At 46.7% G+C, this 247,344-nt stretch overlaps 7 protein-coding genes across 12 annotated transcripts; 2 read left to right on the top strand and 5 right to left on the bottom strand.

Moving 5' to 3' along the window:
• Positions 1-9,171: 9,171 nt before the first annotated feature.
• LOC136967847 (myozenin-2-like) lies at positions 9,172-16,125 on the bottom strand. Of its 2 annotated transcripts, none has more exons than XM_067261809.1 (6): positions 16,013-16,125; positions 14,963-15,052; positions 13,626-13,792; positions 12,063-12,204; positions 10,020-10,203; positions 9,172-9,837 (listed from the first exon to the last, which is right to left on the bottom strand). In XM_067261809.1, exons 2-6 carry the CDS (start codon positions 15,042-15,044, stop codon positions 9,588-9,590), a joined length of 825 nt encoding a protein of 274 aa, XP_067117910.1. In that variant the 5' UTR covers positions 15,045-15,052; positions 16,013-16,125; the 3' UTR covers positions 9,172-9,587. The 2 variants fall into 2 exon arrangements, with proteins under 2 accessions (XP_067117910.1, XP_067117911.1); XM_067261810.1 differs by having other exon boundaries at positions 14,963-15,046.
• An 882-nt stretch (positions 16,126-17,007) lies between these two features.
• LOC136967502 (synaptopodin-2) lies at positions 17,008-19,135 on the bottom strand. The gene has a single exon (XM_067261308.1). It carries the CDS (start codon positions 18,777-18,779, stop codon positions 18,336-18,338), a length of 444 nt encoding a protein of 147 aa, XP_067117409.1. The 5' UTR covers positions 18,780-19,135; the 3' UTR covers positions 17,008-18,335.
• A 2,522-nt stretch (positions 19,136-21,657) lies between these two features.
• LOC136967501 (synaptopodin-2) lies at positions 21,658-29,261 on the bottom strand. The gene is made up of 2 exons (XM_067261306.1): positions 28,781-29,261; positions 21,658-27,069 (listed from the first exon to the last, which is right to left on the bottom strand). The coding sequence occupies exons 1-2, from the start codon at positions 29,244-29,246 to the stop codon at positions 23,087-23,089; spliced, it is 4,449 nt and encodes a 1,482-aa protein (XP_067117407.1). The 5' UTR covers positions 29,247-29,261; the 3' UTR covers positions 21,658-23,086.
• A 10,412-nt stretch (positions 29,262-39,673) lies between these two features.
• Positions 39,674-58,816, top strand: sec24d (SEC24 homolog D, COPII coat complex component). 2 transcript variants are annotated; one of them, XM_067261693.1, is made up of 24 exons: positions 39,674-39,795; positions 41,014-41,218; positions 41,542-41,641; positions 42,093-42,226; positions 42,662-42,967; positions 43,227-43,348; positions 44,177-44,288; positions 44,622-44,749; positions 46,753-46,891; positions 47,226-47,341; positions 48,535-48,659; positions 51,352-51,540; positions 52,324-52,417; positions 53,262-53,378; positions 53,674-53,844; positions 54,797-54,893; positions 55,078-55,223; positions 55,367-55,505; positions 56,066-56,184; positions 56,528-56,707; positions 56,842-57,033; positions 57,132-57,221; positions 57,462-57,576; positions 57,694-58,816. In XM_067261693.1, exons 2-24 carry the CDS (start codon positions 41,068-41,070, stop codon positions 57,699-57,701), a joined length of 3,090 nt encoding a protein of 1,029 aa, XP_067117794.1. In that variant the 5' UTR covers positions 39,674-39,795; positions 41,014-41,067; the 3' UTR covers positions 57,702-58,816. The 2 variants fall into 2 exon arrangements, with proteins under 2 accessions (XP_067117794.1, XP_067117792.1); XM_067261691.1 differs by having other exon boundaries at positions 57,462-58,816.
• A 1,486-nt stretch (positions 58,817-60,302) lies between these two features.
• On the bottom strand, positions 60,303-153,974 carry kcnip4a (potassium voltage-gated channel interacting protein 4a). 3 transcript variants are annotated; one of them, XM_067261265.1, is made up of 9 exons: positions 153,938-153,974; positions 152,882-153,036; positions 70,156-70,280; positions 64,324-64,393; positions 63,037-63,107; positions 62,283-62,390; positions 62,000-62,104; positions 61,839-61,901; positions 60,303-61,683 (listed from the first exon to the last, which is right to left on the bottom strand). In XM_067261265.1, exons 2-9 carry the CDS (start codon positions 153,018-153,020, stop codon positions 61,636-61,638), a joined length of 729 nt encoding a protein of 242 aa, XP_067117366.1. In that variant the 5' UTR covers positions 153,021-153,036; positions 153,938-153,974; the 3' UTR covers positions 60,303-61,635. The 3 variants fall into 3 exon arrangements, with proteins under 3 accessions (XP_067117366.1, XP_067117368.1, XP_067117367.1); XM_067261267.1 differs by lacking the exons at positions 152,882-153,036; positions 153,938-153,974 and adding an exon at positions 130,704-131,058; XM_067261266.1 differs by lacking the exons at positions 152,882-153,036; positions 153,938-153,974 and adding an exon at positions 83,698-83,809.
• Positions 153,975-169,860: 15,886 nt separating this feature from the next.
• On the bottom strand, positions 169,861-197,847 carry adgra3 (adhesion G protein-coupled receptor A3). Its single transcript, XM_067261750.1, is given in 23 exon segments — positions 169,861-171,703; positions 172,929-173,024; positions 173,322-173,467; positions 173,929-174,052; positions 174,194-174,318; positions 174,622-174,830; positions 175,046-175,253; positions 176,000-176,095; positions 176,097-176,114; positions 176,116-176,205; positions 176,380-176,412; positions 176,414-176,542; positions 177,232-177,258; positions 177,260-177,382; positions 178,077-178,278; positions 178,437-178,601; positions 178,747-178,960; positions 179,600-179,760; positions 180,169-180,240; positions 180,767-180,838; positions 183,247-183,318; positions 188,606-188,677; positions 196,766-197,847. Coding segments are annotated over 23 exon segments (4,188 nt in total). The 5' UTR covers positions 196,990-197,847; the 3' UTR covers positions 169,861-170,193.
• Positions 197,848-199,159: 1,312 nt separating this feature from the next.
• On the top strand, positions 199,160-202,889 carry LOC136967721 (cytosolic beta-glucosidase). Of its 2 annotated transcripts, none has more exons than XM_067261628.1 (5): positions 199,160-199,283; positions 200,735-200,959; positions 201,147-201,859; positions 202,329-202,452; positions 202,610-202,889. In XM_067261628.1, the coding sequence occupies exons 1-5, from the start codon at positions 199,229-199,231 to the stop codon at positions 202,828-202,830; spliced, it is 1,338 nt and encodes a 445-aa protein (XP_067117729.1). In that variant the 5' UTR covers positions 199,160-199,228; the 3' UTR covers positions 202,831-202,889. The 2 variants fall into 2 exon arrangements, with proteins under 2 accessions (XP_067117729.1, XP_067117730.1); XM_067261629.1 differs by having other exon boundaries at positions 199,169-199,283; positions 201,057-201,859.
• Positions 202,890-247,344: the final 44,455 nt, after the last annotated feature.

The following is a 247,344-nucleotide window of genomic DNA, read 5'->3' as shown; positions in this document are numbered from 1 at the left end:
CGCAGTTAGGACACTTCACACTTTCAATCACGTAGTTGCATCAGTCGTTTTAAACTGTAGTAGATAGAGATTGGTTGCAAACACTTTGACAGTGTGTGTGTTTGGATCTAGCTCTACCTGCCATCGGTTTTAATGATTCAGGTATCGAACCAAATTTCCAGAATGATGTAGTTCAGAGCATCAATTATAACACTGCTTGAGGATTATGAAGAAGTGAAAGCCGTCCGAGAGAATTGTGATGTAAGGCTCCCTTCATCCAAACACCATCTGCCTGATTCTGTTATATAAAAAGTAATGAAACACAATTAAAGCATTTCGTGGTTTTCCCCGTCACATTCACTATCCTAACTACATCACTACATTCTATTGTGTAGTGTATTTAGTTACAATAGACACCATATGTGTCCCAATATGTTATGGGCACAATGGACAGAAGTTATTAATTTGAGAAAACTAATTTCACAACATGTTAACACATGTTGATGGATATTAAGTTTTATAGTTCTTGCTCTAGCCATTACTCACTGAAGGGAGGTAGTTTGCTATGCCAAATCTTCACTGAATGAACTGTGGCCCAATATCCCTAGTTTCTTCTTTCTAAGAAAATGTAACATTTTAACTGCTGCAGCAATTGCCTGTAGGTTGGGAGGTTAAGAAAAAATAAACAATTATGCAAGTACCTCAAAAAAGGAATGTTAGTCAAAGTGATCATAATTAGAATCAAATACAAATCACACAAAGGAAGTTGTGTGTTTGTTTTTGGTTTGATAGGGGGCTCTCCTTATGGAGGTACTTGGGATGCACCGATACATTATGCTCTTGTCTGTGATTGACATACTACACACAGACTGGACACATGCAGGTGATAATCGGCAAACTCATCAGCACACCTCATGATGCACTCTGGACTTACCTCACGCTAGCCGGAGACTTTCAATAGCCATATCTCATACTGCAAGGTCTGGTCCATTGTTCTCTGAGAGAACAATGGACCAGAGGTGCTCTCTGGCTATATCCCTGGACTTGGTATGTTACATGGCAGTATTTTCTGTTGCCCAGCTCCACATATCTTGCCAAATTTAGAGTTACAGCACCATTGCACCCTTTGCTCACAACATAATGTTATGTTAAGGAGACTAAGGCTTTGGGAAACTAGTTTTGGCATATCATTTGGTCATGTTTTCTTTGTGTATTTCCCAATCTTTTGCAGAGTTATATAATGGGATATTTTCCCAGTCTGAGTGTGGTCACTTTTCTGTGCATTTAACAAAGCAAATTCACACCAAAGGTTGTAAATTGATGTTTATTGTAAATACATAAAAATCTAATTGCTGCAGCTAGGCACTGGTTATGCTGTAATGACCTGTAGTTGGGACCATAGATACTGTCAGTTGTCCAATATGGCTCAATCGTCTTTACTCAGACCAAAGGTCTAACCGTGTTTGTGAGGGATAAACATTGATTCTGTAATAACACTGTAAAAGAGTCAGAGGAGATTTGGAGACAGTGATAGTGCAGTGAAAGGGTTCACAGTCTCTCCGTAAGGCCCATGCCTTCCCCAGGAAGTACTCGAAAGAACCCATAGAGAACACAATGCCTTTCACCCTCAGCAAACGTTTTCCTCTGGGTCGCATTAAGTTCCCACTTAAAAAACTCAGAGCAGGTTTTGGAGTGTGTTCATCATTTTAAGCGATAGAGAAACTAAGAGTCAGGCCACTGTTGTCTCTGTCTGGTCAGTCACAAATCAGAACTCTGTGGGCTGGTAGGCACAGGCTTTCTTCCCCTGTAGGGAATGTTCTTCACTAGAGACAGGGTGGAACACTTCAAATAACATGGCCAGGAACCTACCTATGGCAGAAGGCTTTAATATTAAACAAGATGCAGCAGGAAGCCTGTAAGAAGTCGACCACATGACCTGGCCTCATGTTCGGACTTTAAAGTGATGGCAAACTGAAAATATTGTGGTTTGATTTTACATGATGCCAAATGACAACTAGAGGGCGGGAATTTAGCTTCTGAGCACTCATGATGGGATGAGCAAAAGGGCTGTTTTGAAATCGGCAGGATGTTTCATTCTCCTTTAGAAGCTCCCGTTTTCAGTGTTAGACATTCTCACCTCAGGTGTGTCCATGCTTTGAAGTAGTGCTACTGAATATCCATCCATATGGATCAAGCTATCCTCTTTCATTCTAGTATTAAAACAAGCTTCAAAGTTAGTTTGGGCTGGTTGGTGACCTTGGTGACAGTTTGCAGATCAGCAATTGAAGCCACATATTTTGCGCTGCATCAGCATGACTGCTTCGCGACACTGAGCCTGTCTGAAAATGGTTGTATAGTTGCAGCGTGCGCATGCATAGGTCATTGTCCGGTTGGAAAGGGCTATAAATGACTTGAAGGGAATAATGGCTCATTGGTTTTCCATTGTCCAGTTTTGGATCATTGGCCTTTGCAGGACATGGCCAAGCCTATAAGCATGCGTGCCCTTACCGCAGTGTAAGAACTTTAGACCATTTGAGCTAGTCATCGGTGGAGGTATTTGAGAATTTCAAGTTTGAGAATTGAGACTTTCAGTGATTCGACATTTTGAATATATACCTTACTTTTTTTTAAACTGGGCAATCGTTGTAATGTATATATTAATAGTAGTTGTTCCATTATAAAACTCGTAAAAGGCCCAGAAGTGTTAATAGAAGGCCCCTACAATATACAAGTTGTTGATTTATGAGGTCAAGTTGCTAAGCTTGTGTTCCTGCGTTTCTGGTATGACAACACACTCTGCTCCAGCAGCCTTCAGTATAATCATTACTAAAGTAGGTGAACACTTGGAAGGGTCACTGAAAACATGCCTCCATCGTTATTAATGACACCTTTGCAGTGTAGAACAAGTATTACAGCAGACCAGTGTTTTTCTCAAACCAGGAAGGATAGACTTAGATTTATGTATGACTTTCAAGAGTTGTGCACTATGTGTATCGATTCAGTCAAAGTCGTTAAGTACCCAATACCCTCTGCAAACACTGCAAAGTGGAGCTTTAACGAATGGCAGACCAAATCGTTCTTGAACACAAATCTAACAGCATAGCCAACCAGTGATCCTCTGCCACGGCAGAGTTGTGAAGGACATTTTAATTAAAGATTAATTAGCTAGACTTTGCCAGCTCTGCAAGGAGACACTGCACACAGTAAACACCCCTCTGAGAATTGGTACCATTGGCCTGGGTTCTCACCTTGAGAGAAACCCTGGTGAACAGTCACTGCTTACTTGCTGCTCAAACGTCAAACCCATGTTGCCTGGCGGCATTCCAATCCATTTTTCACAATTCCCACTAGTCTACAAAGTATATAAAAATACAGATAAAAATAAAAGCTGTTGTTTTGAATTATATAGAGTTAAAAGCAGGAACTCTGTCTCTGTGATTGTCACTTTTGTCTGAGTAACGAGTCATTTAGTTTAGTAATTTTTTTAAATTAACTTTTAATATAGAGGAATGATCAGTCAAATTGACCAACCACACTGCTGGCAGAAATCAGTTCATGTTTACATTAGACCGACAGCTTTGATTCGCTGGTGACCTTGATTGACTCACCAGACATCTAAATGTTTTTTCACCCTAAATGTAGAGTACCATTTGAAGGACAGCGGGATATTTTGAGCTTCGCTGTCTGGCTTTCCAATCCATATTCATTCTATTATTGGCAATGGTTGGAAATGGGGACAGACTCTGCTGCCATCCAGACACATCGTTGGGGCCAGCAGTCCTGCTGAAGGCTTGCCCATTGTGACATTCTGAGATAAAGTGCACTTAGGCCTGCATGGAAATCAGTGTACTATAAAGTGCCCTCTGACTCACTTTCATAAAATAACAGAATACTTGATTTCAAATGTTCAAATTACTGATAGTTCTGTATATTGACTTTTGCTTTCTTCCACCAAAACTTCAGGACACTTTATAGAAAAAGCAAACCTAAACCAATGCAGAAGCAAAATTAAACTTATTAGAATTTGGTACTGAGATATAAAGGGGAGTTTACAGTGTACATACATCAAGTGTTCATAAACCTATGATAACACACTGAGGTGACCTTAATGAGTGACTTCATTGTAAATGCAAATGTCGCAAATTAAACCTATTGTACTAACTGTGAGCAATATTCATGAGAACATCTTTGCATACATTGCCAAGAACACTTATGATCTCACCAAATTGTGCATGCACAATTATGCGTGTTTCCTGTGTACAAAACCGACTCTAGCCCCACCCTTCTCAAGTGACAATCCAGACATGTTGCCCTTTGTAAATCGTAATCACACACAAGCAGCAATGACATCGGCAGTAATGACAGGTCACTCTTTATTGGCAGTCTACCAACCAGTCTACCAACCAGTCTATCAACAGTCTAAAACAGAGCACCTGGTTGGAGCGTTTCTCTAAAACACTGTAGGTTCGGTTGTTATTGAGTTACCACTAATGAGCAGCTACATAGGATGTGAGTATCCCAGGGTTATGTAAGAGATTAGACACGCTGCATTGCCACAATAGGGGCCATGGAAGGCCACAATAGGAGACAAGGGAGGTGCTTCTCAAATACAACTCCCAGCATTTGTTAACTAGGAATTATAATCCCCTAATCATGGTATGTCAGAAAACATTTTCATGGGGTTTTTCACCCTCTGAGAGACAAGAACACTTGAGACTAAAACATTGTGTACTCACCACAAACAAACATTGTGTACTATTACGTAACCACATACGAAACCAAGTGAACTAGTCGTGGTGGATTCTGTCGGTTGTGATGGAGAGGGTGTAAGATAAAAACAACTTTGTTTCACCGCGCGGTTGTACAGCTCCTATTCACCATGACTTAGCATGAGGTCAGAGTGAAGTCACAGTGTGACATGATTTCACAACAAACCCTGACAGATTTGAAGGAATGAGTCACAACAAGCCCTGACAAAAGCAGGATTGTGCTGGACCGGTGGAGATGCCACTGTAATGTGGTGCTTCTGTGTCCTCGGACCCATTCATTGATCTGACGTGCTGTGTCTAAGTACGGAAAGTAGTGCGATCAAAGTAATCTGCCTGCCTTCTGAGCCACGAGCAGACGTGCGCTACCTCTCCTGCAGCAGAGAGAGCCGAAAAAGGTGATGACATAAGCATCGCTTTTTTGGCAATCGTCCATGTTACATTAACGTTGGCCTGCGGCCAAGGGGGCGATTGGGATGTATTTTGCTGCTGTGTTTGCCGTATCCGTGGTAGCCTCGGCAGGCACTCGCTGGTGGGAGCGATGCTATCATCCCGGCACTGTCCGTAACAGGAAGGAATGGTCTCTCAACATCTGGGGGATAAGACACATTTATTGTTCTTTCCACTGCGACATCACAAAACGAGTGGGTGGTGTGTGTGTTGGTGGGGGGGGGGGCTTGAGGAAGGGGGGGGGGCTTGAGGAAGGGGGGGGGGATCCCTATCTCCTCATTCACCTCCCCCCAATGTTTCTTTCCAGATTGCTTTGTATGCCCGCAAGCGGGCCGGAGTCCCTCCTCTTTGTCACCCGTTGAACGGGGGAGAGGAGGCACTGTGTCGACCCCATGGGACGGTGCCCCTATGGATCTCTCGTAGTCTTCCCGGCTTATTTACCTCCAGAGCATGTCACGCCTTATGAGTTCACTAGCCCTGCACGATCACGGACCAGTGAGTAGAGGTTAATGGGTGGGAGGACCGTTCAGCTGGGAGGCCTGTGGATCTGCTCCCTGTGGTGGAGGTCAGAGACTGACTGTGGAAGTACACCAGTTTAATTGGTCTCTTGAGGACCCGGCTTTGCATGTAAACAGGAACTAGGGTACGTTGTATGGGAGTGTTTCGTCATCCTCGCTGTGTGCACTTATTCTAATCAAGCCACCTGAGGCGCCCCCGGGGGCTCACCGGTGAAATGCGCATGTCAAATAGACCGATGCCTTACCGCAGGAGCCTGGGTTTGAATCCGACTCCATTCTCTGCATGTCCTCCCCTCGCTAGCTCTCTCTCTCTCTCCCTACATCTCCTGTCATTCCTCACTGCCTGTCCAATTAAAGCAGCCCTAAAAACATATCTAAATTCAAACTGCCTGTCATCGGAGACCACTTCAGTGTCGTGTCTTTTGCTCGCGTCACATGAACACAGAGCTTGACATACGAGCTCGGTGTATTCTTCTGCTGAAATCCGCTCGAGTACAGTACAAACGAGGCAGTCGGAATGTGGCGGCAAGCCGGTAATTAGTAGTGATGGAGAGTGTGAGCCGTGGGGCATGTCACATGGCTGAGCTGTCTGTCGTAGAGCGGGAGCGACAGACACACCCTGGGACCTCCTCCTGAAGCTCTGTTGAGGCCTGTGCTCAGCCTGACTGATTGAGAGGTTAAAGAGTCAAACTCAGAAACAGCCTTTCACAACGTTGGGCCTGGCGTGACCTTTCACCTCTACCGTCTCCTACCACCCCTGACTGTAACCCGACACCAACTCACAGACTCTTCCGACAAGTTTTTCTTCTCATGGGTGTGTTCCACTGGGCTGTCAGTGAGCTCATTCACCTGCTATGTTCCATTTAGTTATCGATCAGTTTTCCATTGACTCTGGTCTTTTGTCCGTGAGTGAAATGTAATGTGGGAGAAACTAACCTTCAGGTTGTTGACACCCCAACATCCATCCTACTGTTATAAATTATTTATGAACTCTCGTGGTCAAATGTCACAAAACAGTGTCACTCAAGACCGTCGTTACAGTGACACGGGGCTCCAAGTTGACACATTTAAAGCCTGTTGCGCATATGCAGTTCGAAAACAGTGCCGCTTGCACTGTTTGCCCCCAGACAAACAGTATCCTGCATAATGACCTTCTGCAGAGGCACTTCCTCAAAGACACACGCTGATGAGCCCTTGTTGGCCTTCAGAACACCACCCTCTATCTGCTCCTCCAGGTGCCTACAGCTTGTCCTTCAAAGCAAAGCGTCAACAGGACCAGGGAAAAATGCCTGAGGGACACCCCAGAGGGGACATAAATAAGCCTGAGCGTGTTTTGTGGTCAACGTTTTGACGTGTCAGCTGGACATTGTCATTGCTGTGAGGGCAGTTTGAAACCCAGGAGGCTGTGGCGCACGGTCATGACTCGGAAATCAGCAACTCCCGCAGCCAATTAGTTGGCTGTGCGAGATGTCGTGTGGGCACTTTCCCAGACGGATCCTAGATCTGGAATGAAAATGGCAATGACTTTCCTAATTTCTCTTTGGAAATGGAATTTACCACTGGGCATGTCTTGTTCTAGATCTGTGCGGTCGGTCCGTACTGTGGAAGCTTAGAAACCCTACTGGCACCCTGCTGTTTTCACAGTATTCTGGATTAAACTGAATTAAGCACTTAGCTTTGGAAGAAACAAGGTGTTCATGATACTATACACAATCACAAAGCCTGCCTCATATCCCTGCATTGTTAACAGGACTTTATCACATGAAATAAAACAGCCTTGCCCTGCAACGCCCCATAAAATAAGAAAAAAAGAAAAGGAAATGACATTGGTATGTTGTCCATGCACAATCTGAGATGTGTATCTGGTGTTTGTGTGGCTTTTCTCCAACACCATAGTTTGTTCAGGAGTTGCGGTACAGGACGTGTTGACCCTTCCTGAGACTTCCCTATGACACAACCCCGCGGCCTGCCAAGCGCCACAAAGGGCCCTCTCGCTAAGACACACACCCAGGAGGCAACAGCAGGTGGAGATAAAAGACAGAATGACCAAAGTACCGCTCATCCACTCCACCAATGATATTTCCCCTTCCTGCTTTTTGATACCGGGCGCAAAACGAGTTCAAAGAGAGTTCAGGCAACGTTTGATAAACAGGACTGGATAGAACCAGAGACTTGGCAGCATCTTGGATGCAAGTGGTGTGGGGTGTGGGGGGGTGGGGGTGGTGCTGTATGGTCCACTGCACGTCCAGGCTAATGGAGAGGAATTCAATAGTACAGCCAAGGGGAGGGGTTGCTGAGGCTGGCACACCACACGGCTAAGGAGCTATGAGCTGGACACGGTGAAGTGACCAACAGTAACCATGACAAGCATTTCCTGTCTCTTGAGGAGCACGAGAGGAATTGCGGCACATTTCTGGAATTCCGTGTATTATTTTAAGTAAAAAAACAAAACGGCATAAAACCCAATTGACTAGTTTTGTGGATTTCCTAAATGAGCTGTTGATAGACAGGCTGCTAATTTAGCAGTTCTTTTTCCCGACATGTCTGTGTGGCTTTCTTTTCATGATGTGTAATAAGTACACAACAGGGAAGAGGAGCAGCCAGAGGAATCTGACACGTGAAGCTCTGTTCCACTCACCCACCCGCCAGCCAGTCCACATCAGCTGACCAGCGATCCTCAAGTCCAGTAAATCCAGCTCACGTCAAAGCCCCATTGTATTTTACGCTTGGCATCGGACCTTCAACACTCCGCAAGCTGCTGTGGTGACTGACAGGTCAGGCAGAACTTCTTGTTCTCTTCGTCTGGCCTTTGTGGTTGTATTTCTCGCGTGGGCAGACTCGCTCGCATGTTCATGCCCACTCGCGAAGTTATTTCACACTTTTAGCTGCAATTGTGCAATGTTTGTTACACACAGACAAGCAGGCTAGACTCCCTTGATAGCCTGTTACTGACTCAACTCATATTATTCACTCCCTTCTCAGCAGTGTCCCGCGGATCTTCCGCAGTACTGTAAAACCAGGCTCCGTGGCAGAGCCACACAGACGTGCAACGCTCGAACTCTTCCGCGTGACATCCCGTAGACACGACGGTAGACACATCAGTCATGTGGCCGGTGTCAGTGAAGCGGATATGATTTGTCAGCCTGGGCGGCACAACCTTGAGGCGTGTCACGTGTGTGGGGCTCTCTGAAAGGGCCCAGGCAGTGATGGGTTCACGTACTGCGCCACGGTAGAACACAGGTGTGCTGCCCCTCAGCCCTCCGGGGGCAGACGGAGCAGGGACACTCTGAACGTCACGGCGCGTTCAGCCGGCGCTCAGTCATAGGGGAACATGTTAACCAGATTCATGCCGCCATCAATCATGGGAACCACTGTAGGCGGCGCGTCAAGGCCTTTCTTTGACGCACAATAGAATATCTATCCGCAGTCAGTCTCACTCTGAAAACTGAAGGAAGAGATTGGTGTTTTACACTGTTTTATTTCGCTTATAAATGATTAGTACAAACAAAGACGTTTAAGGCAAATATCATCCCTCCTATACGCAACATTTTACAGGATACAGTGCTACATTATGCTGTATTTGTGAGTACGTAGTGTTCGCTAGCTGGTGCATATGTTTTGACTGCAGTGGAAGAGTCTTCGACAGATAAGCGAGAAAACACTGTGCACAGTGGGCGTCTAACTAATATTCTCTCTCTTCTATCTCAGTCCATCACTGTCTCCCGCCCCCTTTATCTCTCTGTCCCTTTTTTCTCTTTTTCTCTTTCTCTTTCTCTGTCTCTCTCTCTTTCTCTGTGTCTCTCTCGATCTCACCCTGCACTTACACAAGGATCTCTGGCTCTAAAACCGGCAGCACGTGAATGCACACACAAGTTCAAAGGTCATCCGACTCTGGGATGAACATGGGGTCCAGGGCCGCCGTGGGGAACAGGAGGGGGGCTCCTGTCCCCGCCCAGCCCAGGGCCGTCCTGTTGAAGGTGGGCCGAAGGTGGGCGCTTCCCCCAGCGTCTCCCAGAAGCTCTGCGCACTCCGGGAAGGCTTCTGCAGGGCTGCTATCCACCTCAGGTGCCCTGACAGGGGCAGGTTTGGGGGTCTTGTTGAAGCCACCGAAGGGGGTAGCTACCCTGGAGGTATTGGATTGACAGAGCTAGCATTAGCCGCCAATCATTCATGAACTCTGCTTTGTTGGAGAAAAAACTTGGATACTGACAAGCATTTTGACTTGGAGAAAAGAAAGTCCTTGCTGTGAGAGTGTGTGAGTGTGTGTGTGTATGTGTGTAAAAGTCTCTCTCTCGCTCTATTTTACCTATTAAAGCTCTTGTAGCCCGGAGCCTCTGGCTGGGGCTTAGGCTCTGGCATGCCTGTGATGAGGGTGTCTGCCAGGGCAGGGTCGCTGATGATGGCTTGGTCCCAGGGGGAGTGGTAGGACTTGGGGACCGCCGTGCTGTTGAACTTCTCTGGGGGAACATCTTTCAGAGGACCCCCGTAGCCTGTTGGAGGGACAAATAAGGGAAGTCAGGGAAATGCCTGGACAGTTTTGGTGTGCGTCACTGTCGCCAAAAGCATCTGCTAACTGAAATTCAGACATTTCAACCCATAGACTTCCAGGAATCTAGAAGCACTGGTATTAGGACAGAGGGGTATAGAAGTACAGAGAATGTTTTTATAATAATAAATAACACGTTTCCTGTGTAAAAGTGTTAGGGGGGGAAGGAGGAGCGGGCGGGGGGGTTAGGGGGCCAACCAATGGACCAGCCTTCAAAACCAGCACGCTTTGCCTGTGGGAGGGGGGCTGGCCAACACACAGCATTATGTAACAGCCAGCGTGTCACATCTAAGCCTTTGACAATGAACAATCCTCCCGAGTCTGTGTTTTGCCTCACAGAGGACATGTGGAAAGAACAAAATGCTGGCCCCCGGGTGGAAACATGTACAAGATCATTGTAGAACATGGAATACTTCAAATCCAATTCAAATGCTCAAAATGCAGAGAATGTGTTGTAACAGCCACACAGTCAGAGTTTGATAAATAAAGGACAATTCTGGTGGCATGTGTGGTACCCCAGGCAGAAAAAGGATGAGTGAGAGAGAGAGAGAGAGAGAGAGAGAGAGAGAGAGAGAGGGAGAGGGAGAGGGAGAGGGAGAGGGAGAGGGAGAGAGAAACAGAGAGAGAGAAACAGAGAGAGAGAAACAGAGAGAGAGAAACAGAGAGAGAAACAGAGAGAGAGAAACAGAGAGAAAGAGACAGACAGAGATCTGGGAGAGAGAGACAGTCCCAATCCATTCTAGCTGAGACATTTTACAATTGGGTGTTTAGTTCAGATCAATCAGGTGGCTGAACTGCACAAACCCTCGCTTACAGGAAACCAAACTGTTGGGAAACAAAAGACTCACTCCAACCCTAACACCTGGGGGCCTTTCCTGAGCTATTCCAAGAGCCATTACACATTTGATACCCAATACCCCCTGCCCCAATTTATTACTGCATCTTGCCGTCTCCACTGACTCCCTCTCAAGGTCTGGGGTAGTCCCAGGAATAGCAAGGCACGCTGCTTCCATGCGCTCATCGTGTAATAAGGGCTCCATGATTCTGCCGACTGGGCAGTATTGAGGCAGAGTGTGATCTGGGTTTCTAAGCTGGTCTCGATGGTATCAGAGACTGTAGGGCACACAGGAAATACTAGTCCTGCTTCCTGTGGGCACACCTCAGCATTTACAACATGATAAACTGTAGCTACCAAACAACAAACTTTAACTGGAGGAGAGAGACGGGGAGGGAGGGAGAGCGAGGAAGATTACGAGTGAGAAAGTGAGAGGGGATAAGACAAATTCCTCCCAGGGCCAGGAGATTCCGCACAAGGATAACATGTTTCCCCACATGAAATGAATTTGCCCCTCTGTGCAGAACATGTGGGAGAATTTCAAAAATGTCAAAACAATGAAGACACAATCTCTCTGACTGAGCAAAAGCCTTCCCTTATTACATCCAACAGGACCAGGATCCAGGATCAAACCACCCATTCACTGGGTCCGTCATTAGACTGGCTGTAAATGGTTTCTTCTGGATTCCAGAGTTGTTGGGGTTTCAGTGCAAAATGGGCATCAGAAATATATTGGTTGACTTGGCTGATGCATTGATTCTTTATGTTACTGGCTAAATGGTTTATTGCCTGCCATTAATATGGAGTGTTTCTTCTGAGTCCGGACTATATGTTTTTACTGCCGTTATTGTTTTGGGTATTTGTCCTTATCTGTCCGTATTTTTTACAAACTGGTAGTTTTATGCCTACCACGTGGCTCTAGCCCTGTCACCCACACACCCGGCCATACACCCTCCCACGCTACTCACCAGGGGCGATGCTGTCTGGGTTCGCCTGGGTTCTCTGGTCAGGTGTGTTTGGAGGTGTCGTCGGCAGCTTGACCTCCAGGTGATCTTCTCCACCTGTGTTTTCAGTCGCTTCCTGACTTTCGACCTGCAAAGTAACTCCATTCTGACGGCGAAACAGAAAACGAAGGGAGAGAAAGAAAGTGTGGTTATCTCCATCCATCTGCTCTCATATCATCTTTATGAGTGTGAAGCTCAAACAACAAATATCTATGGATATTGCGTTCATACAATGAAATCTGATAGGGTAGTCCAGAAATATCATGAACCATGGTGTTGGTTCAAAGGCCAAAATAATAATTGGGAAACCTTGAGCATTCTGTAAGAGCAGCCTCTCTTATCAGGAACTTCAACATGACTAGCCTGGCTTCTTCTGGCCTTCTGGCCCTGTGTTGAATCTGTCCACAATGGGAACCTTTCATCTCCCCAGTGATATTTGAAATGATTTACTCCTCGACTTCCTCAGGAAATGTTGTCAACTTGAAACGACATTCCCCATTTGCCCCGAAGGGTAAAGAAAGGGACCCGCTGTGCCGCGTTTCCCATCAGCACAATAAGATTAAGGGTTGTAAATGAACCACATCAACGTATTGATTAGGCTTAAGAAAGCAGGGAGTTCATGACATCACTGCCACTAAGTCCTTTTCAATTAGAGCAAACCCCCTTCATGACAGGGCCCATGTGTGGCCATGCTCCCAGGCCTCCAGAGTCAAGTGGAATTACGAAAGAGTTCCCCACAGGAACGTTGTTCCACTGCCATAGGATGAGAGGCTTTTGCCCTCGTACGCAAGGCTTCATGGAACTCATCATACAACATACCGCACCTGCCCAAGCCCCCTCCCCCCCCCCCTTCCCCTTCACAGGAAACACTTTTAGTTTCCATTTAATCAGGAAGCGTTTTGTATGACTTGAGTGCCTTGTGGGAAATATTGTGTCTTCCACACGCAGTGGAACAACGCGCTAAGCTAGGTCTTAGGACCATCGTGCTGCTGCAGGCTGTCTGGAGCAGGGTCCTCATTCGGAGGAACAGGTTATGAACTCTACAGACTCACATTGGCGAGCTGATTGATGATACTGGATGTCTGTGCACCAGATGCCAGAAACCAATGTAAAAAGTATCCATTTGTTCATGAGAGGATGTGTGTGTAGGTTGGCAAATGGCGGGTCTCCTGATTTAACCTGCCTCGCCAGATGGTTGTTACACATATCCATCTGGAAAGTCGTCCTTGGAAAACGGTTTTAAAAAGGGCAGGCACAAATGGATAACTTGTAAAAATAGATTCTCGCGTGGATCGTGATCTCGCGAATCCAGATGTCTCTTAAGGTTACATAGGATTCTCCTCAAAATGAAATACGAAATTGATTAACTCCAAGAGATCGATAAAGCCCTACTCTACTCCCCACCCCATTCCTTTATATGCCACTCTGTGACTCTGTGGGGGGGAAGAAAAGAAAAGGCTCGGTTCGATCAAAGGCCCTGAGTTTGAACAGCAGCCTGGTACGCTGAAATCCGAGCTGTCTGCTCACATTGATGTGTGTGTTGGTCTGGTTCTGGACGCTCTCGAAGGTGTACTTCTCCGAGCGCCTCTGGCGCATCTTGAAGAGGCGAGAGCCCCGGTTGGAGGACAGCGACAGCTCCTCCAGCATGATCTCCTTGGGGGCGCTCACTTTCTTCCCGAGATCCATCTCTGCATCTGGGAAACACACACACACCAGCTGTGAGGACACTGTGTGTGTGTGTGTGTGTGTGTGTGTGTGTCTGTTGTTTGTGTGAGCTCACTTGTGCATGTTGCAGCACATATTGTCAATACCTATTTGTTGTGTTGACAGTTTTCTGAGCTATGAGCACATCATCTCCTGTAGTTACATATATATATATATATATATATATATATATATATAATTATTATATAATATATAATTATATAATTTGATTACTCAAACAAAATATTCCCATTGTGTTGACAATGTTTGTACATACAGGCCTACAGCACACACAGGCTAATTACGTTTCACCAATAATCTATTGGTAAACCACAGCCCCGAATAGCTCCTGTCTTGCTGACTCCGTCTTGCTGTCAATATGATAAATGATAAGTAATCTCTTCATGTCAACCTTTCATGTTGTGCCCCTGTCTGTGGTTAGCGCTGCATGCTAGCTAATGCATGCCGATTGTGGAGATTTCTTTACCACTATCAAAGAGAGAGAAGTGGGCCTGCCAGAAAATCCTACAGCTGTCGCTGGCCCTCAGACGTCCCTGACGGTGCCAGCCCTGCAGTTGTCCGCACGCCCCGAAATAGCGCGTTCAAAGGACAACGACAAAGGGATTAGTTACTGGCTACTGGGAAGCTGTTGGTGAGACGATAGCTTCTCTACAAAGTCATTTGTAATTGGTGTGTGTGTGCCGGTATGTGGACACCTGTTTCGGAATGTAGAAACTATGATTAAGCATGTGTCTACATTTGTGCTGTAGTTCAGGATACTTCACGTGCCATACTCTACTGTAGTACACTGTAAGGTGTGTTCACATGAATGAGCATAGACTTTAACGTTAGAAATCACACCAGATAGAGCAGCGAGAGAGAGTAGAGTGACAGAGCAGAGTGAGAGCAGTGAGAGAGAGAAGAGAGAGCGAGAGAGAGATCAGGAGGAGAGAGAGCCGAACTAGAGAGAAAGAGAGACAGCAGAAAGAGTAAAGAGAAAGAGTGCATGGAGGAATATGAGGACTTAAGAGAAAAAGAGGAATGCAGATAGTGAGCTGATGTGCAGAAGATGCGATGAAGAGTCCGCCAGAGAGAGAGAGGGGAAGAGAGCGGGTTGGACAAGAGAGGAAACAAGGAAGTGAGAGGGTATCATGGGATACCTTCGGAGCCCTGGATCTCCCTGCAGATCGCCGCCGCCTGCATCTGCCTCTCTCTCGTCGTCATGGTAGAGAACTGGGACATGGCTGCCGCTGGGGAACAGAGCCACAGCATGCCAGAGTCACAGGTTACCGGTACAACAGCGCACCAATCAAACTCCACACCTACTGTGTCACGGCTGCCTCTGGGTATCAGAGAGTCACAGCACGATGAACGGTCGAGTCAGGGGCCACAACAGCACACCTATCAAACGCCATGCCACAGCAGACAACACGAGCTGTTTGTAGGGCCATCGATCGGCCCAACATTACACTAGCTTGCCACGCGCACAAGGGCAGTTAGAATTTATTAGGGCAGTGAAAAGGGCAAAGTTAGCACATCCCTTTAAATAACCCGGGGCCGTTAAACGCCAAGCGCGTGCTCTTCAGACATGGCACCTCGCTCGCCTGAGAGGACGCAGGGATCAATACCGCTGAAATGACCCTGGAGGTCTACTAGAACAGGAGTTCAGAACGGGTTACAGGATGTCACGAGGAGCAGGTGTGGCAGTTTCGAAGATGAGTTGAGCCGTAGTACACAACCATACAGTACTGTACATGCTGCCTGGCCAAAATGTACAGTACCCTCACATTTTCCTCTTTTAACATATAAATGAATAGATAGATGAGTAATAAGTAACACCAAAACACTTTAGCATTAGTAAGGTGGATGTGAGGTGGCTAAATCCATGAGGAATTCATCTTAGTTGTCTGACGAGCAGATCTAAGCTGTACTGTAAATAACTATTATTAGGTCTCATGTCTCCATAGATTGAAAATAGATGGAGGAAAGACCAAACAAGTCATCTGTCGTGGAAACACAAAGTTCTTAGGCGTTAACGTAATCGACAAGAAATACGTAAACACACATTTAGAAGGGTGCAACAACAGGCAAACTGTAGGACCGATAGGAACACAGTGAGGAGCTGCTCCATCGCATTCACAGGAGCACTGACGACCTCCAGGACAGGTTACTTTGGGTTTCCCACCACGAAGGTGGAGTGGCCCCCTTACCTGTGTCAGGTCCCTCCAAGGGGGGGGGGGGTTCTCAGGTTGTTGTGTTTGGGTCCCCAACGGAAGCGAGGCCTGAGGCACGGAGAACGACCTGCACAGGTCAATGCACACTGCCCAGCTCTGGTGTTGGAAATGGGTGGGTGGGGCAAGGTGGTTGTGGTGGGTGGGTGGTGGGGGGGGGGGGACTTGCTGGCTGGCTGGCTGGTTTGGAGAGAGAGGGACTGGATTGTTTGGTTGGGGGTGGGGTGGGAGGTTGGTGACTGGCTGGCTGGTTGGGAGAGAGAGGGACCGGATTGGTGGGGCGGTGTGGGTGTCTGTTTGTTGTCATTGGTTGGTGGTTCACAAGATTTGGGGGTAACTAAATATAGAGGTCAAGCCCGCCCCCCTGACCCCCCCTCCTCAGTTTCTCTCCTCTCTCTTTCTCTCTCCCTTCCTCTCGATATTTTTCCCTTCCCTTCCCCTTCTCTCTCTCTCTCGTCCTCTCTCTCCCTCCCTCTCGTAAAGCCCACTGTGTTGATTAACCGAGGTTAGGCAAGGGCTCAGACAGGGCCGTGCTACAAGACTAGCACCTGCTTCCCAGATCCTTTACTCTACCAGCTGACACGGGTTGCCAGAATTTTGATTTTAGTTTCCTGGTTCCCTCTCACATACTAATGGATGTCACACCGTGTTCTCTGTAGTATTGATGTTATCAGACAGCAGGGAAGTGGCCTGCCCTCTTGTTTTGCTACATCCTCCTCCCTGCAGCTAGCAACCCTGGGCCTATTGCAGTTGTGTAACTGTCTGCCATGCCATGGCAACAAGTCCCCACAAACCCCCTACCCTCAACTGGCAACAGAGCATGTGACCCTCGGGGGCGAGACAGCATGCGGGTCCATGGGATGAGAGTGGGAGGGAGGCCGACAGAGAGAGAGGAGGGTGTAGGGGGGTTGGAGGGGGCGGTGACACATACAGTGACACTCTAAGGACAGACGTACAGTACACTTTCATTCTTTAAAGGCTTTTATTGGCTTCTGTTAGGAACGGTTCTAAAGTGTTAAGCAACAACCAACTCAAACGTAAAAATTCAAGTGTTAGTAAATACACATCAAATATCAAATGCTGAACAGTTGGTATGGAATGCAGGCATTTATGAAACTGGAAAAACAAGCAGGGATAGTTAACTTCCACTACCATAGACTACTGTGTAAAAGTACAATTACAACAGTGTGAATAATTCTCATCAATTCTTACAATAAATCATGTCTTAATGACTGTAGATGATAACAAATCAACTGTTCATCCACAACTATATGCGTACACTTAAAAAAGTACTCTGAATAAAAGCTATAGGAGCCCTTCTCTATCACCTGACACAAGCAAAGACAAGACTCAAGTAATCTATCTAAGTCTACTTCAGTCAAAAACGTACATCCCTCACTCTCTAACATACATTGTGTCAACCGGGTTATGTAAGTGCAGGTCATTTTTCCCAGTGGCTGATATAGTGGCAGGAGACTGTATTTTATGTTGGAGGCCACTACCTTCTATCCGTTAATCTATCACACACCTCTCTCTCTCTGCCACACCTTCACGTGGTGAGTGAAAACACACGCAGGGAAAGAAGGAATCAATCTTTTAAAGTGAAGCTTACAAAACAGCCTGCCTGACCCAAATGAGTAATGGATATCGCCATTTAAGGTTCAGGTCTATTGTGGACCAGTTTGAAGTTTACTTTGGACTTTGGAATTCCTCATGTGCTATTGCCCATCCTCTAACACGATAGTGAGACTACTCACAGTAATGTGTTGGCTTCCAAAGTATTATTTTAGTAAAGGAAAGCAATATGAGTCAGATTATTTTTGTTCCATTTTCAGATTTAGGAATTGAAAAAAAATGAAAAGAAAGTTCTGAAACACCAAACAGACAGCATGCTAAATACTTCCACCATGGAGATTGAAAGGAACTGTTAACCATACAAAAATGAATGTTGACCCTTTCACATTGAGCTTCACAATAAGGTGGATATCACCATCTTAATAACACATGCCATAGCCTTCTACATAATTACATAATCCACTTTAGAGTATCAAAGTAAACTGTATAAAGAACAGTAAACATCTTTCCATACACAGAACAAAAATGGACACAAACCCATTTGGACTTCCTTTCGCTAGATACAACCTTTCAGTATATGCACACAATCGACTTCTGTACCATCTTTCAATAACCACAAACACAATTTGCTTCCTATAAAGAAATATTCTCTACCTCACCAACGTTCAAACCTTCTTTTCAACCTTTGTTTCTCTCCGCTGAGTTCTCGGTGACGGTGGTGGTGTCTTCAACTCCTCCAGGGGTGGCTGGTGGTGTTGTAAGTGGCTTTGTAGCTCACCTGCCCCAGGGGGCTCCTGTACTCCGGCCTGCTCCCTGACGCCCTGATGTTGGCCTCCGTCACTGACCTCTGTGGCAGCCACTGCCTGGGCAGGGATCGGAAGCCAGCAGGGACAGCGGGGGCCGACGCGGTGCTCTTTGTCGGGGACAGGAACGGACACAGCGGGGCTTTGCTCCGGCTCTGGTTCCAGGAGGACTGTGTTTTGGGAACGGCTTGAGAGGACACCCTGGCCTTCCACTCGGCAGGGGGCTCAGGCAGGAGTTTCCGTTGGGCGGCAGAGCGAACGTTGGAGGCTATGGCCTGCTGGAGGTTCTGGAAGGCGAAGGCTTCGTCCACCAGGCCCAGGGGGTGGCGTGAGGCGGCTTCCCATGGGGTGGGGGGCTTGTGGCCCATGGTTAGCCAGGACGTCTGCCTCCCCAGGGCAGCGAGAGGGGCCTGAGATGGGGGTTTGGGCGAGGGGGAGGCAGATCCTGACCGAAGGCCCAGCAGTGGGACTCTGGCGGGTGGCGAGAGAGAGTAGCTCCTGCCAAGACACTGGGGAAAAATAAATACATTTCAGACATGTTTACGTTTGCCTCAGTATCCTTCCAACAGAAACAAATTACAGAGTGGAACTTGAGTGGATGATTAAAGTTGCTCAAAGCATAAGGAGTCAAATCCACAAGCACCACCAGAGCCAGTATGCTCTTCACCTTCTCCCAGCAACTGCGATTATGTTCAACTGCCGACTCAGTATTAGAAATTGTCCAATAGTGTTGTTTAGGCCTATGGTGTTTTAAAAGTTTTTTGCGCTGAACAAATCATGCATGCTGCCTTTTAAGAAACACAGCATAAAAGAATTGTGCAGCCTACATGTTTATCTAGAAAAGTTCAAAGCACAAGTGATAAAGAGCCGTGCTCAGAATGCAATATCAAGGGAGAAAGCTCGGCCGTAATCAAATTGCACGACTCGATACATAATGCCCACTCAAGACTACACTTCAACATATGTCCTGACACTGCACTAAACACTCAGCCTGGCCTTCAATTTCTGAGAACAATTGGCTTAGGAGAGTGACTTTCCAAAGTGAGCCACGTTCGGCTCGTTTAAATTGGATCTGGCCTGGCTTTGTGGATTACCAGCAACACTTTCAAGGTATCTCAATGAGTCTGCAAATCTCCCTCAAGAGCCTTTATCTCGTCTCCTCCATGAATCAAAGACCAGGCCATTTTAAGCTCCCATTAGGATGCCTGGAAAGGAGGATGAATCACGCGTGGAGAGGGCCATGTTGGCAGTGTCTCTCATGTCGTTACAGGTGGTTTCTTCAGACAGGAAGGAAGGAAGGAAGATACTGCCATCATCTGTTGCAAAGGTGTAAGGACTACAAATAACGTCAACAAGCATGGAAAGGACAGGACACAAGCATGAAAGTAGGAGAAAATAAATAGGGTTCAATTGGGATGCATCTTTTGCAAACAGTTGTTATTTGTTGTTTGTTTAACTAAACTGGGTTGTTAAGGACATAAGTAGATTAGTGTCTCTATTTCCTTTCAAGAGGGATGTTAAATCGGATTTGTCTGTGTGTTTTGACTGCATGCTGTCCTCAACTTCCCTGTTTTGGTCTGTTTGGTAATGGGGAAGCAAATGTATGATTGTCTGAGGGATTTGATTTTACCTTCCCTTAAAAAGGTCATCATTGAGTCCATATTATTGTCTATTATTCCAGATTATCAGATTATTTCTTTTTTGTCTCTGAAGGATACATTCACAGCAATGCACCTTCAGGAACAGGTGTAAGTAAGATTATTGGAATACCTTGCTGGATTTAAATGTTTGAAGATCAGTTCTAAAAGTAATTGCAAGACCGTAGTGAGGTTTGAACACGGGGATGTGAAAAAGGCCCTAAGCAGCCGTTGTATCCCACAAGGCTGTGTGACTGGCTGCTCCGGATGGCGTATATTTTAGGAGATTTTTCTTTGTGTGAGACAGATGTTTGAGCAAGTCTGCATACGGTGCATCAGTGTTACGGGTAGAGATTATCTAGATTTATACATTTCAATCCCGGAGCATCCTGCTTAAAATAGACCGTTTGGTCTAACAGGGAGGGCAGGAAGCCTAAAGTGTTTATGCCTCAACCATGACATCATAGACGTATGTCTGGAGTCAAAGGTCAAATTTAAATTGTGACCATATAATCTGGCTCGACTATATCACTGGTGCAGAATCATAGACACCACTGCCACCTAGCCTTTCCATAATGCCACGGCCACATTTTTGGGGTGGAGAATTCCACAAATGGATTTGTATCTTGGACCTTGATCTCTGTGACAGCCTGGCTTGAAAGCACAACCCGCGTGTCACGTCTGCTGCTGCGATGGGCTCATGAAAAGTGGAGATAAGGGACAGGGCGTTGACATGACAACGGAACATGCGTGAGTTACAAATGTGGTCTTCCCTCTTCCATTTTTTCCAAATGTATCTTTAACCTTTCCAAGACTTTTTGGAATATAAATTAGCGCATCAATAAAACTCAATATTTTCCAAAATGTCAAAATCCTGTCAGTCTCGGCATTCATAATTCCAGTTCTGACAGCATTTTTGTCTCTGTCGCTCATGGAAAGAGATTTATGCGCATATAAATAAAGTAGCCTTAACATGCATCAACGTATAAATAAATCTACATGAGATTATAGAGCAGGTGTGACCAACAGGACAGCGCCACTCTGGTCAGGTCATTGAACAGATCACATTTCTCCCAATATAGCTTACTGCTCCTGCCCACTGTGGGCACCTAATGGTATCAAAAACTGCCAGACTCTATAAAAAGTCTCTCATGCCACATGCAACATTGATGGGTTGGGTCAGCCTTCAGTCACCCTCCCTACTTATCCAAGTTCCAATTCATTGTTGACTACTTTTAAGGTTTACTGTACAAGTTTGTCTATTATAGTATAATAAACTGTCCTCAGCTGTTTCGGGATGGGTGATACTCAAGCTAGATCAGTACTCTACAGTAAATATACAATTCTGCAAAGTAGTTATTTTTGTTTAATCATTATCCTTGGAAGTTGATGTCACCTGTAGATTAGAGTGTAAGTGTTGAAAACTCCATGTTCAAAGTGTGTTGTACTGTACTGTGAGGATACCGTGAACTAGAAAGAATGGATGAAGAAGAAGCAGTGAAAGCTCTAGAAATGTGCTGGCAGAAATGAAGGAAGAAATCAGGGAAGATAGAAAAGTAAAAGAGAGAAAATCCATTCAAAGAGCATGCGGAAGTGAACCAAGGAAGGCCAGAGATAAAATACATTTTAATGGTACTGAGGCGAAACATACAGAAAGTGCACTAGGAAGAGAAACACCCAAAAGAAAATGAAAAAAGATAACATGAGAAGGAAAGCACGCCAATAACTATACACCTAAACAGAACAGCCGATTCCTCTTCATTAACTTCACTGAATCGTAGTACTGAATATGTTTGTTTGAAACTTATTTTTGTAACATGTAAAATGAAAGCAGAATGAAAGAAACCTAAAGATAGAGATGTGGAGATGAAACCAGGAAAGTGAGCAAAATGATTATTCAGAGAAAAGAGAAATTGGCCATTGCCAGTGAGCAGGAACATACAGCAGGCAGTACAAGCCTATGGATACTTGCACTACTCTAGCGCTCTCTAACACGCATACAATCTGTGACATCGGAAGGTTTATATTTAGGGACTGAACATGATGCAACAGCTGGTAAAAAGTTTTAAAATAAACCAAACCATTCAAGTAGGGTCATTGGAAGACACTGACGGAAATCGGACAGGATCTACAGTCTAAAAGATTACATGTGTCCAAGTACATTCCCATCTCTAAGATATAGGACCCTAGCAAAACATATACTCATTATGTGCACTTACATAAAAAAAATACATTACAAATATTTATTTATGCTGTAATGTCTAAATATCATAATGATGTGATTCATGATTCCTCAATATTTCAGTGTATCATCTGCCATTATAGGCAATTTCCATCCAATTTCAATATACATAAAAACATAAATATATCAAAACATAAATATTAAAATAATATTGACTGGCAGAGTTGTAAAACCTGCCCTTTAATGTACAGTTTTTCAACTGAATTCCGCTAATCTTTTCAAAATGCTCTTTTCTCTTTTCTTGTTGCACACTAATATTCAAGATCTGACATATTAGTGTTTCCTTTTAATCTCTTCTTATCACATATATTCACTTTCTCTTCCTTGCTTTGATTTCTACCTGGCTTTTCTCTGCCCCACATTCTGATGTTCTTTCACTGATGCACACTGATGTACAAGTCCATGTAATTATTAGTAATTTCAGAGTTCAGAGTTGAACAAAAATATTGTCTGATATTTTGGCTCAGTTATAACTGGTATTAAAAAAATATATAGATCATATATATTATAATTATTATTATTATATTTTAATAATATACGATTTATTATGCCTTGATGGTATCAAGAGTAAGTGCACAGCAGATGGAATTTTTTTATAGAACTTGGATTTTCAACTCCTATACTCCTAGAGGTTCTTTTTTATGATTTCATAAATTTAAATATGTATACAATATAACATTTTGCAAGATTTCGAAAGGCGCAGTTCAAAAATAAATAGTGCACGTCTTGTTTTACAAACATCTCGATTCATGTTGTTTCAAGCAGAGAGAAGGCACTCAGTGATACTGTGTCCAAATCATTCTGTCTGGACAGGCGCTCCAGGCTTCCACACTTGGGCGGAGCATTTTTTAGCTGTGAATCTGGGTTTTGGAGCCGCTGCAGAACTGCTACCAGAGACAGAATCAGGCCTTGCAGCTACGGGGAAACTAGGAACCACATAGGTGCTGGGAGGAGGTCCCTTATAGGGTGCTGTGGGAGGTACCTGGTAAGTGGGGCTGTTAGCAGATTGGTAGGGAGGGTTTTGGGGAGATTGGTAGGGGGGGCTATGGGTAGGTTGGTAAGGAGCTTGTGGGAGCTGCTGGTAGGGGGAGTTTGGACCTTGGGCTTGGAAAGCGGCCGGAGGACCTTGCTGATAATGGGGGTTATAGGCTTGCTGGTATGGGTTACCGACTGCTTGCTGATAGGGATTATTAGAAACTGGTGGGTAGGCGTTAGTAAGGGCTTGGTGAAACTGGCCACCTAACATGGGAGGTTGAGGGGCCATGCCATAGGGCTGCTGAGGGGGCTGGGGCTGCTGGGGATAAGGGGCATTTATTGGTCCAGCCGGCTGGACAGGGACAGCTTGCTCATATCTGATTTGCTGGTTTTGGACTGGAGGAGCAGGAGCTGGGGGAGGTTTGGGCACAGGGGGCTTGGCCTCCACTGCTGGACCATAGGTAAACAGGGAGGAATCAAGCTGATAGGGCTTATGCTTCATGACATCTATGACAGCAAGAGGTTTGGGGGCAGGTTTATCCTTCCCCTTTCCCTTCTTGGCTTTGGCTGAGGGGCTTGCTGGAGGTGGTTGCTTCATTGCGCCTGGTGGATACGAAGGGGACTGGATGGGGTTGTACGACAATGGAGGAGGTGCTCGGATATTGGGGGAGTATTTCCATGAACTTGGTGTGGATGAAGCTGGAGAAGCTGGCCTTGCCTTGTTTGCTTGCACCGTCTCACTGTCCACGACAAACTTCTCCATACGAGACTGCCTCTTGGCGAACAATTCGGCTCCTTTTCCCTTGACGGCTGGCATCTCGAAAGACGAGCCTCCTCTTATCGGTGTTAAGACGCTGGCCATTGGGTTGATGGGCGAAGACGACCTTTCCGAGTTTGTTCGCAGTGGGGGAGGGGTAATTTGACGCGGAGCGCTCTGTGGCGAACTCCATGGTTTGGGAGATGGTTGAGCAACTCTTTGGTTAACCATTGGCACCTGGGTATTTACTGGTGGTTGTTGGGGTTGTGGGGTCCAGCCGGGTGTCTGAGGTTGTGCCTGAGCAGGGCCCCATGCATTCATAGGTGGCTGTTGAGGAGCCTGTTGCCAGATGGGCTGTGGTGGGGACTGAGTTTGAGTTGGTTGAGACCAAGATGGCTGAGGCTGGGCTTGATTCTGATTGGGGGCCCAGGCATTAACTGTGGCTTGTGGTTGTTCTGGTGGTTGCTGAACCCAGGGTGGCTGTGGCTGGGCCTGGGTTGGTGCTGGAGCCCATGCATTCATTGGGGGATGCTGAGTTGGAGGTTGGATTTGGGCTGGTTGAACCCAAGGAGGCTGTGGTTGGGCCTGGTTCTGTGGCTGTGTCCAGGCATTCATTTGAGGCTGAGGAGGTGACACCCAAGGTGGCTGGGGTTGGGGCTGGGCCTGGGCCTGGTTCCAGGCCTGTGGTGGAGCCTGGTTTTGTGGTGGCTGAGCCCAGGGGGGTTGTGGCTGGGGCTCTGTTTGAGGTTGCTGAACCCAAGGTGGTTGGGGCTGGGGCTGTGCTTGTTCTTGTGGCTGGGCCCATGGTGGTTGGGGCTGGGGCTGTGCTTGTTCTTGTGGCTGGGCCCAGGGTGGTTGGGGCTGGGGCTGTGCTTGTTCTTGTGGCTGGGCCCATGGTGGTTGGGGCTGTGCTTGTTCTTGTGGCTGTGCCCAGGGTGGTTGGGGTTGGGGCTGTGCTTGTTCTTGTGGCTGGGCCCAGGGTGGTTGGGGCTGGGGCTGTGCTTGATCTTGTGGCTGTGCCCAGGGTGGTTGGGGTTGGGGCTGTGCTTGTTCTTGTGGCTGGGCCCAGGGTGGTTGGGGTTGGGGCTGTGCTTGTTCTTGTGGCTGGGCCCATGGTTGCTGTGGCAGGGGCTTTGGTTGCTCTTGAGGTTGGGCCCAAGATTGCTGAACTTGTTGCTGTGCTAGAGTTGTTGGAGCTGGAGGTACTGGGGCTGGTGTCCAAGCATTCATGGTTGACTGAGGCTGAGATTGTGGCTGCAGAGGTTGAGGTGTCACCCAGGGGAGCTGTGACAAGGACTGACTTGGAGCTGAGACCTGAGGCTTCACTTCAACAGGTTTCCATGAAGTCTCAGGTGGCTGATTCTGTACAAGCTGTGTTTGGGCCGGAGCCCAGGAACTCCCTTGAAGAGGCTCGGGCTGGGAAAGACGCTGAGCCTGAAAAGTGGAGCCGTTTCCTTCCCATGTTGATACCTGCTGGGGCTGCTGCTGGTCCTGAGGTTCAGGGGGACTTGCTGTGTGTTCTTCCTGGGAGGGGAGATCAGGAGGAACCTCCTGTGGGGCAGGAGGGGAGGAAGACTCTGGGGCGGGTGCTAGAACTGGTTTGAGATCCGAGGCAGGAGCAGGAGCTGCGATGAAGCCTACGACCGGTACGGGCATGGTATTTTCAGCATTCTGAGGAAAGACCTGGTTGGCTTCTTCGAGCTGCGGAGACCAAGGTGGTGAATTGGGGTTAATAACTGGCTTGGGAGCCACTGGCGGAGGAGTCTTGTGTTTGACTCTTGGGGACTGGAGGAAGTTGCATGCCTCTGCTCCCAAACTAAGGTAGTCCTCCTCAGGGCCTGACTCGAAACCCAACTTCTTATCACTCCTGTTCAGGAGGTTCAAGAGCTCAGGGTTTGGGGACATCTTGGGAGCGTCTTTGAACGAGAACATAGGCTTGACTGTATTCCTCCGCCTTGGTTCCTGCAGGATCCCAGTCTTAATGGCTGGCACTGAAATGCGCTCGTCACGCGAAGCAATCTGCTCTCCCTGGCCCTCTTGGTTTGTCATTGTGGGGGAATACTGAGCAGGTGCCAGATTTTGGGCCGAGAAGGGTTTGGCAGTGCGATTGCTGAGCGAGTTCAGCACATCGTTGGCCTGCTGGTGGCCCACACCGTTCGTGGTGGCCGAGTAGTGCTGCATTTGGTGCTGCTGCTGCTGCTGACCCTCCAGCTGCTGTTGGTACATGTGAGTCTGCTGATATTGTTGCTGCTGCTGTTCGTACTGCAGTTGCTGCTGTTCGTACTGCTGCTGCTGTTCGTACTGCTGCTGCTGTTCGTACTGCTGTTGCTGCTGTTCGTACTGCTGCTGCTGCTGCTGCTGTTGCTGCTGGTACTGTTGCTGCTGCTGGTACTGTTGCTGCTGCTGGTACTGTTGCTGCTGCTCGTAGTACTGCTGGTACTGCTGCTGGCTTTGCTGGTGCATGTTCACGTCCATGTAGGCCTGGCTTTCCGTGTTGGACTGCATGTAGGACCGTTCCTCCAGCTGCTGGTAGGAGGCCTGCTTCTGCACCTGGATGCCCTCCACAGGCATGCCCTGGCGTCTCATCTCCTCGTGCTCGGCGGTTATCTCGTCCATCCTCACGCGGCGCTGGGCGAACATCACGGCGCCCTTCCCCTTGGTCTCGGGCAGACGCTCCATCTCCTCCGGGTCGTTGAGCTTGCGCTCGATGTCGAGCAGTCCCTTGTCCCAGTCAAAGGTCAGCACCCTCCCGCCACTCTGGGCATCGGTGAAGAAGTCCTCGTCTAGTTCGGACTCGCTGGTGGCCACGAGGGTAAACTCGACGGTGTGGGTGTCCTCTTCGTCGTCTTCGTACTCGGGCTCGCTCTCGCCGGTGCCGTAACTGACCAGTGTGTATTTCTTGGCCCTCTGCCGATGCCTTTTGAACATCAACACCCCCTTGTTGTTGGGGTTGGGCGCGGCAGCATTCAGAAGAAGAGCAATGCGCTTACATTTAGACTTGGCTTCCTTTACCTGCTTGTCAGACAGGCTCTCACTGCGCCTGAACCCTGGAGAGAGAACAGACAGAGAGACAGATGCAAGAAGGCAAGTTAAGGAGTGGAACTAGAGGAGGGATATTTCAAATTGTTGCTTCTTGTGGCATACATCGCACTACATGTGAAGTTATGAGTATTAATAGCCTGAGGAGAACTGAGACCCCCACAAATCATCACATTTGGATGAACATGCATTGGAAAATAACATGGATTCTTGACATTTCGGATCTACAAAATACATATCTATTCATGTTGATATTTGCAGTTTGAATTATTTTGATTTATTACTTTGCTATGCTTATATAGCCTTGGGGTTACTATGCTAAAGTACAGTTACAATAACTTTTATTTACTGTATACTGCAGCCATATAATTGTATTGATACATTGTCTGATCAACAAAAAATATCAAGTTTGCATGCTTTACGGCAATGTAGGATTGATAAATAGATATTTGAAGGATTTAAAAATCAGCAAATGAGTACAACATAATGTAGCCTGACATCAATGTTATTTTACAATTGACTATAAAAAGTACTTAATATAAAATACTGTTTGGAAAGCTGACTAGAAAATGCCTATTAAACAAACACTCAAAAACTCTTTTTAAAATGATTGATCCATTCATTTGTTCATTCATTGTCCCATTCGTGACTATTAATCAGGATCCTTTTAACTCACTGACAAACCTATAACAGATTTATTTATTCAATTAAATATGCTGCGACAACAATCCATGAGGCAATTACCTAATTCCGTGACCCATGTCTAATATCCCTGACATTTGTTCACTTATAGTACATGAAATTACCACAGCTGTGGAAGCCTGTTCACATAGCGCCCCCACCAGTAAAGCCAATAGCTAATAGTTTAAAAATAGCCTCACATGCAGCACATTTACCAGAACTCAAAGCACCTCAACCAGTCCTTATCTGAATGTCCACAAGCTGTCCACTTAAAACCCATTTGTCCAATCGGATATGTCACATTCGCCAACACCTTAACCAAAGCTAACAACAGATACCACATAGCACTCTCTCCAGTGGCCTGGCCCAGCCCACACAGCACAACAAAGTCTCATTAAAAGACAACCATCCTTGCATTTCTATATTGCCGTATTACTAACCTCAAGGTGGCAGAGACAGGAGGAGTGAGCAGGGGGCTGGCTTTTTTAGCGCGGTTAAGATGCACAGTTATAAAGGATCAGGTAACAGGCCAGCACATGCTGGTGTCTGTCAAAGGGCCACTTCTGCAGGCATCATCAGCATGGCTTTATTTATGTCTCATGCAGCTCAGAGCAATGCCCCTACCAACCAGGAGTCTATTCTAATCTCTGCTCTACATTCAGACATATCAAACAGCCTGGTCTAATAATTGAGCATGAATGACAGTTTATATTGAGCCCCTGAATAAACACGAATGATTCCATCTGTGCTTGCACACAGCAAGATTGTCTCTACTATGATTCATCTACAACTGGACATGTCTTCTCATTCCCAAACTAATAAATGAAGCCCCTCCCACAGCAGAAGATAGCTTCTACTATTTTAAGGTTGCATTTTAGTGCACACTACCCATGGCTGAGGAGTCACTTGGCTGAGGAATGCCCTGCAGGCTGCTATTTGCTATTCCTTTTTAGCACTTAATAAGCGTATAACGCGCACACACACACACACAGAATTCTAGCAGTGTTGTGTCTGAAGAACAAACACGTAGGTACTTACGAGCGTGCTTGGCTCGATGCTTGCTGGGTTTGCTGAGCTCCGAGTCCGAGTCCCACTCCTCTGCCGGTGCTCCCCCCTCTGATGGGATTCCGAAGGAGACGCAGAAGGAGGCGGGAGCTTCCTCGCTGTGCCCTCCTCCTTCCTCCCCTTCCCCCCCAGATCCCACACTTCCCCCGGCCCCCAGGTCACCCGCTCCCCCCCGCGTTGCTGGGCAGCCCCTACCGGGCGCTGGGTGCTGCAGGATGACCTCCACCTGGCCCAGCAGGGCGGGGTGGCTGAGTACCACCCCATGCTGACCGAGGGGCTCCCTGGCTGGGCAGGGAATGTAGAGAGAGTGGGTTGCGGTGTGGAGGGCCTCGGACTCTCTGGTCTGAATGGCCCCTTCCACGCCGCGAGCGCTCCCCAGCGAGGAGCAGACCGGGTCCTCCAGGCTTTGCTCGGAAAGGGACAACTGGAGCTCCACCATTTCCCCTGGACAGAAGCCCCCCAAGGAGGCTGGTTGTCCCTTGCTCTCCAGGGACTCTAACCTGCTTCTCTCCCCTGAGGAAGGCAGGCATAGCTGGGAGCGGACCAGTGGGGTCCCCTCTGTGAGCTCTGTGTCACTCTCTGCCCCTCCATGGTAGGCCTCATCCTGGGACTCAGTTACGTAGAGCTCCCTGGGGGTGTGGACCCGTCCAGGTGACAGGATGTGGAGGGTGGTGCTTTCTGACGTGTCCCTGGAGGGGCCCGTCTCTCTGAAATACGTCTCCTCTGACTGTAACTCTTGGTTGGTGGGGGAGCAGCATCTGTGTCGAGGTGAGAGACGTGGAAAACGCTTAATTATTTGATTCCATTTTCGTCATTGTAAATTTTTCTTATATGTATTCATAAATACCATGTTCACGTTTTTTAAAATGTGTACAGGGTTCAATTTAAAAACGTAAAAACTTCAGAGACAGAAGTAAGGTATTTCAACCAAACCCAGCTCAACCTTCAGTTGTGGTCTGTCCAATCAAGCAAATGAATTCTCTGTCTCTTCCTCCTCATCTAATTACACAACGTAAATGATTACAGAGAAGCACTGAAGCAAAAAGCAATCGCATTTCAATGGGGGCCCACTTAATTACCTCACTGTATGTCATAGAGAAATTAAAACACAGTATGTCGTCTTTATTGAGTGATATTATTGACAGAGACTTAATTAGACCTTAATGGACTGTCCTTTTCTCCCAAGAGAAGATGATGAGAACCTCTAGTTAATAAGAGCAACATGGCGGAAGATCTCCACAAGGGCAGCCAGACAGCCTGCTGTCACATTGCATCGTGAAGCTCTATTTAATTCCTATTACCTATCAGTTCCAGCAACACCACAAACCAACTGACTGACATTGAACTGAAACCAACTAACTTACTATCGAACTAAAACCAACTAACTTACCATCTAACTAAAAACAACAAAAGGAGCTATTGGATTGTGCACGACGACAGTAAGGCGATCCTCCTCCTTAAAAAAAAGAGGTGCCCCGATGCCCTAAATATCTCCCCTGGCGCTGGCATCAAGAGGTTATCTGCATCCGTATCTACCGAGGTGCCTCCTTCCTACGGGCCGTGATCTTTGATGCTGGCTGAGTAACGACTGAACAGCTGCATGCTGGTCAGACACACAAATCTGCACCAGATGGTTAGTCATGAGCCCAGCCCTCTCAAAGGTCAGTGTGATTGCCAATGAAGCCACTCTGCTTCATTCGAGAACAATTCTGCCGTGCTAAAGTGCAGACCACAGACCGAGATCTGTCGACATGCAAATGCAGCCCTGGGGATTGTGCACAGACCCTACTGGACAAAGGCCGGGGCAAGTGTAATAAGTCAGATGACAGCTTTAGACTGAGCAAGATTTGATTCAGTCTGTCTGAATGTGAGTGAATGGTGATAAAAAAAAAAAGGAATCAAAGAAAACAAAATGTGCATTACGAACAAATTGATACAATTCCCAGCAGCCTGACATGCTCTGATGTTGCGTCAGAGCTGCTGGTTTGATTCTACCTTTTGACCAGGAGCTGCAGACAGTCAGTGGAGGCGTCGAGAAGAGCAGTGGCTTCTGGGAGTGTGAGGTCAGCGCAGGGCTCTCCATTTAGCGACACCACCTCATCCCCTTCGCTCACGCCAGCTAGGCATGCTCGCCCGCCCTCTTCTACCTAGAGACCAACAGCAGGGGAGAGGGAAGAGACACTGTTTCTGAAGAAATGGGTCAATCTGTTGCTGGTCATTAGCATGCAGAAGCCCTGAGCTTCAGTTCAAATCTGCACAGTATGTCTCAGATAAGATTATTCATCAAGACAGCATAGCTCGGCCAACTTCCCCCTCCTTACTGTACAAGTTGGTAGTGAACTGACTGTGTTGACCAGAAGAAACTGTTCTTTCTATTTATTTTTGGATGAATATGACATTTTTACGCAAAACAAACAGATTTACACGCTGTCTCTGAGGATTCACAGCACTGTTCTCTGTGACCTTCACAGAGGAGGTCAGTGCAGGCAGGTGGTATAAAAAGCTCAGAGCACAGACAACGTCACACCCACAGGGTCCTGTCCGACACAGCAACAGGCTTTCGGACATAGGTCAAACACAGTGCGCATGTACTGCCAAGTACTTTGGGTGAGCGTCGTTTTTAGCTTACTCACTAAATTGCAAACATTGTCACAATCCCAAACGTTTATCATGTGATATAATTAAAAGCACCTCGAGTATAACTTCTATATATTTCACTCAAGATTTTGGCATGCTGGGATAGGTATCCAAGTGCAGGATTCATCCCGGATGTTTGCTGGCAGTCCATCTCTGATGGTAAACCGGTGCAGGAAATAACACACAACATAATAAGTCAGCTCTGAAAGTTGGCCAGCTGCTAAAACAGGTCAGCGTATTGCGGTCAGGCACTTGACCCACGAGCAGAATAAACACAAGAGAAACACATTCAAGAGGGGATTGATATCTTCCAAAAACAACACAGCAGCCAAAGTGTGATCCTGTTGTTACGAATGAGAAAACTGATAAACAGTTCTGTGAAATGAAAAGCATCACGCCAAGAACAAAAATGATTTAGATTTTCCATAACAGACTCCCCTCCCTTTTGGTTCTGGTTAGTAGTCTACAGTATGGTCAGCTCTACTTGGGTGGTCTGTGTGACCCAAGGGCATCTGACAGTAATGTGTGTGTATGTTTGTGTGTGTGTGTCAATGTTTTGGTGTGTACAGACATGACTCAGACTCTTTGTAAATGCGTGTGTGTGTGTGTACAAATACGACTATTTACATCAATGTCTGTGTACTTCACGATTCATTTCCAGTCTTCAATCTCACTCGATTTCAGTCTGAGGAAGTTCTTGCAAAGTATTACCATAGGCACTAAATAGTTTTCACATCGTATGTGTACTGGAATCCTTGCGTGGAATCACTGACAGTTCCCTCACAAGGAGCACGTGTCCACAGCAGGCCATGTTTGTGAGGGGCCCCTAGTTGAAGCAAGTCAGGGGGGCAGATTTTGATTATGACAGCGTTATCAAAAATAAAACTGCCACTCCAGCTTGTTGATTTGGTAGTATTTATACTGTGGCAGCCCAAGGTGACCCCCAGGGAGAGCGAGACACAATCAGAATCAGAATCAGAATCAGAAAGGGATTTATTCGCCATGAAAGTTTGCACAGACAAGGAATTTGCTTTGGCAGGAAGGTGCATACAATAAACATATACCTAAAATTTAAATATGTGGACTAACTATACTAAGGGTACATAAACTAGCAGTACTAAGTGGGATAAATATAAGTTGCCGTAAATTACAATATAAAAATACAAAAATACAAATATTACAAAAAATACAAATGTACAAGATACATCATTTTCCATTCAAGGAAAAACATTCAAGTACAAATACACATGGAAATCACAGGGACAGTCCCATGAGTCCTCTTGAGGCTGTTTAGGCACAGCAGAACACAGCTGTTTGGGAAAAACTGTAAGTAACACTTTCCCATACCTCCTCTCAAAACAGATTATCTTCTTACAACTGATTCAAACCGATTGAAAATGCAATGCCACCAATTACAAATGTTTGATAAGATTGCTACAATATTTTTATGAACCTCTACATAGACACATGCAGAAGCATGTCCAGGTGTTGGCTTCACAAGCTAGTGATGGATTGCTACAGGCTCACTACAAACTAGGATCACAGGATCAATTTCTGATTTGGAGATTGTTTCAGTGAATTACTTGATTGTGAACCTTTGAATATGAATAACAATCAGTCATGTACAAAAGCATATTGTATATGAGTAAACAGAACAAACCCATAAATTGGTATGTTTAAGTTCATGACCGTGTCAACAAAACAACAGAATCTTGAATAAACTCGATCGAAGCCAATCAATGATCAGTACAGTCCCAGTACTTCTTTTCTTTGTCCACTAGGTGTCAGTGTTGAATCAATGTTGAGTCAGTGTATGGGAACTAATATGCTAGGTCTACGGTGGGAACACAGCAAGGTTTATACAACAGGACTATGTTGCAAAGGAGGCCAAAGTCATTTTCTCATTATACATTATGGGGTTCAGCCTTGATCATAAACAGCCATCTGATAGCATCACTTTGTAATTTTTTATAGTAAATATTATGGGAAGTCATTGCTTGTCTGCAAAGCTCCACAGCATGTTCTGTGTTTAGGAACAAGCCTTAGAAGTGGGTAGAATGTCTCTGAGGCATTATCTCGAGTACTCAAACAAGTTCTCTTTCATCTTTATACAAATACATGTTTTATAGGTTCACTTTATAAGCTGATGACAACCCTCAGATAAGTACATCTCTGGCCAAGGGGTGGTTTGGAGAAATGTTGTACCAAACAGACCATTTACAGTATGGAGCCTGGGACTGGGGCTGTGTCTAGACCTGAGACTGGGACTGCGACTGTTTTTAGACCTGGGGCTGGGACTGGGCCTGGGACTGGACCTGGGCCTGGGACTAGGCCTGGGCCTGGGATCTGGACCTGGTTCTGGTTCTGGACCTGGACCTGGACCTGGGACTAGGACTAGGCCTGGGACTGTGCCTGGGACTAGGCTTGGGACTGGGCCTGGGATCTGGACCTGGACCTGGACCTGGGATCTGGAGACAGCTGTATTGGAGGAGCCAGGTTCTCTGTGCCACACCAGCCACCACTCCTCCCCTTTAAAACGGAGAGAGCACCCTTCCTTCCACCTCCCCCCCTGAACCATAGATACAGCGATATACAGATACAATGATGCATTGATGGATAAGTTCTTTAACTTTAGCACGAATAATGCCTCCTAAATGTGTATTATTGCCATGTTTGAAAAAATATTGACCCGTAACTTGTCAATATGCGCATAAGCATAACCACGTCTTGAGTAGGAAGGAAATAAACGTCAACTTTAGCCTCCTTTGGACAGAACAGTCATTTATGTGGTAATTAACACACTGACAGACTGTTAAGACTGAAAACTGTAAGACCCAAATGAGACCATTTATGTTCACGACATGCTTGACAGCCCATTCCCCAATTTTCCAACTTTTTATGGTCCTAAGCACAACATTGAACCTTAGGAAATGCAGGACTGTGCACAACCAGGGGCAGTTCCTACTACTTACAGCTTAAAGCAATTATTTTTTCAGATCTCAGGGAAACGTTTTCCAGCTGTCTCACAGGTAGTTAAGGATTCTGGTCCGATGGATGATGATTGTAGCTACCTCAACATCGCCCACCGTTAGTCAGCCTGGTTTTCACATAAAGACCACAATATGCTAGGGGGGACCATTCATGGTCTTGGCAGAGGCAAGGGGACATCCTATTGTAGGTGCTGGATGTCATCCTCAATCTAAGAGAGGCCTCCTGTCATTCTTGGCTGATGGGAAAAGCTGTTTTGCCACAAGGCGTTGCAGGCTTAAGCACGGCTGCTTTTTATTACCAACACAAGCAAAGGTTGATTTAGTGAAGTTAAATAGCTGTACAGATACACTGTCAACTACACTGCAGTATACTGTGAACTAGAGTAATATAAAAGACGGGTGGTCTTTTCACAGTCATGCGTTTGGCCTCCATTTTTACTCTTTGCTATAACACAGGACACCTGAGAAGTTTCTAGTTCTCTTCTAGTGAATCAGAATCAGAATCAGAAAGGGATTTATTCGCCATGAAAGTTTGCACAGACAAGGAATTTGCTTTGGCAGGAAGGTGCATACAATAAACATATACCTAAAATTTAAATATGTGGAGTAACTATACTAAGGGTACATAAACTAGCAGTACTAAGTGGGATTAGAATAGAATTAAATATACAATAAAATATAAGTATAGTGGCCTTGTGGATAACACGTTAGTTCTGAAGCACTTGCAGCAAGAAGTCTCTCTACTTTGTAACCAGTTACGTGAAGGCAGCACTTTCCAAAATCGAATCATTCAATACCCCTTCATTTCTCATGATGGTGGACATAAGTGGCACAGACAGTGCAGAGGTGTCATTGTGTGTGTGTGTGTGTGTGTGTGTGTGTGTGTGTGTGTGTGTGTGTGTGTGTGTGTGTGTGTGTGTGTGTGTGTGCACGTGAGACCAAGACAGTGAGACATACAAAGAAACAAGAGAGAAAAAGAGCGAGAAAGAAACAGAGGAACTTTATTAAAGCTGCGTGAGGTGTGTTGATCTCTTCAAATGGTAAGCATTACAAAAGAAAGATATTACTTGGACATATTTCACAGGGACATCTACTTCATGTACAAAAAGAATGATTGCACTACCAACTTGGAATAGTCAGTCTACAGTTTTACATGGAATAAATAACCTCACTATTACTGAATCAGTAAAAACGTTTCTGCACCTTTAAAAAAGATGAAGTGGGTCATGACTTCACCATCTTTGTTCTCAAGCCAGGACTCCCAAAAAGTCGGAATAAGAAAACAACTTGCCATATATGGCAACCAGCTTGTGAGTGGAGACCCCTTTACTCTGTAGCAGCAACCTGTCAGTACACAGACACTTTCTCTCTGGAAAGGAAGGCCAGACCTCTACGTAATTCAACAGAAGCTTCAAATAACCACAGATTATCAGACGTGAGAGCACCTCTGACAGTCCAGAATTTCTCACAATCTCGGTATGTTCGCTTTTTCAACTTTTAACTGACAGTTCGACTTTTCTCCACCTCTCACAAAATACAGACTGGTTGAGGCAATGTTTTCCAGATGAGTGTATGTAGAGGGTCAGCATTCAGATCACCCAAACTGAAGGAACACACATTTGTCTATTTCAACTTGGCAGAGGCAAACATTTAAAAGGTAAACTAAAGACTATATTGACATGAGGCTTGCACACTATCAATGTGGGCTAACTCAAGAGAGGAACCTTTTGAAACATGAAACACACTGTACAAAACCCCAAATGCATTCAATGAATCAATGTCTGACAAATGAATTATGTGTTCAGTAAGGACAACATGAACCGAGCTCTGGGGGAAATGGTAAGGAAATTAGATTTGTTGATAATTACATTTGACCCGTTCCCTTGAAAATATTGTTCACAGCTGCCCTGCCTTAAAATAGGCAAAGCTGATTTGGTATAGAAAATATACAACAAACAGCCATGTGTACATAGCTGACCTACTTGTCAACATATGTTTCCTAAATTGTTACAAGTTGCAGTCCAAGACCCAATCTGAGTGGAAAATGTTAGGCATCACTTTCGATTTATGTTATCGTACTTGTTGGTGACCTACATTATTTGTGCTGTTTATGTGTTGTTTATGACCCTGATCTTGAACTTTGTAACCATACAGTTAATATTACCAAAACAATTGATTCAATTACTTGTAATTAAATTAGTTCATTAATTCCTGAAGTATTTGAATTATTAAAGTTTTGTCACTTATCAAAAGTTGACTGAGCTGAAAGCATATTCAGGCAGACCATAACCAAAGTTTTAAGAACAAAACTCGAACGTTAGAATAATAAAACACTTTTATCATAAGAGTCATTAGTTTCAGTAGTGTGGTAATATTGAATATTTTCCCAGAAAACCTGAGATATGCATTTGATCATGCTTAATGCCAAGCACTTTAACGTCAGTGATGAATTCCAAACTGACTTTTACGAGAACCTTGTGACTTTACTGCTTGTTTACTGAAATACTGTTTCCTTCAAAGACCACCAAAAATCAAGTGGAATAATATTAATAATTTATCTCAAGCGGTGGATGCTTGTAACTCTAAGCGGAATTGGGCCATCAAAATGTCACTTGGCCCAGTTGTAAAATTGATTTTTTTGTCCTGTGAGTTTTTTCCTGACGCGAGCTTTGATGTCACAAGAATGCAGTGAGGGAGAAAAACTTTTATCCTCACCCTCTCCAGGGTGACAAGTTGATGACAGATCTGTTCACTCATCCCCAGTCCATTTTGTTGATCACATTTACATTTATGCATTTAGCAGACGCTTTTATCCAAAGCGACTTCCAAGCGACTTCCATGAGATCACCCAACACTTGCAGCCCTGAAACTACACCGTACCATGTTCTCAGGTGTAACTGTGTACACTCTTAAGCATTCGTACGGTCATTTATGCTCAAGGAAGCAGAGTATTCAAAGGCACAATTTGTTGAATATACTTAACAAACCTATTTAATGGTCTTTTTGTGTTTGTTCTTTTCAAACAAATCAGGATGTTAAAAGGAAAAGGATTTGGAGGAACACCACAGTAAGCTCATTTAGGAAATAAACACATTAGTGTTAGTGTTACAGTGTAGGCATAGATCCTCAGAGAATAAACAGTGCCTTGTGTGCTGTGTCATCAATATGAGATGCACAAAATATGATACAGTGAGATGTATAGTGACAGCTCAACCTTCAATCTTTATATGTGTTGTATGTGGGCATGGTTTCAGAAATAACTGTTATCATCACTCAATATTATTAACCATATGACAAAGAACAGCAAAGGTCTCATCATGGCCACCCCAAAGTCAATACCTCCTCAACCCTGTGCTGGTGATGGAACATGCAATAATGACTGGAAATATGAGTTGTGACAATGACCTGCTGTGTGGACCATTCAAGTGTTACAAATATAAATAGGCCTACATGTCCTAAAATGTCACTGCGTGTACTATCATCTAAAAGTGGTTGGTCAATAGTCTAATAGCCATGTATGACATCCTTCTAATATGAGTGCATGTCAAATGTAATTAGAGAGAATGTGTCATGTGTCGTTTCTTTTCCAACAAAGTTGCCCCCATCCTCTTTGTTTCGTTTTTTTAATTGCTCTCGACCTCTGAAGGCACTCTCTGAGTGCATGGAATCGTTCCCTCCCGTCAGCAGCTCGCCTGTGTGTTTAGATTATTGCTGAAATCTTCACAAGTGATAACGGATCCCTCGCACTCTGGCTCAAACAAACTCTTCTTACCCTAACCATATAAGGGTCCTTTGGAATCCTCCGTACAAAACATCGCCGACGCGCAGAAAAATGGGGAACACTTGCCAGTAGCAAATAATATTTCTCATTCGTCTACTTATTTTCAATGTGTCCTTCCAAGCACCTCCTTCCCAACAATTCCATCAATATGTTTCCTTATCTGCCACAGAAATACATGACATGTTATACAGCTTCCCAAATGCACATAAACTACCTTATTGAAAAATTCCCAGCACTTCTCAACAAAAAACAACACGATACCATTGGGAGACACACCTTTTCTCCTCTGGCTACACTTCACTTATTTAATTTCTAACGTGCAGGGTCTGTCTGCAGCAAAGATTTCGAGTTTAGAAAGGTAGCCGATGCTTTTTCAGACGCGCATATTATTTCAAACTTCAGAGCCTACGCTGGCAAAATCCTTCGGAAATCATACTTATTTTTAAAAGCGTATTTTAGACACTAAAGTATAAATGCACTTTTTGATTGGAAAGTCCACCATTAAACGAGGACAAACAAAATGGCATATAGGATGGAGTTGCATAGACTAGTTTCAGTACTAAAATTTGAATTTTAGTCTAAATAATGTGCCAATTAAAGGTTTTCCTTAAAAAGGAACCTACCTGAAAGACCTGCAGGTATCGGTAGCTATCCCCATCTCCGTCCCGTAGACTGAAGCCCCAGGGAGCCCCACCGCGCACGGTAATACAGATGTAATCCCCAGTGCCCATGCCAAACGCAGCTCCTCAGCGAGCTCTCACCAAAACAGCTCTCATCAAGTTGCCCGGAGTTGGACCAACAGGGTTCTAGAAAACCAAAAGCAGCACAGTGCAGTATGATTCCCATCATCTGAAAAGTATTTTGAGTCCAGCCCGCTTTGAAACGTCACTGCGCATGGACCCGCCTGCATGGATCAACTGGTGAAAAGTAGGCTGCAGTGCATGTCAATAATGGTACCGTCTTTATGGTTCTGTTTTGTGTCTATGTCTTTGATTTGAAACTAGGTAAATGCATTAAAACAAACTCGTGTTTATGTTTATAATCAATTAAATCATTTCAGTTGTCAGATTCCATAGCGTTTTTGTTTTTTACCTGATAAAAAAAGTATTGTCATTAGCCTACTTGTGAATCTTTCCGTGTGGCCTGATGTTGTAACGTTATACTTTATACTAACCAACTGGGGACAAGCTCCTACCTATATAAACGCTCAGAATAATATTCACCCTCAGGCTAGATCTCTACAATAACTGTAGATCTAAATAAAGTAGGATGTAATTTGTTGTAGACTAGAAAGTATTCGACACCGTGAATGAATTAACATTATATGGTGGACGTAATTGGTACATGTTAATATGTACACCAAAAAATAAAATATAGACATGAACATTTTTATTTCTTTGCTACGCAGTAGGCTAAGCGTAGCCTGTGCTGACGTGTTGGGTTTCCCACCGTACTGCACATGCGTACAATCAGTGCGTCGCAAAGGCACCGGTGATGTGTTGGAGTTTGACGTGGCACTCTGCTTTTCCTATCTGTATTTCACAGTGAAGGGGACCTTTGAGATACTGCTCATAATTCAGGTAAATACATGAATTTCTCATAACAGTGTGCTGCTATTATCTGCGCGAAAATCCAGTGTTGCTATTGTAAATGGCGTGTTGATACGTAGCTTCTTTTGTTTCCCGTATTTGCGTGTCGTTTGTGGAAAGTTTGTATTTTAATGCTGGCGATTTCCGTGTTAGTGAGTAGAATTGCATGCAACCTTAGAGTGTATATTCAAGCTTGATACATTTAAGGCACTCGCTTGTTGTATTAGTTTCATAGATGGAATGGCGTTAGACGTCAACAGTTCTTATTTTCATTCAGTAAATATTGGCGTCGGTCTTACGGAGTTCATGGAAGCCTACTTGGGATGATGATGCTGAAGGCTTCTATAACGGTCTTTGACGTGGCAATTCTGGGTAGTGGCTGAACCACATACTAACATGCATACACAGAGGTATTTGTAGACATAATTTGTCGAAGAGTGCTTTGACTTAATGCGTCAGTTATGTAGTTGAAGCAAAACTCGTTTGTCATGGAGCTCATTTGGAATTTTAACTGATCAAGTTGTAACAGCTGTGTAGGTATTCACCAATAGGGTTGCGGAATCATTTAGGCCTTAACACTACTTTGTAATCATTCCATACTTGCGAAGAAAACACGACCATTGTAACCTAGGTCAAACTTTTAATTGCAAAAATGTGATAAGGATATAGAGGCCTTCTTTAACTGGGTCAATGATTTCCTTATTTAGATAAGTTAAAACTTTGTATACAAACATTTTGTAAGTAACTTCAGATGCGGCCAAAATGTAGCCATAGCTTCTTATACGTTTTTATTCAGATATTGAGCAAACTCAGGCCTAGGCTACATAAGCAACAAGGATAGGCCTAGGTTGTGTCACTGAGATTATCAGTGATATACCTCTTATCTCTATAGTGCAATGTCAAAGGTTCTTCTTACACGTGAATATTTCATTTGTACACTACCTGTTGGTAGTTCTTTCTGGAGTCAAAAAGGGCAAGTCAACAGTGTGCATATTGTGAGATGTGAATCTGACAAAGGTACTCTCATTTGAGTCTGTGAAGCATCTGCCTTAATGAAACACTTTTTAGCATAAGATTCAAGTTGAGTGACCGTTGCATGCCCTCAGTGTAGTGTAGTGTTACATGGCACAACATGAATGTATTTACGTTCAGTAGACAGCTCTATTACATTACATGACATTAACCTTTTATCTGTCTCAAACCTTACAGCGTCTAAATCCCTCCATTTTGGAATGAGAAGACCTTAACGGTGGATCCAGTGAGATGAGTCAACAGGGTTATGTTGCCACGCCCCAGTACTCTCAGGCCCAGCCGGGGATGCCCGGCTACCCAGCATCCTTTGGGAGCCCACCTGGCCAGCCCCTCTACGGACACTATGGGGGCCAACCTCAGGCCTTCTCCCCCCCACCAACAGGTACAGAGCCAGGACTCGCACTGTGTTCACTGTGAACTGTCTGACTGCACAGTCCAAAGCCTCCTCTAACATGCCTGGTCATGTTGACTTGCAAAGGGTGCCATTTTTTGATGTGGTCGAAGGGGGTTTAGTTCATTACTGTACTGTTTGGAATGTGTGCGGCTGTTTACCTTAATGTCAACCCGATTAGAAATGGCAACACTCGGAAATGATCGGTTCCGTTTCTGGGTTAGCGGTGGCAGGTCTACGACAGAGGCAAGGCTCTGCACTAGACCTGCATGTCATGATGATGGAGTATTGATGGTGAACATTTTGGCCTCCAGGTATGATGAAGTCTCCTGTGTCTGCTCCCACGGGCATGGCCCCTCCCCCAGCCTCAGCCCCATATGGCTCAGGCCAGCAGAATGGAGCCCACTCGCAAAGGTAACGTCATGCTCTATTATATACTGGATTGTTGATAAGTATAGTCGCCCATACAGGTTAGGGGGACAGGTTATTTAGTGTACGTTTAGATTTTTTTTGTTGATAGATTTCGATTGGCTGCTTGGGATTGTCAAGAGGAGCAGGACCAGAGAATTCCAATGTTCCTGTACTTTGCAAATGAGCTTGATGTCCACTGAGCAGCAATCTCTTAGTATTGTTAAGCATGGGTGGTGTTCTAAGGGAAATTCTGACCAGAAAGTACAGCTTATGAACGCCTGTGATCTCTGCATGTCGGTTTGAGATGTTTTCACCCAGATGGAAATGCGGAAGTTAGACATGGGCACACTCGCACGTCAAGAGTGACTTGTTGGCTTGGTGACAATTATTTTTATTTTTTTACTGTAAAAACTGTAGTTTTGTCTTCAGAAATCCCCTTTTGTTAACTCTCCAGGTACGCGGCTCCTCCCTCAGCCGTCTCTGGCCCGGCTTCCTACGGCCAGCCCCCCTACAACAGCATGGCCCCTCAAGCCCCGCCCCCGGCACAGCTGGCCAATCAGATGAGTGGCATGAACCTGGGTGGTTATGGTAAGAATCCCACATGGCTGTTGTTGCTGTTTTGACTGTTTGGTTCTGTAGTGAGGCGTGACCACCTTTTTAGCTGCGACCAGCAGCTCTGTAGCTCGGTCAGTCGGCTAGTTGGTCCACAGAAATTGCAGGCGCGTACATGGTCAAAGCTTTTGCAAGTTTGTGCCTGCTGAACAGTGAACTTGGCAAAAGTAAACATCATAATGCCAAATATAGACAGACAAATGTTGGTGTATGAGAGCTGCTGTCTTACTGCATTGCCAAATGATTTATTTTAATAACCTGCTAGTCCTTCTGTGCCATGAGATATGCTTTGATTGATACCATGGTTTACAACAGTTGATCCTGGATTATAAGGGAAAAACACATATAATCCAACACACTTTAAAGATCACAAATCATGTTGTCATTCCTGTTCTCCCTCACGGTGTGTAGGCCCAGGACCCATGCAGACCCCACAGCCTCACCCTAACTCCCTGGTCCAGCAGCCCTACCCCACCTCTCCTCCCCCAGCCATGGGCCAGCCACAGCTCCCCCCGGGCCCCCAGTCTCCCCAGATGTCCCCCACCCAGCCACCCCCTGGAGCCATGGCCATGGGAGGGCCCCCCATGGGAGGGCCCCCCATGGGAGGGCCCCCCATGGGAGGCATGGGCAGGCCCTTCCCTGGCCCCCCTCCTGGACCTGGTGGGTTCCAGCAACCTGGGGCTGGCCCGGCTGGACAACCAGGGTATCCTCAACAAGGTATGCGTATGGAACAAACAAAAAAAACAAAGCCTCTTTTTGTTGTTCAGTAAGTTTGAGGAAAAAAAAACGCCTAGACGTTCAGATAGTTAAAACAATTGAGTGCCTTAGTATGTTTAAGTAGCAGACAATTTCGTTGTCATTTTATTTGATCAAAATGGAACATTTCTGGTACACACTATGGAGGGCCTCTGTGTGTGGGTGTGGCGTACACCATAACCAACACTCTGTAGACTGAGCCTCTGTCGCTGCTTTGCAGGTCAGTTTGGGGGCCAGATGCCGGGGCCACAGCCTGGCTTTCCAGGGGCCTTCCCCTCAGGTCCGGCTCCCATGGCCGCACCCCCCCAGAAGAAGCTGGACCCAGACTCAATCCCCAGCACAGTGAGTACAGACCTAATCCCCGTGGGAGCGCATACCAACACTGTGCATGTCATGTAAGGTACTTTCCACCTGACAGGAATTCTTTTATCCCCATTCCTCCACTTAGGGAAGTTCAGGGATTTCCAATTGATTCATACCCACATGTTTAGATTGATGAAACTGTTTGTTGTTGGTAGACAACCAATGAAATATAAAGGTAAGTCAAGACATAAGGCGATTTAAGGCAGGTTTTATTGTGTGACGAGTAACTAACATATTCTCCCTCTGTCCTTGTTGGGAGAACAGAGGAGGGAATGGTCATAGGAGGGGCCTAACTGAGCTAATTAAGACTAACTGATTGCAGCCGACCATGCTTCTACCTAGCAACATGAAGAACATGGCTGCCCACACTGTGGATGGCCTTAGTTCTAGTAATTTGTTGTTTTTGCGCACTGAATTGACTGCCTGTCCAACCTCTTGTTGAGAAGAGGGCAAAAGGTTAACTTTGCTCCCTACAAGGCAGTAAGTAATAAGAAAAATCAACCCCCCCTCCCCTCATAAAAAATGCTCAGCCTGAATTTATGTAGGAATTTACAGTCTACTTCTGCACCCCATTTTGGTTCATAAAAGTGGTATGTGTTTCCCAATTAATTAGTTGCTGTTGGTCTCATTTTTGGATACGGGAGAGTGCCTTTATTTTTGGAATATTCTCCCAATATAAACAATAACAAAAAGCAATCCCAATCAGCTGGCAGACTGAAGGCTGTCATATAGCCTCAGTTCTCATACAGGACAGGAAAATGACTGGAGAACACAGAGTTTAACGTGTGCTCTCCATGTCTGGCTCAGACCCAGGTCATAGAAGATGACCAGGCCAAACGAGGAGGCCAGCTGTACACCACCAACGTCAGGGGCCAGGTGCCACCTCTGGTCACCACCAACTTCACTGTGCAGGACCAAGGTAAGCCACACACACACACACACACACACACACACACACACACACACACACACACACACACACACACACACACACACACACACTCCCATACTCCCATAGCATTACTTGTATAAATACACACAATGCATTTTAAAATGTAATTCTGACATTGTCATAATAATGTCATAAAATCATAGAAGACATGACGACAATCCCCGTGCCATTTCACCACTCACTGTGTTACAATAACTGTAAACATGTCGCGTTTTCACAGTGTATAGTCTGGGAAACCTCAAGCGTCACCCTGCTTATGGACATACGCTACATTTGAGACCTCTCTCCTCCCCTCCCCAGGCAATGCCAGTCCCAGGTTCATGCGCTGCACCACCTACACCTTCCCCTCCACCGCAGACCTGGCCAAGCAGTGCCAAGTGCCCCTGGCCACCATCATCAAACCCTTCGCCACAGTGCCAAAGAATGAGGTATGTGATGCCTGTGTGTGTGTCGAGATTTCCTCTGCCATTTCCAATGCCCAGAGGTTGCCATCTTTTCCAAACTCCAAATAGTCTATCCCTCGTTGTTGTGGAACCCAGGCTTTTAAACGGACTTTGAAGTCCTGGTGGATGACTTTTGATACTGTACAGTTCAATACCAGAAATATGCATTGTGCATAAGAATACGAGATTGAAATACTGCCCATATCAGTTCTTATGGGCTAGCCTATAACTCAGCAGTTTCTTCACTTTCTCCCTCATAAAGTGTGTCCAACTGCTGCAGGCCAACAATAATATGTTCCAAATGGTCCCAGAGAGGACCTTTTATCTGGATCCTGTGTGGTCCAGAAATCTTGAGCCTTAGATGTTCTCCCCCTCGCCTCATGTCGGGCGCCAAGAGCCTTTTTAGGCAATGTTAGCTCCCTCTGTCTCACTTGAGGGCTAATTAGCAAAAGGCAGATTGGGATAAGACAACTGAAAATGTACGAGTTTATAGCAAGCAATGGAGAACATTGTTTTCCCTGGTAAATGCTCTCCCATTAGGTAACCGAATAGATGCTAAGGCCTACATGCCTTGCATGCGACACATCATGCTAGCAACTATTAGCATAGCATGCCATCATTGTTTGGAGTGGATGATCTCAGTACCAAGACTCTCATTCCCAATAGCACTCAGTTTATTATAAACACTTTTACAGTTAAACTTCAGGTCCCATTTTGGGTGACCTGTTCTAACAATAAACTATTGGCCTCATTCGACATCTGTCTTTATGCAGAAGTTTATGGTCATACTGGCCAAATGAAACACATATCTTTCAAATTAGACTGTCGTGTAAAAGTGTATTGAACAGAAGTTAGGCACCAGAGAGAGGCAAAACAAAAACTGTTGGTTAACCTGTCCAATTAGGATGATCAAATAACGTAATTCATTCTCTAATCAGTTTGAGTCTAGCATATCTAAATTGAGAGTGATGTTTCAGTTTTGTTTTGAGTTGCCATTAAAGTATCCTTTGGCCTTCTTATGCCCAACCAGGAAGCACATGTTAAACGGGTTAGTTAACCATTATTATTTGCTGCTGGGGCACATTGTCATCTATATAAATATAGTATATAATATAGCATACAGTTTGATTTAGCAAACGCAGCACAATCTCTTATAAGGCACGGCAAGAATAATGACCAGAAATGCAGACCATATTCAAGATGTGTGTCTGTAACTAGCCTACAGATATTCTTCCACCATCTGTGTTCCTGCAGCCTCACTCCACAGGCAAAATGGGTCATCTCTACATTAAACAGAGATCGCAGCCACGCACAAACACCCTGCCACAGACAGATGAACTGTGTATGAGCAGACCGGCCAAGTATTTACATGGGGTATGGACTTATTGATACACAGTGAGGGAAGACCAGTTCTGTTCTCTGGATGGTGACGAATGCTGAACTGCATTAAAATAATATACGCTTTGGAAGAATGAATGAATGCTTGGTTACCCACACAACATGGAAACTAAATATAGAAGTAACGGTATAGAACAGTTTAAAGTGTGTGGTAGACTGGGTTTGCATTGCAAAGCGTGTAGTGTACCGCCCAAATGTTTCATTAGCTCAACCCACATATCTTCATCCCATGAACACACAACACTACTTTTACAGAAACTATGCTTCTTTAATTATGATTTAAATTAAATACATGTCTGCATTGTTTCAATGTAGGTTAGGCAGTCTCTTCTTTTAGCCCACAAAAGCAGCTGTTATGCATTTCAACACTTTTCACATTCACAATTCATGTTGTAAATATTTGTTATGCAGAATTGGGTCCAACAACTCAACACGTGTTTTAACCTTCAGTAGCCAACACGCCTACGTCAACTGTAGTCATCAGTGATTAGCTGTAGGTTCGTCCATCAGGACTCCAAAACCCTTTTAAAGATGGAGACCTCCCTCAGGACTTCCTGACAGCCCCGTGTGCTCTGCTGTGCTTCCCCCAGGCTCCTCTGTTGGTGGTGAACCATGGAGAGACCGGCCCCATCCGCTGCAACCGCTGCAAGGCCTACATGTGTCCCTACATGCAGTTCATCGACGGCGGCCGGCGCTTCCAGTGCGGCTTCTGCACCTGCGTCAACGAAGGTATTTATCCATGCCAGGTCACACGGGTAGAAGGTTGGCTGGAGGTCTTTGGTCCTACACCGGCCCTGAGGCCAGACCGAGATTTCACACAGATCAGTTGGTCTCCACATACTTTGACAGTTGTCTGCAATTTACAATTATTAAATGCAATATTTTTGTTGTTGAATTTCTTCATTAGTCATGCTGGTGTAAGTTCAAATACAAGTCTAGTACAGCTAAGCTACAACTAGCCAAAACCCTTCGAGTGACTGTGGGGATTCCCGTTTGAGGATTGACTGTTAGCAGAGACCCTAGTCACGTGACCCTGTCTGACTGGGTTTGTGTTGTGTTCCAGTGCCAGTGTTTTACTTCCAGCACCTGGACCACATGGGGCGCAGGGTGGACTTCTACGAGAAGCCCGAGCTGTCGCTGGGCTCCTACGAGTTCGCCGCCACCATGGACTACTGCAAGGTATCACACAGGCTCCTCCCACATCCACAGCATACACACACACACACACACCTCAAGCAGGTATGCTCAGTCAAAATGATAACAGCACAACGTGGCAAACTACGAGGTGTTTGGGAACATTCACTTAATCAGATAGAAAAGATGTAAACACTGATATTTACCGCTCTCTCTAGGGTTTGATTTGCCTACAGTACGAATCCTGCATTCCCTTACATACAAGATAGGCTTTTACACAATAAACAGCACAATGAAAATCTGAAACATGCGGGAATAATTCCAGTGTGAGCGATTAGCAGTCTCCCAGTGCCTCTTTAGCTGGGGGTGTGAGGTGGTCCTATCAGGCTGTGTGTGCATGTCTCGGGGGGGGGGGGGGGGGGGGGGTTAACCTCCTGGCAGACAACATGCATTCTCTCCAGTACCAGATTAGATCTCAGTGCAGACAGAGCATGAGTAGAACCGCGTTGGGCTGCAGCCCAGTCGAGCCCAGACCTCCGCCAGGAGAGCCCCAGTCCTGGGGATGTTCTCTTTGGCTTCCCCCCCCTGTGTGGGATGAGGCTGTGAGCCTTCTCACAGACTGAAGCACCGTTACAAGGCCTGCTAGCCAGTGCTGCTGCTCTGGCCAAGTCGTGACTCTTGTCTGTTTATTAATATTTTAATAACCTGGGTCGCCGTCCAGAGTTTAAACAAAAGCCCCCTCTCCCTACCCCCCCCCTCCAGGTGATTCCTTCCCATCGGCCGTAACCGTGGAAACAAAACATGGCCCCCGCTCCAACTGGCTCTCGCTGCTGCCCTCCATTTGTCAGGAATGTGTGGCTGTCACTAACAGTCTTCCCTCCTAACTGCTCGGAGGTCCAGGCGAGTTAGGGTAGGAAAACCAGTGAGGACCTGAGACCAAGACAAGGCTTAACTTTAGAGGGAGAGGAAAATTGATTTGACCCCAGAATGGGGCCCGTTGGCCGATTTTGTATTTGAATTCAAGGATACAGTTTCAAAGGACATGGGTGTAGTTACTTCAAACAGGAAGTCTTAGAATTTTGGCTTCGGGTTTGACCCTTTACCTGATACGATAAGTCAGTTCTGCTTTGGGTTTCATTGGTAATTGTGTTCAGACCTTCTGTTTATGTGTTTTGTTCTCCAGTGTGTTGAACAAGGTGAATGTGCAGCTAAGCATTTGTATCCATTCTCTCTCTCAGAACAACAAACCCACTAGCCCTCCTGCCTACATCTTCATGATCGATGTGTCGTACGCCAACATCAAGAGCGGACTGGTCAGACTGGTGTGTGACGAGCTGAAGACACTCCTGGACAGACTCCCCAAGTACGTGTACACACACACACACACAAACAAAACACATACACGTGACTTATCAAAACCAAGGAGGCTTGGAACTGGGAACTTCATTAGGGGAACTAGGGAAGTGTTTCGAGATGGTGACTGGGTTTATGATTTTCTACATGCGCCCAAAGTGTCTTAAATGTCGACACCAACTCTGGGACACGGGTACCTCGGAGGCCCTAGCCTGTAGTGAAAGCTGTAGTGAAATGACATGAGTGCACCGTCCGATATCCAAATCCTTCATCCAGCATCACACACTATGAACAGGAGTGAGGAATACAGGGTGAATACTCAGTAAAGTTGTCAACTGAGCCTCTGAAGTGAACCATGGATTTATGGAGGGGTTACTTGTCAACACCCAGGTCCTGATGCAGTGTAGGGTCCCCCCCTCTCTGGGGACCGGGCTGCTGGGTGGGTTTAACACCTCTGTAGAACAGCTCACCATCTCTCCACACACCCTGTCCAGCTGTCAGCAGCCTTTCAGCTTGACCACATGTTCTCCCGACTAGTTATTGCGCCTGTAACGGCTGAATACCCCTGAAAAGCATCCATACCTTGCCAAATATGGCAGTGTGACAAGTATGAAATCAAATAAAACGAGGTATTCAAGTGTCGTCTTGGTCTTGCCTAGAGGTTGCTGAGGGTGGGTGGGTTGGTGAAAGTGGAGAATGTTCCGGTCAAACTCTGAGTGGAGTCCAAAACTACAAGAAGTCAACGGCACAGCTGGCTCGAATTTAGCTGTTTTATTCAGCGGACCCTTTCCCAGGGGCCGGCAGTTTGATTTACCATAGAGGAGTGGATGATATATTTCACCTGGATGCTCCTAAAATAACTTCTTTGGAAACTTTTTCTCCACCCCCCCTTCTCTCTTTCGCTCCCAGCCCGCGGCGCTAAATGTCCATATTTGTCCGAAGCATGACTTCATCCTCCAAACAGTTAGCTTGCGCCCTCCGAATAAACCCCCAGCATTCTAAATCACTTTTCTTCTTCTGTAGGCCTTTTGGTGTAGGTTAACTAATGAGAAACATGTTTTGACACTGTGGGTCAAGCTATGCTATGGAGAATATTTTCTCTGTAGCTTATTTTATTTATATATTTGTACTTTTATGGAAAGCTAAGGTATCGAAGAAGCAAAAACAGGTGTAGGCTTTGACCCCTGTGGCACTGTGTGTATCATTGTACCAGTTTTTGAACGTTGCTGGCTGCCATGCAATAAAACAACCACTAGCTTAGCTTGTCTTCTCTTCATATCTGCTGTGCTGGTCAAGGCTGCGCTCTGAAAAGGCAGTATATTATATAACGGGTTTACTGTAAGGAATAAAGCTGAGGGAGCCGTTGGTGACAAAGCCCAGTTGCTGGTGTCAGTAGGGAATGCTTTTACATCGTCGTACAGTCGTAAGGGTGAGCGCCTTTTAGTAGCAGGCCCTGCTGGAAGGTAGCTAGCGATCCCAGGGTCCAGCGCTCCTGGTGCTCTGGTGAATGTCAGAGTCGTTCTCCCAATCGCTCAGGAGACCAGCCGCTACTGGAGACACTTACCCTGCCTGTCCTGTCAAAATGAGAGTATATTAAATGTTCTGGCCTCGTGTCTTATGAGTTCAGGGAAATCAAGGCAATAACCTACTGAGGCTGAAACTGAAGGTGTGTGCGAAAGAGTCACAAGATAGTGGAGATTGCGGTTATTTAATTAAAAGCACATGGGCTTCCTCGATACACACATCCCCCCTTCTGCTCCTGCAGTGAACTTGTTAACCTCCCACCTTCCCTAAATCTCACTCCTTCCAAAGTGGGCTCCAAAGACATGCCGTGACCCTCTGAAGTTTATGCATCATGCCCCCCTTTACCTCCTCCCTACCAACAGTGGACAATCCCATATTCTGTTATTCCACTCTCCTGTGGAGATCTGTGCTAGTCAGCTTACGGGCCTTTTAAATGGGCCCAGTAGGGGTGTGGAAGAAGTGCCCATCCCAGCAGTAGACCCCCCTGCCCCCCCCCTCCCAACAAAACAGCCTTTTTGCCTCATTGAATGTTTTCAGAGCTACGGATGCTTACGCTTCACTTCACATTGATTTATGGATGTGGGAAGTTGTCCTGCGAGTGCAAATATACAAAAAGGTCCCCGGAGTGTGGGCATGAGATGGGCTCTCTGCTTGGAGGTAGCTACCCCCAGATGGGCTCTCTGCTTGGAGGTAGCTACCCCCAGATGGGCTCTCTGCTTGGAGGTAGCTACCCCCAGATGGGCTCTCTGCTTGGAGGTAGCTACCCCCAGATGGGCTCTCTGCTTGGAGGTAGCTACCCCCAGATGGGCTCTCTGCTTGGAGGTAGCTACCCCCAGATGGGCTCTCTGCTTGGAGGTAGCTACCCCCAGATGGGCTCTCTGCTTGGAGGTAGCTACCCCCAGATGGGCTCTCTGCTTGGAGGTAGCTACCCCCAGATGGGCTCTCTGCTTGGAGGTAGCTACCCCCAGATGGGCGTCGTTGTAAGGTGAAGGCCTTCAACCTAACCCAGTGACCAATATGAAGGAACCAAATATCAACCGTCTTATTGTCATATCGGTAAACACATGAAATGGTGAAAGGAAGAATGAAACCAAAGTGGGATGAAGCCCAAATGATGATTGACAGTTGGTTGAGGTGTGGGTCTCTCACGCTGTCTTCTCCCTCCCCCCCGACCCCAGAGAGGAAGGGGAGAACTCAGTGGTGAAGGTGGGCTTCGTCACCTACAACAAGATCCTGCACTTCTACAACGTGAAGAGCACGCTGGCTCAGCCCCAGATGATGGTGGTGTCCGACACGGCCGAGGTGTTCCTGCCCCTGCTCGACGGCTTCCTCGTCAACTTCCACGAGTCCCGAGCCGTCATCTGCAAGTAAGCACTTCTAACACCCTTCAACCCACCTGGGAGGAGCGCTGTCCGCCTTGATTTGTCGCACAGTAGGAATAGTTTGCTGACTATCTTCTGAAGGTCTTTAAGGTCTCTGGGAATAAATTTTTAACATCAATTTAACAGCATACATTATGATTATGTACTCCAAAAATTGAAAAATTCCCAGCTGTAGTAATATTAACTAATTAGATATAATTTAAATCAGGAGTCAGGAGTTGAAGTGATTTTTTATTTTTTTTTAAACATGTATGATTAATGTACAACATGGTTTTATCAAGATGATTGCACATGGACGAGCACCAATTTGTTTGTGATGTATAGCCATGTGGGTCATGTGTATGGAGTGCTCCAGCGCATGGCACAAGTCCATGTCAAACATGGAGGTTTGGCCAAAACCTCTGACTCGAGGTTTGTTTTTACTTATGAACTCGGTGTAATGTTTATCGACTCGTTCCAATACAGTCGCGGAATTTGACTGGCCCTTAAACATATCTAAACAACTGCACTGCACTGCAGCAACTGTCGTATGATCTCTAACAACTTGGGAGATGACTTAGCATTTTGGCCTCCCTGTGATCTCAGCGAGCTGCTTGTGTAGACAAGTGGCCATGCAGAGTCAACACTTCTGAGAGGTCCTGGCTCTCACACCCCTCAAGATTTCTCAGATGAGCTGTGGAGAGAAGAGGGTTGACAGTATTGGGACCACTGACCTACAGCAGGGTAATAATGTTCCCCTTCTCCTCCTCTCTCCTCCTCCTCTCCTAGCCTCCTGGAGCAGATCCCTGACATGTTTGCCGACACCAACGAGAGCGAGACGGTCTTCGCCCCCGTCATCCAGGCTGGAGTAGAGGCCCTGAAGGTGAGAGGCTCCCCTCCAGCATGGTGCTACCAGCCCCAGTCCCCACTCACACACAGGGAGACCCCAGTCCCCACTCACGCACAGGGAGACCCCAGTCCCCACTCACACACAGGGAGCCTACCGAAGGGTAAAGTCCAGGCATATTGATTACACCAGATAACGTGTATCAATCACTGTTTGGTTCTGCGTTGAGAAACCCTCCTGAAAGACCCTGCCAGAAACAGGAAGTAGACCAGCCCAAACAAACATTGCTAGCTGCAGGGAGACTAGATCTTTACTGGGGATTAACAGTTGTTTTTCATACATGAATGTACTGCCCCTTACGTCCCCATCCCCAAAAAAGGCATTGTTTTCCTTGGTCGACAGTGTCCCGACTTGGTGTTGCGCCCATAGCAGTCACTTCATCAGCTCAGTGACTCAGCAACTTTCCTTTATCCCTGCTGTTTCTAATGACACTGTTTACTTAATCAGCTCCAACTGAATCTGTCCCAACAATGTGAAGTCAGTGAGTGAATCTGGGTCAGTGTTTGCACGCAACTTTGTCGAGCGAATGAGCAGTGTTACTGAGCTATAGGGTACAGGATATGAGCTGAAGTAACTTACTGATTGTGCTTTAAAAACGTTAGGCACCAGCTAAATGCATCCGCTGCACTCGGATGACCAAACAAAATCCGCTCAGATTTTCCACATAAAAAATGTTTATTGTTCGGGAATACTTGACTTCTCAAACAAAGATTAGCAAAGGATGGCATAGCTTTAATGGCAAAGGTTGTTGTGCCTGTGTGCTCCAGACGACCTCTCTCTTCCTCGTCTTTCTTCCTCATCCCCCTCTCCTCGTTCCTAGGCAGCAGAGTGCAGCGGTAAGCTCTTTATCTTCCACTCCTCCATCCCTACCGCTGAGGCTCCTGGGAAACTGAAGAACAGGGATGACAAGAAGCTGGTGGGCACAGACAAGGAGAAGGTACGCCTTGTGAACAGCTCTCAGGGAGGGTTCTGGGGGTCGGGTTCACGTGTATCAACAAGCAGAGCATCTGTTATTTGGCTTATTCCCAGCTCTGTGGTCTAAACCTTGTGGTTTAGGTACAGTTATATGGGCATATGTGCAGTCCTCTGTGACATTGCTTGTAAAAAGGGCTATACAAATACAATTTTATTTTAAATTACCGGTATATTAAAACACAAACTACTGTGTGTGCCACATTACGAGTGTGTGCAGTCCTCAAGTTAAATGTAATGTGTGTGTGTGTGGTGTCCAGACTCTGTTCCAGCCCCAGAGAGGTGTGTTTGAGCAGCTGTCTAAGGACTGCGTGGCCAGCGGCTGCAGCGTGGACGTGTTCCTGTTCCCCAGCCAGTACGTGGACGTAGCCACCATGGGGGACGTGCCCTCGCACACCGGAGGCTCCGTCTACAAGTACAACAACTTCAGGGTATGTAGACACACACACACACACACCATAGCAATAGTAGTATTACATTACTTTATATTATATTTACATAATATTCATACAGTATCTGAACTCAATAATTAGTGGGAGCGTATATATATAGTAGCCTTTATGGATCAACATCACTATCTAGGCTGGTGACACAACCTTAAGAACTTTGTGTCCTTTTGGGCATGTTGTACGCATCCAGTTGCCACAAGGAACACTGTGCTTATGAGGTACAGACCCAGGCTGAGGTACAGACCCAGGCTGAGGTACAGACCCAGGCTGAGGTACAGACCCAGGCTGAGGTACACACCCAGGCTGAGGTACAGACCCAGGCTGAGGTACAGACCCAGGCTGAGGTACACACCCAGGCTGAGGTACAGACCCAGGCTGAGGTACACACCCAGGCTGAGGTACACACCCAGGCTGAGGTACAGACCCAGGCTGAGGTACACACCCAGGCTGAGGTACACACCCAGGCTGAGGTACAGACCCAGGCTGAGGTACACACCCAGGCTGAGGTACACACCCAGGCTGAGGTACACACCCAGGCTGAGGTACACACCCAGGCTGAGGTACACACCCAGGCTGAGGTACAGACCCAGGCTGAGGTACACACCCAGGCTGACCTTCTTTCTTCATTGAGCTTCACAGCAGAATGTTTTTTTGCTAGAAAAAGCTGTAGACAATATCTTCAGAGTCAGGCCTGGCATAAAACCATGCAATTTATCCACGTCAGTGCTTTCCAAGTACCACAAAGATAATTTCCCTTTATCCTGACCACCATTAGACTATATCAATCCCTCTGGCATTCAATGCCAAGATTAAATGACTTGCATCAAGGTAAATACAGCAGAGTCCAAATCTCATTCCCCCACTGGCTCCGCTCCTGCCTGGAGCCACACTGCCCCCCGGTGGTTGAAACAAGAACTCCCTCTCTGTGTGCCAGGTGGAAACGGACGCAGAACACTTCTTGAGCGACCTGAGGAAAGACGTGGAGAAACCGATCGGCTTCGACGCCATCATGCGAGTGCGCACCAGCACAGGTACTGAAGCCATCACCATCTGCTCATGTCTTCATAACATATGTTCCCTTATCAACTACCACATAGTACTTATGGTTCACTATTTTGTGAGTTTCTCAATGTAGTTGACCTAATAGTGTGCTAGTAATATATAAGGCCCTACTGGTTTGATTCCCAGATGCTAACAGTGTGTGTGTTCATTCAGGTTTCCGAGCGACAGACTTCTTCGGCGCCATCCACATGAACAACACCACAGACGTAGAGATGGCAGCCGTGGACTGTGACAAGGCCGTCACCGTGGAGTTCAAGCACGACGACACCCTCAGCGAGGAGAACGGAGCCCTCATGCAGGTAGAGAACACGCACACACCTGACGCTGTCCAATCCTAACACCAGTCATGTTCATTTCAACCTGGTGTGGAGGACCAAGTCTAGTTAAAACCCCCTATTGTATGGCTTGTAGTCATGAACAGCATCTGTACTCCATTTCCCAGTGTGCCCTGCTGTACACGACTGTCGGGGGCCAGAGGCGTCTGAGGATCCACAACTTGAGTCTGAACTGCTCCGCTCAGCTGTCGGACCTCTACAAGAGCTGCGAGACCGACGCTCTCATCAACTTCTTTGCCAAGTCAGGTAAGAGGAACACCGAGCACTGACTGCATTTATTAGAACATGCAGAACAGTTACAATTGGTGAAGGTAGAAAGCTAAGGTTGCTTAATATTTAATATGATAAATTGGATGGCATTCACATTTATTAAGAAAAGCTTCAAAGGCTGACAGTCTATCACATATAGGTTACATTTAAGACAATGACAGAAGGATAAAGGTTTCCTATGAGTTAGTGAGTGGGAAATTCATCCTTAGGTTCTGATTTAAACCTTCTGTCTGACTACAGTCTACTTTTTCTTAGCTCAGACCGTTACTGGGGTATGTTACTCTGCATGTCAACCGATGGAGAGGGATCTTGTAGAAAATCAGGTCCATGTGTCTGCTATAAAGCGCTCGACACACAGCCTCATCAGTAACAGACGTCGACATCTTTAGTACGCCTTCAATTACAGCTGACCCTGACTTGACTTTCTCTCTCCTCCCCGTTTCATCCTGGATCTTTCCCCCCCTCCTCCTCCTCCCCCCCTCCTCCTCCCCCCCTCCTCCTCCACTACTCCCCTCCTCCTCCTCCTCCTCCTCCAGCGTACCGCTCCATGTTGGCCCAGCCTCTGAAGGCGGTCCGGGAGGTCCTGGTCCACCAGACGGCCCACATGCTGGCCGGCTACAGGAAGAACTGTGCCAGCCCCTCTGCTGCCAGCCAGGTCTGTACCACAGGGAGGGGCTCTCGTGGGAGGGGGCTGTTTTAACTTGGCTGCGGGCCCCGGATTTCACTGTAGTCATGCACTAGAATTTAGATATTTTGCCACCTTATTACACATCTCTTTATTAATTCTAAACAGTGAAATGACAGTTAAGTTAGCAGGTCCCGCACAGGGCTCTACTGTATATCCCCCCTACACGTAGCAAGGTTGTGGACAGTGAGGTTGGACAGTGCATGTATCCTGGTGTGACAGAGACATCGCTATCCTTTCAAAATGTATTTGATTTATTGATTGCATGAGAACCAGACAACTGTTAACCCCAAATCTGTGTGTGTTTGCGTAGCTCATCCTTCCTGACGCCATGAAGGTGTTCCCGGTGTACATGAACAGCCTGATGAAGACTGCAGTCCTGGTGGGCAGCGCTGAGCTCTCCACAGACGAACGCGCTCACCAGAGGCTCTCCATCATGTCCATGGGGGTGGAGGACCTGCAACTGCTGCTCTACCCTCGACTCATCCCTCTGGTGAGACACCCCTCATACATGTACAGTTAGTGGTCATGTTTAACAAGTGTCTTGCCATCCATGTACACCATGTAGAGTGACTGACTGTAGCCCACCAGCACCACACCTTGTAGTGACAGACTGTACCTCCTCAGCACACCATGGACGTGTCCAGTGATGGTCTTCCCGCCCCGCTGCGCTGCTCTGAGGAGCGTCTGACGGATTCCGGCATGTTCCTTCTGGAGAACGGCCAGGTCCTCTTCATGTGGCTGGGCCAGGCCTGCCCTCCTGACCTGATGCAGAACATCTTCAACGTGCCCTCGCTGGCACACCTGCCCGCCGACCTGGTGAGGCCACCATCGCCACCACACACACATCACTGTCGGCCTATGCTGATAGATGATGATCCCCTCTATATAACTAATTGTATTTTTGTGGTTGCCAGAACTCCCTCCCAGAGCTGGATAACCCCCATTCTCAGAAGCTACGTGCAATGATCAGCTCACTGCTCCAACAGAGGCCCACCTCCATGAAGGTACACACTTCTACATTACAGTGATAGTTATACATAGCTTTGTGTACGATTGGTATCATCCAGATGTTTGCTTGAGTCTGTGACCTTGCCTAAAAACAAGTTGAACTATCCCTTTAACCAATCTGCGGGCCACAAGCTACATCACCTCATTAAATCAGTGCTCCACTTCAATACTACCAGTAGCTGTGAAACATCAGTGGATGTGAGCAGAGCTCCAACAGTATCCCTGTCTGCCCCCAGCTCCAGATCGTCAGGCAGAAAGACCGGTCGGAGCTGCCCTTCCGCCAGCACCTGGTGGAGGACAAGGGTCTGCACGGGGGCGCCTCCTACATGGACTTCCTGTGCTACGTACACCGTGAGATCAGACAGCTGCTCACCTAACTAGCGCTACCGCCCAGGGGAACACAAGTCTTCACTGACTAACACAGCTGCCTTTCCAACACCACCACCCCCTCCCTCTCTCTCTACACAGGCCTGTAGAAGCTGATCTGTAAGAGTTAAGTCACTCGGAGGCAGCTTGGCAATGGTTTAACAAGGTGGAATGTGAGTTTCTTAAACCTATCCAATTCTTTATAGATCTGCATGTGTTGTATGTTAATGGTCTATACGAGATGCTGCTCTACAATCAGAAAAGTACATTCGGTAACATTTTACATTAAATGTAAACAATGTAACTACATAACGAGTTCTTATTAAAAACATTGTAGGCCCATTGAAACTGCGATATGGGATTACAGATTAGCCTCTAGGCGTGGTTTTGAGGAGAATTTCCAGACGTTGTACAAAAACAAATCGACTTACCCCTGGAAATGCTCCCCTCCCAACACTGAAGTGCAGGTAAACATCTACACAGTGTTTAGCCTTCAGTAATTAAACATTTCAGCTCAATCATAGAAAAGTTGGAGGGTTGAGGTCATTTTTGCCCTTTGGGACCAAAGTGTAACTCACCTGCAACTGTTGACATCTGTCACACTTTACGATGATGATACTTCCTCAAAAAATACAGCACAATTTATCAAAAATCCAAACTTGCTATTTAAATACCGTCTATGTAATGCCATGCCGATGTCTTGTTATCAACCTCCAGAGTTCTTATAAAGGGGACAAATTCAGTACAAATTAAATGTTATTTATCCGTAAAAATGAGATTAAACATTCCATTTGTTAGTAATTAATTCTAGGTATTTACTTTTGCCTTTTCTAAAGTGCTTATAGATAAAATGTCAAATTTAAGTATTGTATCTTGTTATACATTAGTGCCCTGCAAACCAGTTGTCTGTTTATATACGTAAGACAGATGTTCAGGGGAAATTTATTTGGTTAACTGATTACCGCCTGCCTTAAGTTGTTATTGCTAGAGGCCATTATTCTAGTATGATGTGATAAGACACCAATTTCTATGGTTTGTATGCAAACGTATCTCAGGTAATTGGTGTACCTAACGACAGTGCTGCCACCTAGTGGCGTGAGGGCGACTGGAGCAAAGGTCTGAGTGACTGGAAGTCGTTTTAGGTGTAGGAGTGGCGTACCGTGTACATTGGAATCCAACAGCCTATATAAGAATCTCTTGTTTTTGATTAAAATTCCTGACTATACCTGTGTGTTGTTTTCTGTCTTTACTTCCAACACCCTGAGGTGTATGTGACAGAACACTGAGCTGCTGGTCTCTAAACCCCACATCTCTGCACCAGAAGTGCTATCAGCAGGTGTAAGCATTGGTTACCTCCATTGATTACATCTGTCTGACTGCTCTCCCTAAGAACCTGGTGGAGGTGGGGGCTGACTACAAGGCCAGAAGAAGTTTAACACCTCTGGGGGATCATCTTCTGATGCACACATCTGCAACGATAAACACAAACCATTCAACACACAGACGAGAACATTCGGAGCGGTTTATTGTGTCCCTGTTTATAAAATGCACTCACCTAAATTACACTAAGACATCATGACTATACATTTCAAATGCCCTGTGAGCTCTCTAACCTGGTGCTACCTGGAGGGGCCTGGCTGTTTCTAGTGTGTAGAAGCCCAGAGCTACTATACCACGAGCAGCACCACCCAGAACTTACACACTTCATGTTCCCATCAACACTCTCCGTAGATCACTCCACAGTAGAGTCCAATGTGCTGAGAAGTGACTGAGATTTGATCTCGTCAACATTTATATTATCATGTAAGTGGTGGCTAAACTCCATCAAATGATTGGTAGAAGAAAAATAATGGAATAAAATTTCACAATCACATAGTTTTTGTTTTGAATTGACATGTACACATATCTTGCATTTCTACTTATGCACGTTTCTCTTAAATGATCTACATGGTGTTAAAAGTTATCCTTAGGCTCTATCCATAAGAAGAAGAAAAGAAAAAAACATTTCAATTTCCCTTTTTCTGTTTTTGGATGATAATTTAAATTCACTAGGTGGCGCCATTGTCACATTTTTCATTTGACAAAGTCACACATTGGTTCTGCGGTTTTCAAGTTTCTCCTGGACATTATATTAAGAATCCACAAAATAAATAATGTTGCATGTCCTGTGCATATGCAAGTCACAGTGCCAATAGTAAAGGTATTGATGGGTACAGTCCAGCAGGAAAACAACACAAACAGAACATCCCAGGCTTTAAGAAATGCCAATCTGCAGTGTGAGTGCAAGATCAAAGAATCGGTAAAAATAGCGTCATGCACATCATGCTATCAAAGGTCTATCTAAACAATGACAAGACATTTGGATGATAGAAAGAAAAGACGAGGCTTTAAATGAATGTTCTCACCCCCACCCCTAGTCTCACATGGTGAAATAATTGGCCTAATTGAATAAAGGGATACACATTTCCACAGATAATTAAACTGTGCCAATCTCACCCAATCAGGGTAGAGAAGATGAGGGGCCAAGCCAAACTACCTTCTGCCTCAGCTCTTACCAGTCGAGTCGAGGGGGTGAGGGGGGCTGCAGCGCTAGGAACGAAGGCATCCCTCCCACACACTCATCCATGGTTAGATTGGGAGGGAGGGACTGCATGCAGTGTGCCTGCTCACATTGAGGGCCAATCAGATTGCAAATTAGACAGCAGGAGCCAATCAGTAAATTGGACACAAGCCCAAAAACCAGAGGAGAACACGTGTGAACTGAAAACCCAGTGACAGAGCAGGTACATTTAGCTAAGAACTACACCTCGTGACCTCCTTCAAGGACAGTGATCGGAAGACCATAGTTCACCCAGGAGAGATAATAGCCATAATACTGTACACTCGAATATCTTTGTACAATGACTGCCATATCATATAAATCAATCAAACATATACTTTCATACCAGTGTAAACGGCAAAATAGTGCTTCAAAACATGAACGGAAACATATCCACGGATAGAATACAGGATCTCTTTACAGGGAACATACACATAAGATTTTAATGAAATACACTAAAAGCAGCATTATGTTGTGACAAAGACACCTTATTAGTAGTACAGATACCTGTGTGCTTCTGATGTTTCTCAACACCCAACCAGACATCAAAATCCCAGAATGCATCGTCTTACTCTAGTTGGCAAGGTAACATAAACAGAGTTGAAAATGTCCTCATAGATCTCTTATCTATAGTATATACATGTTTAAAAAGGGTACAATGCAAATCTATGTTGTATAGGTTTTCCTCAGAGAGCAACGGACAGACCTTGTGTTTGTAGGAACATTCTGGAACGCTTAGCAGTATGTAGTGCGGAGCGTCTGAAACCCAGATTAACCCAAATACCACGTCCCTGTTGGTAGACCGTACAGTATTTCACATACTGAGGTGACACTGCTGTCCCTTAAATGGGAGCTCACAGATCACAGTGTCTCTTCCCACTGAGAGGAAGAGAGCTGGGTCATGGTTACAGCGCAGGGGATAGAAACCAGCTGTGTTCAGCCAGTTCATGTGGATGTGAGCCCAGTTGAAACCTTCACCACCAAACGTGTGACTCGCTAGTGACAGAACCCACACACAGCACTCACCCTTCCAAGCACAATTTAGCGTTTGTTCGAAGGCTGAGGCAGATGCCAATAAAGGCTCTAGGACTTTTCACTGTAAATGGGGAATGAACTACAGCCATGGTGTTAAAATGCTTCTTTAGCAAATGGGTTTGATTAAGACCGTGTCAAATGGAACAATTGTAGATCTAATCAATCATAACTGTACTATTTACAAATGTCAAGGATCAATTGTGTTTGAGCAAAATTATGTTTGGTTTGTTTATCTCCTACTACAGGTGACAGCGATTCCAGGATGTTACATACATGTGGACAATAGTAATGTACAGTCCACCCTCGTATGGTCAAGGTTATTAGTCTGCATAGCGCACCATCCCACAGTGTATGATGTTATAGGTCTGTAGTTGAAGGTCTTATCCAAAGCTCTCCAGGTTGTCTATGAGTTAAATGACGTTCTCAAAGAGCTGCATGGATCTCATGATGTTCTCATCCTGTGGACAAGCAGATAAATTACTTCTTAGAACACACTTAGAAAATGCCACATACCTTAGCCAAAATGATAACACCAAACACCAAAATGAGCCCCTTATGTAAACGTTGACATAAATAGTTTTTCATGAGGGAACTGTTAGGGGGCAACACTTACATTTTGGCAGCAGTCTATAAACTCGTCTATGGTAACGACCCCATCCTTGTTCTTATCCATCTTCTGTTGTTGGAGAAGTGGGGGGGAGCAACCACAAAAATAGAGTTAAACAGTGTACCGTTTGTGCAATTGAGCTTCCTAACTCACAAGATGAAGCTGACCTGAAAGAATATCTCCACATGTTGCCGTGGCGCCTCATCCTTCAAGATGGGGTATGTGCACTTCCCCATCATATCATAGATGGCCTTCATGATGTCCAACATCTCCTGAAGGAGAGAGAGAGCACAGGGTGGAGAGTTGAGGACACTTAGGAAGGATGGTTTCTCATCTTTATTTAAACTAACTCCAGAGAACCTTTAACATGATCCGATTTCTACAACCCTCCATCATATTACAGACACATTTTAATACTAAAAAAGACACGGTATGATTTAATTTCATTACCTCTTTCGTAATGTATCCATCCTTATTGATGTCGTAAAGATTAAACGCCCAGTTGAGTTTTTCCTGGACAGTGCCTCGGAGCAGGATAGAGAGGCCCATCACAAAGTCCTGCAGTGACAAACAGATTTAGACGAGGCCTCTGCTCCCAATCCATAAATATGACACGCATTCAGCAACGTGACGTAATGTTCCCCCGAAACTCCTGCCAAGGATCATGCTTTCAAGTAATGTAATTAACGATCAATCTTCCAAATATCATAACTTGTCCCATCCCTGTGGATTTTTGAGGATGTGAAACTGTGTCCCAGGGTACAGAAGACTGTAACTGGACTTAAACAAAATTGTCAGTTTTATTCACTTCTGATGGAAGGTCCTCTAGAATCGATATAACAAAAAACAAAAATTGGGGTTAGGCTGTCTTCTGGGCTTTCCAAGAACCTGGTGTAATGTAGCATCCTTGTTCAGATGTCCTCGTTCCATCACAGATGGAGCCATGCCCTCCGTCACACATCAAGCCTGCTTCTGAAACAGAGGCCCCCCTGACCTTAAGCCCTGTCATATCCTAACTGCTCATGTGTGTGCTGGACTGGTGCTGGAGGTGACTGCTACAGTATGTGCTTCAGCGCTGCAACCGTTTCAGTCCTTCGAGGACTGCTCCTTGGAACCGAAACTCTTTACAGAAACATAAAATGCAAATGTGCGTCGCGAGGAAATTGCATGTCCAAGACGATTCATCCTGACAAGTGTCACTTACCTCGAAACTCACAGATCCGTTGTGGTCCGTGTCGAACGCGTTGAAGAGGAAATGTGCGTACGTCGAGGCATCTGGGGAGGGGAAATAAAATAAATGAGGAATCCAGACAGACACAGTCATTCCTCTCAGTGTCACGACCTCCATTTACACAGACAACACAACCGACACATGCTTCTGAAGTCTGCTCTTCAATCAGAATGTATCAGAGACTTGGTTCGACGTGATGGAAGCACGTTTTCACGTTTGGAAGCCGAGAGTTAACAGAGAATAAAAGAGAAGGGTGTTGTTTACATTTTATCTTTGTTTTCAAACACAAGGGGAGTGTGTTTGTGTGTAATGTCAAAAGACTGGCGGAGGAGGAAGTACATTTAAATGAGTGTTTTTTCACTGAATGATCTGCTGTGTAAAACAATCCACCATATACAGTACGCAAAACCCTAGAAAAGACAGCAAACATTAAACCCAATTATCTCTTTGGAATGCCTCCTTCAGCTGGAGAGTCACTACAACCAAGTCAACACAGAGGAGAGAGATTCAATATCATAAAAAAAGGGGTAACAATTATATTTATTTATAATGAGCTTGGTTGATAACTCACTACAGTATGTTAATGAGAATGAGCAGAAGGGCGACAATAGTTCCATGAACGTGTTTAGTCATAGAGGTTTCTTCACAGGTCTTATACACTGTATCTACCTTCTCAACTCTCACATTACAGTGCCTTGACATTTACAGAAGGGTCAGGAGTGTGTTGTCTCAGACTAGTCCAAACAAAGCAGACATTTTCTAAAGCTGAATGTAGAAAGATGTTCTCCAGTCCACTAGAGAGCTGGGAAAATCTGTGAGAAATAATGAATCTTATGAAGCGGGAGCAGGGGGTATCTTAAGGTGACACCACTCATGAACCCCCCTGCAGCATCTGTATAGTACAATATGTGTATTCAGACTAGAGAAGCAGAGCTCTGTAGAACCCAGGAGTGAAATGAACTCAGAGTGACCTGAACATGTGCCACAGCAGGTTCAGATGCATGTTTTTGAATCTCTATCCTCCTCTTTTCCAATGGAATTATTTCATGAAAGAAAAAGAATCAATTCAGCAACCATAAAAGCCTTAACGTGAGCACTGTCAAGGCTATACGGGTCTCTGCTCCACCCTGTCGTACAGCATCCATTATGAATAGAGCTGTGAGGAACGAAAAATCATAGGGTTGTGTAAACTGAGTTCTCATCCAGTGCACTAGTCTTCACAAAGACGCACGCACAGCCAAGAGATCAATATTCACGTACCTCCCTGTGGAAAGAACTGCGAATAGATGTCCTTAAAGGTGTCTTCATTGACCACACCGCTGGGACATTCCTGCAGAAGGAGAGAGATATTTAGAGACGTCTGCATCATTAAAGAGGTCTCTAAGTAGGTTTAATTTCTTGGTGCTTTTGACTGGAGGCCAGTGAGGGAGTCCGTCGAGTCATATCACACTACAAGACAACAGAGGAGACATCCTGGTGTTACCCCTAACAAAGATTCATATTCACACAGTTTACTCAGCTACAAACATAAGACTTCTATTTCATTTATTTAGACCGTATTTACAGACTGAAATATGCCTCGTTCAGTTTTGCCTTGTTACAAAGGAACAATGACACGGCAATCATACAAAAGGAACAATGAAATGCAGGCTGTGCCAATAATCTTCTTGGTTGTCTAGCCACATTGCACTGCAAAACATATGACCTACTTTTAGGAATCAAAACAAAACGCACACTGAATACTTTTGAAAGAAGCACAGCAAAGAGATTTCGCCTGAACTGCAGAGGCTGTGGTATTTTGACACGCAGGACAGACATCCTTGCTGAAGACCTAATTCAATATCTGCCTGCTGCCAGCCGGCATTCACCCTGGCAGTCTATTCAATTCGGGGAGTGCATTTTTCACTACAGGCTAAGATGGTTCACCCACGCCAATATTCTCTGAACCAAAAGGAACTTCAATATGTGGAGTTGATCTTGGGCCAAGGCTGGGTAATTTCAGAGACATGAGAAGTGTGCTGTTGAAAACATTCCGTTGACATTGACAGTTTCGGAAAGTACAAATGAGTGTCTTTTAGAAAATCAATATAATGTACACCTAAAGGAATCTAACCATAAGGTTGTTTGTTTGACTAAGACCAAGGATAAGCAAGGTCAAAGAATGACACTGCATCAAGTGTTTCCAAAACTCAATCTACAGGATGACAACAAAGTTTGTGCTGATGCAGGTTCACTCAGCTAGTCCCTGACCTTGCACTGAAGCAGTGCTTACATCATGCTAGTGTGACTTCTCATTCAACCACCCACGACTTGACTTCAGATGTTTTAGTGAAAGGCTGGAACAACATTCTGAACAACATTCTATACTCTTAAGAACCTTGAAGAGCATATTTGTGCAACACAGCTGGTAAAAAAAAGAAGAAAAAAGAAGTTTAACTTTTTTTTTCTTTTTTTAACTCCAAGACACCTGTAAATAAAAGGACACAAAAAACAAACAACCTAAACATCGTACCAAAGTTTTTAGTGACTGATAACCCTCAGTAATCCACACAGTACATAATGAAACTAGGGATAACAATTGTATGCATCGTGAAACCCATCAGAAATATGTTTGGGGAAATGATGTGGCCATCAACAGGCAGCAGGATTTTAGCAGATAGAAACATAACTAGCATGACTTATTGTGTGCATAGCGGGCACATTTGATGATTTGATTTGATTACAAAGCCTGACTCAGGAGAGAGAGAATGCATCACCCATTATCTATCAAAGGGAACAGGAAAAGAGAGGGCTTTTAACCAAGTCTTTTTCTAGAGAAAAATATGTCTCTTTAGTATATGGTTGGGTATTTGTGCAAGACCTGTGTGCTACAATAATAGTATAGGTGGTTTATATTGTTATATGTTGTGTCAGAATTGTTGTCCCTGGTTTCAAAGCTAACCAATCGAACAACATCTATTCAAAGTCTACTTTTGATAATACGTATTCTAAATCCATTCATTATCCATTCTGTTATTGTCTACAAATCTTATCTTTTGGCAAATATAAACGTGCAGCTGAAACACAGAAGAAAGGATGATATGTATTATGGTATCCTAACAATACAAATATAGACACTGTTCACAACACCAAGGTTCTCATACAGCTGTGCGTCTGTTTGTGAGTAAGTGCCAAACACATAAACACAGCTGGAAGGTAGTCCCTTTGCCCATGCACATTTAAAAAGCAAGGCAGCGTTTTCTATCTCAGTTGGAAATCATATTTCCATCACAAACTCTATGGCAAATGGATTTGTGTTTAGATTTCTGAAGGATCTTTCAATACTACAACCTTATTAAGCCCTGCCGTTCTCAATTAAGTGTGTGTGTGTGTGTGTCCAGTTTTGTCAGTGACCCTCACGCATGAAGAGTTTGTCAGAGACGAGTGCTCTCCAGGCAGCTGTGAAAGCAGTTGTTGATCCAAGGTGTGACACCAGCCTGTCATGTGACCCCGGAGTAGAACCACACTAGCCTGTCATGTGACCCTGGAGTAGAACCACACCAGCCTGTCAGGTGACACTGGAGTAGAACCACACCAGCCTGTCATGTGACCCTGGAGTAGAACCACACCAGCCTGTCAGGTGACCCTGGAGTAGAACCACACCAGCCTGTCAGGTGACCCTGGAGTAAAACCACACCAGCCTGTCAGGTGACCCTGGAGTAAAACCACAGCAGTCTATCCAGCATGTCAAATCCACAGAGTACCTGGGGACACGATGCTGCTTTTCATTACCGAGGCTGACACTCTGTCCTTCTTTTCATCTTCCTTCTTGTGGTTCAGACTTTGATGAGGCTGTGAGGCAGGGTTCCTGTGTGGTGCTGGGTCAAGAGGGCTCTGTGTTTGTCTTTGAGGTTTTCTTTGTGGACGGTGGTGAAATACCACTAAATCTATTCCACTAAATCTATTCCTCTGTAACCAGGCAGTGAGGGAGAGGGAGGAAGAGGAAGGATAGTGTGAAGAGTGCTGGGTGACCTTGGACCTCATGTAAAGACTGTGTTTACCAAATACATGTATTTAAATAATGGTGTTGATGCATGATTACTATACAAATAAACATGGACATATTTGTGGACCCCCTATTGTGGATTATTTGTAGTTTGAGAATTGTGGCCAAAAAAACAACAATCATGTGCAAAAAGGCTTACACGCGTTTAGTTGGCTTGGTTGACTAAGAACTCCCAATTGAGTTGAAAGAAAACTTCAAACAAGTTACTTTTGGTTTGGTTTGACACGGACTGCATTACTTTAAAGGCTTTGTTGTGGCTCACAGCTACTGTTAATTAAAAGTATGTTTTGTGTTCTTGTCAACATCCCCCCCAACCTCACAAAGCAGCCTCACATAATTATGCTTTTAGGAGGAGATGCCAGGCCGTTAAAACGCTTCTGTTTGTCACCTCTATTGTATCCGAGCCACAGAATGAGTGTGTGTGATTGTGTTTGTGCTTGTTTGTGCGCGTGCACAGAGTGGGGCCAATGGAGGGTATCCTCACCATGTAAAGCTCAAGGGACTGTTGGGTGATTACAGCTGTCAACACTAATTGGACACACTAATCGGAAGAGTAATGAAGACTGGAAGGATTCCAAACTTGTCTCCTAACATCCTGATAACCGACCCCCACACATCGAGAATGACGTGTACTACAGGTTAACACTAGAAGCGCCGTGCTGGTTTTACCCTGTTATGGTGAGGCTAGGTAGTCAGAAGACTGCAGTCTTCAACAGGGACGCTGTTACTGGCACACAACGATCACTCGATGGCTCTTGCATGGAGCCAAAGGCAAAGTCTTAAAATGTGTCAATCCGTCATTCATTTCCGTGTTCATAGTTGGTGAATATTTAAGAAGAACGTTTGTTGTCTAGCCTGATAGTGATTATTTATTGATGGAAACCATGTTTCCAAAGGCATGCAAGAAGTGTTGACCAGACCTTGACTCGACAGAGAAAAACATCTCAACAAGAGGTAGTTGTCAAGTATCAAGCAACATCCCTTTCCAAGTGGACCACAAGTTGCCCTTAAAGCTGTCAAATGTCACTTTCAGTGAAGTCAACAGGTAAACTGAACCTGTAGAACGCCCAAGCTGAAGCACTCATTCTGTGAATCGATCCCATCACATCCCCCCCAAAAAAACATCTATCTTTCTCCTCTTTTCCAATCACCCGGTGTATCCGAAATCCATGAAGACAGCCAGTTTGCACTGAGAATTGAGAAATAAACTAGTTCCCAAGCACGTTCCATCCGTTCAGAGATTCATTCCATTGTAGGGGAATTCTTTTTTGTTTCGTTATCACTGTGAATAATAACTAATCAGAGTTTGGGACAGGAAAGCAAACTCAAGAGAGAAGAACTAAAAGATTGACCACGATAGGTGAAATTGGGTTGTATTCACCATGTACAGTCCTCAAATAGAGTGTAATCGTGCAAATGATTTTGAGTGGAAGTCGTATTTCTCTTTATTGATCGTCATGCCGGTGTCACTGAAAGGAGCATGAGGTGACTTTGGATTCATTAGATAAGCTTGTGAAATCCCCTCAGCCATGAAAACAGAATCGTAATTTAAATGTGTGAAATGCAAAAATCAGCCCAGCGTGAAATTCCCTGTTATGAAGCTAACAATTGTGTTCAGGCGGGGATTTAATGCGGCATCTTTGTGCTGGTAATATGAAGCTAATAACCCAATAGCAGTCAATATGTCAATCTGAAGGACCTGCCGATGCCAGAGACCAAGCAGAACCAATCAGGCACCAGGATATGCAGACGCCATGTCCTCCTCATCTTGAGCAAGGACAGAGTCAGGTAGGCAGACACGCTGGCTGACCTGTGTTGGACTCAACGCAGCTATAGGTCCAGGTCACTTCTGCAGCAAAGAAGCCCTTGTCTGGTGAACACAAACATGCAGAGAAGGAGCGGCTTCTGGGCATCCTGGGCGCCACTGATCCTAGACAGAGCCCCCCCACACCTGACTGCTCCAGGTCATAAAAGAACGACTTGTTAAGTCGATGTTGAAACTGCCGTGGCCCAGACGGCTCACCTTGGGGCCGCTTGATTCGCTGCCAAGCTCATGCCCCTTCAAGGACGTGTGGGCAGATTGCTCATAATGGGGAGGGTGCCAGACTATATGGGTCTGGCAGGTCTTTAAAGGCTGGCATTTATTCTGGCCCTGTCATCTGGTCAGGATGAGGCATAGATCAGGTGTTTGAACCAGGGGGCTGGGTAGAAAAGGTCTACGGACAAATGCTCTTTAAAGGCTGTATATTAAGTGTTATATTTCAACTTGAAAAGGTGCCGACTTCAGGTTCTGCTGTAGTGGAGTCTAGAAATGACAGTATGACCCTCTCCTGAGACAAACAAGTTTTACTGGGAGAAACTCATAAATCAGCAACGTGTCAATTAAAAGCTTCCTTGATTATCAGAGCACTCCTAGCCTCCAAACACCAGCCTCCTGGGGCTTAGGGGCCAATGGGCAGGCCTCTACTGGCTCTTTTGGTAGAGGCTAAGGGGAGGGAGGGGCGTCCATGGGGGGGACTAGGCCACGCCTCCCACCCGTGCCTCACTTTGCTTTTCCAAGATAATTTGGGTTGAGTAATTTCTGGGTCACCTCATTACAGCTTGCACCAGAGGTGATGAGAGAGTGTTTTCCTGTCATGTGGGCCGTGCAGGAGATCTCCAACTGACCTGGATTGCTCATCAGTTCCCATCTAGGACACGTTTACAACTCTGACCTGATTGTGGCTTGCCCAAACTAGAATATACTTAAAAGAGCTACCTCACAGTTTTAAATAGTACGCCAGTAAATTCAGCAAAACTGTCAGTGGTAAAACTGTTAAAGTGGACGCTTTACTGCTGGATTATTATTTAAAGGAACATGAATCAATCACTAACAAGACCAACTGAAATTCAAAAAAGAAACTGAAATTCAAAAAGAGTACTGTAGAGTATTTCTACTGAAATTATGCAAAGTAAACAATTCTATTGAATACCTTTTTTTCTTTTTCTTATTTTCCTTTTTGATGTTGTTGATGTGTGAGCATGCATGTCATGTCAGGGTCACCTACGTTCTTGAAGCCTCGGTAGAGGATCTGCAGCTCCTTGCGGGAGAACCGAGTCTGGGCCTCCATCTGCTCCAGGCCTTCGGGGCGATGGCGGACGGCCGACAGCTCCACCTCATCCTCTACGCTGTCTGGGGGGGAAGAAACAGGTGTCTAAGAGTGTGGCAACACTGAGTGGATTCAGTCTGACATCATATTGTCATCACTTGGACCTGACAGAGTAGCTGGCATTAGTTGACATCTCTCAGGACCCTAAGAGAGTCATTTAGTCATGTCGACTTTAACTATTAAACTCATTTCAACTCGGAGGAGGGGTTCCGCTTCCACAGCAAACTGATCAACCAGGAGTCCAAAGCTTCTGAAACCGGCACCTCTACAGTAACTCCTCATTAGGAAATGCTACAACCCTCAACTGAAAAGATGACGGGTTCCTCGGAGGGAGGGGCAGAGGGGAGGAGAGGTAATTAGCATGTTTCAGAGCCCCCGGCAGGAGTTCTGCAGGAGATGGGGGGGGGGGGGCACTGAACCCTGAGAAACTCTTTAATGGGCCCTTAACAATGGCTGCCGCCGTTTCGGCCCTGCCACTGCTGGCAGTGTCTACTGAGCTGAAAGCGCGCACACACACACACACACACTTGCTCGTAACACCTGAAGTATGGCAGTGTCTCGACGTGCCTCATTAGTCTGGCGAGGAGTCTTCATGTGGCCCCCAGCCAAAGGGACATATCTCTCATCCTCAGATTAACCTGCTGATAAGAAGCTGGGGCTGTGTGTGTGTGTGAGAGAGAGACAGAGAGAGAGAGAGGGGGGGGGGGGGAGAGAGGGAGAATGTGAGTGAGTGCGAGAGGGAGAGGGGAGAAAGAAAGAAAGTGAGAGAGGGACAGAAAGAAAGACAGAAAGAGATAGGGGAGAGAGAATGTGTGTGGGGCATTTTGCCAATTTGAACTTTAAAGGGTGATTCAGATTCAGATGGGATCCCAGGCTCTCAGGCAGGGCCACACAAAGAACAGTGTGAGAGCCCCTGTCCTGAGATCTCCATCACACCACCATGAACACACTACACCGGCCCTCAGCACAACACAAGTCAACTGACCCAACAGTACTGCCATACATCCTGGGACCCAGGGTTGTGGAAATGGCCTATGGGTCAGGATGGATGCAGGGCGATGGTAAACAGACCACTGCAGTTCCTGAGTTCGGCACACTTACCAGACAGACAACTCACCTTAACTACTCACCGCAGACAGTATCGAAAACATCCACTAATGCTGTGATATCATCCCAGACTCACTTCATGAAGAGTTGCATAAAGTTTTGAGCTTTCACGAAAGTAAACAGCTTTTTCGAAAGAGCTTAAACAGATTATTCTTTTAAAAACACAACAAGTGCGTCTTGCCAACAGTGGGAGCTTGTATCAGTACATGTAGCAGGCTATTTAATTAAAATTCTGTTTTCTTTAAATACATTTCATTCAAATGTCAGGTATTGAACATGGCATCCTTTGCTTTCTTCAAAGCCACTCAAATAAGGCCCACACAGAGGAGAGATAGAGAGAGAGAAAGAGAATAAAACTGTCTTATTGAGAAATAAGAGAAGAAAAAAAAAAGATAATCCAAGATTAGCAGCTGGGCTTTTCTCAACGAAAGGCTGTGGAAAAGAGAGAGAGAGAGCCACTTGCTTTGGTGACTGTCCGTTGGCTTTTTGGTGGCGGCGCAGGGAAAGAGTTTCATGAGCCGTGCCCTGACCCCACGCTGCTGGCCGTTCTGAGGGAGCGTGGAACCTAGGACATACAGCAGGAGGGTCACAGCGTTACCCTGGCAACGAGCGGGTGGCTGCGGTGCATGCTGGGAGACACGGTGTAGATGTTCAGGGAGGGGGGTCGAGGAGGGAGGCAGGCAGAGAGCACCAGGTAAGTTGAGGAGAGCTTCATCAGAACAACACGACACAGGAGCGTATGACATAAGATGGTGGGCCAGGACTACTGGTCATCACGGTATCCACACGTAAATAAAATCAAATTATGTTGATAAACAACAATAATGATGAAATGATTGACACAATCCGGCATTATTTCATTGAAGGCATCCTATGGGACTAGCAGATGGCACATTCTGGTATGTCCGCAACCTAATTATTTCCCTCTCCAACGAACATCAACACATAGTAAAAACAAATAAACCCCTGCAGTGAGGGAAACTCTGCAGTAAAGCACACAGGTTATCCTGTCCCAGCTGCAGCTTACACTAGCAGTGTAATTACTGTGCCCCATGACTAATTCATGCAGGGTCGCCCGGTAACTGGCACATCATGTAAAATCGGGGCGGATATGATATTGAGCCAGGACTCTATCAGGGTGGAATCTAACACCCCATCACCTCTCCACTCATTTCCCGCACAGCTGAGTGGATCGCTTTACAAAAAAAAAAAACTCAGCTCCTCTTCTAGACAGAGTACTATTGTGGGAACATGAAGACCCAAACCATCCAGTCCCCTTAATCCCCCTTCCCTGTGAGGCCAAACATGGTGTCGTCAGGGTCTGACACCAGCCTTCAGGGAAGCTCCGCTGGAGCTTTATTTATAAACACCTTCAATGTCCTCCATGTCCGCAATTTGTGGCACAGCACTGAACATGCAGACACACACTAAAAGAACATCAAATAGAAAAACAACGTTGTTTCGTGAAACAAGACTGGTGCGAAGAAGGCACTGGACATTACACCCTTCCAGTAGCAGTAGCAGCTCTGCCACTGCGTGGCAAGAAGACAAGCTCTCTGCCGGAAGCCGTTCGTCACTCCCTCCAACACAGGTGATTACTGTACAAGGCAGCTTTGATGTCGGCCGTGAAGCATAATGGCGGGGGGAGAGAGTGCTGCGCGTTATTTTGTCATCAGTCAGACGCGACGGCCCGAGGTAAAAGACCCTTCACTGTATCTTATTGTAGATTCCAAACATACGTGAATTCAAAGGTTGTAATAGGTGTGTTCGACTTCTTGCAGCCGCCGACTTGAAGCAGTGAATGCCATTGGCCGCCGGCGCTGCATGAAGTCGAACACACCTATTGGGACTTGTGCTGGGTGACATCACTGCTCAAACTAAACTGCTCTCATTGGTGGTCCTCACAGGCATGCTCAGAACATGTCCTCTAAAGAAACTGCCGGCGTTAGCGGCCACCTGGGCCTCAAAGACATAAGTTCTCTCCTCATCTATTCTCATGTCCCACCTGACACACACCTCTCTGCTGATTGGACGGGAGAGGACAGCGTGTCAACAGGAGGAGAAAGCCAAAGTCATAAAAGGCTTACGTGTGGGCCTTCAGAAAGCAAACTTCATTAAGGGGCTCGATAACTCAACTCAGATGTCTGGTCGAGGACCTTGGGTGTATAGTCTAGGAGAGCGCCACCTGTTCATCTAACATAACCAACTCCTCTCACAGGCGACAGTAAGGAAGATAGGGAATATTGGTGGCTATGCTAACCTTTTAACAGTACACCACAGCAGCTAGCTAGCTAGTCCAGCTCAGACTAATTTATCACGCAACAGCAATATCTCCTCCAGCTCACCTTCTCTGGCCATCCTCACTCGTACCGGCGATGAGACAGAGACAGTTTACACTAGGACCATGTAAAACATGACTGGGACGTTTCCCAGCGCTAGGGAGTGAGGGGGTTAGCACTACGCTGAAATAAGAGGAAGCTGAGGGCGGAGGACTGTCGTCTTCCGCAGAATAACGTTGGAGCTGAGTGACACTGCCCTTAATCAAGCGGGAAAAGAGCACGCAGCCAGAGTGTCTCGGATAATGCTTGCCCTTTGTTGCCTTATTGAGTAAATGGATGTGATATTTCATAATGCGGAGGACAGCTTGTCCATGAGCTATCGGGCGCATCTGCCCCTCCTTAACACAACTCAAATAGATCACTGGGCTCGCAGTGTGTGTGTGTTGACAGTGTCAGACTAGCACTGTTCCTGAGCTGTGTGTGTGTGTGTGTGTGTGTGTGTGTGTGTGTGTGTGTGTGTGTTGACAGTGACAGCTTAGCACTGTTCCTGAGTTGAGGAGGCAATGATCCATCATGCTGTGCTAAAAATGTCCGGTGATGTTGTTCTGATGGAAGCTTTGAGGTGACACAAATGAGGTAGGGGACACACCACATGTCAATAACATGCAGTTGAAAAATCTGAACGTGCAACACACACAAACGAAAACTTTTCATATCGTACTTTTGCCTTCACTGAATAAAAAGAAAAGAAAAAAAGCACCACCTTCGAAGCCCGTTTCTGCAACATTGATTAGGATGGATGTCGGTGGGATTTCTCTAGCGAGCTCTTCAGAACTCTCAGGCTCTCACTCTGGTGCTGTTTGTCGGCTCACCTCTCATCAACAAAGCGGTGTGCCAGCCCTGAGTACTTCAGCCCCCGGTAGAACAAAGAGAGGAGGTTTGAGAGCCCTCAATGCTCTGAGGCAAGCCAATAAAGGTCTCGGCCAAACATAATCACCCAGGGACGCACAATAACCACCCTTGAACAGCCATGAAACGTGTATCCTCCTGGTGAAAGAATCGACAAAGCCACAAAATGCATACAGGAACTCTCTAAGAAATGAATTCTGAGGGATATTCCCCACAGGCTGAGAGGGATAATCAATCACAAACACAAACTGCTTTGTTCCTGGTCTAACTCATTTCTCTGGGTTTGGCAGAGCTACCTAAGGTTCAGGTCTTTGTTCTCTGCAATCGATAGCAGATATTGACTGGAGAGAAAAATACACTTCTTAATTATTGGATTAATCCATATTAGGTATCAAGTAAGACGACTCAGACACGAGTCGCTGCTCTGAATCAATGCGTTATCAAATGTGGCGAGTCTTTGTGCTGGAAAAAAATATAATGTAATGAACTAGGTTTCTGGTGTCGCTGCTGTTATTGCAAACTGTCTTGTTGCGTTGGTGGGTAGAGGCCAGGGGCAGGTACACCCTGGCCCACTGGGATAACATGGACTCCTGTATATGCTGACTTCACCCTTTTTTCCATAATAATTTTTTTCTTTACATAGCAGGTTCATCTGCTACAAAATGTTTACATCAGCAGTTCCACCTATGGTCGGCAATCAAAAACTTCATTTCACAGTGGATACAAATTAAATCATTCACTGACATCAACTCCTCTGATTTCTTAATACACAACAGCTATAACTGATGTGATTCGAAACAAGAACATTGAGTGTGATTCAGAGCTAGTGTTCCTGCTTCATCCGTCTCCCTGCCGTAACAGAGCACCCCAGACACCGTGAGAGCTGACCTGGAAGGCAGCGTTCTCTTGCGTGTAGAAAATACACACGCATGCATTTCAAAAGACTCATTTCAAAAGAATCCCATATCTCTTCAGCCCTAAAACAAAAAAAAGCTTGTATGTCGTCTCTCTCAGGACAGACAGAATCCTTCCCTTGGTGGTCTTAACCTCCAGCTAAAGCGACGTTATCTCTCCCTGAACACTCCTTATAAAGACTCCCAGGAGCGGTGGGTGCACACAAGAGACCCAGGCAGACCTATTGTGCTCATCATTAAAAGACCTTGGTCTCGCCAGTGTCTAGAAAGCTACAAAGATGAACATCTTAGAGGACAGCGAGTGCACCTGCTTGGTTTATAGAGTTTATTACCAAACGATGACAATGCCTGTGAATTAGTCCGGCGTCGGTCCAGTTCAGTCTGTCAGGGAAGTTTGCGTCACCACACATTTACTTGGGCCCCGGAGAGGGTCATTCCTGGTTCCCTCAACATGTAAGAGGCCCTGGAAAGCAGCCCCACAATAAAATCTAAATGTCACTGGCCGTAAAACTCATTGCCAGAGTTGCTCCCCCACTAGTTGCAGCACATCTCGGCCCCTACATGGTCGCAGCGGACGTGCCCCGAGGACACGACCGTCACAACACGTATCACACAGTATGACATTAGCTCAGTCTACATTTGTCCTTTCTATGGTAGCCCGGTAAAGCAGAAGTAATTCATGTTTGTTCGACTGGAAGGTTTTTGAATATATGACGAAATACAAAAGGTAATTGTGTCCGATGACGAGCTGTGAGGTGAATGCTGGTTTCTTGTGTCAGACCCGGTGTGGAAGGCAGTGACTTGTACTCTCATAATCACATGAATGATCTGGAAACATCTAAATCCCAGACAAAGTTGCGATTCTGCGTTTATCACCCTGGCGCCACGCAAGCTCAGTGCAGGCGGCCGATGGCTACAGTACACATCGCCGGAACAGTCGATTCCGAGCCCTTTTCCGATTTTGATTGCGAAACCCTTTGACTGACTGAAGGTCAGCTCATTATGAAAAGTCACTGCATTGATCCCTCTTGTTGGGTTGGACATGTGGCATTTTTGTATTAACTTTGCATGAGATCGATATAATAAATACTGCAGGTCTCTCAGTCAGAGAGGGAAGCAGGTTATACCCCCCCACTGTGCAAATCCAACCATCCCCTTAACTGTCCTATCTTAGTGGTGAGAGAACAGATATACACTATCATTTACAATTTTCTTATACACACACACACACACACACACAAGGGACATGATCTGACATGTCTGTAGTGAGCCCTGATCCCCATGTTATTTCAGAGCAGCATGAGAATGTACTGCAGCAGAAGAGAATGAAGTCATATTACACAGCCGGGAATGCAGACGGGAGTTCAAATCCAGGCAGGCTGCTCATCTGGATAACAATGGATCCGATTGATTTTGGCACGTCTCCGTGGTCAGAACTGGCTGGCGTGAGATTTGATTGACCCCCCCCTCCTCTCCCAACGTTCAGCTGGCGCACCTGCCGTCCCCCAGTACGCCGACCGAGGGGAACGGAGAGTTCCGGAGATGGACGGCCCCGGGAAGCTGTTGTGGTGGGCTCCGACACGTCGGTAACGAGACGCTCGCCAGCGCATCTGCTGTGTTTGTGTGAAGGACAGACTTGTCCACCGTTTCAGGGCTTCAAACTGAAGTCAGGGAAGGTTCCCTGATACCCACCATGACGGGGACGAGGGTGGCTGAGAGGGGTTCCGCTGTCGGGGCTACAAGCAGAGGAAAAGTGCCTAACTGTTGCATCCATTACATTCATCCATTACAATAGAAAACAACATGGGTCCGAGTATCATGAATCTCATTTGAACCTCACACACAGCAGCAGAAACCCGAGTGGTGAATCTGCTCTTGCACTGCAGGAGTGCGGCTGTGCTCAACTTATAAGTCATCTAGCCCACTGTACAACATACCACAATAGTCTTGTGTAAAAGTGTCATTAAAACTGACAGTGTAACAGTGTCTGACACACACAACTAGGCCACAAAAACAACCTAGGTTGAATCTTTGTTAACAAGATACAAATCTTGAAAGCAGCAAACACACACACACACACACACACACACACACACACAGGACAGCAAACGTGTAACTGTTGAACTGAGTCAGTTTCCTCAGAATGCTCTAATAGAGCACGTTTATTGTGAAAAGGAGCCTCTCAAAACCGGTGAGACGCTCCATGAAGCAGGTAGATGTCAAAGCAGAAGAAAAGGGTTCTGCCCCAGGTCAGTGTTCCAACCGCCCCACTGGCCAGGGTTAGCCTCGATTGAGCTAGACACGGATTCCTATTGGCCCGTAGGATCTGCGAACATCTGTAAATGATCCAGCACAAATGCTAACTGACACCAACACACAACTGGCTGTCAACTCCAGACATTTTCACAGATTACTTTTCTGCGTTGGCGCGCTAGATCAATACGAGATTTCAACCAGACTTTCAACAACATAATGGAACAGGGGAGATTTACCTCACGCCTTGAAGAAGATGGAGAACGTGGAAACAAATACGATCTGCCATTTCTTCCCATTTGTTGTATCCAAAACAAATAGGTCTAAGATTGGTGTCTGGGGGAGCAATATGTCAATGTTGTTATCTAATAAGCCCTGGTTCCAGATGGTCTGGAATCAACTAGGAAGGTCATTCTGTATCGAGATGATGCTGGTCTGTTGAAGGCAGAGACATAGGTTGGGAGTGGATGTTGGCAACCAGCCAAACGACTGCATTTCAGACTGCAGCCATACCATCTGGGATGAGGTCTTGGTGACGGGCTGGTCAAAACTCATCCTGTCCATGACAGATGGTAAAGCACAACTATCAAGGGCTGTTTCTGTAAGCATTCAGATTGTGCTCTGGAAGACTGAAAATGCATTACAGCCCTGACAAAAGAAACAGGCTGAAGATGTTGTGGGCTGAATATATGTGCATGTGTAAGGTAAAAAACGACAACATTTGAAGGGTTCCATGTTAACATCTACTTTACACAACTTGTTTCTCAAGTCAAAATAGTTGCTGTCAAAGTATTCCTTCTACTTTTGAAGTGCTTTAATGCAATATGCTTTTATTTGCTCCCAGAGACTTAGATAGACTTTACAAAGTGCTGTCCTCTGCAATTATGGGCTGTGAGTGACTGCACTTGAAAGCAAGGGACTTGGGGCCAACCTGCCAAGATTCTTTATTTCGAACGCAGCTATTTCCCAGTCCACCATGATGGCAGACCAGAGGGCCAAGGCACGCACTAAAAATGACAGTAAAGAAAGTGTTGTAATTTATGATTATAACAGTTGTCAGTTGTCATTGTCTTAGGTAATAAATAAGGGTTGGCTGGTGAAAGCCCTGACAAGAAAGGAAAACTGGATTTCAGCCAGACTCAAGAGTCTGTTCACAAAGGGTACACAAAGAGAGGCACGGTGTAGTCAAACTTCAAACTCCAGCAACGTCCTGGGTGAAACAGTGAGGCGTACGGCCACGAGGAAATGAACACAGGCTCGAAACTCCAGGGGAATCGAAGGTGCTTGTCAGTCCCAATCAAGCCCACAGGGACACAGTTGGCTGAGAGAGTAGCCTTCCAGGCACGCTGAGGCGCTCTACTTCCTCACAACACTCATGGCCTCTCGGGTGCTTCAGGGTGACAACATGATGTATGTCCTGCTTCAAAAACACTAGCAGAATTTTAGTTGGAAAGGACTAAAGGAATTCATTAACCCACTACTCCATTCTATTTTTTGATAAAAGCAAACCACCACTCTCTGATATAGAAGCTGGATGGGTCTGTCACTGCTGGTGATTAACAACCAGTCTTCTGGAAACATGTGCACATGCTTTGGGATTCAATTTGAGGTGGTTATCAAAGGCAATCTTACGTAGTGGACATTCTGTAGGCCCACCCCACCAACAGCACTCTCCTCAACCTGCTTCCTGTCTAACCAGTACATTTGAATAACTAGAACCTGAAGAAAGATTTGGAACAATGACTTTCATATGTTAGTTGGCTGTCATCATCATTCATTCAGTAATTCAGTTGCGAAACTTAAATCTTAAGAAATATCAGTGCTAAAGCTCTGCATTATGCATGAGAACACCTACGCCTACAGCATAATGACAGGGCAGTCTAGAGCTGGAACTTGGGGCAGGATTTTTCATTTAGCAGGATAATTAATGTTAGAAGAGTGCTGATTGGGCACATAGTCCTTATTGTTTTGATTGAACGTTAAATAGCAGATGAGCTGGATTAAGCCTTGAGCTTCAAAGCTCTCCAAACAAAGATGGAATAGGCTCAGGGGAAACAAATATTAAAACTGCAATTTCTATTACTTTCTGGAAGGTTGCAGTTCTTTGCATAACAAAAGAAATTGTCTTCTGAATAATAAAACAAGTTTTTCAGTTAATGAGACCTTTAACAACGAGCGCTCACCTTTCCTGCTCGCTTCCCATGTGACAGTAATGTCATGTTGGAAGCATTATTGCTGTGTTTCCTCGAAATTGTGGGAGCAGATGTTATTCAACTACACATGAACAAAGCAAGCTAAATGACAAGAACAAAAGAAAACAACAATAGAAACTAGCCTCAGGTTCCAGAAGAGTCTGCATCTAATTCAGCTCGCCATCTTCCGTCACTCCCTGCAGCATTGATTATCTGGGAAACATTTAACAGCACTGATTGCTGGGATTCCACATTGTGTTCTTCCTTTCCCCCTGGTTCTCAACATGCCTAATACTGCCTAACGAGGACTGTCCTAGAAATCTCCCCCCTCCCCCAAGCCCTTCACCTCACTGATTGGACCTAAGTGGATTGAGGGGAGGGCTCCCTGAGGACCGACAAAGGTCACGTGAATCACATCAGCACTAGTCCACAGGCGTCTCTCAAACGATTGGGTTAAAAGCAGCTAATCGGAGCAGTCGATTGCCGTCTTCAGGGTTGGATGAGGGTCTTGTTAAGGTGAGGAGCGGCAGCTCTGGTTTGTTTTGATTCTTTCTTTACTCATCCAACACAGTCACTGGTGGAACTTGATTGAAGGACAACCTTCAGTGTCATACCACAGTTGATGAACAGCCTTAAACTAACTGTTGAAACAAGATGAGATTGGCAAAGAAGTCTTTTCCTAATAGATGATTGAAACACTCAAAGCCTAGCATGTAATAAAAAGTTATGATTTAAAGCCATCACTTTCTTACAGTAAGGTAGTTTAACAGAAACTAGCCAGATCACAGCACTGCAACCACAATGAAATCAACTTCATCTCACATCTACAGAGCTGTACAGGGCCTTGACTCCTACGGGGCTCATCACACAGAAAGGACGACAACGTCCAGTTCAAGCGGCTCTGACGAGAGCACAGCTCCTGTACTCTCCGACAGAACACCCCCTCCTACACCACAGCAGGACGGCAGAACGAGCATTCATGGCATACAAATAAGCTTCAGACAGGGACGTTTATAAAGGCGGACACCCATGTCCGGGGGCGTGGTTTGAGTGAAGGGTCGACCTCGGTGAGAACGCCAGAGAGTAGATGCCCGGCTGAGTGGATGTCCGTCACTCAGCCTGCAGGTCGTATGTTCCTCTGGGCCCTGGAGACGATGCTGGCTCACGCCACGCGGCCCTCCAGAGGCACAGTTAAAACACTGAGACTTGGCTGATGGAAATATAACCAATTGAATGTAGCGACTAGACAGACACTGGCTTTTCCGTATGAGGTATGACTAACAAAACTGCCATCCTAGTACGTAGTTTATACTACATGTATGTAGTATAAAGTGTGTTGTGTGAGTGTGGCTCTTATGGGAACTAAACCCAGAACCTCCAGACTGCCTGAGCAGGTGAGTCTGGAGGGGACCTGAGATTTACAGGAAGGTCTCAATGTTCTCAAGCAGTAATAGCCAACTCCAGGGTTAAATTGACACAAGAATCCCTTTCTCAATCACCACTGTGTGTGTGTGGCCGAGCCAGAGAAATATTTATCTTCTCCTGACACACTGGTTAGTGTGTTCCCTTTGAGGCCTCGCTCAGCACTATGTTCTAATGGCTCTGCGAGATGGGTGAGCACACGTGTGTGTGTGCGCGCGTGTATGTGTTGCATGAAGAGAGAGAATGGATTTGGATTGTGTGTGTCTGCATCTGTTTGTGGGACTGAGTGTCTCTGACTGTGTGTGTGTGTCCACATGCGGAAATGAATTCCTCTGTATAATCCACCTTTCTGGTATTCATGGTGGGTTTTACTGGTGCATGATGGAACCCTGGTGTCATGATTCCAGGGCATGAGTGCATGCTGATGCCAGAAACTAGAAAACAGAAAGAGATTGTGTATTACCAGCCTGACCCCTGACCAGTAGCAAATTGCCCATGGTAACCACAGTCTAGTGTGTAGAATTTCTCGATTCCAATAGCAGTGGGTGAATGGAACTGTGTTTACCCGAGTCTGAGCTAATGCAGATGAGCAGCCTTGGGAAGCGGAGGTAGGCTGGTATGGGGAGCTGTGAGACTGGCAGCTACATTGTTCTGAGACTGAACAGCAGCTCTCTACCAGAAGAAGCATAAATCCTGCAGGGGACAGGACAACCAAGACTATACTGCATGTCAATTTCAATATTTAAAACATACACACACGGGTACACACACGCCCACGACCCAATCTCCTCAGAACACATCTGGTGTTGTGCGTGTTATTGACCAGGTGTCAGACGGACGTGTCCAGACACTGTTCCAGGGTGTTTCTATCTTTGTTTTTTACATGAATGCATATTGCCGCGTTTTTAGATACTTTGCTTTTAATATGTATATTTAAAGACAACATTAAATTAAAGCAAAACAATAAATACAAAGGAATTAATAGGCACCAAGAAACAGTCCTTCAACAGTTAATGTGGTCAAATCAGCTCATAAATATTGACAGTTAAACTTTAGGAGTACACATTGCTTAGGTCAGACTACTATTTCTAGACTTTTCAGAAGGCTTTTACTCATATTAAGTTCCTATTGTTCCTTAGTGGCATAACTGAATTACAGCTCTACAACAGGGTTTGCCAGCCTTTGACTAATGGTCGACATGAGGACAGCAAGCAAGTTTATTAAACAGTCTGATTGATGGCTTTTATCTAAGCCATAAGTGCTTACTGTGTCTCTACCTTGCTTAATTGGACAACTGTGGTTTATAGTTGATTTGTTCCAGACACAGTGGGAGCCAGGCTTGTAGAGTCCTTACTTAGTAACGTGTGACTGGGAATGAGCTCTCTGGTGCAGAAAATCAGTGTGTGTGTTTCACATTGTGTGATAGTAACCTACAGTGTCTATTTAGAATGTGCCAAGCTTTCAGAGGACACAAACATAATTGTGGCTCTGTGCCTGCGCGTGCACGCACACAAACACACACAAAAACACAAAACAAGAAGCATCGCTTAAACACTGTCTCAAACACGAGGAAACACACATATACAACCACACACACATTAAAGGAAAAACAAAACTCTAAAAGATCAAAGGTTTTGGGGGTAAAAACCTTGAGGAGACTCGCAGATCAGAGACTCTCAGATTCCCCTGCACTTGAAAACATTTAAACCTTCAAAAACCAAGGAACTATTTACCCAGACCCTGCCGTATTCTCTCTTTCACTCCTTCTCTTTCAGTCCCTCTCTTTCTCTTTCTCTCTCTTTATCTCTCTCTCTCTCTTTGTCTCTCTCCACTCTCACCCTCCCTCTCTTCACTCTTTCCTTTAAAATTGGAAAATCAGTTTGACATTTTTATAGAACTCAAATCTACAAATCCTCTGTAACAGTTTCTGGCATACTGGAAGCATCTTTTCTGGCTAATTTCTCTGCCAGAGTTTTGAGGACAGCGGTCCAGAGCACAAGGCAGGAGGATATTCACGTTAAAGCCATTCACACAGTGTTCCACAACAGAGTAAATAGACATTGACAAGAGACTTTTTGACACAACGCATGGAGTTAGTAACACCTCTTTCAATGAACACCCTTCACACACGTTTCACTTCCCATATCTGTCTCTCACTCTTCTCTCGTCCTTTCTTTCTTTCTGTCTGTCTCCTCTTCAACCTCCAACTCAATCTCTTTCTCCTTTCTTTCCATCTTTGTCTCTCTCTCTCTTTCCCCCACATCTTTCTCTCTCCCCCTTGTCTCTCTCTGCCTCTCCCCTTCTTCTCTCTCTCGTCCCTCCATCCCATCCCCCTGTCCCCCCCCCCCCCCATCTCTCTCTTACCCTCTGAGAAGTTGATGACTCCCAGCAGGTGCAGCAGTTTGAGGGAGGCACACACCAGCACCACGATGGCCACGGTCTGCAGCCCCTCCGTATCCCACACGGCTTTCAGCATGCCTCCACCGCCCTCCCGCTCCCCGCCGCCATGCCCCGACCCGGAGCCGCCACCATAGCCAGACCCCGCCTCCCCGCCAGCGCCCCCCTCCTCCCCGCCCGCGCTCCAGTTCCCCAGCGCCCACTCCACCTCCACGCTCGGCAACGCGCACAGGCCCCCGGGGGCCCCTGGGCACCCGCCCGCCTCCCGCTCGCTCCCCAAATCCAGGCTGGGCAGGGTGGCTGTGGTGGGACAGTCTGACAGGGAGAGAGGTTCTCCTCAAGTCATCCGCGTCTCTAAGACACAGAGGCAGGGTTGGGGGAGGATCAAGTCCCCAGGAGATAGAGACGCGTCTGCTGGCGTGCCCTCCGGAGTGTGGTCCTGAGATCTCGCCCTCTCTTCAACACTTTCTACGGGCTTCTGTTCTCGCTCTGTGTGAGGCGAGAGGAGTGAGTGAGTGAGTGAACCAAAGAGGAGGAGACTGCTCTCTACTCGTCTCCCTTTGTTAGTTTGTGGAGCTCCCCTCCCTCCGTGGCTCAGAGTCACAGGAGGGAGGGGGGAATGGAGGGAGGCTGTCAGGAGAGAGGGAGGGAGACGAGGAGAGAGAGAGAGAGCAAGGGAGAGACCAAGAGCAAGGAGAGAGAGAGAGAGAGAGAGAGAGAGAGAGAGAGAGAGAGAGAGAGAGAGAGAGAAAGAGATGGACGGAGATGGAAAGAGGGAGAGAAAGAGTGCAAGGGAGAGAAAGAGAGACAAAGATGGAGAGAGGGAGCTTGAGAGGGAACGAGTGGACAGAGACGGAAAGTGAGGGAGAGGGAGAGATGGGCAGGGATGGAGATGGAGGGAGAAGCAGAGGCAGAGAGAAGGAGCAGAGAGGGCGTAAAAGAGAGTGAGTAGGAGGGTAAGGCATTAGTGTGTATCCATCAACACACTTAGCTATTCCATAACACACACACACGGGAAACAGCTAGAAAGCTCTTAGGAACCAGATCCAACGGTCTATAGATCTAAAACAAAATAATTGACACCAAAGGGCAGAATTCAGTTGGCTTCACTTCAGACTCGGGGCTAGTAGGTCATTACTTGTGAATACTCCAATACAAGCTTTTTTACTAATAAGACCTGCTGCTAATATTGACTGTCATTCAATCTCCCATCACAGTTGAGAATAGTGAAAAACACATGTATTCCAGAACAGTCCAGGTCCAAATCCCATGACATGTACATTTGACTTGAGTGATCTAGGACTCGGATTCATATCTCTGAGTGGTTTATACTCTTTTCCCTCCAAGATGTGGTATGGACAAGTACTTATTTTGAGTAGGGAGCCTTTGCCAATAACCTTGGTGAACACATTATTCAGAGAAGCTCAAAGTTAATTGGTTGTCTTTAGGATAACTCTCATTCAATGAAAATGAAAATGCAGTGTGGGGGGGGGGGGGGGGTATGGAACAACAGCAACTGCTTGATATACTGACAGAGTGTGTCTTAGTGTAACAGAAAACACTGTATTAAACTGTGTTTGTGTCTGTGTGTGTTCAAAGCGTCTTGTGATCCGTAGAGTGTAAAGCGCACATACTGCCCTCTTCTGGGCATCTAGGAGGCTGTTTAGAATACCGCCACTGATGCATTGTGACATTGAACTTTGCACCCATCGAAGTACAGAGGATCTGGAAACAAAATCCAAAACGGCGCTTAAATCATTGATCGATCACATTTCATATATCTGAAAGTACTATTCCTGTCTAAACTGCTGTCATTAGGTGTTATGGAATCTGTGTATTGTAATATATTATTCTTCAACAGAAACTAAAAACTATAAGCAAAGATCAACCTGAACCCCAGTGAAGTGCATGAGTTAAACAAACCCTTATGAATATTGTAATAAGGGACAGGAGGTGTCTCGACAGCTACTAAACTACAGTCCAGTAAATCTATACCTGCATTCACTCATTCTTCGAAGCAAGACAGACACCAAGGGCACATGACAAATATTCTCCTCTTTGCCTTCACTTGAATAATTTAGCATGGTGCCGCTTTAAAAAAAATATAAATAAAATACAAATAAAAACCAAACATATTGGCGTGAATAAAAATGGCCTACGGTCTTTTATTTGGCTCGTTGGTATGCGCGCCACATCTGGAGAGAGCTATAGAGGAAGGAGACTATAGGACCCTGGGGGCCTCTGGGAATATCCCACAATCCTCTTCACCACCATCCTCATGTTATTGCAGAGGAAGAAAGTGAGGACATGCCAAGGATAATCTATGGAGGGTGAAAAATAGACAAGGAATGGAGGCGAGAGGAGCAAAGCTCATGACCATGTGTTGGCAGAGCTGGCATTATTGGGAGACCTTAGCCTTCACACAAAATTGCATATTGACTGGCTTTAAATAAAACCAACAATAACAACAAACATGAATCAAAGCCAGAATGCTAAACATTAGAACTCCTCCAGCAACCTCACAGTGATACATGGGCCAGCAAATGAGTCTGATAGGTTGATGGTTATTACGACATGCGGCAATGATGGACCAATTCGTAAACGTTTCAGCACGTAGGGACACTGTCACTGGCCAGATGAATAATTCAAGCTGTACGAGTAGAGAGTCAGATATCGCGACGGAGGAGATATGAGCGTATTCTTCATTGTTCTATGACTGTCCACAGATAAGATCCTCCTGGTTTCATCTATGGATTATCTGAGCTATGGACACCCCCACACCCGAGCAGCCAGGATTCCTTATCAGTCTGGCAAACCAGACGGCCCGAGTTACGCACCCACAGGTGTTTTGTTCCAGTCCCTCCGGCAGATGGAATGTATTGATTTCTGGGGCCGAGCACATGGGGGGTTTTCTGTTTTTTTTTCCTCCCTCTGCCTTCGCGAGGCAGACAGCCACCCCAAACAAGCGTGTGCTCCCATGCCGTGAGATCTTATCTCCCCTCGCCTTCCCCATCTGACAGGCTGAGAGGAGACCGTGGAGGTCACCCTCAATCCATGTCACACTGACTTGGGTCCTTCCACTGAGGGAGTGAAGGAGCATGTCAAAAAGATGACATGAGAGCGATTTCATTCTAAATATAGCTAAACTATTATGAAAAATAGAGAATGTCCGTTTAGTTAGTTAGTAGTTAATGTCCACTTAGTTGAGAATGGATTTATTTGATCACATTCTATCACTAATATAGGGTAGGGTACTGTAGATTAAACAATGACGTTAAACTGCTTTTTAGAAGGAAATATTTCTGCAAAGATTATAAAATAGGTCAACAACAAACACATCAGGCAAAAGTTCATTAAAGTCTGTGAAATTGAGAATGTAACCACATTATAATTATTTCATATCTGCTAGCTACAGTTGGCTTCTAGAAAACACCCACCCCCCCCCACCCAAAAAAAAAAAAAAAAAAAACTAATTTCAATTATGCGTCTGAGTTTTGGACAGCTGTTATCTTTCCCTGGGGGTGCAGGATAAAAATTGAGCAAGCGTAAAACGAGGAGCTAAAGGTCTGCGTGTGTGAGAGTGTGTGTGTGTGTGTTTTCAACATTAGACATCATCAATCAAAACAACGATGACGGGCAGGCAGGCGAGGGGCAGGAGGACGACACGTCTCCAACGCTTCCTGCAGAGCTGTGACCATGTGATGTCATCATGCCACAACAGGAGTGATATGCCCAGGCATGCAGAACAGTGTTGGTGTGAGATCATTATTTTTTTGGTATTATTTTTCTCCAAAGCGCATTGAAATATTTACAGAGGCAGGGTCTGTGAAGATGAAGCCAATTAGAAGCTATGAACCATAGCGCCCTTCAGAGGAACAGCATGCATACGCAATGAACAATTATGTGAAGAATTACAGTGATTCCGGTCTTACGCCCTTTGCTTGGATGCATTGCACAAACATGTACACATTGTACAGTCCCACAGTCTGTACAATGTGTACAATACTACAGTCTACTGTGAAACCTTCCACAGAATACCCAGAAATACCCGTGGCCAATAGCCACACCTCATGCTCCCTGACCACTCATTAGCACAGGAGGCCCTTGTCCAACACTGCCACTCACTGGCCAACACTGACCATTCATATCTGAAGTCTACCGTCTAAGAACACCGTGACACGACAGCACACGTTGACATAACGACAGAGCCTTTTCAGCCTAAATCACTACTCATCATACATGTACTTGATGATGGTGCTTTTATAATGTTTTGCAAGCACCACAAGCAGAACTGACGGTTTCAGCAGTACCCCAAGTCCCGGACCCTGCACCCAGTTTCCACAGGTTGGACATGTATCGAATAGGGAAGGTCGAGGCCGTCGTCTACATGGTGTCCGGAACGACAATAGCGAGGGCATTCATCTCCGGGCAGCAGTCCGAGGCTGATAACATTGACCTGCACCTCTATCTGTCTTGGCCTCATTAGCGCTTACATGGGCTTTCCACCTACATACTGTAAGGCAGACAGATTGTCAGGGAGGCCATTTGAAGGGCTTGGCATTGTGCTTCTGAACACCGCCACGCCATTCTTCAGCAGCAGTGGCACATTGACGACAAGGCTCCGAGTTGAATAGGTTGGCGGACAAATGGAAGTCGGGTAGGAAACCAAATGGGAGATGGCAGGTGAGATGAAGGGCCCCCTCAGGGGGGGGGGCAAACATGAGGCACAGCCAGGCTCGCTGCTGAGTGGAAATCAATAGAGGCGCTTATCTCTGGAGGAAATCATGGGGTCGCTGAGGCAAACGCCAAGGCTGCATGTGTGCATGTGTGACAGAGAGAAAGAGACAGCGAGAGATATCTGATTGAGTCCAGAAAGGCTGTTGAAACTCACGTCTGTACTGACAGTCAGTCATGTCTGTTTACATTCAGCAGCAAAGACAGCACAGAAGCACAATCCAGGGACTTCGATAAAATCATTCTCCTGAAACAAGGCAAATACACCAAACTACAACCATTTTCCATCATGGTGTGAACCAGGAATCCCTAAAGGGAATATCAGTTTGAGTTTTAATAATCGTACATTTTAGACACTTTCCCTCTCCTTTGTCACAATAAATTACTAAACACTGTGTGCCATAGCACAGCTGATTTATCAAGGTCCATCTGTGCTAATGTGCAAACGAAGTCACACACCAGACACTGCAGTCAGGCTGAAACCAGTGTCTCTGTGAGAGGCACAACATTAAAGGAACAACAAAGATGGAGAAGCTCTCTCATCATTAACCATGGTGTGACATGAACATTAGATATTTTATGACTAGAACAGATTGGAGATGTGTTTGTGGGCGAATAGGAATTAAAACATGAAACCCACTGATATATCATATCAAGGATTAAGCACTTCTAAACAAGCACACAGTTATTCTGTGTAATAACTCGATTAACCCCTTCCTATCATTATTCACCATGGAAACACCGGAGGCATTCATCGTCAAGCTGAAGTTGTAATCAGCACCATCATTGTTAATTACAAACCATCTCTGACATTGGTGTGATCTCTACTGTGTTTTTCTAGTAATCACTACATTTTTGGCACAAGAAAAACAATTTCTTGGCAAATTGATGAACGTTCATTATGGGATATCCTTAATGGAAAAGTTAAATCACAGACTTGATAGCCAGTACATTGGGTAATAGCTCATTAATGACCAGCATGATTTAATTGTTGCCTGGACACATCAAGACAAAATAGCCACGCCTGCGGTTATCACACGGCAGAAACCCTCATCAGAAATTCTGGCGCCCTTTCCTAATCTGGATCTCTCCTCCACCGCTCTCCTCCACTTCTCTTTAATTCTCTTCAATCAAACTTCCTCCCACATGCATTGTTCCAGTCTTCACTTACTTTCAGAAATGTTCAAATAATTTTTTTAAAGAACCGGCTGAATACTTCACTTCAACTAAATCTGTGCTTACCAAAATCCAGGTTGAGCAGTGATTTATATAGCTAATTGAAATTCCTAATACCTAACCAAGTAAAGAGGATTAGACACTTGGAGATGCTTTGATGAAGGACACATTCGATGATGGGAGTGTTCTTCACTGGAGGAGGACAGGGCGCTTTCGACATCGACATTTGACCCATGACCCACTCAGAGGGGCGCCTGCAAAAATCTCTGCTCATGGGCGGATGAGCACCTGCAGCTAATTGGTCACAAGAAAGCCATGTAAATTGCCCCTCACACCTCCTGTCACAGAGGACCTAAAAGGCACTTTTCCCTGGCCGAGGCTTCCCCTTCTGTCCCCTTTCAAAGGAAGAACTTCCCTTTGACCTCCATCTCAACCAACGTCCCTGTGTGGTTCGTTTGGCAAGATCAAGGCGCCCCAAGTCCAAACTCAAAGCCTCCGTCTGTGATTTGAAGAGCTGAGCTCTGGTTTGGTGCGGTAGCACCCAACGTCTGTTGTTCATCCCCACTTGCATAGAAAGCCCCATTTCCAAAAGTTCCTCACTATTAAAATATTAAAAGGGTCTCTGTAAAAAAAAGAATATATATATTATTAGTATTTAGTTATCACTGCTGAGTCTATGCCAATGAGCAAATAACCATGAACGAATGTGTCTCCTCTGATGGATGATACTGTAAAATGAAAGCCCCAGGAGAGAGACTGCTTACCAGGGCAGAATTCAATGGAGAGCTCTGTAGCGCAACAAAAGACCTGCCATTCCACCTGCCAGGGGCTTCAAGGCATTACATAGATTAGAATACACTGGGTGGTTTGTCAAGCATCCTTTTAAGGCTTCTTGCTGAACAATACCCAACTTCATTTTTCAGGATCTAATAAGCCTTTGGCGGAGAACTGTAATCTGACTGACAATACTGTACGTGGAGGGTCGACCGCATAGTAACACAATGGCCTTTTGCTTCTTTCTATCCAGAATCTTAGAATAAAGTGTTTCAAGTGACATTATGTAGCAATTCCAAGCATTGGCTATAAATCAACATGCAGCCCTTTTGAAAGGAGCTGAAAGAAACAGTTAGGAAATCCCCCAAAAGAATGTACATTTTTAATGCATTTTAAGTGAGACTTTGAAACTCATTAATAAAGCAACAAAGGCCTTTGGCTTACATTGTGTTCAGAGGGTTATTTATTGAAAAACTGATTAATCCACTTAAATTGTTAATTTACCATTTGCTTTCGGTAATGATGTGCAAAAAATACAGTGCCACATTTTGAGGATGGCAATAGTGTTTGCTGCTCTTCAGAGCCGCCAGCTTCATAATCTGGATAGATCAGCGGACTTGAGTGCCCCCTGGTGGCAAAAAGCAGAAAGCCCCACATTCTGACACGTCATAGCCATTTGCTGAAAATCATAACAAAAAAAAAAAAAAACTTTGGGGCATTCTGAGGATGCAAAAAGAGCGCCACAAAAAGCGTGTGTTGAATGCGCTAAGACGGAGTACCATCTCAGCTCACTATACCGCAAAGTAGTAACAAAGTTTAGGCACCCGCAAAAGAACACCTCTGAGTAAACAGGCAGACAGTTCTTAGGACAATAACACAAGTCCATCTGGAGGCCAGACGGCTGGAATGACAGCGCCCGGCCCAGACGCGGCACCCAGACGCAGCACCCAGACGGGTGGCGTCGAGAGAGCAGTGTGTTCCACAACAAGGAAGTGGAGCCGAGCAACACCTCAACCAAGAGCTTCACTTTCCCCCGTCTCTGGAGAGACAGTGAGGCCACCTCGCCCACGGCACAGGAGGCAGCGCTGCCAAGGTGACAATTCCAAACCTAAAGTAATAATGTGCAGTGAAGGCAGATTTTCCAGCAAACCTCCAGGCAAAGTGAGACTGTTTAAACGTTGCTAAAACATCCCCTCTGGCTGTGAAGTCTACCCTGGTCTGGAAGTCCCAAGCTTTTCCTTGAGATAACATTACGGTCCCCAGTTCATCATTTCAAGCCTAAGAAAACCTCAACAGAACCACGTCATTACGTGTGTTATACATAACTCCAGATAACTTCAGGCCATGCTTTGATCAGGGGACAGAGCAACCAAAAATGTGCGAAGGTGAGATGTGTTAACGCAGCATCAGGTGTGGTTCAGATGGTGGGTCACCTCCATCGATGGCATCCTCAACCAAAAACAACCCCTGTGGTTGATGAAAGCTACGCCGATGCTGGTGTGGGGGCTACTAGGGACTCCTGCTGCACTCCGGTGACACGCTGCCGTCACCCTCAACATCGACCCTCTGAAAGGGGGGGGGGGGCGTGTCTGCAGGAAGGAGCCCTCAGTGCTCGGCTGTGTCACCCACCTATTTTTAGATATCCGCGGGCGATTGGGAGAGGATCACAGCAGCAGAGGAAGAACTTCCCCATCCCCCTGTTATCCACGAGGTGTGTTATTCAAAATAATTATGATAACATAAAATACAAATAAAAAACAGTTGAAAAGCACTGTGTAAAAAACGGGATATTTGCTTAACATAATCACTCGTATAGTGAAATATGAGTCAGATAATGCATCAAATACATCACTCCTCACATTAGGATGGTTTTACTCAATCTGTGACAGAACAGAGATTGGATCAAGGCCTGTCAGGGGCCCCGTATCCAGCATTTGAGGCGTAGGAGCTTGGTTGGTAGGCTATTGGGGATATCCATTTGACATTCTCTCCCTGGCGTTTGTGTGCTTGTCCTTGACAGTTTGTGGGCCAACAGAATCCAATGCTCAATCATTATTGTTGTACATCAGGTTGCCTCTTAGATCGATGGCCTCTAGTTTGTGCACACAGATCAACAAAACCTCCACTGTGTAACGTGACTGACCAAAGTAAGGGGTCTTCTCCATAACTGTACTTTTGTAGACTGGTGATCGTTTGAAAGTCGTTTACAGATGTTCCTCACGACGGCAAAGATTTCTAGCTTAGCAAAACCATAACCCTGCCGTCTGTCAACATGGGCAAGGCACACATTCTGTAGCATTCTAGCAATTGATTAGATTAATTAAAATATCTTTGTGAATAATTTCCATTTTGTTCTGGAATTCTTATTACACTGAACACAATATAATGTATTCTTTTGTCCGTAAGCATAAGCTTGGAATTCCATAATGAGGCCCACACTACAGTAGCAGGCAAACAGTCTGGCAGGCCAAACAGATAGTTAGCGCATGCAAATAACAGGTGGGCTCAGTTGCCAAAAGGCTCCAGTTCTTCAATATTATATTCACACTGAGAAGAAGAAAACCTAAAGTGACGCACAATGGGTTCATGTTCATGTGATGTTGTTCTTTCAGGAGTCTGGCCATTACAAACATCACAGTTTGGTACAACACTGAATAGTGAAGCAGAACCCTTATTAGGAAAGGTGGGAGTGAGAGGGTTTCCATCTCTGTCACTTGCAAATGAAGAAGTGCCCATTATTATCATGGTTCAGGGTGAGGGAAGGACAATCAAGACGAAACTTGTTATGATGTCCTGTGCTTGTTATGACAATTCCTTTCAACACCTCAAATTGCTCATCTTTCTTGGAACAGACATCAAAATCACTGCTAGTGGCAACACCACTTCATCCTGATATTTCCTGTCCAACATGTTTGGAGACCAGCAAATGGCATTTATCTTTCTTAAAATACAGTTTAGGCATGTCCATGCTTCACTGGACAGAGAAGCAGGGGAGACAGAGAGGGCAAGACAAGCAGCAGAGGCCCCGGGCCGGATTTGAACCAAGGACTTGACCCTGTGGTGCGCGGTCTACCCGGTGAGCCACCAGCACACATTGTACAGTAATATATCACTGCTATGATATCAGCAGTGCTGTGTATGTTCCTGTCTGAGTCAAGCTGACTTTCAGCCACAACCAGATTACACTTGGTCCTGAAAGGCTTGCCTCTCGACTGGGTAATCAAGTTGGACTACCCAGCAACAGACGCTAGTTTTGACATGCAATCAAATTGAATTCCAACTTAATATATAATTTAGGTGGGCATAAGGGGAAGCTATTTTTCAAGACAGCATTGCTGACACATCCTTCTTAAAAGCAGGCCCCTCAAAAGACAAACGGATTGTGGGTTGAACATGAAAACGGAATATTCAAGGCTTGCTTAAAGGTCCCCCGATTAGTATTGCATTATTCTGAATAATTGGTCAACCAACCAATCACCTGCAAGCTATGAGTGAAACTTTCCTAATGAAGCAAGCTAGTTGAAATATGCATAAATGAAAATTGCTCTTACTAATACTTTTAATTATTCTGTTCCATTAAAGCAGTATGTCACGACATTAAAAGTTAATTACAAAAAAATCTTGATCATCCTTATAGTCATTCTTAAACGTTAATGCTTTATGGGAATCTCTATCATCGGCCAAAGTTGACTTGACCGTTGAAATGGCAGACACTGTAAAACGGTGAATTGAATAAGAGAATGAAGTTCTCTAAAATGAAGAGTTAGGGAACAAGCTGATAGAGTCTTTAGAGTGGCAAAAGTCAACAAGTTAAAAACAGCTCAATTATGTCTATGCTTAAAAGTATACCCACCTGTTGACTGAGATTCTCATGACATCTAAAAATGAATGAATCACAATCATCCCCACATGACAACTATTTTAGAACCTCCAGGTATGTATTTGCTTCATTCCCTCCCCCCTGCAACATATTACATGCACATATTACATGCTGTTAACTGATGCATTATGAATGCCGATGGTTTAAACAACAATCCAAACAACATTAGCATGATCTCATCAGGACATTGTTAAGACATTACAAACCGTACACGCCAACACACCAGCAGCTCACCATCGTAGACAACAACCCTTTCAGTCGAGGTTACACCAAACAGATCAGTCCCCACATCTCTCCCTTCTCCTTACCATCGTAACCCGTCTCCAAAAGTCCAAACTGCTCGAGGACTTTGACAAACAGAACCACCACCACCAGCACCGCGATCATCTCAAGACCCTCCAGGTTCATGGTGCGGGAGCCAGGGAGGTCACGGGGCGCCCATGGCCGCAGACAGCACAGGGTACTCTGCACATCTACAGGTCATTTACCTTCACTTAGAGAGACAGGCTTTCTCTGGCTGCCGGGAGACGAGTAGGAAAGGAGAGAGAGGGCGGGAGGGAGGGGTGTGAGCGCAAGGGGGTGGGGTAAGGGGGTAGACAGGGGAGGAGGAGTGAGGATAGGGAAAGAGGATGGGAGTAGATGTTGGAGGACAAAGAACGTGTGGAGAGAGGGAGAACCGAGTGAAAGTGAAAAGGAGTTTGAAAGATGGAGACTTGAATGAAGATTTTTATTTTATTTTTATGAATCCCACCCAGTTGCCAGAGGCTCTTGAGCAGAGGCCTCTACAGTATGAGCCACACTAACCCTCGAAAGGGTTTCACGCTAATGATACAACAACGAACCACTAATCATCCAGAGTTACCCAGGGTCACTGAGAGCATCCCTACAATAAACCCTCCACAGTAGGGACTGTACACACTGCTGCCTATGGAGGAGACCGTTACAGGTACTGTTGCTAGGACTACAGTTACAGAGCTGACAGGACTACAGTTACAGAGCTGACAGGACTACAGTTACAGAGCTGACAGGACTACAGTTACATTGCTACTGGGACTAAGTCATATCAGTCTATTGTGTACTACAAGCCATGTCTTTTTTTTACCATGTAGGTAACTACTAGACAGTGACAGAACCAGAAGTATACATTAAGGAACTATTTAAAATAACATGACAATCTAGAAATTAAACAATAAAGTGATTTGCCATTCTGGTTTTTGTAAAAAGAAACCCTCACATTGACATATTTTTGTTCACAAAATGTTTTTTAATGCCTTGCCTCTCTCTTTCATATAGTACTGCAGCATGTCTGTGCTGGTCCCTTGCAGTGGCTGAAAGTGTTCACTTCAATTAGCCTTCCCTTTGAATGCTCTAATCATTCTATTAAACATGTGGCTTGATTGGATGAAGGCATAAATTCCCTCTGATGAGGCTGTAAAAAGGCTTTGTGACAGCTCTCTAGCATAGAGGCACCATTTCCAATTCCCATCATGCAGAATAACTGACATATTTGGAAAAATATGATTCAAACTAACTAATAAATGGTTTCCATATGAGGTGACCTTGGTTGGCTGTGCATGGACTGGGAGGCCATGCCGTCACAGCCATGACATGGTCAAGAAATCTGACCTGATCGCTAGTTCCACATCCGAAACATTTTGATCAGGGCGGAAAACCACACCAGGAGTTGAAAGACAAAAGAGGGTTTTTGGGACCTAAAATGGTGTCTTAACAAATAAGATCCCTTTGAAAGGCGATACATTCAACCACTATCTAAGGGAAGGTGGTGGGTTGCACAATTGAAATTTCAAGCACTGATCGTGCCTTAAAGAAACACTTTCAACACATCACTTATGCAGCCGGTAATAAGGACCCACATTTTCTTAATAATCATTTTTAAAAATCATCGTTGGACAACAGTAACAAAGAACAGGATCTAATATTCTGGAAGCACATGCTGTGAAGCAAACAGGATTTCTCAAGACAAAAGGAGCCAATATCTGCCTTTCCTACAAGGTGAACACGATAAGAACCCCACGGATGCTTTCAGACAAGGACCCTTTTCTGCACATTCACCTCATCGCCCCGTCACACGCTCAAGAGGGGGTTTCAGGAGTAGCAGAGATTGCAATTCACCATGGCAACGACCTCTGTGTCGTGAAAGCTTTTGACCATCTCATTTGGGGTGCTATCGGTTACCTTTCTATACTTGTGGCAGCTGAGTCTGGCTCTAAATATAGTGTCCAGGCACTGGTGGCAGTTCCGTGTGTGTGTGTGTGTGTGTGTGTGTGTGTGTGTGTGTGTGTGTGTGTGTGTGTGTGTGTGTGTGTGTGTGTGTGTGTGTGTGTGTGTGTGTGTGCGTGCGTGCGTGGGCTGGCGGGAGGTCTGAATTGGTCACGACAAGCCAGGCTGAGAGGTGGGGTTCTTGAACTAGATAACTGTATTTATCATCTTGTCTACAAGAGGAGGAGTCAAGTCATATTACATTCATGCTTTATTTATAAGCAAACATTTTCTGAACTGAAAAAGGCACATTTCATCATTTCCTTGAATAAAAGCGCCCCATGGCTCAGATAGCCCCTCTCAACACCCTGCTCAACATGCCTCCAAACACAGCTTATACACACAACCCATTATAAATAGAATTAAATCAGCCTGTGTCTCTGAGAATCACCTCCAAATACATTTTCATCAACCCTCAAATGGCTCTCAGACGTTTCCTCGGAAAGCGTAATTATAATCCCTCCCTGTAATCTTAACAAACATAATCAAGACCTGTTCGACCTGATGCCGTATGCTGTCGCTATGCTCCCTGACACTTCCAGCCGTGTGTGATTGGTGGTGAAGGTAATTAGACAGAAGCCGGGGCTTCATTAGAGCAACGAGGGCCCACCTGCAGTTCAACCACTCTGACGCGTCCAGTGTCCAGCCCTGGACAACACAAGGCAGGAAGGACTCCCAGTCTGTGCAATACTGTCTAATACAGATCTAGAGAATTGTATGGTAATTACTTGTTATGCAGTAGCATTCTACCTATGCATCTCTTCAGACGTCACCTTTATTTGACCTCTGCAGTCCAACACTGAAGCCAACACACCATCATGGAGAGGAGTTTGGAACATTCCCTATGATCCTCCACTCAACTTCTCTTTCTCTCCTTTCATCTTGTTTTGGCCTCAGTTTGAGAGGAGCACTAAGAGCACTTGCCCTTGACGCTGGCGTGTCTAACCCTGGTCCAAAAACGGGACCTTTTTCCGATCAAAGTTTGCTACAGAGAAGCTACAAACCCTGCGGAAGGTAATTGCGCCTCATTGGTCCTAAAGTGATGGTCAAACTTATACATCAGAAAACTCTAGCTGGCCTAAGAAAAATATACAGTAGAAACGGTATCCACAATAGAGTTGTTTTATCACATCAGTGTTGTATTTTCAACCCTTGTTCCCATTCTCACCTGACTTGACCTAATCTCAAGGTTGCTTTCGAGACCTCTTGACATGTTCTCCCACAGGAACATAGGATAACACAGACAGGAAACAAGCAAAATGCTTTTCTGCAACTAGTGAAATTTAGTTAATATTGGATTTTACACCTGTGAAAAATGTTACTGACAGGACGGAGGTGCTACGAGGCATTAGAACAAATGAATGTCTTCCATTTGTTGCTGGAATAACACAAGAAGGCCCCACTGGCCTGTAGCCTTTGTAGCAATACGGTTAATTGCAAATTAATTTCATTTGGCTCACGATAACTTGCAAGTAATGGCTTAAGGAACAATGTCTTACGAGACAAATTTGTTCCGTGAGGTGTTTGCCTGTACAAAGGACACGGCTCTTGTAAACATGCTGACAGGAAATTCAAACACAATGAAATTACTGTATTATCCAACAGGTTGAACACATGGACCTGACTTATGAGTCATTTTCACAGTGGTGTGTGCAAAGAAGAGAGGATCCTTTGAGGTAAATGAAAGTGGCTGAAGAAAAGAAAACAAAATAATTATGGGGAAAAAAACAACATAAAAGCAATGACCTTCACTTGTCAGGCATCAGAATTCTGAGAAATCCAGAAATGCTCCTTAACCACTGTTTCCTATGACAGTATCTTCTGAAGGACAAGTTACATAAAAAAAGACTCCATCTTTTGCCAATGGCAAGGGCTGAGCTGGACAGCTGGGAGCTCATAATCAGTGAAAAGAAAACAGAACTGGTCTTTGCTGCCAGCCAGTTAATGAACAAGCCAAATTAACACCCATTTGTACAGCTTGGATGAAATACACTAACACCGTTGAGAGACACTTCTATCTTGCAAGCTGGATGCTACATACAACCTAATCTGTCATCAGAGAACCGGCCAGATGTAGTGTTTATAGGATCCTACCGGTCGATCACTTCAACAGTACAACTACAAGCAGGGGTTTCACCAGCAGTTAACAGAGCCTGTTTTTGAGAATTTGCCGCCATCTTCTGGACATTGTAAGAAGCACTAGGTTAGGAGGGTATGTAAAACCATCTGATTCTTCCTTAAAAAGACTTGTACCACACACAGTGCCAAGTAGTTGTACCACACACAGTGCCAAGTAGTTGTACCACACACAGTGCCAAGTAGTTGTACTACACACAGTGCCAAGTAGTTGTACCACACACACACACACACACACACACACACACACACACACACACACACGGTAACGTCTGATCCCACAGCCTATTTTCCAGTTGATTTGCATGCAATATTAATTTTGTCATTACAAATTATAATGATTTGAAAAGCCCAAATAAATTGAATGACATGAAGATTGCGTGAACACAACTCACACAAAGAAGTTAACAACAGTAAACACAACATCCACAGAGAATTTAAGACTCATTGCCACTACTGCCTGTGAGCTACCAAGGACCACTCTCACCTCAGGAAGGCTTCCTGATATGAATCCGGGTCTGCCCTTTGTTGTCCCAAAGCTGCTCCCCAAGGTTGCTAGCAGCCCTCAAGCTGTTCATAAGGGATCCCCCGTCCATGACTGTGCATAACTTAGTCTGCCTCCTGGCCCGCCTGCGAAGGCGTCCTGAGAGGGGCTGTAGACCATCATCCTGGCCTCAGCTCTCTCTACACTGGCCCCGGAACCCTGAAGAGAAGCAGTGATTAACTGCAGTAAAGCAAAGTGCTGGTCAAGAAGCACCCGGTGTTGGGTTAAGCTTGTTCTTATCCTCCCCCCCCAAAGAAGACCTCTGTGACCGCGCTGTTTCAATTTAAATGCAAATTTGGAGAATGTGTCACCGTGCCTGTGGCTCTGAAGTGACTTTGAAAAAGAAAGTGTGCGGAGCTCACGCCGTTAAAGGAAATAAGAGATTAGGTTTGGAGATTTAGGTTAAGAGAGCAGTCTAGATGTATCTACTATACGCATTTCAAAAGACAGTGGATATTTCAGAAAATAGATCTATTCAATCCCTCTTCGATAGACCTGGTGCCTTTGCAATGTCAATAACTCCACTCTAGGTGTCAGAGTTCTGTCGCACAAAAACTACATTACTCATGTAATAGGAGTGTGTTTATCGTCTGAACAAAATTTGGTTCTTCGAAATTGAAGATCCATGCAAAAGACAGTCAGCGTGTTGTTGAACTGAGAGATTCTCGATCTTTCCGAGAACAAACTCGGCTATAGCAAGGAAAATCTAATAGGATTGCAATATTTCCTTCCGTTAGTTTGACTAATGGTAGAGGTTTAACACTAATAGACCCAGTACAGGTCTGTGGTCTGCGTTTGGCCTGTGGTCCGTTCTCACCAATGCAGGAGCGATCTTTGTGGCACGTACATTAGTCAGGGCCCCCGTGTCGAGGAGGCACACCAATCACTCTAAGATAACAGTGAGGTCATAAAAAAGCCTGTTCCAAGAGCGCAGCTATGAATACAGAGCCTGAATTGGCTGTGAGGATACTAACACCTCCTTTCTGTTCTTTCTCCCCTGGTCTTTATAAAGAACCATGTTACACATCAGAGGATTGAATGAAGAATTAGTTATTACATAGAATATAATATATTATATACAAACTTATACAAAACAATATTTTGCTCCCTAATACATTTGGTATAATGCCTGTCCCTGTCAAGGCAGCTGTGAGAGAGCACTTTTCCCCAGAGTATAAAGTCAACACTGAGAATGAAGGCAAGTGAGAGCGGTTCAGTATGAAGGCTGGGCGTCACCCTGGGTTGGAGGGCGACCACAGGTGGCGAGGGTGCCCTGGGTTCTGTGGCAGCTGCTCTCGCCGCGGTCGGCCCCCGTCTCGTTCTGTTGTGTAAACACCAGAAGGTCAGGAACGACACCGGGCCAGCAGCTAGAACCATCCAGAACCTCTCTCTCCAAACCCCACCCAGCCCCTGCAGTCAGGGAACTTCAGCAGTGGCAAAATAAACAACAAGCGCTGTTGTCGTCAAGCCTTTCCCAGCAGGTTTTACTCAAATAAGAGATATCGGAATTGCAGGAGCGTTCAGTGTTACTACTAATGGTCTTTAAGATAGGACAAGAGCATAATTGGAGCTGTGGCCTGTTTTCTAGCACTTAAAACACAAAAAAACTAAGCAAACTATCCGTTTACCTACAGCACTACCTGAGTCATAGTTGATGGTTTTGCTCTCGGAGAGGTAGTGCGTACACCCACACAGGCATCACTCCTACGACTACCGTGGCGGGTGGCGTGCTAGCGCTAAACCACGGAGAGAGCCACAGTCACCATGCCAGTCTTTTCGCCCGGGGTCCCATGTGGTTCAGGGACACTCAGAGCTGATCGGAAAGGAGCAGGACGGCAGGGCTCGTGAGGGCACCGACTGTTCACAAGGGAACAAGAGGCTTTGATAATTCAAGCGGGTAGTGGAGTGGCACTCAGTCCGTAGAGGGTCTGTGTGTTTACCAGGGATTCGTTAGTTCCTCCCCAGCCAGTTAGGTCCCATGAGACACCAAATGAGCTGAAACACCTGAAGAACACGTGTGCTGTGCTCCTTCACACAGAGAAATAGCTTTATCTAAACATACTTGATAAAAACTTCTGCTGCCCATTAGTGCCTAAACTGCATATCCTACCGACGCAATAACATATTGTAGCTCCTACTAGTGACTGGGGTTCAATGAATGCAAAATCTAAAGTCAAATGTTTTCTTACTTATCCTAGAAAGGTAACCAACTGTCCAGTTCAATATATTGCATTCATTATTTATTTATTAATTACACCAATTACATTAAAATCTTCCCTCTTAATACAAAAATACAATAACTGTACAACTCCGCAAAGTGTAAATAACAAATACTTCCTGTTAAGTCCTGTTTATGCTGATATGGCAAAGAGAAGTTAAACAATTAGCTACCCAGTGTGTCTACCTAGGCCTCATGGTAGAACTAGGTTCCTGCGAAACCTGCTTACACTGCAGAGTCCACACTGTGATATATAGCTTCTGAAACTTAAGTAGACCTCACCATTCATTCTGCTTTCAGCCCCCCTCACACAACACTCTGGTGAAATATGCCCTAGTGTCTGAGATGATCCGTTCTGTCTGTCTAGCCACCCAACGACTAAATATAACTTTAGACAGCTGTAGTCTTTCACTCATGATGTGCTAAATATTTGATCTTACTAAGACAATAGGCAATAGGTTTTAATTTTATGGTGATGTGCCATAAGTGACATATTGATTATTGTTTGAAGGTGTATGGATTTACTCTAACCCTCTATATAATTCATGAAACACAAGAAGTAAAGTCTCACCAGGGTTTGGCTCGACTGTATTACCAATTTCATGGATGGCTGGTCTGGCACACATTTCATAGGGATTATCCTAAAAACCAGCAGCACATTACTAACAAGCATGTGTGTAGTGGAGCACTGAAGGATAGAGATCCACCCCAAAATGTGGCAGAGACGTATGCTACTTTGAAAACCCAGCAACACAAACCTGGCAACATACATACAAAATAATATACAAAATATGCATACATATTTAATATTTGACATTAGAGAAATCTGATAACTCTCTTTGTCCCTCTTTCTCTTTCCCTCAAACACACACAGACAAACTCACACTTGCCCCATTCCACGCAACCCCCCGTGGCCTACCTGTCCTCTTGTGCCTTTGTTTGGGCTGGACAGAGAAGATGACCATCAAAGCCCCCATGTCTAACCCAGTGGAGTCCTGTTCTCGCACGCTGGCTCTCTGTCTTCCACAAGCAGGATGAGCCACACAGCCACCAGCAGAACAACAAGCTCCAACAGGCTTCCTCTTTATATGGTCCCTGGCTCAGTGGGCAGGGAGAGTGCGACAGCAGGATGTGGAGGTGGGACTCAAACGCCTGCGCTTTCGTGGAGTTTTGAATTTTGACGCGCTCTGTTCCTACATTATGTCCCTCCTCCTATATGCCCCCCCCCCTCACTCCCCCTTCTCGCAGGCTGAAGCAGGAGCTTGTGTGCGGCTCTGCGCTGGCTGACTACTTTGAACCAGTTGAGCACCTAGATTAATTGAGCTATTTCTGAGAGGGAGCCAGCAACATGCTGTGGGGAATAACACCGGCACTCTTTCAACATATCCTTCTCACAGAGATGGAGGGAGAGATGGAGGGAGAGATGGAGGGAGAGATGGAGGGAGAGATGGAGGGAGAGATGGAGGGAAGGGGGGGACCAGAGAAGGGAGAGGAAAGGGCACTTAGATACAGTACATCCTGCTGTTAGCTCTGAGTAACTATAGGGTTAACTGCACTTCATGCTGTGAGACGAGAAAAACTGCCGTTTACATGGCGGGTAGCGAGCACCTGGCTGGAAGCATTTCATTTATAGTGAAGAAACCAAACCAGCAGAGACCATCTGAAGTTCATGCTCTGTATTATCGGATTCATCCTCTTTCCACCAACCCATACGTGTTCAGTACAGGTGAAGGTCTGCTGTCTGCCTCTACATGTATTTGTGTAGCAGATGCTTTCATCTAAAAGTATGGACACAAGCATATACAAGCGGGAGTCAGATGGCTGAGCGGTGAGGGAATCGGGCTAGTAATCCGAAGGTTGCCAGTTCGATTCCCGGTCATGCCAACTGACGTTGTGTCCTTGGGCAAGGCACTTCACCCTACTTGCCTCGGGGGGAATGTCCCTGTACTTACTGTAAGTCGCTCTGGATAAGAGCGTCTGCTAAATGACTAAATGTACATGTAAATGTAAATATAGTAAGTACATCAGATAATCGAGGATTATGAGGAACGAGCAAAAGTGTCCTCGCTGCAAAAAAGGGGTCTTGCAACCACAGCAACAGAACTAAAGATCATAAGAGAAAGATAATATGATCAATTTCATGCATGGGCTGTACTTTCTAGGCTGTAGAACTATCCAATCCTGGGTTGATCTGCAGTCTTACACTAAGGAAATTAAACAAGTGCCCAGATGTAACAGTATTGCAGTGATCAAAGCCAAGGAACAGTGTGTGCTGTAAGACCCAGTACAACAACATCATCACTGTCTGTCTGTAGTAATGTACGTCTGCCCTACTGAGTGAGTGCACTGCTCATAAACACACCACCCTCCTTCTCAGTCAAAACTGCAAGAGCTGGAAAACGACATGCGTACGGGTAAATCTTGAATATGTTAATCAGGGTTTTGTTGTCTTCCGTGATACCCCTCGGTAAACAGTGTTCAGTTCAATCATGCTCCAAACTCTGTAATTGCAATCCTGCAATCAAAACACTTGTAGAGTAACATCAGGGAACTGCACAGGGAGCCAGGCAAGAATAAACATTGCTTTATCGCTCCGATATACTTATCTTTCTACAGAGCTACACTGACATGCTGAGCGCACAGGCATTGGCGTTTTGAGGCGCCGCAGGAGGAGCTTTCAGTAGGAACACTTTTCCTCTCGCAATTTGAAGAGAAAACGGCACAAAAATCGAAAGCTACCAAGACAAGACAAATCAGTGTGTTCTGAAGAACGCTCTGACCCTGTCTATCCTGCGTCCATTACAGAGTGGATGGTCCAGGGCTGTGGCAGAAGGCCAGACCCCACGTGATGTGGGAGGATCAAGAGGACCCAGAATAGTTTCAACAACACTTTCATCCCAACCAGGTCAGAACTAAACCAGAAATGAAGGAGAAAAAAAACACATCCACAAGGCCTGTGTATTCATATAAAACATGAAGGATAAAAGAAAATGAAGGAATACACATCTGAGAAAGGCCCTTTCCGTTCTGCTCCCCATCCCTGCCGCCCCCGCAGAAATTCACAATTTTCAGGAACCGCATGACGGTGGTCCAATTCACTCCACGACCACTGAACCGCCATAATCAAGTACCAATTTTCCCCTACTCTATTATCCCGCTTTCTGTCGCTTGTGAGCACTTTGCCATCCCGGCTGCCTCCCACGGATGCGTGTCAGAGAGAGTTGAGGTAGGAACAAAAAAAACATAGGTGTTTGTTCGTAATGACTACATTTCTAGTATTGCGAAATAGGCTTCAGAAAAAAGAGGGAGTGAGAGAGAGAGAGAGTGTGACAGTGTGAGTGAGTGAAAGAATTATCTGTAGAGAGAGAGAGCGAGAGAAAGCGAGAGAAAGAGAGAGAGAGAGAGAGAGAGAGAGAGAGAGAGAGAGAGAGAGAGAGAGAGAGAGAGAGAGAGAGAGAGAGAGAGAGAGAGAGAGAGAGACAGATGGAGAGACAAACAGAGAGAGATGTGAGATTGAATGAGAAATACATGTGTAGAGAGAAGAGAGAGACAACAGCAGTGACTGTCTATAGGGAGGCCCCAAGGTCAGAGCCCTGTGTGGCCTTCCAGTCCTGAATCTGTCTTGCAGCTCTTCAAAAGAACACTAAACACTAAAGCACAATCCAACACACAGTAGGGTTGGACAATAGGGCCACTAATGTGAAGCCCGCAATTGCTATTCAAGGGTTTCAATAGGAGAGCGAATTCAATTTGGGTTCCAAATATTTCATTAAATCTTGGGATGAAAAGGAGAATTTAACCTTCTGGACAGTTTGGCAATTCTGTAGTAACGGGAAGTGCTGTGACACTAATTTGCACATCCAGGCCTGCATGTATGACTGCCTTTGCTATCGTATAGCAGGAAACAATACCACTTTGCACTTCCCCAAACCCTTGAATATCAGAATGACCGAGTGAGCTTCATGCATCTGTGTCATCCAGCCTCTTAGTTCCTACTGATATATGGCAGAGCCGGATATTTCTGAGAAACATTCGACTAATGGACATGTAGCTAATTGTTTACGTGCACCGGGCCGAATGAATCACCTTGTTCCTACTTATCAGCTGTTGTTTAAAAAACAGGAGGAAAGAGGAGGATGAGAATCACAAACCTTTCATCAAGAATAATGATATGCAAGCTCAACACAATTACTGTGGGCGAGCGCAACAGATTTAACTACAAGAAAGAATTGTGGGAGAGAAGGAGAGAGAGAGAATGGGAGACACAGAGATAATAGGAGAGAGTGAACGAGGGAGAGAGAGAGTGCCCCAAAAGGGGAATGAGAATGAGAGAGCAAGAGAGAGCGAAAGGAGAGAGCGAGTGCAAGAGGGTGAGAGAGAGAGAGAGAAAGAGATTTGTGACACAATGAGGATGAATGTGAGGGAGAGGGGAGAGGGGGCTGGTGAGAGAGACCGAGAGAGAGGGAGAGAAAGTGTGAGGGTGTGAAGGAGGAAGGGAGGGATGCATACTAAACAGATCGTTACAGAAGATCTAGACAACCCAGAGTGAGTGAGTTCATCCTTCCCTCTGCTGTCTCTTTTCCGGTGTGCTAACCTGGCATGCAGCCTCAGTGCCCGGGACCTATTAATTACAATAACCATCTACTTCCTGTGAGTGACACCTGCAGAAACCAGGAAGACATCTAATCAATACCTCTGCTGCAACAGCATGTTCCTCTGGAGGGGAGTGAGACGATATCGACTAACAAATTAACTGACAGACAGCTAGACAGGATTTGATTCATTTGAGTCACTTGCCATTTGTTTACCTTCCGACAATACAGTGTGACTAACTCTCCTGGATGGATTGCTGTTCTGCACTGAAAGGCTGTACAGTGAAACTCGCTTAACCCGTCTCTCCAATGGGGTTTTGTATCGAAGTTCAGCTTGGACAATGACGAGATCCTGGGTATCCAGTGGAACTCTATCGCCCCCTTGTGTGTCAGGACATACTGCAGGACAACACGTCAGCTCACAAGCAGAACTAATGTAGTCTATCTAGTCAAACATTGTTTTTGCCATTATATCACTTATTGCATTCCTTTAAATTTGAAAAAAAAAATCACCCTTGCCCTACACACACAACCTTACAGAGACAAAATCAGTATGTTCAGTTTGTCCTCAATGTTTCTCTGATCTACAATGAACTTCTTTCTGAAGTAAAGTATAGGTATGTTGTTTCATGTCTTGACTGTGATATGTACTTTGTCAATATCCGTGTTGAAATTTACAGGGCTCTGCTATGAAAGAGAACATTCTGCAAAGATGTCTCTGCATTCAAGATAACCCTTCATCTTCAGTCAAGGTTTGAATCTAAACAGCAGCAGTGGACAAACTGATAACTGGGGGAAAAAAATACAAAAAAACAATATTTATACAGTGACATGCATCATTGTGTTGTGGAATACATCATTGGGAATTGTACACTTGGGATGTGCAGTATTCCTGTTTAGACAGCAGAGGGCGCTGATGGACTGTGCCTGACAGAGTTTGAACTGCACTGTTGCTGACATACAACCACGTGTCCTCTGACAAAAAGCAACAACTATCACAATCCAACATTTCGAAAGAGATACAAATATTTGTTCATGTGCATACAGAGACAGTCACTCAATTACATATGTGATGATGAAACCTTAGCGGCTTTGCTGTGAGACCAAACGAGCCTCAGATGCATTAATTACTGATGGGAATCAAGACATCATCAGATAACTGAAACATCATTATACCATAGTGGGTTTCAATCAGATAGGGGAATCAGCGTAGCATTTTGTAAATATATTAAGTTAGAACTGCAATATGGGAGGCAGAATCACAGTCGGGAAATGAGGCAGAAGTGTGATTGTCTAATGATCCTCATTAAGCCTTCCCAGCACTAGAATTACGAGGACGGTCCCAGTTTTGAGGATCCAGGCCGCTTGACATTAACCAGCATGGGGAAACCTTTACATGAAGAAGCTGGGAGCAGCAAAGCAAGAAATAGAGCTGTCGGAGTCTATTGTGGCTCAGCAGAATAACCCTGCGCTGCTATTCCATCATCCTGCCAGACAGACAATGACTGCGCTCTGCTTGCGTCTCTCTCACGGACCCAAACCGTGTGCCCTCTGCATGGGAAATGACATCACAGCCGGGCTAAGCTGGTCTTCACCTGCTCCGCAGTGTGCCGATGCCTCCCGACACCAGCCACCCCGTCCACGATGAGTCCAGTATTCGACACCTGCTTGGGAAAGATTCAAACCCGTCGCCAGTTCTAGGAGGAGGAGAACCGGTGCGCTGAGGAGACGCACCCGCCGGTCAGAGAACCGCGAGCCGGGCTCCATGAGGGGGGACTTGAGAAGCAGCGAGCCGGGCTCCATGAGGGGGGACTTGAGAAGCGGCGAGCCAGGCTCCATGAGGGAGGACTTGAGAAGCGGCGAGCCGGGCTCCATGAGGGAGGACTTGAGAAGCGGCGAGCCGGGCTCCATGAGGGGGGACTTGAGAAGCAGTTGGCGAGGGCACAAGGAGCGCCTGGGGGGTGCCATTACGCAAACGCCCCAGCTGCCCAAAAGGAGCTCGCGACCTGCTGTTTCGAATTAAGGCCCAATTAAGACGAGTCAGAGGACATGGAGACGAGAGTGGAGGGAGCAGGCGTCGTGCTGTCACAGCGGGGAGGGGCAGGGGGGGGGGGGGGGGCGGAATAGATGGAGGCCCGTGTGTGGTTGGAGGACGCAAGAATGGAGGGCTCATTTTTGTGTGGGTAGCGCAGAGGACGGGATATTAGTGGTATGTTTTTTGAAGGGAAAGTGTCATTTACCTCACTGCGGTACATCTTCTTGCATTTCACACTCTGCTCCACAAATACAGCCTGACCCATGTCCAGCAATAACACACTCTGCTGTCGTCTGCACCACAGGAGTAGGGCTAAAAACAGATTTGCGTTCTCCAATTTGCTGGTATCTTTTGTATTTGCCTTCACACAAACGTCCCATCGGCGTGATGACTTTGACCCCCACTGCCAAACACATTAATCTAAACACCCAGTGATGTTCCTGGGCCGCGGGGCGGCGTGCCAGATGGCACCCTCGTGGACCTGGGAGTGGGCGGAGGGCCCTCGTGAAGTGCAGCGACATCCAACTGCCATCAATCACTGCCAGAATATGACTGTCTGTACTGTTTGTTTTTCCCCCTTTCGAAGGGCAGCGTTCCGACTACAGTCGTGAGGGAGAGTGGTGGCACATCTTACGACTGAGTCTCAAAGCGCTGACACCCCATAATGGCTGCATGGTGGGTTGTTCTCTACCACAAAGTAGACGAGACATCCTAGTAAACAAACTTCATTCTCACTTTATCCTGCTGAGTAATGGGGGGACAGAGGAGCTGTGAACGTACCAAATAAATCTTTGTGTTTGGCTAATAAACCTACTCCACAGTTCTTGTTTGTCAAAATGATGCTTCTATAACTTAAATAATAACTTTAGTAACTAAAATTACACAGAAATTATTTAGGTTGTTTACATTTAGACATTAGAAAGCCCAGGAGGTCCTCTCAATTGGACAGAAGAAGTGGTTGCTAAGTTACTAGCACACAACCAATGTCCACTAAAGACAACATCAATGAATAGCTTCTCTCAGATTTATATACCGTTAATTGTCACCCAAGATCACAATCAAATGTGTCAAACAGCCGAGTGCTGGTCAAAAATTAAAAACTGGAAGCAGATTCAGGTCACTATCTGATGCCCATCGCAGGCCCACCTCCTCCCATCATGCCCCAGTGACCGCCGTGACCCGCGGACAGACAAGGCCGGCCGGGCGCCGTCTCTGGTCGCACCTGCTCCCGCCTATCTGGGATTAGCAGGGGCCCACCTGCTACCCAGAAGGGCCCTGGAGCCTGGGCCTCTGTCACAGTCACTTACCACACCATACCACACGCACCGACGGACACAGGTCAACACCAAGCTGCCCGTCCACCTCTGACAGCAACCAGTCTTTCTGACCGTACGGAGTAGGTGCTACTGTTAGGAGACAAGGGAGTCTGCTTTGTTCCCCTCTCTGTCGCCAAGCGTGCTAACCAAGGTCAGACGTTTTTAAACAACTACTGTAGGGCCAGAGTTGGTGCCAGGTATTGTTCCAACAGTTCCTTTGCAGTCTTTGTGATGAAATTGTGTAATAACCCATGGGTAATCAGCCTGTTCTGCTGAAACACAGCTTCATATCCAATAACCTGAGATGGAATTAACCGGGAAAGGGAAAGAACTATGAAACACTTATTTTGAGCGTAAACGACCATAAGCACGTCTGCAGAAAGCTCACTAATGAAATCATTAGAATTATTCAAATATATAAGCTGTCAAAAATAAATGCTGCAATGGAAAGATATTAAACACTCCTTATGAGTCTCCAACTCCCTTTTGCTATATATACTTTGCTCACTTTGTTTCATGCCAGAAACACTATTAGGGTCTACTATTGATACCACGCAACATGCATGACATTTGTATTCCATCAGAGAAGGCTCATCTGATTCTTACGCGGCTGTGATACACGTAGCTGTTTGCGGAATAAAACACCCGGTCATATAAATATCTGGTGGCATTTTGGAAGCTTTAATAGCATTCCTATATAAATAAACATGACTGAGTGTGGGGTGTTCATGATAGAAGCAGGTCTACATGTGCATTAGGTGTTCAGATGTGTTCAGTTGATCCCTGCCGCCGAGCCCTGCTTCAACTCATGTTTACCTCAACAGAAAAACACAGCCAGAGACTAAAACCTTGGAGATGAGGCCGGATGAAAACGCAGATCTCGACAGCTGACTTTACATAAATGAATTACAGCGGTGTCGTTATTCAAGCTCCCGGAAACTGGGAGAAGCCCGCTGGAGCTAAGAAAAATCGTTGGCGCCCGTCGCTCATGTCAGGTTGTCATAGCGATGAAGATTCATGCGCCGCACTTTTGGAGCACATAACTGAGCTCACTTTCTGCATAATGTCCTCTAAACGGATATAGTCCTGGCTGATGCTGAATGGTGGAGGTGTGGGGTAGCAGGGCTGCTAACCAGAGAAGGCACCTTCGGATACTGTCTCATGAGAACTCTGGGGGGAACTGTGTCAAAACTAAAACCTGTGTCCAAAAGAAAGTGAGTGTGTGTGTGATTCTGGCCAATTCAATTTGGCCAGAATATATATATCTATATATATATATGCACACACATTCCATACAACTCTCTTCATGATTTCCAACTTGCCAAACATCACTGGAGCCTCTGAGAAAAAGGAATTAAATAACAGCAACAAACCAAACAGGAAACCTGCACCAGAATACCCAGGCTGAGAACAAACGGGTGGAATAAAAGGTCCCTGTGCGCTCCGATAATTACGAGGATGAAAGCTTTTTGTCTTATTCTGAGGATGGGGCAGATAGGGTACTAGAACCAGACCCAGACACACTCCCCCCCGGGTCACAATCTCATCTAAAATCCATTAGCATGGCTCTGATGACAGGTTGTCACCCATCCTGACAGGTGAAACGCTAGCCGTGTCATGGATACCAGCGCCGGGGCGGCGGACCTCTCCGCGCAGGCCTCTTCGCTATTATTAGCCACGGGCGGCCGCTACTCGGGTGGCAAGGGAAACCCTTTCCCTGTGAGATAGCTCTTAGCAGGTAAGATAACCTGCCTGCTAGGCTCTCATCCCTGTAACTGAGCTAGCTGAGCTAGCGGCAAACCCGCTAATGCTAATGAGATCTCGTCATGCCAGCTACGTGTTCCACCTCAGAGATGAGATAAAGGAGTTTAGATTTCGTCAGGTTGGTACTTTGAGGGCATTGCTGTTCCAGTTCTGGTTATCAGTCACAGGATGACTGATCACTGATGACTGATGCATGACATGACAACCATGAGCAGTCAGGTGGCTGAGCGGTGAGGGAATCGGGCTAGTAATCTGAAGGTTGCCAGTTCGATTTCCGGCCGTGCAAAATTACGTTGTGTCCTTGGGCAAGGCACTTCACCCTACTTGCCTCGGGGGAATGTCCCTGTACTTACTGTAAGTCGCTTTGGATAAGAGCGTCTGCTAAATGTAAATGTAAAAAATTATTGTTCTGTAAATAAGGCAGAGAGAATCAGCTTTTAGCCATGGAAGCTTAAGTGGCCTACCACATGAACTGAAAACCCACTGGTTATTGATGGATACTGACTTGATTGAATTAAGAGACAAACACCTACTAAAAGCTCATACAAATAAACCCAGTCTTACAGCAGAGTGCACAGTTGAAGCAAGCGAGGTCCTAGTACTGGGGGGGGGGAGTGCAAATACCACAGGTCCTTTGTGCATGGGTCAAAGGCTGCCTCAAGAGCGGATGTGAGAATTATGAATTAGAATCTTCCAAGAGGACAGCATGAAGCATGCCTAATTAGTTTCGGAAAGGTTCTTGTGTCCCTATTTCCATATCCAGCTCAGGAAGTGTCAGCAACAAACGACTGTGTGGTTACAGCCGAGCTTCTTCAGTGAAGTGGATGCTGTGTTCTTATCCCGTCACGCCGATTCAGTTACAAACGCCTCGCAAAAGAAGCCTCGCAAACAAAGCCATGATTAATGGGCGCCGGTGGCGTGGTGGTTCCGAGACAGTGGCGGTGTTTTAACAGATTGCCTCTGCAAAGACGGTGGTGTAAATGTCAGCTGGAAGGAGGGAGTGCGATAGGGTCGTAAACTTTGGGACGGCGCAGTCACCGAGTGGTCTGGTTTGATTAAGACGGTCTAGATGGTTCAGATATAATGAGTGGAGGCGATAAAAACGTTTTTTTTGGGTGGCTGTCTGGATGGTAAATGGCTTGAAGTTAAACTAAAAGTTTGTGAAGCCACAAGTTTGCACTTTAAGATTATTCATCTTCTTGCATTTAACTAACTGGCCAAAAGGGGGGGAAAAGCAATCAAGTGTAAGACAGATAAAATAACTGCATATATCACAAGGTCTTAGACAATATCCTTTGAGACAACCACTAACTCCGGAAGCCATGTTCTGAAACTCAGGGAAAACCAATGGATGGCAAACTGACACGATTCATCACAAGCTGCATATTGCAATGCATTTCCCCATCTTTTCATCCGCATAACAACATCTACTTCGGACCTGTTCTGTATTGTCCATGTCCTTGTGGAAATAAGCATTCAGACCATACAAAGGCATTCAACTTCTCAGCAGAATCATGCATACATTGTGCCCACCACCAACTAGGTTATGGAACCTGAGTTCCCGATCATACACAATGCATGAGGTTACCAGAGATATGCCACTGAATTATGCATCGACTATCAAGGTTGTGCTCAACAGATGCCTCATTTGGTTTACAGCACTTCGGACGAAGCGATTCTGTTCAATTTAACACATGTTTAACACTCCCCTTGGGATTGCCGGTTAAACGGTAGAGATCATCTTAGGGCTCAGGGATCATCACAAGTGTTGATGCTGGGAGATGTAGTTCTTAATGACCTCTTCAGTCTGGATGTGATCGGTTTATGGCTCATCGTTCACACTTTCCTGTAAGAGGTGTGATAAAACTACAATAAATACACTTAGCATCAGTCGGGCACAGACTTCAGACAGGAAGTAGTGGGTATGACAAACTAGGGTACAGCATGTTACCTGTGTGCAGACAGTACAAACACTTCTCATGCCTCACACACAGGCTAAAACACACACACACACTCCCTTACACACACACACTCCCTTACACACACACACTCCCTTACACACGGTGAGCAACACACCCCAAGGCCTGTTTCTTAATGTCCTTAGTGACTGCAGTTCATCGTCCTCCATCTCTGTTGGAGGATGGTCCTTCCCCCCCAGGACTGCTCTCCTATCCATCATCTGTGCTGTCTCCAAGTCCCAGCAGAACCCCCAACACTAAGCCCCTCCCATCCTCTGTGCTCTAAAGGAACGACAGCAGCTTCACAGAAACTGAGGAACATGGCCTACGGATCCTACCAAACTGTCCCAGGGCACAGAGAAATCCCAATTCTATTACCTCTGGGTTTGTGAGTCACTTTGTGAGCTTGTGTGTGTGTGGGTGTGCGTGTGCGCATATGTAGGCTGAGAAAAAGGACAATTTAATATATAGAATAATTTTGGAAGTAATAACTTTATCTTTCAAATAACCTAGTTTCAGACAATGCTACCAAGACAACTAGATCCGTCAGCATTGAAAATATCAGAGGGTCCGAGGTTAACCTAATCCAGGTTGATGAAATATCCCTTTGAAATATCTAAACAAACCTGATTTGTTCAGGCGCCAACAGAACAACTTGGTTACCTTCCAGCTCAAATCCATAACTGTCTCCTGCTGGTATCACAGTGAAAAACCAAACAGCGCCTGTAACTAAGAGGCCCTGGCAGTCACTCCCCGATTGAGCTTAGCGAGTCATAAAATGAAGATCTCATTTCCAAGTTACAGGGAATTGCTCTGTCTGGACCCAGGCCAGGCCAGAATCAATGAATTTCATTTCTCAGGCTCATCTGAGGCAGTATTATAATGTCTTTAAAATCGAACCAAGTGAATACGAGCCCAGATCTGAGGAACTCCTTGCTAGCAGGAATATAACACAATAAACACAATTCATAATGAATTAGATTTCAAAGTCCATAAAATGGAAAGGTATTGAAATGATGACAAAGACAATTTGAATTGGCCTTGAAACAGACTACAACCTTGGCACATCCTGCCTCTATCTTTTGGAGAAGACAACAGTTACACAATGTATAAACTGAAACTAAAGAAAACTGCCCTTCCATCTGAAACTTCAGTTCAGGCAAAGAGTCAATATACGTTTTTTGGTTCAGGAAAGCCAGTTGGAAAGTAAAGAACATTCTACCTGTTCCCTGTCATATCATAATGCATTATTCCTGGAGCTCCTGCCAGGCTCTGGAGGAGAGCAAATAACTTTTATTGATATCTTATGATTCTTCTATACTCTTTGAGGAGTCACAGAGGGGGGGAATCTACAGTATAGCACGGACATAGCAACACTCACATGCTCGATCTTTATGATAAAACAATGTTTGTTTGTATTGAAACAATGTGTACTTTTATGGCCTCGAGACAAACAATAAGTTAACTTAAGGACTATTAGTGAAACAATCAAGAGTAGAAACATCAAGTAGAACTCACGGTTATCGCAACTAGGCATAATGTGTTGCTAGCAATGGACTAGGCAGTAACTACAGGTCATGAATAAGATATCAGAGAATCACATCACCAATGACCTGACTGAGGAGAAGTAAACAGTATTGGGTTCATATTCAAGGCAGAAATATTTGACCGAATTTCTGACGTGTAAAGGCTAATTTGAAGTAGAAGTTGAAAACCCCCAAAAAGACTGAAAGAAAACATTAAGGAGAAGAAAAAAAAAATCTCCATGTTCCAAAGCACAATCCAAAAGGCCAGCATGACAAACGTATCTCGCTTTAAAAACATCCACTAACAGCTCATCATTGTCTCTGCCCTGGCATGTTTACACTTGGATGTTGCCGTAGCGGCAATGGCCGCCGCGGTCCTGTCAACGCGATGTGACTCGGCGGGTCATCCCGCATCCTCGTTGTGACAGGTAGCCCGCCGTCGCCATCTGCTGTGGAACCGACGTGTCAGGGAGCTCCTCAGCGGTTGTGCGAGGAGACAGGGACGCATGGCGCACAAACAACTAACATGGAGGACATGTAGAACCCCAGACACTGACTAGGAACTGTGGGTTTTGTTGCTTACTTACTGAAACTGTTAGCCTACATATGGGAGTTTTTCCTTGTCTTCCTTGAGGGTCTTAGGTTGGTTTAGGTGCAGTCATTTGGGCATGTTTCACACTTTCACGGGTGTCATGTCTCAACAACCAGAGAATCAATTATTTGGGTCAGTCCTAGTTCTGAGGTCTAAACCTTTGTGTCTTAGGGTACTTAAGGTGCAGATCTATGGTCATAAAAGAGTTGTAAATGAGAACATAATAAAAGTGACAATATAAATACATTTCATTTGACTTCCAGATAAACTGTACTTGTCATACGCTGGACATTGTAAAAAAAATAACAATTACATGCACTTCAAGTGCTCAAGAAGGACAGGGTTAGCCACACAAATAAGCCCTTTGGCTGCCCCTGACTCACGCTCCACAATGATCGTCTTTCAGGTCACTCTCGTAGGCTGATCTGACTTGAACACCAGGGGGGTCGTGCTGCATTGGCGCGGGTTACGCTTCAACGAGGGGTTATGAAATAATCCAGGGTGCCAATCACAGATGCACGTGAGGGGACTGTCTAGGGGGAGACCAGGGCTACGGTACATTTAGTACTATTCTTGGTGGGCTACACATGGAGTTCTGTAGGGGTCCAGAGCTTTGTGACACACCGATGAACCCAGCGCAAATAACTCCAAGAAGCACAAAACATTTCATACAGTAAATTGAGTGAGTTTCTTGGATCCACCCTAGGCGCCTGCTGGGAAAGATTATTTGGCTCAGTCTACTACAATTAGGATTAGTTTGTACTGAGCCAGAACCTATATGTCATCCCTTGTTGCTCCCCAGGACAAAGACTAAGGAGTACTTCTCAGAGATGCCATCTCATCCTCAGTGTCCCTCCAGTAGCTCATTAACCCCCAGGGAGATCATTAGCTCCCCCCTTATCGTAGTCCGAGAGTCCATTTGATGTGTCTCCTTCTTCCAGAGGGTCGGGCTGAGCCCGATCGATCCCTGTTTTAAAGGGCCGGTAATTGTGGCCCTTGCTATTGCCAGATTGCCTTCGGCCTTCCAAGAGCAATCTTTCCATCACTTGGCGGGCACGGGGATGAGGTGGGCACAAGGTGAAGGCGTGATTGGAAACACGATCACTGGTTGAAGGCTTCCTCCTTCGTCAAGTCTGTGTGTGTGCACGCGCACAAACCAAACACTGCAGATGGATGAGTTCCTCAAGGTACGCAACTGACCCCGATCTTCTTCAGGCCCCACTGGGAACACAGTATTTCCACTCTCCTCAGCCTCGAAGGCACACGTGGACCTCAACAGCAACCACAGCTCACAGGCCACATCCAGCCTGTCATTCCACATTAGACTCTGCTTCATAGTAGAAGATGAACTTTGCCCCTCTGCTTCCTGAAGGTCAAATTCAACTAAATTAAAGAGAAATGAAGAAAACTAGTGATTTCCACAGCTCAACAGCATGTCTGCACCACGTTCCTTTCCCCCCCCCCGCAAAGTGTGAATTGCAGCTAAGTGCTGGTCCACAAAATTACATAATCGATAAGAACACCAACACCATAAAACATGCCAATACCGTCCTCATATCTGTATTCATAACGGGCAGCATCATAAACCTGCAAAACAAGGCCATCTGTCAGGAGTAAAGAGGCATTTTGCAGTCGACGCTCCCATCGCCACATCTCAATCACACACAGCTGACACCTCGCTAATGTACTCTGCCTTCTCAGGCACAAGTCTACTCATCAGAATATGTCAACAGCTACAGCATATCGTATTGTTGCTAATGTGCGTTTTGTCCTACTTTATGAGCTTCCCATTGTCGGGCTGAATGCTCTAAGATGGAGCCCATTATCAAGTGGGAGCCATTCTTCATGTCTAATGGTTTTCCTCATTAAACACGGAGCTGTAGGTGCTGTAATTTAGCCTGTCGCCTCGGTGAAGGAGGAAGGAGGACCAACAGCATGCAACCAGGGAAACAAGTGCTTCCTGAGCCGCACTGAGAAAAACAGGTCGAAAACCAAATGACGGAGGAAAATGGTTCTCATGCTTCAGTTTATATATCGTGAGTTGTCGCAAACGCTCTGCTGGCAGACTGCCTTTGTGTTCTGGACTGTCTCCTGAAAACATATGCATGTCCTGCAAGGTTGTACTCTATAAAATGGTCAAATGTACAATAAAAATAGGATGAGTAGATTTCGTACCCAAGAACAAGCAGGTAAGCAGAACTGTGTGACTGAATAAGGTTGTTGGACTATACGATACATCTTAACAAACCTAAACCACCACCAACTGCATGCATTGCAATTCTTTATATAGTAGCAGTGCTGGATGCATTAGGGAAGTCATTAAACATGGAACACCAGGGAATCAGCATGACTGATCGGTACACCATAGGCCACCAATGTACAGTAGCCAGTGTGTGTGGCAGTGTGAAGTTCACAAGAATAATGAGAAAGAAACACACGTAACCAGAGGTCACTGCTCATAACCAAACCAATTAGCTCCATGTCGGGTCCTGTAAATGCATGCAAACCAAAAATCTGGAGTAGGTCGAGTCCCTGCAAGACTGTAAAACCTTGAGTCTGTCCTTGTTTCCGGACTACAAACATAGCATTCCTGCGGTTTCAGAAGGAATACATTAATTATGTGGGCTCATATTCTACATGGAGGGATGCTTTTCCAGTCCAATATCATTTATTATTAAAGGAGAAACATGAGCCGCATTTAGGATTTCCGTCAGGGTCTAAACGTGACCTATTAATACGACCCAACATCCGATGATCACATGATCACTCTGACATTGCAGAGGAGAGGGTACCCAAAGGTGAAAGGACAGGAACAAAAGAAAAATGAAATCCAGTGACACACCCACTTCTCTGAACCAGCGGTTTATAAACCATCAATCTCCTCCCCAGCCAGACTGAAAGCCCCACACAACTCCTGCCATCAGAACGGACAGTTAACTATTATCTTTTTAAAAAGACCTTACGTTTGATAGCACTGCTTGTCAAGTATGGTAGTGAGGAGGGAGGGAGGGAAGGAGGGAAGGGGTGAGAGTGGGTGAGGGAGGCTGTGTGTTAAGTGCTTCCTTGTCGTGATGTAGCAGTGTAGTCATAACTCATGACGCTGCCCGCCTGGAGAGACAGAATAGTAAAATGGGATTTGCCGTTTTCCCATTCAAGATGGATGACGGGGAGCAGAGGAGAAGACAGTTACAGACATGTCAGTAAATCTGCTCTATGGGTGAACTCTCCACCTCTCATTAAGAAAATAGGTCACCAAACGTCTGTTATTCCTTCCATTAAACCAAACACAATAATGCCATTATATGATGACCACATCATCTGGTAATAGTGTTCATGTATACCCCAGGCAAAAGGGTCATGTTGTATTGCTATTATGATACATACAACAACATATACTATAGTACATTTCTATGTCACTCCTTTATAGTCATATAGCATGGCAATACTTAGCGTTGTGCAGGACTCCACCCCCCTCATACTGTGGCTGGTTTGGTAATGAGACAAGCAGCAGAGTTGATAAAAGCATTTGGTTGCTGCTTAGTTGGAGGACCCTCCACTGGAACCCACCTCAAATGGATTTTTAATTCCCCTTTAATGGCAGCGTGTTAAGTAGATACAGACCTCACGCTGCTTTCACTGTGGGAGAAGAAACCGTGGCCTTAGGAGGCATGTACGCATGCACACGCACACACACACACACACACCCACAACCAGATCCAAGAGCACACACACACACACACACACATACACTCACGTCCTAGAGCGCAAACATACACTCACATCCTTGTATTACTGTTCACACAATGTTTTGGGGCGGCATGGGCCTGTTCACAGCAAAACAATGTTTTTGTTGGTGTGCGTCTCATCGCAGACACAGACAGGTAAAAACGTTGTGAACAGATATGCAAACAGACAAACAAAACAGCGCCTTCCACAGCAAATATAGACAAACAACTACACACACACACACACACACACGGCCTCACACACTAACACAGACAGAGGGACACACAGGAAATCTAGCTGCAGCATGCGTGCAGCCAATCCATCAGCTGCACGCGCATGTAAAGGTTGCCGTGTACACAGACAGACGGAGGCGTGGATCGGCACCTAGCTCCAAATGGATCGTACCACTGGCATGGGACGGCACAGTCCATTCATACAGCAGTACATCAGGTCAGGGATGGGACGTTTTCCATCAAGTCATAAAATACCAACAAGGCCCTTCTGCTTTCCGCCCAGCCAGCAGGTCTGCTGCATTCCTGAGAGGGTTCACTTGAACTCACTGAACTCAAGTCCTGCGTCACACACAGCCTGGTGTCACACACCGCTCTAAGCTGTCGGAGGGTTTGGTTGCAGAGAGGGTTTGGTGGCATTGACACAGAGGTGGAGGGGGTTTGAAGGTCAGGATTACTGATATTAGACTACCTTAACCATGAGACTGCACAACTCGATGCTGTTTTTGCCCTGCCGGGAGGGTAATCAGCCAGGGTTATCATCCAGAGTAATCATCCAAGGTAATCATCCAGAGTAATATTCCAGAGTAATCATCCAGCTAACTAACCAGCATCATTGTAGCCCTCTCTGTCACTAGCCAGTGTCACTGAGTCCCCACAGTGATTTAATGTACAGTGCATCAGCCGTTGGTGCAAAATGGAGCACAGCGTATACAGTAGCTGTCAGTGGGGATGCGAAGGTTTGTCTCCTCGTAAATGAAGATTGCCGGTGTGTGTGTGTGTGTGTGTGTGTGTGTGTGTGTGTGTGTGTGTGCGCGATCCTATTATTTTAACATGGCATCTTCTGTTGTTGTTTAGGGTTGCTACAATTGGAGGAGTACAGAAACCCTCCGGTGAACCATTCATACGTTGTAAGCCTCTGCTATGCTAAAGACCTGGTTTAATTACGGAAGACTGGAGCTAAGTAGAAAAGCGTTATAATCGGATAGGCCTGAGCTAGGTTTAACAGAGGAGGGATTCATCCTCATTACGTACACATCTAACATGTAACGCCGAAGGGCCATGGTGATAGAGGGAGCGTGTCCTCTGTGAGAAGACACGGGAACCAGGCTGAAGACAGAAGCTCAGTGTGGAGGCGGCGGAGGCGAGCGCTAACACCTTGTTGCTTTGCATTTAAATTGCATTTGCGCCGAGGTTCCCCAGTGGCTGGTCGCAACTCTTTGCTCGCTGTGTCGTATGTCTTGCTTTCGTTTTAGTGGCACACGCTTAGTCACCCGCGAGTTTGTTTTCACATACTGCACCTACGTCCACGTACTCACAATGCAGAACTACACTAATGCTACACAACCGCAAGACTCAACACAAGCGCTGACCAAACGCCGAATCAATGTACACAGAAAACAAGTTAACTGTAGTACACATTAGCTTCTCTCACTCATCACTGGTCCTTTTCCACCACACAGCCCTGGAGGGACATGGAAGCTGATGACCCTGCTGCGTGTACGCTCTCAGGGAGGAGACTTCCTGTTTACACCTGCCTGGGGCTTGCATCTGGCTGTGCCCCCGGAATGATGGAGGGGGAGCTCCGTTTTTCTGCATGGTCATCCATGACGGGGACGAGAGGGAGTGATGGATTAGATTTACAAAAGAAAGGATGGAGGCAGGTCTGAAACTAATGTTGGAATCGAGAGCTGAGATTGCATTCATGTTGGTCAAGGTTAACTTCAACATTAGATTAAGGTGCCTCTCTGGGTGTCTATGTAGGTCTCTCGCTCTCTCTCACACACACACACACACACACACACACACACACACACTAACCTTATCAGACACAGGATCTCATTTTCCTTAATCCCCTACACAGTGTATGTGGAAGGTTAGAGAATGCAGCACTTTTTCAACAATTGTTGAATTTGGCAGGTTACATTTGTTTTTCCATCAATCAAAGCACAATACCCCATAATGACATTTGAAAACATGTTTTCATAAATGCCTTAGGCAATGATTACAGCGCTGCGTCTTCTTGGAAATACCCCAACCAGCTTTGTCATAATTTGGTATTATGAAAAGACAGATGGCAAAAACAAATCAATAAATAGAATCCATTCAGAATTTGATGGGTAACACAATAGGAAGGGTTCTGAATACTGTCCAAATGCACTGTACAGAAGGTTCTGTAGTACGTCATTTCCTAAATAATAATCTTTCTTTGCACTGCAACTATAACACTGGGACAAACATGTTCTTTCAAATGAGACAACAGGACATGATCTATGCACAAAAACATCCCGGTACATAAGATGGTCATGCTTCACTAGGACTGTGCTACAACTCAGGGGTCAGTCTACCCATGCGGTCTAGCACAGCAGGGATCATCGAAGAAGAGGAAGGTGACTCAGTGTGTGCGTGCTCGGAGGTGTGTGCATGCCAGAGTGTGCGTTTGTGTGCCAGAACTTTTTTTCCGGGGCAGGTGGACACAGTTTGCTACAGACTCTCTCAAAAGGAACGCCACAGAGAGCAGGAGAATGTCTAACTAATCAACCGGTACTAAAGCCACAGAGGGTGTAATTACAAAACAACAGTGCTTACACTCTCCTCCCAGAGTGATGTTCACACACACTCCTTGCAGCGTTGCACTAGTGTAGTGTTACACCTCCAGCCACTGAAAAGGAGTGTTATTCATCCAGATTGGTTTTGGTTCAATTAAACAACGCACCTATTGGTCTGAATGGCTCTACAAGGCTCTATTTCGAGTCAAACTGAAACTTGAGACATTTACATCTAGTCATTTAGCAGACGCTTTTATGCATAGCAACTGACAAGAAAGAGCAAAAGGTGCATAGGTCAATGATCATAAACAATGAGATAGCCCCAAAAAATGTGGGTAGCCAAAACATGAAGCATACACTGTGAAAAGCAAATAAGAGCCAATGGGTAGAACCAGAAGAGCATATAGTTAAACAAGTTACAATTAAACAACATGAACCTCGAAAGTGCTAGTGTACCTGGAGAAAAGCAAGCAACAATAATATAATTCACAGTGAGTACAAGTAGTTAAATCAGTTACAACTAACCAAACAGTGCAACAAGTCCCTCAATAAGTGTCATTGTTCCTGCAGGTGGGGGTGAAGCGTTCAACTGGCTGACAGAGTGCTGTACAGAGAAGCTTTTTCCTCAGTTACAGAATGTCTCCTGCACTAGCTGAAGAGAGAGAAAGAGTCAGTCCTCTGCATTTCAATCTGACAAACACATGAAGGGCCACCAGCGCAGTGCTCCAAAACGACTGCCTTTCCATGCAGGCCTCTCTGCCTTTTTATTGCCTGTGTTCATTTGATATCTTGACATTTCATGAGGACCACTGATGGATTTTAGTGAAAGGCACTGGCTCTGTTACCAAATTCAATTTGGAGCCCATCGAAAACAACTTGAAAGCATTTCCAAGTCACTGCCATTGCAAATAAAGAAATAAAGAACTTGACAATTTGGCTTTATTTCCTCCATGCCCACACCAAACAGAAACATGATATAAATGAAAAGGAATTACAAAAATTGAGAGGGACAAGGCAGGGAATGTGTGTCGATAAGATAATGTACATTATGCGCAAGGCATAGTTTACGTGTATGTAATTTCATTGGGCCCAGTGTCCCATGTAGGACACTGTCATGATAAAAAATGCCATTATCTGAGGAGGCATTGTGGGTATTAAGTTGATCCTCTTTCCCAGGGGGCTGCATTGATTCTTTTTGTTGCTGTAGGGCTGCAGCAAGACTCGGGGCCCTGGCAATTTGGAGCTAACCATGCATGTAGAGGACATGCTGTCCCATCAGACAGTGAAAGGGCTCACCTGATAGGGGCCGACCGAGGAGGAGGGGGGAGTGGACGGCAAAGAATGGCGGAGAGATCCGCGTTGGACAGGCAGGAGAAAAAGAGAAGGGTCGATTGTCATTTTTTTTTCCACATCTGATTGACTAAGTTAACTTGCAGATTTAATACACAAGACACAAACACGATGTACAAACATGTTCTGTGTTGCTAGGTAACGTCACAAAAAATGTCTAAAAGATTGTTTTTATTTCCTGCCATAGATCACCTCCCTCCCGAATGCAGCACCAAAGTCTAAACAAGCCAAAGACGACCAGGTGGATAGGAAGGCAGAGCCAACTTCCTAATTTAAGTTCACGACAGTAAGGATCAGTTGCCATAGAGCCAAAACACAAGTGAGGTATAATGACACGAGACACAAAAAGGTTAAAAACACAGAATAAAACCCACAAATCAAGCTTGCGCCAATGGAGATCCCCTCTTGTTGCCCGCCATCCGAAAGGGCAAAGTCTCGCTTTGGCACTCCTTCAATGTCACCCTGGCTTCACATGGTCGGACGCGCCTCTCCTTACTTCGTTATCTAACAAATGGAAATTTCTACATCAATGACCTTTCTGTTTTCCTAGATTCCCTCTCTCTGTCTGGCTCTTGTGTGGTCCAGCTACCGGGCAGGTTAACAGGGGTCCCTCAGGGCAACAGACACAGAGGTACCCAACACACAAGCCTCTCCCCTCGAGATCCTCTCCACGCTTCTAAAAATAACCTTGCTGTTCTTTCCTCTGAAAGCGACTCATTTACCAACATTAGTGCAAATTGGAAAACTGATTACATTTGCTATAAGGGCTAAATTGGAATGGACTGCAGGGTTCGGGTAACCAGGGGGCCGTAGCCTAATGCAAATGCCAGAAACACAATGACTTGTGGCTTCCCTGAAGACCTGAATGCAGTGCAGGGCTTATCTCAGGCAACAGACAAATAACAACCTTTACAAATGTAAATGTCATCTAGATTTTCCATGAGTGAAAATATGTAAAACACACCGTTCCATTTCTCGGCCCTGCATTGATCACAATAGCGATAGATTAAATCAAATTGTCTGTGATAAACATTATAAAACTGTCTTTAGAAAGCAAGAAAGGATAAAGGTTTAGGACTATCCAAGTAGCAGAACATTTACTTTGAGTGCAAATTCACTATTAAGAACAGAATAAAAATAAGATTGTTCTCATAATCTATATGACATCATATATATATTAGTCACACCATATGTATCTATGATGCATGTATGGAAAATCTGCCTCTAGATCCAAACACCATGCTTCTCTTTATAGATCGATTTGCAATAGTGTCAGTGTGTGTGTGCCTGTGTGTGTGAAGGCAATACAAATAGTGACGAGTTTTGAGTCTCTTGACGCAGGAAGCTGTAATCAAATCTTGCCATCTCAAGGGTGACATTAATGTGACAAGCTCATCATTCTCTAATTATTCATTGTACATCTAATTAATCCGACGCTATTCAACCTCGGGTGGGGGGCAGGGTGTCCAACAACCTGTGCTGAGCCATCGAAATAGCGGCTGCTAATACATACAAGCTTTGGGAAACAATGTCAGGAACACAGACATGCACTTTGCCTCAGCTAATGACCCTTCAGGTCGGGTTGAAGACCAAGCTGAACCATCTCCAACCTCGCCTTTCAAATCAAAGCCTGATAGAATCACCGTGCTGAACCAGCTGGGTCCCATGTCGCTTCTACACAACACCTGCAGTTTCACTCGCAGTCAGGTCACATTCACAACAGAGCCAGGACTTGTGGGACTGATGTTGGACTGATGTTGAGTACAGCACATCAATGCCAGCCCATCCCAGCCTGACCGGTGGTGTGGGTCACCTGACCACTGTGGGGCGGGGTGCCCTCTGACGGGCGTGGCTCCTGAAGCTCGGAACAGCTGCCAGTCCATGCCTGGCCAGCCAATCAGGCCCTGCCCGGCCAGCCAATCAGGCCCGAGGCCTGATATGGAGGCAGGCATCTCCTACAGATCTCCAGCATCCGTGTCAAAAGCAGCCAACTGTAGGAAAGGAGCCAAGGAGAAAGGTGGTTGTGCGCCAGCTCTGACACCGATACTCCCTCTCCTTCCTATTATGTAAGGAGCCCGGGGAGGATGTCACTGACAAGACAAGGATGAACCCTCGTTAGACGTGTCGTGACAGGCTGCATTGTATTCGGACACATTTTCACTTGGCTGTATTTGCACAAAGGGAACAAGGGATAGCATGAGACGTCTTTGTAGAAAGTCTTCAAACTACGCTCAAAAGTGGGCCAGAGGTTTTGAGGACGCTCAACCACCCAGAGACAATATATAGCTCTCACCTGTGACTATTGCAATTTGATTGTCCTACTTTCCCTTTACTCTGTCTGCGAAGGCTTGTCCGTGTCTGTAAAAGTGTAGTCATCCGAAAAGGTCTGGTCATCCAAGGCCTGGAATTGTGCTCCAGGTCATTTGGCCAATGCTCACTCCGAAGTGGCCCGTCTATGAAGAACAAGCTAGTGGACTGAGAATAAGGTCAAGTGGTTAGAGAAAGCTCGTCCTTTCATTTCAACTGTCTGAGCAACTGTCTGAACAACGCATGGGCCCAACCACTGGGCTTTAGTAAACCTTGCATGCCATGAGCAGTGATCTGCAGCTTTCTTCTTGTGGCACACGGATGCTGCACAGGTAATCAAGCGTTTTAGTCCACCGGGCCTAAAAGGCAACATTACACAATCCTAGTTAGCCACCTGTTATTGTTGTGCCTGTCCAAATAAAATAGGAGACGTTCTGAGCCGAGAATGGCGCTTTATAAACACAAGCAAAACAACCACTGACTTAATCAAGTGTGTCATTTCCAAGTCCAATTGTTTTAACATAAATGTGAAAATAATTGAGTTCATACGGGTTCAACTGAAAATGGGAACTGGAATGACGACAGCAGAGGCTTACGTTTCTCAGGTTTTGGGTCCAGGTAGTGTGGACAGGGCAGTTCAACGGTGAACCTCGTCTGCCCACACGGAACAGAAACACGTCTGCAGAGGCATGACAACCCAATCTGCCTGCCGCATATCAAATATTCAGTGTGGGGTCAGGGGATTGTGGGCCTTGAGCGTGCTGTCCCTTGGGCACAGGTGGAACAGGACCTGCTAATGGCTGTCGGGAAGCCTTGCAGAGGGAAATGTAGAAGGGTCGGCCACTTCGGGCACACGTGTTGATATATCCACATACAGGATCTTAGCACTTAAACATGCCCACACACAGCCGGTGTGTACGTGCACCAAGTTTGATATACAACTAAATACAGTGAGTGCTACACAAAACCTCTTGTTTCTTAATGCCAGCAGACAAATGTATTTTTGACAAGTACAAAGCAGCTTCCAGTGCAAAACTCCCAACATAACAAAATACTTCCCAACCAAACGACAAAAAAAATGAAAAGACCTGGAAATATTCGTCTTCATAGCACACAAAGGAATTGCATTGACAAGCTAAATCAAATTACTTGAAATCAATGGGAGCCATTTGAACTGTTTACAAGAGCGCCCCGGCCTCTCTCTGGTGATCTCTCAGTTTAGAAGAATAAAAAAAAAAAGAAAGTTACTGCACCACAAATCAAACTTGCCCGGGAAAGATATAACTGGGAAATAAACACAACAACCTCAAAAAAACCGACAAACTAGGGAAAGTTCTTTTGGTGACAGGGGAGTGTGGGGAGGGATGGAGGGGGGGGGGGGGGGGGGGGGGGGGAGCAGGCAATGTTCTGGAATCAGTGCCAGGGATCTGAGCCTGTCGTCCTGAGAGCGGATGATGCATTACAGGAGCCCGCGCTGCTGCCGGCTCCACTGGTCAGGAGGCGGTGGACTGGAGACAGGAAACACGGCTGTGACGCGGGAGGGGGGGGGGGGGCAAGTCCACACCCCGCTGCACCGCCAGGAGGGGGCGCTGGAGAGCGCCGCGGAGGAAAACGCACAAGACACGCGGCTTTGTCGCTGAGGCCGGAACTCATCCACAGGATAGCAAATCACGTGCCAAAACGGTAAACCTAAGTGTAAACTGTATAAATCGCTTCAAGACATCCAGCATGGCGGGATAGATCGACCACATCATCCCCTAATTCCCCCCTAATCTCCCTGGGCAACGTTGATGAGGTCAAAGGTGTTAAGTATTACCCCGGTGCAAACAAAGGATAAATCCCGGCTGTTTGAATATATTGAAGAGTGCTGACAGGGCTCTTTTGTGTCACAAGCGGAGATCCTGTTCATCTCTGATTTGTTTCCTCCTCTCTTCCTCGGGGGCGGGGCACTGCTGAAAAATTCAAGGCCTGCCGGAGAGCGGCTGCCAACATAGAAAGTGACATGAATACAAATTGAACAGCTGGTCTACTGTACCGAACGCATTATCACCGTCGCCTTGTGAGCAGTGCAGGTCGGAAACCCAACGGTTCTCTCCGGTGGCTTGTGGTGTGCGAGATTAGCCTGTCTCCGTTTCACTGTCGAGCTTTTGGACTCTCCTGTATGTTAGGAAATGAGAAGCACGTTCAGCCCCCAGCCCTGAGCCGAGTCCTAACACTAAAACTCACCAAGAGTCACCTTGTTCCAGCAGCTTCTACCTTGCATCTCAATAGTACCAACACCCGGGATACTGGAGAGAGAGTGCGGTACACTACATCACGTGACACGAGCCAGTCTTCACCACAAGCCCTGCTCCGGCTGCGCCTGAGAGAGTAAGTGATCAATGAAGCAGCTGCAGTGGGTCCGTTCTACGACAACGACCCGCTCAATTATAAACCCATGGTCCGCTAACATATGTCATCTATCATTCCGTTCCCCTGGTCACCCACACCCACACGGCAGTAGCCGTGCTCCAAACCATTCATTATCTGAATAGCAAAGCAGGGCCTACTTTAGAGTGCCCAAGAGCACAGACCTAATAACCATATTGTTAGCTAACCTCTTAGGTTCATTAAAAAGGTTTGCCATTTTAGCTCTCAGCACACACTTGTTGGCATGTGACGCGAGGCCATGCTTACTTATCAAGTGATAAACTGTCTGTGACTAGGTGGCTAAGATCAATAGAACACAGTTTCTTAGACTCAGCAGGAAAGGACCAGAATGTCCTCCACAGAGACATACTGCTGGACTGTTTATCTATACTTATCAATAATAAATAGAGTGTGGGTTCAGAGAATCGATGGAACCGGGGTCAACAACTCTAGATCTAAATCTAGAGCCAAAAACTGTGTGAGACAAGGACAATGAACCTTCAAGACATTCATGCACAAAGACTGAACGTTGTATTGTGCCAACTCTCCCTCTGGAATGTTGGGTAGCGGAATGTTAGCGACTGCAACCGATTCATGTGTTCATGAAGTGCTTCCAAGGCACTATCGTACTTGACCCTCCAGTTGTGTTCATTTCATTCGAATTTGTTCTGTGTTCCAGGTCCAAAAGACCACCCCATTACAGCTGATTATATATTCATAGATGACAAATATTTGATCATGTTTTATCAATTTTAATTTTAGTGAACATTATACGTTTTGATCTTCTACTATATTAATGCAAGCCTCATTGACCTGAGCTCACCACAAGACTCTTTTCTGAGAAGAAAAATCATCATGTATGGTTTATTTAGACTATTACCCACACTCAGAAGAAAAATATAAGCATGTGGGAGTCTGGGAGAGGAAGTATGTCTCTCTGATGGGACATGGGCATGTGTCTGAACATAAACATTAACTGTCATCTTCCCTCTTCATTTCTAAAGACAGGTCATGATTGACTGGGAACACCACAGGTTTACAAAAGTAAATTAAAACATCTCAAATGTTTTTCCAAAGTCATGGAACCTAATGACAATCAGATTAAATTAACGGACTAAATCTTTCAAAGAAAAAAAACTTGTGAAAACATGGACAAATTCAACTTGAACACAGCAGGAGGGTTAAAGTGATGGTTAAGAAATTCAGAAACAGTGGCTGCCTAGCAACATGCAGTAAAGAAAACCAAGAATAGAGAATTCAAATTGTTGACTGAATAATGCATAAGTAGCCACTAAATTGACTGACTGCATGATATCATTAAATGGATTGCATTATTCCCATAAATCTCTGAAGGTTGCCTTTGTTCTGTGTTGAACCCCTATACATGGCTATTTGATGTAATCTAATAGAATCCCTTAGGAATCCAGTTCAAGCTGTTGCTTCATTATCACGATGCAGACAGCACTTTTATCAATATGTGCTTATGAAGCGGCAACGGCCTCTGGGAATGAATTGGATCAATGACAGCCTGTCAAAGTTTATGTGTACAGTTAGGTCCATAAGTATTTGGACATTGACACAATTTTCATCATTTTGGCTCTGTATACCACCACAATGGATTTGAAATGAAACAATCAAGATGTGCTTTAAGTGCAGACTTTCAGCTTTAATTTCAGGGTATTTACATCCAAATCAGGTGAACGGTGTAGGAATTACAACACCTTTTATATGTGCCCCCCCCCCCTTTTTAAGGGACCAAAAATAATTGGACAATTGGCTGCTCAGCTGTTCCATGGCCAGGTGTATGTTATTCCCTCATAAAGGGAGTTCGTTATTTCATTGACAAGGAGCAGATAAAAGGTCTAGAGTTCATTTCAAGTATGGTATTTGTGTTTGGAATCTGTTGCTGTCAACTCTCAATATGAAGTCCAAACTACAGTCCTACACCGTTCACCTGATTTGTACCGTAGTCATTTCGGATCAGACTTAACATATCGCTGCATGATCCTGGAAACACTCCAGGCACTTTTCAGTGAGTAAATACTCTATATTAGATCCTTATCTGCAAAACAGCCTTATGTATTACTTGTTAATGAAGATAGGTATACTCTGAGGTTGTTAAAAGGCTTTCCTACCGACAGTTAATGACTGAAAACAGCACATGCACTTGTGAAGTATGATGGGGTATTGAGAAACAGTGAAAAGGATGCACATGTCTAGAATGATCTATGTATAGCACATTGTGGGGGGGTACTTAGTCTTTATTAAGCTTTGTTAGTACACTTAAGTCTCGAAGGTTGTAGCTGGCATTGAATCCCTGTCGTAGCTGTGCACCCTAGGAAGCTTGGATGGTATTGGAAGAGGTAGATGTGGGGTGGATTTCAAGGCACCTGCTCTGTGAGTCATCAGATTAGAGGATCAAGCATCCCTTCAGTCCCCTCACATATCCTCTCATCCTTCACTTATCCCCACTGCCATTATTTATATATTAACCTTTCTGACACACACACACACACACACACACACACACACACACAACACCTGGGTCCTCTAACAAGCACAAGCCAAAACTGTTAAATGTCTCTCTGAAAGGAGCCTCTTAAGAGTTCTACAGGAAACAACGGCAGCAGTAAAAAGTGAACCAGCGAGGCAGTAAAGGTGTCAGTTTGGGGGTTCATGCATGCATTTCTCCTCACTCTATTTTACAGCCCTGTGGATCAAGTCGCCCTAAACAAGCGAGTCACACATGTACACATGACGAAAGCCAGGAACACCGGTTCCCATCACGAGGACGAGCAAAACTGTCAGGTCCCTGTCCAGATAGAGAAAACTGTGACTGAATGAGAGCATGTCTGTCCAAGCCGTCGTAAACTTTACCTGTGTTGAGAGTCCCAGTGATGAACCTGTACAGGTAGTGGGCACATTTAAAGATCTGTCTCTTGCACCTCTTCCTGCAGCTCATCTTGGCTCGGGGAGGTCAGCGACGGAGGGGCTCTTCAGGGTTCCAACCTGTCAATGGTCCTCCCTTTCTCTCTCAATTCCTTCCAGACCTCCAGTCCTCCCACACTGACAGGATGCCTCTTCTCCCTCCGCACCTGGGTTTGTGCTCTCGTTTTTGGCCCTGGTGTGCGAGCGTGGCGGCCGCGCCGGCTCGTGCGTGTGGAGAGCAGTGAGGGTCCGGTCTCCAGTGTGTGCTCCAAGAGCTCCGAGGCTGGGCGCCAGGGCTGGTCTTCTCTGCTGTAAGCGCCGGGACGCTCTCCTCTCAGCAGTCAGCTGATTAATATTTCCTCACCAGCGGTTTCTCTCCAGGTCCCAGTAAGGCTGCTCTCTCTCTCTCTCTCTTTTACTCCCCCCTCCCTCCCTCCATTCGTTAATTTTTTTCTTTTACAACCGAGCCTATCCTCTCCTGGACTGACTTTCCTGTTGTTGCTCCTCCTCCTATCTCTCTCTCTCTCTCTCACTCTGTTCTGTTTTATAGTATCGGTCTCTTTTACTATGGTGTCAAATGTCTCTCTCCTTCTCTCGCCCTCTCTCTCCCTCTCTTGCTCTCACACTATCTATTCCGCACAGTGGTTCACCACTCTTGCTCTAGTTTTGTCTCTCCCCTCCTAAAACACACACACAGACACACGAGGCTCTCGTACTACACCGTCTGCTCACTCCACACAGCACCATCTGTGGATGTTTTGCCCTCACAGACAGTTGCCAAAGAAGGAGGGGCCTGATCGGCCCTGGGGAGATGGAGAGAGGGAGAGAGAGAGGAGGCGGTAATTTTTATTTTTTAAACAGGTAGGAGAAGGAGTGAAGAGTAGACGGGCAGGAGAAAGGAGAGGCGGGGGAAGTGTCCAACGCTCGAATGAATCAGCGATGACAGACGATTAGGGGCCTGTCACATGACGTGTCACACCACGATCAAACCCAGAGTGAGTGAGGGACGGCGTCAATAGAAGGAAACATGATCCAGGTGGGGAGAGAGGATGATGGAGGAGGTGGAGAAAGAGAGGGAAGATGATGGAGGGGATGGAGTGTGAGAGAGAGAGGATGAAAGTGGAGATTGAGTGCAAGAGAGAGAGAGGAGTAAGGAGGAGATGGAGTGGGGGAGAGAGAGAGGCCAGACGTAAAGGGCAAGGGAGACTAATGATTTCAAGGAAACGTCATCTGACAAAGGTTGTTAGGAGAGATTTTTCTTGTTTTGTTGTAGTTTTTTTAACAGCCTGTGGGGCCTATCTTTTAGCCATGCTTGAAATGGCACCGCCGGCTCCAATAGACGGCAGTTACATCAGAGACTCAGTACATCCCTGCTAATTAGCCCTCTACCTCAAAGACTGGCATCCATCAATGCCACTGGTCCTCTTCTGAAAGAGCTGTCATTAACTCCAGCCCCCCCCTCTAACACTGAGTAATCTACACTGCCATTAATGTGACAGATCTGCCTTCGTCCCCCCTTGTTATTTCAAGACTGTCCCTTGGGCCACAAGTGAGAACTGCTCGAGGTCTTCTGATTCATTAAGGGTCCATGTGAGGTTGTTACGCTCAGGTGTAAAAATAACAGTCAAGTTTGTGTTCATTTTCTTTCTCAGACAGTACAGTGAAAAGGAAATCCCAGTAAGCACATGGGATTAGGCGTGTGGATGGAAGGGTGCATCCCCCGAGTGAAATAGTCTCTGCTGAGACGCTGCGGTTTCCTGCTTTCTGGTCCATGAGACACATGGATTCAGATTTCAGACAGAGGAGGGCAGATTTCAGACAGAGGAGGACAGATTGAGGACAGAGGAGGGCAGATTGAGGACAGAGGAGGGCAGATTGAGGACAGAGGAGGGCAGATTGAGGACAGAGGAGGGCAGATTGAGGACAGGGCGGGGGTGTAGTGTTCCTCCTAAGAGCAGCTAGGAGCCTGTGATGGAACTGGTTCGAGATTGGACACCGGCTCCGGACTGACACTCAAACTGCCTTGGTGGAAAAGGGGTATGAGTACTAGAAATGCTCCACCCAGACCGTCAACAATCAGGCACTCAAAAGTAGAGATGGCCCCTTAGGACAGTCATTAGTCAAAACCCTTCAGACTGGACATAGAATGTCAAGAAATTATATTTTATAAAAAAATATGTTTTTTATATAAATTATATTTTTTACAGTGCATTCAATTCTATATTTTTAACTGACAGCAACAGCTGATGCTCGGTGAAGCTCTCTCCTTGTTTACCTTTAAAAAGTCCCGCAGATCTAGCACAGAGTTGAGAGACACACAAACACACACACACCACTTCAATCATGCTGATACGCTGAGGAATTAAGTCAGCTCCCAGGCTCTCCATGGCAGCTCAGAGTCCACACCCAGCCCCTGGGGAAGTAAAGACACTCAGATGGGGTCCAGCAGAGAGAGAGAGAGAGTGTGTGTGTGTCTGTGTGAGTGTGTGTGTGCGCGAGTGTGAGTGTGTGTGTGTGTGTGTGTGTGTGGGTGTGTGTGTGTGAGTGTGTGTGTGTGTGAGTGTCTGTGTGTGAGTGCTACAGTCCATGTGTGCTCAGTGGGCATCTGTCCAATATCTATCTGTGAATGCACCATTCCTCAGGGGAAAGATTTGCATCTGTGCAGCTCTCTCAACTCTCACCCAACCATGTTTCCAGTAAACAAAAGGGGCCCCGTCAAAGTTTAGCAGAATTCCTTCCCAGTCCACAAGACTATTGGGGTATTTCAAGGTCGAATGGGGTCTTTCAAGGTTGCTGTGTTGCACCTTGTTTTGCTTCCTGGCCACGCTTGGGCTTGTAACCATGACAATTCAGAGGTGACCAGATGGTCAGGGACTCGTGTGAGTGGAGGCCGTTGACAGAGCAACGGCGGTCACACCATGAGGATCACTCAGGTATTGCGTGCATGCAGACCAAGTCTGGGGTCACAGAGTTCATAGATCACCCTGGCAGCTTCCCGTACAACCTATAACTTGTGTGACGTATGCAACACATAATCGCATTCCATGTCCATATAAGGCAGGTCACTCACAAGACAAGTCATGTTTACCTTAATGGGAATCCCATGACGAGAATCCCTATGGCGCTGATGACTGAAATGGATGTGAGTGGTAATGTGCAGAGGCTCTTCAGAGAGCTACTGTGCATACCGTTAACAGTGAAGGGAATTTTTCTTCGTAGATGGCTGATGCTCTTTGGTTCACATCTCTCACATTTCGGTTCGGATCAGACTCAAACGCTGCACTAATTCATCATTCTGAACTGTGTTATCCTGACAGAGGGCCATATTTGAAGATAAATACGTGTTCTGCTTGGTGGGAACTGCAACTACAGTAAGCTGAGAACTGATTAAATGAGTGGAAACCTTCCAACTCTACCACAGCAAATCAGTACTTCAATTTCTGTTCATTTACCCTTTCCCACATCAAAGTTCTGGTAACCCCAGCCTCAGCCCACCTCCTAGGTGCCCTGGGATGGTGGGGGCCGCATAAATGAGACCTGCTCTCAAGTCTGTTCCTGCCGCGAGGAAACATGAACCAGCAGAGCTGTGGATTTTGTGCGGCACTGAAATATTAACGGCTCAACCGTGGCTCTGTGACCTCCCGACCAGCACCCCAGGAGCGGGCAAACACCAGCCCCCCAGGAGCAGGCAAACACCAGGGAATATACCCCCCCCCACAGCAACCACTTCAGGAGGAGGAGGAGGTGGTAGAAGAAGATAAATGTATTCAGTACAGTACAGAGTGAGGTGTAGATTAAAAAAAGAGAGAGAACAGGGGAGGGATGACCACTGTCAGAAATATTACCACTGCTGTGTCAAAAATCAGCGGTTGGATGGTCTAACACACGTTTATAGATTCAGGAACCATGAAGAAGGATGTAACATACTATTTGCCAAGTAAGCTGGAATAGGCAGTACGGTTGACAGAAGCTGACAAAAGTGGAAATGAGTCGCTCGTGTGGGCTTGGATGCTGTCATGGTGATTAATACTACCAGAACAAGTCATTGTTGCAGTGTATTTTCTTTACTGTTAAAACTGAACCCATATGCTAGAAATTCCAGTATGTTTTTTTTCTTCCCTCACAATGTTGCCTACTGAATTAACCATGGCAGAGTTATTGATCCTTCTGGAGAACAATGCTGGGCCCATGGAGAGATGACAGCCATCAACACTTTTTCCATTTCCCTCTCTGAAAGCACCGAGTTTAACCCGGTCTATTGGAAGTAAAAATGCATTTTGTAGAGGAGTAAAGAGTGAAGATTTAATGGCTATCCATTTGTACATGAGAGGAAATCATCAGTGGATAATAATGACCTCAACCAACTACTGATGGCTTCATCATTCATTTAACAATGTACCGGATAACATACAGTATCAACATGTGAAAACAGTATCCATGCTGAGCAGAGCCCAACCTTTTATCTTCCACCCTGGCATCCACCCCCTGAGCCCTGTGCAAGTAAACACATCCACACTTTGGGTTTCACCGGGATGAGAAATGACAAATACCCGTCGACCATCAACACTGCATGAGGCATCTACGTTCAGATGGGACAGTAAGGCTGGGCTCTCTGCCCAGAAACTCTGGCTGCGAGAACTGTTCATCAGCCTCACAAACGGATAGGTAATTGGATGCATTATTGCCAACATGTTCCCGGTGACATTAAACTGGTAAATCTCTGTGGTGAAAAGCCCCATCTATTTCAGACCAAAATGCAAGCTCATCTAAACCCTAAACCTAAATTCCCATAAGTAAATAAGTAAGGTTAGGTTCTGCGGTTATTTTTATGATTCATCTTTTTCATGATACAAATAACCTTTACCTAAATAAAATATAACTTCTCACACAATTCTGGAATTCTGGATGGCAACCCTCCCAGAATGCACCACCATTACAGAAAAAAAGTGTCTTCAATGGTAACAGGCTACATTCTGCTATATTCTCATGTGGACCAAATTTGATAAGAGACAGATATTTCTGTAGGACAGCTCTAGGCTCTAGACTGCAGCAAACATGGCAACTAGGAAGAAGCGTTCTAAAGTTTGGTTGTATTTCACACGATAAAATGACAACAACGCCACTTGTTACGCATGTAAAAAGTCTATTTCGTCGAAGGGAGGAAATATTACTAATATGAAGAAGCATTTGAACACACAGCTTGGAATGAAGTTACTGGAACGTCATGTGTTCGATGCATGCAGCAGCGCAGCTAACGTTCGCGCTTCATCTCTATCTAGGGTAGAGCTAAACTGCTCAAAAGTGATCACAACCACTTGTTACTGTGTGAAGCAATTTGCCTTTATTGTGTAGTCGATCTAGTTATCTTCTGTCCCGTCGTTTGAAGCATACATTTTAGCTCCGGCATTCGTCTCCCATTAGTATTGATCTGATTGATCATTTCACGTTATCGGGGCGGCGTGCGTTATCAGCAAACGTTCGCGTGTCCCATTATTAAACTGAGCATATCGATTTTTAATCCATTATTAAACTTAGCATTTTAATTGTTTAACCTTTTAATAGTCCTGTTAAATGAGCCTGAAAACGCCTAAACAACATACCCAAAGTACATTGAAAGCTGTTGTTGAACCATTTGGAGTACATGCATGCAAATGGTCTCTTTTGAAAGGTGACACTGAAGTTATTTCCCCTGTTGTTAGGACCCCTGTAAGTCCTACTGGTGTTGAGTAATAGAAGCTTGAACACAAGGAAACTGAAAGTTTCTATCTCCGACTAGATTTTGTTTTGAAAACAGAGGCCTGTAGAGGCCTAGAGGTGGTAGGTATTAGCTCATTTCACAGCCAGTCAAAGCCAGTTTGAGAAATTCGTTTAGAACGAGTGTGAGTGTGGGGGGGTGCAGGACGCACAGACCTAGTTGGCTGTAGAGGGGAGAATCGATAAGAGAATCGATAAGGAATCGAATCGATAAGGAGTCGGAATCGTTAAAATCTTATCAATACGCATCCCTAATGACAAGTGTCTATGGGGAGATAAACAATCTGTCAGACATCCATGGACCTGCATGAAGTCACTAAGAGCACGGGCAGGCATGAGCGACTCCACTCTGGAGACTTGGATGACAGATAAAGCTGGCCGACGGCATCATTTGGTTGGAAGTCAGATCGATTTCTGAGACAGAGAAAACGACCTAATGACGAGGCTGTATGAAAGGAGCCCTGGCCGGCGCGGCCTATCCATGCTTAACAACCCCATAAACCAGGGGATTGATGACGTCTTCTGCTCTACACTCGCTAGATCGAGTTAGCATTCAGGGAAGGGTTTGCGTCTCCTCAAAGCTTTTACTGTACCATTAAGAACAAAACAGCAATCAACATACAATATCGACCTATACGCGCATGCTTAGTGTAGGAACTAAAGGGCTAAAAACAAAATATTGTTCTCCCTCGAAGGGACATGGCATTTCAAGCAGAGACATTAGCTACATCAGCCTGGTATTCCAACTCAACCTTTGACCTCATAGTAATTGACACCGTCTTCCAGTCATGAACTCCAATGTCCTGGTGCCAACATTCAACATGCTGATGCTAGAAAAAACACCTTGGCCCAGCCCACCACTCGAAGTTCATTTATCCACCCATCCAGTCCTTTATTGGCCGTCTAGGAAGCTCCATGTATGACAAGTGTGCCGTTACAAACCAATAAAGCACCTCAAAGTCCCACACGGCACGTAGGGAGAGCAGCAGCCACCTCGCTGCAATGCAGACTTTTCTCTCTCTCGGTGACAGACTTTATTACAGTGAGACTTTAACCTTGACACCGCAACATCCCCTGAGGGGCTCTCCACAAACGGGTGAGGAGAAATACTTCCCCTTCCGAAATGAAGTGTTTCCGAGACCGGGCGATAAGTGCCTATCAAGCCATCTTGGGAGGTTTGAGGCCATTGGTTTGAGGCCATTGGATGGCAATACAATGCAATTGAGTTCTTCAGTTGTTTTCACGTTGCCGTCATCAGTGGTAGTCAGACTTGATGTGGGGTGCCATATTGGAGAGGTTTACTTAGTATGGTAGAAAACATTCTCAGCTTATTGATTTGGTCTGCTAACATTAGCATTACTACCCCCACCTATGGGGGAAGGCCTAACAGTATGGTGTTTCTCTACATGACAATTCCATTGAGCCTTCTATACAGTATAACACAGGTCATTCTGGGCGGTGGAATTCTTGCGACAAGGCAAGGAAAGAGCCATGTAGTAGGTATAAAAAATCAAATTAAAAGAGCAAAAAGCAAATATTTACAAATATTGGCAAAAAATATACGAGTCTTATCCATCACTCTAGATTTCATAGAACCATTTAATATTCCTGGCATGATTTTTGCCATGATACTCCAAAACTGACCATGTGGCATCTGTCACAGCATATTATGAATCTATTACCACTGACCAGTGCCAGCTCCACTCAGCTGCCCTGTGCCATCACCTCCATGTGTTGGTGTGGAGGAGAGAGTGGCTCATTTCTGAAAGGTTATTTCATTGTTCAAAACTGACATAATCCCCAAGAGATCCGACTTTCTGATGAGGTGCTTGGAGAGAACAAAGAAGTGTAACAATGATGGCCACTCAAGACTGGTGAGACGACAGGATATCTCTGTCATTCCGCACACGACATCCAGCCGATTGGGTAATCTCTGCTGAGGTATCCGAGGAGGCTATTAACTGAGATGGCGTCTTTTGAATAGGAGTACAGATAAGGCCCCAGACTCAACTTTTTGCTCATTTGATAGCTGTAAAAGTCATATCTCCAGTGAACTTGAAAAGTTCTCAGGCTATAAAAGGAGAACAGAGGGCATATTTGGCAAAGCTTCACTAGAGAGATAAACTGAAGTTCCTCTTTTTAACTGCTGGTTTTGTGTTTTGTGGGTAGCTTTGGATCCTCTCCCAGGAGCCGTAGGTCTTCTGTTGAAGCCTGCACTGTAAAAGAAATCCCTGACGTTCTCTCTATGGCAAATCGGTCTCAACCATTTCCTGGTCAAAAGAAAAGGTGATGAAAGTGAAAGGTTCAGCATCTTGTCACTTGCCTTGTAAACAATCCAACGGGGTAATCATTTCTACCTTCAGCAAGGACAAACCATATCCGAAAATAGTAAAAAAAAAAAACGTACATAGATCCGATGCCCCACTGTTTATGACCTCCGATCCAGGCAAAACCGCTGCAGGGAGGAAGGTAATGTTTTCTCTCCCGTGTGTGTGTTTGCATGTCGGTCTGTATGTGTGTGAACAGGATGACGCAAAAACTACCAGCCCGATTTGTATGAAACTTGGTGAAGGGGTGTAGCATGGGCCAACATAATTCTGACCATGATTCGTCATTAGGCTCCTTAACGATCACTGCAAAAGAGCTGCAGTTCCTGTACAGAGACAGGAGAACCTAGCAGAACAACCATCTCTCCAGCTCTCCATTGTAGCCATAGCCCACCTGAGAGGTCACGACAGCTAGCCAGACTCGTTAGATCAGAGAGGTATATTAACATCGCATCGTTAGAGTATCGTAAATGTTGAGACTTCAGGACCCCGGGTTCTGGACTGGATGGAGTGCTACAGAGATGGCATTCTGTCAGAGTCTCCCATGTATGCACAGGAACACTGAAGCTATGTAAGAGTGTCTCTTTTTAGTACAGGTTTACTGTACAACACTAGTTCTCTCCAATATTAAAACTTTGCTATAAAAATACTATATATATAATTTTTTTTTTTTTTACAGTGTGGGGAATACTAGCCTGGTTCTGCCCTCCTACGTACTTCTGCTCAATGTTGATTTTGCTTCTGTACTAGGTCTGGGAATTCGGCACATAAGTCGGTTTTCTCAAATCAATTTTTTGTAGGGCCAATCAGCGAACAGAGGGAGTGGCTGAGAACGATGACGTTGATGTTGTGTGTTAGTTTGGGTTGTAGTTCAGTAATGGCAACGGAGAAAGATGCGAGCGAAGCCATTCATTCGGTCTGTTGTGACAACGCTGCCAAATATCCAAAAGTTAAAGCCAGAGCAAGAACAATCTTTGCTAAGTTTTATTGGTGGCCATGATGTTGTGGCCCTCCTCCCCACGGGGTTCGGGAAAAGTTAGATTTTCCAGCTACGGCAGCTCGCTCCGTCACAGTAGTGGTGAAGGAATTGGCTAAGGCGAACATAGGGATGCGTATTGATAAGATTTTAACGATTCCGACTCCTTATCAATTCCTGCTTATCGATTCGATTCCTTATCGATTCTCCCCTCTACAGCCAACTAGGTCTGTGCGTCCTGCACCCCCCCACACACACACTCGTTTTAAACGAATTTCTCAAACTGGCTTTGACTGGCTGTGAAATGAGCTAATACCTACCACCTCTAGGCCTCTACAGGCCTCTGTTTTCAAAACAAAATGTAGTCGGAGATAGAAACTTTCAGTTTCCTTGTGTTCAAGCTTCTATTACTCAACACCAGTAGGACTTACAGGGGTCCTAACAACAGGGGAAATAACTTCAGTGTCACCTTTCAAAAGAGACCATTTACATGCATGTACTCCAAATGGTTCAACAACAGCTTTCAATGTACTTTGGGTATGTTGTTTAGGCGTTTTCAGGCTCATTTAACAGGACTATTAAAAGGTTAAACAATTAAAATGCTAAGTTTAATAATGGATTAAAAATCGATATGCTCAGTTTAATAATGGGACACGCGAACGTTTGCTGATAACGCACGCCGCCCCGATAACGTGAAATGATCAATCAGATCAATACTAATGGGAGACGAATGCCGGAGCTAAAATGTATGCTTCAAACGACGGGACAGAAGATAACTAGATCGACTACACAATAAAGGCAAATTGCTTCACACAGTAACAAGTGGTTGTGATCACTTTTGAGCAGTTTAGCTCTACCCTAGATAGAGATGAAGCGCGAACGTTAGCTGCGCTGCTGCATGCATCGAACACATGACGTTCCAGTAACTTCATTCCAAGCTGTGTGTTCAAATGCTTCTTCATATTTGTAGTATTTCCTCCCTTCGACGAAATAGACTTTTTACACGCGTTACAAGTGGCGTTGTTGTCAATTTGTCGTTTGAAATACAACCAAACTTTAGAACGCTTCTTCCTAGTTGCCATGTTTGCTGCAGTGTCTGAATAAACTATAAAAGTTCGCGCATGCGCAACGGCACAGAGAATCGTTAACAGAATCGTTAAGGAATTTTGCTAACGATTCCAAGGAATCGATTCACTGGGAACCGGTTCTAAACAAGAACCGGTTCTCGATACCCATCCCTAGGCGAACGCTAGCGATTGGTTATGACAGATCAGAGTGGCTCTGGGCAGATCCAATAGTTTTTAATTTCAACAGAGTACCCGCCTTCAAGGAAGTTAACACTCGTCAATGGAGCGATCCCAGACCCTCTGTACAAATGAAATGTACTAGGGTCTGGTTAGGACCAGGCTAGGGGAATACATCCCGGTGCGAGAATCATTAGCAGACCCTCAAAGCCATAGTTTATGGAGCTGTTCCCCATCTGGCAAAGGACCAGAGACACAACCTCTCCGCTCTCCTATTTAGACCGATGGGTCCACAGAAGGTCATCTGCTCCGGATAATCAAATAGGGCCCTTATGTTCTCCTGGCTGCAGCCAGCAGAGGGGCCAGGAAGTGTCGTGAAGCCATGCAGGTCCTGCTGATGTCACTGTGCATCAAGCCCACAGCATGTTCATGCATATATCAAAACTGCTGATGGAAATTCAAATGCGGGTGTCCAGTTGCTGAGTTGCTGTAACAGTAACAGTATAATGCTGCAGGTTTACAAACACATAGCCCTCATAGTGAACCATAAACATCCCAGTGTCGTAGCAGGAAATATGACAGTTGGGGTGCATTACGGATCAGTCAACAGCAGTGTGTCTGCGCCACACTGTCGGCCGTCCTCAATGGAGGCCTGCGGGGCTCTCTACCTGAGTTCAGGGTTTACTAGAAGCATGGCGACAGGACCCTGGTGGGAAAGGACTCTTACATGGGGATATTCCAGCCACCAGCACAGACTGAATCATGCCACATCAACCACTGCCTCCTTAAGTATACTAAAGGGGCTTGGTGCCTACAAAACAGATGCCATTCAGCATGGTAGTCATATACAGCTGGGTAGTGATATCCCCAAGGCCAAGGCCCAGTTTAGTTGCTGGCCATTGAGCTGTTAGCCAGCCAAATTACATCCAAGGTCTGGAGAAAGGATGCCAAAATGAACAAAAAGGATAGGGACATTCATAAAATCTAAATGAAGAGTAATATTAGCCACATGAATACATTTGACACAGATCAGTTGTGTTTACTATGATATATTTCAGATACTGAAATATAACATGGCATTGAGTAAACACGGTACCTGAAGCCTACATCAGCTTGAAGAAGGAAGAGCACACAAACAGAATAAATATGCAGTGTTCTTTTCTTAGAGATAAAACGAGACACTCTTCCTGAGAGAGAGGGGGACAGAGGGAGGTTGACGGGAGAGGAAGACCAGGAGGGGAAAGAAAAGAGAAAATGAGAGTCCGAGAGTAATGAACACCTCGAGGCCTGAGAAGATAATGACATCCCCCCCCCTCTGCCCCACATCTATCGCTGACGGAGTGCGGGCTCAGCTTTCGTTTTCGCTGGAGGAAAAACCATAATGAACTTCCTGTGAGGCCGAAGCCACCGGTATCCTTTTTCACTGCCCCCTCTGGCCTTTGAGGTCTTTAAATACGAAGACCCTCTATGGAGACATCATAACTCTCACGCACAAGGAAGAGAAAGAGACACTGCTCATGTTGTAGGTCACCTACAGGATAGACAATTATGAGATACGGGACAACTCGAGACTATAGAGGGAGACCATGATTAACTGGAGAGGGTAGGGAGGAGGCATATTGAATGGATTACATCCATCACCTGGAGTCACATTCAGACTTATTGGCTTATTTCATGAACGCTAAAGTTTTCAGCCGCTTGTACAATTCAATATGTCAAACCTACTAGATCTGCCTTTAAGACTGCTGTGGGTGAGCACTGGGACAGTGGATCGCCAGCCCACAGCCACGTCCCGGCCTCGCTGGGAGTAGCGGTTCAGCGGATGTGGAGTCTTGTTTAACCAAGGTCACTCCTGCTTTCCTCCACAAATAAATGGCAGCAGGGAAGCTAACCCAGAGCTTGGTTGTAATTACCAGCCAGTGAACTTTCCCCCTCTCCTGTAACTGGTGATGAATCAGAGGCGGCTAGGATACAGCCAAGCTACCGTTCAGTGCAGTTCCCTGTGGACCAGGATGCTACGGGCCACAATATAAATTACAGCTACAACCCTCATGTTGTGGCTCACTGGCAATAAGGGAAATGCATCAACTTCAAGAGTTCAAGTAAAGTTCTGAAGGGGGCACACACATTACCCATTTATTCCAGTAGGTCCTACTACTAAGCACACAGCAGCACATCTGAGATGGTGGTAACACCACAGAGCTTAGACACCCGAGAGACTTCTAAACCTCAGGGTTAAGATGTGTTTCACTAATCAATTAGTATGAGGGAGGTGGGCTAAATCATTCCACATCACCCCAGAAAACGGTCATCTCAAGAGAGTTAACTAATTGGATGTCTCCACCAAGTGGGTTTGGTTGGTTCATATAGGAAAGTATCCAATTGGGAAAATCGAGAGAGGGAGAGGTAGTAAAAGGGGACGGCAATCTAATCACAGATCCATTTTGGTGAGCAGAAAACTCTTCCCCCCCAAAAAACGGTTAGTACCTTTAGACATGGCAATTTAATTAAAACATCTTACTTGAGCTTTTTCTGTTCTAGAACACGAAGGGATATGGAAATGGTATACAACAAGCTCCCTCTCATCTCTGTCTTTTAATGACACGTGAGTGCTTGTCTTGGTGACAACACTGAAGGACAAAGTTGAAAGAAAGAGAAAGGTGCTACAATAAAGTACATTAAGCATTCCACTTCCTTTCCAAGTATCAGAAGATAGCGATGCACCTAACAGACATGCTGCTTTCTAATGCATGCAACACGTCACCATTTAAGCCTGCGTCATACACTTTCGATTCCCTCACGTTAAACTCTGGAGAGATATGCTCCACTAATTCACCTCAGGTCTTTCTTTGATAGGCCCTGAACTTAAGAAAATGGAGAGGGGGGGGAATACATACAATCTCTTTGTTAGCACCAGGACAGCCAGCGGAATCCTTTCACCATGTCACGCTGCGGACGGAATGATCATTAGCAATGTAATTACTGAGACGCCAGCGCATCTGAAATTCATCTACGGAGGGGATTGCCAGTAAGCACTTTTGGAAGCATAGACAGAATCGTGGGCAGGGTGATAAGGCAGAAGAGCTCTCCATAACACAGCTGAAGCACCCGTTTCCTGGAAAGGAGAGTCCCTTGTGTACACACCAGCTTGGATCACTGGTGTTTTTGGCACCGCCGGTGGATCAGTGTGGGTGGCTCTTTGTCCCTCTGGGTGTTATCAACGAGGGACTTTCCTCCTCAAACAGCCCCCCCCAGTGCTCAGTGAAGTCAGGAGCACTGAAGGTTTTCTGCAAAAACAGGTGCCATCTTTTCTTCCCCTCGTCCAAAATAGGCGCTATTGCCCCACACTCGTTCAAAGAGGACAGGAAAAATGCCAGCAGGTGTTTACGAAGGCTATAATTTGTCGGCGAATCTGTTAGTATTGGGCTGGAGTCACCTGTCATAACAAAGTGTATATCTCGCTGCACTAAAGAGCCCTGCAGGCAGAGGAGAGATGCAGATCTTTCCATTAACTCATCTGTTTGCTTGAACTTTTGGCGGAGACCCTACTGCAGGTTACTGACCTACATTCTCAGTTCACACACCACACACACCACACGCGGGGCGGGGCGGGGATGCTGGTTCCCTGAGGTACTCAGATACACTTTTTGCCTTGTTTTCTCCTCAAGCGAACACAAATGAAATGCGACCCGTTTGTCTCGATGTGTAGCGACGAAGAAGGTGAGAAACACCCGATGTAATTCGGGCTGAAGGAGGAAGCAAATGGTGCCAATTACGACCCGTATCTCAGAAAAAAGGTCAGTGGAGCAAGCTGACTAATAAGAGCCCATAATAAGACTTGATGAATGCCATTGGACACCATGGTAACATGCGTCGAACAGACGCAGCTCACCAAACTCCCTATCCCTCTTCCCCCCCCCCCCTCTGTTTTCATCTCCTCTACCTTTCATCCATCCCTCCGTCTCCCTATCTCCATCAATCTCTTGTCCTATCAATATATTTCCAGTGTCTGTCTCACCCACATGGCACAGTGTCCCTCTTCCAGAACACGTTCTTTCTGGCCACTCTCCTTCTTTCGCTCATGCTATCCCCCGCTTCATCTACCCCTCCACGGACACCCCCTATCCTTTCATCTCAACTTCCACTCTCTGCTATTCCTTTATCGACAATTCAATTGCCCGTTTTGGCACGGCACTGCGCTGCCTACCCCCAAGCCCCCCTTCCCCCTCCTGGTTAAAACTGTTCCAGCTACTCACAGCTGGGTCCCACCAGGGTCCTAAAGCCTGGTCCTATGATCAGGCTCCTGATATCCTGCTCTGACAGGGAAGGTGCAGCTCCTCTACAGCGCAGGAACAAGCCTCTCAGAGACCCGCTGGTCACATTGATGCACCATTTAATTTCTGCTGGAGGGAGGAAGAGAGAGAGACTAGGAGATTGAGACGTACGGCGAGAGAAAGTAGAAGACAAATCTGAATGAGAAAGAAAAAGAGGAGAGAAACAGAGAGACAAAGTACTTGAAAAGGAGAAAGCAAGAGAGATGAATAGAGATAGTGTTCTCTCTGATGTCTGTTCCATTAGCAGGGTGTTGATGAGGACCGGTAATCAGTGAGTCAACAAGGTGCCCTGCCTCTATTATTATAAATGCTGTGGTGCTTAGGTAGCAGAAATGATATGAACACTTAAATATAACTCGGGTGTAATTAGAAGGTATAATCGCACAAGTTGTTTGAGGGCGTCAACAAAGTCAAGAGAGTATTATCTGTATGGCATTTCAAACTTCAAATCCCTTCAGCTTAGTATCAAATATAGTCTCACGTCAGCCTTAGCCCCTTATGTTCCTCACTCAAGATTGGGACAATTGACCTTCCCAACATTTTGGGCTTTTACTGGAGCTGTAGTATCAAATGAATGGCCAGTGTCCAGTAGGCTGACATTTTGTCCAGATATACAGCTCTGGTAAAGACGGCCCATTCCGCATAAGTAACTGCATGACACTTGTATTAAAGTAACTGATATTTTCCACTTCTAAGGCACAGAAACAGTCGAATTTCTCTCCACACAGTGAACAAAGGGGACTGCTATTAACTGGAAGTGACCGTGCTTGTGTCATCGTCTTCTGACAGCTATGCTAAGCTGGTACCAGGAGAGGTCAGGGCTTTAACCCCCATCAGGTCTGTGCGACAGGCAAGGGCAGAGACGCCTGTGAGCGTACACCTCTGTCCTGTACTTCGCTTCTATGACTAGCTGTTACAGGATGTCACCGACGCAACAGTTTGTCCGTATGCCCTGGTGACATGACTTAACATTTTTCCATTTAAAAGCATAAAACCATCTCTATTGAAAAATCATGAATGAAAAGAACAAAAAACTCCAAAGTACCTTTAAAAGTGATTGAAACGTGAACGTGGGATTCTGAATGCGTTGACTTCCGTCGTGTCGCCGGCTCAAGGAAGTGGGTCAGACCTCGGACACGCGCAGGGCGATGGCGCGGAGGTGCTAAATTGGCTCTGTGACAAGAACGACTGTGTATGAGCAGAGACGCAGCAAAGCACCAAAGTCATTTCTGGCCCCTGGCTGGTGCAAAAGACGTGGGGGGGGGGGGGGGGGGGGGTGTCAGACTAAGCACGTATCAAACAGCAGGGCCTATTTATAGAGAGCCAGGCCAACTCTGGAACAGCAACCCACTGGGGAGGAAGTCCGTTACCCTTCCACTGACAGACACAAACACACACATTTAAGACCGCCATTTTGAAAGTCAGGGCAACAAGCCGATTGGATGGGGCGGAATGCCTGGTCATGGTGCTGAGGCGCCTGTGACATCAAAAGGCCGAGGCAGATGTATTTCTCAGCTGGTTTGAGAATCAGACACCGTAAGATTCACAGGGTAAAAGCACAAAGCTTGTAAAAAATAGATGAAGAAGACCCAACACCTCGCGCCTCTGAGACAGGGACATGAGTCACACACACAGCGATGGAGGACATCTCTTCTCATGTGGGGGACGGGCGGGCGGACGGACGGACGGACGACAGACACCCTCACGCGGCGTCTCAGTTGGCCGTATCCATGACGGCAGGGCTGAGCCTCATTGTTCGTCAACAGGTTACTCTGAGCCGTTTCGCGAAAGGCTCCGCTAGCTAGGCCGCCCACTCCGATGCTAAGCCCCGGGGCTGTGAGCGCCGTTTAGCTGCTAATCCCTGTTTATCAACACCCGGCAGGGCACGACTCCGCTGGGAGAGACTCCAGAGAGGTCTGGGAACACTGTCGTCACAGAGACCGTGGATGACGCAACGGAAAATGAGACTCCCAACTGTTTTGACTTCTGGGCACATTGTGTGCCACCACTTTCCAGCCATTAGAGACATATATTTACATACGGTTTATAGATGTTGCCTGTTGCTCTCCATCAGAACGTTCCCAAGCTTTTAGCATTCGATAACACAACAAAGGATCTCCCTCATGATTAATGTCCTCATCTAAGGCCTGTAGTTGGACCTTGTAAATAAAGGTGCATAGCAGCTGATATTTCCTCCTTTACGACCTCCATGTTCCAGGCCTGTTCACTACAGAGCTGCCTGCTCGAACACGGACGAGTCAAGGAGCTGAGACAAGCAGGACATTCCCTCCACTACCGGGGCAATCTGTCTCCTTCTTCCTTCTGAAGGCCAACCACACCACCAGTTCTTCTCTCATCCATCACTGTCTCATCAGGTTGCCCTCTCTGTTACAGAGGCCCCGGCTCGAAGCACGAGACAAAACTCACTTTTTTTTTTTTGCCCTGGTTATATACAGCTAACAGCCGTTACTAAGCTGCATAACTTGAGAACACGCATCGCTCTCTGTAAAAGCTGGCACTCTTTTCTTTACCTGATTAGGTTGATATTATAAATAATTCCAGATATGAGTCACTAATGACACGAACATGGAAAATGTGTTTTCATAAAAAACAGACTCTGAGAAAATACTTTTGAGATGGGTGCTGATTGTGATGACTCTTCCAATAATTAGACTAGCAATTAACTTAGTTATTACTTATAATTAGACAAGAGACCAGGGCTGATCATTGAAACAAAATACGCACAGTAGCACCAAACTAGTTCAAAAAGGTGCATGTGAGATTGTACTGAGCCTAAAGACACTGTGGCTGTATTGAAACACATTGTTAACACTTACAAGCAAGACTTTGGTTTTGTATTCTGTTATGGAACACAGTAGAGAGATGTGTCCACTACACCCGCAGTTTGGTCTTACCTTACAGATTTACGGTACTTAGTAGCTACTGTGGGATATCACCCTCAAATGCAACCTAACCTTGGAGGATTCTGCTTACTGGGTGCCTGTGCATTGTGTTGGGTTAGTGAACCTTCATCAGCAAACACAGGGGTAGTGTATGTGGGTGAAAACTGTGTGAATGTGCTTCTGCGTTAGGCAGAGGAGCTGCACGGTGTGTTGTTCTACCATTGACAACCACACTGGACGCCTATTCCTTTTGGCTACAGGTAGGTTTTCATTCCTCTGCGAAAAGTAGCCTATTCTTTATCAATCACTCGGACGCTGGAGATGATGCAACATTGATTTTCTGGACATTCTTTTATCCGCTTTGAGAGAGAAAAGGGAATTTGCCAATGTAATAGAATAATGAATACAAATCTCTCCCTTAGTTTACGCCTCTGGTGTTTGAGGACAACAGAAAGACCAGATATACATATTCATGTGCAAACATCATGACTAATTAATCTAGTTCTCTACGGCTTCGTCAGCAAACAGACACAGTTTATCTTCATCAAAGGCATCAATAAGTGGATGGATGCTCGTATTATAGAGGAGAAGGCTTGCTAACCAGGAAATGGAAAGACACCTACTCTGCATCTCAACTGTCCTGCAACCTTCCTATTGGACAAAGATTTAGCATGTTCTATTTAATACGGAACATGCAGCTACATTTTCTGGCAAGTGGTATAAACCTGTCTGTGCCAGTGAAGGTTTTTAGCAATGATCATATTTAATATACTACAATATAACTAACAACCTTGCCCAGCAATGTCAAAAAGTGCTTAAGGTGTAAAGGATTTCATCTCATATAAGACGCAGCATTAATGAACAGTTTTCAACAGGAAGCTTAAACTGGTTTCCATGAACTGGAGTGCTTAGCCGTTGCTGCCCCCTGTTGGTGGTTAAGCTAAAGCACACTCGACTTTGTTAAAAGAAAAATATATATACATAACTAATAAATGAAAACAGGCAAGTAGGCAGAATATTCATGCAGTCTTACTGCAATGTTTTCTTTTCATGAATATACAAGCCTTAAGCAGGATAATAACCAAAGTCTACGTCCTTATCTGCCATTGCTTAGGGCCATAACGGAAGAGTAGTTCCAGGTCAGCTAACACAGACGGCTTGGAGCATGCATACTGAGCAGAATGCTGACAGTGTAGAGGGCAGCTGATTTGTTTCATTATAAACACAGTAAGGATTTGGACAATTCCAAGAAATTGGAGACCCCTGACATCCTGCTCTGGCCTCCAGCACTTAGCCCTGTTCCTGGGGGCCCATCACCAGCCAAGTGAGCTCATATCTCTACCTGCCCTGTGGTTCTGCAGGGCCTGCTGCCACCTGGCTGCCAGGACTGGGATTACTGGGTTGTGGAGAGACCGCCTAGCGCGACGAACAGAGGGCTCCAATTGCCCGGCTGGGGCAGGGCTGATACCCCTGGAGCCAGAGAAGGGGACAGAGCAGGGGCTCAGAGCACAAACACACACTCTGTGGTGTCTAACAGAGAGAGGCTGACAGGAGCACCTGGAGCTGGCCTGGACCCAGCTGGGATCCCCATCTCTCTGATTATGAGGAAGGCTCCACACATCGATGACACATTCATCAGCACACACAAACACAGACGCACACAGAGCCACATGACAATGAGGTGCTCACAAAAGGACGCCACTGATAGACAAAATGCACCTGACGAACAAATCCCACTCCATAATACAAAAGGGATCTTCATAACATGATTAAACATCCTCTGATAAAAGTTCAATGTACACAACCATTGCAAATTTACAGTTATGCATTTAGCAGACGCTTTTATCCAAAGCAACTTCCAAAAGAGAGTTTTACAAAAGTCCATAGGTCACTGATCATAACAACAAACATTGCGGGTAGCCAAAACATGAAGCATACATTGTGAAAACTAAATAAGTCCCAAAGGGAAGAACCATAAGAGCATGTAGTTTAACAAGTTTCAATTACACAACATGAACCTCAAAAGTGCAAGGGTGTACCTGTGGGAAAAAAGCAAGCAACAAAAATATATATTACACAGCAAGTACAATAGTTTTAAGTCAGTTACAACTAACCAACAAGAGCAACAAGACACTCAATAAGTCATTGTGATCCTGAAACATCAGGTCCAGCCAATCATTCCTAAGTGCCGTTGTACTCCCGGAACAAGTGCAACTTGAGCCATTCAGACATTTTACCTCAGCATATTCCATACCTTGCCTGGAGGCTAAACAAAGTAGCAGCATTTGTGGTAAAAATGCAAGACAGGTGCAGCTGGATCAGGCTGTCCAAATGTCATTTTCATAATAAAAGACTTTGGTTTCATAAATAACATACAACTCGATGTCTTCTGTGGGTTTCTGTCCTTGCAAAAACCTTGACGTAAAATGCCATCCATGATTCCCCCAAAGGGTAATTTAGGATGTATAAAACAGCGTCATAAATCATAATTGTCACCAGTTATGAAAATGACATTTGGACCGCCTGATCCAGCTGCACCTGTCTTGCATTTTTACCACAAATGCTGCTACTTTGTTTAGCCTCCAGGCAAGGTATGGAATATGCTGAGGTAAAATGTCTGAATCCAATAAGAAATATGTATCCAGACATGGTACAAACCAGGAACCCAACCATTAATACAGTTAGAAGATGTCTTTAGACTCCGAAATAGATTTCAAATTAGGTTGTCTTCTGAAACAAGTTTGCCTCCAGGCTATGACAGCCCACTCTGTCATGTTGTTTCAATGATGAACCACAGAAAATGGCTGTAGATTACAGCAATATTACCGAAAGTCCCCCAAGGCAACTGACAAGCAGATGTTATCGAGTAAAGAAAATAATACACCCCATAGGACAAGAACTGCCTTCAGATAACTGGCAGTGTGCTTTTCAATGTCATTATGGTCCTATTCCTGCATGATAACACTATACCTATTCTTCACACTAATATAGGTGCACTATACTATACTAGCAATACTACATAGCTGGAGCAGACAACTTCCATCAGCACTAGAAAATGTAGCCTACATCATTAATGTGCAATAACAAAGTATTATCCCCTACTAGATTGTTTAAGTGTCATTAAAAAGGTTAAAATAATTGTATAAACTAAATATTAAGAATAAAAGTGCAGCAGATCATCTAGGAATAAGAACTGCACATTTCTAACAGGGTTACAGTAGTAAGTGCCAAGGAAGTGTGTGTGTTTTACAAGAATGAAGGCAACACCATATCAAAATACTCAATCTATCCTATAACCGATGGCCTAACTCCCTTCATCATCATAGAGTAGGTCAGGTTACGGCCCCTAAAGGGACCTGATCCAGTACCAACAGCTGCAGCAATGTAAATATATAGCATATGCAGTCATCAGCGACGTTACGTCTGCACTGTGAATTAATGTATTACTCCTGTCAGCCGGGTGTACGGCACCATGAGCAACGGGCATATTTCATTCTGCTCCGATTGTACATCGGGACATTTACAGTGAGGCGAGCACCACATGGATCAATACTGTATTAATAGAGCTTAAATAGACCTGACTGTGCGGGCCACATCTCAGCTTATCAGCTTCCCACCGCTACAGTAGGCTACGGTCCTACAAACAGCATATTCGGTCTAACTTGGAGAATATCTTTTGGTGTTTCGGATGGATAGACATCCAATAAGTAGAATAAATGCTTTCTTCTAAAAGTTTTAAGGATCACTGAAGTGCATCCGCTATAAATCATGGGAAATGGGGTTCAATTCACACTTTTATGAGCTTTGATAAGTGCACACCCAGAGCTTAAGTGATCTGGTCTGCAAAACCTAACTTGTATTAATGGGAGCATTTTTCATGTGTCTTCTCTTCCCATTCTGTGCAAAGGAGAATAAAACTGGAAGGATCTGGCCATCCGTGAGGAACTGGGGATATCATCTAACCACAAACACACACCCTCCTGTTTCTCTGCATCCCAGTAGTTACCACCACCCCCCAACACAAAGGCGATCTGGCTGATGTGGTTCTGTTTCTGGGGATCCACATGGTGGCGCCACAACCACCGCTGCAGTTCCAGGTGCTGTTTAATTGGTCCCAAATGATGCTTCTCATACACAAGCCATTTTCATGTTCTGTGATTTAACACATCCCACAAGCGCCAAGAGAACAAGGACTAAAACAGCCTACACATCACTTTGTGTATTCTAGAACTAATACGAAAGAGTTGAAACATGATAAACTGGGGGTTAAGTAGAGTACCTCTCTAATTAAAAACGCATTTCTCAGAGGTTAATTATTTAAAGATGGTTAAATATAGTGTAGGCTGTCATGAGTTTGGTTAGCATATCCACCTAGAATGACATTACCGAAGAAGTTAATAAGTTTATGGAAGTTCACAAATCACCCATCATACCCATATGAGATTATATTCTCTAAAGTAGGCCTAGCTCTTCGGCTTTCATTGCTGTCAAAGAGTATAATCAAGGAATTAGGTTGGAGTTGTGAGAACAGTGTTCTCTAGCCCCACTACCCCAGTTTCTCCAGGTCACCCAGTTGACGAGGCCTGTACCTTGGGTGGCTGGGGAGGCCCAGGCAAGGAGGCGTCGCACCAGACAGCAGTTGAGCAGCACCTTCTTGGAGATGCCGTGGTCCCTGCGGAAATGCTGCAGGTCCTCCCTCCACTGGGTCCTCTTGGTAGGGGCCGACATGGTTTGTCTCTCACTGCTGGGGGACACAGCCAACAGGGAATTGTGGGAGTCGGGGGTTTTGTCTGGTTTGAATGCTCATAAATGGCCATTGTTTGCTGTGTTCTGGGTTCAACACTGAGCTTTTGGGCAGGGTATTGTTTAGTCCCACAATGGTCTGTCATCTGATATCTTAGTGTCATCTTCTCCTGAATCCTTGACTGTGTGACATGGTTCCAACCTCCAGAGCCATGTACATCGGTCCATACTGGAATGCCTGAATCCTGCTCTGCAGAGCTCAGACAACAGCAGCTAGAGCCAGACCTGAGCAGGGTAACTGGAGAGCTTTACAATAATTAGATTGCAGATAGTGCCTCCTCTCACACAGTCATGACTATACTTAAAACATTGGGGCTTAAGCAAGCTGACAACAGGCAATGTTTTTTCTTACTGACTGTCTCAACTGCACCTGTCAGCACTGTGCCACAGTCACACCACTGTAGACAGTACCGTCAACATGATGAACATATCTAAGCACACATTTTATAGCAAATATTTTGACTCTAGATACAATTAAAACCCTAGACATTAATCAAACTAATTAGCTAATAGATTATTCATTGTCCTACAGAACTATTAGCATGCTCACTGTACCCTGTCTTGGCAATCTCCAAGTACACAACACTAGACAGCATGACGGTTAATTAAACATGACCTGGTGATATTCAAGCTGACCAACCAAGCTGACCAATTCAAACCCCATGAGAGTCCCCTTTCAATAGCTGATGTTTGAGACATCAGCAGATCACATATGACATTATTCCCGGTCAGAAGGAAACACAAAGCCCATTTAAAGCATCTTTTTCTTGCCTGAACTGAAATGATTTCCAAGAAGTTTAGAGGCAAATTGTACTCGCTTGACCATCCAGGCAGGGTCTTACCTTGCAGGCTCTCACGGCACGATGTGTGATCTCTGCGTCCTGATTGGGATCTGAGAGCGATCCTCAGGTTTCACACAAGCACTTTCCCTATCCAGAGAACGTCAAGTGTGAAAGGGGCGGGGGGAGGAAGAGGGGGAGGAGAGGCAGCGAGCGATCCAGCGAGCTCCAGGGAGCAGGAAGATGTGTGTGTGTGTGTGACACCAGACTCTGTGGTGGACATGGGCAGTGTGTGTTTGTGTGCGTGCGTATGTGTGTGTGTGTGTGTGTGTGTCAGAGATGGGAAGGATATGGGTTCTACATCATAAGTGACTCCCCATGGTCAGCTTCAGTGAACCAATGAGAGCTCTGCACTGTCCTATGAAGACCACCATTACTCTTGCTCGCTCGCTCTCTCTCTCTCTCTCTCTCTCCCTCCCTCGCTCTTATAAACTCGCATGCACACACACACACACACACACACACTCTCTACCCTCGTCAATACAGAATCCCCTGATGATTACTTTCTACAATTAGATCGACAGACCCTCCAAGAATTTCTCTCCATCTCTCATCAAGCCAGCAACAACTGGGCTAACACACAAACACACAGGGATGGAAAGAGGTTTAAAAATACGCTCCTCCAGAAACATGGTAACCAACAGATTAGGTTCCAAACAAAAACACAGGCAAGTAAATAAGTGTAAGCTTGAACAGGAGCTTGATTAGTGAGTGTCCACCAGATGCACTCACACTGTTCCAATCTAAGCCCTTTGTTCCAATCCAGATGTACGGTATTCACAGCTCTGCTACATATAACCCCAAAATGACATGCACAATACAATATCCAATCTGAGGTGTGTGTGTACAGTATATAGAAAAACACTAATCACAAAAACAATCCTCATCGATATGGAATAATTAAGTCAGCCCGTCATCCTATTTGTACCAGCTTGTTCATGACAAGACATGTTCCACAGTCAACAACAAAAACAGGTCGCCAGGCTCCTTCCTAGAATGTGTTTCGCGAGTGTCTCTATGAACAGTCCGTTACTCATAGTACCTTGATAGACAGATGGCTGTCTGGGAGCCAGTACGGTGGATTCTAACAACCTCCCAGGAGATAAGAGCACATTATGTACCTGCGAAGACCACGTGTGAGTTAAGTGGGGAGGGAACCTGCAGCCCAAAGGCACAGCACTTCCAGAGCGCTGTCGGGGCACTGAGCTATGACATGCAAGGGAATAGCACATTGAGCTGGAGAATGACCACAAGGCCCCAGAGTGCATACTGCATGTTAGGGACTGTTGCTGGAAAACAGTGTATGTTACTCCCCTCCCTTAAATTTGTTTTGTTGTGGAGAAATATATTTCGGGCAGACACAACAGTTTCCACAAACACACAAAAAATAAAGGTAGCCACATAGTGAGAAGAAATAACGTGATATTCATGGTCTATTTGTAATAGTTAAAGGAAGCAAGGACAGCTACCATCAAGTCTATTGATAACATCAACAGCATCAGTTTAGTGTCCTTTAAGACTATTCATGCTGAGTGTGCAGAAATCATGCAGACTACCGTAGTGAAGGGGAATTAGTATCCAACTTGGGTCAGTGGCTGAATGGTCTCAATCCCTGTTCCACAATCTCATTGATCTCCAGTCAGGGGCTGCACCGCATTACACAATCAATTAAAAGCTCCACTTCAATTCACAATTTTGTCCCTTGTCACAATGGATAGCGTCGCTATGGTCTTCCTGGTATCTGGGTCCGGCTACCATAACAAGGTCAATGACAAGTGACTCAAACCTGCTGGTTTCACTTCATCGTATACAGTCACGACAGGGAAGAACACACAAATGGCTTTTTAAAAGCTTGAAGACATGCATTAACAACAGCGCTTTGCCAGCCTCGTGAATTATTCATCACATTATCGTGTCATTTCCATTTGCCCATGAATCTTTTAAAGGTGTGGGGTTGACCGGGACAATAAACAACAAGCTGTGGACTCAGACTACAGTACATCCAACATTTAACCATGAATCATTCAAACCGAGTTACCCGCTAATGAGATGACTTAACACACAGGCCCACAAATTGGCTTTTAGAGTACAATACCAAGACGGCTTAGTGAGACAAAGTCCTATATGTTTTATCTTGGTTTTGAATACTAACATTTTCCTATGTTGTTACTCCTGCTTACTCCTTGTTTAATCTGAGCAGCTGCTTGGCTATTAAGCAGAAAACAACATCCACATGCACCCAATAATGTTGGACTGTCCCTTTAAGAGAGCCGGTTCTCCAGCGGTTCCCTATCTGCAGTGATGGGGGCCAAGATAAAGGAACATGAGGAACACTGGGGTCTTCACTCAGAATTGAACCAACGGGTTCCAGACAAGAGGTCAATCTATGTTCATAATCACCAAAAGTCCTTTGCAGACAACACAGCTACTCATTTCTTACATACCGTTACGTATCTGCATATCCTGTTAGGCATGTAGTACATTTCTTACTTTTAAAGACTGCACTGATTAATTATCTATATCTCAAAGGCCTGGGCTGTGTGTATTTACATTTACATTTATTCATTTAGCAGACGCTTTTATCCAAAGCGACTTCCAAGAGAGAGCTTTACAAAGTGCATAGGTCACTGATCATAACAACGAGATAGCCACAAAACATTGCGAGTAGCCAAAACATGAAGCACACATTGTGAACAACCAAAGTAAGTGCCAAAGGGAAGAACCATAAGAGCATGTAGTTAAACAAGTTACAATTAAACAACATGAACTGCTATAAGTGTATGTGTGTGATACATATATCGTTTTATTATTAGTACACAAGAAGGCTGGGTCCCACAGTGTCTAACAGGTTGGTCAGTATATCTGTGTCTCCATGCTAACAGACCAGTGGGGAATCACAGCACGACCAGACGGAAGACACAGCTAGCTGTAAGGATCTAGGCCGGTCACACTGCATATCTCCCTTAGTGAACGTTCACACACACACACACACACACACACACACACACACACACACACACACACACACACACACACACTGACCTTGTCCTCCACCGGTAGCAGTAGCTAAATTTAGCACAATGCAGATGGGAAATCGCAATCCGTCTCCTGAATCAAATCAAATCACCTGAACCACTCTGAGGTGGTCCAGATAACCTTTTACTCACAGTTTTAATTGACCTTGCTATGCATATGAAATTCAATAAAGCCTTTCCTCCCATCACGTCATGTCCTTCCCTCTAGAGGCTGGCCTCTGCTGACCACTCATGCATCACGGAGATACTCCTGAAAAGATGCAGGGCCCTGAACAAAGCAGCAAAGTTGTCATGGTCCTTTTAGACCCTGACATGGGGGATTATAACTTGGGGGATTATATATAACTAGGCCAGATGGCTATATTAAGTAAATATGGCAATTTATGTGGGAATCGAAATGCAATTGTAAACAGGCAATCGACTAAGTGTGGAAACAAATTGTTTACATCAGAGAACTGCCGTCTCCTCCTAATCACACTCTTAATACCATTACATTTTTGATTACATGAAGTGTTAATTGTGTGCTGGTGCATATTAGTTAGCTAAATGAGGGTTCAGCAAATTTTTTAATGAGAAGTGTCAATACACTAGGGATGGGGCAACTCAGCATAATGTGAAAGGGGGGGGGGTGGAAGAGAGAAAGAGAAGAAAGTAGAATGGCTGTTTGTACGGTCTCTCTTCCCAACTCTGCAAGTTTCACCAGTTAAATGGAGCATGACATCACAGCCACAGTGGCAAGACAGACTCATTCTACTTTCTCAAACACACACACACACACACACACTTCCCCCTCTCTAGAGATATTCCTGAGTCAATGTGTTGGAATGCCTCCATAAATGATTCAGCCACTGCCTGCCTTGTGAAGATAACGGCCTCACAGGTCAGTGTGCTCACTAAGACCCAGTGCCAGCTCTCACTACACAAGCAGATAACGGCCTCACAGGTCAGTGTGCTCACTAAGACCCAGTGCCAGCCCTCACTACACAAGCAGCACAGCCGGGATTCACAGGCCAAGTCTGGGTTTAGGGGAAAGTCACTGTGACCACACAGAACAATGTAGCCAGTCTGTCTGTAGAGAGTTACTTGGTCCCCAATCTGTCTGTGGGGGGTTACCGGGTGCCCAGTCTGTCGGTCTGTCTGCCTGCATCCATTACAACAAAGCATTCTCCATCTTGACGTAGACTTTGGTAAGGGAGAACGACACAGTCCACAGATATCATGCATATCACTGGATGCAAGTGCACATGAAGCCAATTGTACCGATTAGGCTGAGAACATGATATCACGGCAGAACATGCAGAACATTGGCACGGGCTACAACAATTTCTTAATGTAACAATAACCTCCGACCAACTCTTAAATAACTGCTGACTGTTGTGTGATATGTACATGCTACTGGGTCATCAACAGAAGGCTGTACAATCAGCACTGTGATCACACAGGACATTACATGTAGACCCAGCACAGTGTAAAAGGTTCTGGTGAAGGACAGTCTCTGTATGGCCACTAGATGTCAGTATAGGACACTGCAGGACTCTCAAGACAACAGGTTACTGTCCAAGGAGGCTCTGGACTCTCAACCTCCATTCCTCCATATAAGGACTACAGGGGTGGGTGCAAAAGAATATTCACTTAGAATGCAGACTCTGAATTTACGTAGAAATGCAGTAAAACAAATGTTTTAAAAAACTACAAGAAAATGAAAACCTATCAGCATGTACTTTCCATTACAAGGTCAAGTTCACCATTACATTTCCACCTGTATCAAGTGCCTGTATTCAAGTAGCTGCTAAGAAACATGCTTGTAAAAATGTAATAAAACTAAAACATTGTGTAGAATAAATTGAAAAACATTGTGTAGAAATATGTCAAATATGACATCCGTAACATTGGAATCATGACACACCCTCACTGCAGCCTGCCAAAGTAACTTCCTGTACCAGCCTTGCATAGCCGCTTCCTGTTATCTCCAACTCCAAATTTAAATATGTTTTTCCTAATTGCTTGAGCTTCAAGTTGCTAGTGGCATCATTGTGTCATTATGATTCCATGGCTGTGACAGTTCTGTCACTAAGTCAATAAGCCTGGTAGATTAAATATTTGTCTTATATAATGCAGTACCGTTATTAAAATTGATTTTACAGTAAGCTCCTGGATTTCAAGGCAATAGACTGCAAAGTTTTATGCATCAAACAACTTGGATTGTGTCTCATTCTATTATCAGTGTGACAAGTGCATGATAAGCCTGTATAATTTATTCTAGTGCCAAACAGTGCAGTCACATCTTACTGAAAATTATTCAGATCTTTGCATCGTTATGGAAAACAACACAAAACAGCGCTGAGGTAGTATACTATGCTGTGGTCTAGTAATAGTATAGCGTAATAGTACAGTGTAGCATAGTATATACTATTCTATAATAGTAGATTTAAATCGGAGTAATAGTGTGTAGTGGACAGTTTCATGTTCCAACTCCAGGATCATTCCCAGTTTCTGCCCAGTGTCTGACTGACAGAATAAGATCATGTGTTGGCTTGGAGGAAGGCAGAGCTTGCTCTGCTGTATTGGATTTGAGGGCGGTTTCAATGCTGATCGTATATCTCGAGTGTCAAACATGTTAAGCTGCTTTTTACCTTAATTCTTGAGATTTAAAAAGCATTTGATTACTCACTCTGAAAGGCACAATGTTTATTAATTAATTGAATTGATTAATATTTAACCTATTTGTCCGTATCCCTTGAACTGTCAAATCCAAGATACATCGAGGTACAAATGCGGGCCTAAAGTGGTAGCTTGCTCCCAGTAATGATCGTCTTATCCATCAATCTGATTCCAAGCTGTCAGAACATTAAGGACTAACAGCCAATACCACAGGCCACTCACCGTCACATACTATGATCTACTCGTTCTTCTACAGTACTAAAGTTAATCATCCTCTACATCTAATATGACCTTAATTGATTTAAGCTCATCTGGGGACAGGCGGGAACATTGTTTCCACGAGATCTCGGTTGAGGAATGGTTTGGTTGGCTATAATGAGCTAGGAGAAGGGGATACCATGACACATTAAACTAGTTGTTAGCATGGCACATTAAACATCCTACGAACTTGAATCGGACCATAGTGGCTCTACAGTAAAACGGCCATTCAGGGTAAAGGGTTACTTGAGGTCTTGATCCATTTCCTACAATGAAAGTTTAACTTGGTATTAGAGACAGTGGAAGCTTGTTATGAACTGGCTAGCACACAGTCAGCCCTGATGATGCTGGCCTCACAGTTAGAGAACCAGCATTGCCACCCTGTTGCCAGCGCCTGTTTGGCAGACAATCCAAGGAAGTCAAAAGGAGTGAATTGGAGGCGTAAACAAGCCCGGGGGTTCGAATCTAAACATGAAAGGCTGTCCATTTCTCCTTTTGGCCTTCAGCAATAATAAACAAACGCCTTCTGTTCACCCGGCCACACATGGTGATTTCTAGGGCACTACTGCTCTGGCTACACTGCTTCCGCACTCTCCCTCTTTCTCTTACTCTCTCCCCTTTCTCCCTTCTATCTTCTCTCTCTCCCTCCATCTATCCCCTCTCCCACCCTCGTTACCACTCCCCATCTTCTCTCCCTCCCTCCCACTCCATTTATTTCTCTCAATCCCTCCCTCCCTGCCTTTTCCTTCTCTCTTCCCTCTCACCTTTCCAAACACCCCTCCATTTCTCACCATGTCCAATTATTTTACACTATTCCCTACCTCCTTTTAGTTTCTTTTTTTTTTTTAAACACCCATCTCTCTTCCCCCTCTTGCTATCCCACATTCCCTCCATCTCTGCCCCTCCCGTTCCCTCTCATCTCAGCCTGCTTTCTGAGGCAGACAGCCATCCTAACAGATGCTTCCCAACCCTCATCCCAACGGGAGAAACTAAAGCTGGCTCCAAAACAAACCCATCCTGTAGGAGCCAGGAGACGTATGGAGGGATCTCCTCAGCTTCTCTTCTGATCCAAGTTTCCTTCCTGCTGCCTTCCTCATCAGCATGACAAGCAAGCAGACAATCAACGCATCGCTTCATTGCACGGAGGAAGATTATGTTAAATTGGCCCCGTGTCTGTCGATCAACTGCTAAGAATGAGGCAACATTTTCCATGTGGATATCCTTCCTCAGGGAGCCCACTGGTTAACTGTGCATACCATGCAGGTCGACCTGCAGTCCTCCCCTCTCTTGCTCACCTACATTCTCAGTCGCTCTTCACACTCTCCAAATCTGTCCAAATCAAACAGAAATGCCCGAAAAATATATACGAGAAATCTTTACTCATTAGCCTATTTAAATGTAAATGGACAATGTTACGGTATTCCTTCATGTTGACTTTACTCTATATGGCGGGTGTTGTCGGTACAATTAAACAGCCGAAAAAAGGGACACTTCAACCAGTTATGATACTGAACGGTTAGGCTGCACCACTGTCAGCCAGCACACAAAACTTCACTTGAGACTAATTGGAGCCGTCTGTCTCTGTGCCGTTTCAACTCTTTAATTTGTATGCATGCCTCCATATATAAACAGACCATCACATTTGTTTTCATTTCTAACATCTCTGGTACTGCTGATGTTTGCTCTTTCCAAGGTGTAATCGCTGAGCTCTGACAAGGTGTCAGAGAACACAACCATTAAAACAAATCAAACTTTTACTTTTCTACAACTCACATTGGAATATGGCTACTTATGATTAAGAACTCATGGCAGTCCACCGTTAAGGGCTGAGACACAGGTAATGTGTTTAAGGACTTTGAAGTCATCAAATTAGTGAATTTCTTGTTTTTATAGGCCTCAATCACTGGCTGGTGGGTGGCCAAGCCACAGTGTATTGGCTGAATTAGCTGAACTCTGTGTGAATAACAATGCACCTTATTATTGATCAAAGCAGCAAGTTTGTTTGTCTGCCATGCAATTTGCCGTTATGCATTTTTGTCCTGAGGCCAAGGGCGCCAGAGAACAAGCCAAGATGTTGGCACGATCCCCAAAACTCACACCATATGTCTGTCCAGTCCTCCTGATCTCGACTGAGTATACCATGTCTTCTCTGGATCGCACCACTGTCTTCATGGTCGTCGGGGGGTTTTCATTTTCAAATATTCCAGACTTTTGTACCCGTCGTTTGCTTGGGACTGTTACTGGACATTCAATACTGTTAGTAAGCATTAAAGTACATTTAAACCAAACGTTTACTAGTCAGCAATGCAGAGGGGAGTTTATTTCTACATTTAATATAGCCCTACATGTAACCTATTACATCAAATTATACACATTTACAAAACACTCTGAATTTTACTTTATCTTCATTTTAAGGTTATTTAAACTATAGATGTAGTCTTTTATTGCTGATAAAGCAAGAGTGTTCATGTCATTAGTGTAAGCTAACATTTTACTGCATCCCAGATCAAAAGAGTTCCCTGAACGAACTAGCAATCTATATCTAAATTGTCTTTTTTGAATGAACTTGAAGCAAGCATTTGAGCTAGCCATGGTGCTGAAGTTTCTCAACAGGAAAAAAAAAGTGATTGGTCACATTCCCTTGACTCTCAATATAGCAACACTACAGAGAAAAGTGCTGGAGGGGATAAGAAGCCAGTCAGAACTGGAGGAGTCTGTCTTGTTGGAACTCAGAAGGAGTGAATCAGCACTGTTGCAAGGACCCAAGTCCCTCGTGGGACACCAGGCAAGAGTGGGCAGTGACAGCATTTGGAGACTCGTTTATCTCAATAGGTCCCAAAAGGATATGAAACAGTGGGTGAAGGAGAAAAGAAATAGTGTGACAGCGCGTGTGACTGAGAGGGAAAAAGAGAGAGAGAGAGGAGCGAGACCGAGGGAGGAAATACTAAAACGGGACATAGGGATGGGCAGGATTGCTCTAGGCATTGTATTGGCATGCAAGTTAGTTGGGGCTTTTGGCGCTCAGGTTTCCAGTGGACAGCAGAGAAACTCTGCCAGTCAAGTTGAGGTTGTTGTGGTACGGAGGCTGACCAACAACTCCAGGAAGGGTGACTTGCCTTCTCCCCCTCATACAACGCTAACTGATGCAATCCAGAGGAAACACCAAACCTCCAGCTTCACTGCGGGATGGAGGAGGTCTGGAGAACAGCTGTCAGTGTAGGAAACACACTTTTAGACAGCAAACGTTCCATCAGTTTCCGACCTGAAGGAGGCCACTTTTATGACACTGCCAATGGTAGAGGTAAATGAGAAATATGAACACAAACACATTTGTCGTTAACATCCTCGGCTGTAAAAAAAAAACTGTAGTTGTGGGCATGAAACATCCATGCCACTAGAGATTGATCAGTTCTGCAGAGAAACTGATATCCTAGCCTCGAGTCACAATGTATCTATTCGACCTAAATAAAGCTTTACTGAGCTTTTGAGGCTCAGTAAGCATTCCCAGTTGAGATACCTGGATAATGGTTGGTAAGTAGAGGAGAGGAACAAACAGAGGAACAAACCACCAATATATTACTTTAATATGTATTTTCGATATAATGCAAGAATGTAAGCAACTAAAGAAATTCAGATAACACTGAACAATGCAGGGAGACTCACCCTAACCAGCACAACTACAGAACTGACAGAAAAAAGTGTTGCCAAAACGCTTCAACTCAGAACAGTTAGAAACCTTGGAAGCGTTTGACTCCTGTTTCCTGCAGAGGGATAATTAGGACTTCATCAAGCATGCAAACAGCCTACAACAAACACTGACCCGAGTTTAGTTCAATTACCCGCTAACGGCTGTTCAACGTTTGTGAGAAGCAACGAGAAGCCTGAGGGATATCCATCAACTATAACAGAGTGATAATCATTCTGGAGAGCTGCCAGGGCTCTGATTAGAATGAGAATTCACATCTGGGCTGTGCAGGTGCACCGACAGCAATGGGCAGCAGCCGAGCCAAGCAAAAACTTTGCTGGTCTGTGACCTCCCTCGTCGTCCGGGGGATTTATTTGTCACATACAACAAACATCACCTAGAAATGATTGACTGGAGGTGTATTTGAACAGACTTCTATGCTATTCTAGGGTCTATTTATGTGCTAGGAGAAGGTAGAAGACTATGCAGGTGACAGGCACCGTTGAGTGACGCTGGAGTGGCAATGGCATTTTCTTATAGTCACGTATTGCTTTTGAGTAAGTCACGTCTAACATAAATGATCTGTGAATAATAAATATATGTGCTCTAAAAAGACAACATTAGAACCTAATTGTCTGTCACAATGATAAAACGTGTTTGTCCCAAATACTTGTCAACTATTCCACAACTACTTCGATAATGCAGTAGCAAGTCTCATAAATCACAGTACTGCGTTGAAATCACTGGACGGCATAGGACGGTGACACCAACCTACATTGAGAAGCAGGTGCATCTAATTAAGCCAGCTGTTGATACACGGAGATAGGCGAGACAATGGCGCATAAAACATTCATTCAAAACAAAAAGCATTTCAAGTTTAAACATTTCGTTTTCCACCAAACACCAGAGAAGGCAAAAGTACATCCATGACTTGAATTAACCTCACAAAAGTACATGCGCAAGACTTCGAGGCATTAAAATGTTTGGCAACAACTTAATTTGTTTGGCGTTCCACACCAAACAAATTAACAACAGATAAACGATAAACATGCTAATTCTGTCCTACCGGTTGAAGATCTGGCAGCATCGACTCGGGCAGAAATGCTATCCACTCTCTTCGAGTCCATTTTTTGACAAAATATTATTTTGTTCTTTAAAATATTGTCCTACAAGAGTTGTGGAGCGGAGTGCAGTTGTTGCTTCCTTGCCAATTTTCGCACGAGTTCGTGCTGGAATCTCGCGCATGGAGTGCTCGTGCAGGATAATTTCGGAAAGCAGGAATCGGCTCTATCCGTTGAGATGACTAAATCGTGTCGTCAGCAATCTTTCAAGTGATTTCAATCCTACAATAGGTAAAATACTGTCATTCTTCCGTGTTAATTAAGTAAATGGGTTAGTTAATCAAAATCGCTAGCTTTCAATTCAATGTAATTAGATTAACTGAATTAACTCAATTCAATAACACTCAATACAATTATTGACTGGCATGTTTAATGTCCCATGCTTCCATAAGCCTATAGATATGTCTACGGAGTTTATTGGCCCTTTTCTCTCACTCACATGCTTAAAAGGAGCAAAACATTGAGCACACAAGAAAACACACCCATTCTCTTATTCAATGGATAAAGGACTCTATAGAGATGTGAAGTAAAAAGACATTCCTCTGGCATGCTTTAGGCTGGTCAACTGCTGCTGTGTAAAGGCATCATGTACACTTAGCCCATCATGACTACACAAAACATATACACAGCTTTGGACAAAACCATGCACGTTCTCTCTGTCCCCCATTCACACTTTCCAACACACACCCTTATATTTCTTCTGTAATTGTTCCTATCAGCACTGTCAGCAATGGCACAAATCAATGCATTACATAAAAATACAATAAATGCATCCTTATTTACAAATGAAACATCAACCAGGCTTGATGGTGCAACCAAAAGGACCACCCAGAATAGATGTGACCGAAACTTCATCCGACAAAGCTTGGCACATCCTGACTCTCAGCTCCTTTTTGCTTTGCTGTGTGTTCTACATACGCCCAGTCCCATTGGCTGAGTGAGACATTCAAAGAGAATGCAAATGTATGCAAAATAGCTCGGCCCGGTCCCATCGGGAATATACGTTTTTATCTCTTACTTTAAAGCCTCTGTCAACTGGCTGAAGTACAATGGACAGCTTTAGTGTCGTCACCCTATAAAAATTGGCCGTCTACTCAGCTAATGGCACACCTCGCTGACTTAGTGCTGACTTTCATCGAGATCCAGATTACATATTACATTAGGGCTTACTTTCAGAGGAAAACTCTGCCTTGCTTTGGAAAGGTATTTACGTGTTGTTTAATGTGTTGCTGGAGAGCATGTGTATCTGCATAACTGCATCATGCATAATTCAAAGAAAAAACTTGAAAGATACACTGTGTTTACTTGCCTGATATACATTGTGGAATGTAAGCAAAAACATCTCAAGGCAATCTGTGTCTAATGTCTAATTTTCTTTTAATTATATAATTCATATTACTACATTTTTGCAAGTCTGCAAAGAAAAAAAAAAAACTAATGAATATCGAATGATTACAAAATATTTAAACAAATGAGTTAACCCTTATGATACTGAAAGGAACATTTTGATTCATGAATAATTGTTTCATACATTTGATAACATTGAATTGTAAAACCAACCATTGTTACCATTTACGACTTCCGGCGGTTCAGCGCATCCTGGCGTGATTCTAGAATCAACCTGTGATGCGTGCTGCAGTCCTTTAGTGGCACTGAGTTTAAGTGATGCCTGCAGGGAGCTGAGCCCCATCCGCAGACTCGGATGGCCTTATGTAACTAAATACACACGCTTTTTGTTTTATAGACTGGCTCCAAGCAAAAAGCTGGTCACGATATGAAGACAACAAGCCAGTGCCTTCTGTGCAGGAGTGAGAGAATAAACAAGGCGTGCCTTCCTCCACGAAGATGTGCCTGTGTGCTTATCCCTACCTATGGTTGTTATCCTCAGTGTGACTGCCTGCATCCCACAGGCATCCATCAATCACTTCCCTATATGGAGACTGATAAGTCTTCGAATGGATACAACACCTGCAGAGAAACGTGTAGCCAGATCGGGCACAAATACCCTGGCACAGGTAGGGAGCTCACTGGATGGCGTTTAAGGACCCTTCTGTTAGCGTGGCACTGCCAACATAAGGGGTCTGGAACTTTCCTGCAGATGGCTGCACATCACCATTACTGTGGACAGGGACGGGGGGTGGTAGAGGAGGACGGTGAAGCAGTCTGGGCTAGAATATCATTCTCACCTCCCTTAGATGAGACAAGATGTCAGGGTGGGTGGGGGGGGGGGGGGTGGACCCGGTGAAACAATTTGAAGGTGACCAACATCTACTGCCAAATACCCTGGCTCCACAGTGAGCTTTGTGTGGACTTCAAGGACACCTTGAGGGGGTTCAGATAACCTGTTTACACGCTCAGCTTCAATCTGAGCAGAACCTGGACATCTGCCTAAATAGTGTCCCCCTGCTTCCCTCAATCTGTCTGGTCAAACCTCCCTCAGACGCACTTCAGAGTGAACAGTAACAAACAACATGGTCTTCCACTCTCTCAATCAAAAATGATTTGTAAAGCCTTTTTTTATTTCCGTGTTATTCCTTGTCTTCCTTGAGGGTTTAGGTTGGTTTATGTACAGTTCTCCATAATGGACTACTCCGTGAATCTGAGGTCAGAGTTGACTGAAATCTGATAGGCTGGCGATGGGGTGTGGGTCAGTCGAGCATGACTGACCACATAGGCCCTCACATGATACTCCCCATGGTCTTACTGTTGTAGAACATGATCTCAAGAAGCTTCAGATGACACCAGCTGTAACAACCCCTTGAAACATCAAGGTAGGACGATGCGTTCGCCATCCTATATTTAGAAGCTCGCGAAAGCTCTTGTGCCTTAGAACTAGCACTTTGTAGCACACTAGCCTACGCTACATTTACATATTATAGTTCTTCTAAACAAATAGATGGGAATTTATGCTTGCTTTTACTAAACATTCCAAACTGCCGTCTCCACAGCACCGTTATCAAGACAAACATGGGCTGCTAATTTACACTTGAATGTGTATTTTCAGACTACAAAGTCAGGGGTAATTTGGATGCTGCAGGTAATATATTTATGTTCCTGGAGACAGTTAAAGCCTGCTAATTGCATTCAGCGCAGATGGCGTGACTCTGTAGAAGATATCAATCTTCATTCCCACGGCAAGCTTCCACAACAAAGCCAGATGCTTCTTCCAGGCGTGAACAAGGCAAGTCGGATAGAGGGGTGCAGATGCATCGCTCGTCTGCCGTTTAGGTGTTCTTCGTGCCTCTCGTACGCGGACCGGAGCAGGCCAACAGGTGGGACAGTAAAAGGAGGAAAACAGATCTTGCCGTACATAACATTATGGTCGTCACTGATCGAGGATCCTTAAATTAAGTGTGATGATCCAACACTCATCTTGTTTGTTGCGAGTGTTTCTGTAGATATACTTTCTTTTCTCCTCAATACAGTTGCTCTTAGAAATGTATATTTAAATCTGACCGACTGTCCAAGCTATCTCTGCGAACACGGCTGATTCAATGACCCTGATCATTGGACTTACCTAGCTACTTACTGACCTTACACACATACACACCAACGCAAATGCAGAAGCACATCCTCAAGATAACTTTATAACAGATGAGACTTTGTGAAACCTTGGCCATTATTTGAAGATCACTCTTGTACTTGACTGCCGAGAATCAATGAAGCCCTCACTAATCAAGCTCTAACTGCTCCATATATTATTTAAAATCTCTATTACAGTTTGTCATAACCAAGATGGCTGGGCAATATGTCTCTGCCTGACATCAGCCACACATTTTAATTTGTGTAGTCGCGTCCTTTGTGACAGAGACAGTAAATCAATGACAGATATTGATAACCGATCTTCGTTATGGATCCCAATCTCTGTCTGACCTTCACACAAAAGCTCAACAAAAGCTCAGAATAGCCAATTGGCCGGTCCTGATAGGAGAGGGGGTAGAATTACTTAATCCAGACTGACTTATGGCTTTCATGACTCAGTCAGCCAGATATGTTAATACGGTTGAAGTCAATAGTCTTCATCAAACCAAGATGTTTGACGAGAGACAAGTGTTTCGTTGTTGTCAAGTGGGCAGAATCCTACAGATACTAGAGATGTAAGTTGAGGTGCTTTATATTGTGTTCCATGTCCCTTTTGACCACCATCTTGACTGAGAAGGAAGAGAAGGTTCTATGGTTACGGCGAAGAAGCAGACCTCAAAGACCTTAGACAGACAAACAGCACAGCCTCTCATATCTCATTCAGACTGGATATTTTGGATATTTGAAACAATTCCTATTCGACCGCTTACTAGGAAGAGCAAATATGAAAGATGATCGAATGTCAGGTCACAGAAGCTATGATGAACACAAAATCAAAAAGAGAACATTTCGCAGAGCTGACAGGTACATGTGTGTCTTGCTGAGCTGCAGACAGGTACCTGTGTGTCTTGCTGGGCTGCAGACAGGTACCTGTGTGTCTTGCTGGGCTGCACACAGGTACCTGTGTGTCTTGCTGGGATGCACACAGGTACCTGTGTGTCTTGCTTAGCTGCAGACAGGTACCTGTGTGTCTTGCTGAGCTGCAGACAGGTACCTGTGTGTCTTGCTTAGCTGCAGACAGGTACCTGTGTGTCTTGCTGAGCTGCAGACAGGTACCTGTGTGTCTTGCTTAGCTGCAGACAGGTACCTGTGTGTCTTGCTTAGCTGCAGACAGGTACCTATGTGTCTTGCTTAGCTGCAGACAGGGCCAGCTCAGTTGTCAAACAGTGTCTGTCTCAGCCTCACTAACAGAGACCTCCAGCTAGGCGAGCAGACAGGCCGCTGCCATGGGGGGGAGAAAGGGAGGAGGATAAAGGTGAAGATGCACTCCTCTAATTATCATCTCTTCTCTTTGATGGCGGTAACTGAGTCATCGCAGTGCTGGGCTGGGAGCCAGTGGGAATCCGGGACACAAAAATACTGTAGAATAAAACAAAGAACCCCACCCCCCCCCCTCCCAAAAAAAAAAACCTAAACAAAACAAGATGGTGACCTGGAGCACAATTAAAGGGGGGTCCTTCCAGAGGAATGGAGCTGACAAAACTTGTCATGGTGACGTGATCTTCCGAAACAAGACTTCTTTCTGCACTTTTATGTAATGATAAATAAGTTAAAAGAATGAAAGACTTTAAAATAGCCTGAAGGAATTAGAAACATTTGGTTTATTTACACAAAATAAACTAGAACATAAAAAACTGCCCAGAGGTATGGATGGGGCTAAAGTACAGACCATGCAGTTTCATGTATAAAACTCTAAAACAGAGTAACCATTCCCGATTAACTGATATAAAAATACCTTTTACTGTCTATGGTCAGGTGGCAATCAAAACAAAGGCCTTTTTCACATACTCAAAAATAGTGCGGCATTCTTTCCAACTTATTTTTCAATAACTCAAATTTTACAATCGGTCCTAAAATAGTAGAAACCAAATTCACAGTTGAGTGTGTCTGAACAGTCTTTGGTGAGGAAACCGGTTGCTACACAGTAGTTTCGTGTTTCCATAAGCCAGTCTTTATGTTGGCTGAGCCGTCCGTGTTGAGCAGAGGCATGCTCTGTCCATTGTCTTTGAGCAAGCCGTTCTGGGTGGCCAGGTTGAGCCCGTACGACTTGGACGAGTTCTCCAGCTCCACGTCCGTATTGGGCTGCTTGGTGCCGCTACTGTCCTTGCTGGTGCTGGAAGTCGCCGTCCCGACGGTGGTTTCTACGCTTCCCGTTACCGCTTCGTCCACTTCCTCTGCCCCTACCACACCGCCGCCTCCTCCGGCCACCCCGTTCGCCACGATCCCGCCCCCCTTGGCGGTGTGGCGAGGGCGGCGGGGCAGGGAGGTGCTGGCGTCGCTGCTGTCCTGCTGGAGCAGGCTCTGGTGGCGTTCCCTGTAGGCCATGTAGGCCGCTCGCCGGCTGCTGCGGGCCGCCATGTCGTGGTGGTGGTGGTGCCGCCTGTGCGGGGCGCTCTGCACGCTGCCGTCCACGCTGGTGGGCACGTCGTAGGCGTACTCTCGCAGGACCGTCAGGCGGCTGGCCCGGTGCGAGCGCGCCCGGTTTTTGTGGTGGCGGCCGGCATGGCCGTTGGTGGCGGGGATGGGGTTGTTGTTGTTGTTTACGGGACGGAACTGCACCTCCACGGGCGCCACGTGCATCTTGATTTCGTTGTCCAGTGAATGTTCGGTGAGGCTGTTGTCCAACAGGGCGGTGCCATTGGCCGGCGCTGGCAGGGGGACGGACTTGCACTGGGCAGCCTCGGCGTGCAGATTGGTCAGTTTGCTGCCCTGGGCGGAGTTCCGCACGCTGGGGGCGCTTTTATTGGTGCAGGAGGACTCTGCACTGCTGTGGGCACACCTGGACGCCTCGCCGTTGCCCCTGCTCACAGACCCCGCCCCCGACGACGTGCCCGCGCCTGGCAACGGAAGCAGCGCGTCCTCCTGGGCCGAGTATGGCCGTCGCCCAGGGCAACAGGCCTGGGCCCAGTGGCGTTTCATGTCCTGCCTGTTCAGACAGTGGTGCGCCACCATGAACCCGGCCAGCGCCAGGGCCGACACCCCGAACAGGCAGGAGAAGACCAGGTCCACGGGGCTTTCCAGGGACACCGCCATCGCGCCAAACACCCACATGGCGGCATATAGCCCCAGGGCGCCCGCTGCGCCCAGCAGCTGGGCCGCGAACGTGTGCTCGTTCTCCAGTGCGGACAGCGCCACGGCGTGGGGGGCCGACACGGTGGAGGAGGAGGCCTCGTGGGGGTGCAGCTGGAGGTGGAGCGGGTGGAGGTGGGAGCTACCGCCGCCGGCACGGGAGCCGTCCCCTCCTCCTAGCTCGACGCCGGCGGCCAGACCCTGCTGCTCCTCGGCGGGCTCCTTGAACTCGTAGCGGCGCTCGGGGTGGCGGCGCAGTTGCAGCACGATGCTGAGGAAGTACATGCAGTCCACGAAGACGATGAAGCCCACGGGTCCGTAGAAGGCTCCGATGCTGGGCTCCCAGCCCATCCAGCAGCTGCAGCAACACAGAGCACACATCAGCACCCTCAACACACACACACATGTTAACACATGCTAACATGCGCTAACACACGCTAACACATGCTAACACATGCTAACACATGCTAAACACGAACTAAAACATGCTAACACACTCTAACACATGCTAACTACCGCTCACCTATATTCAACATGTACACTGGAGTGAATCGTATATGCTATACTTATATACCCAACATTTGGATCATGCTTGTCACAACGCCCACCCTCCACAGCGCCTGCTCTCTCTTGAGGATAGATGTGGACACGCGTCTCAAGACACCAAAATATAGTTGATAACTTTTGTGTTCAACTTTTCAGCTCGCTATTCTCAGAGTATGTGTTCCATAACGTTTGGCGAAGTGGGCTTTGATTTGTCTCGGTAGCTGGAGATTAATTAAACTCCAAAGACTTTGCGCAGATACAGGTCCAGATTTCTAAATGACTTGGAGGCTGTTACACAAGCCAAACAGCTGCCGCCATGGAGACAGACAGAGATGAGTATGGGAGAGACAGAGAGAGAGATGGAGAAAGAGGGAAAGAGAGGGAGTGAAAGAGAGACAGCAAAAGTCAGACAGAGAGAGATGGAGAGAAGGGGCGAGACAGAGAGACAAAGAAACTGGAAGAGAGAGGCAAGAGAGAGACATAAAAATACCAGACAGATAGAGAAAGTGGTAGATAGACAGGTAGGGGACAGAAAGAGACTGAGGTAGACAGAGAGTGAAGCACACTGTGTTCGAGCAGTACTATAAATAGGGTTCCATAATCAAAACCCAGAATCTTACTGGGGCTTTACCTACCCCCGCAAATGATCCATTATTTACTAAAGAAACTGTCAACACAAGCTCGTATAACTAAATGTATTTCTCCTGAGGTACTGGATGCATTTTTGTATTTCACTTTAGATAAAAGCATCTTCTCAATGTACACTTGTAAATGTAAGAACTTAAGAATGAAGTTTAAGTCTTAAAAAAGAACAAGACTAGAAGACCCACAGTTCAGACACCAGGGGGGTATTCCAGAAAGCAGGTTATGTGACATACCCAGGTATGTTAACTCCCCAGCTGACACCCAGCGTTGTAGCAACATTGCCAGTAAGTTGCTGCAACATTGTGAATCAGCTGGTGGGTTAACTTACCCGGTTATAATGCATAACCTGCTTTCTGGAATACCCCCCAGGACCAAAAGCCTGGACTACTTACTAAGGCGCGTTGGTCCGGCTGCCGTAGTTCTTAATGTTGGCCGCAGCTGTGATGCCACAGACAATGATAGGTATCCCTCCGCCAATCAAGTAGAACCTGTGAGAAGAGGTATCCAAAGAATCAGCCACTGGTCACCTCTACACTGACCCCTGGTGGTGGAAGTTCAGCATAGCATGTTCATCCACACAGAAATCACTGCTATGCACTTCGAAGGCCAAAAAGTGAGTGACATAAAACACAATACAATTTAGCGCCAAGTTAAGCTTCATGTCATTGGAATGAACGAGCACACTGTTTCCCATTTCATCTGATTCACTGATGCAGCCGTCTCATCGAGCAGGCTGTCGACACCGCTGCACTGTGGGAGACTGAGTTTTCCCGCACTCCGTTTACCTCAGCATGGGGCGGGGCGGGGGCGGGGGCTCGTCCAGCTCCTCGTAGCGCTTGGCCTTGCGGGTCACCTGCTTGTAGATGTTGCGGGCGGTGACGCCCACCCACAGGGCGGTGGCCAGGGTGGAGTAGTGAAGCACGATGCCAACCTGGAGGACGAGAGAGAGAGGTTACGTTCTTGTACATGGCGTTCCTCTCCGTCCAGTCACCATGCTAGATGACTGTGTGTGGGTGACTGGTAGCCCCATGTTCATAACGGAAATATTCTCTCAGTCCATCCTCTCTAAGGCGGTTGTTATTAAAAGGTTGTCTGTTCCACTGAGAGGGTGTGTTCCATTCTGGTTCCTCTGTGCGGGGAACGGTGGAAGTATGAAACAAGCAGCAGCAGCAGCAGCTGGAGCTGCCTGCTGTGGGAGCCAGGGCTGGAGCTCCACCACGGCCTGGCCGCCTGGGAGCGCTGCCAGGCAGGCTGGAGGGGGCGGGGGTGTGGGGGGGGATTAGAACGCCGACCCGATGGTGGGATGGAGTTAGATGAGGGGGGGGGTTGGTGAAGAGGGTCCAGGGGGAGGTGAGGAGGGTCTGGATGAGGGAGGGGGGGGGTGTTACTCACCGCCTGGCACACGCTGGGGTAGCGAGTCTGGTTGATGCCGCCGGCGAACACGCCGCAGGTCAGGAAGAGGTGCAGGCAGAGGTTGACCAGCATGTGCCAGCATTTGCGGCTGACACGCACCGACCTGAGACGGGAGCGGAATATACACGGGGTGATCACCATGGCAACCACCGCTGCTTTCAGCCAAGCCCGCTGTCTGTATCAAGTATACCAGGCTGACGCCTTGGGCTGAAGGACTCTGCTGGGTGAAGGCGGGAGGTGCTACCTGTGGTGGTAGATGTAGCTGACCATGATGGCCAGCAGGCAGATGAGGAGGACGGAGGAGGAGGCGTAGATGACCGGGTGGAGGGGCTGGATGCTGGGGGGGGGATACTCCACGCCACTCAGGTCCTGTCGGGGGGCACACACACACGCAGCGCCGGGTCACACACAGGCTGTGCATGAGACCGAAAGAAGCCTGAACCTAAAGGCTAAATCATATTGGAATATGACATCTGAATCCGACAGACGGACGGAACATAGGAAGTCATGCACCAGTACCATGTCAGTACAGAGGCAGTTACGACACACAACCTAGTAGATGTGCCTATGCCAGTCCGGTGCTTCCATGCTTGAAGGGGGAAACCGGGGGGGAGGGGTGTGAGTGTACTTGTGTGTGCGTGTGTGTCGGGGGGGGGGGGGGGTAGCACTCACCATGAGAAGGCCGTAGTTGCCCAGAGCGTCACACGACACGCTGGTGTAGTTGTCGTGGTGAGCCAGGATGCGGCAGCCCTGTGTCTGCCAGCCGCCCTGCCCTCCCAGCAGGCTGGCGTTCCAGCAGGCCGCCACGGCGTCCGAGCCCCGCACCAGGCGCCGCAGGGTGACGTTCACCAGGCTCTGGAGGCCATGCAGCGGTACACCCTCTGACCAGGGGAAGGAGGGTGGGAGAGAGGCCGAGAGAGACAGACAGAGAGTGAAAGTGAGAGAGCGAGAGAGAGAAATTAGAACAAACTGACCTATCGCAAACTCCCGTTCACGCAGAACAGAAATCGTGACTGTTGTGGTGGTTTTTGGAACAGGATCCTGGGCAGTAATGTGTGAAATAACACCCAGTTGTCATGGGTAGGGGGGGACTGACCTATCTGGGCCAAGAGCACAGGGGTGACCACGCCCCTCCTCTTCCCCCCGTCACCCAGCAGGGTGGAGTTGCCCGTGGAGGGGAAGAATCGCGCGTTCCGGAAGGCCAGCAGGTGGAGCTTGTAGACGGAGTCGTCAGGCTGGCCCGGGGCCGACAGCTGGGAGAACAGGGAGGGGGGCAGGTGGAGTGACGCCTCCACCACCGTGTTCTGGAGAGGGGGCCGACAAGAGAGGGAGGAGAGGTAAAGAGGAGGGGTGAGGAGAGCGGAGACACAGAGAGAGTAAGACAGAGATAGAGACATAGATACATAAAAATACAGAGAGAGACAGAAAGAGAGACACACAAAGAGAGAGAGACAGAAAGAGAGAGAGACAGAAAGAGAGAGAGACAGAAAGAGAGAGACAGAAAGAGAGAGACAGAAAGAGAGAGAGACAGAAAGAGAGAGAGACAGAAAGAGAGAGAAACAGAAAGAGAGACAGAAAGAGAGAGAGACAGAAAGAGAGAAAGACGGAAAGAGAGAGAGACATAAAGAGAGAGAGACAGAAAGAGAGAGAGACAGAAAGAGAGAGACAGAAAGAGAGAGAGACAGAAAGAGAGAGACAGAAAGAGAGTCAGAAAGAGAGAGAGACAGAAAGAGAGAGACAGAAAGAGAGAGAGACAAAAAGAGAGAGAGACAGAAAGAGAGAGAGACAGAAAGAGAGAGACAGAAGAGAGACAGAAAGAGAGAGACAGAAAGAGAGAGACAGAAAGAGAGAGAGACAGAAAGAGAGAGACAGAAAGAGAGAGAGACAAAAAGAGAGAGAGACAGAAAGAGAGAGACAGAAAGAGAGTCAGAAAGAGAGAGAGACAGAAAGAGAGAGACAGAAAGAGAGAGAGACAGAAAGAGAGAGACAGAAAGAGAGAGAGACAGAAAGAGAGAGACAAAGAAAGAGCAGATAAACCTCCGAGGCGTACCTTGAGCACCAGGCTGGACAGGGTGCTGGTGACGTTGCACTTGAAGCTGAGCTGGCGGTCGGAGCCGGGGTCCAGGTCGATGCGGGGGCCCAGGTCCTCTCAGGGCCGTGCGCTCCAGGGGTGGGCCTCTGGAACACTGTGCAGGTCATCCCGTTGAAGCTGCTCGCCTTGATGGCGTGGGCCTCCAGCGCTATGTTGTGGGAATTCTGGGACAAACCACATTAACAAGAAAAGTGCTGTAGGTTAAGTAGTTACTTGAATGTGGCAATTTGTTTGCCAGCGGGCGCAAAAAGATCTATATCCACTTTGTGGAAAAGTGACTTTTGCATCAGTCTCCTGGCTCTGGACGTGTGTGTGTGTGTGTGTGTGTGTGTACTCACGAGGGAGAAGGCCTGGGCCCCGTTGGCCAGGCGGGTGCACAGCGATCCTCTGGAGACACTGGATGATGCGGGAGCAGGCGCTGGCCTCTCTCTGGGCCATCCACAGCACCCGCTCATCAGCCAGCATCAGGTTACTGGAGATGCTCACCATCACCTCTCCTAACTGGGGAGGGAACAGCATCAGAGAACTGCAGCTGTTCCTCATCACATCACCCTCACATCATTAGGTTACTGGAGATGGCCTCCACCCCCTTGCCTAGCGTAGAGGAACTAGCGGATGTATGAAGCTGGAGAGGACGTCCACTTTCTTATTGCTGCCATGCAGCTCTGTATCTACCCCCCCCCCCCACACACACACACACCTCCAGCCTCCTTGTCAACACCCCTACGTCCTGTGTCCAGGCAGGGTGCGGAGAGAGGGTGCTGCGAGGCCAGGTGTGCTTCTGAAAGCCTCCCCCCATGGACACCCAGCGGGAGGGGGGGGGGGGGGGGGGGGAGGACAGGAACCTGATCTGCTCTGAGTCAGATAGAGGGTTCTGTAACCCACTCACCCCACCCCCACCGGGCTGATTAATCCCTCATTCCAGATCAGATCTCATGCACTCTCATTCCAGTTCCTCCAGGGAGCTATAGGACAAGGCTGCTTTGTCCGTCCAGCTTGAGGGGAGGGAGGGGGGGGGGAATCCACTAATGTATAGTCATGCCTGTACGCATGTGGTGTAGTCTTATCTAAACTCACACAGGGTTTGTGCAACCCACTCCCGCGGGCTTTCAGCGTGGAAAACACAAAGGGCCACATTCAGACGTGCCTTTGTGGCCGTCGCCCTTAGGATTCAGTCGGCATTCACTCACGTCTTTGAACTTCTCGGCAAACTTGCCCGAACTTCTCGATCATCTCGGCCACGAAGATGACGTCCATCTTGTCGGAGAAGTTGGCGGCCTCCACGGTGTAGACCAGCAGCTGGCGGGCCGTGGTCACGGCATTGGTCAGGTTCAGAGGCATCTGGAGGAGGAGGAGGGAGGAGAGATGGAGACAGAGATAGAGAGGTAGAAGGTAGAAAGAGAGGAGGCCAGGGATTAGGAGATGGAGGTGATATGGTTCTGTTAACGTACCGGGGGTTTGTATCGGCAAAGCATCTGCTATCTAGGTGACTAATGATGACAGTCTCTGAAGTATAAAGAATCTCAGAGTGCAAAGACTTCCAATAACACAGGAAGACAGAGAAAACAAAGAACGGAATGAAAAATGAAAAAGCGACCAGTTGGCAGCAAGTGAAAAGAACAAAAGTGGAACGCGACAGGCGGGTGGAGAGAGAAGAAGTGGGGCTCCTATAGAGAGAGAGAGAGAACACAGAGAGACAGGAGAGACAGAGAGAGAGAGAGAGAGAGAGAGAGAGAGAGAGAGAGAGAGAGAGAGAGAGAGAGAGAGAGAGAGAGAGAGAGAGAGAGAGAGAGAGAGAGAGAGAGAGAGAGAGAGAGAGAAAGAGAGAGAGAGAGAGAGAAAGAGAGAGAGAGAGATGGGTGGGTACTCAAAAAGGCGAACCGAGATGGAGACAGGGCGACAGGGCGGGTAATGACACCATCACCGACACAAAGGGCAAAGGTGTTATATTCTGAACTGGGGTGGGACTAGCTTGGAAGCCCTCCGGAAGGCAACCTGACTCTCCAGATCTGGAGCGACGCTATCCCTCCACTACCTGGTTGATGATGTAGAGAACCCGCGTGACGTCCTTCTGGTACTGGCAGCGAGAGTAGTCATCATCCGCCCACACGCCGCCACGGTCGCAGCGACGCCACGCGCGCCTCTCGTCGCCGGCGCTGCCAGAGTAGATGCCCGCGCCGGACGCCAGCCTGTTGCAGGGCAGGAGGGCTGTGATGCCGGCCAGGGTGCGAGGCCACCTGGGTACGGACAGGGTCGAGATACATTTTCATCGCAGCTCCAGTGGAACAATAACAATCTCAAGCGAGACGTTTCATTTTTCGACCACTAGAGGGAGCCAGAGAGCTAGTGTTCCACAAACTGGCACCCGCCCCTCCAGGACGTTCCCGGATCTGACCTGAACTCCCCCTTGTTGTTGGACACCCGGTCTGGTGGGCAGTACTTGGCAGAACTCTCCAGAACCACGATGTGAACAGTCCGCGTGGTGTTCCCCCGGCTGGTCCGCACGCGACACTCCCAGTTCCCGGTCGAACCGGGCTGGATGTTGGAGATGGTGAGAGCGCTGCAAAAACAGATGGAGAGGAGTGAGGGGGAAAATAAAAGTACAAAATAAAACAATAGAAGATAAACGCCACCGTCTGAGACCCAGTCGACTGTCTGGGTGTGGTGGGGGGGGGGGAGGAGGAGCTTAAGTGATCTAGGTCTACCTGGCGATGAGCGAGCAGTTCTGGACCATGCTCTTCTCGATGACGATGCCCTGGGCGGCGTCGGGCTCCACCATGCGCCCGTCCTGGTACCACAGCACCTGCATGTCCTCCGCCACGAAGGAGGCCTGGCACTGGAACGGCAGGCTGTCGCCCTGGAACACCACCTGCCGCTGAGACGGCGTCAGCTGGAAGGAGGGCAGCTCCAGAGGGGCGTCTGTGGACGCAGGAGTGGGGGGTTCATTGTGGGATTTGTAGTTTTTGTGTCTCACGGTATGAGGGGCTGACCCATGTAGGGATTCAAATGATTAAGGGAGAGGTGAGTCAGAGGACTAACGCACTCAAATAAAGAACTGTGTTCACAAATCGATGTCTCTCATTGGCTGGCTGTGGGCGGTTGTGCTTATGCTGCTTTTGGCACGCTGGCAGCATGGCAGAACTCAAACGGGAGAGAGGGCCTGTGTGGGGCTGTACGCTCACTCAGGTCATGTGACTGCTCCTTCTATGGGCCGGATATTTCATAACCCCCAATATAGTGCCAAACTGATAAGACTGGAGATAGTTCAAACACAGGCAGCCGTACCCAGCTCTGATCACCTGCCAAACCTGTACTGTAATGCACTGTACGCTAGATCTCTGCGTCAAAGAATGTGCTGTGCTATATTACAGTGTGTCAAAGGCTGTCAATGTGGAGCTGTGTGGATGTGTGTGCGTGCGTGTGTCTGGGTGCCTGTGCGCATGTGCACAGTACAAAGGTCTGTGAGGCTTGCACAAAGCAACAAGTTGGAAGGTGGTATATGCAAAACAACAGAACAGATGTCTGTGTGTGTGTGTGTGTGTTTGTGTGTGTCCGTACCGCAGGTGAGGAGCTCGGGCGAGATGGCGGTGATGAGCTGACCCTGCAGGGAGCGCGGGTAGGAGCACTTGGTGTCCTTCACCTGCACGCTGGTGTCCTTCATCCAGCGCAGCAGCCACAGCAGGTTACAGTCACACAGCAGGTAGGGGGTCTGGAACTCCCTGAGGACAGGCCCCACCACACAGGGAGGGAGGGAGGGAGGGAGGGAGGGAGGGAGGGAGGGAGGGAGGGAGGGAGGGAGGGAGGGAGGGAGGGAGGGAGGGAGGGAGGGAGGGAGGGAGGGAGGGAGGGAGGGAGGGAGGGAGGGAGGGAATGTCAGAAAGAGAGAGGTAAGGAACTGATAGAAACCCCATCATAACCAGTATCAAATTCCGCTCTGCTGATAACAATCTCAACAGGTATCCAACTGGACCTTTGATCCAGTTAGCTCTCACGGGTTGATATCAAGGTATCAAATATGGACTCGAGCATTGCAGAGCTCCCTCCCTAGATACCCAGTCCCCAATATCACAGAAGGGCAGATGTCTTAGCCCTTATTACTGATTGTCTATATACCCATCTGTACTCACAGTGTCTTGAGAGAGACCAGGCTGTTAAAGGTACCCTGGGCCAGCGAGGAGAATATATTTCCTGAAAGGTTTCTAGAGGGAAAATAGAACAACATTTCAAATTAGGTTTATTCATTTCCCCCTTGATGAATACAGGTCCCGACTTATCACGTCAGAAAAGAACACAGGCTTCTGTTGTCAACTCTACAGAGACATCTAGCTATTTATCAATCCTCACCTCCTTGTCAGGAGAAGGGACACACACTAATGGGTCCAGCTGTTGCATCCAAACCCCTGAGGGGGATCATGGGTAATATGCTAATCTCCGTGCACCTGCCGCTGTCTTCCGCTGTTCTGAGAAGGGCAACTGTTCACGTGCGTGTGTCTGTGTGTTTCTGTTCTTATCAAGGACACAAACCTTCCACACGGAAGGTTTTCTTCAACTGACAATCACTTTTTAAATTGAAACTATGCTATGTGTACCACTTCTAAAATATCAATGGGATAGATAACTAAGACAGATAACTTTAACAACAAAGGAATAGCGAGCGACAAATATAGTTAAATAATTGTGCATTGTCCCTCCAACTTAATATCAAAAGAGAGACATGTGACTTACAGACGGACTAGACTTGTGAGACCCTTGAAGATGTCGACGTTGAGGCAGCCAATGAGGTTTTTGGACAGGTCTCTGTGGGAAACATTGAAGAGGTGATGGAGTTCATTTTTGACTGCTGTTGACACTCTGATAGCATGTCACACCCATACCCTTGCAAGTAAACCCCAACGCAGACATCCTATCCACTATCAGGAAATGAACAGCATATCAAAGCGTTTTCAAAACCTGTAATGTGCTGACTAAGCATGCCAAAAACTGAGGAGACGGCCCAAAGATTGAGATAGACAAGTTTGGGCAAGGTGCAGAAAATGTCTGTTTTACAATTTTTCAGTCAGAGGCGGAGGAGGGTTGGTGGGGATGATATCTATGTTTCCCCCTCAGGGTTCTGGAGTAACATCTGAGGGGTGATTCGTTTCCTCAGATTCATGTCAAACACGTCCAACGCTCGTGTTTCTCTCCACACCAGTACCTGACACCGTGTCTCTGGCAACCCTGGAGCGCTGGGAGCAGGGCTGGCCGGGCCTGGGCAGAGAGACCAGGGCTGGGTGGAGGACGTGAGGCTGGAGGACGTGAGGCTGGGTGGAGGACGTGAGGCTGGGTGGAGGACGTGAGGCTGGGTGGAGGACGTGAGGCTGGGTGGAGGATGTGAGGCTGGGTTGAGGACTTGAGTGAGGCTGGGTTGAGGACTTGAGGCTGGGTGGAGGACGTGAGGCTGGGTGGAGGACTTGAGGCTGGGTGAGTGTGTGTGTGGTATGCTACTTAGTAAGGGGGTTAGAGGTGAGAGGCCTCTCACCCTCGCTGTCTTTCAAGGGTCTCTCCCCCCTCCCCCACCAGACACCATGTGACAGCTCTCATGACAGGGCCCACTCCTCTCTGCCTTATAAGACCTCCAACAATGAACGGCTGCATGGTCACTCACAAGCCTGCAGAGCAAAACAGCTTGACTTTTCAGCACCGAGGTCCCAGCCTCTACCTGTGTTACACGGGTCAATCCTGACTGCATTTCTCCATCTCCCACTCACAGCGTCCTGGTTAAAGTAGGACGCTTCACTAGTGCCCACTGAATGGCTGGTCTGAAATGAATCAAAGTCTGATTCGCTGCCTTTGCTGCCGAAAGGAGGACAAATTCAGCAGGTTTTAGTCAGGAGACACTGACGCAGTGTCAGAGAGAAAGAGAGCGACTGAGAGACAGAGGCAAGAGACAGACGGAGAGGTATGGAGAGAGAAGAGACGAGAAAGAGAAGCAGAGACAGACAGATTCATCGTCCCCCCCCTCCTCGCCACCAGTGGCGTCGGCAGCAACAGCTGAGGGCAAAACTGGCTAGTCTGGAGACACATGCCAACAGTCAGCACATGCCTCATGTTTACACCCAGTTAGGATGGCTCCAAACTTTCCACCCCCTGTCTGTCAGCCAGCCACCTCTCTTTCCAACACATCAATTATGCTGAGCACCTGTTTTTCTATATGAATGAATGAGGTTTACTTTACAACTTTGTGAAGATGAAAAGATAGACAGGTTTGAAGCAACGCTGTGGTTCTGATGCCAGGACAATGATGACAAGTCAGGAGATATGAACATTGAATACGGGCTGGAGAGACAGACCAATGTCAATGCAAAGTACTATCAGATTACTGCAAGTGTATTAGAGTACTATTACAGTACTATCAGAGTACTATCAGAGTACTGCAAGTGTATTAGAGTACTATTAGAGTACTATCAGAGTACTATCAGAGTACTGCCAGAGTACGAGGAGGCATCTTGGAGGAGCCGGGGGAGGAGGAGTCCTGTGGTAACAAGAGCAGCAGTGCTGGCTTGTGTGAGCTGCAGAGTCCAGGCCAGGAAGATGACAGGCTCTCTGCCTCACTCACTCTCCCAGCAGCCACACACTAAGTTGATGTTGGCAGAGATCAAGCGGGATTGGATGATTCCCTCGTTCTTACACACACACACACAGAACACACACAGACGCACATCCGTTCCCCTCCCCCTTCCCTTGCGTGTGTGAGAGTGGATAGGGCCTGGTGCATTCTGGAGTGGTCCCTGGCCCGGAGCCCGGGCCCTCATCACTGCAGCGTTAACACCCTGCTTTACAGGCCTCCCTTATAGAACCCTATACCTCCCTACTCTCAACACAGGCCTGGCTACACACACCACTGCAGGGCTCGACTCCCCGTGCGAATGCGAGAAGTGAACCTTTGGAAACCATCACTGCACAGAAGGATGATACTTCAACGTGGCTCAAGACCTACATGGATCGCAAGCTCCGAATACGCACTGATCTGAGTCCGGCGAACACTTTGAATGGCACGGCATGGGTGCGACAGTGTGCTATGAATCCTACAGTATATCTGGCATGGTACCGTATCACTGGTATGGATGGCGCAGTATCAGTAGTGGAATGTGTTTATTTCATGTAGCACACGCTTTTATCCAAAGTGATATACGGGGGGGGGGGGGGGGGGGGGGGTTCAAACTCACAGCCTCTTGAGCGACAGCAGTCCCAGGAAGGCCCCGGGTTCGATACGGCTGATGATGTTGTTCCGCATGTCCCTGTGAAAGCAGACAGGAAACACTGTTCAGACTCCACAGAACACATGTCGCAGTGACAGAATGGAATGCAGGAAATCTCAAGCTTAATGGCATTATTAAATAAACGCACATCCAGTAATCATTTACGAGGCCATGGCAGGCTGTGAATATTACATCGTGTTCGAAGCATTTTCCGCATTCGCCATGCTGACTAATGAAGAAACACTTATCAGTCGAAGGATTAGTTTCATTTGGGGAGTGTTATGTTGTTGTGACGAGGCTAAATGAGCCCTTAGGCTGCCTCCCAAGACCACAGTGAGGTGGATATTTAAAGCCATCCTTCTCCTGACCCCGCTGACCCCTGATGCTGCGCTCAGTCGTCACACACACTAAAGCTGTCCGCGTGAAGGGACCTCCCCTGGGACAATCACACATCCCCGGCCGGGCACCAGGCCCCCCATCAATCATGACTAGGTGACCCCCCACAATGACAGCAGGGGCCTCGGACACACACACACACACCACACACACACACCTTTCCTTGTTCAAAGGCTGTGGTGGTGGGATACCTGGGGCGCTCACCTGCGCTGATACAGCAGGAGTTCCTCGCTAACCCCCTGAGCAGAGAGGCTCAGCGCTCACCACCTGAGGCCACACAAAGGCCTCTGGGTAACTGGGACTGGGACGTTTGAGGTGGACGAAATTATATGTAAAAGGAGGAGGGGGGGCTACAGAGGGATCAGAGAGAAGAGTGGGGGAAAGCAATCCCTCGCCACGCCTTTTGATGTGGGCACAAGGAGTTGGCTTGGCCACAGCCGAGTGTTGAGTGAAAAATGGAGGAGGAGAAAGAAAGTTCGGAAATGAGAGGGTTGGAGAGGCTGGAGGTCCCCTCCCCCGAGGTCCCCTCCCCCGACCACCAGAGAGAAGGCTGGGGGGGTGAAGCTAAGTCACCTCTAAGAAGCATAACAGACAGTTTGACCAGGAGTGTCTTGAAATTCAGATCCTCGTGAGGACAACTATCAGGATGTGGGTGAGTGTGATGGCAGACGTCTTCTGGAAACACATCACAGGTCCTAGCAGATTACTAGATTCCTACAGGTCCACACTGGAGCCGTTCCTTCGCAGCTTTAAGGAGGGCAGGCTGGCGCCTACCAAGGAGAGATTCTACTCATATTTCTCGTCCTTGAACCGGCCCTATGATTCAGTGCCAGCCCGATGATGAGTGTCATAACAACAGTGGGGTCTGCAGCATACAAGCTTAGACACAAAGCAAATCTTACTGACTCCCCCTATTGAAGTCTTTTCGGAACACTGATTAAAGCCGGAACAGTCCGGAAATTGTTTGAGTTTCAAGCTGTGGTTGAGAAAGTGTTCTTCCTCAGCCAACTGTTTGCTTTATGAGGGTACTTCTGTAAGATACGGAAGGACAAAACAAAACAAAACACCCTTTGTTTGGCGTCTCATGCCTACTTCCTCCTGTCTATCTGGGGCTCCGCTGGAAAGGAGAGAACTCTGTATGCGGTTGACATAGGGGCCCTCATACATGACTGAACAACCTTGTGTAAAAAGGGAGGATGTGAGGCTGCAATACATTCCTTTAAAAAAACATATATTCCTATTTAGGCTCCATAAGAGGCAATCATTTGAATGATGTGTTTTCAGAGTTGGCATCTGTTGCTGAATATACTGGGGGAGGTAGCATTGAAACTAGACCATACTCAACTCTCCCTCAGGGTTCCAAATCTGTCAACCACAAACGACCTGGCACCTTCCAACCTGCTTCAGCAGCAACACGCCAGACCTGCTAGTCACGCTACAATGGAAGTGACTGGATAATGAAGTCTGCATTCATGTACCTTGGGGAGTGCTTTAGAGTGTTCTGGAACTTTCCTGGGGCCCGTGCGAATAGGACGTTTGAACGGTTTGGTCAAAGCGTACCCTCGTCACAGGAAAGAGGTGCGCTACCTTTGCTCGAGGCGATCTTCAGAGTTATGGAAGACTCTGGGGAACGCACCTGTCTTGTAAGTGTGGAAGTGGAGCGGGTGATGAATCTCCTTCATTTCCACCTGGCACAGACCACGATGACTAGCACTTCTCATAACATGCTAATCGTTCCAGGCCTGGCACGAGGATGTCGTTTTTCCCCCTGGGTGAAATAAGCCTCCTTGCAATCATTCAAGAAAATCTGTATCAAACCACAAGAAAGAGAGTGGGTTTCAAACTCTACTTTGAGCCAGACCAAAAATTGCATTACACCGACTGTGGTACTGGAGAACTACGCGTTTTGACAGTAAACATGGGATTCCAGTTCTTGGACTCAAACAACAGTGGACAGCAGTGCCACAGAGTCCATGGTTGTGCTCCATCAAAGCAGCTCCAAATCTCACACAGAACAAGCTCATTACCCTCTCCATCTGTAATAACAATCATGGCTGCCACAGTCTTAGACCTCAGGTTGAGGGGAGGACTAGCATGTGACAGGGGCCTCTCCAGCAGCTTTCACACGTCCGTGACGAGGAGGCGGAGGGCGTTAATGGAGATTCGGGGGGCCTCATTTCCATGCCTAGACGCCTTTGGCCCCCGACAGACTGCAGTGGCCTCCACAGTGACACTGCGATTTCACGGCGAGAGTTGAACTGAGCTAATCAGTTTCTGCCTGCTTGCCAATCACGAGTAGCCGCTCTCCAACGGCACACCGTCGCTCACACACTTTCTTAAGAGACGGAAGGGTAACAGAGAAAGAGAGAGAAACAGAGAGAGAAAGTAGAGTGAGAGAGGGGGCAGAAAAGAGAGAGACAGACAGAGAGGAAGTGGAGGGAGAGAAGGCAGGAGGGAGGGATGTGGAGGAAAGAAAGAAAAAAAGAACAGAAATGACACTCCAGTCCAGCGTGCAGCCAGGGCAGTGTTGTGTGTGTGTGCATGTGTGTGTGTGCGTGTGTGTGTGTGTGTGTGTGTGTGTGTGTGTGAATCACAGTCGACACCTCTGGCCTTGGCTGAGCTTCATTACAATGACAAAGCAGCGTGCCCCCGCAAAGGGCGGGGAGGTAATCACAATGGGAGCTTCTCGCCGAGGTAAACATGCCACTGGCTATGCACTTCCAGAGAGGCGACTCCTTCATAGCCAATCAGACTGGCCGCTTGCAGACGGAGGGGAGAAGTGGCCCTCGGGGGCTCCTCCGTGTGGGAGGATCAAAGCTGTTTACTCGCCCATCCACAGAAGGAGCCTTCGGTTCATCTTAAAGACCTGGATTCTGATATTCTAACATCTGACTCCATTTTGGAGAAGAGCCAGGGAGTGAAACCCTTAAACTGTCTGGGATGTGGACGTGTTGTGTGTTGCAGGGGTCAGCATGAGGACAGTCCGTGTGATTGGACAAACACTTTTCGGAGTGTCAGCCTAAAAACGTTCACATTCCTGCAATGGTTTGCAACTTTATCCGCACAAGGACACCTTGCCATATTTGCACCGTTACCCTATTTGTATTTTTATATTGTATATTATAGCTATTTTATTTTATTCTAAATGTTTTACATACTTTAGACCCTCAGTATTAGTTAGACTTTGTACCTTTAGTATAGTTAGACTTGTACACCACTTACCTAAGATTTAAGATTCCTATATGTTGAATATATGCACCTTTCTGCCAAAGTAAATTCCTTGTCTGTGAGAACTTTCATGGCGAATAAAAACCCTTTCTGATTCTGATGGTCTGAGTTCAGTGAGCATGCATAATAAATGTATTAAACATTTCTAAAAACTATTCAGAGGGCAACAGGTAAATTCCTATACTTGCAATGACATTTCATAACAAAAGAATTGATTTGGTTCAGTGTGTCACGTTGGGATTGTGTCTTTTCATTAGCATTAAATAAAAAGGAATTTGCATCATTATTTATTCATGAGGTGGAAGGGGGATGGGCGGAGGGTTATGCAAAACAGAGGGAAATTGCTCACGCTGGAGCTAACACGCTCAGACAGAAAGTGAGTGAGTGGACTGTCCTAACACAACACAAAACCTCCACTGGGATGTAACATTAGCGGCATTGGTTTGGTCCGGTCACCTTCCACAACGCCACTCCAGTTTCCCCAACTCAAACCAGATGCCCAACGGGGTGCCCCCACAGCCCATATATTCCCTCATGCACCCCTGGATCTTCTCACCAAGACTTGGAAAAATGACATGGAAAATATGCCCTTCTGAATTCCTCCGCTATGCAGTCATGTGTTATTGTAGCCTTGGATAAAAGCTGGGCTCGTACTGGTCTGGTTATTTTATCTGCATGAAGCCATTCCGGAGCGATAAATCAGCCGTGATGCATGCACTCGGGGCCCAACAGTGTTGTGTTGGGTTCTCCAGGGGGGGGAACGGGGACCGCGGTGTCCCTCCAGCCCCTCACAGCCACCGCGGAAGCAGCCGGATGGCTCTGTGGAGCGATCAGGAGAGTTCAATATTGACAGAGTAGAAAGCACACCAGCTTGTGTCTTGGCTGTGTTTTGCGAGCGTGAGAGAGCGATAGACAGACAAAAAACAGAGAGAGAGAGACAGAAATTGAGAGATAGAGGGGGGTGAGGCGTTTCTGCTCTGTCAACACCTTTATTCTTCCCCCCTATTTTACAGGGTCCCATTTCTGGTACTGTCAAGTTGAGTGGTTTTTGACTGGATCAACCCAAAAAAACGAGTTGACAGACTTGGTTGTGACTCCACAGTACAGCATGGCCTGTAGGCCTGATGCAGACACAGTAATGGGGTCAGTCCACCACTCACAGATACTACGGAGTGTAAACTGCTCTGTACGGAAGTCCTCAGGATGGGGGGAAGAGCATCTCCCTGTCTGGCAACAGTCAGCCCCAGGGGCCAACAGCTCTATAATGAGCCCTTCTCCAGTGCCTTTCCCCCCCAACTGGTATTCTTATCCCAGGGTAAGTGCTGGATGCCTCCAGTCCTCCATGACCTAGATGTTCCACTGGCGTCAAGCCAACATACATTTTTACCAGGCCCCGATCCCGGATGCACAGGCCATTGCTGTATACTTTGCAGAACTATCAAAGGTAGGCTGTATTATTTCAGCACAAGCTGAACATGGACTCGTACCAAGATCAGGAAGGCTCAGTCGCAGCTTTGGCACCACATAAACAAGAGTTAGGTTAATGGAGATGAGTAGTTCTGCATGTGAACGTAGACAGAGCAGGAGGGAACATGACTGGGACAGAGAGGGAGATAGCATCAATGATATACTGCAGATGACGTGCATTTCTCAGCTGCTCATGCTCGGTCTGTGAGACGTCAATCTGGGGAACGCTACTCACAGTCTCTCCAACGTAGACAGTCCGAGGAAGGATCCATTTCTTAATTCTTGAATTTTGTTGTTGCTTAAAATCCTGCAAAGACAATAAGGCATAAACATTAAGAGCCATTTGAAGGAGGGTCTCCTGCAAAAAAACGACAGAACCTTCCAGAGATTGCTTCATGGGTCACATATACCACCAGTATGAAATGTTAAAGAGCAGTTGTAAACAGTAGAGAAACAATCCAGGCTTATTGCACGCCTGAAGTTAGTTAGTCATCTAGCCATGCCAGATAAACTGTAGAGTACAGTTTGAAATGATTTCCAGGTAGACCAACTCTCTATTTTGTCTTGTTAGGATAATAATCTCACTGCTCCATCCATGGAATGTTCTACACAGACAGGAAGAGAGAGATAAAAAAAGTTATTTTTCCAGCTATCAGCTATTCTTTTGTGGTACTAAATTGGTAGCATGTGCCTCAACAGGGTACAGTTCACTCAGGTAGCCAAGAGGCAATAGGTTGCATACTTTCCATTAACCCTCTTCTGCTTTGATGGTTCAAGGTATGATAATCTGGCCCAAAGAGTGGTGACTCACTTTTATATTGTTCTTCCAGAGCCACATGAAGCCATTTGATGTAACATTATATACGCTTGATGACAGACCAAGGTAGTTTGGTTGTCTGGTCTTGAACAATTATGGTTTGTTGACAACTAGAAATTAACTCATCCTTTCACAAGGGACAAAAGTATGGGATGCTAAGAATGGATAAAGACGAAAGAGTGAGTAAAAGCTTTCAAGAAAATTATTTCAGTCCTCCACATGGGGCAAGATGTTTTAAGCCTTGATTGAATTACACCCACTCCCGATCCAACAAAGAAAAGCTTTGTTGAGAGGTTACACTGGCACCAGAAACCACCTTGATAAAATTAGACAAAGTCAAGTAACATACAAGACAAGTTAACCCTGATAAAACAGTAACCATATGTATCGTGAAGAATAAAACAGTTCCCTCTCTTCGTCTCCATCAAACAACAACCATCTTAAGCTTGTAAATATTAATACACAAATTATGCCCCAAACACTCCAGAAAACAACCACTCCCAAAACCTCATTGCCTTCTGCCCTCTTCTTTCACAGGTTTAATCCAGTGAGCAGGAGTCACCTCACTGCGCTTCGGCTCAGCTTCTAGAATCTCCCACAAGCTTGAGGCCTCTCCCAAAGGCCAGGGTAATTAGATAGTGATGTAAACCCCAGAGAGAACACCGAACTGGCTTGTGGTCGCCATATTTTCTGGCTTGTGGGGTGGGGATGTGGTGGGTCATACCCTCAGGCAGCACCCACAACCCCCGGCCATACTGGACTCATTATGGGGTGTTGAGGCCCTTGCTTCATTACAGGGTCGGCCCGCAGAGACTCCTGCGATGTGTTCTCGTCTCCGCTCCCGAGCCCTGGGAGAGAGCACAAACGCTTCCTGTGTTTCCCGGGCTGGCTGGAGCAGGGCTTCTGCGTGTTCAAACTCCAGATGTCCAGGAGATGCTGGGGCTTGGTGGGGCAGGAGACTGCAGAGTCCATTACGGCTCTCCACACGTCCTGACGATCTGGGCAGAGACGCTGGGTCCTCACGCTCGGTCAAGCAGATGTCATTATCATGAAAGGGTGACGGTCTGGCCTAGGTTTATAGATGATGGCTTCATCATATGGCACTGCTGAAGTCAGGGTGGCCAGCTCTTCTAATGACCCAATCCTGCCTCATTCTTAAGCTTGCATATCACATGGACACCCCCCCCTCTTTTTTTTCCAAGATGATTTATTTTCATACATATCACGTCTCGCATGTGTTTATATCTCTCTTGGAAGTCGCTTTGGATAAAGGCATCTGCTAAATGAATAAATGTAAATGTATATCAAGCGCCTCGGATTCCCTCATACATCTACTGCAAAGCTCAGTCTCTCAGGACATGAGAGTTTATCTGCAAATATCCGTGCTGTTTTCATAGTAATCAATGTGATTGTGGATGTAAAATAAAAACAAAACAGTTTGCACGAAACGTACAAGCTCGTGGGCATTACTGCAATCCGGCTGCGTAAACATTCACTTTACAACCCTGTGACTCTCCGACTGTCAAAATAAATTCTTGTGAGAGGCTCCTCCTGAGAGTCATGAGCTCTTTTCTTCTGGCTCCCCCTGTCTCTTGATCCCTTTCTCTCCCTCCGCCCCTCCCTCTCTCCCTCCCTCCCTCCCTCTCTCCCCCTCTCCCATGACTTCAGAATGACCTCAGCAGCTCCATGTAGCAGAACAAGGACACGTGGACAAACTCTCCCATCTCCAGTGGTGACCCACCCCTGTCTAACAGCTGGATGTGATGCTGGGTAAAGCAGCCCAGTGTGACTGGACTGCTCGTCGCTAACAGCTAGGCTAACAGACATAACAGAGTCTCGCCAGTGGGGCCGTAAATCCCAAAGACCTGGTGGATTGTCAGAGGGTGTCTAGGGGATTGTCATCATCTCCACCCTCCGCCTTCAGGATGTCTAGCTTGTTTCCCCAGTGTCTCCACAGGCTCTTACACAGACCAGCAGCAGGGAGAGTTCCTCCAGGACTAGAGCCTGGGGAGGGGGTTAGGCCTTATCTAGATGCTGGGATAAGATCCCACTTGAGTCGAAGCCAGAAACAAACTGCAGAGGGATCCACACAAATCTCACATAACAAGCTCTAATGTCAGTGACATAAATCACAAGTTCTGCAAAGCGCCGAGGCCTCAGCCAAGCCACCTTACTTACCAAAACTTCCAAACCATGAAGCATTCTTATCATTCATGAAAACGTACTCAACTTCTGAATTCACTTCAATTCCTCTTTTGTGCAAGCTGAAAATCAAACTTATTTTCTTGATAGACCTGGCAGATTTCAAAACCAACACATGTATAGTTTATTTGGAATATCTGTCTAGAAGGGAGGGCACTTCCATCTTGAGTAAAAGCAAGTTGTTGAAAGCTCAGCCTCAGGTTGGAAACACTCTGTAGGGACTTAAAAGGCTACCTACTACAAAACCCCTCAAAGGCAGAGTTGGAACAAAAAAAAGAGAAACCAACTGGTGCTTTCTTTTTCTCCCTCTCTCTCTCTCTATCCCTGACTCTCTATCCCTGACTCTCTATCCCTGACTCTCTATCCCTGACTCTCTATCCCTGACTCTCTATCCCTGACTCTCAACACTTCCTTTATGCTCAGGAGGCTTGAACAAAGCCTGGTCAGGAGTAGAGCTGTCGCTCTTTCCAAACAGAGGGGGAAGTTCTTTACCACCGTGGAGCCCGTAAACCCTTAGTAAAGTGACTCCTACTGTGAGGGGAGAGCATGGCACGGCAAGGCCGGGCCCTTGTGCTAAAACCGAAGGAGGGGTCAACAGCTGTGGTGCTCAACTATAGCAGGGGCACGCTTTTAGCTGGCTTCCACTTGCCTGTCGAAGGAAAAACAAAACTTCTGTACCTCTACCAAATCAAATGGTCATGTTAGCAGTGATGGCTAACAATACAATAACCAATATTGTTTCATTACAAGTGCATGTGCTTCCCCACTATTTTGTGACATGGTGATACGCCACAGAACCTAGAAGCAGAACCAGAAGGAAGCTTTAAAGACGAGTTGAACTCCCGTACCTCCGGGTGAAACAGGATTGATAGGCAGTACATAATGTTCAGAGGAATTGGATTTGACACCTCAAAGATTTACATTTTTACATACATTGTTAAATAGGTGTACAATATGACTGGGAATGTGAGCTAAAGGGGTTAACAAGGCATTTATTTCATTTTAGCTCGACTAACATTTCACGTGGGTGAGTCCTTAACCGTGTTATGACTTGGCAATGTTAGCCTCTGCTTCTAACAAGAGCTGGATTCTATCTTCCTGTGGGAGGAGCATGTCTTGTCTGGCAAAGAATCCCCTCTTCAGCCCGCAACTGAAAAGGACACTTGTCATACAAGCGCTGACTGCGCCGCGCCACTCTCACAAACTTAAGACGCAATACAATATCCCCTTTCAATCCCAGGGTGCCAAGGTATTAGCAGAAAGTATAGAATCCTGTCACCTTATAGCTCCGGTAGGGCCAGGTAATATGATATGTCCTACTAACATCACAACAAAAGCTGCTTAGCGGGTCAATGGACCTGAGCCAGCCTCCATATCAGCCTAGGTCATACAGACACACCAGAACAACTGTAAGACCAGCTTATCTGTTATTCCGTTTCTATTTGGCACATTCTGACAGAAGGACTGTGCTTCGACAGTTCTGAGTGTCTGAGGCAGAGTTGAACACCCGGGCGCCTCTGGGATTTGGTTTTCCTCTGCAAACATCACACAACGGCGAAGGAAAACACGGCAGTGCTGCTTTGGCTGAGAGGCTTGTCTGCAAAGCGAAAAAACAAACCTTTCCAACCGCCGGACATGCATGAGAGCATCCTCCTGGGCACTAGTTACACAAACACTTCAAAGGCTCGCGGCCTAACAGCTTCGACTTTTCATGCTGGAGCCGATAAACAAATCAGATGAGTGCTGCGAGGCGGGATCCTAGCCTCTGGTTCTGCACCGCCTTCACCACAGATCCATCTCAATCTCCGGGTAATTTGGATATCAAATGTAAGGGGTGCACAGTGCGAGTCTGAATACGAATGCTGCAATGAATCACTTTTTCCCCCCACAAAGCATGTCGAGTCAAACCACCCCCTCCTCTACTTTGTTTCAATCATGAGGGATGTGGTCTGTTCATCCTCCCAGCGCCGGCAGCCAGAGCAGGCCCAACACGTCCCTGCCCTGGCCCCGTGATCTCTCATTTACCGGACACTTTGGTCTCGTCAAATCAGACACGCTCTTCCTGCTGTGGGAGGAAGTGCCTGGCTGTTGGCCACATCAATCCCAGAATGCCCCTCGGGTGGGTTTGGCCACACGGCGCAGTCCAGGTGCTACTGGGAACGGATCCCATGAACACTCAACAAGTCTAGTGAAGAAATGTGATCTCTGCGACTGTACACCCAAAGACGCAGCTTGATATACGGCCGGCCGTTTGGGTTAGTCTGAAATAAGAGGAACGGAGCATGCACTCGGGCACCATAAATTTTGCCCGAGGTGAGGGAGAGGGGCATGGGTTGCAGGTCCATCGCAAAAAAAAGACACTAGAGAAGAGACAGTTGTAAACACGTTTGTGTCATTTCCTCTCAGATTACCAAGGAATGCGGAATCAGTTGCCTCCTTCATTCCTTACCTCCAGACAGGCCTACAACCGACCTCTCCAAGGAGGACCCACACTCTTGCAGGCATTCCAGAGTTGCTAACTTTGTCCCTGAAGATGAATGACTTAAGATGGTGAACAGAAACACACACCGTAGTGTTGATGCAAACTAGCCTCTTTTAGTGTTTCTCAGTGGACGAGTTTGGCTTGACTCTCCTCCGGAAACATAAATCCCAGCAGCAGCAGGAAGTGTTTGGGTCAAAGGGGGAAAAGGTATGATAAATGGGTCTCTAATCACACTTCATTTTTGACAAGGTCTTTAATTTTCACACGCAGAAGGCGTGTCTATGGGCCATTTTTAAGAGGCATACAACCCAGGGGAACTCAGCTAAACCAACATCGAAACGTGATCACAGAAGGGGAAAAAGGAGAGAAAAAAAGAAATGTGAGGTTGAGTCTGAGCAGCGTCTGCATGTGGCGTGACCACTCACAACGTGTCATTATTTGTGAGAACGGAGGGGTGACGCAGCGTCGCAGCCCTGTGAAGGACACGCAAAATAAACAAAGAGCGACAGGTTGTTTACCCGTGCTGAGGGGTGTGGTGCAAGTTGTTTTGACCTGACCCTGGATAGCAAACAAGGACAATAATGTGGACGAAGAGCTGGGCTGACCTCAGTCAGACCTCAACGGGATCGTAAACAATAGCCCATCTCTTAAAACAAACCACATGCTTCTAGAATATTGTTTGAATAAGTTCACATCCTCTTTATTCAGAATGAACATTGTCCTGCTTTCCAGAACTTTCTCTTATCTTGCGGTGAGCTAGTGAGTATGTGAGATAGACAGAACTTGATCCCCTAAGAGGGAAAGATACAGGGATGGACAGAAAGACAGAGAGAGAGAGAGAGAGAGGTTAGCAATGTCCGTCTGCTTGTCCTGTCAACACAATTCACAAAGAATGTAAGAAAGAGAAAAAGAGTGAAAGAAAGAAGGAAGTGGGCTCCACAGTGTCCAGGAAGTGATTGATTCTCAGGGTCTGGTAAGGTAAGGTTGGGCAGCGCTACTGGGCATAGTCAGCACAGACCTGCTGTGTCTAGGCCTATGTCAGTCTCTTTGCAGGACACAGGTCATAAACAGGCCCCTGGACCCCTGCACCTACAAGGAGGGTCGCAAACTTTACAGGCCATAAATCAAAACACCTCCTCCATTGCAGTCATAGAAACAGTTGAGTTAACTTTTATTTATTTTTATTTTACAGACTGCAAAGACAAATAACTTTCTGGCCAGAGATCTTGTTGACAAATGCTGAAAAAAACATACAAACCCACGGTGGGAGATTAAGTGAAGAACCCAGAGGAATGCTTGAGAACTTCTCACAAAGTGCAGCCTAATTACCCCTCTCACTACTGCGGCGGCCATCTTTACAACTGTCAAGTATGGTGTTTGGCTGAGGGCAAATACACGAGGAAAATGTTTCCTAACCCAATCTATCACTGTCAAACTCAACTAGAATGATGAGACTCCAACTTCAGTGTTCATCCCCATACAGAAACATCAAATAGCATGACAGGAGAAAGAAATAGCCCAATCACCCAGTGATAACACCATGGAAACTAGAGATGAAGAAAGGCTTTCATGAAGTTTTACAAAGGCAGAAAACTGACAAACAAAAATGCATGAACAATGTGTGGCTGTCGGAAGGCCAGGCCATGCTGTCTCAGTCTGAGAGATCTGGTAGGCCTATAAGAATCTATATATAATCCTCATCCATAACATGTGAACCCCTTAATCCTTCCAGTCCATTCAAAAGTAGTTTTTTGTTTGTTTTTGTTTTGATTCTTTTTTTCTTTTTTTTTCTTTTTTTGGGGGGGGGGCATCTCTGTTCCTTCTCCTGTGTTTTCTTCACTTCCCCTCTCCTTCTTGGTGGGGAGCAAGAGGCCACACAAAGACTGACAACTTCAGAAATGAGCCTTTTAGACATGCTTGGCTGGTGCCTTCTAAGAGAGCACATTACAACGGTGGTGTTCAACTGAGCCCTTCGTGAGGACCACGTGCCACTTCCCACCACAGCACAGGTCACAGGTCTCACTAGAGGGAAATACTTCACCTTTGTGTTGAATTAGTCACAAAGTGCAACGTCCACCTCAAAAAAGCAAACAAGACTAGATACTAGAGTGAGTTGCTTCGAACTGTCGAAATTGTTTACACTAACACTGTTTACGTGTGTTTCTCTGCTGGAGAGACAGCGTCTGTGAAACTGCAGTGTTAATTAAATCATAAATATATAGTTAACATTTCTAGGGTATTTATGAATGAGTCAGGTGGCTGAGCGGTTAGGGAAGCGGGCTAGTAATCTGAAGGTTGCCAGTTCGATTCCTGGCCGTGCCAAATGACGTTGTGTCCTTGGGCAAGGCACTTCACCCTACTTGCCTCGGGGGGGAATGTCCCTGTACTTACTGTAAGTCGCTCTGGATAAGAGCGTCTGCTAAATGACTAAATGTAAATGAGTGACGTGCTCCCCATATGCGTGGACAAGACTGCACTATTGAAAGACATGGCATCTGTTACATTTGTCTTAAACACCAATATAGAATCCAACTGACAGATGAAAAATGGAGTATGACTGACGGGCTACACAGTGACCTCTGTGTCCCTGGCCAGTCCTAAAGGCTTCTACATATCTAGGAAGAGTAGGAAGTCAATGGTGGACTTCAGCAAGCAAAGTGAAAACAGGCCTACAGATAAAAGTTGTGCTGTTAATTGAGGCTAACCACATGACTATGATGATGCTCTCCAAATGGCACAAGTAAACATACGCAAGCTAACATCGCAAACGGCAATGAACAGAAATAAATCTAAAGCAGGTAAATCTACAATGGGCAGCATAGATTCGGCGGTGCAATCTACACTGCGAGATAAACCAAGAGGGATTTGTGGAGCCAGCAATGATTTATACTCACAGTGTAACTGTTCTGTTGGGGAAGGAGTCTGGAGGTAACACCTGCTGGAGTTCCATGTTGCTGCAAACCACTTTCCTGTCCGCCGTTGCCACAGACGGCATGCTCTTCCCTGCGCTTTTCGCTCGTTCATCATATGATTTACAATCAGATGATACCGTCGAGCTATCCCCACCAAGCAGCAAAACCATAAACACTGGAAACAAATCCACTGCGCGTCCCTTCATTTTAAGTATTTCAAGAAAATCACTGCAGCATTGGCGAAGAAAATAATGTGAATAGTAAGTAGGACTGGAGACTGAGATTGGGGTGGGTGTATTAAATCGGCCTGGCGGTTACAATAGCGTACCTACACCCTCAAAATAATCCACAGAAAATTAGGACAGTTTATTATTTTGCACATATTTTTAGGTTACTAAACGTTGCTTTGCCCCTCCATTGGGGTTCTGTAGTTCCTCGATGTCAATCAATCCAGTTGAGGGTTTGGACATCCTTTGTTTGCCAAACGACGCGATTTATAATTCCATTTCTTTGTATGGTCTTCATTTCCCCCAGAAGAGACATGCACTTCGCTAAAACAATGGTTAATGAATCACATTGATCATAGTTACATCATACTTCAACTCCGAGTGTGAAAAGGTTTTCTTTGTTGCCAATAGCGCGGATCCAAGTGAGTTCTGCCTATTCCAAAGGAGACAGCTGCAGTCATCCCAAGATAACGCGCACTAACTTTAGGAAATGTGATCACGCCAAGCTTTTAAAACTTTCTCTCCTCGTGAGAAGACTGTCACAGTAGACAGTATGGATCAAGAAATAAAAGCTCCAGTTAGCATGTGTTGCTGTAAAGAAAGCAACTTTCCCCAGAAAGGAGTACACTGGTTACAGATGTAGATGCAAAATAGAATCACGGTAAACAAAAACTGCGAAAATGACAAAAAGAACAAAACAAGTATCCAAATGAAAAACGTCGTTCCTGGCACGTAAATCCACGTATTATTTACTCAAGTTGGCCCTTTCCCGCTTCGACAATATCCAGAGCTTTTCTTTCAGTTCATAATACCCTCACAGAGTATGAAAGTACTCTTTGGCTTTCTTTCCATTGAGAACTGCACTCAAAGTCCTGCCCCGGGCTCCATGTTGCATTTGCACCCCCTGACGTCACCACAGGTTTTCTCTCTAGGACAGCCCTCTTTCATTCTCGCCCTCTGTCCAGGTTTATTGCTGTAAAATAGTGTGAAAACAGAGGCATGATCTTACTTTAGAACATACGGTGTCCTGAATCACTAAACTAAATGTACAAATGAACAACAGTGCAGTTTTGTTTGTAGGCTATATTAATCGGGCAAACATTCAATAACTCCTCACTCATGATTCTGAATGTTCAAAGTTCAGTCAGTTAGTGTATATTGACCCATATTATGTTACATTAAGTGTTAAAGCTATCATCAAATAGAGTATATATTAATCACATGCTAACTTATATAAAGCACTGTCCTTCTCTGTAGTGTATTACTCTCCACTTCTATCCCTTCTATCACTATTTTAGTCAGGTACAGCTCAGACTCGGTCCCTGGTTGCATTTACTTAAGGATTCCTTTTCACTTACAGAACAAGTTCAGGCTAGCTTGCGATGGGCAGTATCCTGGAAAGGCCAGATATGGGAAGACTACAAGATCCCACATGTGCAGAACAGAACAATGACCTTGCAGGCTGATTCATCACGTACAACGGAGGTCTACAGAACACTCCATCCTCCATCTAGAATCACCTGATCTAGTTTGTGGCTGGCTTCAGACTGCACCCAGTTGACCTTACGTACCTGGGGGCAATGCAGTGCTCGTCACTTCTAGCCATTATTCAGACAGTTTGACAACCTCTGAAAGAAGTCTATCTGCAAACAGAGGGCCTTCTCTGTTTGTTCGCCCTTTTGTTATTGAACTTCTTGGCTAGACGACTTCTGAACACACCACAAGTGTTTCTCTGTTGACAACAGTTATTGCCAGGAGGAAGCTTTCATAAGCAATAACACACACACTCAAATGCTAGGCAATATTTAAGAATTACACTGACAAAATAAATTATACTATACGGTAACCATATGGCAGTAACTTTATCATTGCGTCAAGGTGTCAAAAGTTATTCACAAGACTCATTTAACGTTTTGCTTGTTATTTTGCACATTTACATTAGCTTGTGTATATGATAGGATCTCTCAAAAATAATTAAGGCAATTAATAATTAAGGCATTTTTATATCTAAAATCATTAGATCTCAGTTACTGCGCAGCTAGAGGCTCACACTGACGCTTGTGAACACGTTCGTCATTAGCTTTCTGAATAAAGCTGCGCAGATGTATTTGGCCATTCAAGAGTTGTAATCCCTCAATTACAACAAAGTTTTATCGCTTTATGTCTGCTACACAACCGTCCATTGCAAACCTTGGAAAATCACGCATGCAGCGGAGACATGTTCCCGGGTAATTTTGCATGGGGAGCAGCAACTGCTGCCTATCAAATAGAAGGTAATACAACCACACACGACCGGACACTAACGGCACACTATCATTTGGAAATGTAATAAGCACACAGACCGGAAAAATACAACACATTATCATTAGATCAAATGATGCATCGTGTCATCATGGGTCATATTAACATAGCAATAAGCGTAATATATATAATTTCATCCCAATTTACGCGCCCGGAAGTCTGCTCTTCATGGTCACCGAGATGACCGAGGTGAAGTTAGTTTCATATTCGACATTCGTCTCACATTCGGAAGACGCTACTTTGCGGCTTCGCGTTAGGGACCGGGTGAAAACTAACCGTACAATTTAGAAAATGTATGTGGTTCATTATATTTCTATGCATATAATACCTCAAACTGTCACCAGATTATTCTAATAATGTCTGGCATTCTTCCACAAACTCAATAACTTTTCAGAATTGTACTGAAAAATCTCAATTATACACGATATTATTCTAATAATGTCTGGCCTACTTCCACATCCTTTAATTTTTCAATTACGTTTAAAAGAAATATATATAAAATCGCTAATCTCTGAAAGCAGCATGCAAAGCAAAATCAAACGGGTATTAGAAAATCTCAAATATACACCAGATTATTCTAATAATGTCTGGCCTACTTCCCCACCCTTTACTTTTTCAATTAAGTTTTAAACAAAATGATAGAAAATTGCTGAAATCTCTGAAATAGCATGAAATCCTCGTTAAACTTGATAACTTTTAAAAGATTGTACTGAAAAATCTCAGATATACACCAATAATGTCTAGCCTACTACATATAGCATGCTATTTCCGAGATTAGCGATTTTATATATATTTCTTTTAAACATAATTAAAAAAGTAAAGGGTGTGGAATTAGGACAAACATTATTAGAATAACCTGGTGTGATTTGAGCATTTTTCATTACAATTTTGAAAACATTAAGTTTATCAAGGATTTCCTGCTATTTCAGTTTAGAGATTTATTTGCATTTTGTTAAAAACTTTATTGAAAAGGTAAAGTGTGAGGAAGTAGACCAGACATTATTAGAATAATCTGGTGTCAATTTGAGATTTTTCAGTACAATTTTGAAAAAGTTATTAGCGAGGATTTCAGGCTTTTTTCAGAGATTAGCGATTTTCTATCATGTTGTTTGAAATTTTATTGCAAAAGTAAAGGTTGTGGAAGTAGGCCAGACATTATTAGAATAATCTGGTGTCAATTTGAGGTTTTATATCCATAGAAATATAATGAAACACATACATTTTCTTTATTTTACGGTTAGTTTTCACCCGGTCCCTAACGCGACGCTGCAAAGTAGCGTCTTCCGAATGTGAGTCGAATGTCGAATATGAAACTAACTTCACCTCGCTACCAAGATGTTCATTAGTAATCTAATTACCCCTGTTACACTTTATTGCCATTCTTCGGCTTGCTTCATGCCATGTCATTGTGTCCTTCTATAAGGGGGCTGGGATGCAGACGGCAAGGGCCCGAGCATATGGGATACCTTCTGTCATGGGAAAGGCAGAGTGTTTGAGGACCAGAGTGGAGATGTCAGCTGTAACAGCTACCAGCTCTGGGAGGAGGACCTGGGGTGTATCCTCCAGCTGGGGCTCACCCACTACCGCCTGTCCTTCTCCTGGGCTCGCTTGTTGCCTGACGGAACAACGCGGCACGTCAATAAGAAAGGTAAGGTAGCCTGTCGGCCTTCCGCTCTACACTAGCACCACCAAGCTCGCCAGCTCTACACCACTCAGCTCTGAGTCACTAAATATTTGTCCCTTAGGGGTGCAGTACTACGAGAAAGTGATTGATGACCTGCTGGCCAACAACGTGTTGCCCATGGTTACTCTCTACCATTTTGACCTGCCCCAAGCGCTTCAGGACCAGGGAGGGTGGAAATCCTCAGAGATGGCGGGCATATTTGACACCTACGCCAAGTTCTGCTTCCGAACGTTTGGGGACCGCGTCAAGCTGTGGATTACCATCAACGAGCCCTACGTCTGTGCCAAGATGGGTTACGAGGATGGCCTGTTTGCACCAGGGCTTAAGGAGCAGGGGGTGTCTGCCTACATTGTGGGTCACAACATGCTGCGGGCCCACGCCAGGGCCTGGCACAGCTACGACACCCTCTACAGGGCCACTCAGGGCGGTGCGGTGTCTTTGGCCATCAACAGTGACTGGGCTGAGCCTCTGGACCCCGCTAGCTCTGAAGACATGGCTGCCACTCAACGCTACCTAGCCTTCACCTTCGGATGGTTCGCCTGGCCTGTGTTCCTGACCGGAGACTACCCTGGTGTGATGAGATCCAACGTAGAGCGGAGAAGCAAGGAGCAGGGCTACCAGGGACGTCCCAGACTCCCCACCTTCTCGGAGGACGAGCCCAGCGTTTTGGGAACGGCCGATTTCTTCGCGCTCAACTACTACACGTCCCGTAAGGTGAAAGCGAGGGGGGCCTGTGGAGGAATGCTGAGTCTGGACAGTGACCGGGATGCAGAGGGGGTGACGGACGCCTCCTGGCCTGTGTGCGGGGTCTCCTGGCTGGCCGTGTTCCCTGAGGGCCTGAGGAACCTGCTGAGATACATCAAGGTACAGGAAGGAGGCAGGCAGGGGGCGACTCCAGTCCAGTCAGCTACAGAGCAGGAACGATGAGTGGGGAATAACAAGTTGTCCTTTCGTTCATTTGAGAAGCTAGCTGGCTCGTTGGATTTCAAATTGACCCCAACCAGGATCAGAGAACGTTTGTTTAGCGGCTTGTAATCCATTTGATTTCCGTCTTTATTTATTTTTTAAACGCGCACACAAACAGATTGATTCTCCATTAGTTTGTTGTCACATTCAATGAAGACATCATTTAGATACAAACTATCCGAGATTGAGCAATGTGTCCCGCCGTTGGGAGCTGTCACAGACCATTAGTTTGACTTGTTTGCTGTAATAGTGCCAGCAAACAAAGTCCACCACTCTGTGGACTTCCCTGGCAGTTTTTTACAGCTGAATCACTGTTGGTTTGATGATGCCTTGTATGAACAATAATGTATCTTCTATGACTATTCAGGATACTTTGAACGGGCCTGAGATCTACATCACAGAGAACGGCTTCTCTCAGGTGGGTCTGGTGGACCTGGAGGACGTCCAGCGTGCTGGTTACTACCTGGACACCATCCAGGAAGTGGGCAAAGGTACCGATCGGTCCAGAACGGCTCAGAGGTGTTGTTGCACAGTAGATTGACCTGATAAACCGTTTTGAATGTGTTGCCAGTAAATACCGTCATCACATGGCTAATCTGAAAAAGGTGCCAGTGCTGTAAGATGTTGCTGTGTTGTGTCTCTGCGTAGCTATCCAGGAGGATGGGGTGGATGTCAGGGGCTACTTTGCCTGGTCTCTCCTGGACAACTTTGAGTGGGCGAGCGGGTATAGTGTGCGTTTTGGCCTTTTCCACGTCGACTTCTCAGGGGCGGAGCAGAAGCGGTCCAGCTATGTGTCTGGAAAGGAATACGCCAAGACCATCGCCAAATACAGAACTCAGGCCGGCACGGATGATTTAACAACGGAGTAAACTAGTCTGAATTGTGGACGTATGCCTTTTGGGAGTCATTTCTCAGACATTAACAGTCATTGCCTTTTTTGATTAAATTGTTCTTTGATACATTCCAGACTTGTCAATGTTACTATGTGAAGCTTTTTATATAACCCAAAGAGAATTGGTGAAAAAGAAAGTAGTGCTAGATTGCACTAACAAGATCAGCTACTGAATTATAGAAGTCAGTTAGTTTCAGTTTGGAAGAAGCCCATAAGCAGTGTGCAGTCACATGCATTCTTCAAGAATGACTTGACTTTGTCAGCCCGGAAAACACTTTCGAAAACAGACCTAAGCTCCCTCACTTGCTTTCACAAAGAAGTGATTTTTGCCTGACTTTGGCACAGAAGCAAAGGTCCTGGCCAAACAGTGTTAAGTTGACTTAACTCCGTAGAAATGAGTATTCTAGCCCTCCCAATTTCCAGTCAATCTTTACAAAGAGGTTTTTGGAGAGGGCAGAATTCCCCACACAGTAGAGCAGGCCAGCTGAATGGCTTCCAGACCCGCTCCAGCTGCCAACACTGACATGGCCCAGGGTTGGCCCACTGGTGAGTGAGGCACAGTGCATTGAGGTGTATGTGTGGAGCCAAAACATTCAGGTAATAGTGTTACTGTGTGTGTGTGTGTGCGTGTGTGTACGACACAGAGTCAAGGCATAGTGTACTCAAACGTATGTTTGTCTCCCTGCGTGTGTGTACGACACATCTCATCCTAGACAGCCCTCATGGGTCTCTGATGCGGGTGAGGGGAGCCGGGTCCTCATATCCTGACTCCACGTACCCAGCTTCCGATGGCCTGCTCCGTCTATCAGCGGCAGCCTGGCCCGGCTGTCCAGGTGCTGTTGGAGACAGGCTCCAGGGAAGGGTGGGGCGGTGAGGGGGGTCAGGTATGAGGGCGTACCATCTGGGTACTAGTACGATACTGAGAGATTAGGCTAACACTCAGGGGCCTCTGGAAAAACAGCACACCAAAGCATGCTTGAAAAACAATTCCCTTTGAGACGGCCCTTTGAATTTAAAGCCACACATTTCTCTACACACAAACTATGAGAAACAATGTCCCACACTAGAAGTGTCGTTTTTTTTATTTTAAGGAAAAGGCCTAGGTAAGCAAGAAGGATGGCTTTTAGGCTACATATAATGAAGTGATTTGGTTGCGGTAGGCAGAGAGCGAACAGGTCAAGTCTGGCTGGGCTACCACAGTCATTCCTAATGGCCCGCAACACTCAGGGGGATGATGTCATTTCCTCCGAATGACATCATCATTTCATAGGGTGAAAAATCCCATAACCTCATTCTACCTATCCAAGCATAGAAAAAGATGGGAACATCTGGATCCAAGGACCACAACCGTTTGTTAGAATATAAAGACCTTTCCAATTAACCGGAAGGTTAATGCATGTTTTCCCACATTGATCTGTAGGTGGCATCCTCCGCGCTGTGTTTCAAGCCCCCACGTTCCAGCAGATTAAACTCTTTGTCACAGAACCAACAGGTGAATCACCGGTGTTTGATCAAAGCTTCTCTGCGGAACGGCGTGAGGGAGTCGTCCGGGATGATGGACCTCAGGAGACACCATGGGACAGCCAGGTGCTGTGTCATGTGATGGACCTCAGGAGACACCATGGGACGGCCAGGTGCTGTGTCATGTGATGGACCTCAGGAGACACCATGGGACGGCCAGGTGCTGTGTCATGTGAGGCCTCGGCAGCTGTTCAGACTCCTGACTGGGGGGGGGGTTTAGGGGGAGGGGAGGCAGAGGAACGTCAAGTCCTGGTTCCTAGTGTTCAGCAGGATCTCTGGAGCTCAGAGCTCTGGAGATGAGAGGAGCTGTTTGTGGGGAGGCAGGACTGTCAAAGCAGGGTTGGTCGTGTGGTTAGTTGTGGTGGTTTTGTGCTTTCAGTTGGCCGACCCTGAATAGTTCTCCACAAGCCTTTGTAAGTTGAAATGTTAAATATATTTTATGGAACAATCACGTATTAAAATGAATTATTCAAGCAGTCACGCTTGTTTGAGGTATTAGTAACCTGATACTATTACTTTGAAGGGGTAAAAGTGTTTTTTTAGGGGTTTATTCTGGGGAGTTTCTGAGTCTATGCTGCCACTATGTGGTGGGACATGGTACTACAGGTTTGGAAATTATGCAGTAATGTGTCAAACTGTTTGGTGCCACAAAATCTGGAATTTATTGTGAATAATGAGTTGTATAACATGGATATATATAGAAGCCACTGAATGACTTCTCACAATATCATATATCTTGTATTTTGGAAATTAATATTTATGCACTTTTACAGAGAGCAAGATCATTTATATCCCGTATTATGTGACTTTGTTTGCATTAATAAACATATTGTGCCCTGACATCCAGTTGGCTATGCAGATAGTTTTCAACAGTTGAGACTAATGTCTCTGTAGGCCTCCTCTGTCTCAGTCAGGCAGAATCAGTCTCTTTCGTCTGGTGATGTATAACACGCTATTGTGTCTCCATCAATAACCGTACCGTGCAGCCGGCGTGGATTCCCGGCAGATTGTTGTGGATGGCTGTGCGGCTCTCCAGCCCCCTCAGCTCCTCCCCTGGGGCTCTTCTGTTGGATGAGCGCTGCTGACTTCAGTTTAGCAGACGCTTTGCACACGCTGGAAGTTTCCTTCCATTTTTCGAAAGACGACCTCTGTGTAGCCACAGCCCTGAGTCATTAGCAGCCGCCGCAGCTGAGGCCTAATGGCTGTCGCTGCCGTCTCCCTGCTGACTGGACACACGGAGAGGACCTGCACGTTATTATACAGTTCACATGCTGGGAGATGAACCATGCCACTGGGCATTACACATACAGGGCCTGGGGCTTCTGGTAGGGAAGTGACCCCAACACACAATCACACACACACACAATACTAACTAGTTAATTCTTAAATATTTTGCTTTTTGTTTACATTTTCCAACAGAGATTTTTGATTGGTATTTTTTCTTTTCTTGTTCCTCTGCATCTACATATTAAGGCCCACTGTCTAGACATGATGCATTAATTATTAACCAACAATCCATTTGCAGTCCAACGAGGCTAGGAGGACCAGTCACACAGACTGAAGCTGGAGGTCTACACCATCATCCAGGGTCTGTCTGTAGCAGGGAACTGGGTGCCGGAAAAGAGAGCATGACTTATTTTCCCATGATTCATAGCTGTGAGGGCATGCCAATTTTTCCTTGAGATTTTCACCCAGGACTCGATGAGTAATTCCACAACTGTCCTCTCTGTATTGATGGTTTCCATCTCTCCTTCCTTACTGGCCGGGGGTAGCGGGGGGGGAACAGCCACAGAGTTGATTGCGTGCCACACGAGGAAAAGTTGCTCTGCACTTAACGAGTGGCAAGATTAGCCTTTTAGCGAGAGGCCGAGGAATAATATGTGCCCATTGCAGGTTTGAACGCTGAAACATTAATTAACATTTAAATAATTCACTGCTACAGTCTTTCTTAATAGCCCCAACGAACACCAACTTTAATTCATTATGGGGAGAATTTATTCCGATTAGGCTGTGATGTAGAAAGTGGCAGAGGAGGCCATTCCTAAACGTGCTTTCCAATTAGGCTGCAAATATATCATGTGTATAGATAAGTTGCTTCTGACAATGAATTAGTACGTTTAATTGTAACATTCAATCACATTCACCAATGGAGATTTGCTGCGAAGGAACATTCTCACAAATTATCAAGGGAGGCCCATTTGTATTGGACCAAACTTAACTTGTTATATTTTGACAGGCTCTATTAAATATGCAACACACTAGAAACTGATTTACTTATTATAAATACACTGAATAATTTAGCCGCTAATTAACAATCTCTATAATGAATAATAAAAATGTTTAAAAAATAAATCAGATCTTATGTCTCAGTGTAGTACTTAAGGGTACAAAGTCGCAGACGTCTGACCAATAATACCTTTTCTGTTTACTCATCATATGCATTTACCTCGGGGAGACGGTGTCTTTAATATCTACTATGAAGAGAGAAATTCATACTCATCACTCTCTTTTTCTTGTATCTCACCATTTCTCTCTTTGTCTCACCTCCCCACCCGATCTGTCTCCCCATATTGCCCTCTCTTCCTCTTTCAACAAGGGAGGCCTCCAGAGAAACAAACCTTCTGCCCCCTCTCCATCTCAATATGTCTCTCATTCTGTCCCTCCACCCCCCACCAACCCCCCCCCCCCCCCCGGCTCTCTCCAGCTCATATTTCCCCCTCCTAATCACACTGCTCATTCTCCATTGATGAGAGAGAACCAGGGGGAAAAAAAAGCCAAACTTTCTAAATCCCATCGACCTACTTCGCCAGACATTTTGGTGGGAATTCATATTAATGCAAAACATTGGAGAAGAAAAAGAACAGTTTTCACCCCCATCCTTCATCGCAACCCAATGCACCCAACCCCCTCCCTTCTTTCTGCTGGGAGCCATTTTCTCCCTAGCCCAATCTGAGCCTGTGTATGCACCACATTAGACGGGAGGAGAAATGCTTTCGAGCGGCGTAACTCGCTTTTTGGAGCTGCGCCGCTACTTTTGTCAATGTTGTAAGAAGCGTGACATCAGAGTTAAAAAGGCACTTTGGATAGCCTTGACAGGAATTTTTGGAATTTGGTGGTGTGTGTGTAGGGAGGTGGGGCATGATTGAGGGATGAATGTTGGGCTTTCAATACAGAAAGTGGAATTGGAGATGAATTAAATGAGAAAACTGAGGCAAAGAAAGGAATGGAGAAAAAAAAGAACCAACTACAAAAAGTTTTTCTTTTTTGTTCTCCCTGAGAGACAGGAAATGACCTCGCTAACGACGGCTGAAGTCCAACTCTCTGGCGGATGACGGCGCTCCATGATGGGGGTTCATGGACCCCCTTGAAAAATTGAAAGCTCACTGAATATTCAGTCACTCGTGTGTGCACAGTGGGTGAGGTGTGTGTGGATTGGTATGCAGTGTGTGTGTGTGTGTGTGGTGGTAGGCCCGGCGGGGCGGGAGAGATACCCCCTGTGTGTGTGTGAGGTGGCCAATGAGCCCAGCCCTATCTCTCATAGCGAAAACCGCAGGAGAGTATGTATGTGTGTTAGTGTGTGAGTGTGACACTCGTCGCTGCTTGAAATGAGAAGTGAATATACTGTATGCTGAAGGTGGCAGGGAGAGAGGATCCACGCAGAGATAGAATGCATACAATTCTGCTTGGCAAACAGACAACAGAGTAAACAAACCAAGACCTGCAATTTGCAACTGCATTGCACCCAACACCCACAAGGCATTTCCCAGCAATATATTTCTCCTCTCCACGTCTCCACCAGAACATCTCTCCATTCCATCTAACTATAAAGGCAGGAATCTCTGTGTGTCTGTCTGTCTGTCTGTCTGTCTGTCTGTCTGTCTGTGGTTCGATCATCCCGGGAATCGGGTTGTATGTGGCTGAAATGCAGCAGGTGTAATGCTCAGGACCCAAGGACGTGCAGGGTCGTGTGCGTGAGCTGTTTGGAGGACAGTTCGCGAGGAAGAACTACAAACCTGTTCGCTTCCATGTTGAGCTGCCACGAGCGCTGGAGCCACGGACCTCGCGGGAACGGGCACTGCACGAGCGCGCATCGCTAACTGGAACTGCATTAGATGAGGTAATTAAGGGCAGCCGACCAGGAGCCCCCCTCCCCCTAGTCTCCCCTTTCCAGAGCAGTTCTCTGGACTTCAGAACCGTCCCCTGATCTGAGTGATGGCAGTGCCCGAGGCCAAGCGGCCCGAGCAAAGGGGGAAGTCGGAAGAGGTCCCGGCCTCCCCGCCGGAGAGGAGGAGCGGCCGGGCGGAGGGGGGGGGGGGAGGAGGGGCGGAGGAGAGGGGGAGCAACAGTGCGCTCGCACTAATTAACTCTAAGTGTTGTAGCGACATGCTCCCGCTCACCCGCGTTGTCACTCAGGATTTGAGTGGCGCTAATGAGAGAATTATCTAGCGCCCGGCCCGGCCCTCCCCAAGCATTCAAATGAACACCAGCTGACCTGACCTCCGAGATGGCTTTTTAATCTCCGCACTTAATACCAATCAGACCTGCGTTGGCTCGCGCCACGCTCAGCTCTGGAGGACCCCGCCGCGTGAGGAGACCGTGTCGGGCGGTTCTGGGGGTTACAGGTGTACAGGCTGGGGTGAGAGAGGGTTTGGATGCCGTGGAGGGACTGTTTGCTGATCTTCAGGTGTATTGAGAAGTAAGAGCGCGTGCAGAGTGTGTTTTGGAGGGGGGGAGGGGGGGGGGGGAGTTATGAAGTGTGCACTTGTGCCCTGCTTCAAAGTGACAGGGGTGTGTGTGTGTGTATAGGGTGTGTGTGTATGGTGTGTGTGTGTAGGGTGTGTGTGTAAGCCCCTTATCGTGGGCACGCAGTCGGGGATTAGGAAGGTTAATAAGGTCACAAGTTTACAACGAAATTCCATGATGTGCAAAAGGGGATTTTTGCTTTGTTGGATTAGCACAATCATTATCCTTCGGCACCAGAAACCGACACACGATTGTAGTGCAAACAATGTATTACGAGGCAATACAAAGGTTGAGAACAGGAAGAGGGGGCGTGTAATGACTACCTGCTGATATTAGACATTTGAACATTTTATAATTCCTATTTGCCTTCAGTTTTAATTGGCTAAAGGCTATTGTTCACTCCTAGCCTTGGGTGAAGGCTACTGTGCCCCAAACAGACACACGCAAACACACATCACCCCAGCCCCCGGACAACATTAAAGTTTCTCAGCATGACAAATATCGCCCTTCAGGTGTTTTGGTTTTTGTGAGTGATACTGGTAATAAATAGCACACCAGCCACAGTTAAAGTCTCAACAAAATGGCTCCTCCTTTCAGTGATTAAAGGAAGGGGATTTTGTGGCTTTAAATCTCATCAGGGGCTGTTTAAAGCCTGGGTGTTTTTGAATGAGTGAAAAAGTGTGAATGAGGATGTGGATTAGGGCGGGGGGATTCAGCCGTGTGCTAACTGGAGAAGCATCCTCGGCCCTCCAACGTCACTGGTCGACAAAGAATGAAAAAAGAATGAAAAAAGGAGCCCCATATTGCTGTGAAACGCACACAAGTACACACACAAGCACACACACACTCACATGTCTTTCTCCACTTCCCCAAACTCATTAGAGCCCATGTCTTTATATTCTAACAAGCAATCTGAATTGGACTGAATAGGGCGCAATTAAGAGAGAATTAACTGGATTTCCAGAGTGTCACACCAGCGGGGGCTGGGCTCTACCTTGGGCAGCCGACTCACCCTGGAGTGGATGTTTCTCCAGTTCAATTTGAAGCAGACAATGGCCGCTCGGAGACATCAGTCCTCATTTGGGACGCCACGCCAGAACCTCAAGAATGGTCCGATTAGAAACACACTATTGTTCACCAGACCCCTTTGTTTGGTGGGGAAGCTGTTTGGTACAGAGGCCTGGAAACATCCGTCCCTCTCCTCTACAGTTTTTATTGTAATGGACCTAAACGTCTTCCCCGTCTGCTATTGGCCAGTCGCTGGGGGGCTGGCGAGGGGCTGGATCCACGCTGGGATTCTATTGGTGCACGAATGTGGCTGGAATCGAGGCATTCAAAAAACAAGTGTTTGGGCAGAACGGATTGATGCCAAAAAACAAGAATTTTTTAAATCAAGGCCTGGCACACGACTAGTCCACGACTTAAATGAACGACAGGTCTGCTATGGCAAGCTCAAACACTACAACTAACACTGCCAGGTCTATTACAGTCAAGCAGATCATTGGGCGACGTCCTAAGAAGTCGGTTGGTTAGTGAGCGCGAGTGAGAGTGTGTGTGTGAGGTCCTCAGAAGAGAGAGAGCACCGGCAGGGTGTCTCTCCGTCTCAGCGCGTCCCCCACGGTCACACGTGGCCTCAAGTCACACGGCCTGTCCTCACTCACTCTCCTGACGGACGGCACCATCTACCCTGACGCAGACGGATGAGCCGTGTGCGTGTCCTTGTGTGTGTGTGCGCTTACGAGGGAGGAAGGGGGTGGGGGGGTGGTCTGCGAGAGTGATGGATGCCAGGTTTGGGCCTGTGCTGTAGGCAGGTGGGCAGTGCCACCCTGGGCGGCGGTGGTGGTGTCCGGGGAGAGCGGGGAGAGAGAGGTGGACCGTGCGAGCGCCAGGCAAGGACAGAGGCGCCGGCGTGATGGATCAGTTGTCCTGCCCGCGGCAGGGAGTCCGCCCCGGTGGCACAGGGCGTTGTCGCTGGCTCCTTGCTTGTGTGGCGTTATAACGCTTAGTCACTCTTCGGCAATCATGGCTGAAGTGAATGTAATCTACGATCGCGACCTGAATGTCCACACTGGGTTTCAATTAAATCCAACCACAGCCGTGCATTCATCAAACCACAGAACCCTGCTGTATTCCCCTGGAGAGCTTGATACAAATGTGTGGGCACACACACACACACATAGCCTCCAACCTTGTGCGGTCTAACCCTTGATGTGGGTCAGTCTCGCGAAGGGTGAGATTGAGAAGGTTTTTACTCTTTCAGCACAAACCGGGGCAGAGGGAGAGAGGGAGGGAGGGAGAGACAGGTAGAGACAGGGAGGGAGGGAGAGACAGAGTGTGTGTCCTCTGATGGCTACCTGCCCTGGGGACCAGAGTGTCCGGTGGTTTTATGAATCACCTGCCTGGCCACAGCCTGAGGCCCTCCAGTGGCCTCCTGGGTCCACGACCCCCCCCCCCCCCCCCCCGCCCGCCCCCCCCCGACGGTGGCCCCACAGCACCTACTAGACAACTGCTGGGGGCGTTGCTGAGATCAGGCTCAAGGTGTGTGTGTTTATATGTGTATATATATGTGTGCGTGTGTGAGAGAGAGAGCACGTGTGCGTGCATGCACATGCAAGTGTCTGTGTGTATGCATGGGTGTGTGTGTGTGCGCGTCGGCACACGTGTGTGTGTGTATGTGTTCTCATGCATCCCCTGTCCGAGATGATCAATGTGTCCCCATCGATGTTGTCCTGCCCTCGGCACGTGGAGGGAATGGGAGGGGTGGAGGAGGAGGAGGAGGAGGAGGAGAGCACCACAGTCTAAATGGATGCAATGCAAATGGCACTAGAGGACATCGGAATCAATTTAGCTTATTGAAACAAATGGGAGGTGAGCTCAGCCCTGCCTGAATTTTTTTCTCCCTCCATTTTTGGCCAACCCCACCCCCCCACCACCACCACCCCCTCCCTCAATCACTGCACTCACCCCCTTTGTTATTGTAATGAACCCTCCCTCCCCAAATCCCCTCCTCCCGGCTCCGGGGGTCGTGTGTCTGAGCCCTCTTACCCTAATGAAAGAGGCCAGGGCTGCCCAGGTATGCAGATGGAGCAGACCTGATTCATAGCTCTGGATGACATGCTAAAAGGCAGGGAGAAAATCAGGCCTGAACAACGACCAGGAAAAGGGTGTTCTGCCTCCCCATGGTACTACCCCCCTACCACCCCCCTGCCCCCCCAACCTCTCCCTGTCACCCCCTCTCCCTCCATCAACACATCAGATGACCTGAGGAGGCGGACGTCCCCTTCCCCGGCCCACACCCTGCACTCATAATAAACTCCCCTGGACGCCTGTGGAATCCCAATAAAGCAGAGTGGACGCTCCCCTTGCTGGGGGAACGACCTCGGGGTTCAGAGGCGCAAATGCCTATTACATATAGTGATGGCAGACGACCTATTGAGGACTTGCCATTCGCTATCTTCAGAGGAGGGCTGTATTGACGGGCCGGGGGTGAAAATTCCCAAGTGTGGCCCGTGTGGCCATTGTGGAGAGGTCTCCGGATCGATAGCTAACAGAGAGCGATGGGGTCATGGTGGGAATCAATGCCTGGAGCAAACGACCTCGAGCGCTCACCGCCGCGGCGCCAATGTGCCGCCAGACGCCCTTTTATGACACCTGAGGCGGCGTCCTCTGCTGAAATGCCAGCGGGGGCCACGGGCCGCTGAACAGCCTATCAGGCACGCGCGGCGTGTCGAGCAGCGGAGGACGCCTCAGCGCTCCCTAAACTAAACTTTCACACACCTGAGAATGTCAATTATCTCGCCCCCCTCCGGCCTCCTCGCTCGATGGCCAAATTGGTGTTAAACCTGGATGGGGGGGGAGGGGGGGATGGGCGTGTTGGTGTGGAGGTGACACGGTGCTGTTCCGGGCCGAGGAGCAGGAGGGGGGGGGGGGGGCTCCAAACCAGAGCAACGGGCAATGTTGATCGTCCTCCTGTTCCCCCCCCCCCCCGCGCCGTTTTGCATAATTGCCGTCGAGGAGCTGATGAAAACAAGTGACGCTTTCGGGAGGGGAAGTTGACACCCAGAAAATGAGCTTTTCTTCTTTGCCTTTTTTTTTTTTACTCCTCCCCCGCCCCCCCCCTCCACGAACACACACACACACACACACACAACCCACACACCCCGTTGTCTGCCAGGCCGCATATTTCAGCGGAGCCATGGTGTGGAAGTGTCAGTGTGAGATGGGTCTGGAGCAGCCAGCGTGACAGAGCCTCCCCGCCTCCCAGGCTGGGCCCGGCCCGGAGCCGTGCTGCCGCCAGCCAGCCTGCCTGACCTTGCGGGCCGGTGATGTATGCGGCCACATTTGCGTCAAAAACGGACAACGGATGCCTCTTCTTCCTGGAAGGTTTTTTAGCCCACCCCCCCCTCCACTCTCCCCTCCTCCCTTCTCCTCTCCTCCCTTCTCCTCTCCCCTCCTTCTCTCCCCTTCCCTCCTCTCCTCTCCCCTCCCCTCCCCTCCTCCCTTCTCCCCTCCCCTCCTCTCCTCTCTTCCCTCAGGGTTCATGGAGAGGTGCAGCATCGTTCAAACTGCGCTGCCGTGTGTTTTTATTTGCTGAGGTGAATGGATTTCTTTGTCTGTTTTTTTTTCTTCCTCCCCTCCCTTTGTCTCTCCATTTTTGAATAGAGGTCAGTTCCCTACCTTACACATCTTTACCCCACCCCACCCCCTTTACCATCTTCATTCATAGTAGTGTCTGACGGGTGACAACGTGTCCTATTATCATCATCCCTCACTGCCCCTCGCTCCCTCAGAACAACAGCGCCCAGCCACCTCTGCAACCGCCCTCCCCTCCTCTACCACCTCTCTCTCTCTCCCTTTTAGAAAACTGATTATAAATGGTCAATTTGAAAATAGAGTTCAAAGTCCCCCTAGGCCGCTTGCCTTGTCAAATTAAAGAGGCACAAGGACGCGCCGGCCGAGTCGCCCCTCTGTCGTCCGTCGCCTACGGTTTCCGAGGCAGGGGAAGAACATGGGGGGAACATAACACATTTCCATGCGCGGCGGGCGAAGGATGGCGAGGAGAGGGAGGAGGAACCGGGGATCTGCAACATCTAGCCCTCAGCATTTATATCAGAAGTCTCCACAAAGCGGCCATGGATCACTCCAGTCAGCTGGTGTTAGCTGTATCAGGAAAAGCCATGGGCTGTCACCGAGTATGGGGCTTTCATATTTCACCACAGACAGGCTCCCATCTCCCGGCCTCACTCAAAGCAGCCGCAGCCTTTGAGGATAATATCTTCGAATCTCTCCTCGCCATGCTGAGAAGCTATTTTTAAATGGATATTTATTTCATTCTTTTCTCCTTTCTCTTCCATTCTCCCCTCCTCTATCCCTCTTCCTTTCTCTCCTCTCAGACCGATAGCTTTACTGCTTGTGACTGCTGGAGAAATGGACACTGAGTTCTCCTCAGACTGCCCGTGGCACGGCTCATTTTTCTGTCAGTGCTAATCTACGAGGCCTTTGTTTTGCTCCCATTGTCCTCACTGACACTGCCTTTAAAACGGTTCTGGCTCGCCACTGAGTCGGAGTCGCATACAAATCTTCTCATTCCCTCCACGACCACAGCTGTAAATTACTAGTAAGTACGGCCTCTCAAGCGCATAAGCGAGCGATGCTAAAAAAAACAAACACAACATTTCATACGAAATCAACCTGGAGTGCTGATGATTCACAAGGAAGGTTCTGAGTTTGGTGGAAATGAGCTTTGGCAGATTTTTTCGCTCTCCTATTAATACATCAGACGTCCCTCCATGTTCCGTTGAAACTGCAGAGGTCATCACGCCGCATGCAAACAGGGAGGAAGTATTCTGTGCGTGCGAGCTGTCGTCCAAGGCATCCGATGTGGCTCTCCAAAGCGTCCGAGGCTGCAGAAACGCTCTGGTTCATCAATACTGGGCCAGAGTGGCCTTTGAAACACTTCAGACATCCGCCGGGCAGTGATTGGTTGGAGGAGGACCTGTAATCAGATAGGATACACACACACAACGGCTGTTCTCGGCACCAGCCTCCCTCCCTGCACCCCCCCCCCTCCTCCCCCCCTCTCTCTCTGGATTCCATTAACAGAGCCTGAGTGACTGGAGTGTCTGATAAGAGGAGGTGAGCTTGGACTGGTCCTGAACCTCCATGTCCCAAACACATGGAGGGCTGATAGCAGCTGTGGAGCCAGAGTCCAGACCAGCTGGGCCCAGGGTGCTGCAGCGCCTCCACCCTCCATCCTCCCCCTCCCTGCCCAGAAAAAAAAACACATATTACCGATGCGTCTCCACGCCGACACTATCTGCTTGACCCCTTGATAAAGGAACCACATATGACCCAGGAATTTATGTTAACTTTCTCCCCACATATCGCGGGCGTGAGTTATGACGACTCGCGTAGGACGGTGAGTTCCCCCCTATCTCTCCCCTGGGCTCCAGAACTGCGAGGAAGGTGAGGGGAAATTTATATGGTCTGATTTACCCTCCGGGCTCAATGTTACCATAAGCTATGTGGCCGTGCTTGTCTGAATAGGGCAGAGAAAGGCCATTTGATACTCCCCTAACAGTCAGTCATAGCAAGCCCCAAGTATTCCGAACAAACAGGAACCAGACCAATAAGGCATTTTTATGTTTGCAGTAAAGGACACACAGATGGAAGATAGGGGTTACAGCTCCCATAATCGTTGTTATTTTCCTTCCTTATTCTCCCCGACGGGTGTTTCTTGCACGGCTAAGCACATTTGAAGTTGTTGTCTGTTATTCTTTATCTAATTCCCCTCCAACCATGGTTAAAAACAGCTCTCCTATCTCCCCTGTTTCTGGGCTAAGCCTGGGTCTTAGCTAGGCCCCTGCGTTTACAGGGAAGGCAGAAAGTGCTTGGCTAAGCAGCGTAAGGATTCCTCCTCTTCTGCAGGTAGTCCCCCTTTTAGCTGAGAGGATCTATCCTGGCCCGTTATTATCACCAAACAAGCACTTTTTGATGATGATAAGTATTAGCCTCGTTCCAGATGAGCAGGGAGCGGGTTCTCCTGGGAACAGCTGAGGCGGAGCAGTCATTTTTCTTTTTCCTGAGCCGCGTCTGCGCGTTTTTGCGCGGAAGAAAAAGAAGGGAGGTGTGATGAGAGGGGCCGCTCGGGGGACACTGGCTGACGGGAGGCTCCGCTGCGTCTCCAGGTGTGGTCGTCAAATGTTTCAGATGCCCCCCACCCCCCCCCCCCAAAAAATAAATAAATAATTAAATGGGGTAGAGAAAAAACAACAACAGCTGAAACAAACCTTTTCTTCCGTTAAACGTGCTGTCAGCGGTGGGGAAGCCAGAGTGTGGCAACGTTCCCTCAGAGCCTAGTGGAGGGCCTGCACACCCCCCCCCCCTCCCCCCTGCAAAAGCACTGATCTGCTCCTTCATTTGCATTACGCTGACAGACATTCAGAAGGGCCGGACGCGAAGGCTACAACATTTCAAGTCTCCAACAGGCATTTACAAACTTTCCAATCCGACTGTCCAGCGCTGGGCATAATCCCCATCCCCCATCCCCATCCCCCCCCCCACCCCGTATTCCCATTTCCTGTCTTGGAGCGGTGAGGAGCAGCAGAACTGGAAACAAGCGTGGTGAGCCTGACGCAGGGCTTTGCCTGGGCGGACAGGAGGATGAAAGAGGGTGGACAGGAGAGGAGATATCCTCGGAACGAGTGGACGCAAATAAACAGCGTCTCCGGGTCCTAATCCCGCAGACAGGCTCAGTGGCGGCCCTGTCAAACCCCGAGCGCCAATTTGAATGCACAGCGGGAACTCCCCACTCATCAATTTTGTTGGGGGATCTTGTTTATTTCTAAACCACCCGGCACCCCCCTCCTTCCCAATCCACCACCACCTCCCCGACACTCTCCCAAACTAAAAATGTATTCTTTGGTTGTTTGTGTGTTTGTGTGTGTGTGGGGGGGAAAGGGTGTGGAAGAGGATGACAGGAGGGTGGATGATGAAAATGTAACAAAGAGAGAAGGGAGAACCATACGGATGACAGGGGGATGAGGACAGGATGAAGGGAGGAATGGGGCGGAGGGGACGGGGGGGTTATTGGAGTTGTGGACAAGGCGTTCAGTTATTGGCTTGTAAGCTATGATGGCAAATGGGGCCTTGGGGGTCCTCTGCCAAGTCTGTCACTCAGTAACAGAAGTATTCAAAGCAGGTGTCCAGACCAATACATCACCTTCCTCTGCCAACGAGCCAACACAGCCCACTGCACGAGGTGACACTGGCTGAAGTGAGAGGAGAGGAGAGGGGAGGATGGGAGGGGAGAGGAGAGGAGAGGGGAGGATGGGAGGGGAGAGGAGAGGAGAGGAGAGGGGAGGATGGGAGGGGAGAAGAGAGGGGAGGATGGGAGGGGAGAGGGGAGGATGGGAGGGGAGGGGAGAGGAGAGGGGAGGATGCGAGGGGAGAAGAGAGGGGAGGATGGGAGGGGAGGGGAGAGGGGAGGATGGGAGGGGAGGATGGGAGGGGAGAGGGGGAGGGGAGGATGGGAGGGGAGAGGGGAGGATGGGAGGGGAGAGGAGAGGGGAGGATGGGAGAGGAGGGGGGAGGGGAGAGGAGAGGAGGGGAGAGGAGATGTGTGTTGGGGAGGGGGGGGCGGGCGGGAGGTATTGTCTAATGCTGAGGTTAATCCCTGCAGTTGCAGTCTGGGTTTGAGAGCAGTGTCCCCTGTCTGTATTTACAGCCATGCAGTACCTCCACAGGCCCATGACTGGAGTTACGGCTTTGTGGACTTGCACGATCGAAAGGCGAGATTGCGGCCGCATCAAAAACAACTTTCATCCCCGATCAATGTCTCCTGAGGGACGTGGACACTTTCACTTTGGGAAGCCAAAAACACAGAGGAGGACAGTGTATCGAGCCAGTGTGTATTGAGCTGAGCATGTGTGTGTGTGTGTGTGCCCCACCCACCCAATGACAAGCACACACACACCTCCTCTCCGGCCTCTGTCTGTGTCAGAGTGGATCCCAGTGCTGTCTCTGAGCCGTGAGACCTTTGGCTTAGCCTTTTTAGTGCCATTGATCCACCAGGCCACTTAGAGCCAAGATGGCTCTTCGCCGCTCCCCGCTACACCCCCCCCACCTCCCTCCCTCCCCCCCGATCCCGGTACCCTGAAGCTCTCAGCACCCGTGAGCGCAACGTGCCCCCCTGAACCCAGGATGTTACCTCAGAACACCCAGTGAACATGAGGAGGCCTGTTCCACCGGCATGGAGGATGTGTATATTTGTAGATTTAAAAGCCCCCCCCCCCCCCTTCCATGTCACCCCCCCACCGCCTCTCAAATTAACATTGAAGAGCCTTCAGCTGACAATGGGACACAGGGTCACGCAGACCAAATATAGAGGGTGTTAATTACAACTACCCTTATCTAACCCCCTGCCCCCCCCTTTCCACCATCTCCACCCACCCCTCCCATCCCAAACACTGCCATGTTTGAAGATGGCAGGCACTATGGCGGGGGGGGGGGGGGGGGGCTGGTTGGGCGTGCCAGTTGTTCCTGACAGGTCCTTGGCAGCGGCCGGCTGGTCCGTCGAGGACGGGGACGCGAGGTGCCCGCTAGCGCCCGTCTGCCTGGCGTGAGCCGCGCTTCACGCGTAGCGGGCCGGGATAAAGGTCGCTCTCGTCTCTGCGCGCGGTTCAGAGCCAAACCAAAAAGTGGGCCGGTGCTTCAGAATGATAAGGCCAGACTTCTAACAGCGATGTACAGGTGATTATGGCTGTGTCCCGCACACATGATGAATGCAGGAGTTCTGCCTGTAGTACATAAAACACATGGCTGTCTGGAGAAAGTAGGACCGTTTTGTCACTTTAAGGCCCGGGAGTTTCGCCTTACGGAGTGTTGGCTCGTAAAGATGCTCCCTGAGAAGGGAATTGTGGGACGGCGGTGCGCAGCACAGAGCAATTCAGCATTCTAACGCCCTGTCAGCGCGGCTACATTTCAACCATTCTTTATTCTCAGGCAGAGTTCCAGCAGGGTGTAAATTGTGCAACGCTGTAATTAATCCATGTCAGGTCACAAAAAAAAAAAAAAAACGAGCTGAAGTATGAGGTGCCTTTGATGATGCAATCCTTTTCTCGCTCTTTCTCTGTCTCTTTCTCCCTCCCATTCTCCCTCTATTCCCGCTGCTATGTATTGTTTTGCATTCATAAGGAACTCCGGGAGCCCCAAGGAGCTGGCTGCTACAGTACTTTCAAGTTTCTAATGCTCACCAAAGCCTCACGTGGCGCATAGCCACTTCTATAGGGTACATTCTGGCTTATACTGGTTCTGTGACAATGGGCTTAGCGTGCTGGTGTGCTAATGTTCTTTCTAAAGACGTCCTACGGCTAATGTATACGTGACCACGCCGTGGCCTCAGCTCCCCTGCCAACGCAGATTTCAAAGAGCACATCAAAGTTATTCCCGTGTCACAAAATGGCTTCCAGAGATGATGACACGTACTGTATGAAGAAGAACGAGGCGGCATGTGTGAAGAGCCCTGTCAACAAGCCGAAGCTCGGAAAACCGCATGACGCACTTCCTGCGTAATCAACGCTGACAAAGAGAGAATTATGGGAAATCCTCCTTGTGCTAGGCTAATCTCAGGGGTCAGGGGTCAAAAGAGAGTAACAAACTGCTTGCGAGGCTTACATTAACATGGCCATGACTTAGTAAAGAGCTTGAAAGTTCTGGAAGCATCCATGGCAGATCTACAGCTAACCTTGGCCCCCGGGCCACACCCTACTTGGGTCGGAGGGCTTCTGATTTGACCGCTTTGATCAATGATTCACGGGAAAAGTAGTCCAGGGCCGATCGATCTGCGGACTCAGAACAACGCTGCTGTATTTCAACACGTGCTTCAGGGAGGAGAGAACATGAATGCAAACATGAGTTTGGGGGTTCCCTTTGCACAGAATCCTGCTTCAGATGAAAAAACCCAAGAAGAAAGTACTAGAAGGAGTTTGTTGTGCCCAGAACCATGTTGGACTCTCTAAGTATCAGTGAGAATGTTGCTGTCAAGCGCATAATACAGACAGGCCTAGCCCAGGCTGCAGGTGAGCACAGGCTAAAGGAAAATAATCTATACCCAATTTGGACCTTGAGAGAAAAAAAACTTGTGAAACTCTCTTTTTCCGAGATGAGAGGGAGCTGGAGAGATCCAAAGGGAATCCGAACTCCTTCTCCTCCACCCTTCATTTTCTCTCATTTTTTACCCCTCTTAACTCAGCCTCATAAGTTTTCTTCATTATAACGTCTGCTGAACATTCCTCACTTAAACAGTTTGACGGGCAGAGCGATGAGAGAGGCCAGGAAGAGAAAAGAACTTCGAAAAGATAATGCGTTTGACTCCAGACTCTCTGAGGATGAGAGATTTGGTGTTTCGCTCATGCCCCCCTGCTCTCATTTGGACCATACTAATCTAATTACTTGCCCAATTGTACATATTTAACATTTGCAGGGTCCTCTCCCTACTGGCTGATATGAAGATGCACATGAGCTGAGACACCTATAAAGGAAACTGCTGAAGCTTGCAGATAAAAAAAAGTGCTAAATGGCGGCAATTCATCACACTATTACGCCAATTATGTTCCTGGATTCGGACGACCCTGGATTCGGACGGATATTCCTGGCAAGCCGTCCTGGTACACGTTAGTGCTCTGCTCCGGAACATTTGTCTACCTCTGTAGAAGTTCTAAGCCTATTGTCTGAGTCCGACTGCTGGATATTAATGTCCGGCCATAATCGCCGCCCCACCCCACCCTCCCTGATATCTCGTCCACCCGTTCGGTGACACTATCGCTTTATGGATACGTTATTAATGGGCTATAAATATTCAAGAGATGCTTAGCGTGATGTCGTGGGATAGATTAGCGGACGGTGTTTGCGTCTCGCGGCGAGGAGGGGGCAGGGGGTTTTATGTTTCCCCGTGACAGCGCAATGGTGTGGCTAACCTTGAGGGGATCTCTGATAATGGGAGACGGGACCTTGGTGGAGGCGCTCCTTCCATTCTCCGGCTTTTCATGACTGGTCAGGCAGAGAATTATAGGCTGCATGCTTCAAACCCCCCTCCCCCCCTCCTTCTCTCCTCAACAATCTAGAACTACAAGCAGGCAGACAGACAGGCAGGCAGAAAGGCAGACAGGCAGACATGCAGACAGACAGGCAGACAGACAGGAAGACAGGCAGACTCCATGGCATACGGTTCCACCAAGGCCTGCGCTAGATGACAACTTCCCCTTGTATACATCCCCACACCCATTTAATTCCTAAACAAAGACCAAAGCTGATGTACTCTAAGAACTCGAAGAAGAAATTATGTACACCGTGAAAAATGTTTGTCTCCCTCAGCAAATTTGCTCCTGCTAGTGAATGGTGACAGAAGTTTAGATTTGAGCAGACAGCTTCCTGAAAACAGCACAGGGATGTGTACCTCTCCCCCCCCCCCCCCTCTCTCTCTCTCTCTGCACGACACACATGAGCAGATACGGCTCCTCTCTCGACATCCCCTTAACTAACACTCATGCAGACTTTCTCGTAGACTGGGTGAAAGACTGAATCTGTGTGCGTGTGGGTGTGAGTTTGTGAGATAGAGGGAGAGTGAAAACGAGAGAGACAGAATGAGAGAGGTCGAGTCGGAGGGAGATAAAGAGAGACAAACAGCTCTTAGAGAGACAGATAGACGTGAGAGACTGCGAGGCAGAGAGGAGAGAGAGAGCTAGAAAGGAGGAGAGAGAGAGAGAAAGAGAGAGAGAGAGAGACAGAGATAGAGAATGGATGTCTGTTTGACAGGGAGAGTTTCTGTTTCACAGTTTGGTTCATTCTGATGCATGTGGACATGTTAGGGAATAGATTGGTAGCCTTGGGTGGGTGAAGACAGGACTATTCCCCAGAGAGATGGATTAACAGAGAGGAGGGGAAATGAATGATCGTGGGTTTTAATAGCCTTTTGGCTTCCTTTAGCCCCCGTTTCCCATTTTCAGCCAGGGGAATTTACAGGGGTGATATTTCCACCCCCAGACTGCCCTATTCCACGTTTGACACCCCTCTTTGACCGTATCATCCGAACAGATCAGAACAACCATGGGGCAAAGGTTCCTGTTGCGGCAGATAATGGAGCAATAGTTGACTTTATCTAAATTACAGTCACGAATGGCTTCCGTTCCTCAGCCATATTGCGCTCAAAGGTGAAAGGGCCATACAGCTAACAAACAAGTCACCGTGGCACAGACAACTAAAGAGGTTTCACGTGTACAACCTACGACATCCACCTTCCCTCCAAAACCAGCCCTACCTTGAGTGCCCCCTGTAGAACCCAAGGCTGTATCAGTCAGGAGAACGCACCGCTAGGAACACGGTTCTATGTGGGCCGTCTTGGTTCTCCGAGGACCTCTCCCCTGCGTCGTCTACGTGAGCTGGACTGTTAAGAGCACCGTAGAGGCCCGCTCATAAATATTACGGCGGTCAACGCTATCTCAAAACACAGCAGCCCATAAATCTTCTCTTTTTTTTTATGCGCCGAGCCTCATAGAAGTCGGTAATAGTTGAATAATACACTGTGCCATTACTTTATATGGAAATGTAGCCTTGGGTTGTTCTGTTATGAATGGGCCTCGCTCTTAATTTCTGTTATGATAAGTTCCATTTCTGATTGCCTCCATAAGGGGAAGATCTGTCTTCATAAGGGTTTCACTGGGGTCGTGACGACTGTTAGAGCTGATAATCCATTTGTTTGATTTATTTCTATTACGATATGTGGGTTATGTCTTTTAAATCTAGAAAGCATGAGAGGGAACAGCAGATAACCCAAGGCCAGACAATAAAATCCATTCTCACGACTGCAGAATCTGAAAATCCATTCTCACGACTGCAGAATCTGAAATCCCAAATTCTTGAAACTCATTTTCTTTAAAAATGTAAGACAGATACTGACTTTATCACACAGTATTTAACTCACAGAGAAATGCTAATATGCACTCCAGAGTATCGTCTATTTAAAGCGTACTACCTTATAATGAGGCGAGGCAGTATTTCAGGTAAAGTGAAACTTGAAGGGCCTGCAGGGAAAACGTCACGCAAACAAGAGGAGAGTTTCAGAAACGGGAAAGAACCGTTCTGTTGGAGCGAGGCGTTCCAGCAGCCGATAAAGGGGAAAAGAAAACCATTCTGTAGCACACTTCCATGAGACGGCTGGGGTGACCGTGGAAAGATGAGCCCCACAACGAGCAAATTCATCAACCTTTGTCTCCCCCTCCTCCACCCCTCCCCTCCTCCACCCCTCCTCACCTCTTAACCTGGCCAGTGTCTGGGGGGGGAGAAGGAGCACCAGGCGCAGGCCGTGGCTAAGATGAGTTTGGGGGGCTCTGGCCCGCTCTGACCCGGGGCATTCGTCACCGTCAGACGGCGCCTACCGGAGCCCTGCTCCAGAGGGGAGGGGGGAGAGGGGGAGGGATGGAGGGAGACGGATGGGGAAGGGGCCCCAGCTCCTCTATCATCATTCCACAGGGCTGCTACCCTGAGACAGCAGGTTCAGACACTGAGAATCACCCCTGGTCGTGTGACGATGGAGGGGTGGAGGGAGAGGCGGTCATCTCAAAAAGGCAATCAAGCCATGTGTGGTTTACATTTTAAAAGAACAACTCACTGCCATTGGACGAGATTGGATGAGAACCACTGGGATGGAAATGAATGGGTAATACTGACACATGCCAGAAGAGACATTGATGCTTTCTTTTCCTATTTATATTGCCAGAATAAAATGCAAATGAATGCAAATACAACTCAAACATGCAACCGTGCAAACACGCACATGAACATTCATGAACACGCATCCTCAGAACATGTGCACATCTAAACAAACAACTCATCCTTTAATTACACACATACACAGACATGCATGCACACACAATGTATATACAAATATCTCTATAAACACATACAGTCGTCTCCAAAACAACACACACACAGTCCACAAAACCACTGCAGATACAAATCGATTCATCAAGACACATTTGGTCTCCCAAAGACCACACACCCGCACACACGCAAAACCACTGCAGATACAAATATCTTCATAAATACATATCGTCTCCCAATGACCCACCCCGCACAGACACACATACACACCCATAGATTAGGCCACTGCTGGGAGGACAGAAGGAATCAGGTTTAGGGAAGCCGGGACAGCGTGTGTGCTTCCCCCGTCACAGCTTAGACACAGCCGCGTCAATAACTAATCCTGACCTTTCCCCAGTCGCAAAATTGAAAAATAAGAATAAGAAGAGAGAAAAAAAAAAAGGAGAGAGAGAGATACGGATGCTATCAAGAAGCTTTGGCTCTGTGTGTGCTGCTGTCTGTGGCGGAGGCAAGGCTGGCGCTAATGGATTCAGAACTAGAGGGAGGACACAGGGACAGAATCCCCTATCAGCACGGGGCAAGCTCCCCTCACACAGGCAGAGAGACTCATTCCCTCCTTGGTCAGACCCAATCCCAGCCGGGAGAGAGGGAGGGAGGGAGGGAGGGGGAGAGAGTCCTGGGGCCATCGTTCATGAAGATAGGGGAGTGGGGGAACGCTCTCCTGGAGATGGAAGAGGGAGGATGGGAGAGAGGGAGAGATGGTGAGAGAGAGATGGTGAGCTAGAAAGAGAAAGCGAGACACACACACACACACGAAGAGAGAGGATGGAGGGAGAGAGAAATATAGAAAGAGGTCGAGAGAGAGAGAGAGGTGGAAAGAGACAGGGATGGAGAAAGACAGGTAGAGAGACGGATAGGTAGAGAGAGAGAGAGGTAAAAAGAGAGAGAGAGACAGAGAGAGAGAGAGAGAGAGAGAGGGGACACTCTAACCCTACAGCTGGTCCTCCTGTCCCCATGCAGCCGTGTCTAAACTCTGGAGTGTCTGCAGCCTGCAGCCTGGCGTCCCTGTCGGCTCACACCCTGCAGGTGCTGAGATCCACGCCCGGGAGCCCTACTTTGGCTTCCACCTAAAGTATGCACACACACTCATAAGAACACACACACACACATACCCACGCACACACTCTCACTGATAAGACCCGACACACATCCACACATACAGTGCAAACACACACATATAAGAACACACACACGAACAAACTCTACCTCTGTCATACCTGTTAGAGCTCTAAATTACCTGCCACATCACCATGGAGAGAAGGTTGCCAAGCATCTCAGTGTGGTGCATACATTTGGTTCCATTACCCAGCCACAGAGCACACACACACTCTCTCTCTCCAGGATCCAAAGGCAATTCCTACCTATCTGACTTCCACAAAATGATTTGACCTCCCGCAAATAGCTGGCATACCCCAAAACACCCCCACTGAGGTCCCCTCCCAATTGCAAAATATCACGTTGGATATCCGTCATTGTGAAACATGAGCTCTTCAACATGAAGGCAGAGCTGTTATTGACAGAGTCCATCCTGGGTGGGTCCTGAGGCCGGGTGACATTTAGCCCCCAGACTTTATCCTGGAGGGCCGTGCTCAGGGACCCAGGGTCTGAGTGTGTCATCGTCTGCACTGGTGATTACCGGACTACAGAAGGACCGTGGCGGAGACAAACATCTGAGGTAAAAAGGTAAAAAAAAGAGAACGGTGAAACCTGGCCGGCTCAGCTCAGAGCTGCTACATCCAAGAAGAAGAAGCTAATTTAAAATGACAAACAGCAGCGTGGATACGGCCGGCTCGTCCAACTGGATGTGCCTCCCGCTCCGGGGGAATACATTCATACGGCCAGGCTTGGCAAGGAGCGGCCTTCTCACACAAAAGGAGGGAAAACATACACACGCATTATCTCTCTCTCGCTTACACACACACACACGTTATCTGTCTTTTTCTCTGTCTCGCTCGCTCTCTTTCTCTCTCTCTCTCACTCACACACACACAAAAGTGCAGGGGCCTCCATTACAAATGAGGCATCACAGTGGCTGTTGTTCCGCCAGATGCCACTAGGGGGAGTGTTTGCACTCAGGTGATAAGGCGGAGGCAGAGTCTGTCTAATCTCCCTCTGCTGTGCTGGTGTTGTGTGTTGGCTGCTATAACCCCCCCCCCCCCCCCCCCCCCCCCCCCCTTCCACAGGTCACCATGGGGATTTCAGGTCAGTCAGTTTTCAGCTCTAAATTCCCTGCTGTTGGTGCCTGGGATAATAAGGTGTGAGGATCTGGCCCGGGTCATTAGTCAATCCTAATCCCCCTGAACAAGTCAGTAAGACGCACCGTCAGACTGGGACTGAGACACACACACACACAGTCATACAGGCTCAGAAATACACACACACAGTCATATAGGCTCAGATATACACACACACACAGTTATATAGGCTCAGATATACACACATACACACACAGTCATATAGGCTCAGATATACACACACACACAGAAAAACAAACAAGCAAGCGGCCAGACAAACACTTTTGTGTGCAACCACACACAAATACACTCCTTCTCATAGATATCTCTTTTTTTCAGTTTCCTTAGGGCTTACTCACTCGCGTGCACACGTGCGTGCACACGCACACACCAGCACGGCTTAAATGATTGGTTTTTGCAGCGTTTGGGGAGAATATGGCACCAAAATAAAAGAGAAAAGGCAGATAATCTCCCTCTCTCTTCTCCTCCCTCTCCCCCAACCCTCCCTCCATCCCTCCCTCCCTCTCTCTCTCCTTCTGCTGGGCAGATCAACAGGCCGTACCTGTAACTGCTCCCACTTCCTGGTTGCTGGCGCGGCGCAGTGCAGAAATGGGCCATGCCTTTTGATGCAAATAATACACATTTGTAAGACTCATTAGTTGCTCAGTGGGCAGTGGTGCCAGACGGAGGCAAAAAAACAGGAGGGACTGGTAACAAAAAATAAAAAAGGAGATAGGGGTTTAAACACACACACATACACGCACACACATAGCTTATTAGCCAGAGATAGACATGTTGCTGTATTAATAATGCAGGGCCATGTCTGTATGTTGAAAGTCAGCTGAAGACATGATGCCTTTAGGCAGAGTTCTATGCAGAGGGACAGCACTGGGGACTGACACAAAGAGATTTATTTGTGCATTTGATTTATTCTCTAGTCTTCGGGGTCAATCCAATCCTGGAATAATTCCACCTCTTCTTTATCGAGGGAGATTTTCAAGGGAAATGGGGACAGGGATATCCACCCGTAAGTCTACAGAGCTGGATTCGTACAGTTGGAAACATGTAAAAGGTTGTCTGGGGAAACGCGAGCAGAGCCTCGCTGAAGCCCCGGCGCTCCTCCTGGCTTGGTGGCGTCAGCGGGCTGACCACGGCCAGGCCAGGAAGGAAAACCACCTTCACTCATCGCCGTGTTGGAACGCTCATTATGGGAGCGTTGAGATTGGATTGGATGCGTGCCCAAGTCTTGGGACAGTGCCTGGCTACTCCGTCTATCATCTACCTCTCCAGCTTGGTCAACGAAGGTCACCGGGAGGTGGCCCTCTGGCGGACATGCGTTCTACCTGCCTGGGTTTGAGCTCCTTTTTTTAATGGTGGTGTTTGCCTCCAGCTATCCAACAGCATGGCTAATTAATTGGGAGTAATTATTTGCTTAGGCAGACAAAGTGAGCGTTCTGCCTGCGTGGGGCAGTTTTGAGCAGGGAACATCGTGTCCGGGTAAGGACAGTGTGAGGGGGGGGGGTGTTGGGGGGGTGGGGGAAGCACTGCAGTCCAGTTTAGACCATGTGTGTGTGCGCATTAGCTTTCTGAGCTTAAGCCCAGTTAAAGGCATTGACTGCACTACAATTAGGCTGGGAGCAGAAAAACATCCATTGCTAGTCATGGATGGAAATGAATCATTGCTTGCATCTCCTAGTTAGACATCAGTTTAAACATGGTCAGACTACCCCAGTTGAGTATTGGTCTTCATCTCCCCATTAGAGAGAGAGAGAGTAGAGAGGGAGAGAGAGACTAGAAATGAAGAGAGTAGAGAGGGAGAGAGAGGGAGAGAGTAGAGAGTGACAGAAAGGCTACAGAGGGAGAGAGTAAAGAGAGAGAGAGCAGAGAGGGAGAGACTAGAGAGGGAGAGAGTAGAGAGAGAGTGACAGGAAGACTACAGAGGGAGAGAGTAAAGAGAGAGAGAGCAGAGAGGGAGAGACTAGAGAGGGAGAGAGTAGAGAGAGAGTGACAGGAAGACTACAGAGGGAGAGAGTAAAGAGGGAGAGAGAGTAGAGAGGGACAGAGAGACTAGAGAGGGAGAGAGTAGAGAGTGAGAGAGTAGAAAGGGAGAGAGAGGCTGGCTGACCGACGCCAGGAGGACAGTCTATTGCCTGGGATTGTTTTAGCAACCACGTCAGAGACAGAGGTGTGTGTGAGGAGCAGAGGGACTGCAGAGAGAGGGACTCTCCCCTGGAGTACACAAACACACACCAACACATGTGCACACACACACACGCAACACACGCAACACGCAGCTGAAGAGCGTGATAAAACAAAGCACTTAAGAAATCAAAGTGAGAACGGCAGGGGCTGAGAGTGAAGGACGCCACTTGGGGGGAGGAGTGTGCGTGTGTGTGCGTGTGTGGGGGGTGAGGCATCCCTTACATAGGTCTAGTACTATAGAGGAGCTGTGTAGCTACACTCAGAACCATGTAGAACCCCAACACTTACAGATCTGTGTAGCTACACTCAGAACCATGTAGAACCCCAACACTTACAGATATGTGTAGCTACACTCAGAACCATGTAGAACCCCACCACTTACAGATCTGTGTAGCTACACTCAGAACCATGTAGAACCCCAACACTTACAGATCTGTGTAGCTACACTCAGAACCATGTAGAACCCCAACACTTACAGATCTGTGTAGCTACACTCAGAACCATGTAGAACCCCAACACTTACAGATCTGTGTAGCTACACTCAGAACCATGTAGAACCCCAACACTTACAGATCTGTGTAGCTACACTCAGAACCATGTAGAACCCCAACACTTACAGGTCTGTGTAGCTACACTCAGAACCATGTATAACCCCAACACTTACAGATCTGTGTAGCTACACTCAGAACCATGTAGAACCCCAACACTTACAGGTCTGTGTAGATACAGTCAGAACCATGTAGAACCCCATCCCCCGCCCCTCTCAGGAAGGAGTCCTCCCAGCACCTTCAGTCTATCCATCTGTCAGGCCGTCAGAGGCCACGCATCGTGAAGCAGAAGGGAAACTAACAAAAAGGGCATCTCTGAGAAGCCGAAGCTTGGAGGAATTCTGAGCGGGACTGGCCTAGATATCACACCGCCTTTCTCCAGATAGGTAAACAGATTCCGTGTGAATTATAGAGCCGAGCATCGCCGACAGTCAAAGAGGGATATTCTACTTCAAGCATCTCTCCTTGAGCCTTTCATCAGACGGTGCTCATGCTTCCTGGAAAGGGGGGGGGGGGTTGTTGGTCTGGGGAGGTACATTGCAAGGCCACCACATTAACATAAGGACATGCAAGCCTCAACAAAATATATGCTCGTTTATTTCGCTGAGAACCAATTTTGAATATGACTTTGTTAGTGGAATTACAGTCCCGACCCCTCCCTCTTCACACACCCCTAATCAAAGACAATGACAATGGCGTACACACAAACAGAATCCTACCCTCTGCTCTTCAGGGAGATGCTTGCATCAGCATGCTGAGTCCACACCTCCCTCCCTCTCCTTCTTTCTCTCTCTATCTCTCTCTCCTCTTTCTCTTAACCCCCCCCCCCCCTCCCCCAACACACACACAGGGGCACCTGGGAGGTGTGTTTGGGCACTGAGGTGTGCTGAGATACTACACGCTCCAGGGCCTTCCTGACCTTTGTGATGTGGGGTGTGTGTGTGTGTGTGTGTGTGTGTGTGTGTGTGTGTGTGTGTGTGTGTGTAGGAGAGAAAGAGGAGAGAGGGTATGTATTTGTTTGTGTGCATCTGTGTGTGTGTGTGCGTGTGTGAAGGAGGGAGAGAGATTAGTAAGGGAGATTGTTTGTGTGTGTGAGTGGGTAGGTGGGTTGGTGGGTTGCTCTCTTAAGCATTCCTGCCAGGTGGCTTTCCAGAAGGTTCCGTGTATCGTCCTGGACAGGTATACAGCCTCACCTGCATGCTGCAATCACTCTAATTGATTGCGGTGTCATAGCGGCGCTCGAAATGCGACCCTGACACCCGCTGACACTTGTCCTGTTCCGAGCAAAGTACAGACGCACTATGAAACTGTAGATTTCCCCTTGCCCTTAATCACCCTGAACCCTATAGGATGGGCCCCAGGAAGGTTGCTGTTGTGGAGAAAGATGGAGGCAAACCGGAGAGTGGAAAGACCTACGGATTAGTTGAGTGTGAAAAGTTTGAATAGAACTTTCTCACTTCGCCCCCCCCGTTCTAGGTTTCCCTTTGTACATCTGTTCTTTTTTCTGTCTCTCTCTCTCTCTTTCACTCACTCCCCCTCTCCTGTGAGCAGGGAGATGAGAGTTGGTGTTTGACGTGAGGGGGGGGGTTAATGTCAGGCCAGGCCATGATCCGCTCTGAGGAGTTGATTTGCTGCGGCTCGGCGCCCGAGAGGCCGATTAGCATTCCGCCGCCAACCACCTCCCACACACTGTACAGTACCGCACAGTACCATACGTCTACCCGCGTCCCTCCCTCCTTCCATCTCTCTAACTCAGACAGCCGGTTTCACCACCCACGGTAATAACGCGTCCGACAAATATCGCCGCCTCATCCACTCCCAGCCGTCCTTAAGCTACTAGTTGAGATTTTTCTGAGAATCGATGCATCTGCGCGGTTGTTTAGTAATCATCCGAGGGAGGAACCTGCTCCTTGGTCGGTGCTCCACCTGGCTGGTGGGTGGGTTTACCTGTGGTGTCGACCCTCTGACTGGCTCCCCTGGGTGACATCCACTCAGACGACGCAATGTGTCTCAACCGTTCAGGAAAAGTGGCGCTCTCATTGGCATGTAGTCCTTGTCACAGCCAGCTGGAGATAGCACCTAGCGTCTAGCCCCCCCCCCCCCCCCCCCTCCTTTCAGCCAATAAGACGGGGTAATGACAGTTGTGCGACGGCGGCTACGGGACATTGATCGGTGAGAAATAACCAGATTACTACTTCATCGGGTCCGGGACCTGCAGATAAACTGCGACGCCTCCCCCCCTCCCCCATCCAAATATGCCTCCCGCCCCCCCGCCCCAATTGAATGTCAGGTTGAATTGGGTGCAATATGAGAAGATAAATGTGATCTGAGAGTGCAGAATGAAACGGCTGCTGTTTGTACAACCCTATGTAGGCCACAGGAGAACACAGGAATAAAATGTTCTTTCTGCTAACAGGAGCAGCCTTGGCCTTGGACGCTTACCAAGCCTACACAATAGCACCAAAGCTAAAAGTTACGCAGATCATTACAAACAGTATTCAAATACTGTTTTAGAACTATGGGAAGGAGCTTATATCATATAATTGCGTTTTGGTCACACTGGTCGTGATGGAGAAGCTGTCTGGTAACATTTACAGCACACACATTCATCTCTGGTGTAGGAACGTTGTTGTGTGATGAAGAGGTGACTCATACAATGCCAATGAGCCAGACTGGCGAGGAGAGTTTCTTAATTGACCTGAAGTGGGAGAAAACGTTGGTGTTCTTGAACCCCCCCCCCCCCCCCCCCCCCAAGCAGTGCAACACGTATCAGACTCATCAGGTGACAGGAGCACTGTACTGAGCTGCACAGATCCCAGCTGTAGACGTGTCGGGTCTCGCAACAACAATAACCGCAAAATCATTGCAATGCCTGGGAGACATGTTCCACTGAGGATGACATAGGACAGGCCAACACAAAGAGAGAGAGAGAGAGAGAGAGAGAGATGGAGAAAAGAGAGAGATCCCGTCGATATCTCAGCTTGTCCTCAAGCCTACCTGTAAGTGTGCGTCCTCTAATACTGCGATTGGCACGCAGACGCCGCGCCAAATAATCATAATAAAAGAATATGAATTTTCAGATGCCATCTTTGAGGCAAAGTGCTCGATCATCAGCCCTCACCCCGCTAACCCCTGGCTGGGGGCACGGAGCGAGGGGGCCCCCGTGTCTGAGCACAGGGGCTAAATCACACTGCGCCGATGCTTTATTCCGCCATAGATCAAAATAAGAGAGGAGTGTGTCTTTTGTCTGCGAGTGTATATTTACAAATGAGCCGTTTTAATTTAAAAGAATGACCCAATTCTTCGGCGGTGTCAAAGACATGATGACTAATGCTGTGCCTGGAATCGCGCTGCAAGTGATTGGTTTTCTATTGCATCAAAATCAGAGATTCCTAGATGATGATGAAGTGGCACGGCCCGGACGATGCTTCATTAATGACTAGGTGAGGTCTCCGACTCAGAGAGCTCCCAAAGAAGCCCCTTTTCTCAAACACGGCTTGATCACACTCTAAAACCATTGCTGCTCCCATACATTACCCGGGAGTGGGACACAGTCGCGGGGCGACAGGCACGTTGGTTTTGCAAAAGAGAACTCTTGGCAATCTATGTGGATTTAAGTGGGGACCTTGTGAGAAGAGAACATGCTTTTTCTCTGTCCACGCAGTTGAACTTGTCGAGGGGAAACTGGTAGGACTGTGTTTGTAGCCCCAGGTGGGACTCAGAAGGTAGAGCTGAAGAGAGTCCAGATTACTATGGTGATAAAGGACAACTTTTAATGCCAAGCTGTCCTGACATTTCTGACTGTTGCTGACCCCCCCCCCTCTCCTCCCTCCCTCCCTCCCTCCCTCCCTCCCTCCCTCCCTCCCTCCCTCCCTCCCTCCCTCCCTCCCTCCCTCCCTCCCTCCCTCCCTCCCTCCATCCCTCCCTCCAGAGCTTCAGTCCTACAGACGGGGCCCCTCTGGACCCCTCCATGTGGGTTTTTAATAGACTTTAATAACCCCCTTCCCCCTGCGCCCCTCCCCTCAAACTCAGCTCTATTTACAGTTCCTTGATGGCCCTGCCAAATCAGGGGCCCTCAAATTGGGTAGTTAAGGGCAGGGAGTGAAGGAGGGCGTTTTATCGCTAGATATGCCCAGAAATCAATGCTGTCTCTCCAATAACTGTCTCTTTATGAGAATTCAGGGAAATGCAAGAGGAAACGAAGATGGGGGGAGAGAAGGTGGGTGAAGTAAAGTGAGTGAAGGGCTTCTATTTTTTAGACACCTCACCCACTCAAAACAGACATCAGCACTTGTTCAGCTTCAGTCCTGCAATCTCGGGCGTCCATTTTGAGAATTGGTGTGGGTTCTATGTCTTGTGTCCTCTGCATAAGTACAAAACAGAGGCAGTATGAAGACTAAATGAGTCAGTGCTGCTATGGCATATCAATGAGAGCCTTTCATAGCTGCTACGATGCTGTATGCATGAGTCACTCCAGTCCACTGAGCAAGGCATTGAGAACACTGATTCAATCATTAGGTGTGTTGCAAATGCCGATGGGGGGGGGGGAAACTATGCAGTGCGATGCACTGACTCAATCCTAGCGCCTTCTTTATTTAGAAGGCAGCCTCCCAAGGCCTGGCCCCAAGGTCGTGCATCACGTACGGACGCAGCGTGCCAGAGAGGTGGCCTATCAGTCAACAGCCTTAATGAAGCTGCCGTAAAAATAGACGCCAGGGCGAGTGAAAACTGCGGGGTTTCACCAGGCAATGCCAGCGTTTTGGCACTTGGCAGTGCCCGCCTCTTCTGTAGATTATCTGTCTGTCTGGAGAGGGGAGAAAAAAAAGGTCCTCTCGCAAAGTCATCTGATCAATTACATGAAGTTTCTTTTCTTAAAGGGTATTTGTGTTTGGCTGCATGGTCTTGTGGTTGCAGAGTTGGAGGGTGTGGAGTTGGCAACACTGGCTACATGGGAAGGTGAGTGGAAATGACAAGGCTAAATATAGACGCTATTTTTAATACAATCACAAACATTTCATGTGCTGGTCTTCTGTGACTTTACAATTTTCCTGTCTGATGTCGAAGGTATGCAGCTCTGAGATGCCACACCTAGGTCAACGTTGTGTCATTTGGCCTGGTTTGGCCTGCTTTGGCCTGGCCTGGCCTGATATAACTTGGTTGGGTTTACTTTGAATGTTGCTAGGCTAGAGTGCTCTCAGCCTGTGAGAGCCAATCAAGTCCCCTGCGCAAGCCACTCAAAGTCATGCCACTTCCATTTCACTGGCTAACGAGAGTCGGACAGCAGCCCTCATAGGGCACACACACGTGTATTAGGATCCAAGGGGAGCCAGAATCTGTTGCTTTAAAATTTATTGTGAGTGAGTAGGTGAGCAAGCGGGTGAGTGACTGACAGAGCGAGTGAGTGGGTTAATGAGTGAGTGAGCGAGTTAGAGGGGGAGAGAGAGAGAGAGAGAGAGAGAGAGAGAGAGAGAGAGAGAGAGAGATAGAGAGAGAGAGAGAGGGAGAAAGAAAGAGATAGAGAGAGATAGAGAGAGGGAAAGAGAGAGAGAGAAATAAAGAGAGAGAGATAGAGAGAGAGAGAGAGAGAGAGAGAGAGAGAGAGAGAGAGAGAGAGAGAGAGAGAGCTGTATAGAGCTGAGAGAGACAGAGAGAGAGAAAGAGAGAGAGCAGGTGAGTGAATAAGTGAGTGTGAGTACCTGCATGTGTGTCTCATAGTCTCATATCAGGATTGGAGAATATGTTGCTACAGTAATATTAGTAGGACCATAAGTATATTGAAATATGTTCAATGTAAATTATAACACTAATCCGGAATGGATTATTATTTTTAGTAAGTCTAAAAAGCAAATTACTCAATTTTTGGATCTAATCAAAAGCTACCAAAAATCACATACAAGGTTTTCTGCCCCAATTATTGTCTATATAAGGAAGATTAAACTGGGAGCAGTCCATTCAAAAATGATCATGTCCAATTCAGGCAGGTGAGAATGTGTGGCTCAAATATGGTGGTCCTGCCTTGTGGTTGCAACAATTATGCATCAAAAGGGCAAATTGTTATGCAAATCTATGTATCTAGCTTCATCCATCCGTCCATCCATCCATAAACAAGCCCCCACTGTCACTGAGACATAGACACAGCTGCAGTACTGTATGGATGACCTTCTCCATGAATCCATATCACTGAAGGTAGACAGCAGACAGCAGGAGACAAGGACCCTCAGGACTGACAGCGTACAAGCTGATGCCATCAAACGGTCATGCCAGACACGTAGCACATCTAAACATCTAGAATCGGCGGCGTCCAGATAAGCAACGGACAAAAGTCAGGCGTACAGAACCGCGAGGGGCCGCGGCGGTCCTACTGGACTCAACTGTCTGCCTCTCGAACCTTTCCCAAATGGGGTCTGGCGAGGCTGGAGGGTGACAGATGGCAGCGCCCCTTGCAGAGCGGGTACGGGTTAGCGTACCCGCCAGCTTGGACTACCACACATGTTCCCATGTGCAATTAAGTCAGGCTGACCCCTCAGAACCCTGGGGCCGGCAGGGGGGCTCTTCCGTTGGGCTTCCCAGGCAGGTGCCGACGCTCGCCGGTCAGATGAGAAACCTCTCTCCTGCACTTGTCGCACCGGGCACATATGGCGGCTCCGTGTCGAGCATGGCTAATAATGCTGACATGTTTAGAAATAACATTAGGCACTGCTGGAAGGAACCATGGGAGACCCAGACCAAAAGGACCATCTGCATGAGTGATGGTGTTGAGGGGATTCTTGGTGGGATGAGCAGGGATGAGCTTCTGCAGGGTTGTGGATGTCTCAGATCTCCCTTCCTGGTTGAAGTGGTACAGTGTTCCTCACAGGGGCGAGGGCCTGCTTTGACAGAGTCACTCTGTATTAGCCCTGGCACCCTGGGGGCTGGATATTGCAGAAGCGCTAGCCAGAAGGAAGAACACAGCTTGCCTGTACACTGGCTACCACAGCATCGTGCACAGGCCACACCCAACCAAGGGGGAAATATGAGGCGGGATTTTACCACTAACTCTTTCTCAATCTAAAGCTTGATTCTACCACTAACTCTCTTAACCTAAAGCTTGATTCTACCACTACCTCAACCTACAGCTCAATTCTACCACTAACTGTCTTAACATGAAGCTTGATTGGACCACTTCAACTCTACCAACATTGGGCTTGATTCTCAAGCTCTAATTCTTGTGTGAGTGAGCTTTCTGATGATCATGATTGCAAATCCTCTTCTGAGGCTCTGATGACACCTCTCAGGATGGGGGGGGAAACAGAGATTCATGGGATGTTTGGCAGCACGCTCGTTACTCTGATAACGTGTGAACCCACGGGAGTGGATGCAGCATTTTCCCATTGGCGCTAATGGATTAAGGAAATTCTGCATTTGTCCTAACATTTACATGACTGTTATACAGGTGCAAGGAACCGTGGTTCTAAAACAAACGGCTTAATACATCAAAACGGGAACTGATTTATTGTCGCCTGGGCCTGTGATGAAAAACGAGACCCCTCATGAAACGGTTATTTTATGCCTCAGCCAACAATCAGGGGCATGTTTGTTGTTTTAGTGTGCTGGGTGATCAGGGTGGGGTGGGGGGGGGGGGGGGGGGGGTTCCTGTATCAGCCTGCAGCGCTCGATGGCCCGTGACTGCTGGGAAAACGACCAGAGCTACAGTACTCTTATGTAGACACATTCCACACAACATGGCTGCCAGAAACGTACAGTGATTTAGTGCAATACTCTGCACCCATATCCGTTCCCTTCATTCATCTCTTTGTCTGTTCATCCATCCCATCCATCCATTCCACAAATGTTCAATCCATCCATCAAGCTAGCTGTCTGTCTCCATTTATCCATCAGTTCATCCCCCCCCCCCCTGTCCATCTGAAGTCTGTTTTTGAGTCTGTCTATCCATCCATCTATCCAATTTGGGATGAAGGAGGAGTACCACTATCTCCTGGGCACGAGCCCTGGCCCTTCCCTCAGTGTTTAGCCGTACAGGAGCTCAAAGAGCCAGCCGACTGTCTGTCAGTCTCCCTGTAAATTGCTCTGGTTCCCAGGGATCTGTCCAGCAAGATGACCAGGGTCAGACCCAGCTTTATCTGCTCTTTCATCCAATTAGGAAATGAGTTAAAACCCCACACTTACACTGGGGTAAAGACACACATTCAGGGTGTTCCCACCGACACAAACACACACTCCTACGAGTGTGTTTTAACCACACAAAACGCTCACACACTCAACACGCACGCATGCACACACACACACACACACACACACACACACACACAGTGCTTTAGGATCTGTCCCATCACTAGCACTATTTCTTAATTTAGATCTGGAGAGGGATAACCAGTCAAAACACACACACAAACACACACTGGGATAAATAGCCTGTCTCCTGAATCTTCTTCCCTCTGACACACAGCACAGTTTGAAACTGCTGCACAAGCATACACACACACAAACACACATTCCCTCCCCATAGGATGAACACACACTTACACAATCACACACAGGCTTTACTCCCCTGGGACAAACACACAAACACACACACACACATTGGTGGCTGGTGGCAGGAGTGGACAGGCCTTTGTGAGATAAGGGGCAAACGCAGCCTGACAGGCTTGGCTTGGCCATTATTGAATTGCAGTGAAGACTATATTACTTTAGAGTGAGATAAAAGACTACATACAAGACAGATGGGCGTGGGACATCAAACAAGACTGTGTCCGGATTGTGCCAGGAGTAATCCCACTGAAGGCTGCGCTGATTTCCCCCAGGCCAGGTGCCATTTCTCCTTGAATAATTCTTATGAGGAATCAGACAGAAGCGATGGGTTTTGGCCTTTATTTCTTCCTTCTATCCTCCTATTCTCTTTCCTCCTCTTTCTTACCGTCCAACCCCCCCCCCCCCCCCTTTCTCTCTTTCTGTCTCCCTCTCTCCTTCCCTCCTCATGTCTGTCTCGTCTGTTGCATCACTCCAATCGCTGTTGCATCAAAGTCTGATGTTATGATTGGAATTCTTCGAAAATCTTTTAATTGTGGGTTGTGTGTGTGTGTGGAGGGTGGAGCTGGTGCCATGGCCGTGTGCAGCAGGAGGAAGAGAGGCCTCAGGGGAAATCCATGCTGGAGGATTTGAGAGGGGCTGGCCCGGAATGCAATGTGACCGACATGAAGGCATCTGATGTTGAGAAAACATCCGGCGCTGCGCCCGTCTAGCAAGCTTGTTTGCAGTCATAACAAGAGTCTTTCATCTCCTGAAGCGGGAACAATAACAACCTTACAGGACTGTTGAGTCCACAGTTAACACCTCCGGCAGCACAGTGACTGGCGGGGGGGGGGGGGGGGATGACAACAACATATAAATAACGCCATCTTCTAAGTCACGTTCATTACTCACTCACATGTGGGAAATTAGCAGGAACAAAAATAAACAATGTGGCGGATCAGTCTGGAGGGGGGTGTGGGGGAGGCAGAATCCTGCTCCATCCTCCCTCTCTGAGCTAGCGAGTGCTACCGGGTAGCATTGTACTTGACAGGATTACTGGCACGCCATTAATCAAATATATATGCATGGAAATCACCAGCGCTCCCCGACATAGGTTACGCTCAGGTGGCAGAAGAATAAAATAACTGGGTTGAAAAGAGACTTTCCCCCCCCCCCCCTCCGACTCCCTATGCAATTCTGATGGAGGCCTAATAACCGAAGGCAAGGCGACGTCAATCCGAAATGGGCATTAATAAAACATAAACGCTCTGCGCTACGGGGGGAATCAATCTGTTTGGAGTGATTCACTGTGGGGATGGATCGGTGTGCACCCCCTCAGCGTCACATGGACACTTCTTCAGCGCCGGGCTGGGGTGGGTTTCCTCGGTAACGGCGTCCTGGGGGGCAGCTTGGGGGTTTGACGAACCAGAGGGCGTAGGGTGGAGCGCCGCAGTAGACACGGTGAGTCCCTGGTATGTGCGGAGCCTTGTTAACGGTCAACAGGTGACCGATACAGCCTGACTTTCGCTTCGCATCACTGAGTGCCACCTCCAGATGTGATGTTGGACTGGGATGTAGGCCTTCCCCTGGCTGTCCAGGTGAACGCTGACAACAACCAAAGGCATCTCATTGGTTGAATTTCCCTGTGCTCCGTCGAGGGGAACAGACCGGAGTGAAGGCAAACTCCCCTCTCTTCTTCAATGAATTAACTTCCCATTTAATCCTCTAGTTTGTTTCATTGATTAAGAGCCCAATGCATTATGACTGCCGAGCTGGGATTTGCCTGGCAAATAAACATTGGTTTCTCTCTAATTAAAAACCTGGCAGAATTGCCAAATAGAGTGCCATGCACATTTAAGGTCTCTCCTACCATCAAGTCTTCCTGGTTGGGGGGTAGTGGTTTGGGGGTGGGGGGGGGTTGTTGCTGAAGCTGCTCCACTGTCTTATTTATCCTCCGAAGTGATTCACAACATGATAATAATAATTAAGTGAGGTTATTAATTTTTAATGAGAACCCTAAATGGTGTGCCCCATGGGCCTATAACCTCTTGGTTTTAATTAATATGCAGTGGGTGCACATTAAGGCTTTCAATTAGAGTGGGGGGAATGGCCAGGCAATCACCAAGCTTTTAATCCATATGCTCATCAAGGGTCCGAGTCGTGGCTTTTTAATCAACCACTCTGGCTCTGAAAGAGGAGGAAAACGCACATCTATCACTCGTTTGCTTCGAGACTATACGTGAAAAACGCGAGGGGGATTTCTAACGTCTAGAATTGCTCTTTTAATGAGGTCGGGTTAAGACAGTAACATGGCATGAAAGAGGGGAGGAGGAGGAGGAGGAGAGGGAGAAAAAGAAGAAAAAAGGTACTGTCCCTCAAGAGAGAGAGTGTGAGAAGAGAAGGGGGAGAAGGTAGGCTTGATGAGATGCAAATTAGCCCACATTTGTTCAAACGCTGACAGCTGAAGCATCACTTTGACAGAGCCGCTGTCAGACGAACAAGCCCAAATAAACGCTCCCCTGTTTCGGCTCCATAAACAAATGCCTGCGTCGTGCCAAGGAGAGGCGCTTTTCTAGCGTTTCCGCCGCGCGCCGTGTTAACAAGGCGGCCATGTGGTGGCTGAGAGAGCAGGTGAGCGCATGGCTGTTGGGCAAACATTGGTTCATAAAAAAGCGAACCCCCCCCCTCCCTCCTCCCCCGCCATCCCTCTCTCAGTCTTCCTCTGCTCCTCGCAGGGGTGCATGTCAACACATCAATTGACCCCGCGCGCATATTGATTCAGAGTGCAAGGCTCCCTCGGGAGGCCGGGCTGGGGTACAGGCCGCCTGTTCAAAGGTTTTCCTGGAGAGAGGAGAGAAACCACTCCAGTTCCCTGGCTAAGGGAGAGACGGAAGGTGGGGGAGGAGTGGGTGTGAGAGGGGGACTGATGGGATACGGGAGGAACAGGGAGAGGAGAGCGCACGAGAAGGGGGGACTCAGGCTTGCAGACGCTTGGGCACTGGTTCACTCTGGAATGGCTCTAGAGCCTTCAACACACACAAGGCTTCTCCCCTCCTGACTTAATTGTAAAGGAGCAGGGGTCTATTCCCCTTATAACTGAGTATGGAGGAGCAGGGGTCTATTCCCCTTATAACTGAGTATGGAGGAGCAGGGGTCTATTCCCCTTATAACTGAGTATGGAGGAGCAGGGGTCTATTCCCCTTATAACTGAGTATGGAGGAGCAGGAGTCTATTCCCCTTATAACTGAGTATGGAGGAGCAGGAGTCTATTCCCCTTATAACTGAGTATGGAGGAGCAGGAGTCTATTCCCCTTATAACTGAGTATGGAGGAGCAGGAGTCTATTCCCCTTATAACTGAGTATGGAGGAGCAGGAGTCTATTCCCCTCCTGACTTCCATTAAGTGTGAAGGAACAGAGACGTAGTCTCCTCTACTCTGTCTCCACGCTCCCTGTTGTTTCAGAGGGTTAGCTGTTCACCCCGCTCTGGGCCTTTGAGTCATCCAGAGGAATAAAAGAATGGCTTCAGTTGTAAGTGTGGCGCTATCTGTGTAATACATGGATGCAGTTTTCGAGGCCTGCTGGATGCACCCAGAGCTGTGCCATCAAACAGCACATTGCCTCAGTAGTGGCATTACGGTTGCAATTGCTCAAGAAGAAATAGAAAAGGGAGGACAGAAATGTATTCCATCCTTTTTCACCACTGTCACAAACACACGCCCTCCCCCCCCACACACACACACACACACACACACACACAAACAGACACTCACACACAGGATCATTAAGCATTCCGGGACTCCTTGTGCAGTGTATGCTGTTTGTGGATGACTATAATTTCCCAGGCAGTGTCGTGGAACCTCAGTGCTGGTATAAAGTAAATATCAAAGCTGCGGGCAAAACAAACTGAGAGGCACACTTCAACAAACAAGCCCTGCAGTGCCAAGTCCCTACGTTCAGCAACACTTAACACCATCCAGCTAGGCTGGGTAGCCCTACTCCGGAAGAGCCCTGGCTCGTAAATATAGCTGCAAGCAGCAATTGCGGAGTTCTCCTCAAATTTGCAAAATATTGTAAAATTGAGATATTAGAGGGTTAGACTTACCTGCTGACAAAGGAATGGTAAAAGCACATCTCAACCTGCAGAATTCTTTCGAACTTTTACACACATGATGCAAGAAATCATATACGCTGGCTGGACGGAGCATCCTTCTCAACGTTCTTAACGTTTTGGAACGGAAAGTAAAAGGTGCAGAGTGTGCTCTTCATTTTTTTTTTCCAGAGCTGTAATATTAAATGAATGGCAGGTGTCCAGAGGGCTGACATTTTGTCCAGATATATATACAGCTCTGGAAAAAATTGACCATGGCACCTTTTTCTTTCCTTTCCAATAACGTTGACATGGTCAGATGTGGGTCAGTCTTGGGGATTAGTCATGCCATGATGTGTCAATGTGCCACATTTATTTTTTCCCATGAGATCATGAGTTATTGGCCCAAGGTTACTAGAATAATAATGAAGAATACTAGCAAATACAATAGGGTTCCTCCTTCCGGAGGAATCCTAATTAGCTTGTCGATGACATGACATGGTTAGGTACAACTTGGAGAGTTGGAGAGTAAACCTGCAGGAAGCTTTCCAGGTAAAGACATGGAGAGCAGAGCAGGGGTGTGAAGAAAGCATGTCCTTATCCAATGGCAGCCCTCCAGAAGTAATGTAGCATAAACCATACAGTACCGTCCAATTATAGAGCCTCACTGACCTTTATATCGCAGTGTTATAGGATGGGTTGACAAACAGGGGAGCTATCTGATTATAAACACTGTCTATAAACTCGTATAACCGTCTGCTTACGAAACAGTACAATGAAAATCCTTTATGGTAGGGGTCATAATGTGTTTTACAGGTGTGTATGGTTTGTTGTAACGACTCACATGAAGGAATCTGAAACGCTTAACCTACATAGAAAGTGTTACCAACTGATAGCATGCCAGTGTAGAAGGGGCATGCTGCACACGTCCAGCTAAGGGCTCCAAACTCCGGGTAGGGATGCCCAGAGAGCTGGCGTCCTTCAGGATGCAGCCTGCCGCAGTGGGAGGCCCTGGATCAGAAAGCCTCTCCTCCACGCTCTCGTTCCAACCAGCTCCACAGAGAGCCAGAGAAGGGAGGGGGGTGTCATGGCAGTGGCTAATGTACACCGGCAATTACAGCCCATCATAATCACAGCATCCATTGACAACATAATCATAGCGCAATCATGGGAAGAATCAGTGACAATTTGCAAAGTAACCCCACATCGTTGGAGGGGGCAGGCCAAATCCTCTGTTGGTGCAGGGGTGGGCTGAAAAGGTGTCATTAAGCTAATGAAGGGGCTGTCAGGGGCCGACGGCAGACACCTCCATGTGCTGTACACACCACCGGAGAGGGCTGAGAGGAGCGGCAGGCGATTCCCCCCAGCGGAACACCTGGGGACAGCCGCGCTGGGCGCTGTTAAGCAGCGAGCACAACAAGCAGGTGTAAGATTGGCCCTGATTGAAAAGACTTGAAACACCAGATGCACAAGTTGTTGTTGTAAATGTGTTCTGTGATTCTTCTCTTTTGAGTGATTTTCTGTGTGTGTGTGTCTGTGTGCGTGCATTGGTTTCCACTTTTTGATTGTGTATGGGTGTAGTGTGTGTGTGTGTGTGTGCACGCTTGCATATGTAGACACAAAGCATAGGTGTGGTGTGTGTGCTTGTGTGCATGTTAAAAGCATTGTGAGAATGAGGTGCACACATCTATTTGTCTTCTTATGGCAGCTGATTATCTTGCTACGGTCTGGTTGCAAGCCAAGATATGTAGATATTGATAAACTGGCTATTTAACTCCCCATAATGTATTCCTGTATGGGATTGAAAAATGAAATATCTGCAAAGAGACAGACCGAAATAACTCCAAGGAGTTTGTCTCAAGGTTCCGGCGTGTTAACCGAAGAAAAAGGAAACACCTTGAGGTTACGTTATTAAACTTAAAAACGAACAACAAGGAAAACCAAATTAATCTGCACCAAAAAGGAGGGAGACATTTCCAGTCTAGCAAATTGAATTGGAATGTAAATGTTAAAGCGTTCCACGCACATACTCGGATTCACAGTCACTAGTTCTCCCCTCCGTAGCTCAAATATGTGGATAACAACAAAATTAATTATACATATTAATGCTCCCTGCCAATTTATTTTTCATGTGCATCTCCCAGAAAACAGCTTTCCTCAAAAAGCGCCCGTCCAGAATTTGAACGAGCTAACCTGGGTGTGCCTGATGATGGGAAAACAAGCCCCTTTGAGGGAATGAGTTGCGTTCTGTAACGCCTTTTACACGTGTGGCTGAGCACATGGCTTCAGACTCGGCATTTCAATCAAGAGCCATCAGAGGCTCCGGAAAAGATAACGCTGCTGGAGGAACTGCTGGGAAGACATCAACACAAGCTCCATACAGTCACAGGATGGAGGAGAGGAGAGGAGAGGAGAGGGGAGGAGAAGAGGAGAGGAAAGGAGAGGAGGAGAGGAGAGGGGAAGAGGAGAGGATATTATTAACCACAGTCACTGTTAAAGTAGGACCCAATACGATGATATAATACTAACAATCCTAATACAAAAGGCATCATGATAATCCAGCAGTGGACAGTATAGAATCGACATGGACATGGTGCATTGGGACGGTAAAGCGATAACCTCCAAACCTTGGTCAGACTGCTGGGACTAGCGATCTACGGATAAAGTGCTAACATTTGAATAATGCCTAACTCAGAAAGGTAACTTATCAGAGTTAGGGCAGATCACTACACACCAAGTATTCTTAATCCCAGAACAAAAGGTCAGCACAGTACATTCTGATGAACAATATGGCATCGTTCCCAATCACTTAAAAAAAAAAAAAAAAAAAAAAAAAAAAAAGGTCCATGAATTCCATCGCTGCTGTTTCCGTTGCTCTTCAGAACACCTTTCTTATGTGAGATAGTTCCTGGAATGCTTCCAATCTCCTTAAGCCTTCCTGGTCAGGCCAAGCAGAGGACGGCAGAGATAACAGGGTGATCTTAAACTGGTCCCACACAGCACCAGACAACACACCGGGACTGGAGGAGCGCAACACGCATTCACGGCCACTCCACAAAGGGTTTATTTCACCTGACGTAAAGATTCATGGACGTGATCATTGGAATTGACTTTTAAGTGACCTGCTCCCATAAAAATGAGGCTAATTACGGCGGAATGGGAACGCGTCACCTTTGTGAAAATACCTCTTCTATTGACGTCTCAATGTTAATGACACTTGTGACCTTTGCGAGTCACACCCTTGAGATAGACAAACACGCGAGGTGGGTTCTCCTCTGGGTCCTGCCAGACACAAGGTTGTTTCCAGCTTAACCCACTGCTGTCTGCCCGCTCGTTAGCACAGCTGCAGGACGAATGCTCGTCCTCCTCCAGGGCTGGCCTTTCTGCTCAAGCCTTGTCGTCTCGTGACAATCCTACGCATTTCGCTCCCCTCACCCCCACCCCGGCTCCACCATCTGTCAGACGCCGATATGATCTCTAACTACAATAACAGGTAACCGAGTTTCTGCTCGATGTCAAGGACGCCCTTCCAAAACCTCCCGAATGACCCTTTGCAAACAAGAACCAAAACAAGAGGGGTCGATAAGTAAGAGGTGGTCCGCAGCCTGTACAATCCCCAGGGGACTATCACCCCCTCCATCCTAAGTGACCCACACAGTATGTCCAGCACCAGTAATGGACGGAACCCCGGCCCCGTCCTGAAGGTGAGGATGACCCAGGGCAGGCGCTGAGCAAGTCACCGGGATATGAACAGCCATGAGGAAGTTGCCAGACTCTCCCGCTCTGCAAAGATTAAGACATGGAGGAGTATTGGAGGGGACCACCAATCATCCGGCGCACCATCGATAGGCCGTGCCCCCCTCCGAGGAGACTGATGCGGCACCTGGAGAGGCGTGGCCTCAGAGGACTCAGAGAAAAGAGTCTGCAGGACGCTGTTTGGGAGAGACAAGCTCACAGAGGAACGTAGAGAGACCAGTGCTTACTGGAGTTCAGGGGGAAATGGGCTCATAAGATCAGTAGCAGTAGTAGGTACTTCCTTCATCCCCAAAGGGGACATTGTGGCACTGCAGCAGGTAAGAAGAGTAAACAGGAAAAATATACATAATACCCAAAACCAAATATTCACAGGGCTGTACACAGGGTTTAATCACAAGGTAATACACATTTGTACAACACAATTTAAGCCAGAGGTCATACAGAGGTAATACACATGTACAAAACAATTTCTAGAACAATTTTACTCAAGTGACCCACAGGGGAAATACACATATGAAAAAACCCATTTACAAAACAGTTTAACTCAGGGGACACACAAGGAGACAGTGAATACCATTAAATTGCATGAACCAGTGACCAGCATGAATGAGTGACTAGCATGAACCAGCGAAGAAATAATCTACTGTAGGTAAACGTTATGAAGACTAGTCACTGATATAATCTTTCCAAATAACACCCCGCCCGCCAACACAGACACACACACACTTTCAATACCGAAAATCGGAAATAAACACTCAGTATGTCCATCATTGCAATTTCAATGATACACTCATACTAAGGTGGGAGAAACCACATCTACCTAACTAAATTGACACGAACCAGTTTTCCATCTCGCCCTGTCTCGCCCCCTCCCCACCTACCGGAGGAGGCAGAGCAAAAGGAGGTCTAATTTCTGTATCAGTTCACCGGCTGATGCATGTGTGGGTCCAAATCACACTGGAGTCCATCTGAGACATCTATTATGCACTTCATCAATCTTTTTTGGATTCTGGCATTTCACTAGCTGAACAAATTGTCAGTTATCAAAACTCAATTTCAGAAATGACATGTCAGAATTCTCCATCTCCCTCCCTCCCTCGCTCTCTCCTCCTTTTCCTCGCTCTACCTCTCTCGGCACGCGCACACACACACCACACACACACACACGCTGTTCGTCCCCCTCGTCCTCAGCGTGGGTTGAGAAACCGAGGCCCTCCCCCTTCAAAGGACAAATGAAGTTCAGCTCACCTACACCTACACCCCCACCCCGACCCCCTTCCCCCCTATCGCTAAACAGCTTAGCGCCTGCTGGGTTTTGTATGCAAAGAGTTAACGGGCGAAAGGAGTTAATCGCTTCTGGCCAACACTGCTCCTCCGGGAGAAGAAGACTGTTTATAAATTGATTCGGTTATGCTTCATTGATAATAAAAAGGAGTCAGGCTTTGTTTATGTAACCGAAAAACACACACACACACACACACACTCACACACACAGACACACACGCAAACACGACTGAAGTGAAGTGAATTCGAGAGAAAGACTGGGGGAATGGGAGCTGTTTTAGAGTCTGACAGGGTCAACCTTGAGGTAGGAAGAAAAAATCATTAAAGAGAAAAGGATGGGAGAGAGTGCGCCCGACACCAAAGGGGGCCCTAATCCTTGTTCACTTGCATTAATGAGTCTTCAGACACATGCCGATGCACACTCATGCAGGCGTGATCACACAAACACACACACTCTCTCAATCACACACACACACACACACACGTACTGTCAACTGCAAGCATGTGCAGACAAGCATGTGCAAACACATGCTGTAACCCTCACATACCAGCCCTGTATTTACTATTCATATACCTTTTCAACTGCCCTGTTTTGCCCACATGACATCCAACTCCATGTTTTCCCACAGATGAACCTTTCAGAAGCGCTTATCTTCCTGCATTTAACACA

Source organism: Osmerus mordax, chromosome 23, assembly GCF_038355195.1.
Source record: "Osmerus mordax isolate fOsmMor3 chromosome 23, fOsmMor3.pri, whole genome shotgun sequence".
NCBI classification, from domain to species: Eukaryota; Metazoa; Chordata; class Actinopteri; order Osmeriformes; family Osmeridae; genus Osmerus; species Osmerus mordax.
Note: the sequence above shows the minus strand (reverse complement) of the source record. Positions and strands in the feature narration are given on the sequence as shown.

Excerpts from the sequence above, each read along its gene's own strand:
- LOC136967721 (XM_067261629.1), top strand. The coding sequence starts at position 199,229 with ATGTTCCCGGGTAATTTTGCATGGGGAGCAGCAACTGCTGCCTATCAA. Across the intron at positions 199,284-200,734 it reads TGCTGCCTATCAAATAGAAG|GGGGCTGGGATGCAGACGGC; the intron begins GTAATACAACCA and ends TCCTTCTATAAG. Across the intron at positions 200,960-201,056 it reads GCGGCACGTCAATAAGAAAG|GGGTGCAGTACTACGAGAAA; the intron begins GTAAGGTAGCCT and ends TTTGTCCCTTAG.
- LOC136967502 (XM_067261308.1), bottom strand. The coding sequence starts at position 18,779 with ATGGGCCACAAGCCCCCCACCCCATGGGAAGCCGCCTCACGCCACCCC.
- LOC136967501 (XM_067261306.1), bottom strand. The coding sequence starts at position 29,246 with ATGGTGGAGCTCCAGTTGTCCCTTTCCGAGCAAAGCCTGGAGGACCCG. Across the intron at positions 27,070-28,780 it reads GCATCGAGCCAAGCACGCTC|GGTTCAGGCGCAGTGAGAGC; the intron begins GTAAGTACCTAC and ends TTCTCTCTCCAG.
- sec24d (XM_067261691.1), top strand. The coding sequence starts at position 41,068 with ATGAGTCAACAGGGTTATGTTGCCACGCCCCAGTACTCTCAGGCCCAG. Across the intron at positions 52,418-53,261 it reads CTGGAGTAGAGGCCCTGAAG|GCAGCAGAGTGCAGCGGTAA; the intron begins GTGAGAGGCTCC and ends CCTCGTTCCTAG. Across the intron at positions 55,506-56,065 it reads CAACTTCTTTGCCAAGTCAG|CGTACCGCTCCATGTTGGCC; the intron begins GTAAGAGGAACA and ends CTCCTCCTCCAG.
- LOC136967847 (XM_067261809.1), bottom strand. The coding sequence starts at position 15,044 with ATGTCCCAGTTCTCTACCATGACGACGAGAGAGAGGCAGATGCAGGCG. Across the intron at positions 13,793-14,962 it reads GGAGATCCAGGGCTCCGAAG|ATGCAGAGATGGATCTCGGG; the intron begins GTATCCCATGAT and ends TGTGTTTCCCAG. Across the intron at positions 9,838-10,019 it reads GGCTACAAGAGCTTTAATAG|GGTAGCTACCCCCTTCGGTG; the intron begins GTAAAATAGAGC and ends CAATACCTCCAG.
- kcnip4a (XM_067261265.1), bottom strand. The coding sequence starts at position 153,020 with ATGTCGGCCCCTACCAAGAGGACCCAGTGGAGGGAGGACCTGCAGCAT. Across the intron at positions 70,281-152,881 it reads GGCCTCCCCAGCCACCCAAG|ACAGCGTAGAGGATGAGGTG; the intron begins GTACAGGCCTCG and ends CTTCCCCCCCAG. Across the intron at positions 61,684-61,838 it reads TTATAGACTGCTGCCAAAAT|GATGAGAACATCATGAGATC; the intron begins GTAAGTGTTGCC and ends GCTTGTCCACAG.